The sequence below is a fragment of the Lissotriton helveticus genome, chromosome 1_2 (assembly GCF_964261635.1).
Source record: "Lissotriton helveticus chromosome 1_2, aLisHel1.1, whole genome shotgun sequence".
NCBI classification, from domain to species: Eukaryota; Metazoa; Chordata; class Amphibia; order Caudata; family Salamandridae; genus Lissotriton; species Lissotriton helveticus.
In genome coordinates, this window is record NC_136058.1 from 225814550 (window position 1) to 226102907 (window position 288358).

General features: G+C 46.7%; 1 long non-coding RNA gene across 1 annotated transcript; it reads left to right on the forward strand.

Moving 5' to 3' along the window:
* The first annotated feature begins 29882 nt into the window (after positions 1–29882).
* On the forward strand, positions 29883–211830 carry LOC144799882 (uncharacterized). The gene is made up of 2 exons (XR_013603893.1): positions 29883–30323; positions 209002–211830. It is a non-coding gene; the product is annotated as an uncharacterized LOC144799882 (long non-coding RNA).
* The last annotated feature ends 76528 nt before the right edge of the window (positions 211831–288358 follow it).

The window sequence follows — 288358 nt, forward strand, 5'->3', positions numbered from 1 at the left end:
GGAGTATTTGGATTCCAGAGTCGTTGCTCTTTCTTTGTAGGGTTTAGCTATTTCTATTTCAGTGTGAGTAAAGCTTTCCTTATTTACCCTATTTCTTGCTTTCCTTAGTTTCTTTTTCTGTCTTTTTGTTAGTTCAAAAGCATCTGAATCGTTGTCATCTTTGTTCTGTTTATTGGACAAATATCCTGGTTTGTTGGTTACTTTATTTTCACCTATATCGTGGATTGTGTTCGCTTGATTTGTCAGATTTGGCTTTTTACTATGTTCAATAGACAACTCTGTCGGTTTCTCCTTTCTGAAGTTAGGTTTTTACTAATTTGGTTTCCATCCTCCTTACTGTTTTCTGCTTTCTTTTTGTGAAAAGCTTCTTTGACGTCCTCCAATATTGTATTTACAACATCTGGTATAAGTACTAATTTGTTTATTATTGGAGCACATATGCATTCTATGCAGGTTGGCGCTTTTTCCTTTTGTGCTTTTATTATTAAATTGTTTAGGTCAGCTAGTTTATTCTCAATTCCTGCAACTGCATTAGCCATAAGACCCAAAATGTCTATTTGAATATCCATTTTGTTTGACTGAACAGCTGAAGCTTCCAGAGTTAGTACTGAGGTTTGATAATGTATGTCCCATATTGTTTTGGTGTCCATTTTCCCTGTTTGTTTTGAGTTATGCTCGAGATTTAGTTCATTGGTATTAAAGGTACTGTTGTTATCTACATCATTTCTTTTGGTATCGGGAATACCTTTGTGTGTAATTGTCAATCTGTGACATGGCGATAGGGCATTACATTTGATAGGAGCGCTTTCCTTTATAATTACAGATCCATTTGTTAATATTGATTGTTTTTTGGTTGCAGGACCATTTATAGGCAATGGTAGTTTCTTGCTTCCTGCTTCACTATTTGCATTTTCTAAGGACTGTAGGTGGCTAATATTTGCCTGCTCAGTTGGTTCTTGTGAGTTGTGATTTTGCACTTTGAGTCGTTCATTTACGTCTATATGTTGGTTTCCTAGTACGTGGACAAACTTTGTTCCTTCCAGGACGTTTCGGCACCCTTGTTTTGGTATTAGTAGCAATTCTTTAGGCGTATGAGCTTGATTATTTTTTATGACTGTGTGATGTTAGAGTGATTAAAGACCTCTAAGCCTTCTACACTTTCCACTGTTCTGTTTTTTGTGTTTCGCACAAATATTTTATACGGTAGATGTTCTAGTTGTAAGTCCGTTCATAGGTCTGTTCCTTCTGAATTATCGTTAGACTTTGCAAGTGTGTTAACTCCCACTTCAGTGTTTAGGTCCAAACCCCCTTTCGTTCCATTCGTTGGTTTGAGTGGGGACTGTAAAGATTTTAAATCGTGCTCCGATTGCATAGTCATAAGTGCAGTTGTTGGGTCTTTCATGAAGTCAAATTTCTGTGGAATTTTTGTTGATCTTTCAAACATCCTTGCTATAGGTGAAATTAGCGACTGAGTAGGCCCCTTTATTTGTGCTTTAAAACAGACTTTTTTTTGAGAATTGGATGCTTGATTTCTTTGGGTTCGTTTCTTAGGGGAGCCCACAGTTCCTTCTTTACCAGAGCGCATTTTTCTAGTAGCAACTTTTCTTAATTAAGTTATTTGGTGTTATAGGCGTTGATGTTGATGCTTTGTTGCTTTGCTGCTGGTTTAGTTATATTTACAATACACGCTCGCGTAATAGGTATCGATTTAAGGTGAGGCAAACCCAAAAACTGTTGCAACAGCCACCAAAGAAAGGGGGGCAGGGGGGTAAGATCATCAAGTTAAAACTCACCGCATCAATACACAATACCTACTTCACAAAAGAGCGCGCTACCACCGCTCCAGCAAAATCTCGACACCAATAATCTCTCCATCCAATTTATGAAACGGTAGGTGAACAAATGCCTTCTTAGGAGGTGGGGATTTGCTGTGTATTGGTTAGTGGTTGTATAACAGATATTTACTTTAAAGGCTGCTTGATGAGTCTTTATCTTTTCTTTCCTTTTCTTAATCTTTTCTGCACAGAGCTTTCTCAGCTCTCAGCTCCTTCTAGACTGAGTTTTCTCAGCTCTCAGCTCACTGTGCTGTGGACATTAGAGGATCAATTAATGCCATTAGTTTAGCTTCCATTTGGTTAAGAAACTCATCTTTAGATTCTACAGAGGAAGATTGGGGGTCAGGCTGATCACTATCAGCTCCCTCTATGCCCACTCCGTCTTGCTACTTCTCAACTAATAAAGCTGGAGTCCCTCCCCTCACTGAGGCCACACTCTTGTTCTTAGCTAGTTTTGCTGCCTGTGAACTAGCTTTTGGTGCGCTCCGCGCTTTCCTTTTCTTAGCCTGGGTGTTATTTCCTGGGATGGCTGCTGATTTTTTCTGTCTGGTGCAGACATTTGGAGGAATGTCAGCTGGGATGGGTATTTTACCAGTTTCATTATCCACACCTAGAACACCTATCTGGGAACTATCGATGGTAATTTGTGGTGAATCTAGACATACAATAGATTCTGTACTACAATCTTTAGAGACAGTTTGTCCTATAAGTGAATTTAATGGGTCAAGTGAAAGCCACCTTTCTGTTATCTCTATTTCATGCCTGAGTACGGATTCTGCTCGGGTTAGAAAAGAGTCTAGGGTCCCTACCATTCCCACCCCACCCTTACGTAAGTTCTTCTGGGAGCAAAATAACAAATCAATACGGGGATTTGTTAATGCCAGATGTTAAATAAGTTTTACACGTTAGCACACCTCCTTCGGTCCGAAAACAGTCTTTGACGTATTGCTTACTTATTATCCTTATTGTCCTGCGGTGGGCGTTAGAGGGGGGCCCCAGCCCAGCCTCTTCCAGGCGTGGGGCGGGTGTGGGACGGGCCTGCCCGGGAGGCGTCCCGGTGTTTTGAGCACCTCCAGACGCTGGAGATGATGTAGACGTGCATGCCACTGAAGGATGCTGGGCAATGTAGTCCCCCAGGAGCCGTCCTGTGGAAGCCTTCACTTGCGGCACAATTGGCAGGTGCAGAGCCGCTTCGGTGAACCCAACAGGGCAAAACAGTCAGGTAATCTGAACCCTTCGTGAATCCTGGTTATGAGGGCAGAAGTCGAAGCGCGTGACGATTTGGTCGACTATGTCAGGCCTTGAAAAGATGCTGGGGGCTAAGGAATGCGGTGGGCGAGCAGGCAAACTGTCTCAGGCCGGAGGCATTACAGAGGTAACCTAGGCACGGGAGGTGCAGAAGCAAGGAAGCGAGTGAGCAAGCCAGCCAACTGGTGTGTGGGATTGCCGGTGAGCTGTCCTATGCGGCGTGCGGCACTCGGAGCAATGAATAATGATGAGCGAGTGAGCGGAGTGTGCGGGGGGCCAAGGCCAAGGTGAAGCCCAAGGCAGGACCAAAGCCTGCAAACAGATTTCTTGCGACCTCTGCTCTGCTCGCGTCCTTCTGCTCGCGCCCTCCTACCCCACGGCTGCTGCTGCGGTCAGAGCGAAAGTGTGGCGACTGGATCAGCTTGCGAGATTGTAGCCTCTTCCATGCTTTTACTCTGACCACTCTGCCACTCATTGTATTTCAGCATCATCCACCCCCTAGCCATTTCAATATGCCCATTCAGGGCAGTATAATTATGAAATTTTGACAGTGGGGTATTCCGTTCGAGGGGTCATACCAACACCAGGCATATTTACCTGAGAAAAAATATATAGATTACTATACCTTCTCAGTTGGTAGAATGTGAGTAACATTAATTATCGAAAAGATGATTATAATTGTATATCTTATATATGTTCTCATTTGTTTCCCCGCTTGTGTTTGGTTATAATATTTATTAACATTTGTGAGGAGGACATGAAATACTGCTATTGATGCTGTATGTATTTACTATTGGGATCAAAAATCATATGTTGAACGTTGCCACAACAAAATTGTAAGATGGCCACCACAGAATACTAGAATTTTACATGAATTGGGCCATGATCTATTTTTACTATTGGTTCAATGCACTTTTTTCACTTTAAAAATGGTGATTTGTAAATGCAAACTTGACACTGACAAAGCCGGAGTGGCGAAACGCACCTGTCAGTGCTGAGGGGGGTTGTGCACGAATTAAAAAAGATTTGTTGTAACACGAATTCTCGTGCGTGCTCCTTGTGTGTTGGCTGACACAATATATATAGTTATCTGAACATTTTACTAATACAAATCCATTGAAATTCCCACGTTATAGTTAGTTGGGCTCACTATAACTCGCGCACCTGCAATCCACTGCTGATGATGTCACATATTACATCATTCATGACATGGTCAGTGACATCACTGATGACATCATTGATGACATCTCAAATGACATCACTGATGACATCTCAAATGACATCACTGATGACATCACTGATGACATTATCCAGTGACTGTGTGTTTCTGTAAAGTTTAAATATGTTTTACATATTCAAGAATGAGTGGGTGTATACGTGTCTGGATGAAGGATTTAGTTGGTGCGTGACTGACTGCATGAGTGAGTGATTAAATGTGTCTTACTGAATGCATGGGTTAGTGACTAAACTGTCTGAATGTGTGTATCAGTATGTCTGTTGTTGTGTAAGCTGCTGCATGTGTTGATCAGTAGCTATATGAGTGGCTATATGGATTATTGATTGGTTGCCCAAGTATTTTTATGGGAGACTGAGTGTATGTGTGGGTGGCTGGGAGGTGTGTGACTTTGTGCATAGATGTGTGAGCAGTTGATTCACTAGGTGTATGGCTTCAAGAGTGCATGAGGAAACAGCTGTATGGGCGGTTGACTGTGTGCATAGCTGTGATGGTGAGTGAATGGATATCTCAGTACTACATGTCCAAGTAAGTACATATGTAAAACACAGTGCATGTGAGAGTTGGCATATTTAAATGACTATACATGAGAGCCAGTGATTGTGCAAGTGGCTGTATGGATCAATGTGTACTTGTATCAATGATTGTATAAGAGAGTAAGTATGTGTTAGTATATGTTTGTATAATTAAGGTGTTGTCTGTATAACTGTATAGATGTGGAAATGGGAGTGTGGTTGATTCTTTGCATAACTGACTAGGTGTGTGAGTAACTCTATGGATGAGTGGCAGTGTGTGAGAGTCTGTATAGGTGTATGAGTGCATATGATACTGTTGTATTGATGAGTGACTGTATGTATGAGTGATTGTATGGGTGAATGAGTGGATGTGTGTATAGACCTAGGAATCAGTGAGTGCGTATGTGGTAAGTGGTATTGGTGTGTCACTGGTTTCAAGAATGGTAGTCTGTATAAAAACACTGGGTGTATCAAAGGTTATATTAGAGTTTGAAGAGGTGCATCGTAATATCACATGAATGATGTCATCAGTATTGTGATCAGTGATGTCATCAGTGATGTCATTTGAGATGTCATCAGTGATGTCATTTGAGATGTCATCAGTGATGTCATCAGTGATGTCACTGACCATGTCATGAATGATGTAATATGTGACATCATCAGCAGTGGATTGCGGGCGCGCGAGTTATAGTGAGTCCAACTAACTATAACGTTGGAATTTCAATGGTTTTGTATGAGTAAAATGTTCAGCTAACTATAACTGGTGTGAAACCTATGGTTTTTTTAGTGAATTTCAAAGGTTTTTTAAATGCTAATTCCTAACTATAACGAGTGTTAAACCTATGGTTTTTTTCAGTGAATTTCAAAGGTTTTTTAAAAGCTAATTCGTAACTATAACGAGTTTGAAACCTACAGTTTTTAAAGTGAATTATTACGTATAGCTATTTTTTATAGCTATTAATTATTATAATTTTTTTTAAATATTCAAATATTCTATATTTTTGTAATATTAATTTTCAATGTATTTTTCCTGTTTTTTTTTTTTTTTTACTCCGGAGCGCTCAGGGTGCGCGTACCCGTAAACGCACCCGTACACGTAGCGTAAGCGCTATTCCCGTGAGCGAAAAAATATATAATTATGTATTTAAAGTAAATAATAATGCAAGACATTCAGTGGCATACTCATAAAAGTAGTATTTTTGATTTTAAATAACCGTATTTTAACTTTAAACACATTTCCGGAAAACAAGTAAAACATCATTCATACGCGCCGCGTAAGCGCCTCCGTAAGCGCCTATGTACGTGCCGCGTTAGCGCACCCGGAAGCACTCTGGAGTGCGTAGCGTAAGCCATGTGACCTTAAAACAACACTTTTCATTGGTTCATAACAGTTTTTTTTCCAAATATTGAAAGTCCCCACCCATTTCCCTCACTACCACTTTGAACTTGGAGATAGCAAGAGCTGTTCCCTGTTTCTTCTGCAGCATCTTGTCTTTTTCTGAAGAATGGCTGGAAGACAGACAACCTCCAGTGACTCTGATGAAGAGTTTGTGCCAGAGGACCCTCCTCGGCGCAAAGTAAAAGAACATTTCATTTGGAAATTTTTTACCTTCCCCAAAGGTGAAAAGAAGGTGAATGTGGCGAAGGTGTGCTGGAAAATGTGTGGCACCACCTTGTCACGTGGTGACCCAACCAAAAAATACAGCTTTGGTAATGCCACTTTAATCAGGCATGATGAGAGGAGACACCCCAACAACTATGCGAGGGAGAGTGTCAGGGACCTGGCACGCAATCCCCCAACAGATGGCGGCAGCACCTCGACTGGTGGAGCAACAGCTTCTGGTAGACAAGCTGCAAGATTAATTCCCAACGTGCAGCCGGTCTTTGCAGGTCTGAAATTTCTGTGCAAGGACTGCGATGAATTGATTTGCTATGGGGAGCAGACCGTCCAACTTATTGTTTGCAGAAAACAAGAACACCGCTGCTCCACCCACCACTAATTTTTCCCCTTTTTTTGCTCCTGTTGAGCAGTTTTGTTTTTCCCTGGTTTTGTTTTTCTCCCCCCAAAAAACCAAAAAAAGTATAAAATCGTTCTGAAAAAGTATAAAAAAATATAAAAACGAAAAAAGAAGAAAAAATAGTAATTTTTAGAACTACCTCCAATTCTCCAAAAAAAGCTATATTTCTTATATATTCCCTCATTCTTTTTTTCAATGAATGTGCACTGCATAAATGAATGGATAAAATGACTGAATGAAGGGTAGAAAGTGACTGAGGGAACAAATGACAGAAGGGGAGTGAGTGAGGGTGAGTTGATGACAGTGAGGAAAGGAAGGTGAGTGAGGGTGAGTGAAGGGGGAGTCACAGAGTGAAGGGATGGAGGGAGTGAGGGTAATATAGAGGGCGTGAGGGAAGAGGAGTGAGGAAGTGAGAGGACAGAGGGACTGAGAGAAGGAGTGAATGAAGTGGAGTACGGTGAGAGAGGAAAGGAAAATCAGTGAGGGAGCGAAGGAAGGGATGAGAGGGGAAGGGAAGTGAAGCAGGGGGACTGAAAGAAGGTGAGTGTGGGAGGGGAGTGAGGGGGAGGGGAGTGAACATGGGGAATGAGGATAAGTGAGGGAAGCGGAGTAAGGGAATGAGGGTAAGAGAAGAGCAGTGAGGTTGAGGAAAGAGTGGTGATAGAGGGTGGATAAAGGCAAGTGAGCGTGAGACAAGGGGAGTGAGGAGACAGAGGGAGTGAAGGAAAGAGTGAGAGAAGGGGACTGAGTGAGGGAGCATAGAAAGGTAAGTGAGGGAGTGTAGGTGAGTTAAAGGGAGCGAGCATGAGGGAAGGGGACTGAGAGAGTGAGGGGACGGAGGAAGTGAGGCTAAGAGAGAGGGAGTGAGGGAAGGAGAGTGAGGATGTGACAGGACAGTGAGAGTGAGAGAAGGAGTGAGTGAAGTGGAGTAAGGTGAGTGAGGGAAGGGGAATGAGTGAGTGAGCAAAGGAAGGGAATAGAGGGGAAGAGGACTGAAGCATAGGTACTGAGAGAAGGTGGGTGGGGGATGGAAGTAAAGGGAAGGGGAGAGAAGGATGGGGAATGAGGGTAGTGAGGGAACTGGAGTAAGGTAACGGGGGAGGGAGGGTGAGAGAGGGGTAGAGCGCGTGAATAAAGAGGGGTGAAAGAGGGTGAAAAAAAGTGAGTGAGGGTAAGACAAGGGGAGTGAGGGAGTGAGGGGATAGAGGGAGTGAAGGAAAGAGTGACAGAAAGGGACTGAGTGAGGGACGAAAGAAAGGTAAGTAAGGGAGTATGGGTGAATTATAGGGAGTGAGCGTGACGGAAGAGGAGTGAGAGTGAGACGACGGAGAGAGTGAGGCTAAGAGAGAGAGTGAGGGAAGGGGAGTGAGGATGTGAGAGGACAGTGCGAGTGAGAAAAGGAGTGAGTGAAGTGGAGTAAGGTGAGTGAGGGAAGGGGAATGAGTGAGGGAGCGAAGGAAGGGAAGAGAGGGGAAGGTAAGTAAAGCAGGGGGTCTGAAAGAAGGTGAGTGTGGGAGGGGAGTGAGGGAAAGGGGAGTAAACATGGGGCATGAGAATAAGTGAGGGAAGCGGAGTAAGTGAATGGGGGTGAGGGTGGATGTGAGAAGAGTAGTGAGGTTAAGGAAAAGAGTGATGAGAAAGTAAATTTTGTTTATCAAACTTACCTTATAAGTAATGTAAACTTAATGACATATTTTTAATACATTTAATATCTGTGAAAGAGGGGAAAAAAATTACTTATAATTTTTACAATATTTATTTCAAAATACAAGAGACAAAGCAGGAGATTAAAAGTCATAAAAGGATACTAAGAGATAAAGTAGGAGTGAAGGACACAGAAAGGGAAACAAAGGAATTGTGAAGGACAGAGAAAGTGAAAAAGAAATAGTGGGAGAGCAAATTACTAAGAGGATAATGAGGTGCATAGATTCAGTGACAGAGAGGAATAGAGGGAGAGAGAAATGAACTTAAGGTGAGTAAGATACTATAGGAATGTGAGTTAGGAAAACTAAGGGAGGAAAGGGGAGTAAGGAAATGGGAGTGAGTGACAGGGAAGGGGGAGTGAGTGAGGGTGGATTCACGACAATGAGGGATGGAAGGTGAGTGAGGGTGAGTGTAGGGGCATAGGAGAGTGAGGGGACAATGGGAGTGAGGGTAACAGAGAGGGAGTGAGGGAAGAGGAGTGAGGAAGTGAGAGAACAGAGGGAGTGAGAGAAGGAGTGGGTAAAGTGGAGTAAGGTGAGTGAGGGAAGGGGAATGACTGAGGGAGCAAAGGAAGGAAAGAAGGGGAAGGGGAGTGAAGCAGAGGGACTGTGAAAAGGTGACTGTGGGAGGAGAGTGAGGGGAAGGAAGTTAAGGATGGGGAATGAGGATAAGTGAGGGAACTGGAGTAAGGGAAAGGGGTGAGGGAGGGTGAGAGAAGGGCAGTGAGGTTGAGGAAAGAGGAGTGGTAGAGGGTGGATAAAGGCGAGTGAGTGTAAGACAAGGGGACTGAGGGAGTGAGGACATAGAGGTAGTGAAGGAAAGAGTGAGAGAAAAGGACTGAGTAAGGGAGCAAAGAAAGGTAAGTGAGGGAGTGTTGGTGAGTTATAGGGAGTGAGTGTGACGAAAGAGGAGTGAGAAAGTGAAGGGACGGAGAGAGTAAGGCTAAGAGAGAGGGAGTGAGGGAAGGGGAGTGAGGAAGTGAGAGGACAGAGGGAGTGAGAGAAGGAGTGAGTGAAGTGGAGTAAGGTGAGTAAGGGAAGGGGAATGAGTGAAGGAGCAAAGGAAGGGAAGAGAGGGGAAGGGAAGTAAAGCAGGGGGTCTGAAGGAAGGTGAGTGTGGGAGGGGAGTGAGGGAAAGGGGAGTAAACATGGGGAATGAGAATAAGTGAGGGAAGCGGAGTAAGGGAACGGGGGTGAGGGTGGGTGAGAGAAGAGTAGTGAGGTTAAGGAAAAGAGTGATGAGAAAGTAAATTTTGTTTGTCAAACTTACCTGATAAGTAATGTAAACTTAATGACATATTTTTAATAAATTTAATATCTGTGGAAGAGGAAAAAAAATTACTTATAATTTGTATAATATATATTTCAAAATACAAGAGACAAGGCAGGAGATTAAAAGTCATAAAAGGGTACTAAGAGATAAAGTAGGAGTGAAGGACACAGAAAGGGAAACAAAGGAATGGTGAAGGACAGAGAGAGGGAAAAAGAAATAGAGGGAGAGCAAATAACTAAGAGAATAATGAGGCAGATAGATTCAGTGACAGAGAGGAAGAGAGGGAGAGAGAAATGAACTGAAGGTGAGTAAGATACTAAAGGAATGTGAGTTATCAAAACTAAAGGAGGAAAGGGGGAGTAAGGAAAGGGGAGTGAGTGACAGGGAAGGGGGAGTGAGTGAGGGTGCATTCATGACAATGATGGATGGAAGGTGAGTGAGGGTGAGTGAAGGGACATGAGAGAGTGAGGGGACAGAGGGAGTGAGGGTAACAGAGACGGAGTGAGGGAAGAGGAGTGAGGAAGTGAGAGGACAGAGGGAGTGAGAGAAGGAGTGAGTATAGTTGAGTAAGGTGAGTGAGGGAAGGAGAATGACTGTGGGAGCAAAGGAAGGAAAGAAGGGGAAGGGGAGTGAAGCAGAGGGACTGTGAAAAGGTGACTGCGGGAGGAGAGTGAGGGGAAGGGCAGTTAAGGATGGAGAATGAGGATAAGTGAGGGAAGTGGAGTAAGGGAACAGGGGTGAGGGAGGGTGAGAGAAGGGCAGTGAGGTTGAGGAAAGAGGAATGATAGAAGGTGGATAAAGGCGAGTGAGTGTAAGACAAGGGGAGTGAGGGAGTGAGGACATAGAGGTAGTGAAGGAAGGAGTGAGAGAAGGGGACTAAGTGAGGGAGCATAGAAAGGTAAATGAGGGAGTGTTGGTGAGTTGAAGGGAGTGAGTGTGAGGGAAGGGGAGTGACAAAGTGAGGGGATGGAGGGAGTGAGGGTAAGAGTGAGAGAGTGAGGGAAGGGGAGTGAGGATGTGAGAGGACAGAGGGAGTGAGAGAAGGAGTGAGTGAAGTGGAGTAAGGTGACTGAGGGAAGGGGAATTACTGAGGGAGCAAAGGAAGGAAAGAAGGGGAAGGGGAGTGAAGTAGAGTGACTGAGAGCTGGAAAATGGTGGAGGGGAGAGAGGGAAAGGGGAGTGAAGGAATGGGAAATGAGGGGTAGTGAGGGAAGTGGAGTAAGGGAACGGGGGTGAAGGAGAGTGAGAGAAGGGCAGTGAGGGTGAGTAAAGAGGGGTGATAGAGGGTGGAAAAATGTGAGTGAGCATGAGACAAGGGGAGTATAATAAATATTTCACAATACAAAATACTAAATAACTTGTAAAACATGTTATATGGTTTATTTTTGCTGTTCTCAGAATATATTGAATTTCACTTAAAACAGTGAGTTCAATACTACTCATCATATGACAGCGGGCAAAAAAAAACCACAATCAAAAAGATTGTGTTTAAAAAACCCATACAACGTTTCAATAAATAATGTAAAACTTAGAAAAAACATATCTTAACTCATTTTTGATCCACTTACTTTTCCACAAGGCTAAATAGTATATGGAAAGTCCTTTTCTTTGGAAATTACTCAATAGTACTCTTAAACCTCCATTTACCCAAGTTTCTGAAAGAAAAGCTCCAACTTAGCAGACTAAGTTTTATTAACTGCTCCAATCTTCATAGGCCAATTACCTTTCCTAAAATTTCGGTTGTAAGAACACTAGGTAAGAATTTTGTAAGTCAGAAGGCAAAAGTTGTTTGAAAGTCAATTGAGTATCATTACAATTAGTCCAGCCGTTTTGACATTTTAAATAAGCTGTGTAATGTCCTTATGTTGTCGAAGGACCATCATGGTAAATAATTGCTGCAGTTGCAAAGGTTCTTCATGAAATTGGTAATTGAGAAGCCACAACATTTTTAATTAAAGTTGTCAATTTAGTTCCATCAAGTCTACATCGTTGGAACATTAAAATTACATACTGTCCATATCTTTGTATAAATAATGTTGATAGCATTGCAGATTTACATTGAGTACAGACCATGTTTTGATTTGCTTCTCTAACTAGATTATTAAAATACACTGATTTGCAGTCTGGTACAGTCAAATATATAAATCTTTCAGTGTCTATTGTAGTAGTACTTGAAAAGGAACAATTGTCGCAGTTATGCTGCCATTTATAAGAAAGGCCAAAAAGATTTTCTACATTTATACCTTCATCTTGCAATACAACAAGCATATACATTAGAAATTCCTTACAATCTTGCTGAATATTCTGTGAAAATTGATTTAGACCAGAACATATGTCTAAAACATTTCGAATTTCAGAAACACTTTCTATTTTTGTACTATCACTGCTACATTTCTCAAACACAGAATTCAACAAACAACAACATCTTTGATCCCGATTTTCAACAATCTGTTCTTGTGAAATTTGGAGAAAAAAACCATTAACCACTACATTAGCATAGCAGTTGACACCAGAACTGTTTTCAAACTGAAATCCAACAACATCTTTAACTGAATCCTTTTCCTTTCTCCTTACAATTACTGGTTCATCTACTTTTTTTCTTTTTGCTACAACTTCACTACAATTTTTCTCATTTCTTCTTTTTTGGCCTACCACACGCTTTTCAAATAGAGGATATTGAGGTAAATTTGGAGCATACTCTCTTCTTAACCTATTATATTTTTTTACACAATTTAGATCTGCATTAATCTTTGTCTCATCAAAATCAATCAAGTACAATCCAGATAAAGTTCTGACTCAAGATAAAGCAACATATTCCATACCCTCCTTGAACACAGAACTTCCACTATTCACCAAAGCACTATCTACACTTAAACCTTGAGATTTATGAATAGTCACCGCATATGCCAAAGAAACAGGAAACTGTTTTCGGCGGACATATAAATCTTTCACCAGCAAAATCGAGCAGAACAACTGATTTGTTGTACTTCTTCTATTCCATCAAATTTAATTCTTAAAAATTCAGTTCCATCTCTATTTCGGTAATTCACAAAATCAACAACATGACCCATTGCTCCATTTACTAAACCTCTTTCCACATGTAAATTCCGTCGTAAAATTATACGACAATTTAAACATGCATACAGAGTCTTTTCCAAACCAGCAGTTTTAGATATTGTCTTCTCTAAAGAATCCAATATTGATTTCAACTTTTCTGACAAAATAATAGTTGCTCCTTCATGCTCTATTTTATCAATAGCTTCCAGTTTCACAATCTCTTGATTTTCTAACTTTAACATTTTGTTGTTGAAGTTTGAACATTCTTGCAGAGTTGGCATCAAGCATATCACAGATTTGTTTTCAGGAATTTTCTTAAAATATTTTCGTTTGGAAACAAATTTGAAATTAATCGTGCATGTAAAGCTTCTTTGCCATGCTCTCTTACTTTTCCAATTCTTGCATCTTGTAGAATATTTTTATAATCTTCATCCTTTGCCTGTCGCATATTTTGAAGCAGTTCTGCATATTTGAAATTTAACCATATGTTAACATTTCCAATGCTTCCTAGGCACTTCCTGGTATCTTCATGCGTAAGCATTTTAAACACTGGTTGTCCTTTCACTGGAGTTAGCTGCAGTAGATCTCCAAAAACAATGATGTGTTTGCCTTCAAATAACACATCATACTCTGTTTTAAGAATTTCTTGCATTCTTAAATGCACAAAAGCAAGCATTACATTTGATACCATGCTTACCTCATCAATGATAAGAAGTTTCATTTTCTTCAAGATTCTGGAAACTTCACAACAAGCTTCTCCAGATAGCTTGTGGTATTCTAATTTATTATCATGCTCCACTGGTAGCATCAATAAACGATGTAAAGTAATCCCTTTAATGTTATGTGCTGCCAACCCAGTTGGAGCGGTAACAACACAAGACAGCGATGACTCTGTTCTTTTCTGCAGATAAGTTGCAATTGCTTTAATCAGAAAACTTTTTCCAGTTCCTGCTTCTCCACTCACGTACAGTCGGACAGGTATAAATGACGTACATGAGCACTCTTTTTTCTCATGACATAAACCATGCTCAATCTGTTCTGTGACTTCGTCATATATTTGTTTCTGCTCAACGTTTAGTTCTTTTTCCAAATCTTCTAAGTTAACTAGATCCTCCTGAGCTTGTTCCATTGCTCTTTCCAATTCATCCATGGCAGTGGCAGCTTCATTTTGGATAATTGGTCCTCCTAGTGGATCCTGACTCAATGAAGCAGAACTCTGACTGTCTTGAGAACTGTCTCTAGCAATCTCTGCTGCAATTGTAGATTCTTGCTGTATTTCCTCTTTCAACATTTGCAGATAATTTGAAAAAACAGGACATTCTATGGTATCCTTAGTTGCATTGAAAGAATCTTCAAAACTGAGAAAATCTCCAAGTAGTTCCTCTTCTGTACGCCATGGCTTAAAGAGTTGCAAAAGAGCTAAATAGTAAAACTCCCTTTTGTCAGGAGATTCGCAACTCAATTTTCGATGATTAATCAAATGGCCTTTTCTTTGTTTCACCAGACATCCTTCACATCCAATTACAGCATATACTCCTTTATTGATATCTTCTGTGATGTTCCTCTTAAAAGTATAGGTTTTCAGAACTTCATAGAGACAAACGTTCTCAAGATGACTACTTCTATTTGGATAGTATGTATCCAACATATTTGTCTTGAAAATATATGTACTGTTTGGTTCTTTCTCCGCCAACTATTCAATTTCTTGTATAGATTTCAAAACTCGGTTTCGTGTTGCAGCAAGACCTAGACTCACCCAAATGATTGTTCTAGATTTTGCATATAGACTTGCTGATGATAACCGATCAGAACATTCATATGCTCCAATTTCTCGATGCGACAACATCTTCAGACTGTAACTGTACAATTTCTTACTTAGACTCTTTTCATGTGAAATTTCCTCCCACATTTCCTTCAGTTCTGTCTTTTCTGATTTTGTGATGTAAGACGTCACATATCGAGCCACAGCAATAGAGTTGTCAGCAACATATTGAATATCCATGTTAGCATTCCACATGGACAAAATGACTGGGTTGTAGTCATTTATGTATTTGGACTCTTCATTTCTTTTTAAGTTGTATGTATTTTTTGGCGATTTTCTTGTCACAGTATGTCGTAAAGATAACATAAAATTGTTCACTCTTCCCTTCGATGTTACTGGACGTGGAAATGCAAAACGGCATTTTGTGTAGAACAACGATGGGTTTGAAAGCGTAAAACTTGATGTCTTAAATTGTTTTTTTCTGTACTTTTCGGAACAGCACATGTAGAATACTGTTCAATGAAACTCATCACTGTGTCATCCGAATCTGTTCCAAATTTGGGTGCATCTCTGATCCATAGCAGCATATGTATGTGAGTAGCACCTCTTGCTTGATACTCCTTTCTCCAAAAGAAATCCAAAACCTCTGCAAGCGGAGGATTTTTTTGTTTGTGATAAAAGACTTCATAGCTTCAAACTTATGATTGAAATACCTGCATACATTAACTGGATCCAAAGAGCACAGTTCTCCAGGTGTCTTGTATTCAATATTTTCAATGTTTGCATTTGCCTCTCGTAGAAATTGAAGTAAGTCTTCCCAAGCATACTCAGCACAGCTAAGAGTGAGGAACCATGTAGGAGTTCCTAAGTTTCTTAGCATACATTTCAATTCCCTATGACGACGGTACCAATACTTGTTATTACCACGCTGACATGCCATGAGATTAATTAGGTGAGATTCCAAAATACTGTCTTGCAGTATGACTTTATCCATAAAGTCCCTTGCCGAAACATTTTGCAGATGTACTCCACTTTTCAGTATATGGTTCACTGCATAAGAAAGTCCAGACAAGTCACTCTCAAACAGTAGATGAAACAAATATGGAATGCATTGACGAAACCTTTGATCTTCTGCATATAATCTTAAAGTCCGGTATTCAGATGCAGGAATTTGAACAGGTCGGTCGTCATATCGTCCACCTTGACCTGTTGGAAATAACTGAGGAAAACAACAAGCTTCCAAACTTTCTTCCCATACACTAATGGGACTTCCTTTTGCTTCTTTCATTTGAAACAAGTCAATAGCATTCCCCATTACTTCTTTGGAATGCAAAGGATGAACACTATAATGTTCATACATTTCTTCACTTCTAGAAACATCAACTTTTTCAATTTGCCCAGCTGAGAAATCACTGTCCTCTTCTACAGTCGTTTCCTCTTCTCCAACATATACATTTTTGTAGTAGTGATTGTTTTTTACCAAATACAACGTTGCCTTTTTGACTTTCCTAACATCCACTAATTCTTGCCAGATTTTCTTACTCTTTGTCGGAACACCATTAACTAGAATAACCAGATGTTCCTCTTGTACTTTTTCTACACCAATTGTTTCAATATTTTTCTTTAAATCTAGAGGCAAATAAACAACTCTTCCCTTTAATCCTCTCTGTAAATCTGAAGGAGGCAATTTCCCTGTCTTAGGCTCCATGCGAACAATAGCCTGAAAAGGATGTATACATTGAATCAGAATAGACTCATAGGTATTTAAATCCATCAATTCAAAAGGAATGTCTACCAACTCCAGATTATTATGAACAGCTCTAGCAGGCATTCTGTTTTCATTTAATTTATTATAACAATATTTACAAATACGTTGGTCAGAACCCAAATCAAAACAATTTTCTACAAACAAATAAGTTGCAAAATCCTTCCACTCATTATTATTTTCCATTTCACTTTTTACATATAAATCAACTAACCTAGTCTGATTCTTATAATGAGTTCTTCGACAACACACACAAGAAAAAATCGGCCTTTCACTTGAATTGACCTTAAACTTTGTAATTTCATGGTCAAATTTTTCAGTACTTGAAATCTGTACATTCTCTTCCACATTACCTTCTATTACTGTATCAGTTTCTGCACTGTCCTCTTTTTCACCAAAATAACAAAACTCAATTTCTTCACAAATCTTCTTCACATCTAATTCAGATCCATGCAAAAGAGCACTGTTTAACTGTTTTAGCTTAAGTGATGGACTTTTTGCATAACACAACCTTCTCACTAATTTCCTCACTTTATTATGATGCACTGCTAACATCCTAAAATGGTGAAAAACACTCTAACATACGTTTCTTGACAGACAAGCCAGTGAATGCCCATGCAAACCTGTTTTTTCTCTCACTCTGCAAGGATCTAACTCTTGCAACATTTTCATCTTTTATTTTAGACTTTTCTTAGTATATGTCCGTAACAAATTGAGAAACAAATCAATTGAATCCTGTCGCACACTACAAATACTACTACAATTCCAAGTATACACTGGAGCCTTAGGACATCTCCCTAAAACTTCATCAGCTAACACCTCTTCTGCATTTCTAGGCACAATGTTGTCTTTTTCAACCCGACAACCGTCCTTCACCTCATATGCTCCACCACTGGTGTCAACTGCATGCACCAAATCATTATCCTGAAAGTAACTCTCTTCATTAAAAAATGGCTCACAACTTGAACTATGCTTCCATTCTCCAGAAAAAAAATCGCAAAAATTAGTCCGATTAATTACTCTTTTTCACTTTCTTTTGATTTCAAAACATTGATTACCTTATCTAGGGCCCGATTCACAGAATGAACTTAAGACTCAATCCTAAACTTACTACTATTTTGGTATTCACAGAATGCACTTACTACTTTTGGTATTCACAGAAGTTAGGATTTTGCCTTAAGTCTGTCTTAAGTCTGTCTTAAGACAAACTTAAGACAAAGTCCTAACTTCTGTGAATACCAAAAGTAGTAAGTTCAGTCTGTGAATACCAAAATAGTAGTAAGTTTAGGATTGAGTCTTAAGTTAATTCTGTGAATCGGGCTCCTAGTGTACGAATTCTATTGATTACTAAACTGAATAATTTTTTTCACTTCAAAAGCCTGATCCACAATCATCACTATACTTTTCTTTTTCTTGTAAAAAAAAGTCTTCTTTTTATAAATCTTAACATTTTTTAATACATTTAAAACAATTCTGTTATAAAACATTCATCTACGAATGTCAATAAATTGATTTCTCCTTCTAATACTATAGACAATATCATCTCCTTCTACAGGCTAACATTTTTTGGGGCGCTCTGCTTTTTCTTTGTATTTACAGATGATTTTTTTTTCTTTGAAACAATATCCAGATGTTTTTTACATTGCGTTAATTTCCTAAAAAACTCCTTTGTTTGCTTACCAGGAGCATTCTTTTTTTTCACTGAAGATTGTGTTTTGGATGAATCTTCTAATTGTGTTTTCTTGGCCAATAAAGCATGTTTGTAACTTTTTCTTCTTCTTTCCTTCGTCGGCATATTCTTTTATCTTTCTATAGATGATTACAATCTGTGGTAAAGAAAAAATAACATATTATAGACCACTACTAACATACTACATAGCAATTACAATAAGTGAACCATATAAACACTAGTTTACAACATAAGTAAGTTTATAGCACAGCAACTGTGTCACAGCAACAGTGCAGTACAGTTTCATTATTAATCTCACTCTCTGCCTGCACCATCTCACTCTTTGCGTGTCTCATCTCACTCTGTGCCTGTGTCTCATCTCAACATAAACAAACAGAATCCACTCTTATGACAGACGGGTTGTGAGTAAGGTGGGGATTTGTGTACCCCGTCCTGAAGAAGGAGTTCCAAACTCCGAAACATGTTGACATACACACACAGGAGGTGATGCACATTGTCCTGCATTCCACACCTCCGTTTATTCACCAATTTTAGTAGCGCCAGCCCAGGGGCCCATTACATTTTTTTGGGATAACCTCACCACTCACGCACATAAAACAAAAAACCCTCATACACACCACACATAGTCGGTGAATAAGTGCTCCCTTGTAGTCGCAGGTCGCAGCACGCCGCATCCCGTAGAGGGGTGCGAAGACGCCAATGATGAAGCATGACACCAAGGGTCCTTTTGGTGTGAGAGGGGTATTTTAACAAACACTGGGTGCTCCCAACCACAGTTGAGAAACCCGTCTGTCATAAGAGTGGATTCTGTTTGTTTATGTAGATTTGCTAAGGAGTACGAATTCACAACGACTCTCTCTCCCCTCATTGTTAAACTTTGTGTCTCATCTCACTCTGTGCCTGTGTCTCATCTCACTCTGTGCCTGCCCCATCTCTCTCTTTGTGTATGTCATTTCTCTCTTTGCATGTCTCATCTCACTCTGTGCCTGTGTCTCATCTCACTCCGTGCCTGTGTCTCATCTAACTCTGTGCCTGTGTCTCATCCCACTCTGTGCCTGTGTCTCATCTCACTCTGTGCCTGTGTCTCATCTCACTCTGTGCCTGTGTCTCATCTCACTCTGTGCCTGCCCCATCTCTCTCTTTGTGTGTGTCATTTCTCTCTTTGCGTGTCTCATCTCACTCTGTGCCTGTGTCTCATCTCAGTCTGTGCCTGCCCCATCTCTCTCTTTGTGTGTGTCATTTTTCAATTCGCGAGTCTCATCTCACTCTGTGCCTATGTCTCATCTCACTCTGTGCCTGTGTCTCATCTCACTCTGTGCCTGTGTCTCATCTCACTCTGTGCCTGTGTCTCATCTAACTCTGTGCCTGTGTCTCATCTCACTCATTTTTGACAAGGATCACACTGAGTGTCTGTGTGAAATAAGTAAATTATATTTTCACATTTTTCAATAATGTCATCTGTGTGTTCACAGTTTGCATCTCTTAGCTTAAAGGGTACTCTGTGCCTGTGTTTCATGTCACTCTGTGCCTGTGTCTCATCTCACTCTGTGCCTGTGTCTCATCTCACTCTGTGCCTGCCCCATCTCTCTCTTTGTGTGTGTCATTTCTCTCTTTGCGTGTCTCATCTCACTCTGTGCCTGTGTCTCATCTCACTCTGTGCCTGTGTCTCATCTCACTCTGTGCCTGTGTCTCATCTCACTCTGTACCTGCCCCATCTCTCTCTTTGTGTGTGTCATTTCTCTCTTTGTGTGTGTCTCATCTCACTCTGGTAAATGTTTTATGGTAAAATGTATGGCTTTAACATTTTTGACAAGGATCAAACTGAGTGTCTGTGTGAAATAAAGAATTATATTTTCACATTTTTCAATAATGTCACCTGTGTCTGCTCACAGTTTGCATCTCTTGGCTTAAAGCGTACTGTTTCTTTTTGCATTGTGTCTCATGTTTCTATGTAATGCTGGCAAAAAAATGAATGGTGCATATTGGAAATGTATTTTGGAAATGAGTCAGGTTGTGATCCTTGTCAAAAATGAGTGAGATGAGACACAGGCACAGAGTGAGATGAGACACAGGCCCAGAGTGAGATGAGACACAGGCACAGAGTGAGATGAGACACAGGCACAGAGTGTCTAATATTCAACACATGGGCGGAGTTCTCTGTCTTAAAGAAATGACTGTGATAAATGGTTTTAGTAAAATGAGCACTTTTAAAGTTTTTCACCAGGATTTTACATGTAATCTACCATGTCTGTCTCTGCCTCCACTATGTGTGTCTGTGCTCATACAATCTCACTGTCTCTACTGGCAAAAAACCGACCATATATATATAAGCAAGACATAACATTCCTTTTTCATTTCAACAGCACACCCTGGATCTCTTTTGCACAGCTTAGAGCCTATTTGGGAACTAATGGCCTGACAGACATGCTGCATAAGATTCTCTGCTAGTACATATCTTAAAGCCTAACTGACTTCAAGAATACATGTATTCCCATATTTTGAAACACAACAACTAAGCAAATTATTCACCCAGATACATTTAAAATCAAGCTTGACTCAAAGTGTGATCTTAGACACATGACCAGGATGTTACATGTAATCTACCATGTCTGTCTCTGCCTCCACTATTTGTGTCTGTGCTCATACTATCTCACTGTCTCTAATGGCAAAAAACAGACCATATATATGTAAGCAAGACATAACATTCCTTTTTCATTTCAACAGCACACCCTGGATCTTTACTGCACAGCTTACAGCCTATTTGAGAACTAAGAGGCCTGACAGACATGCTGCCTAATATTCTCTACTAGTACATATCCTAAAGCCTAACTGACTTCAAGAATACATGTATTCCCATATGTTTATACACATCAACTAAGCAAATTGTTCACCCAGATTCATTTAAAATCAAGCTTGACTCACAGTGTGATCTTAGGCACATGACCAGGATGTTACATGTAATCTACCATGTCTGTCTCTGCCTCCACTATGTGTGTCTGTGCTCATACTATCTCACTGTTTCTACTGGCAAAAAACAGAACATATATATAAGCAAGACATAACATTCCTTTTTCATTTCAACAGCACACCCTGGATCTTTACTACACAGCTTAGAGCCTATTTGTGAACTAAGAGTCCTGACAGACATGCTACCTAAGATTCTCTACTAGTACATATCCTAAAGCCTAACTGACTTCAAGAATACATGTATTCCCATATTTTTATACACATCAACTAAGCAAATTATTCACCCAGATTCATTTAAAATCAAGCTTGACTCACAGTGTGATCTTAGACACATGACCAGGATGTTACATGTAATCTACCATGTCTGTCTCTGCCTCCACTATGTGTGTCTGTGCTCATACCATCTCACCATCTCTCTGCACCATCTTTACAGATTAAAGAAAAATGTGCAAATATAATTCTTTCTTTCACCCAGACACTCTCTGTGATCCTGGTCAAAATAGTCTGACACTTATACTAGAGAAGTAGGTGCATTCTGTTGGTTAGGCCCTTCTGTGCATGTGAGAAACATGAGACACAATGCAAAAAGAAACAGAACCTTATAAGCTAAGAGATGCAAACTGTGAGGAGACACAGGTGACATTATAGAAAAAGGTGAAAATATAATTCCTTAATTGACACAGACACTCAGTGTGATCCTTGTCAAAAATGTAAAAGCAATACATTTTACCAAAAAACATGTACCATAGTAAATCGTTTTAGACACAGAGCACAGCCCATTTAAATGACCACTACATTACAAGGCAGAAACCTGACTCATTTCCAAAATACATTTCCAATATGAACCATTCATTTTTTGCCAGCATTACATAGAAACATGAGACACAATGCAAGAATAAACAAGCCCAATATGCTTCCTTATCTTCCCCATAGTGCATACAGCACTCTATATATATTAAATGAACCATTACTCACCTTTAAAAATGCTTTTGAAGATTTAGAACAGTGTCAGTCACACACACCAGATTTTCTTAAGCAGAATCTCTCAAATGCACCTCAAACACTGCAACCACAAATGGCCCTGATTCCATGTAATTTTTCACACATATCCTTGGACTTAACCAATCAAAATTCTTCCCACACTATTTCAAAACCAAACTGACATTTTAATTGGTTCCTCATTTCAACACTTTCAAACTCACATAGTATTCATCCATCCCCCCAGTGCTCATTCAGCCTGTTACCATGGTAACTCCCACCTAATTCAGCACACAGGTGAAAAGTTCATGATACTATGTAGCAAATGAACCCAGCAAGGGTGTTTGACTTCTCAATATAGCAGCTTATCCTGTGCAATGTTTCTTTCAATGACTTTTTCTCAACCATTAGAATTATTTCTTTAAAAAAACAGAAGCATACACCCTAATTTTCAGTGGAGAATTTTAGGAAACCACCAATCATTTCTTGTTTTTCAAGTGCACTGAATCTCAACAACTCCTACTTTCAAACTGCCATTTCATTTCCACAACTCATCTGAATACAACCACATCTACCTTCAAGATGCCTAAAGTCTGGATTGTGGGTCATAGCTTTGTTCACTGGAGTGAAAGATATGCAGCAAACAGAGGTATTCACAACCTTGATTTACCAAATGTGTATATTATGTGGATTGGCCAGAGAGGATTGAGATGTCACCAATTGATACCATTGGTAAAATCCTTTATGCATCTACCACACCCTGACCTCATAATTGTGCACTGTGGTGGCAATGACCTGGGCACTTTGACTGGGGTAGGTCTGGAAATGCTTTTAAAGGACACCTTTGGGCAATTGATGTCACTTTTTCCAAAAACTGCCTTGGTATATTCTAATATATGCCAAAGGCAAAAATGGAACTGGTCCAACCAATTGTGTCCACAGATTGAGAAAGCAAGGAAACATGTGAATACATCTGTTTCTGCTTTCCTAAGAGACTCTGGTATGGGTTCCATATACCACAACAACTTGCGTTACAACATGCAAGGCATCTACAGAGGAGACGGTGTACATTTCTCAGATGAAGGGAACAGAGTCTTTCTCTTGAATTTTAGACTCTGCATCGGTACCTACTTGTAGGTATTTAAATCACCCACATAACACAAAGGCTCTTTTTAGAGCTACCCTACCTCTAAGCACTCCAAATTCTTATTTTACACTATTTTCTTTCAGTGTTTTTCCCTGTGGTACGCTCTGGGTACGCGTACCTGGAAGCATACATGGGAACGCACCCAGCGCTTACCCCGCGGATAAAAAAAATAAACAATTAGTTTTTTTGCCCTTCAGGGTCCTTCTAGGCCCCCCTCAGAAAACCTAGGGGGTCAGGGGGTGTCTACCCTGCCCCCTTTTAATCATTTCCCCCTTTTTTTTTAATCTCTTGTGTCTCGATTCTACCGAGACCCAAGATGGCGGACCCTCCGGACTGTTTGGAATATTGACAGACACCCGAGAGCCAATCAGCTTTCCGCTCGCGCACTTCTGTATCGCGCCGGTTGCGCTTACCGGTACACGTACCGGTAAGCGCTCGAAGTGCGCAGATAGATATATATGTGTTTTTGAAGTTACTTTTCATAAAAACCACTGGAGCGATTTAAACCAAATATAGAAAAGGCACTTCTGCGTACCAGTCCCTTGCAAAGTTTGGTGTAATTCCATTCAGCGGTTCGGGCTGTAGCCGTGTCTGAACGTCCTATGGAAATTAACATGGGGAAAACACGTTTTGGGACCACCCTTTTTTCTCGGCCCCCGCATAACGAATCCCCCCGAAACTTCCAGGGAAGGAGCGGAGCAGAGCTGGCCTGAATTTTGGAAAATTACATGTAAATTCCTCAACCGGCGCCAAAGTTATTCCTAATAGAATGTTGCGGATTTCCTATGGAAACTAGGTCCTAACTATAACTACCTACTGGCGACCGCCAGTAGGTAATATATATATATATATATATATATATATCTCAATGCTCGAATGTGTCCACCTTTGAGTAGCACGCGAACAGCAGCTTGGTTTATGTATAGGTGAGGACGGGGATCCACTCGTAGACGCCGCTCCGTACCTGATCTGCCCGACGCGTTTCGAAGCTCCATATGCTTCTCTTCAGGGGCTTTAACGGAAGCGGTGTGCGCAACCGCCAACCCACTTCCCCATTTTATATATAACACACCCACCGATGGGAGGCTCAAATGAGACTGTGCATTCTGGTAAGTGTGGTCCGGGAAGCACACAATCAAGTCCTGTATGGACTCCACAAGTGGGCCCGTCCTCGATTCCAAGTACGACTGCTGCTTCACTTTCGTGACCCCCAGGGTACCGGGGTGGTGCATACTCCGCGGCTGGACGGCCGCGTATAAATCAATGCTCGAAGGTGTCCACCTTTGAGTAGCATGCGAACAGCAGCTTGGTTTATGTATAGGTGAGGACGGGGATCCACTCGTAGACGCCACTCCGTACGGGATCTGCCCGACGCGTTTCGAAGCTCCATATGCTTCTCTTCAGGGGCTTTAACGGAAGCGGTGTGCGCAACCGCCAACCCACTTCCCCATTTTATATATAACACACCCACCGATGGGAGGCTCAAATGAGACTGTGCATTCTGGGAAGTGTGGTCCGGGAAGCACACAATCAAGTCCTGTATGGACTCCACAAGTGGGCCCGTCCTCGATTCCAAGTACGACTGCTGCTTCACTTTCGTGACCCCCAGGGTACCGGGGTGGTGCATACTCCGCGGCTGGACGACCGCGTATAAATCAATGCTCGAAGGTGTCCACCTTTGAGTAGCACGCGAACAGCAGCTTGGTTTATGTATAGGTGAGGACGGGGATCCACTCGTAGACGCCGCTCCGTACGGGATCTGCCCGACGCGTTTCGAAGCTCCATTTGCGGGAAGAAAAGTCTGCACATAATCCATCAGAGACCCCCAACAGAGCACAGAGAGCGCAGGCCCTTGGAATTGAGCAAGATCGGGAAGAGAGCGGGTATAAACCTCCTTCAACGTTCATCCCACAGATGCCCTGGGATGCTATTGACGCCTTTACTGAGGCCATGACTCAAGAACTAATGCAGTATAGAAAAGTGAACCATCCCATGAAACATAACATCACTGAGCAACAAAAACTGGCTCTACATAACCTTATGTAGGATAACAACATCATAATCAAACCCTCGGATAAAGGGGGGAACGTGGTGCTGTTAACAAGAGACTATTACAGATATGAAGCACTACGCCAGCTTTCTGACACCAACTTCTACATCAAATGTACCAATGCTATATACCAAGACAGTATCCGGAGTTATGACAGACTAATAGGGAAATGGCATGAATGTAACATGCTGAATAAGGACGAATTTCTCTTTCTCCGAAACAGCCAACCACTCACACCGACATTTTACCATCTACCTAAACTACATAAAGACAATAAACATCCACCGGGCCGCCCTATCGTGTCATCTATTGGCAGTCTCACTGAAAACATGTCCCGTTTCATTGATAAGTTTTTATTCCCTTTGGTACTAACTCTATCCTCATATGTCCAGGATACCAAGGATTTTCTTAACAAAATTCGGAATGTGAAATGGAATGACGAATGCCAGTTAATTGTGTTGGACATCACAAGTTTGTACACAGTCATAGAACATCAGCATGGCCTGGAAGCTATACAGCATTTCCTGAACTTAAGACAATTAAGATTTACTCAACATAATACTATGATCCTCGAATTTACTGAGTTTTGTTTGAGTAACAACATTTTTTTGTTTGAGGATCAATTGTTCAGGCAGGTGTCTGGAACGGCGATGGGTACCTGCTTCGCTCTCAGCTATGCGAACCTTTTCGTTGGCTGGTGGGAGGAGCAGGTACCCAGGAGCTGTATTGTAGATGGTTCGGAGGGTAAAACTGAGGGTTGGTTCAGGTACATCGATGACCTGTTCATCGTGTGGCGGGGCACATCTGAGACAGCACAAGCCTACATCAAACTACTTAATGAGAATGATTATAATCTACACTTTTCAGGGACGGTGAGTCCGGTGGCGGCGGACTATCTTGATCTGAAAGTGTTTTTAGAAGATTATCACATTCACACAGCCCTTCACAGAAAAACCACTACAGGCAATTCTACACTTTTTGCCAGCAGCAGCCACCCCCCGCAACTCATTAAGAGCATTCCTTATGGAGAGTTACTCCGACTCCGGAGAAATTGCTCGAGATTAGAAGATTTTGAAGTGGCGGCGAGGGAATGCGTGAGTAGATTTGTCGCCAGGGGATATGGAGAAGTCCTACTTAACAAAACCTTGAAAAGAGTGAGGGCCATCCCAAGAGATTCCTTACTGACACCCAGATCCACCACAAGTAGGGATCCCAAAACATCACTAACTGACAGCGGAAAGTTTAGACTAATAACTCCTTTTTCCGCTGGAGCTGAGGATTTGAGGGCCATGCTCCGTAGAAACTGGCATATTCTCAAGACAGACAACACACTCAAGGATGACTTACCTACCCACCCACTTATTACCTTTAGTAAAGCCAGATCTCTTGGGGACCACCTAGTGAATAGCCACTTAGAGAAACCTCCTCTGAAGAGTAATACCTTAAAAACCATGAGTGGGTTTTACCCATGTGGAAAATGCAAGGCCTGAGCAGGGAGCAAAAGGGTCCTCTCTATTGAGGTGCCTGAAACCGGTAAGAAGTTGCGGATCAAGCAATTTATTAAATGTAGTACACCCCTAGCGGTCTATTGCCTGACCTGCCCATGTGGCCTTCGCTACATAGGGAGCCCCATCAATATGCTAAAACTACGGATCCTGGAACACCTAAGAGCGATTGACAAAGCTGATTCATCTTATCCAGTCGCCCGGCACTTCGCCGAGAAACATAACAGAGACCGTAGTAAGTTGCAATACTTTGGTCTTGACACTATCAGAAATAACGTCAGGGGAGGAGATTGCCTACGACTATTACGTAGGCTAGAATCACGTTATATTATAGATCTTTCCACAAAATGGCCTAAAGGTATGAACAGCGGGGAAGAGATGGTATTTCACCTAGGTTAATGATGTATTTGCTTTCTATGAGTCTCCATTTATAAGATAGGTTCCTGTTTGTTAAACTTTTGTGGATCAACTGTATGAACTGTATATATTGTATGTGCCTAAGACAATTGGCAGAACCACCAATTTTAGATCGGACAGCTGTTGTCATACTGAATCTATGCACATGAATGATTATTCTTGGTTCAAAATAATTGCAATGATGATTTATGGGTTCAAAGGGCTCTTTGATTCCTAATAGAACATGACTTTTGTATTTCAGTGCAACCTAGATATGGCACTTTTTCTGTGTTGACCTTTTTCGTAGTTTATACATGCTGACATATACCCCTTCTTTTTTATTACTTTGGTTATATACCCATTCCAGTGTGTGAGTTGGACCCACCTCTAATGAGCTGGAATATTTCTGGAGGACAATTGCCGATCCACGGCTATATCTTTTAATGCAACCTCAGCATAGTGATGTATGTTACCTCTCCCACTGTAGCGTGTTTACCTATCTACAGGTTACATAATGCCTCACTGCATTTATTGTGAGTAATGTATATGGTGGATATTGACCAATATAAGATGGAGCTCGCAATTGTTGGGAGGGATATAGTCCTCTTTCTATGCTCATTTAGAGGTGTAACCCTTACACTATTCGAATGCTGACCAAGATAAATGTACCTGGTTGTGCGTGTGGATACACACACTGATGAAGGCAAATCGCTGAAACGCGTCTGTGGTGTAGCTTGCAGTTAAATAAACTAACTCTGTGAGAAGGAACCTCCCGAGTGCTGTTTTCATTCCTGGGGATCTGCCGGGATTTGACGAGCGCAATATATATATATATATATATATATATATATATATATATCCAACATAACTTTCTCCACATTCTGGAAAGGAATGCACCACACACTAGACTGTCGGAAAAGCACTGATTTATTCGTCATCCACGCAGAGTGCCAGCAAGCGGAAAATCTCTTTGTAGAAGTCTTAAAACCTGACGCGTTTCAGCTGATTCAGCAGCCTTGTTCACAGGTAACTTTCACGGGATTTTGGCATTTCCAGCTTGATTGCGCCTGCCTTTTGAGGACTACCGGTCTCCAATGTAGTCATCAAATACTTCAGTTCCCAGAATGCAATGTAACCCATATCACGCACTGAATTTGTTTAAAACTTGCAATTCGTTTTCCCTTTGTCTTACTATTGTGGGGATATTGCAGTCTTCTTTAAAGTTCACAAAGTGCAGTTACATGCATGTGTATTTTTCGATATTTTTCACTTTTGCTGCCACCAGTTGCATTCAATTAGAAACAGACGTTATTCTTTCAGTCCTTCGTGAATGAAACGAGTTTCTTTTCACTCCCTTGCCTCGCAAATGCCTTTCTTCCCCGGTTGAAATTAATCATACCTTCATTTCCTTTGACATGGTGCGGGCGGGTCTGGCTCTTACTTTAACAAAATCCAGCATAATTTCCCCGTTAAAGAGCCTCGACCTCACAGGGCAGGTGGTGCAGGGGTACGGAGCATCCCCAAAATATCCAACATAACTTTCTCCACATTCTGGAAAGGAATGCACCACACACTGGACTGTCGAAAAAAAAAGCACTGATTTATTCGTCATCCACGCAGAGTGCCAGCAAAAGTGATATGGGTTACATTGCATTCTGGGAACTGAAGTATTTGATGACTACATTGGAGACCGGTAGTCCTCAAAAGGCAGGCGCAATCAAGCTGGAAATGCCAAAATCCCGTGAAAGTTACCTGTGAACAAGGCTGCTGAGTCAGCTGAAACGCGTAAGGTTTTAAGACTTCTACGAAGAGATTTTCCGCTTGCTGGCACTCTGCGTGGAGTGTGAAGTTATGTTGGATATTTTGGGGATGCTCCGTACCCCTGCACCACCTGCCCTGTGAGGTCGAGGCTCTTTAACGGGGAAATTATGCTGAATATATATATATATATATATATATACATATATACATATATATATATATGCCAGAGGGAGAATCAAGGTGATAATAAACTGACCTGTTGTACTGGATGAGCTGTGTGGTGGTCTTTGTGTCCTGCATGCCGTGCCTGGAGAAGCAGGAAGGAGTGAAATATATATATATATAGATATATATATATATATATATCTATATATATATATATATATTACCTACTGGCGGTCGCCAGTAGGTATATATAGTTAGGACCTAGTTTCCATAGGAAATCCGCAACATTCTATTGGGAGTAACTTTGGCGCTGGTTGATGAATCTTCGCAAATTTCTCAAAGAAGATGGCCCACTCCGCTCCTCTCCTTCCCTGAAAGTTTTAGGGGGATTAGTCAAGTGGGGGCTGAGAAAAAAGGGGGGTCCCAAAACGTGTTTTCCCCATGTTCATTTCCATAGGACCTTTAGACACGGCTACAGCTTGAACCGCTGAACGGAATTACACCAAACTTGTCAAAATGGTAGAGTCTGGTACGCAGATCACGCTTTTGGTTAAATAGTGTAAATCCCTCCAGTAGTTCCTGAGAAAATTAAAAGAGAAAAAAATTATATATCTGTAAGCGCATACCGTGCGCGCACCCCGCGATTTTTCGGGGAAAAAAAATTGGCGGGGGGGGCCTATTTTATTTTAATCTATTTTATTTTAATGTCGAGGGTGCCCACCCCTCGTTTTGTCCCCGAGATCACCGCCGTGGCCCGAGCCGCCTCAAGATGGCCGCCGCCTGGTTGTGGGCGGGGCCGGGAGGACGTGGTTTCCGCTTCCCCCTGCCTGGGGGAAGCCTTCGATGTGCCCGTCCGGTCTGCCGTGCCGAGGGGGAGACCGGGTGATGCTGCCGGCCCGATGAAGAAGTGTGGGCTGGTGCGGGGCTCCCGTGTGCTGAGGGAGCCCCGCAGTCTTCGTATCCCTGCCCTTGGCAATAGGCACCAACAACAACTCAGAACATTATGCGTGAAGAGGAATGCCATGAAAGCATTTATTACCAAGGGAATGTCACAAGGCTCCGTCTCCCGCTTTGTTTACAAAAATTGACTCCAATGACACTTTTCTCCATTTAGACCTGAACCTAAGGCTTCGGATGCATAAAAGTGAGTTCACGCTACTAAATCGCATTGTAGTAACACTCTACAAATCATCTGTACTTCCGCTCCACCGCTGCTGCCGCCATTAGCGTCTTCGGCGCGCATGCCTGCATTAGGTAAAACACAGCCTTTGATATTTAAACTGAATGCTAGCTTCAATTACTGCAGCATAATTGCCTAATCATAACCGAAGCTGCAAATAACATCTATATGTGTTAACTGAATTAATGCTAAAATAGTGTGCTTCCACTGCCGATGATTTATGTCTGCTCGAGCGTGTGCGGACGCCTATATATGATAAAGCGTGCTGTAATTTCCCTCACTAGTAATACATACCCCCATACATGTTATTTCTAGTCGGTACGCAGAAGCACCTGTCAATGTACAAGGCTGTATTTCAAGGTGTGTGAAAGAGCAGTTGCGTGCAGGGTCCGTGATGTCACTGATGATGTCAGTGGTGTTAGGAATGGCAGAGATTTTGCATTTGTATGCATAGATAGCAGCGGATTTTCCAATTACAGACACGGGCTATGGATATATAAAACAATCGTTTGTGTTATTTTCCCAGCAGAGGAGGACAGTTCGCCTCGGGTACTTTGATAAAAGTTTTTTTGTTTGTAGGACATTGGCAGACGTCGATACATCACGTGGTGCCCTCCCAAATGACGAGGGCACCAAATGATGTATGGACGTCTGTCAACGTGTAATCACCATTTTATGGGTGGAGCAGACCTGAGCAGCTAGTCCTTCCTCTAGGAGTCCTCTGGGTGTAGCATGACCAAGCCGTGCAGGCCTACTTCACATCTGATGCTATGAAATTTAAATTATGAAACAGTATTACACTGCATAGTTGAAATAAAGATAGACTTGCATAGAAAGAGGGATATCTTGTATAAAAAAACTCTATCATAACTGTATAATAACAGTTTAATATGCTAATATATGTACAGTAAAAATACGAACACAAGCAACGAATACCCCAAACATTGGCAAAGCAATATGGACCGAAAAAAATACAGTTTCATCACCATGCACCCACACACACATAATGTACATTGTTTGAAATCACTGATATGTGCTCATAATTATTTCAGTCTACATAGGATCATTACCGTATTGCCAGGCACGCTGCAAAGTGAGTGCCCTAGGGCTGGGCCATTCTTTTTTTTTTCTAACACCCAACCGGAATAATGAATTCATGTGTGTATGTATGAATGTATCTGCCTGCGCATGTGTGGGTTGTGAAAGGATGTGTGCGCATGTATAGGCTTATGAATGGTGGGTGTATGTGTGCGCTTGTGAATTATGTGGATTTGTGTGAGTATATGTGTGTCTTTGTGGAAGAGACTGTATGTGTGCCTACCCTGTCACTGCTGCTTATTTCGGGTTGCAACTGCTACCAATATTACTAGGAGCGTTTTACTATTCAAGACATTCAACTCATTGGATCATATAAATGCAAAATAACTGGAAGTGTTCTACACTCTTGATTTGTTAAAATAACTGCTACTTTGATAACAGTGCTTTGTATGAGAACATGAATGTGCCTGAAAGTGAACCAATTCATGACAAAGATTGACTTAAATGAAGTGTTTGTTTCCTGTAGATCTTCACTGAAAGAATTGCCTTTGCTTGATTTGTTGTAAATTGGTTCAGTAATTTTTCAGCAGTTACCATTTAAAAAGTGTTCCTGTCTGGGCATGAAGGGGTTACATTTTACAGATCTCTTATTAGTTGGAAAGGTATTTTTTGGATTTGCATTAAGTGTTAGCGCTGACAAATTTGCACAAAATCCAGCAGATGCTTAACATGTTTAGTTTACTCTTAGTATGTTTATATTTGTGCAGATTCGTCAAGGGAGGCACATTTGAAAGAGCCCAAAAATGTCCATTGCTAATAACTATGACATCATTTCGCATAATTTGCTGAATCCAAATGAAATTTGGCAGACATTTAGTATGTTTGCTTGCTATGCCAAGAGTCACCCAGATTAATGAAGGAGGAGCAAAGTTAAGTGGGATGAGGAGGCAAAAGCGGTTTCATAGTCTAATAACTTTGGTATTCTTTAATGATTCCGCATAACATTTCCAGGCTGTTAACATGTTAAGCCTATTGCACGACTCTAAAGATTCATGCAGATCCTGGAAGGCATGGGGCAGATTTAAGTGGAGGGGGTAAAAAAACATATGTTTGTTAATAGCTTCGGCATAGTTCTACTCAACCCTTAGCAAACACTTACCATGATTGCACATAGACACACACGGTCACCAGTAGGTAATCTGACAAGTGGAGTCAGAGAAAAAGAAGGGTCAGAAGAAGTGTTTTTCCAAAGTTAATTTTCATAGAGAGTTTTGAAGACGACTACAGCCCAAACCTCTAGACAGTATTATACCAAACAGAAAGCTACCTCTTGGTACAGAAAGAGTACTTTTGGTTATTTGGTGTAAATCCGATGCTTTTTACTTTTTTTGACATTTGTTTGGGGACTTCTTTCCAAGCCAAGTCCCAAGATGGCTGACAACACTTCCTGGTTGAAGTGTTTGCAGCCCAAAAAATGTTAGTAGGCTCCGCGGGTCAACTGCAAGGAATTGCTTCCCAATATATCTATATTATTTTAACTAAAATATCTCAAAAATACTCAACTGATTTACACCAAATCATGTATATAAATACACATATACACCCATTACACCCAGGGCAGAAGCAAGAAATACGGCACAATCAGGGGGGCAGAAGGCAAGAAATACGGCACAATCAGAGAGCATCTTTCTCCGGTCCAAAAATCAGATCCCTAGGGCTGCTCAGGTGGTCCCACAAGGATATTAACATATTTAAACGTTATCCGCTAATAGAATTAGCATTTTAAAAACCTTGCAAATTCACTGAAAAAAACATAGGTTTCAGGCCTTATTTAGTTAGGAATTAGCATTTAAAAAACCTTGCAAATTCACTGAAAAAAACATAGGTTTCAGGCCTTATATAGTTAGGAATTAGCATTTAAAAAACCTTTGAAATTCACTGAAAAAAACCATAGGATTTAGGCCTTATATAGTTAGGAATTAGCATTTAAAAAACCTTGAAAATTCACTGAAAAAACCATAGGTTTCAGGCCTTATATAGTTAGGAATTAACATATAAAAAACCATTGAAATTGCTCCTATATAGTTAGTTGGACTAACTATATTTGGCGCACCCGCAATCCACTGCTGATGATGTCACATATTACATCATTCATGACATGGTCAGTGACATCACTGATGACATCTCAAATGACATCACTGATGACATCACTGATGACATCTCATTTGACATCACTGATGACATCTCAAATGACATCACTGATGACATCACTGATGACATCTCATTTGACATCACTGATGACATCACTGATTACATCATTCATGTGATAATACGATGCACCTCCTCACACTCTAATATAACCTTTGATACACCCGTGTTAAATACAGACTACCATTCTTGAAACCATTGACACACCAATACCAGTTACTACATAGGCACTCACTGATTCCTAGGTCTACACACGCATCCACTCATTCACCCATACAATCACTCATACATACAGTCACTCATCAATGCAACACTATCATATGCACTCATATACCTATGCAGACACTCACACACTGCCACTCATCCATGGATTTACTCACACACCTAGTCAGTCATGTAAAGAATCAATCACACTTCCATTTCCTCATCTACACCTTACTTATTCAAACATATACTAACACATGCTTACTCTCTTATACAATCACTGATACAAGTACACATTGATCTGCACAGAGTCACACACCTCCCAGCCAGCCACACACACACTCAGTCTCCCATACAAATACTTGGGCAACCAATCAATAACCCATATAGCCACTCATATAGCTACTGATCAACACATGCAGCAGCTTACACAACAACAGACATACTGATGCACACATTCACACAGTTTAGTCACTAACCTATGCATTCAGTAAGATACATTTAATCACTCACTCATATAGTCAGTCATGCACCTACTAAATCCTCCATCCAGACACTTATACATCTACTCATTCTTCAATATGTAAAACATATTTAAACTTTACAGAAAAACACAGTCACTGGATGATGTCATCAGTGATGTCATCAGTGATGTCAAATGAGATGTCATCAGTGATGTCATCAGTGATGTCATTTAAGATGTCATCAGTGATGTCATCAGTGATGTCACTGACCGTGTCATGAATGATGTAATATGTGACATCATCAGCAGTGGATTGCGGGTGCGCCAAATATAGTTAGTCCAACTAACTATATAGGAGCAATTTCAATGGTTTTTTATATGTTAATTCCTAACTATATAAGGCCTGAAACCTATGGTTTTTTCAGTGAATATATATATATACACATCTATATATATAAATATATATTTCCAGGGAATTGAAATCCAGTGAAAAAAATAGCTTGAGCCTACACAATCAATTTCAGCAGGTAAGTTTATTGAGATTGCAGACAAGGACGACGCATATCGACCACGTCCGTGGTCTCGGTCACATGACCTCCGCCTCCATTTACAACTCTTTTAAAGGTGTCGTTACAATTGCACTTTCATAGACATAAGGAAAATTAATGTTACGTCACATTTAAATAACATGAGTGCCAAAATTCTAAAGTGGAAATAAAACAATATCTATCAGACTGAGCAGTTATTTGTGCATTTATGTATAATAAATGAGTGAAAACTCATGGTCCTTCTCAGTGTAGTGAGACCTGTTTTTACTCGGATTGTCTTGAGCTAATGTGGGTCATCGCGTTAGTACGAGAGAGATGTTTTTGTGGGTCTAGTACCCATGTTATGCTTTGTTCCAGTGTGGAGAGAGGGATGTGTAATACAATGTACTGATCTGGTCAGATCAGTGAGCACGTTGGTGTAGTCCATGAAAACTAGCTGGTATGTGCAAGTGAAGGTATAGCACCCTATGGTCTACGTAGAAGCAAATGACCCGGAGTAGATCAGGGTGTCCACCTGTGACTCCAGTGCTCATATGGTTAACACGAACGTGACATTCAGGTGACTCCCAGCTTCCTTCTCCTGGAAAAAATACAAACAGATGAATGACATTAGCGACATTTGTTCGAACCACATGTTGATAATATTCTTAGTTAATCCATAACATTCCGATCGATAAATTGTACATAAGCAAGGTCTGCTGTTGTAACGTTAAAAACAAGCGAGGGTGTGAAATGTGAAGGAAGAGGCGGGAAGTGAGTGGTCAGTCAAGGCAAGGTTAGTGGTTCTATCTAATTTTTTTTACAGGTGACTGTATAATTCCTCATCCTGATTAAGACCGTCTGGGAATTTGGTGCCTGCTAAAAGGATGAAGCGTGACTCACGTTTGCGAAGGGCTGCAGTTCGATTGCCCCCATGGGATTCGGGTAGACTGTGTCCAGTCCCAAAAATCTGGCTTTGATCCAGTCAGCACCATGTTCCTAAGCAAACTGTCTGGCAGGGCTGGAGCTTTGATCACGATTAGTAATCGCGCACCAGTGCTCTAAAATTTGCTTCTTAACTGCAAACGTTGTAGACCCCACGTTCCAGAGGCCACACCGGTACACTATGGCATACACTACATACTCTCTGTTACAGGTTATCAGTTTGTGTATTCTCCATTTGGTTTTGGGTCTCTCAGGGTAATCTCTGTGACATTGCTGCTGTGTTTACAGGCTTCGCATTTTCCGCATTTGCAGAAGCCCTTAGCTTGCCTGAGCCAATTGTTCTCTTTGGGCTGGAGGTGACTATGCACAAGTATGTCTCTCAGTGATGCACTTCTCTTGTATGTGATGGATGGAGCTGAACTTATTTCATTATGCAGAATGGAGTCCTGTCTCAGGATGTCCCATCTATTTTTCTGTGTATTTGTTTGGATTGGCTGCCATATATGGTGATATATCTGGTAGGTTCTTTGGCCGGATCTTTGTGTATTCCTTTGGTTCTACTTTTCTCTAGAATTTCTTCTCTACACTGCTTCTCCACTTGTTTTTTAGTCTGGTGTAGAGCTTTTCTAGAGTACCACCTGTCTTTGAATCTCTCTTTCATCTCCTGCTTCGTTTGTGTGTATGATGCCTCAGTACTACAATTATGCTTGGCCCTAAAGAATTCACTATAAGGAATTCCCCATCTAAAGCTGCGGGGGTGGGTGTGAGCTGGTGGAATGCAGGATTGAATTTCCTGCAGTCATTTTTCTGAATAGATTAGTGCTCTCTCTTCCATTTTCCACAGTCAGTTTAAGATCAAAAAACTAAATGGAACTTTGGCTATAAAGTCTGGTAAATTTCAAATTGAAATTATTCAAATTCAAACAGTTAATGAATAAATTTAGGTCACTTTCAGATCCTTTCCACACAAAGAAAATGTTGTCTGTATATCTCAACCATTTTGACACATTATAAATCCAGTGTTCTGTTTGGTCGTTCTAGGGCACCTGCTTCTCCCACCAACCCACCATGAGATTGGCATAGCTTGGGGCAAAGCAGGTGCCCACGGAAGTTCCCTGCAGTTGCTTGTAGTATTCATTTTCAAGCATAAAAACATTTTCTTTTAAGCATATTGCGATCATATCAAGTAGCATTAATTTGTGTTGTAGAAACTCTGCCTTTTGTTTTTTAAGAAAAAACTGACATGCTTTCAGTCCATTATCATGCATTATGCTCGTATAAAGAGCCTCCACATCTAAACATATCAACCAGTCATTATCCCCTATTTTGATGTCTTTTATCTTGTGAAGAAAATCAGGTGTGTCCCGCAGATAGGACGTGAGATCTTTTACAAAGGGGACTAAAAAGTGGTAACATATGTGCTGGTGTTTTCCATCAGGCTTGTTTTATAGGACACTATGGGATTGCCTGGTGGTTTGCTGGTATTTTTATGGATCTTCGGTAGAAGATATAGTGTGGGCGTGGTGAGGGTGTCATTTTTCAGAAACTGTTTTCCTTCCCATGTTAGGAGACCTTGTTCATGCCATGCCACTAGTTTACTGTGATACTGATTTTTTAGAACAATTAGATATTTACTGTCTACCCTCCCGTAGCATGTGCTGTCACTGAGTTGGCGGTGAGCCTCTCTGGTGTACATTGTTCTCGTCATATAGACCACGTTACCTCCTTTATCGGAGGGTTTGATAACTAGCTCATGATCTTTTTGTAGATTTTTCACCGCCTATCATTGGGATCTTGTCATGTTACTCCTCCCTTTGGCGTCTTTTAGGAGTTTAAGTAAATCTTGAGCCACAAGGTCGCTAAATACATCAATGTTGTCTTTAGCCGGTATGGGTACATACTTAGATTTGGCTCTAAATCCAGTATAGGCGGTTTCTCCGGTATTTATACCAAGGAGATTAGAAATGTCCTTGGTATGTGTGGGATTGAAAGGGTCAAGGGAATCAGAGGTGAGGTCTCACGATACCTGCAGTTCAAGGCTCGCCATGGTTTGCAGTGTGGTGATGTCGTCAATTGTTAAACCTATGTCACTGTCATCGTCGGGGTTGGTGTAGGTCCTTCTCGGGTCTTTTATCAAAGCATGCATTTTACACAGTTTACGTTCAAATTTGTACAGGTCAACTCTGGCTTGTGCGTAATTAAAACCTGTCTCAGGGCTGAAAGACAAGCCTAATTCTAATACACCTTTTTCATCATTAGACAGAATCTTGTTAGTCAGATTCATTACCGTTAGTTTCGGTGAAGTCTCCTCCATTATTGGTTCTTTTCCTTCTGGCCTCTTGTTCCCATGCCGATCTTACATTTTCTGCGCCTGATGTTTCGTTTGTGGTTTTGCCTGCGTTTTCTTGTCTTTTTCCTTTCGACCTCCCTCTTTTTGATTGTTCTTTCGCTTTCTGCACGAGGAATAGTTCCCGGGAAAAAGACTGCTGTTCCATACTGCCAGATGTTGTGCTGTCCAGTGAATCTTGATCCAAACTCAAATCAATAGTAGAACCCTCCTTGCTTGTTTCTAGGAGTTCCAAGGCTCTGTCCTTCTTAAGTTCAGATCTTACTTTGTCGTATTTTCTTGCAAAGTCTATCTAGTATGCAGCCTGTTGCGGAGTCCATTTTGTCGTGCACAAATTTGCGCTGTTTTCTGGCCACTACGTCTTTCTCGAATGCTTTCATTTTATCATCCACTGATTTGATTATTTTTTCCTCTTCCTGTTGGTCTGTTTCCTTCTTTAAATCATCCATTAGTTCTTGTATTTGTCCAATCAGGCATTTTTGTTCATCCCAGGCATTTGCTATTAAGATTTCCAACATTCTCCGGGAACATGCGATTGTATTCTCAACCCAGTCTTGTAGCACTTTTGGCATATGTATTGACAGAGTGGGTATTATGAAAATCCGGAGTCCCCTTTTTATACGGTTGACCTCTAAGTAGATTTGCAATGAGGTCACCTCCCACCATTTGCTGATCTCCATACGCCTGAAGCGTTCTAGCGTGTTGCCTTTTTGTCGAAGGCTTGTGGGTGTCAATTCAGCCCTTGTACTACCAGCTGGCTGGATATTCCGTTGTGTTTTACTAAAAATCGCCTTGGCTGATGCCTCCCGTCCTTGTCACGGTCTAACAGCTCCTCGGAATCAGGATGATGCTAATAGGGTTCCACCTCCAGCTTTCCCCGCACTCTGAACGCAACGGCTTACAGAGTACGGTGGTAAGCAGGTGAGGGAAAAAGCCGGGGCGGGAACTGCTGCGGAAGGGATGCCTGTAGAGATAAAGAACACACGTTAACATCAGACTCTCTTCTACCTATCGGCTCTATGTACGTTTAGCAGAACCCCTACCTGATTACTCTCAGGCGTAGATCCTCTTCCTATAATGTGCAAGATGAGATACCCTCTCTCATGTTACGGGACAGATCCCTGGAAAGACAGGAGTCCACATTAGACCATTAGACTGATACCCTTCCTTATGTGTTCTTATCAAATACCCTTGACTCAGAACCATACATACCTAGCGTTCTCACCCCTTGTGCTCCAAAGGAAAACCAACCCTCCCAGGAAGACCCTTCCTGAGAAGCGTGCAGTATGTGGAAGTGAAAACAAAAAGAAAAAAGAAAAAACAGTTCAAGCGTCTATAGGTTCCTCCAAAGGCTGTTCCTGGGAATCTGAGATATGACTTGTTCTGAACAACACAATTGCCATCAGCAAAGGATACTGAAAAACGGAACAGTGGGAGATAATCCGAAGAAATGTCTCTCTTACCACTAGATGGCGCTCGCACCTTATTCAGTCTCTGTATCCTAGGAACCAAACAGTAAACTCCGGTCACAGGAGGGGGCAAATCCAGCGTCTCCCGAACCGGAGGAACCAAGACCCTTCAAACAGTCATAGGAGGGTGCAAATCCCGCGTCTCCTATGCTGACCTGATTCTGGACATATGTAGCGCACTGGTGAAAACCGAGAGGGGGCAACTCCAGCGTCTTCCGGCAACACCACACTCACACAAAGATTTCCGGTCACGAGAGGGGGCAATCCTGCGTCTCCCGCACCGGAACAAAACACGGAACATGCAACTCGGGCTCAGGAGGGGGCAAGTCCAGCGTCTCCCAAGCCAGTAGCGAGCGCACTTCCACAAATACTAATCCGACGAACTCCTCGCTTGTTAGCCCCAAGACCTAACACAACCTCACAGCCGCGGGTCGTATCAGGAAAACTTCAGGACTCCGTCACATAACTCTATAATGGCAGCGCGGGAATCAGGCGTCTGACATCGGAAAACACCCAGTAAAGACAAATCACGTGCACCACACCAATGCTCTCACGTGAATATATGTCCTCCTCCACTCCTCCCAGACCAATGGTATTCTGGGAGATGTAGTTCAATGCTGTATTCAGGTAGGCACTTGGCGAACCCTGACAGTCCTTTCATATACTCGTCCGCCATGGTTTGTTTGTGTTGTTCACAGTGCTTAGTGCGCAACCCTGTTGGTGAAATTGATTTCACGCTTCGTGCCGTCTAGCTCACGTGAACTCTGGTTGGACACGTAGTTGGCTGAGGCTTGGCTGTAGGGACAGGTCAGGTGGAAGTGCAGATGCACACCACGTCTCGTCGCTGATTTCGCAAACCGACTCAGGATCGGGGAAGGAAACAGCGCACCCGGGCGCGCGCTTGCCTCACCTTTCCTCCCGTGGGTTTGTTGACGTTGTACCTCAGATTCAGATCGTTGACCGATTTACTCTTGTATGCAGCATACATTGTAGACCAACCGGTGGGTACTCCTGACGATATATATATCACATCAGGTTCTCTCTCTTCAGAAAGGAATGAGTCGCACTCCTCACGGTGATCACAAGTTTGTTTTAATTACAATGCTGGCAGGTTTGTTTTCCTAATGCATTTTGGTCAAACATTGACCTTTCTCAAAGGATAGCCACAGCATCTGAAGCCTGACAAACACATCCACACAGTGATTGCGCATACTTATAATCTTTGCCCCCTGGTGGGCGCCTCTGTAGGCTACGCACTCAAGCATGCTGGTTCTTGTGGTGCCTTGGCAGTCTACCATTATTCCCTCCAGTGGGCAATGCCGATTATGTTGATTACTGCAATTTACTTACATCACCGTTGCTCCTTTACAACCCATTTTCAAGGTGCTGGAGTCCTTTACCAAAGTTCAGTATTTGGCTGCGCCTGCTGCCCAACTGCTTTCGCCACATAAACACACATGGTCCAATTTCGGGCAGTTCTTGGCGCTTTTTGATCAGGCGGTGTGTCTCTTTCTATGGCTGAGGCCGGTGTAGTATACACAGATTTAGTTGGACCACAGAAAAGGGAAAATGTTGCTGGAAAAGATTTCTACTTATCGGTTAAGCAATCCTGCAGCACCCCCATCAGGGAGTCCAAATTCAAGTTGATATTTTCCAAGTGAACATTGCGCTCCTCAGTAAAAGCTTCATCTCCCAGGGCTCTGTAAGGACCTGCCCATCATGTCTTGGATCTGATTGAGGGATCCCAAGACTTGGTCGATGGTGAGGGTGACTAGTAACCCAGTGGCCTCACTTTTCAGGCGCACAGATTCCCTCCCACAAACCCTACTCTCTCTATCCTGTGTCCTTGACCCAGTTTACCCCCATCCCATTTGATCCTGACAAAAATGGAGATGGTGGTGGTGTCGGATCAACAGCTGTCAGGACTGGGGGCCACAAGATTGTCATGACTTCCTTTAGACACAGGAAATGAAGGTATTCAGAGGCTGAGGTGTGCTAACAGCTGGGGTGGGAGGTGTAGGTGTGAGTTAAGACTCTCTGGAGCTGTCTGCCTATACAGACCAGATGGACCAGCCTGCTCTCCATCATCCAAACTTGCAGAAGTGGATTCCTCACTGAAGGCTTGTTTCTGGTCTGGTGTGGAGGTATCACCAGTAGCAGTGGCAGATGCTTTCCCAGGCACTCTGGGTGTTGGAGCAATAATACATTATAAAATAATACATTCTAAAAGTCTGGATTATACATCAAATGAGTTTGAAGCAAAAAATGTAGTAATCTATTAATATAATTATTATACCTTTAAGTAGTATTAGAATACATTTCCAAAATAGTTTAAATGACACACAAAACTGGGGGGCATTACTTGGGGCGTGAAGATGTCAGACACGCTCTAGGAGAGCTCCCTGCAGCCAGCATGTAATCCGTCCATCATCTCGCCAAACTAGGATGACAGATCCACCTTCCAGGTGCCCGAGCCTGGGCCGGTAGTGGCTGGAGGTTGTCCCAGTGGTGTGGACCACTGTAGGGGAGAAGGACAGACGAGCGGCCTCGTTCCGTGCCCTGGGCCGACCTGGTATGTAGTGCCATGGTGGTGGGGGTGACCCTGTTTGGCCAGGTTGCCGCACATCAATGACATTGCCATCCCTCGGACCTGAGCCTGCAGTTAGTGGGGTCACTGGTGTCTCGTTTCCCTGGGAGCGGACGCCATACACCGCAGAGGGATCTGTGTGAGCCAGGCTGGGGTGGCAGAAGGAGGAGCTGTACATCGTGGCAGTGAGGTGGTGCCCCGGAGGCCTGTGGAACTTCGTGACCTGGCGCCCGCAGTGAGGTGGTGTGTTGGCCGAGTCCGCTGAGGAAATCTGGGGGGCAGGTGCAGTACCCGTTATAAATGCGGGCAACGGTTGGGGTTCCACTGAGTCAGTGATCAGGTGGTGGGGCCCACCTGACTAGAGCCATACTGGTCGTGCCGGCAGCTGTGGGCCCTCCCATCCTTTCTCCCTCTGGAATTTGTGGCACCCTGGGCACACTGGTTGGGCCCCCGACAGATATAAGGTGCCAGTTTCTGTGACCTCCTTCCCTCTCTCTAACCCCCACCTCTATTGGTATCTTCCCTTGGAGGCCATAGACATATCACGGTGAGGGATCTTGGAGCTGGTCAGTGATCGCTCGTAGTGGTGTGGGGGCCACATAGCGGTAGATGCACACCGATCCTTAGAGAGCTTCCTTGGTGAAAGAGGGGGGCCACAATTGGCGTGGCAGTTCAGGTGTGTGGGCCTCTCCGTACACCTGCCAGGCCTCGTCTCCTCATTTTATGGGCTGGTGGCAACGCAGACATCAGAGAGTACTATGTGGAGTGTTGCATCATTAGGGGGCATTGTTTCGCGGTCCGCCCTTGGTTGCGGAAGCTCCCAGGCTAGGCCCCGGTGTTGTTTGCGGCTGAGGCAGACTGGACCTGCTGAGGGGTTGAAGGTTGCTACCACCAGGTGGAGGAGAGCCTGTCTCCTTGAGACCAATGAGGACACTGCCCTAGGGGTTTAGAATGCGTGCCCCCTCATGATGTCCAAAGACAAATCTGCATTGATTACAGCCAAACAGAGCACTATGACCAATTCACAAGTGCCAATACTCGGAGCGCCGATCGGGCGAAGTCCCAGTCCTAGTGTCCTAACAACGCTATGCTGCTGACGGCCATTACTCAGTCCGGGGAGGCGTTGGAGGTTAGGATTGGGGTGGTGGGCTCCGAAGTACCACTGTTGTGCCAGGATCTGCGGAAGGCGGTGGACCGCATTACAGAAGCGAAACAAGAGTATCTGGGGTTGAGAACACCGCAACGACGTTACAACAGAGAGTGGCCACCTTAACGGCCACAACCAGGGAACCTGCAACACGGGTCAAAGAAGTGGAGGGTCACTCACGCCGAAACAACTCGTGATTTGTGTGTTTCCCAGAGACCTGTGAGGGCACATCCATGGAAAAATTCCTGACACAGTGGTTGAAATCGGTGGTCCCACTGGAGTCCCTGTCATCTTGCTTTGTGATTGAAAGAGCACATTGGCCCCTGTTAAGAAATCCCCACCTCGGCTGAGGGCTAGACCCATCACCGCAAAACTCCTCAACTACCTGGACTGGGACGCTATTCTAAAATACACACGGAGCCAAGAGAAAATTGTATATGAATCAGCCCTTATTATGATTTTACCGGATTACACCATGATGATCCAGAAACAACAACATTCCTTTCTGGGGGCTAAACAAAAGTTACGGAACGTCAAGATCCGATACATGCTGCTGAATTCAGCTCGGTTGCGGGTTGTCTACAACTCCCAAACATTGTTTTGTGATAATCCAGAGGCTGCCTTCCAATGGATGAATGAATCTGTGGTGATTAAACCTCATACTCAACCCAGAAAGGACTCCGACTTGTCACACAGTGATCGGCCCAACCATCCCAAGAAGTCCACTTCCAGGTGCTGCAACAGATCACAATCGTCCTGGAGAAGCTCAAGTGCTGATGATGAATGCTGATGATGCCATGATATTGCTGTGTCCTGTGAGACTGCTACGCTGGGTTACTATATCTAATTGCTATAGTGATATTGACTATGATTCCTGTCATGATGAGATTGCGTGAATTCTCTCTCCATCTGTACAGTATATGTGCATGATGTGCAGGTGCACTTCTGTGGGGTTTGATCATTAACACGTCCTTGGCATAGGTTCTATGTGCACCTTTATTTTGACTGCCACTCTAGACAGACATAACCAGGACCTCCTCTAGAGACTATGTTTTTTGGGTGTTGGGATAGTCGGATCCATTGGTGGTGTTCTACCCCATGCCTCCCGCTGGGGCTTGGAGGGGACACTAATCATGACAGATACTTCTTGTTCATTGAAGTATGGGGGAGTGGGAGGGCGTGCATGGTTGATATTAAGTATGGTTTCTCCAAGAGTTGTTGCAGTCCCGTTGCTCAGATTCAGTCAGACACACATTTCCCTACGATACAGATGTGTCAAAGACACTCATGACTAACTCTGCCTCTGGGGACAAGGGGGCCTTCTCCAAATCCTTACGTGGAATGTCAGGTGGCTCCTTGATCAAATCAAACAGGGAGTGGTCCTCTGCCAGGCAAAATTTATAGGGTCGGACGTGGTTCTACTACAAGAGACTCATCTTCTGGGGGACTAAGACCCCATGCCTTGCTTGTTATGGTTACTCACAGATATTCCATTATGGTTCACAAGGGGCGCCCGTGGTATGGGCATCCTGATCCACCTCAGGGTCCCCTTTCTGCCTCAGAAAGTATGGTCAGATGCCTACTGTTGTTATGTGGTTGTGGTGGGTGAACTTCATGGGAAGCAACTCACTATAGGCAGCATTTATGCCGCCTCCCTTAGGGGCAACCGTCATTGAATATTTCATCCGTATTTTGGGTGAACTGCCTGGTGGTCTATGTCTGGTGGGGGGATTGGAAGGACGTTATTAATCCAGGGTGGACAGATGGCACACTCAGAGCGGGTGGGACTCCCCTCAGGATTCCAGGCTGTCCACTCTCATGACTACCTTAGGTTGGGCGTATACATGGAGGGTCCACCATCCTGCTGAGACCAGCTAAACATATTATTTGTCTATTTATGGATCCTTCTCCAGATTAGACTACTTGTTTATTCCTGCCACATATCTATATAGGGTGTCATCACCCCATATCTACCCGTTGGGGCTTTCAAACCACTATCCCGTGTCACTAAATTTTCACACCGGCGCAAAAGATCCCAGATTTCGATGGTGAATGTCACGATGGCTACTCCAAACCCCGTCTTATAGCGCACCTGTCAGGGCACAATTAAAGTATACTTTACATTCAAAATACCCATGACCCCTTCGAAAGTTGTACTGTGGGAGGCTCTTAAGCCAGCTATTAAAGGAATTGACATAAGCTTTGGATTTGGGGATACTAGATGTGGAACTCCAGACCAGGTGGACCTTGAATCACAGATTGACAAATTGGAGAGGGACTGCTTGAGTCCCGGTAAGGAGGAGGTGAGATTGCAGCTTAACCTGACCCAACAGCTCTATCAACAGCATCTTTTAAACGAGGCGAAGGCGGGTGTCAGTCCACTCTGCCCCATATATATTAATGGGGTGATAAATCTGGCAGTATGGTGCACATGCTATGCCTGATGGCCAGGGCCATGTCGCCGGTACCAGTGGTACAGGACCATTGGGGGGAGTTGGTGTCGGACCCAGTTGATGTACCCCAGACCTTTGCAGAATTTTACAAGGCACTATACGCTCAGAACAATCATTATTTTAAAACCGCTTCAGCAATTTCTTAGAGACAATCCGCCGCTCACCTTGTCAGACACTGCCCGCTCACAACTAGAAGAAAAAAATCACAATAGAGTACCTCGCATCGGCCTTGGCCTTGGCCGAATTGCATACGTGGCAGACCCCTGGGCCCTGTGGTTTTCAAAGTGAATTTTTGAAGCTTTTTATGCCGCAACTGGACATGGGGAGATCGTTGTAAAACCAGGATGCCCACCAGATGCTCATTCTACCTATCAACCTATCAACCGATTTCCCTCCTCTATATTGAGATGAAGCTTTTGGCCAAGACCTTGGCTAATAGACTGTTGCCGGATCTTGTTCATTTAGACCAGGTGGTTTTTAATCCTCAGAGATCCACACGTCACAAGATCCGGTGTGTTTACAATGCTCTGGCAATGGTTGATTAACTGGAGAAGCTGGCTGGGGTGCTCCTTTCTGAAGTGGACAAGGCTTTCGATTCTGTCAGCTGACAATATCTATTTGCTCTGCTTCGGAGCATCAACTTCGGACTGTGCTTTCTTCTGTATGTCCAATTCCTGTATACCGGACTGACGGCCTTGGTCTGGGTCGCTGGAGCCCTTTCAGAATATTTTGAGGTAAGCAGGGGCACGAGACAGGAATGCTAGTTATCCCTATCCTTATTATAGAGCCCCTTGCGGCGTGGGTTTGTTTGGACCCGCTAGTGAGAGGGTTTGAGTGGTCACTGGAACTGTTGGATAGAGTTCCTCCGTATGCCGATGCTGCACTATTCTTTCTTACCAATCCTCAGTCATCTGTCCCTCCCTGGTTGCTGGTTGGTGGGCCCAACTGACTCAGGTGCTACCGTTCTGGGGATGGAGCTTCTTAGGACTTAGGACAGGTGACATCTCTATTGGGGTTTCAGCAATGGGATGTAATAGGTGTCTCGATCCTAGTAGATGTCATGTATGGCTCAGTCCTTAAGTCCTTCCAAGAATTACAGGCAGACTTTCGGCTACATAGACACCAATTTATAAATTTCTCCAGCTGCACCACGTTCTAACCCCCCTCCATACTGACCTCCATGACCTACCAGAATTCAATCCTTTGAAGGGAAGATTACTGTTGGGTGACTTGGGTACACATAAAATCAGGCAGATTTACCAGACATTAGTAACACATGGTGCCACCATACTCTCAACTCTACGACAGACATGGCTGGGGGATATATCCACACTAGATGATGACAATTGAGCCGAGGCTCTTATTACACCACATGAGGTGGCAATATCATCCAGACTTCTTATCCAATAAACATGCTTACATTGAGTTTACTTCACCAAACATCGCCTGTGGCGCATGGGTGTCATTGTCTCACCACTGTGCCTTAGATGTGGGATGGATGAGGGTACATTTCTACATATGCGGTGGGAATGCACCACACTCTTGGGATATTGGCAAAGGGCGGTGACATGTGTGGAACGGGTCCTGTCCTGAGAGATTCCATTTCATCCAAAACAGATCCTACACCATAGTTCCTCGGCTTAAACCTGGTGAAACAAGATATTATAAAGCAGTAGAAAGATGTTTCATTGCCCACATTTGGTACCTGGAAGAATGGAATGGATCATTGTATGAGTATGCAAATAGTGATCTATCGAGCTAAGCGGTGCCCGCAAAAAACATTAAAAATCTGCAGAGAAAGTTTTTTGAAGACCTTTAACTATGGTGGGTTGATAGAAAAGGAAAAGAATGATAGACAGAGAAAGGAGGGGTGAAATGTAATATGTCTGGAAGAGAAGGACGCATGGGTGAAAGGATCCAAACACTATAGGTGGCTGAAATTGTATGGGTGAAAGGATGCCTGCCTTGGTGGGTGGGTGAAAGGAATCCTCCGGCGGATTTGATGGGTGAAAGGATTCATGGGTGGGTAAATAACAAATGTATGTTGGTGAAAGGTTCGTTGAGACTGAGTGTCATGTTTGGCTAGATGGATGGTTTTCAATGGTGAAGTCTGGATTGAGAGAATGTAAAACTTAAATGGTGAGTAGCAAAGCCAAGGGTGAGAATACAAATACTAGAAGAACATTGCAATGATGAATGGAAAAATCCCTAGGAAGAAAAATATCAAGGGACAAGGGTGTTCTTCTGTAGTGGCATTCTTCTCACCTTTACTTTCTTGGAATGGTTTTTAATAAGGTTTTTGATTCAGAGGGTTGAGAGGTGGTATTTCAGACTACTCCCCTGACTCACAGTAGTTTTCAAGTATAACATATATTATTTATCCCTATTACCCACCCACCATCATCAATCACCTCCCTCTCCCCCTACCCATGGCATTTTGCCAGTGACATCCATGGGTGACCTATCGGCTGCATGGTTACATCAGCGGCAGTGCATTGTTGGCTGTGCAATGTGCGTCTGCCTCATAATGTGTAGGCCCATTTACAAATTTCATGGCAATGCAAAACATAGTTGTCTTTCCCTTAAATCCCAGTGCCCACTCAGCGACTTCTGAGTCCATAACTCCTTCCCTAAGTTCCTTCTGTCCCAGCCTTCCATAAAATTAGAATAAACATTCTTTGCATGTGCTAAGTTCCTCTGGCCATATGATATATTTTATTATTGCTACCATAACGGATTACCTCAGTTAAAATGTTTCCCTTTCAACAATTATCGAACAAAGTGACTCACTAGTACTAGCAAAAGCCTAGGCACTTGATGATGATGATCAGTAAAACATCTACCTATCTGGCCTAATACCTCTAACTTACCTACAGTAAATTAGGTTAATAATTATTTTACTTACTGCCAAGCAAATCAATTTTGTTGAAAAAAAGTAATGCCAACTGTGGTGACGGAGGGTGAGGACATGGAGTAAAGTGCGACTAAGAGTAAGGGCCCGATTCACAGAATGAACTTAACACTCAATCCTAAATTTACTACTATTTTGGAATTCACAGAATGCACTTACTACTTTTGGCATTCACAGAATGAACTTACTACTTTTGGCATTCACAGAATGAACTTTTTACTTTTGGTATTCACAGAAGTTAGGATTTTGTCTTAAGTTTGTCTTAAGACAAACTTAAGACAGACTTAAGACAGACTTAAGACAAACTTAAGACAGACTTAAGACAGACTTAAGACAAAATCCTAACTTCTGTGAATACCAAAAGTAGTAAGTTCATTCTGTGAATGCCAAAAGTAGCAAGTGCATTCTGTGAATAACAAAATAGTAGTAAGTTTAGGATTGAGTCTTAAGTTCATTCTGTGAATCGGGCCCTAAGTGCTTTTGCATTCTGTGGATGGGATAGTCTGTGATGAACATGCCAAATACAATATCCTATTCCTTAATCCTTTCCTGTAATGTAGTGCATTGCTATAGTTTTCCTATGGGCAGACAGCAGGATGTCTGTCTGCATATTTGTTTTTATATATTACCTCACATGCCACAAATCATTCATAGTAAGTAACTATTCATCTGCAAGACCATAATAGAAATAAGATAATTGTGTAGTACAGCTGCCCCACCTACAGACAGTGATTCAGAAAAGGGGGTGGTGATGGACAGAGCATCTGAATTAAGCAGAACACTCATACCCAGTCAAAAGATCAGGGCTTGATCCATCACCGTTTTTTAGCTCACTGCACCATCCCAGTTCAGAACCTGGCTACATGCAAATTAGTCTGTCCCTGGCCCAGTGCATCATGGGAACAGGGCAGACCAAACTACCAAGCCAATTCTTTACTGGAAAGGAAACAAGCTTCCGGGGACCGGTTTCTGGCATTGCAGCCGTCTTCGGCCCGGCTTGCTTGAATCCTGATGGTGCAATGAGCAAGGGACTCATGTCTGAGCATACCCTTCCACTCCTATAGTGGCCAAAACGATTCAGAAAAAGGGGTGGTGATGAACAGAGCATCTGAATTTAGCAGAACACTCATACCCAGTCAAAAGATCAGGGCTTGATCCATCACCGCTTTTTAGCTCACTGCACCATCCCAGTTCAGAACCTGGCTACATGCATATTAGTCTGTCCCTGGCCCAGTGCATCATGGGAACTGGGCAGACCAAACTACCAAGCCAATTCTTTACTGGAAAGGAAACAAGCTTCCGGGGACCGGTTTCTGGCATTGCAGCCGTCTTCGGCCCGGCTTGCTTGAATCCTGATGGTGCAGTGAGAAAGTAACTCATGTCTGAGCATACCCTTCCACTCCTATTGTGGCCAAAACGATTCAAAAAAGGGGGTGGTGATGGACAGAGCATCTGAATTAAGCAGAACACTCATACCCAGTCAAAAGACCAAGGCTTGATCCATCACCGTTTTTTAGCTCACTGCACCATCCCAGTTCAGAACCTGGCTACATGCAAATTAGTCTGTCCCTGGCCCAGTGCATCATGGGAACAGGGCAGACCAAACTACCAAGCCAATTCTTTACTGGAAAGGAAACAAGCTTCCGGGGACCGGTTTCTGGCATTGCAGCCGTCTTCGGCCCGGCTTGCTTGAATCCTGATGGTGCAGTGAGCAAGGGACTCATGTCTGAGCATACCCTTCCACTCCTATTGTGGCCAAAACGATTCAAAAAAGGGGGTGGTGATGGACATAGCATCTGAATTAAGCAGAACACTCATACCCAGTCAAAAGATCAGGGCTTGATCCATCACCGACTTTTTTTGGTTCCCTGCACCATCCCAGTTCAGAACCTGGCTACATGCAAATTAGTCTGTACCTGGCTCAGTGCATCATGGGAACAGGGCAGACCAAACTACCAAGCCAATTCTTTACTGGAAAGGAAACAAGCTTCCGGGGACCGGTTTCTGGCATTGCAGCCGTCTTCGGCCCGGCTTGCTTGAATCCTGATGGTGCAGTGAGCAAGGAACTCATGTCTCAGCATACCCTTCCACTCCTATAGTGGCCAAAACGATTCAGAAAAGGGGGGGGTAATGGACAGAGCATCTGAATTAAGCAGAATACTCATACCCAGTCAAAAGATCAGGGCTTGATCCATCACCGTTTTTTAGCTCACTGCACCATCCCAGTTCAGAACCTGGCTACATGCAAATTAGTCTGTCCCTGGCATCATGGGAACAGGGCAGACCAAACTACCAAGCCAATTCTTTACTGGAAAGGAAACAAGCTTCCGGGGACCGGTTTCTGGCATTGCAGCCGTCTTCGGCCCGGCTTGCTTGAATCCTGATGGTGCAGTGAGCAAGGGACTCATGTCTGAGCATACCCTTCCACTCCTATTGTGGCCAAAACGATTCAAAAAAGGGGGTGGTGATGGACATAGCATCTGAATTAAGCAGAACACTCATACCCAGTCAAAAGATCAGGGCTTGATCCATCACCGACTTTTTTTGGTTCCCTGCACCATCCCAGTTCAGAACCTGGCTACATGCAAATTAGTCTGTCCCTGGCTCAGTGCATCATGGGAACAGGGCAGACCAAACTACCAAGCCAATTCTTTACTGGAAAGGAAACAAGCTTCCGGGGACCGGTTTCTGGCATTGCAGCCGTCTTCGGCCCGGCTTGCTTGAATCCTGATGGTGCAGTGAGCAAGGAACTCATGTCTCAGCATACCCTTCCACTCCTATAGTGGCCAAAACGATTCAGAAAAGGGGGGGGTAATGGACAGAGCATCTGAATTAAGCAGAATACTCATACCCAGTCAAAAGATCAGGGCTTGATCCATCACCGTTTTTTAGCTCACTGCACCATCCCAGTTCAGAACCTGGCTACATGCAAATTAGTCTGTCCCTGGCATCATGGGAACAGGGCAGACCAAACTACCAAGCCAATTCTTTACTGGAAAGGAAACAAGCTTCCGGGGACCGGTTTCTGGCATTGCAGCCGTCTTCGGCCCGGCTTGCTTGAATCCTGATGGTGCAGTGAGCAAGGGACTCATGTCTGAGCATACCCTTCCACTCCTATAGTGGCCAAAACAATTCAGAAAAGGGGGTGGTGATGGACAGAGCATCTGAATTAAGCAGAACACTCATACCCAGTCAAAAGATCAGGGCTTGATCCATCACCGTTTTTTAGCTCACTGCACCATCCCAGTTCAGAACCTGGCTACATGCAAATTAGTCTGTCCCTGGCCCAGTGCTTCATGGGAACAGGGCAGACCAAACTACCAAGTCAATTCTTTACTGGAAAGGAAACAAGCTTCCGGGTACCGGTTTCTGGCATTGCAGCCGTCTTCGGACCGGCTTGCTTGAATCCTGATGGTGCAGTGAGCAAGAGACTCATGTCTGAGCATACCCTTCCACTCCTATAGTGGCCAAAACGATTCAGAAAAGGGGGTGGTGATGGACAGAGCATCTGAATTAAGCAGAACACTCATACCCAGTCAAAATATCAGGGCTTGATCCATCACCGTTTTTTAGCTCACTGCACCATCCCAGTTCAGAACCTGGCTACATGCAAATTAGTCTGTCCCTGGCCCAGTGCGTCATGGGAACAGGGCAGACCAAACTACCAAGCCAATTCTTTACTGGAAAGGAAACAAGCTTCCGGGGACCGGTTTCTGGCATTGCAGCTGTCTTCGGCCCGGCTTGCTTGAATCCTGATGGTGCAGTGAGCAAGGGACTCATGTCTGAGCATACCCTTCAACTCCTATAGTGGCCAAAACGATTCAGAAAAGGGGGTGGTGATGGACAGAGCATTTGAATTAAGCAGAACACTCATACCCAGTCAAAAGATCAGGGCTTGATCCATCACCGTTTTTTAGCTCACTGCACCATCCCAGTTCAGAACCTGGCTACATGCAAATTAGTCTGTCCCTGGCCCAGTGCATTAGACTACCAAGCTACCAAGCCAATTCTTTACTGGAAAGGAAACAAGCTTCCGGGGACCGGTTTCTGGCATTGCAGCCGTCTTCGGCCCGGCTTGCTTGAATCCTGATGGTGCAGTGAGCAAGGGACTCATGTCTGAGCATACCCTTCCACTCCTATAGTGGCCAAAACGATTCAGAAAAAGGGGTGGTGATGGACAGAGCATCTGAATTAAGCAGAACCCTCATACCCAGTCAAAAGATCAGGGCTTGATCCATCACCGCTTTTTAGCTCACTGCACCATCCCAGTTCAGAACCTGGCTACATGCAAATTAGTCTGTCCCTGGCCCAGTGCATCATGGGAACAGGGCAGACCAAACTACCAAGCCAATTCTTTACTGGAAAGGAAACAAGCTTCCGGGGACCGGTTTCTGGCATTGCAGCCGTCTTCGGCCTGGCTTGCTTGAATCCTGATGGTGCAGTGAGAAAGGAACTCATGTCTGAGCATACCCTTCCACTCCTATTGTGGCCAAAACGATTCAGAAAAGGGTGTGGTGATGGACAGAGCATCTGAATTAAGCAGAACACTCATACCCAGTCACAAGACCAGGACTTGATCCATCACCGTTTTTTAGCTCACTGCACCATCCCCGATCAGAACCTGGCTACATGCAAATTAGTCTGTCCCTGGCCCAGTGCATCATGGGAACAGGGCAGACCAAACTACCAAGCCAATTCTTTACTGGAAAGGAAACAAGCTTCCGGGGACCAGTTTCTGGCATTGCAGCCGTCTTTGGCCCGGCTTGCTTGAATCCTGATGGTGCAGTGAGCAAGGGACTCATGTCTGAGCATACCCTTCCACTCCTATAGTGGCCAAAACGATTCAGAAAAGGGGGTGGTGATGGACATAGCATCTGAATTAAGCAGAACACTCACACCCAGTCAAAAGATCAGGGCTTGATCCATCACCGTTTTTTAGCTCACTGCACCATCCCAGTTCAGAACCTGGCTACATGCAAATTAGTCTGTCCCTGGCCCAGTGCATCATGGGAACAGGGCAGACCAAACTACCAAGCCAATTCTTTACTGGAAAGGAAACAAGCTTCCGGGGACCGGTTTCTGGCATTGCAGCCGTCTTCGGCCTGGCTTGCTTGAATCCTGATGGTGCAGTGAGCAAGGGACTCATGTCTGAGCATACCCTTCCACTCCTATAGTGGCCAAAACGAATCAGAAAAGGGGGTGGTGATGGACAGAGCATCTGAATTAAGCAGAACACTCATACCCAGTCAAAAGTTCAGGACTTGATCCATCACCGTTTTTTAGCTCACTGCACCATCCCAGTTCAGAACCTGGCTACATGCAAATTAGTCTGTCTCTGGCCCAGTGCATCATGGGAACAGGGCAGACCAAAATACCAAGCCAATTCTTTACTGGAAAGGAAACAAGCTTCCGGGGACCAGTTTCTGGCATTGCAGCCGTCTTCGGCCCGGCTTGCTTGAATCCTGATGGTGCAGTGAGCAAGGGACTTATGTCTCAGCATACCCTTCCACTCCTATAGTGGCCAAAACGATTCAGAAAAGGGGGTGGTGATGGACAGAGCATCTGAATTAAGCAGAACACTCATACCCAGTCAAAAGATCAGGGCTTGATCCATCACCGTTTTTTTGCTCACTGCACCATCCCAGTTCAGAACCTGGCTACATGCAAATTAGTCTGACCCTGGCCCAGTGCATCATGGGAACAGGGCAGACCAAACTACCAAGCCAATTCTTTACTGGAAAGGAAACAAGCTTCCGGGGACCGGTTTCTGGCATTGCAGCCATCTTCGGCCCGGCTTGCTTGAATCCTGATGGTGCAGTGAGCAAGGGACTCATGTCTGAGCATACCCTTTCACTCCTATAGTGGCCAAAACGATTCAGAAAAGGGGGTGGTGATGGACAGAGCATCTGAATTAAGCAGAACACTCATACCCAGTCAAAAGATCAGGGCTTGATCCATTATCGTTTTTTAGCTCACTGCACCATCCCAGTTCAGAACCTGGCTACATGCAAATTAGTCTGTCCCTGGCCCAGTGCATCATGGGAACAGGGCAGACCAAACTACCAAGTAAATTCTTTACTGGAAAGGAAACAAGCTTCCCGGGACCGGTTTCTGGCATTGCAGCCGTCTTCGGCCCGGCTTGCTTGAATCCTGATGGTGCAGTGAACAAGAGACTCATGTCCGAGCATACCCTTTCACTCCTATAGTGGCCAAAACGATTCAGAAAAGGGGGTGGTGATGGACAGAGCATCTGAATTAAGCAGAACACTCATACCCAGTCAAAATATCAGGGCTTGATCCATCACCGTTTTTTAGCTCACTGCACCATCCCAGTTCAGAACCTGGCTACATGCAAATTAGTCTGTCCCTGGCCCAGTGCATCATGGGAACAGGGCAGACCAAACTACCAAGCCAATTCTTTACTGGAAAGGAAACAAGCTTCCGGGGACCGGTTTCTGGCATTGCAGCCGTCTTCGGCCCGGCTTGCTTGAATCCTGATGGTGCAGTGAGCAAGGGACTCATGTCTCAGCATACCCTTCCACTCCTATAGTGGCCAAAACGATTCAGAAAAGGGGGTGGTGATGGACAGAGCATCTGAATTAAGCAGAACACTCATACCCAGTCAAAAGATCAGGGCTTGATCCATCACTGTTTTTAGCTCACTGCACCATCCCAGTTCAGAACCTGGCTACATGCAAATTAGTCTGTCCCTGGCCCAGTGCATCATGGGAACAGGGCAGACCAAACTACCAAGCCAATTCTTTACTGGAAAGGAAACAAGCTAACGGGGACCGGTTTCTGGCATTGCAGCCGTCTTCGGCCCGGCTTGCTTGAATCCTGATGGTGCAGTGAGCAAGGGACTCATGTCTGAGCATACCCTTCCACTCCTATAGTGGCCAAAACGATTCAGAAAAGGGGGTGGTGATGGACAGAGCATCTGAATTAAGCAGAACACTCATACCCAGTCAAAAGATCAGGGCTTGATCCATCACCGTTTTTTAGCTCACTGCACCATCCCAGTTCAGAACCTGGCTACATGCAAATTAGTCTGTCCCTGGCCCAGTGCATCATGGGAACAGGGCAGACCAAACTACCAAGCCAATTCTTTACTGGAAAGGAAACAAGCTTCCGGGGACCGGTTTCTGGCATTGCAGCTGTCTTCGGCCCGGCTTGCTTGAATCCTGATGGTGCAGTGAGCAAGGGACTCATGTCTGAGCATACCCTTCAACTCCTATAGTGGCCAAAACGATTCAGAAAAGGGGGTGGTGATGGACAGAGCATTTGAATTAAGCAGAACACTCATACCCAGTCAAAAGATCAGGGCTTGATCCATCACCGTTTTTTAGCTCACTGCACCATCCCAGTTCAGAACCTGGCTACATGCAAAGTAGTCTGTCCCTGGCCCAGTGCATCATGGGAACAGGGCAGACCAAACTACCAAGCCAATTCTTTACTGGAAAGGAAACAAGCTTCTGGGGACCGGTTTCTGGCATTGCAGCCGTCTTCGGCCCGGCTTGCTTGAATCCTGATGGTGCAGTGAGCAAGGGACTCATGTCTGAGCATACCCTTCCACTCCTATAGTGGCCAAAACGATTCAGAAAAGGGGGTGGTGATGGACAGAGCATCTGAATTAAGCAGAACGCTCATACCCAGTCAAAAGATCAGGGCTTGATCCATCACCGGTTTTTTAGCTCACTGCACCATCCCAGTTCAGAACCTGGCTACATGCAAATTAGTCTGTCCCTGGCCCAGTGCATCATGGGAACAGGGCAGACCAAACTACCAAGTCAATTCTTTACTGGAAAGGAAACAAGCTTCCCGGGACTGGTTTCTGGCATTGCAGCCGTCTTCGGCCCGGCTTGCTTGAATCCTGATGGTGCAGTGAACAAGAGACTCATGTCTGAGCATACCCTTCCACTCCTATAGTGGCCAAAATGATTCAGAAAAGGGGGTGGTGATGGACAGAGCATCTGAATTAAGCAGAACACTCATACCCAGTCAAAATGTCAGGGCTTGATCCATCACCGTTTTTTAGCTCACTGCACCATCCCAGTTCAGAACCTGGCTACATGCAAATTAGTCTGTCCCTGACCCAGTGCATCATGGGAACAGGGCAGACCAAACTACCAAGCCAATTCTTTACTGGAAAGGAAACAAGCTTCCGGAGACCGGTTTCTGGCATTGCAGCTGTCTTTGGCCCGGCTTGCTTGAATCCTGATGGTGCAGTGAGCAAGGGACTCATGTCTGAGCATACCCTTCCACTCCTATAGTGGCCAAAACGAATCAGAAAAGGGGGTGGTGACGGACAGAGCATTTGAATTAAGCAGAACACTCATACCCAGTCAAAAGATCAGGGCTTGATCCATCACCGTTTTTTAGCTCACTGCACCATCCCAGTTCAGAACCTGGCTACATGCAAATTAGTCTGTCCCTGGCCCAGTGCATCAGACTACCAAGCCAATTCTTTACTGGAAAGGAAACAAGCTTCCGGGGACCGGTTTCTGGCATTGCAGCCGTCTTCGGCCCGGCTTGCTTGAATCCTATGGTGCAGTGAGCAAGGGACTCATGTCTGAGCATACCCTTCCACTCCTATAGTGGCCAAAACGATTCAGAAAAGGGGGTGGTGATGGACAGAGCATCTGAATTAAGCAGAACACTCATACCCAGTCAAAAGATCAGGGCTTGATCCATCACCGTTTTTTAGCTCACTGCACCATCCCAGTTCAGAACCTGGCTACATGCAAATTAGTCTGTCCCTGGCCCAGTGCATCATGGGAACAGGGCAGACCAAACTACCAAGCCAATTCTTTACTGGAAAGGAAACAAGCTTCCGGGGACCGGTTTCTGGCATTGCAGCTGTCTTCGGCCCGGCTTGCTTGAATCCTGATGGTGCAGTGAGCAAGGGACTCATGTCTGAGCATACCCTTCAACTCCTATAGTGGCCAAAACGATTCAGAAAAGGGGGTGGTGATGGACAGAGCATTTGAATTAAGCAGAACACTCATACCCAGTCAAAAGATCAGGGCTTGATCCATCACCGTTTTTTAGCTCACTGCACCATCCCAGTTCAGAACCTGGCTACATGCAAAGTAGTCTGTCCCTGGCCCAGTGCATCATGGGAACAGGGCAGACCAAACTACCAAGCCAATTCTTTACTGGAAAGGAAACAAGCTTCTGGGGACTGGTTTCTGGCATTGCAGCCGTCTTCGGCCCGGCTTGCTTGAATCCTGATGGTGCAGTGAGCAAGGGACTCATGTCTGAGCATACCCTTCCACTCCTATAGTGGCCAAAACGATTCAGAAAAGGGGGTGGTGATGGACAGAGCATCTGAATTAAGCAGAACGCTCATACCCAGTCAAAAGATCAGGGCTTGATCCATCACCGGTTTTTTAGCTCACTGCACCATCCCAGTTCAGAACCTGGCTACATGCAAATTAGTCTGTCCCTGGCCCAGTGCATCATGGGAACAGGGCAGACCAAACTACCAAGTCAATTCTTTACTGGAAAGGAAACAAGCTTCCCGGGACTGGTTTCTGGCATTGCAGCCGTCTTCGGCCCGGCTTGCTTGAATCCTGATGGTGCAGTGAACAAGAGACTCATGTCTGAGCATACCCTTCCACTCCTATAGTGGCCAAAACGATTCAGAAAAGGGGGTGGTGATGGACAGAGCATCTGAATTAAGCAGAACACTCATACCCAGTCAAAATGTCAGGGCTTGATCCATCACCGTTTTTTAGCTCACTGCACCATCCCAGTTCAGAACCTGGCTACATGCAAATTAGTCTGTCCCTGACCCAGTGCATCATGGGAACAGGGCAGACCAAACTACCAAGCCAATTCTTTACTGGAAAGGAAACAAGCTTCCGGAGACCGGTTTCTGGCATTGCAGCTGTCTTTGGCCCGGCTTGCTTGAATCCTGATGGTGCAGTGAGCAAGGGACTCATGTCTGAGCATACCCTTCCACTCCTATAGTGGCCAAAACGAATCAGAAAAGGGGGTGGTGACGGACAGAGCATTTGAATTAAGCAGAACACTCATACCCAGTCAAAAGATCAGGGCTTGATCCATCACCGTTTTTTAGCTCACTGCACCATCCCAGTTCAGAACCTGGCTACATGCAAATTAGTCTGTCCCTGGCCCAGTGCATCAGACTACCAAGCCAATTCTTTACTGGAAAGGAAACAAGCTTCCGGGGACCGGTTTCTGGCATTGCAGCCGTCTTCGGCCCGGCTTGCTTGAATCCTATGGTGCAGTGAGCAAGGGACTCATGTCTGAGCATACCCTTCCACTCCTATAGTGGCCAAAACGATTCAGAGAAGGGGGTGGTGATGGACAGAGCATCTGAATTAAGCAGAACACTCATACCCAGTCAAAAGATCAGGGCTTGATCCATCACCGTTTTTTAGCTCACTGCACCATCCCAGTTCAGAACCTGGCTACATGCAAATTAGTCTGTCCCTGGCCCAGTGCATCATGGGAACAGGGCAGACCAAACTATCAAGCCAATTCTTTACTGGAAAGGAAACAGGCTTCCGGGGACCGGTTTCTGGCATTGCAGCCGTCTTCGGCCTGGCTTGCTTGAATCCTGATGGTGCAGTGAGCAAGGGACTCATGTCTGAGCATACCCTTCCACTCCTATAATGGCCAAAACGAATCAGAAAAGGGGGTGGTGATGGACAGAGCATCTGAATTAAGCAGAACACTCATACCCAGTCAAAAGATCAGGGCTTGATCCATCACCGTTTTTTAGCTCACTGCACCATCCCAGTTCAGAACCTGGCTACATGCAAATTAGTCTGTCCCTGGCCCAGTGCATCATGGGAACAGGGCAGACCAAACTACCAAGCCAATTCTTTACTGGAAAGGAAACAAGCTTCCGGGGACTGGTTTCTGGCATTGCAGCCGTCTTCGGCCCGGCTTGCTTGAATCCTGATGGTGCAGTGAGCAAGGGACTCATGTCTCAGCATACCCTTCCACTCCTATAGTGGCCAAAACGATTCAGAAAAGGGGGTGGTGATGGACAGAGCATCTGAATTAAGCAGAACACTCATACCCAGTCAAAAGATCAGGGCTTGATCCATCACCGTTTTTTAGCTCACTGCACCATCCCAGTTCAGAACCTGGCTACATGCAAATTAGTCTGTCCCTGGCCCAGTGCATCATGGGAACAGGGCAGACCAAACTACCAAGCCAATTCTTTACTGGAAAGGAAACAAGCTTCCGGGGACCGGTTTCTGGCATTGCAGCCGTCTTCGGCCCGGCTTGCTTGAATCCTGATGGTGCAGTGAGCAAGGGACTCATGTCTGAGCATACCCTTCCACTCCTATAGTGGCCAAAACGATTCAGAAAAGGGGGTGGTGATGGACAGAGCATCTGAATTAAGCAGAACACTCATACCCAGTCAAAAGATCAGGGCTTGATCCATCACCGTTTTTTAGCTCACTGCACCATCCCAGTTCAGAACCTGGCTACATGCAAATTAGTCTGTCCCTGGCCCAGTGCATCATGGGAACAGGGCAGACCAAACTACCAAGTCAATTCTTTACTGGAAAGGAAACAAGCTTACGGGGACCGGTTTCTGGCATTGCAGCCATCTTCGGCCCGGCTTGCTTGAATCCTGATGGTGCAGTGAGCAAGAGACTCATGTCTGAGCATACCCTTCCACTCCTATAGTGGCCAAAATGATTAAGAAAAGGGGGTGGTGATGGACAGAGCATCTGAATTAAGCAGAACACTCATACCCAGTCAAAATATCAGGGCTTGATCCATCACCGTTTTTTAGCTCACTGCACCATCCCAGTTCAGAACCTGGCTACATGCAAATTAGTCTGTCCCTGGCCCAGTGCATCATGGGAACAGGGCAGACCAAACTACCAAGCCAATTCTTTACTGGAAAGGAAACAAGCTTCCGGGGACCGGTTTCTGGCATTGCAGCTGTCTTCGGCCCGGCTTGCTTGAATCCTGATGGTGCAGTGAGCAAGGGACTCATGTCTGAGCATACCCTTCAACTCCTATAGTGGCCAAAACGATTCAGAAAAGGGGGTGGTGATGGACAGAGCATTTGAATTAAGCAGAACACTCATACCCAGTCAAAAGATCAGGGCTTGATCCATCACCGTTTTTTAGCTCACTGCACCATCCCAGTTCAGAACCTGGCTACATGCAAATTAGACTGTCCCTGGCCCAGTGCATCATGGGAACAGGGCAGACCAAACTACCAAGCCAATTCTTTACTGGAAAGGAAACAAGCTTCCGGGGACCGGTTTCTGGCATTGCAGCTGTCTTCGGCCCGGCTTGCTTGAATCCTGATGGTGCAGTGAGCAAGGGACTCATGTCTGAGCATACCCTTCCACTCCTATAGTGGCCAAAACGATTCAGACAAAGGGGTGGTGATGGACAGAGCATCTGAATTAAGCAGAACACTCATACCCAGTCAAAAGATCAGGGCATGATCCATCACCGCTTTTTAGCTCACTGCACCATCCCAGTTCAGAACCTGGCTACATGCAAATTAGTCTGTCCCTGGCCCAGTGCATCATGGGAACAGGGCAGACCAAACTACCAAGCCAATTCTTTACTGGAAAGGAAACAAGCTTCCGGGGACCGGTTTCTGGCATTGCAGCCGTCTTCGGCCCGGCTTGCTTGAATCCTGATGGTGCAGTGAGAAAGGAACTCATGTCTGAGCATACCCTTCCACTCCTATTGTGGCCAAAACGATTCAGAAAAGGGGGTGGTGATGGACAGAGCATCTGAATTAAGCAGAACACTCATACCCAGTCACAAGACCAGGGCTTGATCCATCACCGTTTTTTAGCTCACTGCACCATCCCCGTTCAGAACCTGGCTACATGCAAATTAGTCTGTCCCTGGCCCAGTGCATCATGGGAACAGGGCAGACCAAACTACCAAGCCAATTCTTTACTGGAAAGGAAACAAGCTTCCGGGGACCAGTTTCTGGCATTGCAGCCGTCTTCGGCCCGGCTTGCTTGAATCCTGATGGTGCAGTGAGCAAGGGACTCATGTCTGAGCATACCCTTCCACTCCTATAGTGGCCAAAACGATTCAGAAAAGGGGGTGGTGATGGACATAGCATCTGAATTAAGCAGAACACTCACACCCAGTCAAAAGATCAGGGCTTGATCCATCGCCGTTTTTTAGCTCACTGCACCATCCCAGTTCAGAACCTGGCTACATGCAAATTAGTCTGTCCCTGGCCCAGTGCATCATGGGAACAGGGCAGACCAAACTACCAAGCCAATTCTTTACTGGAAAGGAAACAAGCTTCCGGGGACCGGTTTCTGGCATTGCAGCCGTCTTCGGCCTGGCTTGCTTGAATCCTGATGGTGCAGTGAGCAAGGGACTCATGTCTGAGCATACCCTTCCACTCCTATAGTGGCCAAAACGATTCAGAAAAGGGGGTGGTGATGGACAGAGCATCTGAATTAAGCAGAACACTCATACCCAGTCAAAAGATCAGGGCTTGATCCATCACCGTTTTTTAGCTCACTGCACCATCCCAGTTCAGAACCTGGCTACATGCAAATTAGTCTGTCCCTGGCCCAGTGCATCATGGGAACAGGGCAGACCAAACTACCAAGCCAATTCTTTACTGGAAAGGAAACAAGCTTCCGGGGACCGGTTTCTGGCATTGCAGCTGTCTTCGGCCCGGCTTGCTTGAATCCTGATGGTGCAGTGAGCAAGGGACTCATGTCTGAGCATACCCTTCAACTCCTATAATGGCCAAAACGATTCAGAAAAGGGGGTGGTGATGGACAGAGCATTTGAATTAAGCAGAACACTCATACCCAGTCAAAAGATCAGGGCTTGATCCATCACCGTTTTTTAGCTCACTGCACCATCCCAGTTCAGAACCTGGCTACATGCAAAGTAGTCTGTCCCTGGCCCAGTGCATCATGGGAACAGGGCAGACCAAACTACCAAGCCAATTCTTTACTGGAAAGGAAACAAGCTTCTGGGGACCGGTTTCTGGCATTGCAGCCGTCTTCGGCCCGGCTTGCTTGAATCCTGAAGGTGCAGTGAGCAAGGGACTCATGTCTGAGCATACCCTTCCACTCCTATAGTGGCCAAAACGATTCAGAAAAGGGGGTGGTGATGGACAGAGCATCTGAATTAAGCAGAACGCTCATACCCAGTCAAAAGATCAGGGCTTGATCCATCACCGGTTTTTTAGCTCACTGCACCATCCCAGTTCAGAACCTGGCTACATGCAAATTAGTCTGTCCCTGGCCCAGTGCATCATGGGAACAGGGCAGACCAAACTACCAAGTCAATTCTTTACTGGAAAGGAAACAAGCTTCCCGGGACTGGTTTCTGGCATTGCAGCCGTCTTCGGCCCGGCTTGCTTGAATCCTGATGGTGCAGTGAACAAGAGACTCATGTCTGAGCATACCCTTCCACTCCTATAGTGGCCAAAACGATTCAGAAAAGGGGGTGGTGATGGACAGAGCATCTGAATTAAGCAGAACACTCATACCCAGTCAAAATGTCAGGGCTTGATCCATCACCGTTTTTTAGCTCACTGCACCATCCCAGTTCAGAACCTGGCTACATGCAAATTAGTCTGTCCCTGACCCAGTGCATCATGGGAACAGGGCAGACCAAACTACCAAGCCAATTCTTTACTGGAAAGGAAACAAGCTTCCGGAGACCGGTTTCTGGCATTGCAGCTGTCTTTGGCCCGGCTTGCTTGAATCCTGATGGTGCAGTGAGCAAGGGACTCATGTCTGAGCATACCCTTCCACTCCTATAGTGGCCAAAACGAATCAGAAAAGGGGGTGGTGACGGACAGAGCATTTGAATTAAGCAGAACACTCATACCCAGTCAAAAGATCAGGGCTTGATCCATCACCGTTTTTTAGCTCACTGCACCATCCCAGTTCAGAACCTGGCTACATGCAAATTAGTCTGTCCCTGGCCCAGTGCATCAGACTACCAAGCCAATTCTTTACTGGAAAGGAAACAAGCTTCCGGGGACCGGTTTCTGGCATTGCAGCCGTCTTCGGCCCGGCTTGCTTGAATCCTATGGTGCAGTGAGCAAGGGACTCATGTCTGAGCATACCCTTCCACTCCTATAGTGGCCAAAACGATTCAGAGAAGGGGGTGGTGATGGACAGAGCATCTGAATTAAGCAGAACACTCATACCCAGTCAAAAGATCAGGGCTTGATCCATCACCGTTTTTTAGCTCACTGCACCATCCCAGTTCAGAACCTGGCTACATGCAAATTAGTCTGTCCCTGGCCCAGTGCATCATGGGAACAGGGCAGACCAAACTATCAAGCCAATTCTTTACTGGAAAGGAAACAGGCTTCCGGGGACCGGTTTCTGGCATTGCAGCCGTCTTCGGCCTGGCTTGCTTGAATCCTGATGGTGCAGTGAGCAAGGGACTCATGTCTGAGCATACCCTTCCACTCCTATAATGGCCAAAACGAATCAGAAAAGGGGGTGGTGATGGACAGAGCATCTGAATTAAGCAGAACACTCATACCCAGTCAAAAGATCAGAGCTTGATCCATCACCGTTTTTTAGCTCACTGCACCATCCCAGTTCAGAACCTGGCTACATGCAAATTAGTCTGTCCCTGGCCCAGTGCATCATGGGAACAGGGCAGACCAAACTACCAAGCCAATTCTTTACTGGAAAGGAAACAAGCTTCCGGGGACTGGTTTCTGGCATTGCAGCCGTCTTCGGCCCGGCTTGCTTGAATCCTGATGGTGCAGTGAGCAAGGGACTCATGTCTCAGCATACCCTTCCACTCCTATAGTGGCCAAAACGATTCAGAAAAGGGGGTGGTGATGGACAGAGCATCTGAATTAAGCAGAACACTCATACCCAGTCAAAAGATCAGGGCTTGATCCATCACCGTTTTTTAGCTCACTGCACCATCCCAGTTCAGAACCTGGCTACATGCAAATTAGTCTGTCCCTGGCCCAGTGCATCATGGGAACAGGGCAGACCAAACTACCAAGCCAATTCTTTACTGGAAAGGAAACAAGCTTCCGGGGACCGGTTTCTGGCATTGCAGCCGTCTTCGGCCCGGCTTGCTTGAATCCTGATGGTGCAGTGAGCAAGGGACTCATGTCTGAGCATACCCTTCCACTCCTATAGTGGCCAAAACGATTCAGAAAAGGGGGTGGTGATGGACAGAGCATCTGAATTAAGCAGAACACTCATACCCAGTCAAAAGATCAGGGCTTGATCCATCACCGTTTTTTAGCTCACTGCACCATCCCAGTTCAGAACCTGGCTACATGCAAATTAGTCTGTCCCTGGCCCAGTGCATCATGGGAACAGGGCAGACCAAACTACCAAGTCAATTCTTTACTGGAAAGGAAACAAGCTTCCGGGGACCGGTTTGTGGCATTGCAGCCATCTTCGGCCCGGCTTGCTTGAATCCTGATGGTGCAGTGAGCAAGAGACTCATGTCTGAGCATACCCTTCCACTCCTATAGTGGCCAAAATGATTAAGAAAAGGGGGTGGTGATGGACAGAGCATCTGAATTAAGCAGAACACTCATACCCAGTCAAAATATCAGGGCTTGATCCATCACCGTTTTTTAGCTCACTGCACCATCCCAGTTCAGAACCTGGCTACATGCAAATTAGTCTGTCCCTGGCCCAGTGCATCATGGGAACAGGGCAGACCAAACTACCAAGCCAATTCTTTACTGGAAAGGAAACAAGCTTCCGGGGACCGGTTTCTGGCATTGCAGCTGTCTTCGGCCCGGCTTGCTTGAATCCTGATGGTGCAGTGAGCAAGGGACTCATGTCTGAGCATACCCTTCAACTCCTATAGTGGCCAAAACGATTCAGAAAAGGGGGTGGTGATGGACAGAGCATTTGAATTAAGCAGAACACTCATACCCAGTCAAAAGATCAGGGCTTGATCCATCACCGTTTTTTAGCTCACTGCACCATCCCAGTTCAGAACCTGGCTACATGCAAATTAGACTGTCCCTGGCCCAGTGCATCATGGGAACAGGGCAGACCAAACTACCAAGCCAATTCTTTACTGGAAAGGAAACAAGCTTCCGGGGACCGGTTTCTGGCATTGCAGCTGTCTTCGGCCCGGCTTGCTTGAATCCTGATGGTGCAGTGAACAAGAGACTCATGTCTGAGCATACCCTTCCACTCCTATAGTGGCCAAAACGATTCAGAAAAGGGGGTGGTGATGGACAGAGCATCTGAATTAAGCAGAACACTCATACCCAGTCAAAATGTCAGGGCTTGATCCATCACCGTTTTTTAGCTCACTGCACCATCCCAGTTCAGAACCTGGCTACATGCAAATTAGTCTGTCCCTGACCCAGTGCATCATGGGAACAGGGCAGACCAAACTACCAAGCCAATTCTTTACTGGAAAGGAAACAAGCTTCCGGAGACCGGTTTCTGGCATTGCAGCTGTCTTTGGCCCGGCTTGCTTGAATCCTGATGGTGCAGTGAGCAAGGGACTCATGTCTGAGCATACCCTTCCACTCCTATAGTGGCCAAAACGAATCAGAAAAGGGGGTGGTGACGGACAGAGCATTTGAATTAAGCAGAACACTCATACCCAGTCAAAAGATCAGGGCTTGATCCATCACCGTTTTTTAGCTCACTGCACCATCCCAGTTCAGAACCTGGCTACATGCAAATTAGTCTGTCCCTGGCCCAGTGCATCAGACTACCAAGCCAATTCTTTACTGGAAAGGAAACAAGCTTCCGGGGACCGGTTTCTGGCATTGCAGCCGTCTTCGGCCCGGCTTGCTTGAATCCTATGGTGCAGTGAGCAAGGGACTCATGTCTGAGCATACCCTTCCACTCCTATAGTGGCCAAAACGATTCAGAGAAGGGGGTGGTGATGGACAGAGCATCTGAATTAAGCAGAACACTCATACCCAGTCAAAAGATCAGGGCTTGATCCATCACCGTTTTTTAGCTCACTGCACCATCCCAGTTCAGAACCTGGCTACATGCAAATTAGTCTGTCCCTGGCCCAGTGCATCATGGGAACAGGGCAGACCAAACTATCAAGCCAATTCTTTACTGGAAAGGAAACAGGCTTCCGGGGACCGGTTTCTGGCATTGCAGCCGTCTTCGGCCTGGCTTGCTTGAATCCTGATGGTGCAGTGAGCAAGGGACTCATGTCTGAGCATACCCTTCCACTCCTATAATGGCCAAAACGAATCAGAAAAGGGGGTGGTGATGGACAGAGCATCTGAATTAAGCAGAACACTCATACCCAGTCAAAAGATCAGGGCTTGATCCATCACCGTTTTTTAGCTCACTGCACCATCCCAGTTCAGAACCTGGCTACATGCAAATTAGTCTGTCCCTGGCCCAGTGCATCATGGGAACAGGGCAGACCAAACTACCAAGCCAATTCTTTACTGGAAAGGAAACAAGCTTCCGGGGACTGGTTTCTGGCATTGCAGCCGTCTTCGGCCCGGCTTGCTTGAATCCTGATGGTGCAGTGAGCAAGGGACTCATGTCTCAGCATACCCTTCCACTCCTATAGTGGCCAAAACGATTCAGAAAAGGGGGTGGTGATGGACAGAGCATCTGAATTAAGCAGAACACTCATACCCAGTCAAAAGATCAGGGCTTGATCCATCACCGTTTTTTAGCTCACTGCACCATCCCAGTTCAGAACCTGGCTACATGCAAATTAGTCTGTCCCTGGCCCAGTGCATCATGGGAACAGGGCAGACCAAACTACCAAGCCAATTCTTTACTGGAAAGGAAACAAGCTTCCGGGGACCGGTTTCTGGCATTGCAGCCGTCTTCGGCCCGGCTTGCTTGAATCCTGATGGTGCAGTGAGCAAGGGACTCATGTCTGAGCATACCCTTCCACTCCTATAGTGGCCAAAACGATTCAGAAAAGGGGGTGGTGATGGACAGAGCATCTGAATTAAGCAGAACACTCATACCCAGTCAAAAGATCAGGGCTTGATCCATCACCGTTTTTTAGCTCACTGCACCATCCCAGTTCAGAACCTGGCTACATGCAAATTAGTCTGTCCCTGGCCCAGTGCATCATGGGAACAGGGCAGACCAAACTACCAAGTCAATTCTTTACTGGAAAGGAAACAAGCTTCCGGGGACCGGTTTCTGGCATTGCAGCCATCTTCGGCCCGGCTTGCTTGAATCCTGATGGTGCAGTGAGCAAGAGACTCATGTCTGAGCATACCCTTCCACTCCTATAGTGGCCAAAATGATTAAGAAAAGGGGGTGGTGATGGACAGAGCATCTGAATTAAGCAGAACACTCATACCCAGTCAAAATATCAGGGCTTGATCCATCACCGTTTTTTAGCTCACTGCACCATCCCAGTTCAGAACCTGGCTACATGCAAATTAGTCTGTCCCTGGCCCAGTGCATCATGGGAACAGGGCAGACCAAACTACCAAGCCAATTCTTTACTGGAAAGGAAACAAGCTTCCGGGGACCGGTTTCTGGCATTGCAGTTGTCTTCGGCCCGGCTTGCTTGAATCCTGATGGTGCAGTGAGCAAGGGACTCATGTCTGAGCATACCCTTCAACTCCTATAGTGGCCAAAACGATTCAGAAAAGGGGGTGGTGATGGACAGAGCATTTGAATTAAGCAGAACACTCATACCCAGTCAAAAGATCAGGGCTTGATCCATCACCGTTTTTTAGCTCACTGCACCATCCCAGTTCAGAACCTGGCTACATGCAAATTAGACTGTCCCTGGCCCAGTGCATCATGGGAACAGGGCAGACCAAACTACCAAGCCAATTCTTTACTGGAAAGGAAACAAGCTTCCGGGGACCGGTTTCTGGCATTGCAGCTGTCTTCGGCCCGGCTTGCTTGAATCCTGATGGTGCAGTGAGCAAGGGACTCATGTCTGAGCATACCCTTCCACTCCTATAGTGGCCAAAACGATTCAGACAAAGGGGTGGTGATGGACAGAGCATCTGAATTAAGCAGAACACTCATACCCAGTCAAAAGATCAGGGCATGATCCATCACCGCTTTTTAGCTCACTGCACCATCCCAGTTCAGAACCTGGCTACATGCAAATTAGTCTGTCCCTGGCCCAGTGCATCATGGGAACAGGGCAGACCAAACTACCAAGCCAATTCTTTACTGGAAAGGAAACAAGCTTCCGGGGACCGGTTTCTGGCATTGCAGCCGTCTTCGGCCCGGCTTGCTTGAATCCTGATGGTGCAGTGAGAAAGGAACTCATGTCTGAGCATACCCTTCCACTCCTATTGTGGCCAAAACGATTCAGAAAAGGGGGTGGTGATGGACAGAGCATCTGAATTAAGCAGAACACTCATACCCAGTCACAAGACCAGGGCTTGATCCATCACCGTTTTTTAGCTCACTGCACCATCCCCGTTCAGAACCTGGCTACATGCAAATTAGTCTGTCCCTGGCCCAGTGCATCATGGGAACAGGGCAGACCAAACTACCAAGCCAATTCTTTACTGGAAAGGAAACAAGCTTCCGGGGACCAGTTTCTGGCATTGCAGCCGTCTTCGGCCCGGCTTGCTTGAATCCTGATGGTGCAGTGAGCAAGGGACTCATGTCTGAGCATACCCTTCCACTCCTATAGTGGCCAAAACGATTCAGAAAAGGGGGTGGTGATGGACATAGCATCTGAATTAAGCAGAACACTCACACCCAGTCAAAAGATCAGGGCTTGATCCATCACCGTTTTTTAGCTCACTGCACCATCCCAGTTCAGAACCTGGCTACATGCAAATTAGTCTGTCCCTGGCCCAGTGCATCATGGGAACAGGGCAGACCAAACTACCAAGCCAATTCTTTACTGGAAAGGAAACAAGCTTCCGGGGACCGGTTTCTGGCATTGCAGCCGTCTTCGGCCTGGCTTGCTTGAATCCTGATGGTGCAGTTAGCAAGGGACTCATGTCTGAGCATACCCTTCCACTCCTATAGTGGCCAAAACGAATCAGAAAAGGGGGTGGTGATGGACAGAGCATCTGAATTAAGCAGAACACTCATACCCAGTCAAAAGATCAGGGCTTGATCCATCACCGTTTTTTAGCTCACTGCACCATCCCAGTTCAGAACCTGGCTACATGCAAATTAGTCTGTCCCTGGCCCAGTGCTTCATGGGAACAGGGCAGACCAAACTACCAAGTCAATTCTTTACTGGAAAGGAAACAAGCTTCCGGGTACCGGTTTCTGGCATTGCAGCCGTCTTCGGACCGGCTTGCTTGAATCCTGATGGTGCAGTGAGCAAGAGACTCATGTCTGAGCATACCCTTCCACTCCTATAGTGGCCAAAACGATTCAGAAAAGGGGGTGGTGATGGACAGAGCATCTGAATTAAGCAGAACACTCATACCCAGTCAAAATATCAGGGCTTGATCCATCACCGTTTTTTAGCTCACTGCACCATCCCAGTTCAGAACCTGGCTACATGCAAATTAGTCTGTCCCTGGCCCAGTGCTTCATGGGAACAGGGCAGACCAAACTACCAAGTCAATTCTTTACTGGAAAGGAAACAAGCTTCCGGGTACCGGTTTCTGGCATTGCAGCCGTCTTCGGACCGGCTTGCTTGAATCCTGATGGTGCAGTGAGCACGAGACTCATGTCTGAGCATACCCTTCCACTCCTATAGTGGCCAAAACGATTCAGAAAAGGGGGTGGTGATGGACAGAGCATCTGAATTAAGCAGAACACTCATACCCAGTCAAAATATCAGGGCTTGATCCATCACCGTTTTTTAGCTCACTGCACCATCCCAGTTCAGAACCTGGCTACATGCAAATTAGTCTGTCCCTGGCCCAGTGCGTCATGGGAACAGGGCAGACCAAACTACCAAGCCAATTCTTTACTGGAAAGGAAACAAGCTTCCGGGGACCGGTTTCTGGCATTGCAGCTGTCTTCGGCCCGGCTTGCTTGAATCCTGATGGTGCAGTGAGCAAGGGACTCATGTCTGAGCATACCCTTCAACTCCTATAGTGGCCAAAACGATTCAGAAAAGGGGGTGGTGATGGACAGAGCATTTGAATTAAGCAGAACACTCATACCCAGTCAAAAGATCAGGGCTTGATCCATCACCGTTTTTTAGCTCACTGCACCATCCCAGTTCAGAACCTGGCTACATGCAAATTAGTCTGTCCCTGGCCCAGTGCATTAGACTACCAAGCTACCAAGCCAATTCTTTACTGGAAAGGAAACAAGCTTCCGGGGACCGGTTTCTGGCATTGCAGCCGTCTTCGGCCCGGCTTGCTTGAATCCTGATGGTGCAGTGAGCAAGGGACTCATGTCTGAGCATACCCTTCCACTCCTATAGTGGCCAAAACGATTCAGAAAAAGGGGTGGTGATGGACAGAGCATCTGAATTAAGCAGAACCCTCATACCCAGTCAAAAGATCAGGGCTTGCTCCATCACCGCTTTTTAGCTCACTGCACCATCCCAGTTCAGAACCTGGCTACATGCAAATTAGTCTGTCCCTGGCCCAGTGCATCATGGGAACAGGGCAGACCAAACTACCAAGCCAAATCTTTACTGGAAAGGAAACAAGCTTCCGGGGACCGGTTTCTGGCATTGCAGCCGTCTTCGGCCCGGCTTGCTTGAATCCTGATGGTGCAGTGAGAAAGGAACTCATGTCTGAGCATACCCTTCCACTCCTATTGTGGCCAAAATGATTAAGAAAAGGGGGTGGTGATGGACAGAGCATCTGAATTAAGCAGAACACTCATACCCAGTCAAAATATCAGGGCTTGATCCATCACCGTTTTTTAGCTCACTGCACCATCCCAGTTCAGAACCTGGCTACATGCAAATTAGTCTGTCCCTGGCCCAGTGCATCATGGGAACAGGGCAGACCAAACTACCAAGCCAATTCTTTACTGGAAAGGAAACAAGCTTCCGGGGACCGGTTTCTGGCATTGCAGCTGTCTTCGGCCCGGCTTGCTTGAATCCTGATGGTGCAGTGAGCAAGGGACTCATGTCTGAGCATACCCTTCAACTCCTATAGTGGCCAAAACGATTCAGAAAAGGGGGTGGTGATGGACAGAGCATTTGAATTAAGCAGAACACTCATACCCAGTCAAAAGATCAGGGCTTGATCCATCACCGTTTTTTAGCTCACTGCACCATCCCAGTTCAGAACCTGGCTACATGCAAATTAGACTGTCCCTGGCCCAGTGCATCATGGGAACAGGGCAGACCAAACTACCAAGCCAATTCTTTACTGGAAAGGAAACAAGCTTCCGGGGACCGGTTTCTGGCATTGCAGCTGTCTTCGGCCCGGCTTGCTTGAATCCTGATGGTGCAGTGAACAAGAGACTCATGTCTGAGCATACCCTTCCACTCCTATAGTGGCCAAAACGATTCAGAAAAGGGGGTGGTGATGGACAGAGCATCTGAATTAAGCAGAACACTCATACCCAGTCAAAATGTCAGGGCTTGATCCATCACCGTTTTTTAGCTCACTGCACCATCCCAGTTCAGAACCTGGCTACATGCAAATTAGTCTGTCCCTGACCCAGTGCATCATGGGAACAGGGCAGACCAAACTACCAAGCCAATTCTTTACTGGAAAGGAAACAAGCTTCCGGGGACTGGTTTCTGGCATTGCAGCCGTCTTCGGCCCGGCTTGCTTGAATCCTGATGGTGCAGTGAGCAAGGGACTCATGTCTCAGCATACCCTTCCACTCCTATAGTGGCCAAAACGATTCAGAAAAGGGGGTGGTGATGGACAGAGCATCTGAATTAAGCAGAACACTCATACCGAGTCAAAAGATCAGGGCTTGATCCATCATCGTTTTTTAGCTCACTGCACCATCCCAGTTCAGAACCTGGCTACATGCAAATTAGTCTGTCCCTGGCCCAGTGCATCATGGGAACAGGGCAGACCAAACTACCAAGCCAATTCTTTACTGGAAAGGAAACAAGCTTCCGGGGACCGGTTTCTGGCATTGCAGCCGTCTTCGGCCCGGCTTGCTTGAATCCTGATGGTGCAGTGAGCAAGGGACTCATGTCTGAGCATACCCTTCCACTCCTATAGTGGCCAAAACGATTCAGAAAAGGGGGTGGTGATGGACAGAGCATCTGAATTAAGCAGAACACTCATACCCAGTCAAAAGATCAGGGCTTGATCCATCACCGTTTTTTAGCTCACTGCACCATCCCAGTTCAGAACCTGGCTACATGCAAATTAGTCTGTCCCTGGCCCAGTGCATCATGGGAACAGGGCAGACCAAACTACCAAGTCAATTCTTTACTGGAAAGGAAACAAGCTTCCGGGGACCGGTTTCTGGCATTGCAGCCATCTTCGGCCCGGCTTGCTTGAATCCTGATGGTGCAGTGAGCAAGAGACTCATGTCTGAGCATACCCTTCCACTCCTATAGTGGCCAAAATGATTAAGAAAAGGGGGTGGTGATGGACAGAGCATCTGAATTAAGCAGAACACTCATACCCAGTCAAAATATCAGGGCTTGATCCATCACCGTTTTTTAGCTCACTGCACCATCCCAGTTCAGAACCTGGCTACATGCAAATTAGTCTGTCCCTGGCCCAGTGCATCATGGGAACAGGGCAGACCAAACTACCAAGCCAATTCTTTACTGGAAAGGAAACAAGCTTCCGGGGACCGGTTTCTGGCATTGCAGCTGTCTTCGGCCCGGCTTGCTTGAATCCTGATGGTGCAGTGAGCAAGGGACTCATGTCTGAGCATACCCTTCAACTCCTATAGTGGCCAAAACGATTCAGAAAAGGGGGTGGTGATGGACAGAGCATTTGAATTAAGCAGAACACTCATACCCAGTCAAAAGATCAGGGCTTGATCCATCACCGTTTTTTAGCTCACTGCACCATCCCAGTTCAGAACCTGGCTACATGCAAATTAGACTGTCCCTGGCCCAGTGCATCATGGGAACAGGGCAGACCAAACTACCAAGCCAATTCTTTACTGGAAAGGAAACAAGCTTCCGGGGACCGGTTTCTGGCATTGCAGCTGTCTTCGGCCCGGCTTGCTTGAATCCTGATGGTGCAGTGAGCAAGGGACTCATGTCTGAGCATACCCTTCCACTCCTATAGTGGCCAAAACGATTCAGACAAAGGGGTGGTGATGGACAGAGCATCTGAATTAAGCAGAACACTCATACCCAGTCAAAAGATCAGGGCATGATCCATCACCGCTTTTTAGCTCACTGCACCATCCCAGTTCAGAACCTGGCTACATGCAAATTAGTCTGTCCCTGGCCCAGTGCATCATGGGAACAGGGCAGACCAAACTACCAAGCCAATTCTTTACTGGAAAGGAAACAAGCTTCCGGGGACCGGTTTCTGGCATTGCAGCCGTCTTCGGCCCGGCTTGCTTGAATCCTGATGGTGCAGTGAGAAAGGAACTCATGTCTGAGCATACCCTTCCACTCCTATTGTGGCCAAAACGATTCAGAAAAGGGGGTGGTGATGGACAGAGCATCTGAATTAAGCAGAACACTCATACCCAGTCACAAGACCAGGGCTTGATCCATCACCGTTTTTTAGCTCACTGCACCATCCCCGTTCAGAACCTGGCTACATGCAAATTAGTCTGTCCCTGGCCCAGTGCATCATGGGAACAGGGCAGACCAAACTACCAAGCCAATTCTTTACTGGAAAGGAAACAAGCTTCCGGGGACCAGTTTCTGGCATTGCAGCCGTCTTCGGCCCGGCTTGCTTGAATCCTGATGGTGCAGTGAGCAAGGGACTCATGTCTGAGCATACCCTTCCACTCCTATAGTGGCCAAAACGATTCAGAAAAGGGGGTGGTGATGGACATAGCATCTGAATTAAGCAGAACACTCACACCCAGTCAAAAGATCAGGGCTTGATCCATCACCGTTTTTTAGCTCACTGCACCATCCCAGTTCAGAACCTGGCTACATGCAAATTAGTCTGTCCCTGGCCCAGTGCATCATGGGAACAGGGCAGACCAAACTACCAAGCCAATTCTTTACTGGAAAGGAAACAAGCTTCCGGGGACCGGTTTCTGGCATTGCAGCCGTCTTCGGCCTGGCTTGCTTGAATCCTGATGGTGCAGTTAGCAAGGGACTCATGTCTGAGCATACCCTTCCACTCCTATAGTGGCCAAAACGAATCAGAAAAGGGGGTGGTGATGGACAGAGCATCTGAATTAAGCAGAACACTCATACCCAGTCAAAAGATCAGGGCTTGATCCATCACCGTTTTTTAGCTCACTGCACCATCCCAGTTCAGAACCTGGCTACATGCAAATTAGTCTGTCCCTGGCCCAGTGCTTCATGGGAACAGGGCAGACCAAACTACCAAGTCAATTCTTTACTGGAAAGGAAACAAGCTTCCGGGTACCGGTTTCTGGCATTGCAGCCGTCTTCGGACCGGCTTGCTTGAATCCTGATGGTGCAGTGAGCAAGAGACTCATGTCTGAGCATACCCTTCCACTCCTATAGTGGCCAAAACGATTCAGAAAAGGGGGTGGTGATGGACAGAGCATCTGAATTAAGCAGAACACTCATACCCAGTCAAAATATCAGGGCTTGATCCATCACCGTTTTTTAGCTCACTGCACCATCCCAGTTCAGAACCTGGCTACATGCAAATTAGTCTGTCCCTGGCCCAGTGCTTCATGGGAACAGGGCAGACCAAACTACCAAGTCAATTCTTTACTGGAAAGGAAACAAGCTTCCGGGTACCGGTTTCTGGCATTGCAGCCGTCTTCGGACCGGCTTGCTTGAATCCTGATGGTGCAGTGAGCAAGAGACTCATGTCTGAGCATACCCTTCCACTCCTATAGTGGCCAAAACGATTCAGAAAAGGGGGTGGTGATGGACAGAGCATCTGAATTAAGCAGAACACTCATACCCAGTCAAAATATCAGGGCTTGATCCATCACCGTTTTTTAGCTCACTGCACCATCCCAGTTCAGAACCTGGCTACATGCAAATTAGTCTGTCCCTGGCCCAGTGCGTCATGGGAACAGGGCAGACCAAACTACCAAGCCAATTCTTTACTGGAAAGGAAACAAGCTTCCGGGGACCGGTTTCTGGCATTGCAGCTGTCTTCGGCCCGGCTTGCTTGAATCCTGATGGTGCAGTGAGCAAGGGACTCATGTCTGAGCATACCCTTCAACTCCTATAGTGGCCAAAACGATTCAGAAAAGGGGGTGGTGATGGACAGAGCATTTGAATTAAGCAGAACACTCATACCCAGTCAAAAGATCAGGGCTTGATCCATCACCGTTTTTTAGCTCACTGCACCATCCCAGTTCAGAACCTGGCTACATGCAAATTAGTCTGTCCCTGGCCCAGTGCATTAGACTACCAAGCTACCAAGCCAATTCTTTACTGGAAAGGAAACAAGCTTCCGGGGACCGGTTTCTGGCATTGCAGCCGTCTTCGGCCCGGCTTGCTTGAATCCTGATGGTGCAGTGAGCAAGGGACTCATGTCTGAGCATACCCTTCCACTCCTATAGTGGCCAAAACGATTCAGAAAAAGGGGTGGTGATGGACAGAGCATCTGAATTAAGCAGAACCCTCATACCCAGTCAAAAGATCAGGGCTTGCTCCATCACCGCTTTTTAGCTCACTGCACCATCCCAGTTCAGAACCTGGCTACATGCAAATTAGTCTGTCCCTGGCCCAGTGCATCATGGGAACAGGGCAGACCAAACTACCAAGCCAATTCTTTACTGGAAAGGAAACAAGCTTCCGGGGACCGGTTTCTGGCATTGCAGCCGTCTTCGGCCCGGCTTGCTTGAATCCTGATGGTGCAGTGAGAAAGGAACTCATGTCTGAGCATACCCTTCCACTCCTATTGTGGCCAAAATGATTAAGAAAAGGGGGTGGTGATGGACAGAGCATCTGAATTAAGCAGAACACTCATACCCAGTCAAAATATCAGGGCTTGATCCATCACCGTTTTTTAGCTCACTGCACCATCCCAGTTCAGAACCTGGCTACATGCAAATTAGTCTGTCCCTGGCCCAGTGCATCATGGGAACAGGGCAGACCAAACTACCAAGCCAATTCTTTACTGGAAAGGAAACAAGCTTCCGGGGACCGGTTTCTGGCATTGCAGCTGTCTTCGGCCCGGCTTGCTTGAATCCTGATGGTGCAGTGAGCAAGGGACTCATGTCTGAGCATACCCTTCAACTCCTATAGTGGCCAAAACGATTCAGAAAAGGGGGTGGTGATGGACAGAGCATTTGAATTAAGCAGAACACTCATACCCAGTCAAAAGATCAGGGCTTGATCCATCACCGTTTTTTAGCTCACTGCACCATCCCAGTTCAGAACCTGGCTACATGCAAATTAGACTGTCCCTGGCCCAGTGCATCATGGGAACAGGGCAGACCAAACTACCAAGCCAATTCTTTACTGGAAAGGAAACAAGCTTCCGGGGACCGGTTTCTGGCATTGCAGCTGTCTTCGGCCCGGCTTGCTTGAATCCTGATGGTGCAGTGAACAAGAGACTCATGTCTGAGCATACCCTTCCACTCCTATAGTGGCCAAAACGATTCAGAAAAGGGGGTGGTGATGGACAGAGCATCTGAATTAAGCAGAACACTCATACCCAGTCAAAATGTCAGGGCTTGATCCATCACCGTTTTTTAGCTCACTGCACCATCCCAGTTCAGAACCTGGCTACATGCAAATTAGTCTGTCCCTGACCCAGTGCATCATGGGAACAGGGCAGACCAAACTACCAAGCCAATTCTTTACTGGAAAGGAAACAAGCTTCCGGAGACCGGTTTCTGGCATTGCAGCTGTCTTTGGCCCGGCTTGCTTGAATCCTGATGGTGCAGTGAGCAAGGGACTCATGTCTGAGCATACCCTTCCACTCCTATAGTGGCCAAAACGAATCAGAAAAGGGGGTGGTGACGGACAGAGCATTTGAATTAAGCAGAACACTCATACCCAGTCAAAAGATCAGGGCTTGATCCATCACCGTTTTTTAGCTCACTGCACCATCCCAGTTCAGAACCTGGCTACATGCAAATTAGTCTGTCCCTGGCCCAGTGCATCAGACTACCAAGCCAATTCTTTACTGGAAAGGAAACAAGCTTCCGGGGACCGGTTTCTGGCATTGCAGCCGTCTTCGGCCCGGCTTGCTTGAATCCTATGGTGCAGTGAGCAAGGGACTCATGTCTGAGCATACCCTTCCACTCCTATAGTGGCCAAAACGATTCAGAGAAGGGGGTGGTGATGGACAGAGCATCTGAATTAAGCAGAACACTCATACCCAGTCAAAAGATCAGGGCTTGATCCATCACCGTTTTTTAGCTCACTGCACCATCCCAGTTCAGAACCTGGCTACATGCAAATTAGTCTGTCCCTGGCCCAGTGCATCATGGGAACAGGGCAGACCAAACTATCAAGCCAATTCTTTACTGGAAAGGAAACAGGCTTCCGGGGACCGGTTTCTGGCATTGCAGCCGTCTTCGGCCTGGCTTGCTTGAATCCTGATGGTGCAGTGAGCAAGGGACTCATGTCTGAGCATACCCTTCCACTCCTATAATGGCCAAAACGAATCAGAAAAGGGGGTGGTGATGGACAGAGCATCTGAATTAAGCAGAACACTCATACCCAGTCAAAAGATCAGGGCTTGATCCATCACCGTTTTTTAGCTCACTGCACCATCCCAGTTCAGAACCTGGCTACATGCAAATTAGTCTGTCCCTGGCCCAGTGCATCATGGGAACAGGGCAGACCAAACTACCAAGCCAATTCTTTACTGGAAAGGAAACAAGCTTCCGGGGACTGGTTTCTGGCATTGCAGCCGTCTTCGGCCCGGCTTGCTTGAATCCTGATGGTGCAGTGAGCAAGGGACTCATGTCTCAGCATACCCTTCCACTCCTATAGTGGCCAAAACGATTCAGAAAAGGGGGTGGTGATGGACAGAGCATCTGAATTAAGCAGAACACTCATACCCAGTCAAAAGATCAGGGCTTGATCCATCACCGTTTTTTAGCTCACTGCACCATCCCAGTTCAGAACCTGGCTACATGCAAATTAGTCTGTCCCTGGCCCAGTGCATCATGGGAACAGGGCAGACCAAACTACCAAGCCAATTCTTTACTGGAAAGGAAACAAGCTTCCGGGGACCGGTTTCTGGCATTGCAGCTGTCTTCGGCCCGGCTTGCTTGAATCCTGATGGTGCAGTGAGCAAGGGACTCATGTCTGAGCATACCCTTCCACTCCTATAGTGGCCAAAACGATTCAGAAAAGGGGGTGGTGATGGACAGAGCATCTGAATTAAGCAGAACACTCATACCCAGTCAAAAGATCAGGGCTTGATCCATCACCGTTTTTTAGCTCACTGCACCATCCCAGTTCAGAACCTGGCTACATGCAAATTAGTCTGTCCCTGGCCCAGTGCATCATGGGAACAGGGCAGACCAAACTACCAAGTCAATTCTTTACTGGAAAGGAAACAAGCTTCCGGGGACCGGTTTCTGGCATTGCAGCCATCTTCGGCCCGGCTTGCTTGAATCCTGATGGTGCAGTGAGCAAGAGACTCATGTCTGAGCATACCCTTCCACTCCTATAGTGGCCAAAATGATTAAGAAAAGGGGGTGGTGATGGACAGAGCATCTGAATTAAGCAGAACACTCATACCCAGTCAAAATATCAGGGCTTGATCCATCACCGTTTTTTAGCTCACTGCACCATCCCAGTTCAGAACCTGGCTACATGCAAATTAGTCTGTCCCTGGCCCAGTGCATCATGGGAACAGGGCAGACCAAACTACCAAGCCAATTCTTTACTGGAAAGGAAACAAGCTTCCGGGGACCGGTTTCTGGCATTGCAGCTGTCTTCGGCCCGGCTTGCTTGAATCCTGATGGTGCAGTGAGCAAGGGACTCATGTCTGAGCATACCCTTCAACTCCTATAGTGGCCAAAACGATTCAGAAAAGGGGGTGGTGATGGACAGAGCATTTGAATTAAGCAGAACACTCATACCCAGTCAAAAGATCAGGGCTTGATCCATCACCGTTTTTTAGCTCACTGCACCATCCCAGTTCAGAACCTGGCTACATGCAAATTAGACTGTCCCTGGCCCAGTGCATCATGGGAACAGGGCAGACCAAACTACCAAGCCAATTCTTTACTGGAAAGGAAACAAGCTTCCGGGGACCGGTTTCTGGCATTGCAGCTGTCTTCGGCCCGGCTTGCTTGAATCCTGATGGTGCAGTGAGCAAGGGACTCATGTCTGAGCATACCCTTCCACTCCTATAGTGGCCAAAACGATTCAGACAAAGGGGTGGTGATGGACAGAGCATCTGAATTAAGCAGAACACTCATACCCAGTCAAAAGATCAGGGCATGATCCATCACCGCTTTTTAGCTCACTGCACCATCCCAGTTCAGAACCTGGCTACATGCAAATTAGTCTGTCCCTGGCCCAGTGCATCATGGGAACAGGGCAGACCAAACTACCAAGCCAATTCTTTACTGGAAAGGAAACAAGCTTCCGGGGACCGGTTTCTGGCATTGCAGCCGTCTTCGGCCCGGCTTGCTTGAATCCTGATGGTGCAGTGAGAAAGGAACTCATGTCTGAGCATACCCTTCCACTCCTATTGTGGCCAAAACGATTCAGAAAAGGGGGTGGTGATGGACAGAGCATCTGAATTAAGCAGAACACTCATACCCAGTCACAAGACCAGGGCTTGATCCATCACCGTTTTTTAGCTCACTGCACCATCCCCGTTCAGAACCTGGCTACATGCAAATTAGTCTGTCCCTGGCCCAGTGCATCATGGGAACAGGGCAGACCAAACTACCAAGCCAATTCTTTACTGGAAAGGAAACAAGCTTCCGGGGACCAGTTTCTGGCATTGCAGCCGTGTTCGGCCCGGCTTGCTTGAATCCTGATGGTGCAGTGAGCAAGGGACTCATGTCTGAGCATACCCTTCCACTCCTATAGTGGCCAAAACGATTCAGAAAAGGGGGTGGTGATGGACATAGCATCTGAATTAAGCAGAACACTCACACCCAGTCAAAAGATCAGGGCTTGATCCATCACCGTTTTTTAGCTCACTGCACCATCCCAGTTCAGAACCTGGCTACATGCAAATTAGTCTGTCCCTGGCCCAGTGCATCATGGGAACAGGGCAGACCAAACTACCAAGCCAATTCTTTACTGGAAAGGAAACAAGCTTCCGGGGACCGGTTTCTGGCATTGCAGCCGTCTTCGGCCTGGCTTGCTTGAATCCTGATGGTGCAGTTAGCAAGGGACTCATGTCTGAGCATACCCTTCCACTCCTATAGTGGCCAAAACGAATCAGAAAAGGGGGTGGTGATGGACAGAGCATCTGAATTAAGCAGAACACTCATACCCAGTCAAAAGATCAGGGCTTGATCCATCACCGTTTTTTAGCTCACTGCACCATCCCAGTTCAGAACCTGGCTACATGCAAATTAGTCTGTCCCTGGCCCAGTGCTTCATGGGAACAGGGCAGACCAAACTACCAAGTCAATTCTTTACTGGAAAGGAAACAAGCTTCCGGGTACCGGTTTCTGGCATTGCAGCCGTCTTCGGACCGGCTTGCTTGAATCCTGATGGTGCAGTGAGCAAGAGACTCATGTCTGAGCATACCCTTCCACTCCTATAGTGGCCAAAACGATTCAGAAAAGGGGGTGGTGATGGACAGAGCATCTGAATTAAGCAGAACACTCATACCCAGTCAAAATATCAGGGCTTGATCCATCACCGTTTTTTAGCTCACTGCACCATCCCAGTTCAGAACCTGGCTACATGCAAATTAGTCTGTCCCTGGCCCAGTGCTTCATGGGAACAGGGCAGACCAAACTACCAAGTCAATTCTTTACTGGAAAGGAAACAAGCTTCCGGGTACCGGTTTCTGGCATTGCAGCCGTCTTCGGACCGGCTTGCTTGAATCCTGATGGTGCAGTGAGCAAGAGACTCATGTCTGAGCATACCCTTCCACTCCTATAGTGGCCAAAACGATTCAGAAAAGGGGGTGGTGATGGACAGAGCATCTGAATTAAGCAGAACACTCATACCCAGTCAAAATATCAGGGCTTGATCCATCACCGTTTTTTAGCTCACTGCACCATCCCAGTTCAGAACCTGGCTACATGCAAATTAGTCTGTCCCTGGCCCAGTGCGTCATGGGAACAGGGCAGACCAAACTACCAAGCCAATTCTTTACTGGAAAGGAAACAAGCTTCCGGGGACCGGTTTCTGGCATTGCAGCTGTCTTCGGCCCGGCTTGCTTGAATCCTGATGGTGCAGTGAGCAAGGGACTCATGTCTGAGCATACCCTTCAACTCCTATAGTGGCCAAAACGATTCAGAAAAGGGGGTGGTGATGGACAGAGCATTTGAATTAAGCAGAACACTCATACCCAGTCAAAAGATCAGGGCTTGATCCATCACCGTTTTTTAGCTCACTGCACCATCCCAGTTCAGAACCTGGCTACATGCAAATTAGTCTGTCCCTGGCCCAGTGCATTAGACTACCAAGCTACCAAGCCAATTCTTTACTGGAAAGGAAACAAGCTTCCGGGGACCGGTTTCTGGCATTGCAGCCGTCTTCGGCCCGGCTTGCTTGAATCCTGATGGTGCAGTGAGCAAGGGACTCATGTCTGAGCATACCCTTCCACTCCTATAGTGGCCAAAACGATTCAGAAAAAGGGGTGGTGATGGACAGAGCATCTGAATTAAGCAGAACCCTCATACCCAGTCAAAAGATCAGGGCTTGCTCCATCACCGCTTTTTAGCTCACTGCACCATCCCAGTTCAGAACCTGGCTACATGCAAATTAGTCTGTCCCTGGCCCAGTGCATCATGGGAACAGGGCAGACCAAACTACCAAGCCAATTCTTTACTGGAAAGGAAACAAGCTTCCGGGGACCGGTTTCTGGCATTGCAGCCGTCTTCGGCCCGGCTTGCTTGAATCCTGATGGTGCAGTGAGAAAGGAACTCATGTCTGAGCATACCCTTCCACTCCTATTGTGGCCAAAACGATTCAGAAAAGGGTGTGGTGATGGACAGAGCATCTGAATTAAGCAGAACACTCATACCCAGTCACAAGACCAGGACTTGATCCATCACCGTTTTTTAGCTCACTGCACCATCCCCGATCAGAACCTGGCTACATGCAAATTAGTCTGTCCCTGGCCCAGTGCATCATGGGAACAGGGCAGACCAAACTACCAAGCCAATTCTTTACTGGAAAGGAAACAAGCTTCCGGGGACCAGTTTCTGGCATTGCAGCCGTCTTCGGCCCGGCTTGCTTGAATCCTGATGGTGCAGTGAGCAAGGGACTCATGTCTGAGCATACCCTTCCACTCCTATAGTGGCCAAAACGATTCAGAAAAGGGGGTGGTGATGGACATAGCATCTGAATTAAGCAGAACACTCACACCCAGTCAAAAGATCAGGGCTTGATCCATCACCGTTTTTTAGCTCACTGCACCATCCCAGTTCAGAACCTGGCTACATGCAAATTAGTCTGTCCCTGGCCCAGTGCATCATGGGAACAGGGCAGACCAAACTACCAAGCCAATTCTTTACTGGAAAGGAAACAAGCTTCCGGGGACCGGTTTCTGGCATTGCAGCCGTCTTCGGCCTGGCTTGCTTGAATCCTGATGGTGCAGTGAGCAAGGGACTCATGTCTGAGCATACCCTTCCACTCCTATAGTGGCCAAAACGAATCAGAAAAGGGGGTGGTGATGGACAGAGCATCTGAATTAAGCAGAACACTCATACCCAGTCAAAAGATCAGGACTTGATCCATCACCGTTTTTTAGCTCACTGCACCATCCCAGTTCAGAACCTGGCTACATGCAAATTAGTCTGTCTCTGGCCCAGTGCATCATGGGAACAGGGCAGACCAAAATACCAAGCCAATTCTTTACTGGAAAGGAAACAAGCTTCCGGGGACCGGTTTCTGGCATTGCAGCCGTCTTCGGCCCGGCTTGCTTGAATCCTGATGGTGCAGTGAGCAAGGGACTTATGTCTCAGCATACCCTTCCACTCCTATAGTGGCCAAAACGATTCAGAAAAGGGGGTGGTGATGGACAGAGCATCTGAATTAAGCAGAACACTTATACCCAGTCAAAAGATCAGGGCTTGATCCATCACCGTTTTTTTGCTCACTGCACCATCCCAGTTCAGAACCTGGCTACATGCAAATTAGTCTGACCCTGGCCCAGTGCATCATGGGAACAGGGCAGACCAAACTACCAAGCCAATTCTTTACTGGAAAGGAAACAAGCTTCCGGGGACCGGTTTCTGGCATTGCAGCCATCTTCGGCCCGGCTTGCTTGAATCCTGATGGTGCAGTGAGCAAGGGACTCATGTCTGAGCATACCCTTTCACTCCTATAGTGGCCAAAACGATTCAGAAAAGGGGGTGGTGATGGACAGAGCATCTAAATTAAGCAGAACACTCATACCCAGTCAAAAGATCAGGGCTTGATCCATCATCGTTTTTTAGCTCACTGCACCATCCCAGTTCAGAACCTGGCTACATGCAAATTAGTCTGTCCCTGGCCCAGTGCATCATGGGAACAGGGCAGACCAAACTACCAAGTAAATTCTTTACTGGAAAGGAAACAAGCTTCCCGGGACCGGTTTCTGGCATTGCAGCCGTCTTCGGCCCGGCTTGCTTGAATCCTGATGGTGCAGTGAACAAGAGACTCATGTCCGAGCATACCCTTTCACTCCTATAGTGGCCAAAACGATTCAGAAAAGGGGGTGGTGATGGACAGAGCATCTGAATTAAGCAGAGCACTCATACCCAGTCAAAATATCAGGGCTTGATCCATCACCGTTTTTTAGCTCACTGCACCATCCCAGTTCAGAACCTGGCTACATGCAAATTAGTCTGTCCCTGGCCCAGTGCATCATGGGAACAGGGCAGACCAAACTACCAAGCCAATTCTTTACTGGAAAGGAAACAAGCTTCCGGGGACCGGTTTCTGGCATTGCAGCCGTCTTCGGCCCGGCTTGCTTGAATCCTGATGGTGCAGTGAGCAAGGGACTCATGTCTCAGCATACCCTTCCACTCCTATAGTGGCCAAAACGATTCAGAAAAGGGGGTGGTGATGGACAGAGCATCTGAATTAAGCAGAACACTCATACCCAGTCAAAAGATCAGGGCTTGATCCATCACTGTTTTTAGCTCACTGCACCATCCCAGTTCAGAACCTGGCTACATGCAAATTAGTCTGTCCCTGGCCCAGTGCATCATGGGAACAGGGCAGACCAAACTACCAAGCCAATTCTTTACTGGAAAGGAAACAAGCTAACGGGGACCGGTTTCTGGCATTGCAGCCGTCTTCGGCCCGGCTTGCTTGAATCCTGATGGTGCAGTGAGCAAGGGACTCATGTCTGAGCATACCCTTCCACTCCTATAGTGGCCAAAACGATTCAGAAAAGGGGGTGGTGATGGACAGAGCATCTGAATTAAGCAGAACACTCATACCCAGTCAAAAGATCAGGGCTTGATCCATCACCGTTTTTTAGCTCACTGCACCATCCCAGTTCAGAACCTGGCTACATGCAAATTAGTCTGTCCCTGGCCCAGTGCATCATGGGAACAGGGCAGACCAAACTACCAAGCCAATTCTTTACTGGAAAGGAAACAAGCTTCCGGGGACCGGTTTCTGGCATTGCAGCTGTCTTCGGCCCGGCTTGCTTGAATCCTGATGGTGCAGTGAGCAAGGGACTCATGTCTGAGCATACCCTTCAACTCCTATAGTGGCCAAAACGATTCAGAAAAGGGGGTGGTGATGGACAGAGCATTTGAATTAAGCAGAACACTCATACCCAGTCAAAAGATCAGGGCTTGATCCATCACCGTTTTTTAGCTCACTGCACCATCCCAGTTCAGAACCTGGCTACATGCAAAGTAGTCTGTCCCTGGCCCAGTGCATCATGGGAACAGGGCAGACCAAACTACCAAGCCAATTCTTTACTGGAAAGGAAACAAGCTTCCGGGGACCGGTTTCTGGCATTGCAGCCGTCTTCGGCCCGGCTTGCTTGAATCCTGATGGTGCAGTGAGCAAGGGACTCATGTCTGAGCATACCCTTCCACTCCTATAATGGCCAAAACGAATCAGAAAAGGGGGTGGTGATGGACAGAGCATCTGAATTAAGCAGAACACTCATACCCAGTCAAAAGATCAGGGCTTGATCCATCACCGTTTTTTAGCTCACTGCACCATCCCAGTTCAGAACCTGGCTACATGCAAATTAGTCTGTCCCTTGCCCAGTGCATCATGGGAACAGGGCAGACCAAACTACCAAGCCAATTCTTTACTGGAAAGGAAACAAGCTTCCGGGGACTGGTTTCTGGCATTGCAGCCGTCTTCGGCCCGGCTTGCTTGAATCCTGATGGTGCAGTGAGCAAGGGACTCATGTCTCAGCATACCCTTCCACTCCTATAGTGGCCAAAACGATTCAGAAAAGGGGGTGGTGATGGACAGAGCATCTGAATTAAGCAGAACACTCATACCCAGTCAAAAGATCAGGGCTTGATCCATCACCGTTTTTAGCTCACTGCACCATCCCAGTTCAGAACCTGGCTACATGCAAATTAGTCTGTCCCTGGCCCAGTGCATCATGGGAACAGGGCAGACCAAACTACCAAGCCAATTCTTTACTGGAAAGGAAACAAGCTTCCGGGGACCGGTTTCTGGCATTGCAGCCGTCTTCGGCCCGGCTTGCTTGAATCCTGATGGTGCAGTGAGCAAGGGACTCATGTCTGAGCATACCCTTCCACTCCTATAGTGGCCAAAACGATTCAGAAAAGGGGGTGGTGATGGACAGAGCATCTGAATTAAGCAGAACACTCATACCCAGTCAAAAGATCAGGGCTTGATCCATCACCGTTTTTTAGCTCACTGCACCATCCCAGTTCAGAACCTGGCTACATGCAAATTAGTCTGTCCCTGGCCCAGTGCATCATGGGAACAGGGCAGACCAAACTACCAAGTCAATTCTTTACTGGAAAGGAAACAAGCTTCCGGGGACCGGTTTCTGGCATTGCAGCCATCTTCGGCCCGGCTTGCTTGAATCCTGATGGTGCAGTGAGCAAGAGACTCATGTCTGAGCATACCCTTCCACTCCTATAGTGGCCAAAACGATTAAGAAAAGGGGGTGGTGATGGACAGAGCATTTGAATTAAGCAGAACACTCATACCCAGTCAAAAGATCAGGGCTTGATCCATCACCGTTTTTTAGCTCACTGCACCATCCCAGTTCAGAACCTGGCTACATGCAAATTAGTCTGTCCCTGGCCCAGTGCATTAGACTACCAAGCTACCAAGCCAATTCTTTACTGGAAAGGAAACAAACTTCCGGGGACCGGTTTCTGGCATTGCAGCCGTCTTCGGCCCGGCTCGCTTGAATCCTGATGGTGCAGTGAGCAAGGGACTCATGTCTGAGCATACCCTTCCACTCCTATAGTGGCCAAAACGATTCAGAAAAAGGGGTGGTGATGGACAGAGCATCTGAATTAAGCAGAACACTCATACCCAGTCAAAAGATCAGGGCATGATCCATCACCGCTTTTTAGCTCACTGCACCATCCCAGTTCAGAACCTGGCTACATGCAAATTAGTCTGTCCCTGGCCCAGTGCATCATGGGAACAGGGCAGACCAAACTACCAAGCCAATTCTTTACTGGAAAGGAAACAAGCTTCCGGGGACCGGTTTCTGGCATTGCAGCCGTCTTCGGCCCGGCTTGCTTGAATCCTGATGGTGCAGTGAGAAAGGAACTCATGTCTGAGCATACCCTTCCACTCCTATTGTGGCCAAAACGATTCAGAAAAGGGGGTGGTGATGGACAGAGCATCTGAATTAAGCAGAACACTCATACCCAGTCAAAAGATCAGGGCTTGATCCATCACCGGTTTTTTAGCTCACTGCACCATCCCAGTTCAGAACCTGGCTACATGCAAATTAGTCTGTCCCTGGCCCAGTGCATCATGGGAACAGGGCAGACCAAACTACCAAGTCAATTCTTTACTGGAAAGGAAACAAGCTTCCCGGGACTGGTTTCTGGCATTGCAGCCGTCTTCGGCCCGGCTTGCTTGAATCCTGATGGTGCAGTGAACAAGAGACTCATGTCTGAGCATACCCTTCCACTCCTATAGTGGCCAAAACGATTCAGAAAAGGGGGTGGTGATGGACAGAGCATCTGAATTAAGCAGAACACTCATACCCAGTCAAAATGTCAGGGCTTGATCCATCACCGTTTTTTAGCTCACTGCACCATCCCAGTTCAGAACCTGGCTACATGCAAATTAGTCTGTCCCTGACCCAGTGCATCATGGGAACAGGGCAGACCAAACTACCAAGCCAATTCTTTACTGGAAAGGAAACAAGCTTCCGGAGACCGGTTTCTGGCATTGCAGCTGTCTTTGGCCCGGCTTGCTTGAATCCTGATGGTGCAGTGAGCAAGGGACTCATGTCTGAGCATACCCTTCCACTCCTATAGTGGCCAAAACGAATCAGAAAAGGGGGTGGTGACGGACAGAGCATTTGAATTAAGCAGAACACTCATACCCAGTCAAAAGATCAGGGCTTGATCCATCACCGTTTTTTAGCTCACTGCACCATCCCAGTTCAGAACCTGGCTACATGCAAATTAGTCTGTCCCTGGCCCAGTGCATCAGACTACCAAGCCAATTCTTTACTGGAAAGGAAACAAGCTTCCGGGGACCGGTTTCTGGCATTGCAGCCGTCTTCGGCCCGGCTTGCTTGAATCCTATGGTGCAGTGAGCAAGGGACTCATGTCTGAGCATACCCTTCCACTCCTATAGTGGCCAAAACGATTCAGAGAAGGGGGTGGTGATGGACAGAGCATCTGAATTAAGCAGAACACTCATACCCAGTCAAAAGATCAGGGCTTGATCCATCACCGTTTTTTAGCTCACTGCACCATCCCAGTTCAGAACCTGGCTACATGCAAATTAGTCTGTCCCTGGCCCAGTGCATCATGGGAACAGGGCAGACCAAACTACCAAGCCAATTCTTTACTGGAAAGGAAACAGGCTTCCGGGGACCGGTTTCTGGCATTGCAGCCGTCTTCGGCCTGGCTTGCTTGAATCCTGATGGTGCAGTGAGCAAGGGACTCATGTCTGAGCATACCCTTCCACTCCTATAATGGCCAAAACGAATCAGAAAAGGGGGTGGTGATGGACAGAGCATCTGAATTAAGCAGAACACTCATACCCAGTCAAAAGATCAGGGCTTGATCCATCACCGTTTTTTAGCTCACTGCACCATCCCAGTTCAGAACCTGGCTACATGCAAATTAGTCTGTCCCTGGCCCAGTGCATCATGGGAACAGGGCAGACCAAACTACCAAGTCAATTCTTTACTGGAAAGGAAACAAGCTTCCGGGGACTGGTTTCTGGCATTGCAGCCGTCTTCGGCCCGGCTTGCTTGAATCCTGATGGAGCAGTGAGCAAGGGACTCATGTCTCAGCATACCCTTCCACTCCTATAGTGGCCAAAACGATTCAGAAAAGGGGGTGGTGATGGACAGAGCATCTGAATTAAGCAGAACACTCATACCCAGTCAAAAGATCAGGGCTTGATCCATCACCGTTTTTTAGCTCACTGCACCATCCCAGTTCAGAACCTGGCTACATGCAAATTAGTCTGTCCCTGGCCCAGTGCATCATGGGAACAGGGCAGACCAAACTACCAAGCCAATTCTTTACTGGAAAGGAAACAAGCTTCCGGGGACCGGTTTCTGGCATTGCAGCCGTCTTCGGCCCGGCTTGCTTGAATCCTGATGGTGCAGTGAGCAAGGGACTCATGTCTGAGCATACCCTTCCACTCCTATAGTGGCCAAAACGATTCAGAAAAGGGGGTGGTGATGGACAGAGCATCTGAATTAAGCAGAACACTCATACCCAGTCAAAAGATCAGGGCTTGATCCATCAACGTTTTTTAGCTCACTGCACCATCCCAGTTCAGAACCTGGCTACATGCAAATTAGTCTGTCCCTGGCCCAGTGCATCATGGGAACAGGGCAGACCAAACTACCAAGTCAATTCTTTACTGGAAAGGAAACAAGCTTCCGGGGACCGGTTTCTGGCATTGCAGCCATCTTCGGCCCGGCTTGCTTGAATCCTGATGGTGCAGTGAGCAAGAGACTCATGTCTGAGCATACCCTTCCACTCCTATAGTGGCCAAAACGATTAAGAAAAGGGGGTGGTGATGGACAGAGCATCTGAATTAAGCAGAACACTCATACCCAGTCAAAATATCAGGGCTTGATCCATCACCGTTTTTTAGCTCACTGCACCATCCCAGTTCAGAACCTGGCTACATGCAAATTAGTCTGTCCCTGGCCCAGTGCATCATGGGAACAGGGCAGACCAAACTACCAAGCCGATTCTTTACTGGAAAGGAAACAAGCTTCCGGGGACCGGTTTCTGGCATTGCAGCTGTCTTCGGCCCGGCTTGCTTGAATCCTGATGGTGCAGTGAGCAAGGGACTCATGTCTGAGCATACCCTTCAACTCCTATAGTGGCCAAAACGATTCAGAAAAGGGGGTGGTGATGGACAGAGCATTTGAATTAAGCAGAACACTCATACCCAGTCAAAAGATCAGGGCTTGATCCATCACCGTTTTTTAGCTCACTGCACCATCCCAGTTCAGAACCTGGCTACATGCAAATTAGACTGTCCCTGGCCCAGTGCATTAGACTACCAAGCTACCAAGCCAATTCTTTACTGGAAAGGAAACAAACTTCCGGGGACCGGTTTCTGGCATTGCAGCCGTCTTCGGCCCGGCTTGCTTGAATCCTGATGGTGCAGTGAGCAAGGGACTCATGTCTGAGCATACCCTTCCACTCCTATAGTGGCCAAAACGATTCAGAAAAAGGGGTGGTGATGGACAGAGCATCTGAATTAAGCAGAACACTCATACCCAGTCAAAAGATCAGGGCATGATCCATCACCGCTTTTTAGCTCACTGCACCATCCCAGTTCAGAACCTGGCTACATGCAAATTAGTCTGTCCCTGGCCCAGTGCATCATGGGAACAGGGCAGACCAAACTACCAAGCCAATTCTTTACTGGAAAGAAAACAAGCTTCCGGGGACCGGTTTCTGGCATTGCAGCCGTCTTCGGCCCGGCTTGCTTGAATCCTGATGGTGCAGTGAGAAAGGAACTCATGTCTGAGCATACCCTTCCACTCCTATTGTGGCCAAAACGATTCAGAAAAGGGGGTGGTGATGGACAGAGCATCTGAATTAAGCAGAACACTCATACCCAGTCACAAGACCAGGGCTTGATCCATCACCGTTTTTTAGCTCACTGCACCATCCCCGTTCAGAACCTGGCTACATGCAAATTAGTCTGTCCCTGGCCCAGTGCATCATGGGAACAGGGCAGACCAAACTACCAAGCCAATTCTTTACTGGAAAGGAAACAAGCTTCCGGGGACCAGTTTCTGGCATTGCAGCCGTCTTCGGCCCGGCTTGCTTGAATCCTGATGGTGCAGTGAGCAAGGGACTCATGTCTGAGCATACCCTTCCACTCCTATAGTGGCCAAAACGATTCAGAAAAGGGGGTGGTGATGGACATAGCATCTGAATTAAGCAGAACACTCACACCCAGTCAAAAGATCAGGGCTTGATCCATCACCGTTTTTTAGCTCACTGCACCATCCCAGTTCAGAACCTGGCTACATGCAAATTAGTCTGTCCCTGGCCCAGTACATCATGGGAACAGGGCAGACCAAACTACCAAGCCAATTCTTTACTGGAAAGGAAACAAGCTTCCGGGGACCGGTTTCTGGCATTGCAGCCGTCTTCGGCCTGGCTTGCTTGAATCCTGATGGTGCAGTTAGCAAGGGACTCATGTCTGAGCATACCCTTCCACTCCTATAGTGGCCAAAACGAATCAGAAAAGGGGGTGGTGATGGACAGAGCATCTGAATTAAGCAAAACACTCATACCCAGTCAAAAGATCAGGGCTTGATCCATCACCGTTTTTTAGCTCACTGCACCATCCCAGTTCAGAACCTGGCTACATGCAAATTAGTCTGTCCCTGGCCCAGTGCATCATGGGAACAGGGCAGACCAAACTACCAAGCCAATCCTTTACTGGAAAGGAAACAAGCTTCCGGGGACCGGTTTCTGGCATTGCAGCCGTCTTCGGCCCGGCTTGCTTGAATCCTGATGGTGCAGTGAGCAAGGGACTCATGTCTGAGCATACCCTTTCACTCCTATAGTGGCCAAAACGATTCAGAAAAGGGGGTGGTGATGGACAGAGCATCTGAATTAAGCAGAACACTCATACCCAGTCAAAAGATCAGGGCTTGATCCATCACCGTTTTTTAGCTCACTGCACCATCCCAGTTCAGAACCTGGCTACATGCAAATTAGTCTGTCCCTGGCCCAGTGCATCATGGGAACAGGGCAGACCAAACTACCAAGTCAATTCTTTACTGGAAAGGAAACAAGCTTCCGGGGACCGGTTTCTGGCATTGCAGTCGTCTTCGGCCTGGCTTGCTTGAATCCTGATGGTGCAGTGAGCAAGAGACTCATGTCTGAGCATACCCTTCCACTCCTATAGTGGCCAAAACGATTCAGAAAAGGGGGTGGTGATGGACAGAGCATCTGAATTAAGCAGAACACTCATACCTAGTCAAAATATCAGGGCTTGATCCATCACCGTTTTTTAGCTCACTGCACCATCCCAGTTCAGAACCTGGCTACATGCAAATTAGTCTGTCCCTGGCCCAGTGCATCATGGGAACAGGGCAGACCAAACTACCAAGCCAATTCTTTACTGGAAAGGAAACAAGCTTCCGGGGACCGGTTTCTGGCATTGCAGCTATCTTCGGCCCGGCTTGCTTGAATCCTGATGGTGCAGTGAGCAAGGGACTCATGTCTGAGCATACCCTTCAACTCCTATAGTGGCCAAAACGATTCAGAAAAGGGGGTGGTGATGGACAGAGCATTTGAATTAAGCAGAACACTCATACCCAGTCAAAAGATCAGGGCTTGATCCATCACCGTTTTTTAGCTCACTGCACCATCCCAGTTCAGAACCTGGCTACATGCAAATTAGTCTGTCCCTGACCCAGTGCATCATGGGAACAGGGCAGACCAAACTACCAAGCCAATTCTTTACTGGAAAGGAAACAAGCTTCCGGAGACCGGTTTCTGGCATTGCAGCTGTCTTTGGCCCGGCTTGCTTGAATCCTGATGGTGCAGTGAGCAAGGGACTCATGTCTGAGCATACCCTTCCACTCCTATAGTGGCCAAAACGAATCAGAAAAGGGGGTGGTGACGGACAGAGCATTTGAATTAAGCAGAACACTCATACCCAGTCAAAAGATCAGGGCTTGATCCATCACCGTTTTTTAGCTCACTGCACCATCCCAGTTCAGAACCTGGCTACATGCAAATTAGTCTGTCCCTGGCCCAGTGCATCAGACTACCAAGCTACCAAGCCAATTCTTTACTGGAAAGGAAACAAGCTTCCGGGGACCGGTTTCTGGCATTGCAGCCGTCTTCGGCCCGGCTTGCTTGAATCCTATGGTGCAGTGAGCAAGGGACTCATGTCTGAGCATACCCTTCCACTCCTATAGTGGCCAAAACGATTCAGAGAAGGGGGTGGTGATGGACAGAGCATCTGAATTAAGCAGAACACTCATACCCAGTCAAAAGATCAGGGCTTGATCCATCACCGTTTTTTAGCTCACTGCACCATCCCAGTTCAGAACCTGGCTACATGCAAATTAGTCTGTCCCTGGCCCAGTGCATCATGGGAACAGGGCAGACCAAACTACCAAGCCAATTCTTTACTGGAAAGGAAACAGGCTTCCGGGGACCGGTTTCTGGCATTGCAGCCGTCTTCGGCCTGGCTTGCTTGAATCCTGATGGTGCAGTGAGCAAGGGACTCATGTCTGAGCATACCCTTCCACTCCTATAATGGCCAAAACGAATCAGAAAAGGGGGTGGTGATGGACAGAGCATCTGAATTAAGCAGAACACTCATACCCAGTCAAAAGATCAGGGCTTGATCCATCACCGTTTTTTAGCTCACTGCACCATCCCAGTTCAGAACCTGGCTACATGCAAATTAGTCTGTCCCTGGCCCAGTGCATCATGGGAACAGGGCAGACCAAACTACCAAGTCAATTCTTTACTGGAAAGGAAACAAGCTTCCGGGGACTGGTTTCTGGCATTGCAGCCGTCTTCGGCCCGGCTTGCTTGAATCCTGATGGAGCAGTGAGCAAGGGACTCATGTCTCAGCATACCCTTCCACTCCTATAGTGGCCAAAACGATTCAGAAAAGGGGGTGGTGATGGACAGAGCATCTGAATTAAGCAGAACACTCATACCCAGTCAAAAGATCAGGGCTTGATCCATCACCGTTTTTTAGCTCACTGCACCATCCCAGTTCAGAACCTGGCTACATGCAAATTAGTCTGTCCCTGGCCCAGTGCATCATGGGAACAGGGCAGACCAAACTACCAAGCCAATTCTTTACTGGAAAGGAAACAAGCTTCCGGGGACCGGTTTCTGGCATTGCAGCCGTCTTCGGCCCGGCTTGCTTGAATCCTGATGGTGCAGTGAGCAAGGGACTCATGTCTGAGCATACCCTTCCACTCCTATAGTGGCCAAAACGATTCAGAAAAGGGGGTGGTGATGGACAGAGCATCTGAATTAAGCAGAACACTCATACCCAGTCAAAAGATCAGGGCTTGATCCATCACCGTTTTTTAGCTCACTGCACCATCCCAGTTCAGAACCTGGCTACATGCAAATTAGTCTGTCCCTGGCCCAGTGCATCATGGGAACAGGGCAGACCAAACTACCAAGTCAATTCTTTACTGGAAAGGAAACAAGCTTCCGGGGACCGGTTTCTGGCATTGCAGCCATCTTCGGCCCGGCTTGCTTGAATCCTGATGGTGCAGTGAGCAAGAGACTCATGTCTGAGCATACCCTTCCACTCCTATAGTGGCCAAAACGATTAAGAAAAGGGGGTGGTGATGGACAGAGCATCTGAATTAAGCAGAACACTCATACCCAGTCAAAATATCAGGGCTTGATCCATCACCGTTTTTTAGCTCACTGCACCATCCCAGTTCAGAACCTGGCTACATGCAAATTAGTCTGTCCCTGGCCCAGTGCATCATGGGAACAGGGCAGACCAAACTACCAAGCCAATTCTTTACTGGAAAGGAAACAAGCTTCCGGGGACCGGTTTCTGGCATTGCAGCTGTCTTCGGCCCGGCTTGCTTGAATCCTGATGGTGCAGTGAGCAAGGGACTCATGTCTGAGCATACCCTTCAACTCCTATAGTGGCCAAAACGATTCAGAAAAGGGGGTGGTGATGGACAGAGCATTTGAATTAAGCAGAACACTCATACCCAGTCAAAAGATCAGGGCTTGATCCATCACCGTTTTTTAGCTCACTGCACCATCCCAGTTCAGAACCTGGCTACATGCAAATTAGACTGTCCCTGGCCCAGTGCATTAGACTACCAAGCTACCAAGCCAATTCTTTACTGGAAAGGAAACAAACTTCCGGGGACCGGTTTCTGGCATTGCAGCCGTCTTCGGCCCGGCTTGCTTGAATCCTGATGGTGCAGTGAGCAAGGGACTCATGTCTGAGCATACCCTTCCACTCCTATAGTGGCCAAAACGATTCAGAAAAAGGGGTGGTGATGGACAGAGCATCTGAATTAAGCAGAACACTCATACCCAGTCAAAAGATCAGGGCATGATCCATCACCGCTTTTTAGCTCACTGCACCATCCCAGTTCAGAACCTGGCTACATGCAAATTAGTCTGTCCCTGGCCCAGTGCATCATGGGAACAGGGCAGACCAAACTACCAAGCCAATTCTTTACTGGAAAGAAAACAAGCTTCCGGGGACCGGTTTCTGGCATTGCAGCCGTCTTCGGCCCGGCTTGCTTGAATCCTGATGGTGCAGTGAGAAAGGAACTCATGTCTGAGCATACCCTTCCACTCCTATTGTGGCCAAAACGATTCAGAAAAGGGGGTGGTGATGGACAGAGCATCTGAATTAAGCAGAACACTCATACCCAGTCACAAGACCAGGGCTTGATCCATCACCGTTTTTTAGCTCACTGCACCATCCCCGTTCAGAACCTGGCTACATGCAAATTAGTCTGTCCCTGGCCCAGTGCATCATGGGAACAGGGCAGACCAAACTACCAAGCCAATTCTTTACTGGAAAGGAAACAAGCTTCCGGGGACCAGTTTCTGGCATTGCAGCCGTCTTCGGCCCGGCTTGCTTGAATCCTGATGGTGCAGTGAGCAAGGGACTCATGTCTGAGCATACCCTTCCACTCCTATAGTGGCCAAAACGATTCAGAAAAGGGGGTGGTGATGGACATAGCATCTGAATTAAGCAGAACACTCACACCCAGTCAAAAGATCAGGGCTTGATCCATCACCGTTTTTTAGCTCACTGCACCATCCCAGTTCAGAACCTGGCTACATGCAAATTAGTCTGTCCCTGGCCCAGTACATCATGGGAACAGGGCAGACCAAACTACCAAGCCAATTCTTTACTGGAAAGGAAACAAGCTTCCGGGGACCGGTTTCTGGCATTGCAGCCGTCTTCGGCCTGGCTTGCTTGAATCCTGATGGTGCAGTTAGCAAGGGACTCATGTCTGAGCATACCCTTCCACTCCTATAGTGGCCAAAACGAATCAGAAAAGGGGGTGGTGATGGACAGAGCATCTGAATTAAGCAAAACACTCATACCCAGTCAAAAGATCAGGGCTTGATCCATCACCGTTTTTTAGCTCACTGCACCATCCCAGTTCAGAACCTGGCTACATGCAAATTAGTCTGTCCCTGGCCCAGTGCATCATGGGAACAGGGCAGACCAAACTACCAAGCCAATCCTTTACTGGAAAGGAAACAAGCTTCCGGGGACCGGTTTCTGGCATTGCAGCCGTCTTCGGCCCGGCTTGCTTGAATCCTGATGGTGCAGTGAGCAAGGGACTCATGTCTGAGCATACCCTTTCACTCCTATAGTGGCCAAAACGATTCAGAAAAGGGGGTGGTGATGGACAGAGCATCTGAATTAAGCAGAACACTCATACCCAGTCAAAAGATCAGGGCTTGATCCATCACCGTTTTTTAGCTCACTGCACCATCCCAGTTCAGAACCTGGCTACATGCAAATTAGTCTGTCCCTGGCCCAGTGCATCATGGGAACAGGGCAGACCAAACTACCAAGTCAATTCTTTACTGGAAAGGAAACAAGCTTCCGGGGACCGGTTTCTGGCATTGCAGTCGTCTTCGGCCTGGCTTGCTTGAATCCTGATGGTGCAGTGAGCAAGAGACTCATGTCTGAGCATACCCTTCCACTCCTATAGTGGCCAAAACGATTCAGAAAAGGGGGTGGTGATGGACAGAGCATCTGAATTAAGCAGAACACTCATACCTAGTCAAAATATCAGGGCTTGATCCATCACCGTTTTTTAGCTCACTGCACCATCCCAGTTCAGAACCTGGCTACATGCAAATTAGTCTGTCCCTGGCCCAGTGCATCATGGGAACAGGGCAGACCAAACTACCAAGCCAATTCTTTACTGGAAAGGAAACAAGCTTCCGGGGACCGGTTTCTGGCATTGCAGCTATCTTCGGCCCGGCTTGCTTGAATCCTGATGGTGCAGTGAGCAAGGGACTCATGTCTGAGCATACCCTTCAACTCCTATAGTGGCCAAAACGATTCAGAAAAGGGGGTGGTGATGGACAGAGCATTTGAATTAAGCAGAACACTCATACCCAGTCAAAAGATCAGGGCTTGATCCATCACCGTTTTTTAGCTCACTGCACCATCCCAGTTCAGAACCTGGCTACATGCAAATTAGTCTGTCCCTGACCCAGTGCATCATGGGAACAGGGCAGACCAAACTACCAAGCCAATTCTTTACTGGAAAGGAAACAAGCTTCCGGAGACCGGTTTCTGGCATTGCAGCTGTCTTTGGCCCGGCTTGCTTGAATCCTGATGGTGCAGTGAGCAAGGGACTCATGTCTGAGCATACCCTTCCACTCCTATAGTGGCCAAAACGAATCAGAAAAGGGGGTGGTGACGGACAGAGCATTTGAATTAAGCAGAACACTCATACCCAGTCAAAAGATCAGGGCTTGATCCATCACCGTTTTTTAGCTCACTGCACCATCCCAGTTCAGAACCTGGCTACATGCAAATTAGTCTGTCCCTGGCCCAGTGCATCAGACTACCAAGCTACCAAGCCAATTCTTTACTGGAAAGGAAACAAGCTTCCGGGGACCGGTTTCTGGCATTGCAGCCGTCTTCGGCCCGGCTTGCTTGAATCCTATGGTGCAGTGAGCAAGGGACTCATGTCTGAGCATACCCTTCCACTCCTATAGTGGCCAAAACGATTCAGAGAAGGGGGTGGTGATGGACAGAGCATCTGAATTAAGCAGAACACTCATACCCAGTCAAAAGATCAGGGCTTGATCCATCACCGTTTTTTAGCTCACTGCACCATCCCAGTTCAGAACCTGGCTACATGCAAATTAGTCTGTCCCTGGCCCAGTGCATCATGGGAACAGGGCAGACCAAACTACCAAGCCAATTCTTTACTGGAAAGGAAACAGGCTTCCGGGGACCGGTTTCTGGCATTGCAGCCGTCTTCGGCCTGGCTTGCTTGAATCCTGATGGTGCAGTGAGCAAGGGACTCATGTCTGAGCATACCCTTCCACTCCTATAATGGCCAAAACGAATCAGAAAAGGGGGTGGTGATGGACAGAGCATCTGAATTAAGCAGAACACTCATACCCAGTCAAAAGATCAGGGCTTGATCCATCACCGTTTTTTAGCTCACTGCACCATCCCAGTTCAGAACCTGGCTACATGCAAATTAGTCTGTCCCTGGCCCAGTGCATCATGGGAACAGGGCAGACCAAACTACCAAGCCAATTCTTTACTGGAAAGGAAACAAGCTTCCGGGGACTGGTTTCTGGCATTGCAGCCGTCTTCGGCCCGGCATGCTTGAATCCTGATGGTGCAGTGAGCAAGGGACTCATGTCTCAGCATACCCTTCCACTCCTATAGTGGCCAAAACGATTCAGAAAAGGGGGTGGTGATGGACAGAGCATCTGAATTAAGCAGAACACTCATACCCAGTCAAAAGATCAGGGCTTGATCCATCACCGTTTTTTAGCTCACTGCACCATCCCAGTTCAGAACCTGGCTACATGCAAATTAGTCTGTCCCTGGCCCAGTGCATCATGGGAACAGGGCAGACCAAACTACCAAGCCAATTCTTTACTGGAAAGGAAACAAGCTTCCGGGGACCGGTTTCTGGCATTGCAGCCGTCTTCGGCCCGGCTTGCTTGAATCCTGATGGTGCAGTGAGCAAGGGACTCATGTCTGAGCATACCCTTCCACTCCTATAGTGGCCAAAACGATTCAGAAAAGGGGGTGGTGATGGACAGAGCATCTGAATTAAGCAGAACACTCATACCCAGTCAAAAGATCAGGGCTTGATCCATCACCGTTTTTTAGCTCACTGCACCATCCCAGTTCAGAACCTGGCTACATGCAAATTAGTCTGTCCCTGGCCCAGTGCATCATGGGAACAGGGCAGACCAAACTACCAAGTCAATTCTTTACTGGAAAGGAAACAAGCTTCCGGGGACCGGTTTCTGGCATTGCAGCCATCTTCGGCCCGGCTTGCTTGAATCCTGATGGTGCAGTGAGCAAGAGACTCATGTCTGAGCATACCCTTCCACGCCTATAGTGGCCAAAACGATTAAGAAAAGGGGGTGGTGATGGACAGAGCATCTGAATTAAGCAGAACACTCATACCCAGTCAAAATATCAGGGCTTGATCCATCACCGTTTTTTAGCTCACTGCACCCTCCCAGTTCAGAACCTGGCTACATGCAAATTAGTCTGTCCCTGGCCCAGTGCATCATGGGAACAGGGCAGACCAAACTACCAAGCCAATTCTTTACTGGAAAGGAAACAAGCTTCCGGGGACCGGTTTCTGTCATTGCAGCTGTCTTCGGCCCGGCTTGCTTGAATCCTGATGGTGCAGTGAGCAAGGGACTCATGTCTGAGCATACCCTTCAACTCCTATAGTGGCCAAAACGATTCAGAAAAGGGGGTGGTGATGGACAGAGCATTTGAATTAAGCAGAACACTCATACCCAGTCAAAAGATCAGGGCTTGATCCATCACCGTTTTTTAGCTCACTGCACCATCCCAGTTCAGAACCTGGCTACATGCAAATTAGTCTGTCCCTGGCCCAGTGCATTAGACTACCAAGCTACCAAGCCAATTCTTTACTGGAAAGGAAACAAACTTCCGGGGACCGGTTTCTGGCATTGCAGCCGTCTTCGGCCCAGCTTGCTTGAATCCTGATGGTGCAGTGAGCAAGGGACTCATGTCTGAGCATACCCTTCCACTCCTATAGTGGCCAAAACGATTCAGAAAAAGGGGTGGTGATGGACAGAGCATCTGAATTAAGCAGAACACTCATACCCAGTCAAAAGATCAGGGCATGATCCATCACCGCTTTTTAGCTCACTGCACCATCCCAGTTCAGAACCTGGCTACATGCAAATTAGTCTGTCCCTGGCCCAGTGCATCATGGGAACAGGGCAGACCAAACTACCAAGCCAATTCTTTACTGGAAAGGAAACAAGCTTCCGGGGACCGGTTTCTGGCATTGCAGCCGTCTTCGGCCCGGCTTGCTTGAATCCTGATGGTGCAGTGAGAAAGGAACTCATGTCTGAGCATACCCTTCCACTCCTATTGTGGCCAAAACGATTCAGAAAAGGGGGTGGTGATGGACAGAGCATCTGAATTAAGCAGAACACTCATACCCAGTCACAAGACCAGGGCTTGATCCATCACCGTTTTTTAGCTCACTGCACCATCCCCGTTCAGAACCTGGCTACATGCAAATTAGTCTGTCCCTGGCCCAGTGCATCATGGGAACAGGGCAGACCAAACTACCAAGCCAATTCTTTACTGGAAAGGAAACAAGCTTCCGGGGACCAGTTTCTGGCATTGCAGCCGTCTTCGGCCCGGCTTGCTTGAATCCTGATGGTGCAGTGAGCAAGGGACTCATGTCTGAGCATACCCTTCCACTCCTATAGTGGCCAAAACGATTCAGAAAAGGGGGTGGTGATGGACATAGCATCTGAATTAAGCAGAACACTCACACCCAGTCAAAAGATCAGGGCTTGATCCATCACCGTTTTTTAGCTCACTGCACCATCCCAGTTCAGAACCTGGCTACATGCAAATTAGTCTGTCCCTGGCCCAGTGCATCATTGGAACAGGGCAGACCAAACTACCAAGCCAATTCTTTACTGGAAAGGAAACAAGCTTCCGGGGACCGGTTTCTGGCATTGCAGCCGTCTTCGGCCTGGCTTGCTTGAATCCTGATGGTGCAGTTAGCAAGGGACTCATGTCTGAGCATACCCTTCCACTCCTATAGTGGCCAAAACGAATCAGAAAAGGGGGTGGTGATGGACAGAGCATCTGAATTAAGCAAAACACTCATACCCAGTCAAAAGATCAGGGCTTGATCCATCACCGTTTTTTAGCTCACTGCACCATCCCAGTTCAGAACCTGGCTACATGCAAATTAGTCTGTCCCTGGCCCAGTGCATCATGGGAACAGGGCAGACCAAACTACCAAGCCAATCCTTTACTGGAAAGGAAACAAGCTTCCGGGGACCGGTTTCTGGCATTGCAGCCGTCTTCGGCCCGGCTTGCTTGAATCCTGATGGTGCAGTGAGCAAGGGACTCATGTCTGAGCATACCCTTCCACTCCTATAGTGGCCAAAACGATTCAGAAAAGGGGGTGGTGATGGACAGAGCATCTGAATTAAGCAGAACACTCATACCCAGTCAAAAGATCAGGGCTTGATCCATCACCGTTTTTTAGCTCACTGCACCATCCCAGTTCAGAACCTGGCTACATGCAAATTAGTCTGTCCCTGGCCCAGTGCAATATGGGAACAGGGCAGACCAAACTACCAAGTCAATTCTTTACTGGAAAGGAAACAAGCTTCCGGGGACCGGTTTCTGGCATTGCAGCCGTCTTCGGCCCGGCTTGCTTGAATCCTGATGGTGCAGTGAGCAAGAGACTCATGTCTGAGCATACCCTTCCACTCCTATAGTGGCCAAAACGATTCAGAAAAGGGGGTGGTGATGGACAGAGCATCTGAATTAAGCAGAACACTCATACCCAGTCAAAATATCAGGGCTTGATCCATCACCGTTTTTTAGCTCACTGCACCATCCCAGTTCAGAACCTGGCTACATGCAAATTAGTCTGTCCCTGGCCCAGTGCATCATGGGAACAGGGCAGACCAAACTACCAAGCCAATTCTTTACTGGAAAGGAAACAAGCTTCCGGGGACCGGTTTCTGGCATTGCAGCTATCTTCGGCCCGGCTTGCTTGAATCCTGATGGTGCAGTGAGCAAGGGACTCATGTCTGAGCATACCCTTCAACTCCTATAGTGGCCAAAACGATTCAGAAAAGGGGGTGGTGATGGACAGAGCATTTGAATTAAGCAGAACACTCATACCCAGTCAAAAGATCAGGGCTTGATCCATCACCGTTTTTTAGCTCACTGCACCATCCCAGTTCAGAACCTGGCTACATGCAAATTAGTCTGTCCCTGGCCCAGTGCATTAGACTACCAAGCTACCAAGCCAATTCTTTATTGGAAAGGAAACAAGCTTCCGGGGACCGGTTTCTGGCATTGCAGCCGTCTTCGGCCCGGCTTGCTTGAATCCTGATGGTGCAGTGAGCAAGGGACTCATGTCTGAGCATACCCTTCCACTCCTATAGTGGCCAAAACGATTCAGAAAAAGGGGTGGTGATGGACAGAGCATCTGAATTAAGCAGAACACTCATACCCAGTCAAAAGATCAGTGCTTGATCCATCACCGCTTTTTAGCTCACTGCACCATCCCAGTTCAGAACCTGGCTACATGCAAATTAGTCTGTCCCTGGTCCAGTGCATCATGGGAACAGGGCAGACCAAACTACCAAGCCAATTCTTTACTGGAAAGGAAACAAGCTTCCGGGGACCGGTTTCTGGCATTGCAGCCGTCTTCGGCCCGGCTTGCTTGAATCCTGATGGTGCAGTGAGAAAGGAACTCATGTCTGAGCATACCCTTCCACTCCTATTGTGGCCAAAACGATTCAGAAAAGGGGGTGGTGATGGACAGAGCATCTGAATTAAGCAGAACACTCATACCCAGTCACAAGACCAGGGCTTGATCCATCACCGTTTTTTAGCTCACTGCACCATCCCCGTTCAGAACCTGGCTACATGCAAATTAGTCTGTCCCTGGCCCAGTGCATCATGGGAAGAGGGCAGACCAAACTACCAAGCCAATTCTTTACTGGAAAGGAAACAAGCTTCCGGGGACCAGTTTCTGGCATTGCAGCCGTCTTCGGCCCGGCTTGCTTGAATCCTGATGGTGCAGTGAGCAAGGGACTCATGTCTGAGCATACCCTTCCACTCCTATAGTGGCCAAAACGATTCAGAAAAGGGGGTGGTGATGGACATAGCATCTGAATTAAGCAGAACACTCACACCCAGTCAAAAGATCAGGGCTTGATCCATCACCGTTTTTTAGCTCACTGCACCATCCCAGTTCAGAACCTGGCTACATGCAAATTAGTCTGTCCCTGGCCCAGTGCATCATTGGAACAGGGCAGACCAAACTACCAAGCCAATTCTTTACTGGAAAGGAAACAAGCTTCCGGGGACCGGTTTCTGGCATTGCAGCCGTCTTCGGCCTGGCTTGCTTGAATCCTGATGGTGCAGTTAGCAAGGGACTCATGTCTGAGCATACCCTTCCACTCCTATAGTGGCCAAAACGAATCAGAAAAGGGGGTGGTGATGGACAGAGCATCTGAATTAAGCAAAACACTCATACCCAGTCAAAAGATCAGGGCTTGATCCATCACCGTTTTTTAGCTCACTGCACCATCCCAGTTCAGAACCTGGCTACATGCAAATTAGTCTGTCCCTGGCCCAGTGCATCATGGGAACAGGGCAGACCAAACTACCAAGCCAATCCTTTACTGGAAAGGAAACAAGCTTCCGGGGACCGGTTTCTGGCATTGCAGCCGTCTTCGGCCCGGCTTGCTTGAATCCTGATGGTGCAGTGAGCAAGGGACTCATGTCTGAGCATACCCTTCCACTCCTATAGTGGCCAAAACGATTCAGAAAAGGGGGTGGTGATGGACAGAGCATCTGAATTAAGCAGAACACTCATACCCAGTCAAAAGATCAGGGCTTGATCCATCACCGTTTTTTAGCTCACTGCACCATCCCAGTTCAGAACCTGGCTACATGCAAATTAGTCTGTCCCTGGCCCAGTGCATCATGGGAACAGGGCAGACCAAACTACCAAGTCAATTCTTTACTGGAAAGGAAACAAGCTTCCGGGGACCGGTTTCTGGCATTGCAGCCGTCTTCGGCCCGGCTTGCTTGAATCCTGATGGTGCAGTGAGCAAGAGACTCATGTCTGAGCATACCCTTCCACTCCTATAGTGGCCAAAACGATTCAGAAAAGGGGGTGGTGATGGACAGAGCATCTGAATTAAGCAGAACACTCATACCCAGTCAAAATATCAGGGCTTGATCCATCACCGTTTTTTAGCTCACTGCACCATCCCAGTTCAGAACCTGGCTACATGCAAATTAGTCTGTCCCTGGCCCAGTGCATCATGGGAACAGGGCAGACCAAACTACCAAGCCAATTCTTTACTGGAAAGGAAACAAGCTTCTGGGGACCTGTTTCTGGCATTGCAGCTATCTTCGGCCCGGCTTGCTTGAATCCTGATGGTGCAGTGAGCAAGGGACTCATGTCTGAGCATACCCTTCAACTCCTATAGTGGCCAAAACGATTCAGAAAAGGGGGTGGTGATGGACAGAGCATTTGAATTAAGCAGAACACTCATACCCAGTCAAAAGATCAGGGCTTGATCCATCACCGTTTTTTAGCTCACTGCACCATCCCAGTTCAGAACCTGGCTACATGCAAATTAGTCTGTCCCTGGCCCAGTGCATTAGACTACCAAGCTACCAAGCCAATTCTTTATTGGAAAGGAAACAAGCTTCCGGGGACCGGTTTCTGGCATTGCAGCCGTCTTCGGCCCGGCTTGCTTGAATCCTGATGGTGCAGTGAGCAAGGGACTCATGTCTGAGCATACCCTTCCACTCCTATAGTGGCCAAAACGATTCAGAAAAAGGGGTGGTGATGGACAGAGCATCTGAATTAAGCAGAACACTCATACCCAGTCAAAAGATCAGTGCTTGATCCATCACCGCTTTTTAGCTCACTGCACCATCCCAGTTCAGAACCTGGCTACATGCAAATTAGTCTGTCCCTGGTCCAGTGCATCATGGGAACAGGGCAGACCAAACTACCAAGCCAATTCTTTACTGGAAAGGAAACAAGCTTCCGGGGACCGGTTTCTGGCATTGCAGCCGTCTTCGGCCCGGCTTGCTTGAATCCTGATGGTGCAGTGAGCAAGGGACTCATGTCTCAGCATACCCTTCCACTCCTATAGTGGCCAAAACGATTCAGAAAAGGGGGTGGTGATGGACAGAGCATCTGAATTAAGCAGAACACTCATACCCAGTCAAAAGATCAGGGCTTGATCCATCACCGTTTTTTAGCTCACTGCACCATCCCAGTTCAGAACCTGGCTACATGCAAATTAGTCTGTCCCTGGCCCAGTGCATCATGGGAACAGGGCAGACCAAACTACCAAGCCAATTCTTTACTGGAAAGGAAACAGGCTTCCGGGGACCGGTTTCTGGCATTGCAGCCGTCTTCGGCCTGGCTTGCTTGAATCCTGATGGTGCAGTGAGCAAGGGACTCATGTCTGAGCATACCCTTCCACTCCTATAGTGGCCAAAACGAATCAGAAAAGGGGGTGGTGATGGACAGAGCATCTGAATTAAGCAGAACACTCATACCCAGTCAAAAGATCAGGGCTTGATCCATCACCGTTTTTTAGCTCACTGCACCATCCCAGTTCAGAACCTGGCTACATGCAAATTAGTCTGTCCCTGGCCCAGTGCATCATGGGAACAGGGCAGACCAAACTACCAAGCCAATTCTTTACTGGAAAGGAAACAAGCTTCCGGGGACCGGTTTCTGGCATTGCAGCCGTCTTCGGCCCGGCTTGCTTGAATCCTGATGGTGCAGTGAGCAAGGGACTCATGTCTCAGCATACCCTTCCACTCCTATAGTGGCCAAAACGATTCAGAAAAGGGGGTGGTGATGGACAGAGCATCTGAATTAAGCAGAACACTCATACCCAGTCAAAAGATCAGGGCTTGATCCATCACCGTTTTTTTAGCTCACTGCACCATCCCAGTTCAGAACCTGGCTACATGCAAATTAGTCTGTCCCTGGCCCAGTGCATCATGGGAACCGGGCAGACCAAACTACCAAGCCAATTCTTTACTGGAAAGGAAACAAGCTTCCGGGGACCGGTTTCTGGCATTGCAGCCGTCTTCAGCCCGGCTTGCTTGAATCCTGATGGTGCAGTGAGCAAGGGACTCATGTCTGAGCATACCCTTCCACTCCTATAGTGGCCAAAACGATTCAGAAAAGGGGGTGGTGATGGACAGAGCATCTGAATTAAGCAGAACACTCATACCCAGTCAAAAGATCAGGGCTTGATCCATCACCATTTTTTAGCTCACTGCACCATCCCAGTTCAGAACCTGGCTACATGCAAATTAGTCTGTCCCTGGCCCAGTGCATCATGGGAACAGGGCAGACCAAACTACCAAGCCAATTCTTTACTGGAAAGGAAACAAGCTTCCGGGGACCGGTTTCTGGCATTGCAGCCGTCTTCGGCCCGGCTTGCTTGAATCCTGATGGTGCAGTGAGCAAGAGACTCATGTCTGAGCATACCCTTCCACTCCTATAGTGGCCAAAACGATTCAGAAAAGGGGGTGGTGATGGACAGAGCATCTGAATTAAGCAGAACACTCATACCCAGTCAAAATATCAGGGCTTGATCCATCACCGTTTTTTAGCTCACTGCACCATCCCAGTTCAGAACCTGGCTACATGCAAATTAGTCTGTCCCTGGCCCAGTGCATCATGGGAACAGGGCAGACCAAACTACCAAGCCAATTCTTTACTGGAAAGGAAACAAGCTTCCGGGGACCGGTTTCTGGAATTGCAGCTATCTTCGGCCCGGCTTGCTTGAATCCTGATGGTGCAGTGAGCAAGGGACTCATGTCTGAGCATACCCTTCAACTCCTATAGTGGCCAAAACGATTCAGAAAAGGGGGTGGTGATGGACAGAGCATTTGAATTAAGCAGAACACTCATACCCAGTCAAAAGATCAGGGCTTGATCCATCACCGTTTTTTAGCTCACTGTACCATCCCAGTTCAGAACCTGGCTACATGCAAATTAGTCTGTCCCTGGCCCAGTGCATTAGACTACCAAGCTACCAAGCCAATTCTTTATTGGAAAGGAAACAAGCTTCCGGGGACCGGTTTCTGGCATTGCAGCCGTCTTCGGCCCGGCTTGCTTGAATCCTGATGGTGCAGTGAGCAAGGGACTCATGTCTGAGCATACCCTTCCACTCCTATAGTGGCCAAAACGATTCAGAAAAAGGGGTGGTGATGGACAGAGCATCTGAATTAAGCAGAACACTCATTCCCAGTCAAAAGATCAGGGCTTGATCCATCACCGCTTTTTAGCTCACTGCACCATCCCAGTTCAGAACCTGGCTACATGCAAATTAGTCTGGCCCTGGTCCAGTGCATCATGGGAACAGGGCAGACCAAACTACCAAGCCAATTCTTTACTGGAAAGGAAACAAGCTTCCGGGGACCGGTTTCTGGCATTGCAGCCGTCTTCGGCCCGGCTTGCTTGAATCCTGATGGTGCAGTGAGCAAGGGACTCATGTCTCAGCATACCCTTCCACTCCTATAGTGGCCAAAACGATTCAGAAAAGGGGGTGGTGATGGACAGAGCATCTGAATTAAGCAGAACACTCATACCCAGTCAAAAGATCAGGGCTTGATCCATCACCGTTTTTTAGCTCACTGCACCATCCCAGTTCAGAACCTGGCTACATGCAAATTAGTCTGTCCCTGGCCCAGTGCATCATGGGAACAGGGCAGACCAAACTACCAAGCCAATTCTTTACTGGAAAGGAAACAGGCTTCCGGGGACCGGTTTCTGGCATTGCAGCCGTCTTCGGCCTGGCTTGCTTGAATTCTGATGGTGCCGTGAGCAAGGGACTCATGTCTGAGCATACCCTTCCACTCCTATAGTGGCCAAAACGAATCAGAAAAGGGGGTGGTGATGGACAGAGCATCTGAATTAAGCAGAACACTCATACCCAGTCAAAAGATCAGGGCTTGATCCATCACCGTTTTTTAGCTCACTGCACCATCCCAGTTCAGAACCTGGCTACATGCAAATTAGTCTGTCCCTGGCCCAGTGCATCATGGGAACAGGGCAGACCAAACTACCAAGCCAATTCTTTACTGGAAAGGAAACAAGCTTCCGGGGACCGGTTTCTGGCATTGCAGCCGTCTTCGGCCCGGCTTGCTTGAATCCTGATGGTGCAGTGAGCAAGGGACTCATGTCTCAGCATACCCTTCCACTCCTATAGTGGCCAAAACGATTCAGAAAAGGGGGTGGTGATGGACAGAGCATCTGAATTAAGCAGAACACTCATACCCAGTCAAAAGATCAGGGCTTGATCCATCACCGTTTTTTAGCTCACTGCACCATCCCAGTTCAGAACCTGGCTACATGCAAATTAGTCTGTCCCTGGCCCAGTGCATCATGGGAACCGGGCAGACCAAACTACCAAGCCAATTCTTTACTGGAAAGGAAACAAGCTTCCGGGGACCGGTTTCTGGCATTGCAGCCGTCTTCAGCCCGGCTTGCTTGAATCCTGATGGTGCAGTGAGCAAGGGACTCATGTCTGAGCATACCCTTCCACTCCTATAGTGGCCAAAACGATTCAGAAAAGGGGGTGGTGATGGACAGAGCATCTGAATTAAGCAGAACACTCATACCCAGTCAAAAGATCAGGGCTTGATCCATCACCATTTTTTAGCTCACTGCACCATCCCAGTTCAGAACCTGGCTACATGCAAATTAGTCTGTCCCTGGCCCAGTGCATCATGGGAACAGGGCAGACCAAACTACCAAGTCAATTTTTTACTGGAAAGGAAACAAGCTTCCGGGGACCGGTTTCTGGCATTGCAGCCGTCTTCGGCCCGGCTTGCTTGAATCCTGATGGTGCAGTGAGCAAGGGACTCATGTCTCAGCATACCCTTCCACTCCTATAGTGGCCAAAACGATTCAGAAAAGGGGGTGGTGATGGACAGAGCATCTGAATTAAGCAGAACACTCATACCCAGTCAAAATATCAGGGCTTGATCCATCACCGTTTTTTAGCTCACTGCACCATCCCAGTTCAGAACCTGGCTACATGCAAATTAGTCTGTCCCTGGCCCAGTGCATCATGGGAACAGGGCAGACCAAACTACCAAGCCAATTCTTTACTGGAAAGGAAACAAGCTTCCGGGGACCGGTTTCTGGCATTGCAGCTGTCTTCGGCCCGGCTTGCTTGAATCCTGATGGTGCAGTGAGCAAGGGACTCATGTCTGAGCATACCCTTCAACTCCTATAGTGGCCAAAACGATTCAGAAAAGGGGGTGGTGATGGACAGAGCATTTGAATTAAGCAGAACACTCATACCCAGTCAAAAGATCAGGGCTTGATCCATCACCGTTTTTTAGCTCACTGCACCATCCCAGTTCAGAACCTGGCTACATGCAAATTAGTCTGTCCCTGGCCCAGTGCATTAGACTACCAAGCTACCAAGCCAATTCTTTACTGGAAAGGAAACAAGCTTCCGGGGACCGGTTTCTGGCATTGCAGCCGTCTTCGGCCCGGCTTGCTTGAATCCTGATGGTGCAGTGAGCAAGGGACTCATGTCTGAGCATACCCTTCCACTCCTATAGTGGCCAAAACGATTCAGAAAAAGGGGTGGTGATGGACAGAGCATCTGAATTAAGCAGAACACTCATACCCAGTCAAAAGATCAGGGCATGATCCATCACCGCTTTTTAGCTCACTGCACCATCCCAGTTCAGAACCTGGCTACATGCAAATTAGTCTGTCCCTGGCCCAGTGCATCATGGGAACAGGGCAGACCAAACTACCAAGCCAATTCTTTACTGGAAAGGAAACAAGCTTCCGGGGACCGGTTTCTGGCATTGCAGCCGTCTTCGGCCCGGCTTGCTTGAATCCTGATGGTGCAGTGAGAAAGGAACTCATGTCTGAGCATACCCTTCCACTCCTATTGTGGCGAAAACGATTCAAAAAAGGGGGCGGTGATGGACAGAGCATCTGAATTAAGCAGAACACTCATACCCAGTCAAAAGACCAAGGCTTGATCCATCACCGTTTTTTAGCTCACTGCACCATCCCAGTTCAGAACCTGGCTACATGCAAATTAGTCTGTCCCTGGCCCAGTGCATCATGGGAACAGGGCAGACCAAACTACCAAGCCAATTATTTACTGGAAAGGAAACAAGCTTCCGGGGACCGGTTTCTGGCATTGCAGCCGTCTTCGGCCCGGCTTGCTTGAATCCTGATGGTGCAGTGAGCAAGGGACTCATGTCTGAGCATACCCTTCCACTCCTATAGTGGCCAAAACGATTCAGAAAAGGGGGTGGTGATGGACATAGCATCTGAATTAAGCAGAACACTCATACCCAGTCAAAAGATCAGGGCTTGATCCATCACCGACTTTTTTTGGTTCCCTGCACCATCCCAGTTCAGAACCTGGCTACATGCAAATTAGTCTGTCCCTGGCCCAGTGCATCATGGGAACAGGGCAGACCAAACTACCAAGCCAATTCTTTACTGGAAAGGAAACAAGCTTCCGGGGACCGGTTTCTGGCATTGCAGCCGTCTTCGGCCCGGCTTGCTTGAATCCTGATGGTGCAGTGAGCAAGGAACTCATGTCTCAGCATACCCTTCCACTCCTATAGTGGCCAAAACGATTCAGAAAAGGGGGGGTAATGGACAGAGCATCTGAATTAAGCAGAATACTCATACCCAGTCAAAAGATCAGGGCTTGATCCATCACCGTTTTTTAGCTCACTGCACCATCCCAGTTCAGAACCTGGCTACATGCAAATTAGTCTGTCCCTGGCATCATGGGAACAGGGCAGACCAAACTACCAAGCCAATTCTTTACTGGAAAGGAAACAAGCTTCCGGGGACCGGTTTCTGGCATTGCAGCCGTCTTCGGCCCGGCTTGCTTGAATCCTGATGGTGCAGTGAGCAAGGGACTCATGTCTGAGCATACCCTTCCACTCCTATAGTGGCCAAAACAATTCAGAAAAGGGGGTGGTGATGGACAGAGCATCTGAATTAAGCAGAACACTCATACCCAGTCAAAAGATCAGGGCTTGATCCATCACCGTTTTTTAGCTCACTGCACCATCCCAGTTCAGAACCTGGCTACATGCAAATTAGTCTGTCCCTGGCCCAGTGCTTCATGGGAACAGGGCAGACCAAACTACCAAGTCAATTCTTTACTGGAAAGGAAACAAGCTTCCGGGTACCGGTTTCTGGCATTGCAGCCGTCTTCGGACCGGCTTGCTTGAATCCTGATGGTGCAGTGAGCAAGAGACTCATGTCTGAGCATACCCTTCCACTCCTATAGTGGCCAAAACGATTCAGAAAAGGGGGTGGTGATGGACAGAGCATCTGAATTAAGCAGAACACTCATACCCAGTCAAAATATCAGGGCTTGATCCATCACCGTTTTTTAGCTCACTGCACCATCCCAGTTCAGAACCTGGCTACATGCAAATTAGTCTGTCCCTGGCCCAGTGCGTCATGGGAACAGGGCAGACCAAACTACCAAGCCAATTCTTTACTGGAAAGGAAACAAGCTTCCGGGGACCGGTTTCTGGCATTGCAGCTGTCTTCGGCCCGGCTTGCTTGAATCCTGATGGTGCAGTGAGCAAGGGACTCATGTCTGAGCATACCCTTCAACTCCTATAGTGGCCAAAATGATTCAGAAAAGGGGGTGGTGATGGACAGAGCATTTGAATTAAGCAGAACACTCATACCCAGTCAAAAGATCAGGGCTTGATCCATCACCGTTTTTTAGCTCACTGCACCATCCCAGTTCAGAACCTGGCTACATGCAAATTAGTCTGTCCCTGGCCCAGTGCATTAGACTACCAAGCTACCAAGCCAATTCTTTACTGGAAAGGAAACAAGCTTCCGGGGACCGGTTTCTGGCATTGCAGCCGTCTTCGGCCCGGCTTGCTTGAATCCTGATGGTGCAGTGAGCAAGGGACTCATGTCTGAGCATACCCTTCCACTCCTATAGTGGCCAAAACGATTCAGAAAAAGGGGTGGTGATGGACAGAGCATCTGAATTAAGCAGAACCCTCATACCCAGTCAAAAGATCAGGGCTTGATCCATCACCGCTTTTTAGCTCACTGCACCATCCCAGTTCAGAACCTGGCTACATGCAAATTAGTCTGTCCCTGGCCCAGTGCATCATGGGAACAGGGCAGACCAAACTACCAAGCCAATTCTTTACTGGAAAGGAAACAAGCTTCCGGGGACCGGTTTCTGGCATTGCAGCTGTCTTCGGCCCGGCTTGCTTGAATCCTGATGGTGCAGTGAGCAAGGGACTCATGTCTGAGCATACCCTTCAACTCCTATAGTGGCCAAAACGATTCAGAAAAGGGGGTGGTGATGGACAGAGCATTTGAATTAAGCAGAACACTCATACCCAGTCAAAAGATCAGGGCTTGATCCATCACCGTTTTTTAGCTCACTGCACCATCCCAGTTCAGAACCTGGCTACATGCAAATTAGTCTGTCCCTGGCCCAGTGCATTAGACTACCAAGCTACCAAGCCAATTCTTTACTGGAAAGGAAACAAGCTTCCGGGGACCGGTTTCTGGCATTGCAGCCGTCTTCGGCCCGGCTTGCTTGAATCCTGATGGTGCAGTGAGCAAGGGACTCATGTCTGAGCATACCCTTCCACTCCTATAGTGGCCAAAACGATTCAGAAAAAGGGGTGGTGATGGACAGAGCATCTGAATTAAGCAGAACACTCATACCCAGTCAAAAGATCAGGGCATGATCCATCACCGCTTTTTAGCTCACTGCACCATCCCAGTTCAGAACCTGGCTACATGCAAATTAGTCTGTCCCTGGCCCAGTGCATCATGGGAACAGGGCAGACCAAACTACCAAGCCAATTCTTTACTGGAAAGGAAACAAGCTTCCGGGGACCGGTTTCTGGCATTGCAGCCGTCTTCGGCCCGGCTTGCTTGAATCCTGATGGTGCAGTGAGAAAGGAACTCATGTCTGAGCATACCCTTCCACTCCTATTGTGGCCAAAACGATTCAAAAAAGGGGGTGGTGATGGACAGAGCATCTGAATTAAGCAGAACACTCATACCCAGTCAAAAGACCAAGGCTTGATCCATCACCGTTTTTTAGCTCACTGCACCATCCCAGTTCAGAACCTGGCTACATGCAAATTAGTCTGTCCCTGGCCCAGTGCATCATGGGAACAGGGCAGACCAAACTACCAAGCCAATTATTTACTGGAAAGGAAACAAGCTTCCGGGGACCGGTTTCTGGCATTGCAGCCGTCTTCGGCCCGGCTTGCTTGAATCCTGATGGTGCAGTGAGCAAGGGACTCATGTCTGAGCATACCCTTCCACTCCTATAGTGGCCAAAACGATTCAGAAAAGGGGGTGGTGATGGACATAGCATCTGAATTAAGCAGAACACTCATACCCAGTCAAAAGATCAGGGCTTGATCCATCACCGACTTTTTTTGGTTCCCTGCACCATCCCAGTTCAGAACCTGGCTACATGCAAATTAGTCTGTCCCTGGCCCAGTGCATCATGGGAACAGGGCAGACCAAACTACCAAGCCAATTCTTTACTGGAAAGGAAACAAGCTTCCGGGGACCGGTTTCTGGCATTGCAGCCGTCTTCGGCCCGGCTTGCTTGAATCCTGATGGTGCAGTGAGCAAGGAACTCATGTCTCAGCATACCCTTCCACTCCTATAGTGGCCAAAACGATTCAGAAAAGGGGGGGGGGTAATGGACAGAGCATCTGAATTAAGCAGAATACTCATACCCAGTCAAAAGATCAGGGCTTGATCCATCACCGTTTTTTAGCTCACTGCACCATCCCAGTTCAGAACCTGGCTACATGCAAATTAGTCTGTCCCTGGCATCATGGGAACAGGGCAGACCAAACTACCAAGCCAATTCTTTACTGGAAAGGAAACAAGCTTCCGGGGACCGGTTTCTGGCATTGCAGCCGTCTTCGGCCCGGCTTGCTTGAATCCTGATGGTGCAGTGAGCAAGGGACTCATGTCTGAGCATACCCTTCCACTCCTATAGTGGCCAAAACAATTCAGAAAAGGGGGTGGTGATGGACAGAGCATCTGAATTAAGCAGAACACTCATACCCAGTCAAAAGATCAGGGCTTGATCCATCACCGTTTTTTAGCTCACTGCACCATCCCAGTTCAGAACCTGGCTACATGCAAATTAGTCTGTCCCTGGCCCAGTGCTTCATGGGAACAGGGCAGACCAAACTACCAAGTCAATTCTTTACTGGAAAGGAAACAAGCTTCCGGGTACCGGTTTCTGGCATTGCAGCCGTCTTCGGACCGGCTTGCTTGAATCCTGATGGTGCAGTGAGCAAGAGACTCATGTCTGAGCATACCCTTCCACTCCTATAGTGGCCAAAACGATTCAGAAAAGGGGGTGGTGATGGACAGAGCATCTGAATTAAGCAGAACACTCATACCCAGTCAAAATATCAGGGCTTGATCCATCACCGTTTTTTAGCTCACTGCACCATCCCAGTTCAGAACCTGGCTACATGCAAATTAGTCTGTCCCTGGCCCAGTGCGTCATGGGAACAGGGCAGACCAAACTACCAAGCCAATTCTTTACTGGAAAGGAAACAAGCTTCCGGGGACCGGTTTCTGGCATTGCAGCTGTCTTCGGCCCGGCTTGCTTGAATCCTGATGGTGCAGTGAGCAAGGGACTCATGTCTGAGCATACCCTTCAACTCCTATAGTGGCCAAAATGATTCAGAAAAGGGGGTGGTGATGGACAGAGCATTTGAATTAAGCAGAACACTCATACCCAGTCAAAAGATCAGGGCTTGATCCATCACCGTTTTTTAGCTCACTGCACCATCCCAGTTCAGAACCTGGCTACATGCAAATTAGTCTGTCCCTGGCCCAGTGCATTAGACTACCAAGCTACCAAGCCAATTCTTTACTGGAAAGGAAACAAGCTTCCGGGGACCGGTTTCTGGCATTGCAGCCGTCTTCGGCCCGGCTTGCTTGAATCCTGATGGTGCAGTGAGCAAGGGACTCATGTCTGAGCATACCCTTCCACTCCTATAGTGGCCAAAACGATTCAGAAAAAGGGGTGGTGATGGACAGAGCATCTGAATTAAGCAGAACCCTCATACCCAGTCAAAAGATCAGGGCTTGATCCATCACCGCTTTTTAGCTCACTGCACCATCCCAGTTCAGAACCTGGCTACATGCAAATTAGTCTGTCCCTGGCCCAGTGCATCATGGGAACAGGGCAGACCAAACTACCAAGCCAATTCTTTACTGGAAAGGAAACAAGCTTCCGGGGACCGGTTTCTGGCATTGCAGCCGTCTTCGGCCCGGCTTGCTTGAATCCTGATGGTGCAGTGAGAAAGGAACTCATGTCTGAGCATACCCTTCCACTCCTATTGTGGCCAAAACGATTCAGAAAAGGGTGTGGTGATGGACAGAGCATCTGAATTAAGCAGAACACTCATACCCAGTCACAAGACCAGGACTTGATCCATCACCGTTTTTTAGCTCACTGCACCATCCCCGATCAGAACCTGGCTACATGCAAATTAGTCTGTCCCTGGCCCAGTGCATCATGGGAACAGGGCAGACCAAACTACCAAGCCAATTCTTTACTGGAAAGGAAACAAGCTTCCGGGGACCAGTTTCTGGCATTGCAGCCGTCTTCGGCCCGGCTTGCTTGAATCCTGATGGTGCAGTGAGCAAGGGACTCATGTCTGAGCATACCCTTCCACTCCTATAGTGGCCAAAACGATTCAGAAAAGGGGGTGGTGATGGACATAGCATCTGAATTAAGCAGAACACTCACACCCAGTCAAAAGATCAGGGCTTGATCCATCACCGTTTTTTAGCTCACTGCACCATCCCAGTTCAGAACCTGGCTACATGCAAATTAGTCTGTCCCTGGCCCAGTGCATCATGGGAACAGGGCAGACCAAACTACCAAGCCAATTCTTTACTGGAAAGGAAACAAGCTTCCGGGGACCGGTTTCTGGCATTGCAGCCGTCTTCGGCCTGGCTTGCTTGAATCCTGATGGTGCAGTGAGCAAGGGACTCATGTCTGAGCATACCCTTCCACTCCTATAGTGGCCAAAACGAATCAGAAAAGGGGGTGGTGATGGACAGAGCATCTGAATTAAGCAGAACACTCATACCCAGTCAAAAGATCAGGACTTGATCCATCACCGTTTTTTAGCTCACTGCACCATCCCAGTTCAGAACCTGGCTACATGCAAATTAGTCTGTCTCTGGCCCAGTGCATCATGGGAACAGGGCAGACCAAAATACCAAGCCAATTCTTTACTGGAAAGGAAACAAGCTTCCGGGGACCGGTTTCTGGCATTGCAGCCGTCTTCGGCCCGGCTTGCTTGAATCCTGATGGTGCAGTGAGCAAGGGACTTATGTCTCAGCATACCCTTCCACTCCTATAGTGGCCAAAACGATTCAGAAAAGGGGGTGGTGATGGACAGAGCATCTGAATTAAGCAGAACACTCATACCCAGTCAAAAGATCAGGGCTTGATCCATCATCGTTTTTTTGCTCACTGCACCATCCCAGTTCAGAACCTGGCTACATGCAAATTAGTCTGACCCTGGCCCAGTGCATCATGGGAACAGGGCAGACCAAACTACCAAGCCAATTCTTTACTGGAAAGGAAACAAGCTTCCGGGGACCGGTTTCTGGCATTGCAGCCATCTTCGGCCCGGCTTGCTTGAATCCTGATGGTGCAGTGAGCAAGGGACTCATGTCTGAGCATACCCTTTCACTCCTATAGTGGCCAAAACGATTCAGAAAAGGGGGTGGTGATGGACAGAGCATCTGAATTAAGCAGAACACTCATACCCAGTCAAAAGATCAGGGCTTGATCCATCATCGTTTTTTAGCTCACTGCACCATCCCAGTTCAGAACCTGGCTACATGCAAATTAGTCTGTCCCTGGCCCAGTGCATCATGGGAACAGGGCAGACCAAACTACCAAGTAAATTCTTTACTGGAAAGGAAACAAGCTTCCCGGGACCGGTTTCTGGCATTGCAGCCGTCTTCGGCCCGGCTTGCTTGAATCCTGATGGTGCAGTGAACAAGAGACTCATGTCCGAGCATACCCTTTCACTCCTATAGTGGCCAAAACGATTCAGAAAAGGGGGTGGTGATGGACAGAGCATCTGAATTAAGCAGAACACTCATACCCAGTCAAAATATCAGGGCTTGATCCATCACCGTTTTTTAGCTCACTGCACCATCCCAGTTCAGAACCTGGCTACATGCAAATTAGTCTGTCCCTGGCCCAGTGCATCATGGGAACAGGGCAGACCAAACTACCAAGCCAATTCTTTACTGGAAAGGAAACAAGCTTCCGGGGACCGGTTTCTGGCATTGCAGCCGTCTTCGGCCCGGCTTGCTTGAATCCTGATGGTGCAGTGAGCAAGGGACTCATGTCTCAGCATACCCTTCCACTCCTATAGTGGCCCAAACGATTCAGAAAAGGGGGTGGTGATGGACAGAGCATCTGAATTAAGCAGAACACTCATACCCAGTCAAAAGATCAGGGCTTGATCCATCACTGTTTTTAGCTCACTGCACCATCCCAGTTCAGAACCTGGCTACATGCAAATTAGTCTGTCCCTGGCCCAGTGCATCATGGGAACAGGGCAGACCAAACTACCAAGCCAATTCTTTACTGGAAAGGAAACAAGCTAACGGGGACCGGTTTCTGGCATTGCAGCCGTCTTCGGCCCGGCTTGCTTGAATCCTGATGGTGCAGTGAGCAAGGGACTCATGTCTGAGCATACCCTTCCACTCCTATAGTGGCCAAAACGATTCAGAAAAGGGGGTGGTGATGGACAGAGCATCTGAATTAAGCAGAACACTCATACCCAGTCAAAAGATCAGGGCTTGATCCATCACCGTTTTTTAGCTCACTGCACCATCCCAGTTCAGAACCTGGCTACATGCAAATTAGTCTGTCCCTGGCCCAGTGCATCATGGGAACAGGGCAGACCAAACTACCAAGCCAATTCTTTACTGGAAAGGAAACAAGCTTCCGGGGACCGGTTTCTGGCATTGCAGCTGTCTTCGGCCCGGCTTGCTTGAATCCTGATGGTGCAGTGAGCAAGGGACTCATGTCTGAGCATACCCTTCAACTCCTATAGTGGCCAAAACGATTCAGAAAAGGGGGTGGTGATGGACAGAGCATTTGAATTAAGCAGAACACTCATACCCAGTCAAAAGATCAGGGCTTGATCCATCACCGTTTTTTAGCTCACTGCACCATCCCAGTTCAGAACCTGGCTACATGCAAAGTAGTCTGTCCCTGGCCCAGTGCATCATGGGAACAGGGCAGACCAAACTACCAAGCCAATTCTTTACTGGAAAGGAAACAAGCTTCCGGGGACCGGTTTCTGGCATTGCAGCCGTCTTCGGCCCGGCTTGCTTGAATCCTGATGGTGCAGTGAGCAAGGGACTCATGTCTGAGCATACCCTTCCACTCCTATAGTGGCCAAAACGATTCAGAAAAGGGGGTGGTGATGGACAGAGCATCTGAATTAAGCAGAACACTCATACCCAGTCAAAAGATCAGGGCTTGATCCATCACCGGTTTTTTAGCTCACTGCACCATCCCAGTTCAGAACCTGGCTACATGCAAATTAGTCTGTCCCTGGCCCAGTGCATCATGGGAACAGGGCAGACCAAACTACCAAGTCAATTCTTTACTGGAAAGGAAACAAGCTTCCCGGGACTGGTTTCTGGCATTGCAGCCGTCTTCGGCCCGGCTTGCTTGAATCCTGATGGTGCAGTGAACAAGAGACTCATGTCTGAGCATACCCTTCCACTCCTATAGTGGCCAAAACGATTCAGAAAAGGGGGTGGTGATGGACAGAGCATCTGAATTAAGCAGAACACTCATACCCAGTCAAAATGTCAGGGCTTGATCCATCACCGTTTTTTAGCTCACTGCACCATCCCAGTTCAGAACCTGGCTACATGCAAATTAGTCTGTCCCTGACCCAGTGCATCATGGGAACAGGGCAGACCAAACTACCAAGCCAATTCTTTACTGGAAAGGAAACAAGCTTCCGGAGACCGGTTTCTGGCATTGCAGCTGTCTTTGGCCCGGCTTGCTTGAATCCTGATGGTGCAGTGAGCAAGGGACTCATGTCTGAGCATACCCTTCCACTCCTATAGTGGCCAAAACGAATCAGAAAAGGGGGTGGTGACGGACAGAGCATTTGAATTAAGCAGAACACTCATACACAGTCTATAGATCAGGGCTTGATCCATCACCGTTTTTTAGCTCACTGCACCATCCCAGTTCAGAACCTGGCTACATGCAAATTAGTCTGTCCCTGGCCCAGTGCATCAGACTACCAAGCCAATTCTTTACTGGAAAGGAAACAAGCTTCCGGGGACCAGTTTCTGGCATTGCAGCCTTCTTCGGCCCGGCTTGCTTGAATCCTGATGGTGCAGTGAGCAAGGGACTCATGTCTGAGCATACCCTTCCACTCCTATAGTGGCCAAAACGATTCAGAAAAGGGGGTGGTGATGGACATAGCATCTGAATTAAGCAGAACACTCACACCTAGTCAAAAGATCAGGGCTTGATCCATCACCGTTTTTTAGCTCACTGCACCATCCCAGTTCAGAACCTGGCTACATGCAAATTAGTCTGTCCCTGGCCCAGTGCATCATGGGAACAGGGCAGACCAAACTACCAAGCCAATCCTTTACTGGAAAGGAAACAAGCTTCCGGGGACCGGTTTCTGGCATTGCAGCCGTCTTCGGCCTGGCTTGCTTGAATCCTGATGGTGCAGTGAGCAAGGGACTCATGTCTGAGCATACCCTTCCACTCCTATAGTGGCCAAAACGAATCAGAAAAGGGGGTGGTGATGGACAGAGCATCTGAATTAAGCAGAACACTCATACCCAGTCAAAAGATCAGGACTTGATCCATCACTGTTTTTTAGCTCACTGCACCATCCCAGTTCAGAACCTGGCTACATGCAAATTAGTCTGTCTCTGGCCCAGTGCATCATGGGAACAGGGCAGACCAAAATACCAAGCCAATTCTTTACTGGAAAGGAAACAAGCTTCCGGGGACCGGTTTCTGGCATTGCAGCCGTCTTCGGCCCGGCTTGCTTGAATCCTGATGGTGCAGTGAGCAAGGGACTTATGTCTCAGCATACCCTTCCACTCCTATAGTGGCCAAAACGATTCAGAAAAGGGGGTGGTGATGGACAGAGCATCTGAATTAAGCAGAACACTCATACCCAGTCAAAAGATCAGGGCTTGATCCATCACCGTTTTTTTGCTCACTGCACCATCCCAGTTCAGAACCTGGCTACATGCAAATTAGTCTGACCCTGGCCCAGTGCATCATGGGAACAGGGCAGACCAAACTACCAAGCCAATTCTTTACTGGAAAGGAAACAAGCTTCCGGGGACCGGTTTCTGGCATTGCAGCCATCTTCGGCCCGGCTTGCTTGAATCCTGATGGTGCAGTGAGCAAGGGACTCATGTCTGAGCATACCCTTTCACTCCTATAGTTGCCAAAACGATTCAGAAAAGGGGGTGGTGATGGACAGAGCATCTGAATTAAGCAGAACACTCATACCCAGTCAAAAGATCAGGGCTTGATCCATCATCGTTTTTTAGCTCACTGCACCATCCCAGTTCAGAACCTGGCTACATGCAAATTAGTCTGTCCCTGGCCCAGTGCATCATGGGAACAGGGCAGACCAAACTACCAAGTAAATTCTTTACTGGAAAGGAAACAAGCTTCCCGGGACCGGTTTCTGGCATTGCAGCCGTCTTCGGCCCGGCTTGCTTGAATCCTGATGGTGCAGTGAACAAGAGACTCATGTCCGAGCATACCCTTTCACTCCTATAGTGGCCAAAACGATTCAGAAAAGGGGGTGGTGATGGACAGAGCATCTGAATTAAGCAGAACACTCATACCCAGTCAAAATATCAGGGCTTGATCCATCACCGTTTTTTAGCTCACTGCACCATCCCAGTTCAGAACCTGGCTACATGCAAATTAGTCTGTCCCTGGCCCAGTGCATCATGGGAACAGGGCAGACCAAACTACCAAGCCAATTCTTTACTGGAAAGGAAACAAGCTTCCGGGGACCGGTTTCTGGCATTGCAGCCGTCTTCGGCCCGGCTTGCTTGAATCCTGATGGTGCAGTGAGCAAGGGACTCATGTCTCAGCATACCCTTCCACTCCTATAGTGGCCAAAACGATTCAGAAAAGGGGGTGGTGATGGACAGAGCATCTGAATTAAGCAGAACACTCATACCCAGTCAAAAGATCAGGGCTTGATCCATCACTGTTTTTAGCTCACTGCACCATCCCAGTTCAGAACCTGGCTACATGCAAATTAGTCTGTCCCTGGCCCAGTGCATCATGGGAACAGGGCAGACCAAACTACCAAGCCAATTCTTTACTGGAAAGGAAACAAGCTAACGGGGACCGGTTTCTGGCATTGCAGCCGTCTTCGGCCCGGCTTGCTTGAATCCTGATGGTGCAGTGAGCAAGGGACTCATGTCTGAGCATACCCTTCCACTCCTATAGTGGCCAAAACGATTCAGAAAAGGGGGTGGTGATGGACAGAGCATCTGAATTAAGCAGAACACTCATACCCAGTCAAAAGATCAGGGCTTGATCCATCACCGTTTTTTAGCTCACTGCACCATCCCAGTTCAGAACCTGGCTACATGCAAATTAGTCTGTCCCTGGCCCAGTGCATCATGGGAACAGGGCAGACCAAACTACCAAGCCAATTCTTTACTGGAAAGGAAACAAGCTTCCGGGGACCGGTTTCTGGCATTGCAGCTGTCTTCGGCCCGGCTTGCTTGAATCCTGATGGTGCAGTGAGCAAGGGACTCATGTCTGAGCATACCCTTCAACTCCTATAGTGGCCAAAACGATTCAGAAAAGGGGGTGGTGATGGACAGAGCATTTGAATTAAGCAGAACACTCATACCCAGTCAAAAGATCAGGGCTTGATCCATCACCGTTTTTTAGCTCACTGCACCATCCCAGTTCAGAACCTGGCTACATGCAAAGTAGTCTGTCCCTGGCCCAGTGCATCATGGGAACAGGGCAGACCAAACTACCAAGCCAATTCTTTACTGGAAAGGAAACAAGCTTCCGGGGACCGGTTTCTGGCATTGCAGCCGTCTTCGGCCCGGCTTGCTTGAATCCTGATGGTGCAGTGAGCAAGGGACTCATGTCTGAGCATACCCTTCCACTCCTATAGTGGCCAAAACGATTCAGAAAAGAGGGTGGTGATGGACAGAGCATCTGAATTAAGCAGAACACTCATACCCAGTCAAAAGATCAGGGCTTGATCCATCACCGGTTTTTTAGCTCACTGCACCATCCCAGTTCAGAACCTGGCTACATGCAAATTAGTCTGTCCCTGGCCCAGTGCATCATGGGAACAGGGCAGACCAAACTACCAAGTCAATTCTTTACTGGAAAGGAAACAAGCTTCCCGGGACTGGTTTCTGGCATTGCAGCCGTCTTCGGCCCGGCTTGCTTGAATCCTGATGGTGCAGTGAACAAGAGACTCATGTCTGAGCATACCCTTCCACTCCTATAGTGGCCAAAACGATTCAGAAAAGGGGGTGGTGATGGACAGAGCATCTGAATTAAGCAGAACACTCATACCCAGTCAAAATGTCAGGGCTTGATCCATCACCGTTTTTTAGCTCACTGCACCATCCCAGTTCAGAACCTGGCTACATGCAAATTAGTCTGTCCCTGACCCAGTGCATCATGGGAACAGGGCAGACCAAACTACCAAGCCAATTCTTTACTGGAAAGGAAACAAGCTTCCGGAGACCGGTTTCTGGCATTGCAGCTGTCTTTGGCCCGGCTTGCTTGAATCCTGATGGTGCAGTGAGCAAGGGACTCATGTCTGAGCATACCCTTCCACTCCTATAGTGGCCAAAACGAATCAGAAAAGGGGGTGGTGACGGACAGAGCATTTGAATTAAGCAGAACACTCATACCCAGTCAAAAGATCAGGGCTTGATCCATCACCGTTTTTTAGCTCACTGCACCATCCCAGTTCAGAACCTGGCTACATGCAAATTAGTCTGTCCCTGGCCCAGTGCATCAGACTACCAAGCCAATTCTTTACTGGAAAGGAAACAAGCTTCCGGGGACCGGTTTCTGGCATTGCAGCCGTCTTCGGCCCGGCTTGCTTGAATCCTATGGTGCAGTGAGCAAGGGACTCATGTCTGAGCATACCCTTCCACTCCTATAGTGGCCAAAACGATTCAGAGAAGGGGGTGGTGATGGACAGAGCATCTGAATTAAGCAGAACACTCATACCCAGTCAAAAGATCAGGGCTTGATCCATCACCGTTTTTTAGCTCACTGCACCATCCCAGTTCAGAACCTGGCTACATGCAAATTAGTCTGTCCCTGGCCCAGTGCATCATGGGAACAGGGCAGACCAAACTACCAAGCCAATTCTTTACTGGAAAGGAAACAGGCTTCCGGGGACCGGTTTCTGGCATTGCAGCCGTCTTCGGCCTGGCTTGCTTGAATCCTGATGGTGCAGTGAGCAAGGGACTCATGTCTGAGCATACCCTTCCACTCCTATAATGGCCAAAACGAATCAGAAAAGGGGGTGGTGATGGACAGAGCATCTGAATTAAGCAGAACACTCATACCCAGTCAAAAGATCAGGGCTTGATCCATCACCGTTTTTTAGCTCACTGCACCATCCCAGTTCAGAACCTGGCTACATGCAAATTAGTCTGTCCCTGGCCCAGTGCATCATGGGAACAGGGCAGACCAAACTACCAAGCCAATTCTTTACTGGAAAGGAAACAAGCTTCCGGGGACTGGTTTCTGGCATTGCAGCCGTCTTCGGCCCGGCTTGCTTGAATCCTGATGGTGCAGTGAGCAAGGGACTCATGTCTCAGCATACCCTTCCACTCCTATAGTGGCCAAAACGATTCAGAAAAGGGGGTGGTGATGGACAGAGCATCTGAATTAAGCAGAACACTCATACCCAGTCAAAAGATCAGGGCTTGATCCATCACCGTTTTTTAGCTCACTGCACCATCCCAGTTCAGAACCTGGCTACATGCAAATTAGTCTGTCCCTGGCCCAGTGCATCATGGGAACAGGGCAGACCAAACTACCAAGCCAATTCTTTACTGGAAAGGAAACAAGCTTCCGGGGACCGGTTTCTGGCATTGCAGCCGTCTTCGGCCCGGCTTGCTTGAATCCTGATGGTGCAGTGAGCAAGGGACTCATGTCTGAGCATACCCTTCCACTCCTATAGTGGCCAAAACGATTCAGAAAAGGGGGTGGTGATGGACAGAGCATCTGAATTAAGCAGAACACTCATACCCAGTCAAAAGATCAGGGCTTGATCCATCACCGTTTTTTAGCTCACTGCACCATCCCAGTTCAGAACCTGGCTACATGCAAATTAGTCTGTCCCTGGCCCAGTGCATCATGGGAACAGGGCAGACCAAACTACCAAGTCAATTCTTTACTGGAAAGGAAACAAGCTTCCGGGGACCGGTTTCTGGCATTGCAGCCATCTTCGGCCCGGCTTGCTTGAATCCTGATGGTGCAGTGAGCAAGAGACTCATGTCTGAGCATACCCTTCCACTCCTATAGTGGCCAAAACGATTAAGAAAAGGGGGTGGTGATGGACAGAGCATCTGAATTAAGCAGAACACTCATACCCAGTCAAAATATCAGGGCTTGATCCATCACCGTTTTTTAGCTCACTGCACCATCCCAGTTCAGAACCTGGCTACATGCAAATTAGTCTGTCCCTGGCCCAGTGCATCATGGGAACAGGGCAGACCAAACTACCAAGCCAATTCTTTACTGGAAAGGAAACAAGCTTCCGGGGACCGGTTTCTGGCATTGCAGCTGTCTTCGGCCCGGCTTGCTTGAATCCTGATGGTGCAGTGAGCAAGGGACTCATGTCTGAGCATACCCTTCAACTCCTATAGTGGCCAAAACGATTCAGAAAAGGGGGTGGTGATGGACAGAGCATTTGAATTAAGCAGAACACTCATACCCAGTCAAAAGATCAGGGCTTGATCCATCCCCGTTTTTTAGCTCACTGCACCATCCCAGTTCAGAACCTGGCTACATGCAAATTAGACTGTCCCTGGCCCAGTGCATTAGACTACCAAGCTACCAAGCCAATTCTTTACTGGAAAGGAAACAAACTTCCGGGGACCGGTTTCTGGCATTGCAGCCGTCTTCGGCCCGGCTTGCTTGAATCCTGATGGTGCAGTGAGCAAGGGACTCATGTCTGAGCATACCCTTCCACTCCTATAGTGGCCAAAACGATTCAGAAAAAGGGGTGGTGATGGACAGAGCATCTGAATTAAGCAGAACACTCATACCCAGTCAAAAGATCAGGGCATGATCCATCACCGCTTTTTAGCTCACTGCACCATCCCAGTTCAGAACCTGGCTACATGCAAATTAGTCTGTCCCTGGCCCAGTGCATCATGGGAACAGGGCAGACCAAACTACCAAGCCAATTCTTTACTGGAAAGGAAACAAGCTTCCGGGGACCGGTTTCTGGCATTGCAGCCGTCTTCGGCCCGGCTTGCTTGAATCCTGATGGTGCAGTGAGAAAGGAACTCATGTCTGAGCATACCCTTCCACTCCTATTGTGGCCAAAACGATTCAGAAAAGGGGGTGGTGATGGACAGAGCATCTGAATTAAGCAGAACACTCATACCCAGTCACAAGACCAGGGCTTGATCCATCACCGTTTTTTAGCTCACTGCACCATCCCCGTTCAGAACCTGGCTACATGCAAATTAGTCTGTCCCTGGCCCAGTGCATCATGGGAACAGGGCAGACCAAACTACCAAGCCAATTCTTTACTGGAAAGGAAACAAGCTTCCGGGGACCAGTTTCTGGCATTGCAGCCGTCTTCGGCCCGGCTTGCTTGAATCCTGATGGTGCAGTGAGCAAGGGACTCATGTCTGAGCATACCCTTCCACTCCTATAGTGGCCAAAACGATTCAGAAAAGGGGGTGGTGATGGACATAGCATCTGAATTAAGCAGAACACTCACACCCAGTCAAAAGATCAGGGCTTGATCCATCACCGTTTTTTAGCTCACTGCACCATCCCAGTTCAGAACCTGGCTACATGCAAATTAGTCTGTCCCTGGCCCAGTGCATCATGGGAACAGGGCAGACCAAACTACCAAGCCAATTCTTTACTGGAAAGGAAACAAGCTTCCGGGGACCGGTTTCTGGCATTGCAGCCGTCTTCGGCCTGGCTTGCTTGAATCCTGATGGTGCAGTTAGCAAGGGACTCATGTCTGAGCATACCCTTCCACTCCTATAGTGGCCAAAACGAATCAGAAAAGGGGGTGGTGATGTACAGAGCATCTGAATTAAGCAAAACACTCATACCCAGTCAAAAGATCAGGGCTTGATCCATCACCGTTTTTTAGCTCACTGCACCATCCCAGTTCAGAACCTGGCTACATGCAAATTAGTCTGTCCCTGGCCCAGTGCATCATGGGAACAGGGCAGACCAAACTACCAAGCCAATCCTTTACTGGAAAGGAAACAAGCTTCCGGGGACCGGTTTCTGGCATTGCAGCCGTCTTCGGCCCGGCTTGCTTGAATCCTGATGGTGCAGTGAGCAAGGGACTCATGTCTGAGCATACCCTTTCACTCCTATAGTGGCCAAAACGATTCAGAAAAGGGGGTGGTGATGGACAGAGCATCTGAATTAAGCAGAACACTCATACCCAGTCAAAAGATCAGGGCTTGATCCATCACCGTTTTTTAGCTCACTGCACCATCCCAGTTCAGAAACTGGCTACATGCAAATTAGTCTGTCCCTGGCCCAGTGCATCATGGGAACAGGGCAGACCAAACTACCAAGTCAATTCTTTACTGGAAAGGAAACAAGCTTCCGGGGACCGGTTTCTGGCATTGCAGTCGTCTTCGGCCCGGCTTGCTTGAATCCTGATGGTGCAGTGAGCAAGAGACTCATGTCTGAGCATACCCTTCCACTCCTATAGTGGCCAAAACGATTCAGAAAAGGGGGTGGTGATGGACAGAGCATCTGAATTAAGCAGAACACTCATACCCAGTCAAAATATCAGGGTTTGATCCATCACCGTTTTTTAGCTCACTGCACCATCCCAGTTCAGAACCTGGCTACATGCAAATTAGTCTGTCCCTGGCCCAGTGCATCATGGGAACAGGGCAGACCAAACTACCAAGCCAATTCTTTACTGGAAAGGAAACAAGCTTCCGGGGACCGGTTTCTGGCATTGCAGCTATCTTCGGCCCGGCTTGCTTGAATCCTGATGGTGCAGTGAGCAAGGGACTCATGTCTGAGCATACCCTTCAACTCCTATAGTGGCCAAAACGATTCAGAAAAGGGGGTGGTGATGGACAGAGCATTTGAATTAAGCAGAACACTCATACCCAGTCAAAAGATCAGGGCTTGATCCATCACCGTTTTTTAGCTCACTGCACCATCCCAGTTCAGAACCTGGCTACATGCAAATTAGTCTGTCCCTGACCCAGTGCATCATGGGAACAGGGCAGACCAAACTACCAAGCCAATTCTTTACTGGAAAGGAAACAAGCTTCCGGAGACCGGTTTCTGGCATTGCAGCTGTCTTTGGCCCGGCTTGCTTGAATCCTGATGGTGCAGTGAGCAAGGGACTCATGTCTGAGCATACCCTTCCACTCCTATAGTGGCCAAAACGAATCAGAAAAGGGGGTGGTGACGGACAGAGCATTTGAATTAAGCAGAACACTCATACCCAGTCAAAAGATCAGGGCTTGATCCATCACCGTTTTTTAGCTCACTGCACCATCCCAGTTCAGAACCTGGCTACATGCAAATTAGTCTGTCCCTGGCCCAGTGCATCAGACTACCAAGCTACCAAGCCAATTCTTTACTGGAAAGGAAACAAGCTTCCGGGGACCGGTTTCTGGCATTGCAGCCGTCTTCGGCCCGGCTTGCTTGAATCCTATGGTGCAGTGAGCAAGGGACTCATGTCTGAGCATACCCTTCCACTCCTATAGTGGCCAAAACGATTCAGAGAAGGGGGTGGTGATGGACAGAGCATCTGAATTAAGCAGAACACTCATACCCAGTCAAAAGATCAGGGCTTGATCCATCACCGTTTTTTAGCTCACTGCACCATCCCAGTTCAGAACCTGGCTACATGCAAATTAGTCTGTCCCTGGCCCAGTGCATCATGGGAACAGGGCAGACCAAACTACCAAGCCAATTCTTTACTGGAAAGGAAACAGGCTTCCGGGGACCGGTTTCTGGCATTGCAGCCGTCTTCGGCCTGGCTTGCTTGAATCCTGATGGTGCAGTGAACAAGAGACTCATGTCTGAGCATACCCTTCCACTCCTATAGTGGCCAAAACGATTCAGAAAAGGGGGTGGTGATGGACAGAGCATCTGAATTAAGCAGAACACTCATACCCAGTCAAAATGTCAGGGCTTGATCCATCACCGTTTTTTAGCTCACTGCACCATCCCAGTTCAGAACCTGGCTACATGCAAATTAGTCTGTCCCTGACCCAGTGCATCATGGGAACAGGGCAGACCAAACTACCAAGCCAATTCTTTACTGGAAAGGAAACAAGCTTCCGGAGACCGGTTTCTGGCATTGCAGCTGTCTTTGGCCCGGCTTGCTTGAATCCTGATGGTGCAGTGAGCAAGGGACTCATGTCTGAGCATACCCTTCCACTCCTATAGTGGCCAAAACGAATCAGAAAAGGGGGTGGTGACGGACAGAGCATTTGAATTAAGCAGAACACTCATACCCAGTCAAAAGATCAGGGCTTGATCCATCACCGTTTTTTAGCTCACTGCACCATCCCAGTTCAGAACCTGGCTACATGCAAATTAGTCTGTCCCTGGCCCAGTGCATCAGACTACCAAGCCAATTCTTTACTGGAAAGGAAACAAGCTTCCGGGGACCGGTTTCTGGCATTGCAGCCGTCTTCGGCCCGGCTTGCTTGAATCCTATGGTGCAGTGAGCAAGGGACTCATGTCTGAGCATACCCTTCCACTCCTATAGTGGCCAAAACGATTCAGAGAAGGGGGTGGTGATGGACAGAGCATCTGAATTAAGCAGAACACTCATACCCAGTCAAAAGATCAGGGCTTGATCCATCACCGTTTTTTAGCTCACTGCACCATCCCAGTTCAGAACCTGGCTACATGCAAATTAGTCTGTCCCTGGCCCAGTGCATCATGGGAACAGGGCAGACCAAACTACCAATCCAATTCTTTACTGGAAAGGAAACAGGCTTCCGGGGACCGGTTTCTGGCATTGCAGCCGTCTTCGGCCTGGCTTGCTTGAATCCTGATGGTGCAGTGAGCAAGGGACTCATGTCTGAGCATACCCTTCCACTCCTATAATGGCCAAAACGAATCAGAAAAGGGGGTGGTGATGGACAGAGCATCTGAATTAAGCAGAACACTCATACCCAGTCAAAAGATCAGGGCTTGATCCATCACCGTTTTTTAGCTCACTGCACCATCCCAGTTCAGAACCTGGCTACATGCAAATTAGTCTGTCCCTGGCCCAGTGCATCATGGGAACAGGGCAGACCAAACTACCAAGCCAATTCTTTACTGGAAAGGAAACAAGCTTCCGGGGACTGGTTTCTGGCATTGCAGCCGTCTTCGGCCCGGCTTGCTTGAATCCTGATGGTGCAGTGAGCAAGGGACTCATGTCTCAGCATACCCTTCCACTCCTATAGTGGCCAAAACGATTCAGAAAAGGGGGTGGTGATGGACAGAGCATCTGAATTAAGCAGAACACTCATACCCAGTCAAAAGATCAGGGCTTGATCCATCACCGTTTTTTAGCTCACTGCACCATCCCAGTTCAGAACCTGGCTACATGCAAATTAGTCTGTCCCTGGCCCAGTGCATCATGGGAACAGGGCAGACCAAACTACCAAGCCAATTCTTTACTGGAAAGGAAACAAGCTTCCGGGGACCGGTTTCTGGCATTGCAGCCGTCTTCGGCCCGGCTTGCTTGAATCCTGATGGTGCAGTGAGCAAGGGACTCATGTCTGAGCATACCCTTCCACTCCTATAGTGGCCAAAACGATTCAGAAAAGGGGGTGGTGATGGACAGAGCATCTGAATTAAGCAGAACACTCATACCCAGTCAAAAGATCAGGGCTTGATCCATCACCGTTTTTTAGCTCACTGCACCATCCCAGTTCAGAACCTGGCTACATGCAAATTAGTCTGTCCCTGGCCCAGTGCATCATGGGAACAGGGCAGACTAAACTACCAAGTCAATTCTTTACTGGAAAGGAAACAAGCTTCCGGGGACCGGTTTCTGGCATTGCAGCCATCTTCGGCCCGGCTTGCTTGAATCCTGATGGTGCAGTGAGCAAGAGACTCATGTCTGAGCATACCCTTCCACTCCTATAGTGGCCAAAACGATTAAGAAAAGGGGGTGGTGATGGACAGAGCATCTGAATTAAGCAGAACACTCATACCCAGTCAAAATAGCAGGGCTTGATCCATCACCGTTTTTTTAGCTCACTGCACCATCCCAGTTCAGAACCTGGCTACATGCAAATTAGTCTGTCCCTGGCCCAGTGCATCATGGGAACAGGGCAGACCAAACTACCAAGCCAATTCTTTACTGGAAAGGAAACAAGCTTCCGGGGACCGGTTTCTGGCATTGCAGCTGTCTTCGGCCCGGCTTGCTTGAATCCTGATGGTGCAGTGAGCAAGGGACTCATGTCTGAGCATACCCTTCAACTCCTATAGTGGCCAAAACGATTCAGAAAAGGGGGTGGTGATGGACAGAGCATTTGAATTAAGCAGAACACTCATACCCAGTCACAAGACCAGGGCTTGATCCATCACCGTTTTTTAGCTCACTGCACCATCCCCGTTCAGAACCTGGCTACATGCAAATTAGTCTGTCCCTGGCCCAGTGCATCATGGGAACAGGGCAGACCAAACTACCAAGCCAATTCTTTACTGGAAAGGAAACAAGCTTCCGGGGACCAGTTTCTGGCATTGCAGCCGTCTTCGGCCCGGCTTGCTTGAATCCTGATGGTGCAGTGAGCAAGGGACTCATGTCTGAGCATACCCTTCCACTCCTATAGTGGCCAAAACGATTCAGAAAAGGGGGTGGTGATGGACATAGCATCTGAATTAAGCAGAACACTCACACCCAGTCAAAAGATCAGGGCTTGATCCATCACCGTTTTTTAGCTCACTGCACCATCCCAGTTCAGAACCTGGCTACATGCAAATTAGTCTGTCCCTGGCCCAGTGCATCATGGGAACAGGGCAGACCAAACTACCAAGCCAATTCTTTACTGGAAAGGAAACAAGCTTCCGGGGACCGGTTTCTGGCATTGCAGCCGTCTTCGGCCTGGCTTGCTTGAATCCTGATGGTGCAGTTAGCAAGGGACTCATGTCTGAGCATACCCTTCCACTCCTATAGTGGCCAAAACGAATCAGAAAAGGGGGTGGTGATGGACAGAGCATCTGAATTAAGCAAAACACTCATACCCAGTCAAAAGATCAGGGCTTGATCCATCACCGTTTTTTAGCTCACTGCACCATCCCAGTTCAGAACCTGGCTACATGCAAATTAGTCTGTCCCTGGCCCAGTGCATCATGGGAACAGGGCAGACCAAACTACCAAGCCAATCCTTTACTGGAAAGGAAACAAGCTTCCGGGGACCGGTTTCTGGCATTGCAGCCGTCTTCGGCCCGGCTTGCTTGAATCCTGATGGTGCAGTGAGCAAGGGACTCATGTCTGAGCATACCCTTTCACTCCTATAGTGGCCAAAACGATTCAGAAAAGGGGGTGGTGATGGACAGAGCATCTGAATTAAGCAGAACACTCATACCCAGTCAAAAGATCAGGGCTTGATCCATCACCGTTTTTTAGCTCACTGCACCATCCCAGTTCAGAACCTGGCTACATGCAAATTAGTCTGTCCCTGGCCCAGTGCATCATGGGAACAGGGCAGACCAAACTACCAAGTCAATTCTTTACTGGAAAGGAAACAAGCTTCCGGGGACCGGTTTCTGGCATTGCAGTCGTCTTCAGCCCGGCTTGCTTGAATCCTGATGGTGCAGTGAGCAAGAGACTCATGTCTGAGCATACCCTTCCACTCCTATAGTGGCCAAAACGAATCAGAAAAGGGGGTGGTGATGGACAGAGCATCTGAATTAAGCAGAACACTCATACCCAGTCAAAATATCAGGGCTTGATCCATCACCGTTTTTTAGCTCACTGCACCATCCCAGTTCAGAACCTGGCTACATGCAAATTAGTCTGTCCCTGGCCCAGTGCATCATGGGAACAGGGCAGACCAAACTACCAAGCCAATTCTTTACTGGAAAGGAAACAAGCTTCCGGGGACCGGTTTCTGGCATTGCAGCTATCTTCGGCCCGGCTTGCTTGAATCCTGATGGTGCAGTGAGCAAGGGACTCATGTCTGAGCATACCCTTCAACTCCTATAGTGGCCAAAACGATTCAGAAAAGGGGGTGGTGATGGACAGAGCATTTGAATTAAGCAGAACACTCATACCCAGTCAAAAGATCAGGGCTTGATCCATCACCGTTTTTTAGCTCACTGCACCATCCCAGTTCAGAACCTGGCTACATGCAAATTAGTCTGTCCCTGACCCAGTGCATCATGGGAACAGGGCAGCCCAAACTACCAAGCCAATTCTTTACTGGAAAGGAAACAAGCTTCCGGAGACCGGTTTCTGGCATTGCAGCTGTCTTTGGCCCGGCTTGCTTGAATCCTGATGGTGCAGTGAGCAAGGGACTCATGTCTGAGCATACCCTTCCACTCCTATAGTGGCCAAAACGAATCAGAAAAGGGGGTGGTGACGGACAGAGCATTTGAATTAAGCAGAACACTCATACCCAGTCAAAAGATCAGGGCTTGATCCATCACCGTTTTTTAGCTCACTGCACCATCCCAGTTCAGAACCTGGCTACATGCAAATTAGTCTGTCCCTGGCCCAGTGCATCAGACTACCAAGCTACCAAGCCAATTCTTTACTGGAAAGGAAACAAGCTTCCGGGGACCGGTTTCTGGCATTGCAGCCGTCTTCGGCCCGGCTTGCTTGAATCCTATGGTGCAGTGAGCAAGGGACTTATGTCTGAGCATACCCTTCCACTCCTATAGTGGCCAAAACGATTCAGAGAAGGGGGTGGTGATGGACAGAGCATCTGAATTAAGCAGAACACTCATACCCAGTCAAAAGATCAGGGCTTGATCCATCACCGTTTTTTAGCTCACTGCACCATCCCAGTTCAGAACCTGGCTACATGCAAATTAGTCTGTCCCTGGCCCAGTGCATCATGGGAACAGGGCAGACCAAACTACCAAGCCAATTCTTTACTGGAAAGGAAACAGGCTTCCGGGGACCGGTTTCTGGCATTGCAGCCGTCTTCGGCCTGGCTTGCTTGAATCCTGATGGTGCAGTGAGCAAGGGACTCATGTCTGAGCATACCCTTCCACTCCTATAATGGCCAAAACGAATCAGAAAAGGGGGTGGTGATGGACAGAGCATCTGAATTAAGCAGAACACTCATACCCAGTCAAAAGATCAGGGCTTGATCCATCACCGTTTTTTAGCTCACTGCACCATCCCAGTTCAGAACCTGGCTACATGCAAATTAGTCTGTCCCTGGCCCAGTGCATCATGGGAACAGGGCAGACCAAACTACCAAGCCAATTCTTTACTGGAAAGGAAACAAGCTTCCGGGGACTGGTTTCTGGCATTGCAGCCGTCTTCGGCCCGGCTTGCTTGAATCCTGATGGTGCAGTGAGCAAGGGACTCATGTCTCAGCATACCCTTCCACTCCTATAGTGGCCAAAACGATTCAGAAAAGGGGGTGGTGATGGACAGAGCATCTGAATTAAGCAGAACACTCATACCCAGTCAAAAGATCAGGGCTTGATCCATCACCGTTTTTTAGCTCACTGCACCATCCCAGTTCAGAACCTGGCTACATGCAAATTAGTCTGTCCCTGGCCCAGTGCATCATGGGAACAGGGCAGACCAAACTACCAAGCCAATTCTTTACTGGAAAGGAAACAAGCTTCCGGGGACCGGTTTCTGGCATTGCAGCCGTCTTCGGCCCGGCTTGCTTGAATCCTGATGGTGCAGTGAGCAAGGGACTCATGTCTGAGCATACCCTTCCACTCCTATAGTGGCCAAAACGATTCAGAAAAGGGGGTGGTGATGGACAGAGCATCTGAATTAAGCAGAACACTCATACCCAGTCAAAAGATCAGGGCTTGATCCATCACCGTTTTTTAGCTCACTGCACCATCCCAGTTCAGAACCTGGCTACATGCAAATTAGTCTGTCCCTGGCCCAGTGCATCATGGGAACAGGGCAGACCAAACTACCAAGTCAATTCTTTACTGGAAAGGAAACAAGCTTCCGGGGACCCGTTTCTGGCATTGCAGCCATCTTCGGCCCGGCTTGCTTGAATCCTGATGGTGCAGTGAGCAAGAGACTCATGTCTGAGCATACCCTTCCACTCCTATAGTGGCCAAAACGATTAAGAAAAGGGGGTGGTGATGGACAGAGCATCTGAATTAAGCAGAACACTCATACCCAGTCAAAATATCAGGGCTTGATCCATCACCGTTTTTTAGCTCACTGCACCATCCCAGTTCAGAACCTGGCTACATGCAAATTAGTCTGTCCCTGGCCCAGTGCATCATGGGAACAGGGCAGACCAAACTACCAAGCCAATTCTTTACTGGAAAGGAAACAAGCTTCCGGGGACCGGTTTCTGGCATTGCAGCTGTCTTCGGCCCGGCTTGCTTGAATCCTGATGGTGCAGTGAGCAAGGGACTCATGTCTGAGCATACCCTTCAACTCCTATAGTGGCCAAAACGATTCAGAAAAGGGGGTGGTGATGGACAGAGCATTTGAATTAAGCAGAACACTCATACCCAGTCAAAAGATCAGGGCTTGATCCATCACCGTTTTTTAGCTCACTGCACCATCCCAGTTCAGAACCTGGCTACATGCAAATTAGTCTGTCCCTGGCCCAGTGCATTAGACTACCAAGCTACCAAGCCAATTCTTTACTGGAAAGGAAACAAACTTCCGGGGACCGGTTTCTGGCATTGCAGCCGTCTTCGGCCCGGCTTGCTTGAATCCTGATGGTGCAGTGAGCAAGGGACTCATGTCTGAGCATACCCTTCCACTCCTATAGTGGCCAAAACGATTCAGAAAAAGGGGTGGTGATGGACAGAGCATCTGAATTAAGCAGAACACTCATACCCAGTCAAAAGATCAGGGCATGATCCATCACCGCTTTTTAGCTCACTGCACCATCCCAGTTCAGAACCTGGCTACATGCAAATTAGTCTGTCCCTGGCCCAGTGCATCATGGGAACAGGGCAGACCAAACTACCAAGCCAATTCTTTACTGGAAAGGAAACAAGCTTCCGGGGACCGGTTTCTGGCATTGCAGCCGTCTTCGGCCCGGCTTGCTTGAATCCTGATGGTGCAGTGAGAAAGGAACTCATGTCTGAGCATACCCTTCCACTCCTATTGTGGCCAAAACGATTCAGAAAAGGGGGTGGTGATGGACAGAGCATCTGAATTAAGCAGAACACTCATACCCAGTCACAAGACCAGGGCTTGATCCATCACCGTTTTTTAGCTCACTGCACCATCCCCGTTCAGAACCTGGCTACATGCAAATTAGTCTGTCCCTGGCCCAGTGCATCATGGGAACAGGGCAGACCAAACTACCAAGCCAATTCTTTACTGGAAAGGAAACAAGCTTCCGGGGACCAGTTTCTGGCATTGCAGCCGTCTTCGGCCCGGCTTGCTTGAATCCTGATGGTGCAGTGAGCAAGGGACTCATGTCTGAGCATACCCTTCCACTCCTATAGTGGCCAAAACGATTCAGAAAAGGGGGTGGTGATGGACATAGCATCTGAATTAAGCAGAACACTCACACCCAGTCAAAAGATCAGGGCTTGATCCATCACCGTTTTTTAGCTCACTGCACCATCCCAGTTCAGAACCTGGCTACATGCAAATTAGTCTGTCCCTGGCCCAGTGCATCATGGGAACAGGGCAGACCAAACTACCAAGCCAATTCTTTACTGGAAAGGAAACAAGCTTCCGGGGACCGGTTTCTGGCATTGCAGCCGTCTTCGGCCTGGCTTGCTTGAATCCTGATGGTGCAGTTAGCAAGGGACTCATGTCTGAGCATACCCTTCCACTCCTATAGTGGCCAAAACGAATCAGAAAAGGGGGTGGTGATGGACAGAGCATCTGAATTAAGCAAAACACTCATACCCAGTCAAAAGATCAGGGCTTGATCCATCACCGTTTTTTAGCTCACTGCACCATCCCAGTTCAGAACCTGGCTACATGCAAATTAGTCTGTCCCTGGCCCAGTGCATCATGGGAACAGGGCAGACCAAACTACCAAGCCAATCCTTTACTGGAAAGGAAACAAGCTTCCGGGGACCGGTTTCTGGCATTGCAGCCGTCTTCGGCCCGGCTTGCTTGAATCCTGATGGTGCAGTGAGCAAGGGACTCATGTCTGAGCATACCCTTCCACTCCTATAGTGGCCAAAACAATTCAGAAAAGGGGGTGGTGATGGACAGAGCATCTGAATTAAGCAGAACACTCATACCCAGTCAAAAGATCAGGGCTTGATCCATCACCGTTTTTTAGCTCACTGCACCATCCCAGTTCAGAACCTGGCTACATGCAAATTAGTCTGTCCCTGGCCCAGTGCATCATGGGAACAGGGCAGACCAAACTACCAAGTCAATTCTTTACTGGAAAGGAAACAAGCTTCCGGGGACCGGTTTCTGGCATTGCAGCCGTCTTCGGCCCGGCTTGCTTGAATCCTGATGGTGCAGTGAGCAAGAGACTCATGTCTGAGCATACCCTTCCACTCCTATAGTGGCCAAAACGATTCAGAAAAGGGGGTGGTGATGGACAGAGCATCTGAATTAAGCAGAACACTCATACCCAGTCAAAATATCAGGGCTTGATCCATCACCGTTTTTTTAGCTCACTGCACCATCCCAGTTCAGAACCTGGCTACATGCAAATTAGTCTGTCCCTGGCCCAGTGCATCATGGGAACAGGGCAGACCAAACTACCAAGCCAATTCTTTACTGGAAAGGAAACAAGCTTCCGGGGACCGGTTTCTGGCATTGCAGCTATCTTCGGCCCGGCTTGCTTGAATCCTGATGGTGCAGTGAGCAAGGGACTCATGTCTGAGCATACCCTTCAACTCCTATAGTGGCCAAAACGATTCAGAAAAGGGGGTGGTGATGGACAGAGCATTTGAATTAAGCAGAACACTCATACCCAGTCAAAAGATCAGGGCTTGATCCATCACCGTTTTTTAGCTCACTGCACCATCCCAGTTCAGAACCTGGCTACATGCAAATTAGTCTGTCCCTGGCCCAGTGCATTAGACTACCAAGCTACCAAGCCAATTCTTTATTGGAAAGGAAACAAGCTTCCGGGGACCGGTTTCTGGCATTGCAGCCGTCTTCGGCCCGGCTTGCTTGAATCCTGATGGTGCAGTGAGCAAGGGACTCATGTCTGAGCATACCCTTCCACTCCTATAGTGGCCAAAACGATTCAGAAAAAGGGGTGGTGATGGACAGAGCATCTGAATTAAGCAGAACACTCATACCCAGTCAAAAGATCAGTGCTTGATCCATCACCGCTTTTTAGCTCACTGCACCATCCCAGTTCAGAACCTGGCTACATGCAAATTAGTCTGTCCCTGGTCCAGTGCATCATGGGAACAGGGCAGACCAAACTACCAAGCCAATTCTTTACTGGAAAGGAAACAAGCTTCCGGGGACCGGTTTCTGGCATTGCAGCCGTCTTCGGCCCGGCTTGCTTGAATCCTGATGGTGCAGTGAGCAAGGGACTCATGTCTCAGCATACCCTTCCACTCCTATAGTGGCCAAAACGATTCAGAAAAGGGGGTGGTGATGGACAGAGCATCTGAATTAAGCAGAACACTCATACCCAGTCAAAAGATCAGGGCTTGATCCATCACCGTTTTTTAGCTCACTGCACCATCCCAGTTCAGAACCTGGCTACAAGCAAATTAGTCTGTCCCTGGCCTAGTGCATCATGGGAACAGGGCAGACCAAACTACCAAGCCAATTCTTTACTGGAAAGGAAACAGGCTTCCGGGGACCGGTTTCTGGCATTGCAGCCGTCTTCGGCCTGGCTTGCTTGAATCCTGATGGTGCAGTGAGCAAGGGACTCATGTCTGAGCATACCCTTCCACTCCTATAGTGGCCAAAACGAATCAGAAAAGGGGGTGGTGATGGACAGAGCATCTGAATTAAGCAGAACACTCATACCCAGTCAAAAGATCAGGGCTTGATCCATCACCGTTTTTTAGCTCACTGCACCATCCCAGTTCAGAACCTGGCTACATGCAAATTAGTCTGTCCCTGGCCCAGTGCATCATGGGAACAGGGCAGACCAAACTACCAAGTCAATTCTTTACTGGAAAGGAAACAAGCTTCCGGGGACCGGTTTCTGGCATTGCAGCCATCTTCGGCCCGGCTTGCTTGAATCCTGATGGTGCAGTGAGCAAGAGACTCATGTCTGAGTATACCCTTCCACTCCTATTGTGGCCAAAACGATTAAGAAAAGGGGGTGGTGATGGACAGAGCATCTGAATTAAGCAGAACACTCATACCCAGTCAAAATATCAGGGCTTGATCCATCACCGTTTTTTAGCTCACTGCACCATCCCAGTTCAGAACCTGGCTACATGCAAATTAGTCTGTCCCTGGCCCAGTGCATCATGGGAACAGGGCAGACCAAACTACCAAGCCAATTCTTTACTGGAAAGGAAACAAGCTTCCGGGGACCGGTTTCTGGCATTGCAGCTGTCTTCGGCCCGGCTTGCTTGAATCCTGATGGTGCAGTGAGCAAGGGACTCATGTCTGAGCATACCCTTCAACTCCTATAGTGGCCAAAACGATTCAGAAAAGGGGGTGGTGATGGACAGAGCATTTGAATTAAGCAGAACACTCATACCCAGTCAAAAGATCAGGGCTTGATCCATCACCGTTTTTTAGCTCACTGCACCATCCCAGTTCAGAACCTGGCTACATGCAAATTAGACTGTCCCTGGCCCAGTGCATTAGACTACCAAGCTACCAAGCCAATTCTTTACTGGAAAGGAAACAAACTTCCGGGGACCGGTTTCTGGCATTGCAGCCGTCTTCGGCCCGGCTTGCTTGAATCCTGATGGTGCAGTGAGCAAGGGACTCATGTCTGAGCATACCCTTCCACTCCTATAGTGGCCAAAACGATTCAGAAAAAGGGGTGGTGATGGACAGAGCATCTGAATTAAGCAGAACACTCATACCCAGTCAAAAGATCAGGGCATGATCCATCACCGCTTTTTAGCTCACTGCACCATCCCAGTTCAGAACCTGGCTACATGCAAATTAGTCTGTCCCTGGCCCAGTGCATCATGGGAACAGGGCAGACCAAACTACCAAGCCAATTCTTTACTGGAAAGGAAACAAGCTTCCGGGGACCGGTTTCTGGCATTGCAGCCGTCTTCGGCCCGGCTTGCTTGAATCCTGATGGTGCAGTGAGAAAGGAACTCATGTCTGAGCATACCCTTCCACTCCTATTGTGGCCAAAACGATTCAGAAAAGGGGGTGGTGATGGACAGAGCATCTGAATTAAGCAGAACACTCATACCCAGTCACAAGACCAGGGCTTGATCCATCACCGTTTTTTAGCTCACTGCACCATCCCCGTTCAGAACCTGGCTACATGCAAATTAGTCTGTCCCTGGCCCAGTGCATCATGGGAACAGGGCAGACCAAACTACCAAGCCAATTCTTTACTGGAAAGGAAACAAGCTTCCGGGGACCAGTTTCTGGCATTGCAGCCGTCTTCGGCCCGGCTTGCTTGAATCCTGATGGTGCAGTGAGCAAGGGACTCATGTCTGAGCATACCCTTCCACTCCTATAGTGGCCAAAACGATTCAGAAAAGGGGGTGGTGATGGACATAGCATCTGAATTAAGCAGAACACTCACACCCAGTCAAAAGATCAGGGCTTGATCCATCACCGTTTTTTAGCTCACTGCACCATCCCAGTTCAGAACCTGGCTACATGCAAATTAGTCTGTCCCTGGCCCAGTGCATCATGGGAACAGGGCAGACCAAACTACCAAGCCAATTCTTTACTGGAAAGGAAACAAGCTTCCGGGGACCGGTTTCTGGCATTGCAGCCGTCTTCGGCCCGGCTTGCTTGAATCCTGATGGTGCAGTGAGAAAGGAACTCATGTCTGAGCATACCCTTCCACTCCTATTGTGGCCAAAACGATTCAGAAAAGGGGGTGGTGATGGACAGAGCATCTGAATTAAGCAGAACACTCATACCCAGTCACAAGACCAGGGCTTGATCCATCACCGTTTTTTAGCTCACTGCACCATCCCCGTTCAGAACCTGGCTACATGCAAATTAGTCTGTCCCTGGCCCAGTGCATCATGGGAACAGGGCAGACCAAACTACCAAGCCAATTCTTTACTGGAAAGGAAACAAGCTTCCGGGGACCAGTTTCTGGCATTGCAGCCGTCTTCGGCCCGGCTTGCTTGAATCCTGATGGTGCAGTGAGCAAGGGACTCATGTCTGAGCATACCCTTCCACTCCTATAGTGGCCAAAACGATTCAGAAAAGGGGGTGGTGATGGACATAGCATCTGAATTAAGCAGAACACTCACACCCAGTCAAAAGATCAGGGCTTGATCCATCACCGTTTTTTAGCTCACTGCACCATCCCAGTTCAGAACCTGGCTACATGCAAATTAGTCTGTCCCTGGCCCAGTGCATCATGGGAACAGGGCAGACCAAACTACCAAGCCAATTCTTTACTGGAAAGGAAACAAGCTTCCGGGGACCGGTTTCTGGCATTGCAGCCGTCTTCGGCCTGGCTTGCTTGAATCCTGATGGTGCAGTTAGCAAGGGACTCATGTCTGAGCATACCCTTCCACTCCTATAGTGGCCAAAACGAATCAGAAAAGGGGGTGGTGATGTACAGAGCATCTGAATTAAGCAAAACACTCATACCCAGTCAAAAGATCAGGGCTTGATCCATCACCGTTTTTTAGCTCACTGCACCATCCCAGTTCAGAACCTGGCTACATGCAAATTAGTCTGTCCCTGGCCCAGTGCATCATGGGAACAGGGCAGACCAAACTACCAAGCCAATCCTTTACTGGAAAGGAAACAAGCTTCCGGGGACCGGTTTCTGGCATTGCAGCCGTCTTCGGCCCGGCTTGCTTGAATCCTGATGGTGCAGTGAGCAAGGGACTCATGTCTGAGCATACCCTTTCACTCCTATAGTGGCCAAAACGATTCAGAAAAGGGGGTGGTGATGGACAGAGCATCTGAATTAAGCAGAACACTCATACCCAGTCAAAAGATCAGGGCTTGATCCATCACCGTTTTTTAGCTCACTGCACCATCCCAGTTCAGAACCTGGCTACATGCAAATTAGTCTGTCCCTGGCCCAGTGCATCATGGGAACAGGGCAGACCAAACTACCAAGTCAATTCTTTACTGGAAAGGAAACAAGCTTCCGGGGACCGGTTTCTGGCATTGCAGTCGTCTTCGGCCCGGCTTGCTTGAATCCTGATGGTGCAGTGAGCAAGAGACTCATGTCTGAGCATACCCTTCCACTCCTATAGTGGCCAAAACGATTCAGAAAAGGGGGTGGTGATGGACAGAGCATCTGAATTAAGCAGAACACTCATACCCAGTCAAAATATCAGGGCTTGATCCATCACCGTTTTTTAGCTCACTGCACCATCCCAGTTCAGAACCTGGCTACATGCAAATTAGTCTGTCCCTGGCCCAGTGCATCATGGGAACAGGGCAGACCAAACTACCAAGCCAATTCTTTACTGGAAAGGAAACAAGCTTCCGGAGACCGGTTTCTGGCATTGCAGCTGTCTTTGGCCCGGCTTGCTTGAATCCTGATGGTGCAGTGAGCAAGGGACTCATGTCTGAGCATACCCTTCCACTCCTATAGTGGCCAAAACGAATCAGAAAAGGGGGTGGTGACGGACAGAGCATTTGAATTAAGCAGAACACTCATACCCAGTCAAAAGATCAGGGCTTGATCCATCACCGTTTTTTAGCTCACTGCACCATCCCAGTTCAGAACCTGGCTACATGCAAATTAGTCTGTCCCTGGCCCAGTGCATCAGACTACCAAGCTACCAAGCCAATTCTTTACTGGAAAGGAAACAAGCTTCCGGGGACCGGTTTCTGGCATTGCAGCCGTCTTCGGCCCGGCTTGCTTGAATCCTATGGTGCAGTGAGCAAGGGACTCATGTCTGAGCATACCCTTCCACTCCTATAGTGGCCAAAACGATTCAGAGAAGGGGGTGGTGATGGACAGAGCATCTGAATTAAGCAGAACACTCATACCCAGTCAAAAGATCAGGGCTTGATCCATCACCGTTTTTTAGCTCACTGCACCATCCCAGTTCAGAACCTGGCTACATGCAAATTAGTCTGTCCCTGGCCCAGTGCATCATGGGAACAGGGCAGACCAAACTACCAAGCCAATTCTTTACTGGAAAGGAAACAGGCTTCGGGGGACCGGTTTCTGGCATTGCAGCCGTCTTCGGCCTGGCTTGCTTGAATCCTGATGGTGCAGTGAACAAGAGACTCATGTCTGAGCATACCCTTCCACTCCTATAGTGGCCAAAACGATTCAGAAAAGGGGGTGGTGATGGACAGAGCATCTGAATTAAGCAGAACACTCATACCCAGTCAAAATGTCAGGGCTTGATCCATCACCGTTTTTTAGCTCACTGCACCATCCCAGTTCAGAACCTGGCTACATGCAAATTAGTCTGTCCCTGACCCAGTGCATCATGGGAACAGGGCAGACCAAACTACCAAGCCAATTCTTTACTGGAAAGGAAACAAGCTTCCGGAGACCGGTTTCTGGCATTGCAGCTGTCTTTGGCCCGGCTTGCTTGAATCCTGATGGTGCAGTGAGCAAGGGACTCATGTCTGAGCATACCCTTCCACTCCTATAGTGGCCAAAACGAATCAGAAAAGGGGGTGGTGACGGACAGAGCATTTGAATTAAGCAGAACACTCATACCCAGTCAAAAGATCAGGGCTTGATCCATCACCGTTTTTTAGCTCACTGCACCATCCCAGTTCAGAACCTGGCTACATGCAAATTAGTCTGTCCCTGGCCCAGTGCATCAGACTACCAAGCCAATTCTTTACTGGAAAGGAAACAAGCTTCCGGGGACCGGTTTCTGGCATTGCAGCCGTCTTCGGCCCGGCTTGCTTGAATCCTATGGTGCAGTGAGCAAGGGACTCATGTCTGAGCATACTTCCACTCCTATAGTGGCCAAAACGATTCAGAGAAGGGGGTGGTGATGGACAGAGCATCTGAATTAAGCAGAACACTCATACCCAGTCAAAAGATCAGGGCTTGATCCATCACCGTTTTTTAGCTCACTGCACCATCCCAGTTCAGAACCTGGCTACATGCAAATTAGTCTGTCCCTGGCCCAGTGCATCATGGGAACAGGGCAGACCAAACTACCAATCCAATTCTTTACTGGAAAGGAAACAGGCTTCCGGGGACCGGTTTCTGGCATTGCAGCCGTCTTCGGCCTGGCTTGCTTGAATCCTGATGGTGCAGTGAGCAAGGGACTCATGTCTGAGCATACCCTTCCACTCCTATAATGGCCAAAACGAATCAGAAAAGGGGGGTGGTGATGGACAGAGCATCTGAATTAAGCAGAACACTCATACCCAGTCAAAAGATCAGGGCTTGATCCATCACCGTTTTTAGCTCACTGCACCATCCCAGTTCAGAACCTGGCTACATGCAAATTAGTCTGTCCCTGGCCCAGTGCATCATGGGAACAGGGCAGACCAAACTACCAAGCCAATTCTTTACTGGAAAGGAAACAAGCTTCCGGGGACTGGTTTCTGGCATTGCAGCCGTCTTCGGCCCGGCTTGCTTGAATCCTGATGGTGCAGTGAGCAAGGGACTCATGTCTCAGCATACCCTTCCACTCCTATAGTGGCCAAAACGATTCAGAAAAGGGGGTGGTGATGGACAGAGCATCTGAATTAAGCAGAACACTCATACCCAGTAAAAGATCAGGGCTTGATCCATCACCGTTTTTTAGCTCACTGCACCATCCCAGTTCAGAACCTGGCTACATGCAAATTAGTCTGTCCCTGGCCCAGTGCATCATGGGAACAGGGCAGACCAAACTACCAAGCCAATTCTTTACTGGAAAGGAAACAAGCTTCCGGGGACCGGTTTCTGGCATTGCAGCCGTCTTCGGCCCGGCTTGCTTGAATCCTGATGGTGCAGTGAGCAAGGGACTCATGTCTGAGCATACCCTTCCACTCCTATAGTGGCCAAAACGATTCAGAAAAGGGGGTGGTGATGGACAGAGCATCTGAATTAAGCAGAACACTCATACCCAGTCAAAAGATCAGGGCTTGATCCATCACCGTTTTTTAGCTCACTGCACCATCCCAGTTCAGAACCTGGCTACATGCAAATTAGTCTGTCCCTGGCCCAGTGCATCATGGGAACAGGGCAGACCAAACTACCAAGTCAATTCTTTACTGGAAAGGAAACAAGCTTCCGGGGACCGGTTCCTGGCATTGCAGCCATCTTCGGCCCGGCTTGCTTGAATCCTGATGGTGCAGTGAGCAAGAGACTCATGTCTGAGCATACCCTTCCACTCCTATAGTGGCCAAAACGATTAAGAAAAGGGGGTGGTGATGGACAGAGCATCTGAATTAAGCAGAACACTCATACCCAGTCAAAATATCAGGGCTTGATCCATCACCGTTTTTTTAGCTCACTGCACCATCCCAGTTCAGAACCTGGCTACATGCAAATTAGTCTGTCCCTGGCCCAGTGCATCATGGGAACAGGGCAGACCAAACTACCAAGCCAATTCTTTACTGGAAAGGAAACAAGCTTCCGGGGACCGGTTTCTGGCATTGCAGCTGTCTTCGGCCCGGCTTGCTTGAATCCTGATGGTGCAGTGAGCAAGGGACTCATGTCTGAGCATACCCTTCAACTCCTATAGTGGCCAAAACGATTCAGAAAAGGGGGTGGTGATGGACAGAGCATTTGAATTAAGCAGAACACTCATACCCAGTCAAAAGATCAGGGCTTGATCCATCACCGTTTTTTAGCTCACTGCACCATCCCAGTTCAGAACCTGGCTACATGCAAATTAGACTGTCCCTGGCCCAGTGCATTAGACTACCAAGCTACCAAGCCAATTCTTTACTGGAAAGGAAACAAACTTCCGGGGACCGGTTTCTGGCATTGCAGCCGTCTTCGGCCCGGCTTGCTTGAATCCTGATGGTGCAGTGAGCAAGGGACTCATGTCTGAGCATACCCTTCCACTCCTATAGTGGCCAAAACGATTCAGAAAAAGGGGTGGTGATGGACAGAGCATCTGAATTAAGCAGAACACTCATACCCAGTCAAAAGATCAGGGCATGATCCATCACCGCTTTTTAGCTCACTGCACCATCCCAGTTCAGAACCTGGCTACATGCAAATTAGTCTGTCCCTGGCCCAGTGCATCATGGGAACAGGGCAGACCAAACTACCAAGCCAATTCTTTACTGGAAAGGAAACAAGCTTCCGGGGACCGGTTTCTGGCATTGCAGCCGTCTTCGGCCCGGCTTTCTTGAATCCTGATGGTGCAGTGAGAAAGGAACTCATGTCTGAGCATACCCTTCCACTCCTATTGTGGCCAAAACGATTCAGAAAAGGGGGTGGTGATGGACAGAGCATCTGAATTAAGCAGAACACTCATACCCAGTCACAAGACCAGGGCTTGATCCATCACCGTTTTTTAGCTCACTGCACCATCCCCGTTCAGAACCTGGCTACATGCAAATTAGTCTGTCCCTGGCCCAGTGCATCATGGGAACAGGGCAGACCAAACTACCAAGCCAATTCTTTACTGGAAAGGAAACAAGCTTCCGGGGACCAGTTTCTGGCATTGCAGCCGTCTTCGGCCCGGCTTGCTTGAATCCTGATGGTGCAGTGAGCAAGGGACTCATGTCTGAGCATACCCTTCCACTCCTATAGTGGCCAAAACGATTCAGAAAAGGGGGTGGTGATGGACATAGCATCTGAATTAAGCAGAACACTCACACCCAGTCAAAAGATCAGGGCTTGATCCATCACCGTTTTTTAGCTCACTGCACCATACCAGTTCAGAACCTGGCTACATGCAAATTAGTCTGTCCCTGGCCCAGTGCATCATGGGAACAGGGCAGACCAAACTACCAAGCCAATTCTTTACTGGAAAGGAAACAAGCTTCCGGGGACCGGTTTCTGGCATTGCAGCCGTCTTCGGCCTGGCTTGCTTGAATCCTGATGGTGCAGTTAGCAAGGGACTCATGTCTGAGCATACCCTTCCACTCCTATAGTGGCCAAAACGAATCAGAAAAGGGGGTGGTGATGGACAGAGCATCTGAATTAAGCAAAACACTCATACCCAGTCAAAAGATCAGGGCTTGATCCATCACCGTTTTTTAGCTCACTGCACCATCCCAGTTCAGAACCTGGCTACATGCAAATTAGTCTGTCCCTGGCCCAGTGCATCATGGGAACAGGGCAGACCAAACTACCAAGCCAATCCTTTACTGGAAAGGAAACAAGCTTCCGGGGACCGGTTTCTGGCATTGCAGCCGTCTTCGGCCCGGCTTGCTTGAATCCTGATGGTGCAGTGAGCAAGGGACTCATGTCTGAGCATACCCTTTCACTCCTATAGTGGCCAAAACGATTCAGAAAAGGGGGTGGTGATGGACAGAGCATCTGAATTAAGCAGAACACTCATACCCAGTCAAAAGATCAGGGCTTGATCCATCACCGTTTTTTAGCTCACTGCACCATCCCAGTTCAGAACCTGGCTACATGCAAATTAGTCTGTCCCTGGCCCAGTGCATCATGGGAACAGGGCAGACCAAACTACCAAGTCAATTCTTTACTGGAAAGGAAACAAGCTTCCGGGGACCGGTTTCTGGCATTGCAGTCGTCTTCGGCCCGGCTTGCTTGAATCCTGATGGTGCAGTGAGCAAGAGACTCATGTCTGAGCATACCCTTCCACTCCTATAGTGGCCAAAACGATTCAGAAAAGGGGGTGGTGATGGACAGAGCATCTGAATTAAGCAGAACACTCATACCCAGTCAAAAGATCAGGGCTTGATCCATCACCGTGTTTTTTAGCTCACTGCACCATCCCAGTTCAGAACCTGGCTACATGCAAATTAGTCTGTCCCTGGCCCAGTGCATCATGGGAACCGGGCAGACCAAACTACCAAGCCAATTCTTTACTGGAAAGGAAACAAGCTTCCGGGGACCGGTTTCTGGCATTGCAGCCGTCTTCAGCCCGGCTTGCTTGAATCCTGATGGTGCAGTGAGCAAGGGACTCATGTCTGAGCATACCCTTCCACTCCTATAGTGGCCAAAACGATTCAGAAAAGGGGGTGGTGATGGACAGAGCATCTGAATTAAGCAGAACACTCATACCCAGTCAAAAGATCAGGGCTTGATCCATCACCGTTTTTTAGCTCACTGCACCATCCCAGTTCAGAACCTGGCTACATGCAAATTAGTCTGTCCCTGGCCCAGTGCATCATGGGAACAGGGCAGACCAAACTACCAAGTCAATTCTTTACTGGAAAGGAAACAAGCTTCCGGGGACCGGTTCCTGGCATTGCAGCCATCTTCGGCCCGGCTTGCTTGAATCCTGATGGTGCAGTGAGCAAGAGACTCATGTCTGAGCATACCCTTCCACTCCTATAGTGGCCAAAACGATTAAGAAAAGGGGGTGGTGATGGACAGAGCATCTGAATTAAGCAGAACACTCATACCCAGTCAAAATATCAGGGCTTGATCCATCACCGTTTTTTTAGCTCACTGCACCATCCCAGTTCAGAACCTGGCTACATGCAAATTAGTCTGTCCCTGGCCCAGTGCATCATGGGAACAGGGCAGACCAAACTACCAAGCCAATTCTTTACTGGAAAGGAAACAAGCTTCCGGGGACCGGTTTCTGGCATTGCAGCTGTCTTCGGCCCGGCTTGCTTGAATCCTGATGGTGCAGTGAGCAAGGGACTCATGTCTGAGCATACCCTTCAACTCCTATAGTGGCCAAAACGATTCAGAAAAGGGGGTGGTGATGGACAGAGCATTTGAATTAAGCAGAACACTCATACCCAGTCAAAAGATCAGGGCTTGATCCATCACCGTTTTTTAGCTCACTGCACCATCCCAGTTCAGAACCTGGCTACATGCAAATTAGACTGTCCCTGGCCCAGTGCATTAGACTACCAAGCTACCAAGCCAATTCTTTACTGGAAAGGAAACAAACTTCCGGGGACCGGTTTCTGGCATTGCAGCCGTCTTCGGCCCGGCTTGCTTGAATCCTGATGGTGCAGTGAGCAAGGGACTCATGTCTGAGCATACCCTTCCACTCCTATAGTGGCCAAAACGATTCAGAAAAAGGGGTGGTGATGGACAGAGCATCTGAATTAAGCAGAACACTCATACCCAGTCAAAAGATCAGGGCATGATCCATCACCGCTTTTTAGCTCACTGCACCATCCCAGTTCAGAACCTGGCTACATGCAAATTAGTCTGTCCCTGGCCCAGTGCATCATGGGAACAGGGCAGACCAAACTACCAAGCCAATTCTTTACTGGAAAGGAAACAAGCTTCCGGGGACCGGTTTCTGGCATTGCAGCCGTCTTCGGCCCGGCTTTCTTGAATCCTGATGGTGCAGTGAGAAAGGAACTCATGTCTGAGCATACCCTTCCACTCCTATTGTGGCCAAAACGATTCAGAAAAGGGGGTGGTGATGGACAGAGCATCTGAATTAAGCAGAACACTCATACCCAGTCACAAGACCAGGGCTTGATCCATCACCGTTTTTTAGCTCACTGCACCATCCCCGTTCAGAACCTGGCTACATGCAAATTAGTCTGTCCCTGGCCCAGTGCATCATGGGAACAGGGCAGACCAAACTACCAAGCCAATTCTTTACTGGAAAGGAAACAAGCTTCCGGGGACCAGTTTCTGGCATTGCAGCCGTCTTCGGCCCGGCTTGCTTGAATCCTGATGGTGCAGTGAGCAAGGGACTCATGTCTGAGCATACCCTTCCACTCCTATAGTGGCCAAAACGATTCAGAAAAGGGGGTGGTGATGGACATAGCATCTGAATTAAGCAGAACACTCACACCCAGTCAAAAGATCAGGGCTTGATCCATCACCGTTTTTTAGCTCACTGCACCATACCAGTTCAGAACCTGGCTACATGCAAATTAGTCTGTCCCTGGCCCAGTGCATCATGGGAACAGGGCAGACCAAACTACCAAGCCAATTCTTTACTGGAAAGGAAACAAGCTTCCGGGGACCGGTTTCTGGCATTGCAGCCGTCTTCGGCCTGGCTTGCTTGAATCCTGATGGTGCAGTTAGCAAGGGACTCATGTCTGAGCATACCCTTCCACTCCTATAGTGGCCAAAACGAATCAGAAAAGGGGGTGGTGATGGACAGAGCATCTGAATTAAGCAAAACACTCATACCCAGTCAAAAGATCAGGGCTTGATCCATCACCGTTTTTTAGCTCACTGCACCATCCCAGTTCAGAACCTGGCTACATGCAAATTAGTCTGTCCCTGGCCCAGTGCATCATGGGAACAGGGCAGACCAAACTACCAAGCCAATCCTTTACTGGAAAGGAAACAAGCTTCCGGGGACCGGTTTCTGGCATTGCAGCCGTCTTCGGCCCGGCTTGCTTGAATCCTGATGGTGCAGTGAGCAAGGGACTCATGTCTGAGCATACCCTTTCACTCCTATAGTGGCCAAAACGATTCAGAAAAGGGGGTGGTGATGGACAGAGCATCTGAATTAAGCAGAACACTCATACCCAGTCAAAAGATCAGGGCTTGATCCATCACCGTTTTTTAGCTCACTGCACCATCCCAGTTCAGAACCTGGCTACATGCAAATTAGTCTGTCCCTGGCCCAGTGCATCATGGGAACAGGGCAGACCAAACTACCAAGTCAATTCTTTACTGGAAAGGAAACAAGCTTCCGGGGACCGGTTTCTGGCATTGCAGTCGTCTTCGGCCCGGCTTGCTTGAATCCTGATGGTGCAGTGAGCAAGAGACTCATGTCTGAGCATACCCTTCCACTCCTATAGTGGCCAAAACGAATCAGAAAAGGGGGTGGTGATGGACAGAGCATCTGAATTAAGCAGAACACTCATACCCAGTCAAAATATCAGGGCTTGATCCATCACCGTTTTTTAGCTCACTGCACCATCCCAGTTCAGAACCTGGCTACATGCAAATTAGTCTGTCCCTGGCCCAGTGCATCATGGGAACAGGGCAGACCAAACTACCAAGCCAATTCTTTACTGGAAAGGAAACAAGCTTCCGGGGACCGGTTTCTGGCATTGCAGCTATCTTCGGCCCGGCTTGCTTGAATCCTGATGGTGCAGTGAGCAAGGGACTCATGTCTGAGCATACCCTTCAACTCCTATAGTGGCCAAAACGATTCAGAAAAGGGGGTGGTGATGGACAGAGCATTTGAATTAAGCAGAACACTCATACCCAGTCAAAAGATCAGGGCTTGATCCATCACCGTTTTTTAGCTCACTGCACCATCCCAGTTCAGAACCTGGCTACATGCAAATTAGTCTGTCCCTGACCCAGTGCATCATGGGAACAGGGCAGCCCAAACTACCAAGCCAATTCTTTACTGGAAAGGAAACAAGCTTCCGGAGACCGGTTTCTGGCATTGCAGCTGTCTTTGGCCCGGCTTGCTTGAATCCTGATGGTGCAGTGAGCAAGGGACTCATGTCTGAGCATACCCTTCCACTCCTATAGTGGCCAAAACGAATCAGAAAAGGGGGTGGTGACGGACAGAGCATTTGAATTAAGCAGAACACTCATACCCAGTCAAAAGATCAGGGCTTGATCCATCACCGTTTTTTAGCTCACTGCACCATCCCAGTTCAGAACCTGGCTACATGCAAATTAGTCTGTCCCTGGCCCAGTGCATCAGACTACCAAGCTACCAAGCCAATTCTTTACTGGAAAGGAAACAAGCTTCCGGGGACCGGTTTCTGGCATTGCAGCCGTCTTCGGCCCGGCTTGCTTGAATCCTATGGTGCAGTGAGCAAGGGACTTATGTCTGAGCATACCCTTCCACTCCTATAGTGGCCAAAACGATTCAGAGAAGGGGGTGGTGATGGACAGAGCATCTGAATTAAGCAGAACACTCATACCCAGTCAAAAGATCAGGGCTTGATCCATCACCGTTTTTTAGCTCACTGCACCATCCCAGTTCAGAACCTGGCTACATGCAAATTAGTCTGTCCCTGGCCCAGTGCATCATGGGAACAGGGCAGACCAAACTACCAAGCCAATTCTTTACTGGAAAGGAAACAGGCTTCCGGGGACCGGTTTCTGGCATTGCAGCCGTCTTCGGCCTGGCTTGCTTGAATCCTGATGGTGCAGTGAGCAAGGGACTCATGTCTGAGCATACCCTTCCACTCCTATAATGGCCAAAACGAATCAGAAAAGGGGGTGGTGATGGACAGAGCATCTGAATTAAGCAGAACACTCATACCCAGTCAAAAGATCAGGGCTTGATCCATCACCGTTTTTTAGCTCACTGCACCATCCCAGTTCAGAACCTGGCTACATGCAAATTAGTCTGTCCCTGGCCCAGTGCATCATGGGAACAGGGCAGACCAAACTACCAAGCCAATTCTTTACTGGAAAGGAAACAAGCTTCCGGGGACTGGTTTCTGGCATTGCAGCCGTCTTCGGCCCGGCTTGCTTGAATCCTGATGGTGCAGTGAGCAAGGGACTCATGTCTCAGCATACCCTTCCACTCCTATAGTGGCCAAAACGATTCAGAAAAGGGGGTGGTGATGGACAGAGCATCTGAATTAAGCAGAACACTCATACCCAGTCAAAAGATCAGGGCTTGATCCATCACCGTTTTTTAGCTCACTGCACCATCCCAGTTCAGAACCTGGCTACATGCAAATTAGTCTGTCCCTGGCCCAGTGCATCATGGGAACAGGGCAGACCAAACTACCAAGCCAATTCTTTACTGGAAAGGAAACAAGCTTCCGGGGACCGGTTTCTGGCATTGCAGCCGTCTTCGGCCCGGCTTGCTTGAATCCTGATGGTGCAGTGAGCAAGGGACTCATGTCTGAGCATACCCTTCCACTCCTATAGTGGCCAAAACGATTCAGAAAAGGGGGTGGTGATGGACAGAGCATCTGAATTAAGCAGAACACTCATACCCAGTCAAAAGATCAGGGCTTGATCCATCACCGTTTTTTAGCTCACTGCACCATCCCAGTTCAGAACCTGGCTACATGCAAATTAGTCTGTCCCTGGCCCAGTGCATCATGGGAACAGGGCAGACCAAACTACCAAGTCAATTCTTTACTGGAAAGGAAACAAGCTTCCGGGGACCGGTTTCTGGCATTGCAGCCATCTTCGGCCCGGCTTGCTTGAATCCTGATGGTGCAGTGAGCAAGAGACTCATGTCTGAGCATACCCTTCCACTCCTATAGTGGCCAAAACGATTAAGAAAAGGGGGTGGTGATGGACAGAGCATCTGAATTAAGCAGAACACTCATACCCAGTCAAAATATCAGGGCTTGATCCATCACCGTTTTTTAGCTCACTGCACCATCCCAGTTCAGAACCTGGCTACATGCAAATTAGTCTGTCCCTGGCCCAGTGCATCATGGGAACAGGGCAGACCAAACTACCAAGCCAATTCTTTACTGGAAAGGAAACAAGCTTCCGGGGACCGGTTTCTGGCATTGCAGCTGTCTTCGGCCCGGCTTGCTTGAATCCTGATGGTGCAGTGAGCAAGGGACTCATGTCTGAGCATACCCTTCAACTCCTATAGTGGCCAAAACGATTCAGAAAAGGGGGTGGTGATGGACAGAGCATTTGAATTAAGCAGAACACTCATACCCAGTCAAAAGATCAGGGCTTGATCCATCACCGTTTTTTAGCTCACTGCACCATCCCAGTTCAGAACCTGGCTACATGCAAATTAGTCTGTCCCTGGCCCAGTGCATTAGACTACCAAGCTACCAAGCCAATTCTTTACTGGAAAGGAAACAAACTTCCGGGGACCGGTTTCTGGCATTGCAGCCGTCTTCGGCCCGGCTTGCTTGAATCCTGATGGTGCAGTGAGCAAGGGACTCATGTCTGAGCATACCCTTCCACTCCTATAGTGGCCAAAACGATTCAGAAAAAGGGGTGGTGATGGACAGAGCATCTGAATTAAGCAGAACACTCATACCCAGTCAAAAGATCAGGGCATGATCCATCACCGCTTTTTAGCTCACTGCACCATCCCAGTTCAGAACCTGGCTACATGCAAATTAGTCTGTCCCTGGCCCAGTGCATCATGGGAACAGGGCAGACCAAACTACCAAGCCAATTCTTTACTGGAAAGGAAACAAGCTTCCGGCGACCGGTTTCTGGCATTGCAGCCGTCTTCGGCCCGGCTTGCTTGAATCCTGATGGTGCAGTGAGAAAGGAACTCATGTCTGAGCATACCCTTCCACTCCTATTGTGGCCAAAACGATTCAGAAAAGGGGGTGGTGATGGACAGAGCATCTGAATTAAGCAGAACACTCATACCCAGTCACAAGACCAGGGCTTGATCCATCACCGTTTTTTAGCTCACTGCACCATCCCCGTTCAGAACCTGGCTACATGCAAATTAGTCTGTCCCTGGCCCAGTGCATCATGGGAACAGGGCAGACCAAACTACCAAGCCAATTCTTTACTGGAAAGGAAACAAGCTTCCGGGGACCAGTTTCTGGAATTGCAGCCGTCTTCGGCCCGGCTTGCTTGAATCCTGATGGTGCAGTGAGCAAGGGACTCATGTCTGAGCATACCCTTCCACTCCTATAGTGGCCAAAATGATTCAGAAAAGGGGGTGGTGATGGACATAGCATCTGAATTAAGCAGAACACTCACACCCAGTCAAAAGATCAGGGCTTGATCCATCACCGTTTTTTAGCTCACTGCACCATCCCAGTTCAGAACCTGGCTACATGCAAATTAGTCTGTCCCTGGCCCAGTGCATCATGGGAACAGGGCAGACCAAACTACCAAGCCAATTCTTTACTGGAAAGGAAACAAGCTTCCGGGGACCGGTTTCTGGCATTGCAGCCGTCTTCGGCCTGGCTTGCTTGAATCCTGATGGTGCAGTTAGCAAGGGACTCATGTCTGAGCATACCCTTCCACTCCTATAGTGGCCAAAACGAATCAGAAAAGGGGGTGGTGATGGACAGAGCATCTGAATTAAGCAAAACACTCATACCCAGTCAAAAGATCAGGGCTTGATCCATCACCGTTTTTTAGCTCACTGCACCATCCCAGTTCAGAACCTGGCTACATGCAAATTAGTCTGTCCCTGGCCCAGTGCATCATGGGAACAGGGCAGACCAAACTACCAAGCCAATCCTTTACTGGAAAGGAAACAAGCTTCCGGGGACCGGTTTCTGGCATTGCAGCCGTCTTCGGCCCGGCTTGCTTGAATCCTGATGGTGCAGTGAGCAAGGGACTCATGTCTGAGCATACCCTTCCACTCCTATAGTGGCCAAAACGATTCAGAAAAGGGGGTGGTGATGGACAGAGCATCTGAATTAAGCAGAACACTCATACCCAGTCAAAAGATCAGGGCTTGATCCATCACCGTTTTTTAGCTCACTGCACCATCCCAGTTCAGAACCTGGCTACATGCAAATTAGTCTGTCCCTGGCCCAGTGCATCATGGGAACAGGGCAGACCAAACTACCAAGTCAATTCTTTACTGGAAAGGAAACAAGCTTCCGGGGACCGGTTTCTGGCATTGCAGCCGTCTTCGGCCCGGCTTGCTTGAATCCTGATGGTGCAGTGAGCAAGAGACTCATGTCTGAGCATACCCTTCCACTCCTATAGTGGCCAAAACGATTCAGAAAAGGGGGTGGTGATGGACAGAGCATCTGAATTAAGCAGAACACTCATACCCAGTCAAAATATCAGGGCTTGATCCATCACCGTTTTTTTAGCTCACTGCACCATCCCAGTTCAGAACCTGGCTACATGCAAATTAGTCTGTCCCTGGCCCAGTGCATCATGGGAACAGGGCAGACCAAACTACCAAGCCAATTCTTTACTGGAAAGGAAACAAGCTTCCGGGGACCGGTTTCTGGCATTGCAGCTATCTTCGGCCCGGCTTGCTTGAATCCTGATGGTGCAGTGAGCAAGGGACTCATGTCTGAGCATACCCTTCAACTCCTATAGTGGCCAAAACGATTCAGAAAAGGGGGTGGTGATGGACAGAGCATTTGAATTAAGCAGAACACTCATACCCAGTCAAAAGATCAGGGCTTGATCCATCACCGTTTTTTAGCTCACTGCACCATCCCAGTTCAGAACCTGGCTACATGCAAATTAGTCTGTCCCTGGCCCAGTGCATTAGACTACCAAGCTACCAAGCCAATTCTTTATTGGAAAGGAAACAAGCTTCCGGGGACCGGTTTCTGGCATTGCAGCCGTCTTCGGCCCGGCTTGCTTGAATCCTGATGGTGCAGTGAGCAAGGGACTCATGTCTGAGCATACCCTTCCACTCCTATAGTGGCCAAAACGATTCAGAAAAAGGGGTGGTGATTGACAGAGCATCTGAATTAAGCAGAACACTCATACCCAGTCAAAAGATCAGTGCTTGATCCATCACCGCTTTTTAGCTCACTGCACCATCCCAGTTCAGAACCTGGCTACATGCAAATTAGTCTGTCCCTGGTCCAGTGCATCATGGGAACAGGGCAGACCAAACTACCAAGCCAATTCTTTACTGGAAAGGAAACAAGCTTCCGGGGACCGGTTTCTGGCATTGCAGCCGTCTTCGGCCCGGCTTGCTTGAATCCTGATGGTGCAGTGAGCAAGGGACTCATGTCTCAGCATACCCTTCCACTCCTATAGTGGCCAAAACGATTCAGAAAAGGGGGTGGTGATGGACAGAGCATCTGAATTAAGCAGAACACTCATACCCAGTCAAAAGATCAGGGCTTGATCCATCACCGTTTTTTAGCTCCCTGCACCATCCCAGTTCAGAACCTGGCTACATGCAAATTAGTCTGTCCCTGGCCCAGTGCATCATGGGAACAGGGCAGACCAAACTACCAAGCCAATTCTTTACTGGAAAGGAAACAAGCTTCCGGGGACCGGTTTCTGGCATTGCAGCCGTCTTCGGCCCGGCTTGCGTGAATCCTGATGGTGCAGTGAGCAAGGGACTCATGTCTCAGCATACCCTTCCACTCCTATAGTGGCCAAAACGATTCAGAAAAGGGGGTGGTGATGGACAGAGCATCTGAATTAAGCAGAACACTCATACCCAGTCAAAAGATCAGGGCTTGATCCATCACCGTGTTTTTTTAGCTCACTGCACCATCCCAGTTCAGAACCTGGCTACATGCAAATTAGTCTGTCCCTGGCCCAGTGCATCATGGGAACCGGGCAGACCAAACTACCAAGCCAATTCTTTACTGGAAAGGAAACAAGCTTCCGGGGACCGGTTTCTGGCATTGCAGCCGTCTTCAGCCCGGCTTGCTTGAATCCTGATGGTGCAGTGAGCAAGGGACTCATGTCTGAGCATACCCTTCCACTCCTATAGTGGCCAAAACGATTCAGAAAAGGGGGTGGTGATGGACAGAGCATCTGAATTAAGCAGAACACTCATACCCAGTCAAAAGATCAGGGCTTGATCCATCACCATTTTTTAGCTCACTGCACCATCCCAGTTCAGAACCTGGCTACATGCAAATTAGTCTGTCCCTGGCCCAGTGCATCATGGGAACAGGGCAGACCAAACTACCAAGCCAATTCTTTACTGGAAAGGAAACAAGCTTCCGGGGACCGGTTTCTGGCATTGCAGCCGTCTTCGGCCCGGCTTGCTTGAATCCTGATGGTGCAGTGAGCAAGAGACTCATGTCTGAGCATACCCTTCCACTCCTATAGTGGCCAAAACGATTCAGAAAAGGGGGTGGTGATGGACAGAGCATCTGAATTAAGCAGAACACTCATACCCAGTCAAAATATCAGGGCTTGATCCATCACCGTTTTTTAGCTCACTGCACCATCCCAGTTCAGAACCTGGCTACATGCAAATTAGTCTGTCCCTGGCCCAGTGCATCATGGGAACAGGGCAGACCAAACTACCAAGCCAATTCTTTACTGGAAAGGAAACAAGCTTCCGGGGACCGGTTTCTGGCATTGCAGCTATCTTCGGCCCGGCTTGCTTGAATCCTGATGGTGCAGTGAGCAAGGGACTCATGTCTGAGCATACCCTTCAACTCCTATAGTGGCCAAAACGATTCAGAAAAGGGGGTGGTGATGGACAGAGCATTTGAATTAAGCAGAACACTCATACCCAGTCAAAAGATCAGGGCTTGATCCATCACCGTTTTTTAGCTCACTGCACCATCCCAGTTCAGAACCTGGCTACATGCAAATTAGTCTGTCCCTGGCCCAGTGCATTAGACTACCAAGCTACCAAGCCAATTCTTTATTGGAAAGGAAACAAGCTTCCGGGGACCGGTTTCTGGCATTGCAGCCGTCTTCGGCCCGGCTTGCTTGAATCCTGATGGTGCAGTGAGCAAGGGACTCATGTCTGAGCATACCCTTCCACTCCTATAGTGGCCAAAACGATTCAGAAAAAGGGGTGGTGATGGACAGAGCATCTGAATTAAGCAGAACACTCATTCCCAGTCAAAAGATCAGGGCTTGATCCATCACCGCTTTTTAGCTCACTGCACCATCCCAGTTCAGAACCTGGCTACATGCAAATTAGTCTGTCCCTGGTCCAGTGCATCATGGGAACAGGGCAGACCAAACTACCAAGCCAATTCTTTACTGGAAAGGAAACAAGCTTCCGGGGACCGGTTTCTGGCATTGCAGCCGTCTTCGGCCCGGCTTGCTTGAATCCTGATGGTGCAGTGAGCAAGGGACTCATGTCTCAGCATACCCTTCCACTCCTATAGTGGCCAAAACGATTCAGAAAAGGGGGTGGTGATGGACAGAGCATCTGAATTAAGCAGAACACTCATACCCAGTCAAAAGATCAGGGCTTGATCCATCACCGTTTTTTAGCTCACTGCACCATCTCAGTTCAGAACCTGGCTACATGCAAATTAGTCTGTCCCTGGCCCAGTGCATCATGGGAACAGGGCAGACCAAACTACCAAGCCAATTCTTTACTGGAAAGGAAACAGGCTTCCGGGGACCGGTTTCTGGCATTGCAGCCGTCTTCGGCCTGGCTTGCTTGAATCCTGATGGTGCAGTGAGCAAGGGACTCATGTCTGAGCATACCCTTCCACTCCTATAGTGGCCAAAACGAATCAGAAAAGGGGGTGGTGATGGACAGAGCATCTGAATTAAGCAGAACACTCATACCCAGTCAAAAGATCAGGGCTTGATCCATCACCGTTTTTTAGCTCACTGCACCATCCCAGTTCAGAACCTGGCTACATGCAAATTAGTCTGTCCCTGGCCCAGTGCATCATGGGAACAGGGCAGACCAAACTACCAAGCCAATTCTTTACTGGAAAGGAAACAAGCTTCCGGGGACCGGTTTCTGGCATTGCAGCCGTCTTCGGCCCGGCTTGCTTGAATCCTGATGGTGCAGTGAGCAAGGGACTCATGTCTCAGCATACCCTTCCACTCCTATAGTGGCCAAAACGATTCAGAAAAGGGGGTGGTGATGGACAGAGCATCTGAATTAAGCAGAACACTCATACCCAGTCAAAAGATCAGGGCTTGATCCATCACCGTTTTTTAGCTCACTGCACCATCCCAGTTCAGAACCTGGCTACATGCAAATTAGTCTGTCCCTGGCCCAGTGCATCATGGGAACCGGGCAGACCAAACTACCAAGCCAATTCTTTACTGGAAAGGAAACAAGCTTCCGGGGACCGGTTTCTGGCATTGCAGCCGTCTTCAGCCCGGCTTGCTTGAATCCTGATGGTGCAGTGAGCAAGGGACTCATGTCTGAGCATACCCTTCCACTCCTATAGTGGCCAAAACGATTCAGAAAAGGGGGTGGTGATGGACAGAGCATCTGAATTAAGCAGAACACTCATACCCAGTCAAAAGATCAGGGCTTGATCCATCACCATTTTTTAGCTCACTGCACCATCCCAGTTCAGAACCTGGCTACATGCAAATTAGTCTGTCCCTGGCCCAGTGCATCATGGGAACAGGGCAGACCAAACTACCAAGTCAATTCTTTACTGGAAAGGAAACAAGCTTCCGGGGACCGGTTTCTGGCATTGCAGCCGTCTTCGGCCCGGCTTGCTTGAATCCTGATGGTGCAGTGAGCAAGGGACTCATGTCTCAGCATACCCTTCCACTCCTATAGTGGCCAAAACGATTCAGAAAAGGGGGTGGTGATGGACAGAGCATCTGAATTAAGCAGAACACTCATACCCAGTCAAAATATCAGGGCTTGATCCATCACCGTTTTTTAGCTCACTGCACCATCCCAGTTCAGAACCTGGCTACATGCAAATTAGTCTGTCCCTGGCCCAGTGCATCATGGGAACAGGGCAGACCAAACTACCAAGCCAATTCTTTACTGGAAAGGAAACAAGCTTCCGGGGACCGGTTTCTGGCATTGCAGCTGTCTTCGGCCCGGCTTGCTTGAATCCTGATGGTGCAGTGAGCAAGGGACTCATGTCTGAGCATACCCTTCAACTCCTATAGTGGCCAAAACGATTCAGAAAAGGGGGTGGTGATGGACAGAGCATTTGAATTAAGCAGAACACTCATACCCAGTCAAAAGATCAGGGCTTGATCCATCACCGTTTTTTAGCTCACTGCACCATCCCAGTTCAGAACCTGGCTACATGCAAATTAGTCTGTCCCTGGCCCAGTGCATTAGACTACCAAGCTACCAAGCCAATTCTTTACTGGAAAGGAAACAAGCTTCCGGGGACCGGTTTCTGGCATTGCAGCCGTCTTCGGCCCGGCTTGCTTGAATCCTGATGGTGCAGTGAGCAAGGGACTCATGTCTGAGCATACCCTTCCACTCCTATAGTGGCCAAAACGATTCAGAAAAAGGGGTGGTGATGGACAGAGCATCTGAATTAAGCAGAACACTCATACCCAGTCAAAAGATCAGGGCATGATCCATCACCGCTTTTTAGCTCACTGCACCATCCCAGTTCAGAACCTGGCTACATGCAAATTAGTCTGTCCCTGGCCCAGTGCATCATGGGAACAGGGCAGACCAAACTACCAAGCCAATTCTTTACTGGAAAGGAAACAAGCTTCCGGGGACCGGTTTCTGGCATTGCAGCCGTCTTCGGCCCGGCTTGCTTGAATCCTGATGGTGCAGTGAGAAAGGAACTCATGTCTGAGCATACCCTTCCACTCCTATTGTGGCCAAAACGATTCAGAAAAGGGGGTGGTGATGGACAGAGCATCTGAATTAAGCAGAACACTCATACCCAGTCACAAGACCAGGGCTTGATCCATCACCGTTTTTTAGCTCACTGCACCATCCCCGTTCAGAACCTAGCTACATGCAAATTAGTCTGTCCCTGGCCCAGTGCATCATGGGAACAGGGCAGACCAAACTACCAAGCCAATTCTTTACTGGAAAGGAAACAAGCTTCCGGGGACCAGTTTCTGGCATTGCAGCCGTCTTCGGCCCGGCTTGCTTGAATCCTGATGGTGCAGTGAGCAAGGGACTCACGTCTGAGCATACCCTTCCACTCCTATAGTGGCCAAAACGATTCAGAAAAGGGGTGGTGATGGACATAGCATCTGAATTAAGCAGAACACTCACACCCAGTCAAAAGATCAGGGCTTGATCCATCACCGTTTTTTAGCTCACTGCACCATCCCAGTTCAGAACCTGGCTACATGCAAATTAGTCTGTCCCTGGCCCAGTGCATCATGGGAACAGGGCAGACCAAACTACCAAGCCAATTCTTTACTGGAAAGGAAACAAGCTTCCGGGGACCGTTTCTGGCATTGCAGCCGTCTTCGGCCTGGCTTGCTTGAATCCTGATGGTGCAGTGAGCAAGGGACTCATGTCTGAGCATACCCTTCCACTCCTATAGTGGCCAAAACGAATCAGAAAAGGGGGTGGTGATGGACAGAGCATCTGAATTAAGCAGAACACTCATACCCAGTCAAAAGATCAGGGCTTGATCCATCACCGTTTTTTAGCTCACTGCACCATCCCAGTTCAGAACCTGGCTACATGCAAATTAGTCTGTCCCTGGCCCAGTGCATCATGGGAACAGGGCAGACCAAACTACCAAGCCAATTCTTTACTGGAAAGGAAACAAGCTTCCGGGGACTGGTTTCTGGCATTGCAGCCGTCTTCGGCCCGGCTTGCTTGAATCCTGATGGTGCAGTGAGCAAGGGACTCATGTCTCAGCATACCCTTCCACTCCTATAGTGGCCAAAACGATTCAGAAAAGGGGGTGGTGATGGACAGAGCATCTGAATAAAGCAGAACACTCATACCCAGTCAAAAGATCAGGGCTTGATCCATTACCGTTTTTTAGCTCACTGCACCATCCCAGTTCAGAACCTGGCTACATGCAAATTAGTCTGTCCCTGGCCCAGTGCATCATGGGAACAGGGCAGACCAAACTACCAAGCCAATTCTTTACTGGAAAGGAAACAAGCTTCCGGGGACCGGTTTCTGGCATTGCAGCCGTCTTCGGCCCGGCTTGCTTGAATCCTGATGGTGCAGTGAGCAAGGGACTCATGTCTGAGCATACCCTTCCACTCCTATAGTGGCCAAAACGATTCAGAAAAGGGGGTGGTGATGGACAGAGAATCTGAATTAAGCAGAACACTCATACCCAGTCAAAAGATCAGGGCTTGATCCATCACCGTTTTTTAGCTCACTGCACCATCCCAGTTCAGAACCTGGCTACATGCAAATTAGTCTGTCCCTGGCCCAGTGCATCATGGGAACAGGGCAGACCAAACTACCAAGTCAATTCTTTACTGGAAAGGAAACAAGCTTCCGGGGACCGGTTTCTGGCATTGCAGCCATCTTCGGCCCGGCTTGCTTGAATCCTGATGGTGCAGTGAGCAAGAGACTCATGTCTGAGCATACCCTTCCACTCCTATAGTGGCCAAAACGATTCAGAAAAGGGGGTGGTGATGGACAGAGCATCTGAATTAAGCAGAACACTCATACCCAGTCAAAATATCAGGGCTTGATCCATCACCGTTTTTTAGCTCACTGCACCATCCCAGTTCAGAACCTGGCTACATGCAAATTAGTCTGTCCCTGGCCCAGTGCATCATGGGAACAGGGCAGACCAAACTACCAAGCCAATTCTTTACTGGAAAGGAAACAAGCTTCCGGGGACCGGTTTCTGGCATTGCAGCTGTCTTCGGCCCGGCTTGCTTGAATCCTGATGGTGCAGTGAGCAAGGGACTCATGTCTGAGCATACCCTTCAACTCCTATAGTGGCCAAAACGATTCAGAAAAGGGGGTGGTGATGGACAGAGCATTTGAATTAAGCAGAACACTCATACCCAGTCAAAAGATCAGGGCTTGATCCATCACCGTTTTTTAGCTCACTGCACCATCCCAGTTCAGAACCTGGCTACATGCAAATTAGTCTGTCCCTGGCCCAGTGCATTAGACTACCAAGCTACCAAGCCAATTCTTTACTGGAAAGGAAACAAGCTTCCGGGGACCGGTTTCTGGCATTGCAGCCGTCTTCGGCCCGGCTTGCTTGAATCCTGATGGTGCAGTGAGCAAGGGACTCATGTCTGAGCATACCCTTCCACTCCTATAGTGGCCAAAACGATTCAGAAAAAGGGGTGGTGATGGACAGAGCATCTGAATTAAGCAGAACACTCATACCCAGTCAAAAGATCAGGGCATGATCCATCACCGCTTTTTAGCTCACTGCACCATCCCAGTTCAGAACCTGGCTACATGCAAATTAGTCTGTCCCTGGCCCAGTGCATCATGGGAACAGGGCAGACCAAACTACCAAGCCAATTCTTTACTGGAAAGGAAACAAGCTTCCGGGGACCGGTTTCTGGCATTGCAGCCGTCTTCGGCCCGGCTTGCTTGAATCCTGATGGTGCAGTGAGAAAGGAACTCATGTCTGAGCATACCCTTCCACTCCTATTGTGGCCAAAACGATTCAGAAAAGGGGGTGGTGATGGACAGAGCATCTGAATTAAGCAGAACACTCATACCCAGTCACAAGACCAGGGCTTGATCCATCACCGTTTTTTAGCTCACTGCACCATCCCCGTTCAGAACCTAGCTACATGCAAATTAGTCTGTCCCTGGCCCAGTGCATCATGGGAACAGGGCAGACCAAACTACCAAGCCAATTCTTTACTGGAAAGGAAACAAGCTTCCGGGGACCAGTTTCTGGCATTGCAGCCGTCTTCGGCCCGGCTTGCTTGAATCCTGATGGTGCAGTGAGCAAGGGACTCACGTCTGAGCATACCCTTCCACTCCTATAGTGGCCAAAACGATTCAGAAAAGGGGTGGTGATGGACATAGCATCTGAATTAAGCAGAACACTCACACCCAGTCAAAAGATCAGGGCTTGATCCATCACCGTTTTTTAGCTCACTGCACCATCCCAGTTCAGAACCTGGCTACATGCAAATTAGTCTGTCCCTGGCCCAGTGCATCATGGGAACAGGGCAGACCAAACTACCAAGCCAATTCTTTACTGGAAAGGAAACAAGCTTCCGGGGACCGTTTCTGGCATTGCAGCCGTCTTCGGCCTGGCTTGCTTGAATCCTGATGGTGCAGTGAGCAAGGGACTCATGTCTGAGCATACCCTTCCACTCCTATAGTGGCCAAAACGAATCAGAAAAGGGGGTGGTGATGGACAGAGCATCTGAATTAAGCAGAACACTCATACCCAGTCAAAAGATCAGGGCTTGATCCATCACCGTTTTTTAGCTCACTGCACCATCCCAGTTCAGAACCTGGCTACATGCAAATTAGTCTGTCCCTGGCCCAGTGCATCATGGGAACAGGGCAGACCAAACTACCAAGCCAATTCTTTACTGGAAAGGAAACAAGCTTCCGGGGACTGGTTTCTGGCATTGCAGCCGTCTTCGGCCCGGCTTGCTTGAATCCTGATGGTGCAGTGAGCAAGGGACTCATGTCTCAGCATACCCTTCCACTCCTATAGTGGCCAAAACGATTCAGAAAAGGGGGTGGTGATGGACAGAGCATCTGAATAAAGCAGAACACTCATACCCAGTCAAAAGATCAGGGCTTGATCCATTACCGTTTTTTAGCTCACTGCACCATCCCAGTTCAGAACCTGGCTACATGCAAATTAGTCTGTCCCTGGCCCAGTGCATCATGGGAACAGGGCAGACCAAACTACCAAGCCAATTCTTTACTGGAAAGGAAACAAGCTTCCGGGGACCGGTTTCTGGCATTGCAGCCGTCTTCGGCCCGGCTTGCTTGAATCCTGATGGTGCAGTGAGCAAGGGACTCATGTCTGAGCATACCCTTCCACTCCTATAGTGGCCAAAACGATTCAGAAAAGGGGGTGGTGATGGACAGAGAATCTGAATTAAGCAGAACACTCATACCCAGTCAAAAGATCAGGGCTTGATCCATCACCGTTTTTTAGCTCACTGCACCATCCCAGTTCAGAACCTGGCTACATGCAAATTAGTCTGTCCCTGGCCCAGTGCATCATGGGAACAGGGCAGACCAAACTACCAAGTCAATTCTTTACTGGAAAGGAAACAAGCTTCCGGGGACCGGTTTCTGGCATTGCAGCCATCTTCGGCCCGGCTTGCTTGAATCCTGATGGTGCAGTGAGCAAGAGACTCATGTCTGAGCATACCCTTCCACTCCTATAGTGGCCAAAACGATTCAGAAAAGGGGGTGGTGATGGACAGAGCATCTGAATTAAGCAGAACACTCATACCCAGTCAAAATATCAGGGCTTGATCCATCACCATTTTTTAGCTCACTGCACCATCCCAGTTCAGAACCTGGCTACATGCAAATTAGTCTGTCCCTGGCCCAGTGCATCATGGGAACAGGGCAGACCAAACTACCAAGCCAATTCTTTACTGGAAAGGAAACAAGCTTCCGGGGACCGGTTTCTGGCATTGCAGCTGTCTTCGGCCCGGCTTGCTTGAATCCTGATGGTGCAGTGAGCAAGGGACTCATGTCTGAGCATACCCTTCAACTCCTATAGTGGCCAAAACGATTCAGAAAAGGGGGTGGTGATGGACAGAGCATTTGAATTAAGCAGAACACTCATACCCAGTCAAAAGATCAGGGCTTGATCCATCACCGTTTTTTAGTTCACTGCACCATCCCAGTTCAGAACCTGGCTACATGCAAATTAGTCTGTCCCTGGCCCAGTGCATTAGACTACCAAGCTACCAAGCCAATTCTTTACTGGAAAGGAAACAAACTTCCGGGGACCGGTTTCTGGCATTGCAGCCGTCTTCGGCCCGGCTTGCTTGAATCCTGATGGTGCAGTGAGCAAGGGACTCATGTCTGAGCATACCCTTCCACTCCTATAGTGGCCAAAACGATTCAGAAAAAGGGGTGGTGATGGACAGAGCATCTGAATTAAGCAGAACACTCATACCCAGTCAAAAGATCAGGGCATGATCCATCACCGCTTTTTAGCTCACTGCACCATCCCAGTTCAGAACCTGGCTACATGCAAATTAGTCTGTCCCAGGCCCAGTGCATCATGGGAACAGGGCAGACCAAACTACCAGGCCAATTCTTTACTGGAAAGGAAACAAGCTTCCGGGGACCGGTTTCTGGCATTGCAGCCGTCTTCGGCCCGGCTTGCTTGAATCCTGATGGTGCAGTGAGAAAGGAACTCATGTTTGAGCATACCCTTCCACTCCTATTGTGGCCAAAACGATTCAGAAAAGGGGGTGGTGATGGACAGAGCATCTGAATTAAGCAGAACACTCATACCCAGTCACAAGGCCAGGGCTTGATCCATCACCGTTTTTTAGCTCACTGCACCATCCCCGTTCAGAACCTGGCTACATGCAAATTAGTCTGTCCCTGGCCCAGTGCATCATGGGAACAGGGCAGACCAAACTACCAAGCCAATTCTTTACTGGAAAGGAAACAAGCTTCCGGGGACCAGTTTCTGGCATTGCAGCCGTCTTCGGCCCGGCTTGCTTGAATCCTGATGGTGCAGTGAGCAAGGGACTCATGTCTGAGCATACCCTTCCACTCCTATAGTGGCCAAAACGATTCAGAAAAGGGGGTGGTGATGGACATAGCATCTGAATTAAGCAGAACACTCACACCCAGTCAAAAGATCAGGGCTTGATCCATCACCGTTTTTTAGCTCACTGCACCATCCCAGTTCAGAACCTGGCTACATGCAAATTAGTCTGTCCCTGGCCCAGTGCATCATGGGAACAGGGCAGACCAAACTACCAAGCCAATTCTTTACTGGAAAGGAAACAAGCTTCCGGGGACCGGTTTCTGGCATTGCAGCCGTCTTCGGCCTGGCTTGCTTGAATCCTGATGGTGCAGTGAGCAAGGGACTCATGTCTGAGCATACCCTTCCACTCCTATAGTGGCCAAAACGAATCAGAAAAGGGGGTGGTGATGGACAGAGCATCTGAATTAGCAGAACACTCATACCCAGTCAAAAGATCAGGGCTTGATCCAGCACCGTTTTTTAGCTCACTGCACCATCCCAGTTCAGAACCTGGCTACATGCAAATTAGTCTGTCCCTGGCCCAGTGCATCATGGGAACAGGGCAGACCAAACTACCAAGCCAATCCTTTACTGGAAAGGAAACAAGCTTCCGGGGACCGGTTTCTGGCATTGCAGCCGTCTTCGGCCCGGCTTGCTTGAATCCTGATGGTGCAGTGAGCAAGGGACTCATGTCTGAGCATACCCTTCCACTCCTATAGTGGCCAAAACGATTCAGAAAAGGGGGTGGTGATGGACAGAGCATCTGAATTAAGCAGAACACTCATACCCAGTCAAAAGATCAGGGCTTGATCCATCACCGTTTTTTAGCTCACTGCACCATCCCAGTTCAGAACCTGGCTACATGCAAATTAGTCTGTCCCTGGCCCAGTGCATCATGGGAACAGGGCAGACCAAACTACCAAGTCAATTCTTTACTGGAAAGGAAACAAGCTTCCGGGGACCGGTTTCTGGCATTGCAGCCGTCTTCGGCCCGGCTTGCTTGAATCCTGATGGTGCAGTGAGCAAGAGACTCATGTCTGAGCATACCCTTCCACTCCTATAGTGGCCAAAACGATTCAGAAAAGGGGGTGGTGATGGACAGAGCATCTGAATTAAGCAGAACACTCATACCCAGTCAAAAGATCAGGGCTTGATCCATTACCGTTTTTTAGCTCACTGCACCATCCCAGTTCAGAACCTGGCTACATGCAAATTAGTCTGTCCCTGGCCCAGTGCATCATGGGAACAGGGCAGACCAAACTACCAAGCCAATTCTTTACTGGAAAGGAAACAAGCTTCCGGGGACCGGTTTCTGGCATTGCAGCCGTCTTCGGCCCGGCTTGCTTGAATCCTGATGGTGCAGTGAGCAAGGGACTCATGTCTGAGCATACCCTTCCACTCCTATAGTGGCCAAAACGATTCAGAAAAGGGGGTGGTGATGGACAGAGAATCTGAATTAAGCAGAACACTCATACCCAGTCAAAAGATCAGGGCTTGATCCATCACCGTTTTTTAGCTCACTGCACCATCCCAGTTCAGAACCTGGCTACATGCAAATTAGTCTGTCCCTGGCCCAGTGCATCATGGGAACAGGGCAGACCAAACTACCAAGTCAATTCTTTACTGGAAAGGAAACAAGCTTCCGGGGACCGGTTTCTGGCATTGCAGCCATCTTCGGCCCGGCTTGCTTGAATCCTGATGGTGCAGTGAGCAAGAGACTCATGTCTGAGCATACCCTTCCACTCCTATAGTGGCCAAAACGATTCAGAAAAGGGGGTGGTGATGGACAGAGCATCTGAATTAAGCAGAACACTCATACCCAGTCAAAATATCAGGGCTTGATCCATCACCATTTTTTAGCTCACTGCACCATCCCAGTTCAGAACCTGGCTACATGCAAATTAGTCTGTCCCTGGCCCAGTGCATCATGGGAACAGGGCAGACCAAACTACCAAGCCAATTCTTTACTGGAAAGGAAACAAGCTTCCGGGGACCGGTTTCTGGCATTGCAGCTGTCTTCGGCCCGGCTTGCTTGAATCCTGATGGTGCAGTGAGCAAGGGACTCATGTCTGAGCATACCCTTCAACTCCTATAGTGGCCAAAACGATTCAGAAAAGGGGGTGGTGATGGACAGAGCATTTGAATTAAGCAGAACACTCATACCCAGTCAAAAGATCAGGGCTTGATCCATCACCGTTTTTTAGTTCACTGCACCATCCCAGTTCAGAACCTGGCTACATGCAAATTAGTTTGTCCCTGGCCCAGTGCATTAGACTACCAAGCTACCAAGCCAATTCTTTACTGGAAAGGAAACAAACTTCCGGGGACCGGTTTCTGGCATTGCAGCCGTCTTCGGCCCGGCTTGCTTGAATCCTGATGGTGCAGTGAGCAAGGGACTCATGTCTGAGCATACCCTTCCACTCCTATAGTGGCCAAAACGATTCAGAAAAAGGGGTGGTGATGGACAGAGCATCTGAATTAAGCAGAACACTCATACCCAGTCAAAAGATCAGGGCATGATCCATCACCGCTTTTTAGCTCACTGCACCATCCCAGTTCAGAACCTGGCTACATGCAAATTAGTCTGTCCCAGGCCCAGTGCATCATGGGAACAGGGCAGACCAAACTACCAGGCCAATTCTTTACTGGAAAGGAAACAAGCTTCCGGGGACCGGTTTCTGGCATTGCAGCCGTCTTCGGCCCGGCTTGCTTGAATCCTGATGGTGCAGTGAGAAAGGAACTCATGTTTGAGCATACCCTTCCACTATTATTGTGGCCAAAACGATTCAGAAAAGGGGGTGGTGATGGACAGAGCATCTGAATTAAGCAGAACACTCATACCCAGTCACAAGGCCAGGGCTTGATCCATCACCGTTTTTTAGCTCACTGCACCATCCCCGTTCAGAACCTGGCTACATGCAAATTAGTCTGTCCCTGGCCCAGTGCATCATGGGAACAGGGCAGACCAAACTACCAAGCCAATTCTTTACTGGAAAGGAAACAAGCTTCCGGGGACCAGTTTCTGGCATTGCAGCCGTCTTCGGCCCGGCTTGCTTGAATCCTGATGGTGCAGTGAGCAAGGGACTCATGTCTGAGCATACCCTTCCACTCCTATAGTGGCCAAAACGATTCAGAAAAGGGGGTGGTGATGGACATAGCATCTGAATTAAGCAGAACACTCACACCCAGTCAAAAGATCAGGGCTTGATCCATCACCGTTTTTTAGCTCACTGCACCATCCCAGTTCAGAACCTGGCTACATGCAAATTAGTCTGTCCCTGGCCCAGTGCATCATGGGAACAGGGCAGACCAAACTACCAAGCCAATTCTTTACTGGAAAGGAAACAAGCTTCCGGGGACCGGTTTCTGGCATTGCAGCCGTCTTCGGCCTGGCTTGCTTGAATCCTGATGGTGCAGTGAGCAAGGGACTCATGTCTGAGCATACCCTTCCACTCCTATAGTGGCCAAAACGAATCAGAAAAGGGGGTGGTGATGGACAGAGCATCTGAATTAGCAGAACACTCATACCCAGTCAAAAGATCAGGGCTTGATCCATCACCGTTTTTTAGCTCACTGCACCATCCCAGTTCAGAACCTGGCTACATGCAAATTAGTCTGTCCCTGGCCCAGTGCATCATGGGAACAGGGCAGACCAAACTACCAAGCCAATCCTTTACTGGAAAGGAAACAAGCTTCCGGGGACCGGTTTCTGGCATTGCAGCCGTCTTCGGCCCGGCTTGCTTGAATCCTGATGGTGCAGTGAGCAAGGGACTCATGTCTGAGCATACCCTTCCACTCCTATAGTGGCCAAAACGATTCAGAAAAGGGGGTGGTGATGGACAGAGCATCTGAATTAAGCAGAACACTCATACCCAGTCAAAAGATCAGGGCTTGATCCATCACCGTTTTTTAGCTCACTGCACCATCCCAGTTCAGAACCTGGCTACATGCAAATTAGTCTGTCCCTGGCCCAGTGCATCATGGGAACAGGGCAGACCAAACTACCAAGTCAATTCTTTACTGGAAAGGAAACAAGCTTCCGGGGACCGGTTTCTGGCATTGCAGCCGTCTTCGGCCCGGCTTGCTTGAATCCTGATGGTGCAGTGAGCAAGAGACTCATGTCTGAGCATACCCTTCCACTCCTATAGTGGCCAAAACGATTCAGAAAAGGGGGTGGTGATGGACAGAGCATCTGAATTAAGCAGAACACTCATACCCAGTCAAAATATCAGGGCTTGATCCATCACCGTTTTTTAGCTCACTGCACCATCCCAGTTCAGAACCTGGCTACATGCAAATTAGTCTGTCCCTGGCCCAGTGCATCATGGGAACAGGGCAGACCAAACTACCAAGCCAATTCTTTACTGGAAAGGAAACAAGCTTCCGGGGACCGGTTTCTGGCATTGCAGCTGTCTTCGGCCCGGCTTGCTTGAATCCTGATGGTGCAGTGAGCAAGGGACTCATGTCTGAGCATACCCTTCAACTCCTATAGTGGCCAAAACGATTCAGAAAAGGGGGTGGTGATGGACAGAGCATTTGAATTAAGCAGAACACTCATACCCAGTCAAAAGATCAGGGCTTGATCCATCACCGTTTTTTAGCTCACTGCACCATCCCAGTTCAGAACCTGGCTACATGCAAATTAGTCTGTCCCTGGCCCAGTGCATTAGACTACCAAGCCAATTCTTTATTGGAAAGGAAACAAGCTTCCGGGGACCGGTTTCTGGCATTGCAGCCGTCTTCGGCCCGGCTTGCTTGAATCCTGATGGTGCAGTGAGCAAGGGACTCATGTCTCAGCATACCCTTCCACTCCTATAGTGGCCAAAACGATTCAGAAAAGGGGGTGGTGATGGACAGAGCATCTGAATTAAGCAGAACACTCATACCCAGTCAAAAGATCAGGGCTTGATCCATCACCGTTTTTTAGCTCACTGCACCATCCCAGTTCAGAACCTGGCTACATGCAAATTAGTCTGTCCCTGGCCCAGTGCATCATGGGAACAGGGCAGATCAAACTACCAGGCCAATTCTTTACTGGAAAGGAAACAAGCTTCCTGGGACCGGTTTCTGGCATTGCAGCCGTCTTCGGCCCGGCTTGCTTGAATCCTGATGGTGCAGTGAGCAAGGGACTCATGTCTGAGCATACCCTTCCACTCCTATAGTGGCCAAAACGATTCAGAAAAGGGGGTGGTGATGGACAGAGCATCTGAATTAAGCAGAACACTCATACCCAGTCAAAAGATCAGGGCTTGATCCATCACCGGTTTTTTAGCTCACTGCACCATCCCAGTTCAGAGCCTGGCTACATGCAAATTAGTCTGTCCCTGGCCCAGTGCATCATGGGAACAGGGCAGACCAAGCTACCAAGCCAATTCTTTACTGGAAAGGAAACAAGCTTCCGGGGACCGGTTTCTGGCATTGCAGCCGTCTTCGGCCCGGCTTGCTTGAATCCTATGGTGCAGTGAGCAAGGGACTCATGTCTGAGCATACCCTTCCACTCCTATAGTGGCCAAAACGATTCAGAAAAGGGGGTGGTGATGGACAGAGCATCTGAATTAAGCAGAACACTCATACCCAGTCAAAAGATCAGGGCTTGATCCATCACCGTTTTTTAGCTCACTGCACCATCCCAGTTCAGAACCTGGCTACATGCAAATTAGTCTGTCCCTGGCCCAGTGCATCATGGGAACAGGGCAGACCAAACTACCAAGCCAATTCTTTACTGGAAAGGAAACAGGCTTCCGGGGACCGGTTTCTGGCATTGCAGCCGTCTTCGGCCTGGCTTGCTTGAATCCTGATGGTGCAGTGAGCAAGGGACTCATGTCTGAGCATACCCTTCCACTCCTATAGTGGCCAAAACGAATCAGAAAAGGGGGTGGTGATGGACAGAGCATCTGAATTAAGCAGAACACTCATACCCAGTCAAAAGATCAGGGCTTGATCCATCACCGTTTTTTAGCTCACTGCACCATCCCAGTTCAGAACCTGGCTACATGCAAATTAGTCTGTCCCTGGCCCAGTGCATCATGGGAACAGGGCAGACCAAACTACCAAGCCAATTCTTTACTGGAAAGGAAACAAGCTTCCGGGGACCGGTTTCTGGCATTGCAGCTGTCTTCGGCCCGGCTTGCTTGAATCCTGATGGTGCAGTGAGCAAGGGACTCATGTCTGAGCATACCCTTCAACTCCTATAGTGGCCAAAACGATTCAGAAAAGGGGGTGGTGATGGACAGAGCATCTGAATTAAGCAGAACACTCATACCCAGTCAAAATATCAGGGCTTGATCCATCACCGTTTTTTAGCTCACTGCACCATCCCAGTTCAGAACCTGGCTACATGCAAATTAGTCTGTCCCTGGCCCAGTGCATCATGGGAACAGGGCAGACCAAACTACCAAGCCAATTCTTTACTGGAAAGGAAACAAGCTTCCGGGGACCGGTTTCTGGCATTGCAGCTGTCTTCGGCCCGGCTTGCTTGAATCCTGATGGTGCAGTGAGCAAGGGACTCATGTCTGAGCATACCCTTCAACTCCTATAGTGGCCAAAACGATTCAGAAAAGGGGGTGGTGATGGACAGAGCATTTGAATTAAGCAGAACACTCATACCCAGTCAAAAGATCAGGGCTTGATCCATCACCGTTTTTTAGCTCACTGCACCATCCCAGTTCAGAACCTGGCTACATGCAAATTAGTCTGTCCCTGGCCCAGTGCATTAGACTACCAAGCCAATTCTTTATTGGAAAGGAAACAAGCTTCCGGGGACCGGTTTCTGGCATTGCAGCCGTCTTCGGCCCGGCTTGCTTGAATCCTGATGGTGCAGTGAGCAAGGGACTCATGTCTGAGCATACCCTTCGACTCCTATAGTGGCCAAAACGATTCAGAAAAAGGGGTGGTGATGGACAGAGCATCTGAATTAAGCAGAACACTCATACCCAGTCAAAAGATCAGGGCTTGATCCATCACCGCTTTTTAGCTCACTGCACCATCCCAGTTCAGAAGCTGGCTACATGCAAATTAGTCTGTCCCTGGTCCAGTGCATCATGGGAACAGGGCAGACCAAACTACCAAGCCAATTCTTTACTGGAAAGGAAACAAGCTTCCGGGGACCGGTTTCTGGCATTGCAGCCGTCTTCGGCCCGGCTTGCTTGAATCCTGATGGTGCAGTGAGCAAGGGACTCATGTCTCAGCATACCCTTCCACTCCTATAGTGGCCAAAACGATTCAGAAAAGGGGGTGGTGATGGACAGAGCATCTGAATTAAGCAGAACACTCATACCCAGTCAAAAGATCAGGGCTTGATCCATCACCGTTTTTTAGCTCACTGCACCATCCCAGTTCAGAACCTGGCTACATGCAAATTAGTCTGTCCCTGGCCCAGTGCATCATGGGAACAGGGCAGATCAAACTACCAGGCCAATTCTTTACTGGAAAGGAAACAAGCTTCCTGGGACCGGTTTCTGGCATTGCAGCCGTCTTCGGCCCGGCTTGCTTGAATCCTGATGGTGCAGTGAGCAAGGGACTCATGTCTGAGCATACCCTTCCACTCCTATAGTGGCCAAAACGATTCAGAAAAGGGGGTGGTGATGGACAGAGCATCTGAATTAAGCAGAACACTCATACCCAGTCAAAAGATCAGGGCTTGATCCATCACCGGTTTTTTAGCTCACTGCACCATCCCAGTTCAGAGCCTGGCTACATGCAAATTAGTCTGTCCCTGGCCCAGTGCATCATGGGAACAGGGCAGACCAAGCTACCAAGCCAATTCTTTACTGGAAAGGAAACAAGCTTCCGGGGACCGGTTTCTGGCATTGCAGCCGTCTTCGGCCCGGCTTGCTTGAATCCTATGGTGCAGTGAGCAAGGGACTCATGTCTGAGCATACCCTTCCACTCCTATAGTGGCCAAAACGATTCAGAAAAGGGGGTGGTGATGGACAGAGCATCTGAATTAAGCAGAACACTCATACCCAGTCAAAAGATCAGGGCTTGATCCATCACCGTTTTTTAGCTCACTGCACCATCCTTGTTCAGAACCTGGCTACATGCAAATTAGTCTGACCCTGGCCCAGTGCATCATGGGAACAGGGCAGACCAAACTACCAAGCCAATTCTTTACTGGAAAGGAAACAGGCTTCCGGGGACCGGTTTCTGGCATTGCAGCCGTCTTCGGCCTGGCTTGCTTGAATCCTGATGGTGCAGTGAGCAAGGGACTCATGTCTGAGCATACCCTTCCACTCCTATAGTGGCCAAAACGAATCAGAAAAGGGGGTGGTGATGGACAGAGCATCTGAATTAAGCAGAACACTCATACCCAGTCAAAAGATCAGGGCTTGATCCATCACCGTTTTTTAGCTCACTGCACCATCCCAGTTCAGAACCTGGCTACATGCAAATTAGTCTGTCCCTGGCCCAGTGCATCATGGGAACAGGGCAGACCAAACTACCAAGCCAATTCTTTACTGGAAAGGAAACAAGCTTCCGGGGACCGGTTTCTGGCATTGCAGCCGTCTTCGGCCCGGCTTGCTTGAATCCTGATGGTGCAGTGAGCAAGGGACTCGTGTCTCAGCATACCCTTCCACTCCTATAGTGGCCAAAACGATTCAGAAAAGGGGGTGGTGATGGACAGAGCATCTGAATTAAGCAGAACACTCATACCCAGTCAAAAGATCAGGGCTTGATCCATCACCGTTTTTTAGCTCACTGCACCATCCCAGTTCAGAACCTGGCTACATGCAAATTAGTCTGTCCCTGGCCCAGTGCATCATGGGAACAGGGCAGACCAAACTACCAAGCCAATTCTTTACTGGAAAGGAAACAAGCTTCCGGGGACCGGTTTCTGGCATTGCAGCCGTCTTCAGCCCAGCTTGCTTGAATCCTGATGGTGCAGTGAGCAAGGGACTCATGTCTGAGCATACCCTTCCACTCCTATAGTGGCCAAAACGATTCAGAAAAGGGGGTGGTGATGGACAGAGCATCTGAATTAAGCAGAACACTCATACCCAGTCAAAAGATCAGGGCTTGATCCATCACCATTTTTTAGCTCACTGCACCATCCCAGTTCAGAACCTGGCTACATGCAAATTAGTCTGTCCCTGGCCCAGTGCATCATGGGAACAGGGCAGACCAAACTACCAAGTCAATTCTTTACTGGAAAGGAAACAAGCTTCCGGGGACCGGTTTCTGGCATTGCAGCCGTCTTCGGCCCGGCTTGCTTGAATCCTGATGGTGCAGTGAGCAAGGGACTCATGTCTCAGCATACCCTTCCACTCCTATAGTGGCCAAAACGATTCAGAAAAGGGGGTGGTGATGGACAGAGCATCTGAATTAAGCAGAACACTCATACCCAGTCAAAATATCAGGGCTTGATCCATCACCGTTTTTTAGCTCACTGCACCATCCCAGTTCAGAACATGGCTACATGCAAATTAGTCTGTCCCTGGCCCAGTGCATCATGGGAACAGGGCAGACCAAACTACCAAGCCAAATCTTTACTGGAAAGGAAACAAGCTTCCGGGGACCGGTTTCTGGCATTGCAGCTGTCTTCGGCCCGGCTTGCTTGAATCCTGATGGTGCAGTGAGCAAGGGACTCATGTCTGAGCATACCCTTCAACTCCTATAGTGGCCAAAACGATTCAGAAAAGGGGGTGGTGATGGACAGAGCATTTGAATTAAGCAGAACACTCATACCCAGTCAAAAGATAAGGGCTTGATCCATCACCGTTTTTTAGCTCACTGCACCATCCCAGTTCAGAACCTGGCTACATGCAAATTAGTCTGTCCCTGGCCCAGTGCATTAGACTACCAAGCTACCAAGCCAATTCTTTACTGGAAAGGAAACAAGCTTCCGGGGACCGGTTTCTGGCATTGCAGCCATCTTCGGCCCGGCTTGCTTGAATCCTGATGGTGCAGTGAGCAAGGGACTCATGTCTGAGCATACCCTTCCACTCCTATAGTGGCCAAAACGATTCAGAAAAAGGGGTGGTGATGGACAGAGCATCTGACTTAAGCAGAACACTCATACCCAGTCAAAAGATCAGGGCATGATCCATCACCGCTTTTTAGCTCACTGCACCATCCCAGTTCAGAACCTGGCTACATGCAAATTAGTCTGTCCCTGGCCCAGTACATCATGGGAACAGGGCAGACCAAACTACCAAGCCAATTCTTTACTAGAAAGGAAACAAGCTTCCGGGGACCGGTTTCTGGCATTGCAGCCGTCTTCGGCCCGGCTTGCTTGAATCCTGATGGTGCAGTGAGAAAGGAACTCATGTCTGAGCATACCCTTCCACTCCTATTGTGGCCAAAACGATTCAGAAAAGGGGGTGGTGATGGACAGAGCATCTGAATTAAGCAGAACACTCATACCCAGTCACAAGACCAGGGCTTGATCCATCACCGTTTTTTAGCTCACTGCACCATCCCCGTTCAGAACCTGGCTACATGCAAATTAGTCTGTCCCTGGCCCAGTGCATCATGGGAACAGGGCAGACCAAACTACCAAGCCAATTCTTTACTGGAAAGGAAACAAGCTTCCGGGGACCGGTTTCTGGCATTGCAGCCGTCTTCGGCCTGGCTTGCTTGAATCCTGATGGTGCAGTGAGCAAGGGACTCATGTCTGAGCATACCCTTCCACTCCTATAGTGGCCAAAACGATTCAGAAAAGGGGGTGGTGATGGACATAGCATCTGAATTAAGCAGAACACTCACACCTAGTCAAAAGATCAGGGCTTGATCCATCACAGTTTTTTAGCTCACTGCACCATCCCAGTTCAGAACCTGGCTACATGCAAATTAGTCTGTCCCTGGCCCAGTGCATCATGGGAACAGGGCAGACCAAACTACCAAGCCAATTCTTTACTGGAAAGGAAACAAGCTTCCGGGGACCGGTTTCTGGCATTGCAGCCGTCTTCGGCCCGGCTTGCTTGAATCCTGATGGTGCAGTGAGAAAGGAACTCATGTCTGAGCATACCCTTCCACTCCTATTGTGGCCAAAACGATTCAGAAAAAGGGGTGGTGATGGACAGAGAATCTGAATTAAGCAGAACACTCATACCCAGTCACAAGACCAGGGCTTGATCCATCACCGTTTTTTAGCTCACTGCACCATCTCCGTTCAGAACCTGGCTACATGCAAATTAGTCTGTCCCTGGCCCAGTGCATCATGGGAACAGGGCAGACCAAACTACCAAGCCAATTCTTTACTGGATAGGAAACAAGCTTCCGGGGACCAGTTTCTGGCATTGCAGCCGTCTTCGGCCCGGCTTGCTTGAATCCTGATGGTGCAGTGAGCAAGGGACTCATGTCTGAGCATACCCTTCCACTCCTATAGTGGCCAAAACGATTCAGAAAAGGGGGTGGTGATGGACATAGCATCTGAATTAAGCAGAACACTCACACCTAGTCAAAAGATCAGGGCTTGATCCATCACCGTTTTTAGCTCACTGCACCATCCCAGTTCAGAACCTGGCTACATGCAAATTAGTCTGTCCCTGGCCCAGTGCATCATGGGAACAGGGCAGACCAAACTACCAAGCCAATTCTTTACTGGAAAGGAAACAAGCTTCCGGGGACCGGTTTCTGGCATTGCAGCCGTCTTCGGCCTGGCTTGCTTGAATCCTGATGGTGCAGTGAGCAAGGGACTCATGTCTGAGCATACCCTTCCACTCCTATAGTGGCCAAAACGAATCAGAAAAGGGGGTGGTGATGGACAGAGCATCTGAATTAAGCAGAACACTCATACCCAGTCAAAAGATCAGGGCTTGATCCATCACCGTTTTTTAGCTCACTGCACCATCCCAGTTCAGAACCTGGCTACATGCAAATTAGTCTGTCCCTGGCCCAGTGCATCATGGGAACAGGGCAGACCAAACTACCAAGCCAATTCTTTACTGGAAAGGAAACAAGCTTCCGGGGACCGGTTTCTGGCATTGCAGCCGTCTTCGGCCCGGCTTGCTTGAATCCTGATGGTGCAGTGAGCAAGGGACTCATGTCTCAGCATACCCTTCCACTCCTATAGTGGCCAAAACGATTCAGAAAAAAGGGGTGGTGATGGACAGAGCATCTGAATTAAGCAGAACACTCATACCCAGTCAAAAGATCAGGGCTTGATCCATCACCATTTTTTAGCTCACTGCACCATCTCAGTTCAGAACCTGGCTACATGCAAATTAGTCTGTCCCTGGCCCAGTGCATCATGGGAACAGGGCAGACCAAACTACCAAGTCAATTCTTTACTGGAAAGGAAACAAGCTTCCGGGGACCGGTTTCTGGCATTGCAGCCGTCTTCGGCCCGGCTTGCTTGAATCCTGATGGTGCAGTGAGCAAGAGACTCATGTCTGAGCATACCCTACCACTCCTATAGTGGCCAAAACGATTCAGAAAAGGGGGTGGTGATGGACAGAGCATCTGAATTAAGCAGAACACTCATACCCAGTCAAAATATCAGGGCTTGATCCATCACCGTTTTTTAGCTCACTGCACCATCCCAGTTCAGAACCTGGCTACATGCAAATTAGTCTGTCCCTGGCCCAGTGCATCATGGGAACAGGGCAGACCAAACTACCAAGCCAATTCTTTACTGGAAAGGAAACAAGCTTCCGGGGACCGGTTTCTGGCATTGCAGCTGTCTTCGGCCCGGCTTGCTTGAATCCTGATGGTGCAGTGAGCAAGGGACTCATGTCTGAGCATACCCTTCAACTCCTATAGTGGCCAAAATGATTCAGAAAAGGGGGTGGTGATGGACAGAGCATTTGAATTAAGCAGAACACTCATACCCAGTCAAAAGATCAGGGCTTGATCCATCACTGTTTTTTAGCTCACTGCACCATCCCAGTTCAGAACCTGGATACATGCAAATTAGTCTGTCCCTGGCCCAGTGCATTAGACTACCAAGCTACCAAGCCAATTCTTTATTGGAAAGGAAACAAGCTTCCGGGGACCGGTTTCTGGCATTGCAGCCGTCTTCGGCCCGGCTTGCTTGAATCCTGATGGTGCAGTGAGCAAGGGACTCATGTCTGAGCATACCCTTCCACTCCTATAGTGGCCAAAACGATTCAGAAAAAGGGGTGGTGATGGACAGAGCATCTGAATTAAGCAGAACACTCATACCCAGTCAAAAGATCAGGGCTTGATCCATCACCGCTTTTTAGCTCACTGCACCATCCCAGTTCAGAACCTGGCTACATGCAAATTAGTCTGTCCCTGGCCCAGTGCATCATGGGAACAGGGCAGACCAAACTACCAAGCCAATTCTTTACTGGAAAGGAAACAAGCTTCCGGGGACCGGTTTCTGGCATTGCAGCCGTCTTCGGCCCGGCTTGCTTGAATCCTGATGGTGCAGTGAGCAAGGGACTCATGTCTCAGCATACCCTTCCACTCCTATAGTGGCCAAAACGATTCAGAAAAGGGGGTGGTGATGGACAGAGCATCTGAATTAAGCAGAACACTCATACCCAGTCAAAAGATCAGGGCTTGATCCATCACCGTTTTTTAGCTCACTGCACCATCCCAGTTCAGAACCTGGCTACATGCAAATGAGTCTGTCCCTGGCCCAGTGCATCATGGGAACAGGGCAGACCAAACTACCAAGCCAATTCTTTACTGGAAAGGAAACAAGCTTCCGGGGACCGGTTTCTGGCATTGCAGCTGTCTTCGGCCGGCTTGCTTGAATCCTGATGGTGCAGTGAGCAAGGGACTCATGTCTGAGCATACCCTTCAACTCCTATAGTGGCCAAAACGATTCAGAAAAGGGGGTGGTGATGGACAGAGCATTTGAATTAAGCAGAACACTCATACCCAGTCAAAAGATCAGGGCTTGATCCATCACCGTTTTTTAGCTCACGGCACCATCCCAGTTCAGAACCTGGATACATGCAAATTAGTCTGTCCCTGGCCCAGTGCATTAGACTACCAAGCTACCAAGCCAATTCTTTATTGGAAAGGAAACAAGCTTCCGGGGACCGGTTTCTGGCATTGCAGCCGTCTTCGGCCCGGCTTGCTTGAATCCTGATGGTGCAGTGAGCAAGGGACTCATGTCTGAGCATACCCTTCCACTCCTATAGTGGCCAAAACGATTCAGAAAAAGGGGTGGTGATGGACAGAGCATCTGAATTAAGCAGAACACTCATACCCAGTCAAAAGATCAGGGCTTGATCCATCACCGCTTTTTAGCTCACTGCACCATCCCAGTTCAGAACCTGGCTACATGCAAATTAGTCTGTCCCTGGCCCAGTGCATCATGGGAACAGGGCAGACCAAACTACCAAGCCAATTCTTTACTGGAATGGAAACAAGCTTCCGGGGACCGGTTTCTGGCATTGCAGCCGTCTTCGGCCCGGCTTGCTTGAATCCTGATGGTGCAGTGAGCAAGGGACTCATGTCTCAGCATACCCTTCCACTCCTATAGTGGCCAAAATGATTCAGAAAATGGGGTGGTGATGGACAGAGCATCTGAATTAAGCAGAACACTCATACCCAGTCAAAAGATCAGGGCTTGATCCATCACCGTTTTTTAGCTCACTGCACCATCCCAGTTCAGAACCTGGCTACATGCAAATTAGTCTGTCCCTGGCCCAGTGCATCATGGGAACAGGGCAGACCAAACTACCTAGCCAATTCTTTACTGGAAAGGAAACAAGCTTCCGGGGACCGGTTTCTGGCATTGCAGCCGTCTTCGGCCCGGCTTGCTTGAATCCTGATGGTGCAGTGAGAAAGGAACTCATGTCTGAGCATACCCTTCCACTCCTATTGTGGCCAAAACGATTCAGAAAAAGGGGTGGTGATGGACAGAGAATCTGAATTAAGCAGAACACTCATACCCAGTCACAAGACCAGGGCTTGATCCATCACCGTTTTTTAGCTCACTGCACCATCTCCGTTCAGAACCTGGCTACATGCAAATTAGTCTGTCCCTGGCCCAGTGCATCATGGGAACAGGGCAGACCAAACTACCAAGCCAATTCTTTACTGGATAGGAAACAAGCTTCCGGGGACCAGTTTCTGGCATTGCAGCCGTCTTCGGCCCGGCTTGCTTGAATCCTGATGGTGCAGTGAGCAAGGGACTCATGTCTGAGCATACCCTTCCACTCCTATAGTGGCCAAAACGATTCAGAAAAGGGGGTGGTGATGGACATAGCATCTGAATTAAGCAGAACACTCACACCTAGTCAAAAGATCAGGGCTTGATCCATCACCGTTTTTAGCTCACTGCACCATCCCAGTTCAGAACCTGGCTACATGCAAATTAGTCTGTCCCTGGCCCAGTGCATCATGGGAACAGGGCAGACCAAACTACCAAGCCAATTCTTTACTGGAAAGGAAACAAGCTTCCGGGGACCGGTTTCTGGCATTGCAGCCGTCTTCGGCCTGGCTTGCTTGAATCCTGATGGTGCAGTGAGCAAGGGACTCATGTCTGAGCATACCCTTCCACTCCTATAGTGGCCAAAACGAATCAGAAAAGGGGGTGGTGATGGACAGAGCATCTGAATTAAGCAGAACACTCATACCCAGTCAAAAGATCAGGGCTTGATCCATCACCGTTTTTTAGCTCACTGCACCATCCCAGTTCAGAACCTGGCTACATGCAAATTAGTCTGTCCCTGGCCCAGTGCATCATGGGAACAGGGCAGACCAAACTACCAAGCCAATTCTTTACTGGAAAGGAAACAAGCTTCCGGGGACCGGTTTCTGGCATTGCAGCCGTCTTCGGCCCGGCTTGCTTGAATCCTGATGGTGCAGTGAGCAAGGGACTCATGTCTCAGCATACCCTTCCACTCCTATAGTGGCCAAAACGATTCAGAAAAAAGGGGTGGTGATGGACAGAGCATCTGAATTAAGCAGAACACTCATACCCAGTCAAAAGATCAGGGCTTGATCCATCACCATTTTTTAGCTCACTGCACCATCTCAGTTCAGAACCTGGCTACATGCAAATTAGTCTGTCCCTGGCCCAGTGCATCATGGGAACAGGGCAGACCAAACTACCAAGTCAATTCTTTACTGGAAAGGAAACAAGCTTCCGGGGACCGGTTTCTGGCATTGCAGCCGTCTTCGGCCCGGCTTGCTTGAATCCTGATGGTGCAGTGAGCAAGAGACTCATGTCTGAGCATACCCTACCACTCCTATAGTGGCCAAAACGATTCAGAAAAGGGGGTGGTGATGGACAGAGCATCTGAATTAAGCAGAACACTCATACCCAGTCAAAATATCAGGGCTTGATCCATCACCGTTTTTTAGCTCACTGCACCATCCCAGTTCAGAACCTGGCTACATGCAAATTAGTCTGTCCCTGGCCCAGTGCATCATGGGAACAGGGCAGACCAAACTACCAAGCCAATTCTTTACTGGAAAGGAAACAAGCTTCCGGGGACCGGTTTCTGGCATTGCAGCTGTCTTCGGCCCGGCTTGCTTGAATCCTGATGGTGCAGTGAGCAAGGGACTCATGTCTGAGCATACCCTTCAACTCCTATAGTGGCCAAAATGATTCAGAAAAGGGGGTGGTGATGGACAGAGCATTTGAATTAAGCAGAACACTCATACCCAGTCAAAAGATCAGGGCTTGATCCATCACTGTTTTTTAGCTCACTGCACCATCCCAGTTCAGAACCTGGATACATGCAAATTAGTCTGTCCCTGGCCCAGTGCATTAGACTACCAAGCTACCAAGCCAATTCTTTATTGGAAAGGAAACAAGCTTCCGGGGACCGGTTTCTGGCATTGCAGCCGTCTTCGGCCCGGCTTGCTTGAATCCTGATGGTGCAGTGAGCAAGGGACTCATGTCTGAGCATACCCTTCCACTCCTATAGTGGCCAAAACGATTCAGAAAAAGGGGTGGTGATGGACAGAGCATCTGAATTAAGCAGAACACTCATACCCAGTCAAAAGATCAGGGCTTGATCCATCACCGCTTTTTAGCTCACTGCACCATCCCAGTTCAGAACCTGGCTACATGCAAATTAGTCTGTCCCTGGCCCAGTGCATCATGGGAACAGGGCAGACCAAACTACCAAGCCAATTCTTTACTGGAAAGGAAACAAGCTTCCGGGGACCGGTTTCTGGCATTGCAGCCGTCTTCGGCCCGGCTTGCTTGAATCCTGATGGTGCAGTGAGCAAGGGACTCATGTCTCAGCATACCCTTCCACTCCTATAGTGGCCAAAACGATTCAGAAAAGGGGGTGGTGATGGACAGAGCATCTGAATTAAGCAGAACACTCATACCCAGTCAAAAGATCAGGGCTTGATCCATCACCGTTTTTTAGCTCACTGCACCATCCCAGTTCAGAACCTGGCTACATGCAAATGAGTCTGTCCCTGGCCCAGTGCATCATGGGAACAGGGCAGACCAAACTACCAAGCCAATTCTTTACTGGAAAGGAAACAAGCTTCCGGGGACCGGTTTCTGGCATTGCAGCTGTCTTCGGCCGGCTTGCTTGAATCCTGATGGTGCAGTGAGCAAGGGACTCATGTCTGAGCATACCCTTCAACTCCTATAGTGGCCAAAACGATTCAGAAAAGGGGGTGGTGATGGACAGAGCATTTGAATTAAGCAGAACACTCATACCCAGTCAAAAGATCAGGGCTTGATCCATCACCGTTTTTTAGCTCACGGCACCATCCCAGTTCAGAACCTGGATACATGCAAATTAGTCTGTCCCTGGCCCAGTGCATTAGACTACCAAGCTACCAAGCCAATTCTTTATTGGAAAGGAAACAAGCTTCCGGGGACCGGTTTCTGGCATTGCAGCCGTCTTCGGCCCGGCTTGCTTGAATCCTGATGGTGCAGTGAGCAAGGGACTCATGTCTGAGCATACCCTTCCACTCCTATAGTGGCCAAAACGATTCAGAAAAAGGGGTGGTGATGGACAGAGCATCTGAATTAAGCAGAACACTCATACCCAGTCAAAAGATCAGGGCTTGATCCATCACCGCTTTTTAGCTCACTGCACCATCCCAGTTCAGAACCTGGCTACATGCAAATTAGTCTGTCCCTGGCCCAGTGCATCATGGGAACAGGGCAGACCAAACTACCAAGCCAATTCTTTACTGGAATGGAAACAAGCTTCCGGGGACCGGTTTCTGGCATTGCAGCCGTCTTCGGCCCGGCTTGCTTGAATCCTGATGGTGCAGTGAGCAAGGGACTCATGTCTCAGCATACCCTTCCACTCCTATAGTGGCCAAAATGATTCAGAAAATGGGGTGGTGATGGACAGAGCATCTGAATTAAGCAGAACACTCATACCCAGTCAAAAGATCAGGGCTTGATCCATCACCGTTTTTTAGCTCACTGCACCATCCCAGTTCAGAACCTGGCTACATGCAAATTAGTCTGTCCCTGGCCCAGTGCATCATGGGAACAGGGCAGACCAAACTACCTAGCCAATTCTTTACTGGAAAGGAAACAAGCTTCCGGGGACCGGTTTCTGGCATTGCAGCCGTCTTCGGCCCGGCTTGCTTGAATCCTGATGGTGCAGTGAGCAAGGGACTCATGTCTGAGCATACCCTTCCACTCCTATAGTGGCCAAAACGATTCAGAAAAGGGGGTGGTGATGGACAGAGCATCTGAATTAAGCAGAACACTCATACCCAGTCAAAAGATCAGGGCTTGATCCATCACCGTTTTTTAGCTCACTGCACCATCCCAGTTCAGAACCTGGCTACATGCAAATTAGTCTGTCCCTGGCCCAGTGCATCATGGGAACAGGGCAGACCAAACTACCAAGTCAATTCTTTACTGGAAAGGAAACAAGCTTCCCGGGACCGGTTTCTGGCATTGCAGCCGTCTTCGGCCCGGCTTGCTTGAATCCTGATGGTGCAGTGAACAAGAGACTCATGTCTGAGCATACCCTTCCACTCCTATAGTGGCCAAAACGATTCAGAAAAGGGGGTGGTGATGGACAGAGCATCTGAATTAAGCAGAACACTCATACCCAGTCAAAATATCAGGGCTTGATCCATCACCGTTTTTTAGCTCACTGCACCATCCCAGTTCAGAACCTGGCTACATGCAAATTAGTCTGTCCCTGGCCCAGTGCATCATGGGAACAGGGCAGACCAAACTACCAAGCCAATTCTTTACTGGAAAGGAAACAAGCTTCCGGAGACCGGTTTCTGGCATTGCAGCTGTCTTTGGCCCGGCTTGCTTGAATCCTGATGGTGCAGTGAGCAAGGGACTCATGTCTGAGCATACCCTTCAACTCCTATATTGGCCAAAACGATTCAGAAAAGGGGGTGGTGATGGACAGAGCATTTGAATTAAGCAGAACACTCATACCCAGTCAAAAGATCAGGGCTTGATCCATCACCGTTTTTTAGCTCACTGCACCATCCCAGTTCAGAACCTGGCTACATGCAAATTAGTCTGTCCCTGGCCCAGTGCATCAGACTACCAAGCTACCAAGCCAATTCTTTACTGGAAAGGAAACAAGCTTCCGGGGACCGGTTTCTGGCATTGCAGCCGTCTTCGGCCCGGCTTGCTTTAATCCTATGGTGCAGTGAGCAAGGGACTCATGTCTGAGCATACCCTTCCACTCCTATAGTGGCCAAAACGATTCAGAAAAGGGGGTGGTGATGGACAGAGCATCTGAATTAAGCAGAACACTCATACCCAGTCAAAAGATCAGGGCTTGATCCATCACCGTTTTTTAGCTCACTGCACCATCCCAGTTCAGAACCTGGCTACATGCAAATTAGTCTGTCCCTGGCCCAGTGCATCATGGGAACAGGGCAGACCAAACTACCAAGCCAATTCTTTACTGGAAAGGAAACAGGCTTCCGGGGACCGGTTTCTGGCATTGCAGCCATCTTCGGCCTGGCTTGCTTGAATCCTGATGGTGCAGTGAGCAAGGGACTCATGTCTGAGCATACCCTTCCACTCCTATAGTGGCCAAAACGAATCAGAAAAGGGGGTGGTGATGGACAGAGCATCTGAATTAAGCAGAACACTCATACCCAGTCAAAAGATCAGGGCTTGATCCATCACCGTTTTTTAGCTCACTGCACCATCCCAGTTCAGAACCTGGCTACATGCAAATTAGTCTGTCCCTGGCCCAGTGCATCATGGGAACAGGGCAGACCAAACTACCAAGCCAATTCTTTACTGGAAAGGAAACAAGCTTCCGGGGACCGGTTTCTGGCATTGCAGCCGTCTTCGGCCCGGCTTGCTTGAATCCTGATGGTGCAGTGAGCAAGGGACTCATGTCTGAGCATACCCTTCCACTCCTATAGTGGCCAAAACGATTCAGAAAAGGGGGTGGTGATGGACAGAGCATCTGAATTAAGCAGAACACTCATACCCAGTCAAAAGATCAGGGCTTGATCCATCACCGTTTTTTAGCTCACTGCACCATCCCAGTTCAGAACCTGGCTACATGCAAATTAGTCTGTCCCTGGCCCATTGCATCATGGGAACAGGGCAGACCAAACTACCAAGCCAATTCTTTACTGGAAAGGAAACAAGCTTCCGGGGACCGGTTTCTGGCATTGCAGCCGTCTTCGGCCCGGCTTGCTTGAATCCTGATGGTGCAGTGAGCAAGGGACTCATGTCTGAGCATACCCTTCCACTCCTATAGTGGCCAAAACGATTCAGAAAAGGGGGTGGTGATGGACAGAGCATCTGAATTAAGCAGAACACTCATACCCAGTCAAAAGATCAGGGCTTGATCCATCACCGTTTTTTAGCTCACTGCACCATCCCAGTTCAGAACCTGGCTACATGCAAATTAGTCTGTCCCTGGCCCAGTGCATCATGGGAACAGGGCAGACCAAACTACCAAGTCAATTCTTTACTGGAAAGGAAACAAGCTTCCGGGGACCGGTTTCTGGCATTGCAGCCGTCTTCGGCCCGGCTTGCTTGAATCCTGATGGTGCAGTGAGCAAGAGACTCATGTCTGAGCATACACTTCCACTCCTATAGTGGCCAAAACGATTCAGAAAAGGGGGTGGTGATGGACAGAGCATCTGAATTAAGCAGAACACTCATACCCAGTCAAAATATCAGGGCTTGATCCATCACCGTTTTTTAGCTCACTGCACCATCCCAGTTCAGAACCTGGCTACATGCAAATTAGTCTGTCCCTGGCCCAGTGCATCATGGGAACAGGGCAGACCAAACTACCAAGCCAATTCTTTACTGGAAAGGAAACAAGCTTCCGGGGACCGGTTTCTGGCATTGCAGCTGTCTTCGGCCCGGCTTGCTTGAATCCTGATGGTGCAGTGAGCAAGGGACTCATGTCTGAGCATACCCTTCAACTCCTATAGTGGCCAAAACGATTCAGAAAAGGGGGTGGTGATGGACAGAGCATTTGAATTAAGCAGAACACTCATACCCAGTCAAAAGATCAGGGCTTGATCCATCACCGTTTTTTAGCTCACTGCACCATCCCAGTTCAGAACCTGGCTACATGCAAATTAGTCTGTCCCTGGCCCAGTGCATTAGACTACCAAGCTACCAAGCCAATTCTTTACTGGAAAGGAAACAAGCTTCCGGGGACCGGTTTCTGGCATTGCAGCCGTCTTCGGCCCGGCTTGCTTGAATCCTGATGGTGCAGTGAGAAAGGAACTCATGTCTGAGCATACCCTTCCACTCCTATTGTGGCCAAAACAATTCAGAAAAGGGGGTGGTGATGGACAGAGCATCTGAATTAAGCAGAACACTCATACCCAGTCACAAGACCAGGGCTTGATCCATCACCGTTTTTTAGCTCACTGCACCATCCCCGTTCAGAACCTGGCTACATGCAAATTAGTCTGTCCCTGGCCCAGTGCATCATGGGAACAGGGCAGACCAAACTACCAAGCCAATTCTTTACTGGAAAGGAAAAAAGCTTCCGGGGACCAGTTTCTGGCATTGCAGCCGTCTTCGGCCCGGCTTGCTTGAATCCTGATGGTGCAGTGAGCAAGGGACTCATGTCTGAGCATACACTTCCACTCCTATAGTGGCCAAAACGATTCAGAAAAGGGGGTGGTGATGGACATAGCATCTGAATTAAGCAGAACACTCACACCCAGTCAAAAGATCAGGGCTTGATCCATCACCGTTTTTTAGCTCACTGCACCATCCCAGTTCAGAACCTGGCTACATGCAAATTAGTCTGTCCCTGGCCCAGTGCATCATGGGAACAGGGCAGACCAAACTACAAAGCCAATTCTTTACTGGAAAGGAAACAAGCTTCCGGGGACCGGTTTCTGGCATTGCAGCCGTCTTCGACCTGGCTAGCTTGAATCCTGATGGTGCAGTGAGCAAGGGACTCATGTCTGAGCATACCCTTCCACTCCTATAGTGGCCAAAACGAATCAGAAAAGGGGGTGGTGATGGACAGAGCATCTGAATTAAGCAGAACACTCATACCCAGTCAAAAGATCAGGGCTTGATCCATCACCGTTTTTTAGCTCACTGCACCATCCCAGCTCAGAACCTGGCTACATGCAAATTAGTCTGTCCCTGGCCCAGTGCATCATGGGAACAGGGCAGACCAAACTACCAAGCCAATTCTTTACTGGAAAGGAAACAAGCTTCCGGGGACCGGTTTCTGGCATTGCAGCCGTCTTCGGCCCGGCTTGCTTGAATCCTGATGGTGCAGTGAGCAAGGGACTCATGTCTCAGCATACCCTTCCACTCCTATAGTGGCCAATACGATTCAGAAAAAAGGGGTGGTGATGGACAGAGCATCTGAATTAAGCAGAACACTCATACCCAGTCAAAAGATCAGGGCTTGATCCATCACCGTTTTTTAGCTCACTGCACCATCCCAGTTCAGAACCTGGCTACATGCAAATTAGTCTGTCCCTGGCCCAGTGCATCATGGGAACAGGGCAGACCAAACTATAATGCCAATTCTTTACTGGAAAGGAAACAAGCTTCCGGGGACCGGTTTCTGGCATTGCAGCCGTCTTCGGCCCGGCTTGCTTGAATCCTGATGGTGCAGTGAGCAAGGGACTCATGTCTGAGCATACCCTTCAACTCCTATAGTGGCCAAAACGATTCAGAAAAGGGGGTGGTGATGGACAGAGCATTTGAATTAGGCAGAACACTCATACCCAGTCAAAAGATCAGGGCTTGATCCATCACCGTTTTTTAGCTCACTGCACCATCCCAGTTCAGAACCTGGCTACATGCAAATTAGTCTGTCCCTGGCCCAGTGCATTAGACTACCAAGCTACCAAGCCAATTCTTTACTGGAAAGGAAACAAGCTTCCGGGGACCGGTTTCTGGCATTGCAGCCGTCTTCGGCCCGGCTTGCTTGAATCCTGATGGTGCAGTGAGCAAGGGACTCATGTCTGAGCATACCCTTCCACTCCTATAGTGGCCAAAACGATTCAGAAAAAGGGGTGGTGATGGACAGAGCATCTGAATTAAGCAGAACACTCATACCCAGTCAAAAGATCAGGGCTTGATCCATCACCGCTTTTTAGCTCACTGCACCATCCCAGTTCAGAACCTGGCTACATGCAAATTAGTCTGTCCCTGGCCCAGTGCATCATGGGAACAGGGCAGACCAAACTACCAAGCCAATTCTTTACTGGAAAGGAAACAAGCTTCCGGGGACCGGTTTCTGGCATTGCAGCCGTCTTCGGCCCGGCTTGCTTGAATCCTGATGGTGCAGTGAGAAAGGAACTCATGTCTGAGCATACCCTTCCACTCCTATTGTGGCCAAAACGATTCAGAAAAGGGGGTGGTGATGGACAGAGCATCTGAATTAAGCAGAACACTCATACCCAGTCACAAGACCAGGGCTTGATCCATCACCGTTTTTTAGCTCACTGCACCATCCCCGTTCAGAACCTGGCTACATGCAAATTAGTCTGTCCCTGGCCCAGTGCATCATGGGAACAGGGCAGACCAAACTACCAAGCCAATTCTTTACTGGAAAGGAAACAAGCTTCCGGGGACCAGTTTCTGGCATTGCAGCCGTCTTCGGCCCGGCTTGCTTGAATCCTGATGGTGCAGTGAGCAAGGGACTCATGTCTGAGCATACCCTTCCACTCCTATAGTGGCCAAAACGATTCAGAAAAGGGGGTGGTGATGGACATAGCATCTGAATTAAGCAGAACACTCACACCCAGTCAAAAGATCAGGGCTTGATCCATCACCGTTTTTTAGTTCACTGCACCATCCCAGTTCAGAACCTGGCTACATGCAAATTAGTCTGTCCCTGGCCCAGTGCATCATGGGAACAGGGCAGACCAAACTACCAAGCCAATTCTTTACTGGAAAGGAAACAAGCTTCCGGAGACCGGTTTCTGGCATTGCAGCCGTCTTCGGCCTGGCTTGCTTGAATCCTGATGGTGCAGTGAGCAAGGGACTCATGTCTGAGTATACCCTTCCACTCCTATAGTGGCCAAAACGAATCAGAAAAGGGGGTGGTGATGGACAGAGCATCTGAATTAAGCAGAACACTCATACCCAGTCAAAAGATCAGGGCTTGATCCATCACCGTTTTTTAGCTCACTGCACCATCCCAGTTCAAAACCTGGCTACATGCAAATTAGTCTGTCCCTGGCCCAGTGCATCATGGGAACAGGGCAGACCAAACTACCAAGCCAATTCTTTACTGGAAAGGAAACAAGCTTCCGGGGACCGGTCTCTGGCATTGCAGCCGTCTTCGGCCCGGCTTGCTTGAATCCTGATGGTGCAGTGAGCAAGGGACTCATGTCTCAGCATACCCTTCCACTCCTATAGTGGCCAAAACGATTCAGAAAAAAGGGGTGGTGATGGACAGAGCATCTGAATTAAGCAGAACACTCATACCCAGTCAAAAGATCAGGGCTTGATCCATCACCGTTTTTTAGCTCACTGCACCATCCCAGTTCAAAACCTGGCTACATGCAAATTAGTCTGTCCCTGGCCCAGTGCATCATGGGAACAGGGCAGACCAAACTACCATGCCAATTCTTTACTGGAAAGGAAACAAGCTTCCGGGGACCGGTTTCTGGCATTGCAGCCGTCTGCGGCCCGGCTTGCTTGAATCCTGATGGTGCAGTGAGCAAGGGACTCATGTCTGAGCATACCCTTCCACTCCTATAGTGGCCAAAACGATTCAGAAAAAGGGGTGGTGATAGACAGAGCATCTGAATTAAGCAGAACACTCATTCCCAGTCAAAAGATCAGGGCTTGATCCATCACCGCTTTTTAGCTCACTGCACCATCCCAGTTCAGAACCTGGCTACATGCAAATTAGTCTGTCCCTGGCCCAGTGCATCATGGGAACAGGGCAGACCAAACTACCAAGCCAATTCTTTACTGGAAAGGAAACAAGCTTCCGGGGACCGGTTTCTGGCATTGCAGCCGTCTTCGGCCCGGCTTGCTTGAATCCTGATGGTGCAGTGAGCAAGGGACTCATGTCTGAGCATACCCTTCCACTCCTATAGTGGCCAAAATGATTCAGAAAAGGGGGTGGTGATGGACAGAGCATCTGAATTAAGCAGAACACTCATACCCAGTCAAAAGATCAGGGCTTGATCCATCACCGTTTTTTAGCTCACTGCACCATCCCAGTTCAGAACCTGGCTACATGCAAATTAGTCTGTCCCTGGCCCAGTGCATCATGGGAACAGGGCAGACCAAACTACCAAGCCAATTCTTTACTGGAAAGGAAACAAGCTTCCGGGGACCGGTTTCTGGCATTGCAGCCGTCTTCGGCCCGGCTTGCTTGAATCCTGATGGTGCAGTGAGCAAGGGACTCATGTCTGAGCATACCCTTCAACTCCTATAGTGGCCAAAACGATTCAGAAAAGGGGGTGGTGATGGACAGAGCATTTGAATTAAGCAGAACACTCATACCCAGTCAAAAGATCAGGGCTTGATCCATCACCGTTTTTTAGCTCACTGCACCATCCCAGTTCAGAACCTGGCTACATGCAAATTAGTCTGTCCCTGGCCCAGTGCATCAGACTACCAAGCTACCAAGCCAATTCTTTACTGGAAAGGAAACAAGCTTCCGGGGACCGGTTTCTGGCATTGCAGCCGTCTTCGGCCCGGCTTGCTTGAATCCTATGGTGCAGTGAGCAAGGGACTCATGTCTGAGCATACCCTTCAACTCCTATAGTGGCCAAAACGATTCAGAAAAGGGGGTGGTGATGGACAGAGCATCTGAATTAAGCAGAACACGCATACCCAGTCAAAAGATCAGGGCTTGATCCATCACCGTTTTTTAGCTCACTGCACCATCCCAGTTCAGAACCTGGCTACATGCAAATTAGTCTGTCCCTGGCCCAGTGCATCATGGGAACAGGGCAGACCAAACTACCAAGCCAATTCTTTACTGGAAAGGAAACAAGCTTCCGGGGACCGGTTTCTGGCATTGCAGACGTCTTCGGCCCGGCTTGCTTGAATCCTGATGGTGCAGTGAGCAAGGGACTCATGTCTCAGCATACCCTTCCACTCCTATAGTGGCCAAAACGATTCAGAAAAGGGGGTGGTGATGGACAGAGCATCTGAATTAAGCAGAACACTCATACCCAGTCAAAAGATCAGGGCTTGATCCATCACCGTTTTTTAGCTCACTGCACCATCCCAGTTCAGAACCTGGCTACATGCAAATTAGTCTGTCCCTGGCCCATTGCATCATGGGAACAGGGCAGACCAAACTACCAAGCCAATTCTTTACTGGAAAGGAAACAAGCTTCCGGGGACCGGTTTCTGGCATTGCAGCCGTCTTCGGCCCGGCTTGCTTGAATCCTGATGGTGCAGTGAGCAAGGGACTCATGTCTGAGCATACCCTTCCACTCCTATAGTGGCCAAAACGATTCAGAAAAGGGGGTGGTGATGGACAGAGCATATGAATTAAGCAGAACACTCATACCCAGTCAAAAGATCAGGGCTTGATCCATCACCGTTTTTTAGCTCACTGCACCATCCCAGTTCAGAACCTGGCTACATGCAAATTAGTCTGTCCCTGGCCCATTGCATCATGGGAACAGGGCAGACCAAACTACCAAGTCAATTCTTTACTGGAAAGGAAACAAGCTTCCGGGGACCGGTTTCTGGCATTGCAGCCGTCTTCGGCCCGGCTTGCTTGAATCCTGAGGGTGCAGTGAGCAAGAGACTCATGTCTGAGCATACCCTTCCACTCCTATAGTGGCCAAAACGATTCAGAAAAGGGGGTGGTGATGGACAGAGCATCTGAATTAAGCAGAACACTCATACCCAGTCAAAATATCAGGGCTTGATCCATCACCGTTTTTTAGCTCACTGCACCATCCCAGTTCAGAACCTGGCTACATGCAAATTAGTCTGTCCCTGGCCCAGTGCATCATGGGAACAGGGCAGACCAAACTACCAAGCCAATTCTTTACTGGAAAGGAAACAAGCTTCCGGGGACCGGTTTCTGGCATTGCAGCTGTCTTCGGCCCGGCTTGCTTGAATCCTGATGGTGCAGTGAGCAAGGGACTCATGTCTGAGCATACCCTTCAACTCCTATAGTGGCCAAAACGATTCAGAAAAGGGGGTGGTGATGGACAGAGCATTTGAATTAAGCAGAACACTCATACCCAGTCAAAAGATCAGGGCTTGATCCATCACCGTTTTTTAGCTCACTGCACCATCCCAGTTCAGAACCTGGCTACATGCAAATTAGTCTGTCCCTGGCCCAGTGCATAAGACTACCAAGCTACCAAGCCAATTCTTTACTGGAAAGGAAACAAGCTTCCGGGGAACGGTTTCTGGCATTGCAGCCGTCTTCGGCCCGGCTTGCTTGAATCCTAATGGTGCAGTGAGCAAGGGACTCATGTCTGAGCATACCCTTCCACTCCTATAGTGGCCAAAACGATTCAGAAAAAGGGGTGGTGATAGACAGAGCATCTGAATTAAGCAGAACACTCATACCCAGTCAAAAGATAAGGGCTTGATCCATCACCGCTTTTTAGCTCACTGCACCATCCCAGTTCAGAACCTGGCTACATGCAAATTAGTCTGTCCCTGGCCCAGTGCATCATGGGAACAGGGCAGACCAAACTACCAAGCCATTCTTTACTGGAAAGGAAACAAGCTTCCGGGGACCGGTTTCTGGCATTGCAGCCGTCTTCGGCCCGGCTTGCTTGAATCCTGATGGTGCAGTGAGAAAGGAACTCATGTCTGAGCATACCCTTCCACTCCTATTGTGGCCAAAACGATTCAGAAAAGGGGGTGGTGATGGACAGAGCATCTGAATTAAGCAGAACACTCATACCCAGTCACAAGACCAGGGCTTGATCCATCACCGTTTTTTAGCTCACTGCACTATCCCCGTTCAGAACCTGGCTACATGCAAATTAGTCTGTCCCTGGCCCAGTGCATCATGGGAACAGGGCAGACCAAACTACCAAGCCAATTCTTTACTGGAAAGGAAACAAGCTTCCGGGGACCAGTTTCTGGCATTGCAGCCGTCTTCGGCCCGGCTTGCTTGAATCCTGATGGTGCAGTGAGCAAGGGACTCATGTCTGAGCATACCCTTCCACTCCTATAGTGGCCAAAACGATTCAGAAAAGGGGGTGGTGATGGACATAGCATCTGAATTAAGCAGAACACTCACACCCAGTCAAAAGATCAGGGCTTGATCCATCACCGTTTTTTAGTTCACTGCACCATCCCAGTTCAGAACCTGGCTACATGCAAATTAGTCTGTCCCTGGCCCAGTGCATCATGGGAACAGGGCAGACCAAACTACCAAGCCAATTCTTTACTGGAAAGGAAACAAGCTTCCGGGGACCGGTTTCTGGCATTGCAGCCGTCTTCGGCCTGGCTTGCTTGAATCCTGATGGTGCAGTGAGCAAGGGACTCATGTCTGAGCATACCCTTCCACTCCTATAGTGGCCAAAACGAATCAGAAAAGGGGGTGGTGATGGACAGAGCATCTGAATTAAGCAGAACACTCATACCCAGTCAAAAGATCAGGGCTTGATCCATCACCGTTTTTTAGCTCACTGCACCATCCCAGTTCAGAACCTGGCTACATGCAAATTAGTCTGTCCCTGGCCCAGTGCATCATGGGAACAGGGCAGACCAAACTACCAAGCCAATTCTTTACTGGAAAGGAAACAAGCTTCCGGGGACCGGTTTCTGGCATTGCAGCCGTCTTCGGCCCGGCTTGCTTGAATCCTGATGGTGCAGTGAGCAAGGGACTCATGTCTCAGCATACCCTTCCACTCCTATAGTGGCCAAAACGATTCAGAAAAAAAGGGGTGGTGATGGACAGAGCATCTGAATTAAGCAGAACACTCATACCCAGTCAAAAGATCAGGGCTTGATCCATCACCGTTTTTTAGCTCACTGCACCATCCCAGTTCAGAACCTGGCTACATGCAAATTAGTCTGTCCCTGGCCCAGTGCATCATGGGAACAGGGCAGACCAAACTACCATGCCAATTCTTTACTGGAAAGGAAACAAGCTTCGGGGGAACGGTTTCTGGCATTGCAGCCGTCTTCGGCCCGGCTTGCTTGAATCCTGATGGTGCAGTGAGCAAGGGACTCATGTCTGAGCATACCCTTCCACTCCTATAGTGGCCAAAACGATTCAGAAAAGGGGGTGGTGATGGACAGAGCATCTGAATTAAGCAGAACACTCATACCCAGTCAAAAGATCAGGGCTTGATCCATCACCGTTTTTTAGCTCACTGCACCATCCCAGTTCAGAACCTGGCTACATGCAAATTAGTCTGTCCCTGGCCCAGTGCATCATGGGAACAGGGCAGACCAAACTACCAAGTCAATTCTTTACTGGAAAGGAAACAAGCTTCCCAGGACCGGTTTCTGGCATTGCAGCCGTCTTCGGCCCGGCTTGCTTGAATCCTGATGGTGCAGTGAACAAGAGACTCATGTCTGAGCATACCCTTCCACTCCTATAGTGGCCAAAACGATTCAGAAAAGGGGGTGGTGATGGACAGAGCATCTGAATTAAGCAGAACACTCATACCCAGTCAAAATATCAGGGCTTGATCCATCCCCGTTTTTTAGCTCACTGCACCATCCCAGTTCAGAACCTGGCTACATGCAAATTAGTCTGTCCCTGGCCCAGTGCATCATGGGAACAGGGCAGACCAAACTACCAAGCCAATTCTTTACTGGAAAGGAAACAAGCTTCCGGAGACCGGTTTCTGGCATTGCAGCTGTCTTTGGCCCGGGTTGCTTGAATCCTGATGGTGCAGTGAGCAAGGGACTCATGTCTGAGCATACCCTTCAACTCCTATAGTGGCCAAAACGATTCAGAAAAGGGGGTGGTGATGGACAGAGCATTTGAATTAAGCAGAACACTCATACCCAGTCAAAAGATCAGGGCTTGATCCATCACCGTTTTTTAGCTCACTGCACCATCCCAGTTCAGAACCTGGCTACATGCAAATTAGTCTGTCCCTGGCCCAGTGCATCAGACTACCAAGCTACCAAGCCAATTCTTTACTGGAAAGGAAACAAGCTTCCGGGGACCGGTTTCTGGCATTGCAGCCGTCTTCGGCCCGGCTTGCTTGAATCCTGATGGTGCAGTGATCAAGGGACTCATGTCTGAGCATACCCTTCCCCTCCTATAGTGGCCAAAACGATTCAGAAAAGGGGGTGGTGATGGACAGAGCATCTGAATTAAGCAGAACACTCATACCCAGTCAAAAGATCAGGGCTTGATCCATTACCATTTTTTAGCTCACTGCACCATCCCAGTTCAGAACCTGGCTACATGCAAATTAGTCTGTCCCTGGCCCAGTGCATCATGGGAACAGGGCAGACCAAACTACCAAGCCAATTCTTTACTGGAAAGGAAACAGGCTTCCGGGGACCGGTTTCTGGCATTGCAGCCGTCTTCGGCCCGGCTTGCTTGAATCCTGATGGTGCAGTGAGCAAGGGACTCATGTCTGAGCATACCCTTCCACTCCTATAGTGGCCAAAACGATTCAGAAAAGGGGGTGGTGATGGACAGAGCATCTGAATTAAGCAGAACACTCATACCCAGTCAAAAGATCAGGGCTTGATCCATCACCGTTTTTTAGCTGACTGCACCATCCCAGTTCAGAACCTGGCTACATGCACATTAGTCTATCCCTGGCCCAGTGCATCATGGGAACAGGGCAGACCAAACTACCAAGCCAATTCTTTACTGGAAAGGAAACAAGCTTCCGGAGACCGGTTTCTGGCATTGCAGCTGTCTTTGGCCCGGCTTGCTTGAATCCTGATGGTGCAGTGAGCAAGGGACTCATGTCTGAGCATACCCTTCAACTCCTATAGTGGCCAAAACGATTCAGAAAAGGGGGTGGTGATGGACAGAGCATTTGAATTAAGCAGAACACTCATACCCAGTCAAAAGATCAGGGCTTGATCCATCACCGTTTTTTAGCTCACTGCACCATCCCAGTTCAGAACCTGGCTACATGCAAATTAGTCTGTCCCTGGCCCAGTGCATCAGACTACCAAGCTACCAAGCCAATTCTTTACTGGAAAGGAAACAAGCTTCCGGGGACCGGTTTCTGGCATTGCAGCCGTCTTCGGCCCGGCTTGCTTGAATCCTATGGTGCAGTGAGCAAGGGACTCATGTCTGAGCATACCCTTCCACTCCTATAGTGGCCAAAAAGATTCAGAAAAGGGGGTGGTGATGGACAGAGCATCTGAATTAAGCAGAACACGCATACCCAGTCAAAAGATCAGGGCTTGATCCATCACCGTTTTTTAGCTCACTGCACCATCCCAGTTCAGAACCTGGCTACATGCAAATTAGTCTGTCCCTGGCCCAGTGCATCATGGGAACAGGGCAGACCAAACTACCAAGCCAATTCTTTACTGGAAAGGAAACAGGCTTCCGGGGACCGGTTTCTGGCATTGCAGCCGTCTTCGGCCTGGCTTGCTTGAATCCTGATGGTGCAGTGAGCAAGGGACTCATGTCTGAGCATACCCTTCCACTCCTATAGTGGCCAAAACGAATCAGAAAAGGGGGTGCTGATGGACAGAGCATCTGAATTAAGCAGAACACTCATACCCAGTCAAAAGATCAGGGCTTGATCCATCACCGTTTTTTAGCTCACTGCACCATCCCAGTTCAGAACCTGGCTACATGCAAATTAGTCTGTCCCTGGCCCAGTGCATCATGGGAACAGGGCAGACCAAACTACCAAGCCAATTCTTTACTGGAAAGGAAACAAGCTTCCGGAGACCGGTTTCTGGCATTGCAGCTGTCTTTGGCCCGGCTTGCTTGAATCCTGATGGTGCAGTGAGCAAGGGACTCATGTCTGAGCATACCCTTCAACTCCTATAGTGGCCAAAACGATTCAGAAAAGGGGGTGGTGATGGACAGAGCATTTGAATTAAGCAGAACACTCATACCCAGTCAAAAGATCAGGGCTTGATCCATCACCGTTTTTTAGCTCACTGCACCATCCCAGTTCAGAACCTGGCTACATGCAAATTAGTCTGTCCCTGGCCCAGTGCATCAGACTACCAAGCTACCAAGCCAATTCTTTACTGGAAAGGAAACAAGCTTCCGGGGACCGGTTTCTGGCATTGCAGCCGTCTTCGGCCCGGCTTGCTTGAATCCTGATGGTGCAGTGATCAAGGGACTCATGTCTGAGCATACCCTTCCCCTCCTATAGTGGCCAAAACGATTCAGAAAAGGGGGTGGTGATGGACAGAGCATCTGAATTAAGTAGAACACTCATACCCAGTCAAAAGATCAGGGCTTGATCCATTAGCATTTTTTAGCTCACTGCACCATCCCAGTTCAGAACCTGGCTACATGCAAATTAGTCTGTCCCTGGCCCAGTGCATCATGGGAACAGGGCAGACCAAACTACCAAGCCAATTCTTTACTGGAAAGGAAACAGGCTTCCGGGGACCGGTTTCTGGCATTGCAGCCGTCTTCGGCCCGGCTTGCTTGAATCCTGATGGTGCAGTGAGCAAGGGACTCATGTCTGAGCATACCCTTCCACTCCTATAGTGGCCAAAACGATTCAGAAAAGGGGGTGGTGATGGACAGAGCATCTGAATTAAGCAGAACACTCATACCCAGTCAAAAGATCAGGGCTTGATCCATCACCGTTTTTTAGCTGACTGCACCATCCCAGTTCAGAACCTGGCTACATGCACATTAGTCTGTCCCTGGCCCAGTGCATCATGGGAACAGGGCAGACCAAACTACCAAGCCAATTCTTTACTGGAAAGGAAACAAGCTTCCGGAGACCGGTTTCTGGCATTGCAGCTGTCTTTGGCCCGGCTTGCTTGAATCCTGATGGTGCAGTGAGCAAGGGACTCATGTCTGAGCATACCCTTCAACTCCTATAGTGGCCAAAACGATTCAGAAAAGGGGGTGGTGATGGACAGAGCATTTGAATTAAGCAGAACACTCATACCCAGTCAAAAGATCAGGGCTTGATCCATCACCGTTTTTTAGCTCACTGCACCATCCCAGTTCAGAACCTGGCTACATGCAAATTAGTCTGTCCCTGGCCCAGTGCATCAGACTACCAAGCTACCAAGCCAATTCTTTACTGGAAAGGAAACAAGCTTCCGGGGACCGGTTTCTGGCATTGCAGCCGTCTTCGGCCCGGCTTGCTTGAATCCTATGGTGCAGTGAGCAAGGGACTCATGTCTGAGCATACCCTTCCACTCCTATAGTGGCCAAAACGATTCAGAAAAGGGGGTGGTGATGGACAGAGCATCTGAATTAAGCAGAACACGCATACCCAGTCAAAAGATCAGGGCTTGATCCATCACCGTTTTTTAGCTCACTGCACCATCCCAGTTCAGAACCTGGCTACATGCAAATTAGTCTGTCCCTGGCCCAGTGCATCATGGGAACAGGGCAGACCAAACTACCAAGCCAATTCTTTACTGGAAAGGAAACAGGCTTCCGGGGACCGGTTTCTGGCATTGCAGCCGTCTTCGGCCTGGCTTGCTTGAATCCTGATGGTGCAGTGAGCAAGGGACTCATGTCTGAGCATACCCTTCCACTCCTATAGTGGCCAAAACGAATCAGAAAAGGGGGTGCTGATGGACAGAGCATCTGAATTAAGCAGAACACTCATACCCAGTCAAAAGATCAGGGCTTGATCCATCACCGTTTTTTAGCTCACTGCACCATCCCAGTTCAGAACCTGGCTACATGCAAATTAGTCTGTCCCTGGCCCAGTGCATCATGGGAACAGGGCAGACCAAACTACCAAGCCAACTCTTTACTGGAAAGGAAACAAGCTTCCGGGGACCGGTTTCTGGCATTGCAGACGTCTTCGGCCCGGCTTGCTTGAATCCTGATGGTGCAGTGAGCAAGGGACTCATGTCTCAGCATACCCTTCCACTCCTATAGTGGCCAAAACGATTCAGAAAAGGGAGTGGTGATGGACAGAGCATCTGAATTAAGCAGAACACTCATACCCAGTCAAAAGATCAGGGCTTGATCCATCACCGTTTTTTAGCTCACTGCACCATCCCAGTTCAGAACCTGGCTACATGCAAATTAGTCTGTCCCTGGCCCATTGCATCATGGGAACAGGGCAGACCAAACTACCAAGCCAATTCTTTACTGGAAAGGAAACAAGCTTCCGGGGACCGGTTTCTGGCATTGCAGCCGTCTTCGGCCCGGCTTGCTTGAATCCTGATGGTGCAGTGAGCAAGGGACTCATGTCTGAGCATACCCTTCCACTCCTATAGTGGCCAAAACGATTCAGAAAAGGGGGTGGTGATGGACAGAGCATATGAATTAAGCAGAACACTCATACCCAGTCAAAAGATCAGGGCTTGATCCATCACCGTTTTTTAGCTCACTGCACCATCCCAGTTCAGAACCTGGCTACATGCAAATTAGTCTGTCCCTGGCCCAGTGCATCATGGGAACAGGGCAGACCAAACTACCAAGTCAATTCTTTACTGGAAAGGAAACAAGCTTCCGGGGACCGGTTTCTGGCATTGCAGCCGTCTTCGGCCCGGCTTGCTTGAATCCTGATGGTGCAGTGAGCAAGAGACTCATGTCTGAGCATACCCTTCCACTCCTATAGTGGCCAAAACGATTCAGAAAAGGGGGTGGTGATGGACAGAGCATCTGAATTAAGCAGAACACTCATACCCAGTCAAAATATCAGGGCTTGATCCATCACCGTTTTTTAGCTCACTGCACCATCCCAGTTCAGAACCTGGCTACATGCAAATTAGTCTGTCCCTGGCCCAGTGCATCATGGGAACAGGGCAGACCAAACTACCAAGCCAATTCTTTACTGGAAAGGAAACAAGCTTCCGGAGACCGGTTTCTGGCATTGCAGCTGTCTTTGGCCCGGCTTGCTTGAATCCTGATGGTGCAGTGAACAAGAGACTCATGTCTGAGCATACCCTTCCACTCCTATAGTGGCCAAAACGATTCAGAAAAGGGGGTGGTGATGGACAGAGCATCTGAATTAAGCAGAACACTCATACCCAGTCAAAATATCAGGGCTTGATCCATCCCCGTTTTTTAGCTCACTGCACCATCCCAGTTCAGAACCTGGCTACATGCAAATTAGTCTGTCCCTGGCCCAGTGCATCATGGGAACAGGGCAGACCAAACTACCAAGCCAATTCTTTACTGGAAAGGAAACAAGCTTCCGGAGACCGGTTTCTGGCATTGCAGCTGTCTTTGGCCCGGCTTGCTTGAATCCTGATGGTGCAGTGAGCAAGGGACTCATGTCTGAGCATACCCTTCAACTCCTATAGTGGCCAAAACGATTCAGAAAAGGGGGTGGTGATGGACAGAGCATTTGAATTAAGCAGAACACTCATACCCAGTCAAAAGATCAGGGCTTGATCCATCACCGTTTTTTAGCTCACTGCACCATCCCAGTTCAGAACCTGGCTACATGCAAATTAGTCTGTCCCTGGCCCAGTGCATCAGACTACCAAGCTACCAAGCCAATTCTTTACTGGAAAGGAAACAAGCTTCCGGGGACCGGTTTCTGGCATTGCAGCCGTCTTCGGCCCGGCTTGCTTGAATCCTGATGGTGCAGTGATCAAGGGACTCATGTCTGAGCATACCCTTCCCCTCCTATAGTGGCCAAAACGATTCAGAAAAGGGGGTGGTGATGGACAGAGCATCTGAATTAAGCAGAACACTCATACCCAGTCAAAAGATCAGGGCTTGATCCATTAGCATTTTTTAGCTCACTGCACCATCCCAGTTCAGAACCTGGCTACATGCAAATTAGTCTGTCCCTGGCCCAGTGCATCATGGGAACAGGGCAGACCAAACTACCAAGCCAATTCTTTACTGGAAAGGAAACAGGCTTCCGGGGACCGGTTTCTGGCATTGCAGCCGTCTTCGGCCCGGCTTGCTTGAATCCTGATGGTGCAGTGAGCAAGGGACTCATGTCTGAGCATACCCTTCCACTCCTATAGTGGCCAAAACGATTCAGAAAAGGGGGTGGTGATGGACAGAGCATCTGAATTAAGCAGAACACTCATACCCAGTCAAAAGATCAGGGCTTGATCCATCACCGTTTTTTAGCTGACTGCACCATCCCAGTTCAGAACCTGGCTACATGCACATTAGTCTGTCCCTGGCCCAGTGCATCATGGGAACAGGGCAGACCAAACTACCAAGCCAATTCTTTACTGGAAAGGAAACAAGCTTCCGGAGACCGGTTTCTGGCATTGCAGCTGTCTTTGGCCCGGCTTGCTTGAATCCTGATGGTGCAGTGAGCAAGGGACTCATGTCTGAGCATACCCTTCAACTCCTATAGTGGCCAAAACGATTCAGAAAAGGGGGTGGTGATGGACAGAGCATTTGAATTAAGCAGAACACTCATACCCAGTCAAAAGATCAGGGCTTGATCCATCACCGTTTTTTAGCTCACTGCACCATCCCAGTTCAGAACCTGGCTACATGCAAATTAGTCTGTCCCTGGCCCAGTGCATCAGACTACCAAGCTACCAAGCCAATTCTTTACTGGAAAGGAAACAAGCTTCCGGGGACCGGTTTCTGGCATTGCAGCCGTCTTCGGCCCGGCTTGCTTGAATCCTATGGTGCAGTGAGCAAGGGACTCATGTCTGAGCATACCCTTCCACTCCTATAGTGGCCAAAACGATTCAGAAAAGGGGGTGGTGATGGACAGAGCATCTGAATTAAGCAGAACACGCATACCCAGTCAAAATATCAGGGCTTGATCCATCACCGTTTTTTAGCTCACTGCACCATCCCAGTTCAGAACCTGGCTACATGCAAATTAGTCTGTCCCTGGCCCAGTGCATCATGGGAACAGGGCAGACCAAACTACCAAGCCAATTCTTTACTGGAAAGGAAACAGGCTTCCGGGGACCGGTTTCTGGCATTGCAGCCGTCTTCGGCCTGGCTTGCTTGAATCCTGATGGTGCAGTGAGCAAGGGACTCATGTCTGAGCATACCCTTCCACTCCTATAGTGGCCAAAACGAATCAGAAAAGGGGGTGCTGATGGACAGAGCATCTGAATTAAGCAGAACACTCATACCCAGTCAAAAGATCAGGGCTTGATCCATCACCGTTTTTTAGCTCACTGCACCATCCCAGTTCAGAACCTGGCTACATGCAAATTAGTCTGTCCCTGGCCCAGTGCATCATGGGAACAGGGCAGACCAAACTACCAAGCCAATTCTTTACTGGAAAGGAAACAAGCTTCCGGGGACCGGTTTCTGGCATTGCAGACGTCTTCGGCCCGGCTTGCTTGAATCCTGATGGTGCAGTGAGCAAGGGACTCATGTCTCAGCATACCCTTCCACTCCTATAGTGGCCAAAACGATTCAGAAAAGGGAGTGGTGATGGACAGAGCATCTGAATTAAGCAGAACACTCATACCCAGTCAAAAGATCAGGGCTTGATCCATCACCGTTTTTTAGCTCACTGCACCATCCCAGTTCAGAACCTGGCTACATGCAAATTAGTCTGTCCCTGGCCCATTGCATCATGGGAACAGGGCAGACCAAACTACCAAGCCAATTCTTTACTGGAAAGGAAACAAGCTTCCGGGGACCGGTTTCTGGCATTGCAGCCGTCTTCGGCCCGGCTTGCTTGAATCCTGATGGTGCAGTGAGCAAGGGACTCATGTCTGAGCATACCCTTCCACTCCTATAGTGGCCAAAACGATTCAGAAAAGGGGGTGGTGATGGACAGAGCATATGAATTAAGCAGAACACTCATACCCAGTCAAAAGATCAGGGCTTGATCCATCACCGTTTTTTAGCTCACTGCACCATCCCAGTTCAGAACCTGGCTACATGCAAATTAGTCTGTCCCTGGCCCAGTGCATCATGGGAACAGGGCAGACCAAACTACCAAGTCAATTCTTTACTGGAAAGGAAACAAGCTTCCGGGGACCGGTTTCTGGCATTGCAGCCGTCTTCGGCCCGGCTTGCTTGAATCCTGATGGTGCAGTGAGCAAGAGACTCATGTCTGAGCATACCCTTCCACTCCTATAGTGGCCAAAACGATTCAGAAAAGGGGGTGGTGATGGACAGAGCATCTGAATTAAGCAGAACACTCATACCCAGTCAAAATATCAGGGCTTGATCCATCACCGTTTTTTAGCTCACTGCACCATCCCAGTTCAGAACCTGGCTACATGCAAATTAGTCTGTCCCTGGCCCAGTGCATCATGGGAACAGGGCAGACCAAACTACCAAGCCAATTCTTTACTGGAAAGGAAACAAGCTTCCGGGGACCGGTTTCTGGCATTGCAGCTGTCTTCGGCCCGGCTTGCTTGAATCCTGATGGTGCAGTGAGCAAGGGACTCATGTCTGAGCATACCCTTCAACTCCTATAGTGGCCAAAACGATTCAGAAAAGGGGGTGGTGATGGACAGAGCATTTGAATTAAGCAGAACACTCATACCCAGTCAAAAGATCAGGGCTTGATCCATCACCGTTTTTTAGCTCACTGCACCATCCCAGTTCAGAACCTGGCTACATGCAAATTAGTCTGTCCCTGGCCCAGTGCATAAGACTACCAAGCTACCAAGCCAATTCTTTACTGGAAAGGAAACAAGCTTCCGGGGACCGGTTTCTGGCATTGCAGCCGTCTTCGGCCCGGCTTGCTTGAATCCTGATGGTGCAGTGAGCAAGGGACTCATGTCTGAGCATACCCTTCCACTCCTATAGTGGCCAAAACGATTCAGAAAAAGGGGTGGTGATAGACAGAGCATCTGAATTAAGCAGAACACTCATACCCAGTCAAAAGATAAGGGCTTGATCCATCACCGCTTTTTAGCTCACTGCACCATCCCAGTTCAGAACCTGGCTACATGCAAATTAGTCTGTCCCTGGCCCAGTGCATCAAGGGAACAGGGCAGACCAAACTACCAAGCCAATTCTTTACTGGAAAGGAAACAAGCTTCCGGGGACCGGTTTCTGGCATTGCAGCCGTCTTCGGCCCGGCTTGCTTGAATCCTGATGGTGCAGTGAGAAAGGAACTCATGTCTGAGCATACCCTTCCACTCCTATTGTGGCCAAAACGATTCAGAAAAGGGGGTGGTGATGGACAGAGCATCTGAATTAAGCAGAACACTCATACCCAGTCACAAGCCCAGGGCTTGATCCATCACCGTTTTTTAGCTCACTGCACCATCCCCGTTCAGAACCTGGCTACATGCAAATTAGTCTGTCCCTGGCCCAGTGCATCATGGGAACAGGGCAGACCAAACTACCAAGCCAATTCTTTACTGGAAAGGAAACAAGCTTCCGGGGACCAGTTTCTGGCATTGCAGCCGTCTTCGGCCCGGCTTGCTTGAATCCTGATGGTGCAGTGAGCAAGGGACTCATGTCTGAGCATACCCTTCCACTCCTATAGTGGCCAAAACGATTCAGAAAAGGGGGTGGTGATGGACATAGCATCTGAATTAAGCAGAACACTCACACCCAGTCAAAAGATCAGGGCTTGATCCATCACCGTTTTTTAGTTCACTGCACCATCCCAGTTCAGAACCTGGCTACATGCAAATTAGTCTGTCCCTGGCCCAGTGCATCATGGGAACAGGGCAGACCAAACTACCAAGCCAATTCTTTACTGGAAAGGAAACAAGCTTCCGGGGACCGGTTTCTGGCATTGCAGCCGTCTTCGGCCTGGCTTGCTTGAATCCTGATGGTGCAGTGAGCAAGGGACTCATGTCTGAGCATACCCTTCCACTCCTATAGTGGCCAAAACGAATCAGAAAAGGGGGTGGTGATGGACAGAGCATCTGAATTAAGCAGAACACTCATACCCAGTCAAAAGATCAGGGCTTGATCCATCACCGTTTTTTAGCTCACTGCACCATCCCAGTTCAGAACCTGGCTACATGCAAATTAGTCTGTCCCTGGCCCAGTGCATCATGGGAACAGGGCAGACCAAACTACCAAGCCAATTCTTTACTGGAAAGGAAACAAGCTTCCGGGGACCGGTTTCTGGCATTGCAGCCGTCTTCGGCCCGGCTTGCTTGAATCCTGATGGTGCAGTGAGCAAGGGACTCATGTCTCAGCATACCCTTCCACTCCTATAGTGGCCAAAACGATTCAGAAAAAAGGGGTGGTGATGGACAGAGCATCTGAATTAAGCAGAACACTCATACCCAGTCAACAGATCAGGGCTTGATCCATCACCGTTTTTTAGCTCACTGCACCATCCCAGTTCAGAACCTGGCTACATGCAAATTAGTCTGTCCCTGGCCCAGTGCATCATGGGAACAGGGCAGACCAAACTACCATGCCAATTCTTTACTGGAAAGGAAACAAGCTTCCGGGGACCGGTTTCTGGCATTGCAGCCGTCTTCGGCCCGGCTTGCTTGAATCCTGATGGTGCAGTGAGCAAGGGACTCATGTCTGAGCATACCCTTCCACTCCTATAGTGGGCAAAACGATTCAGAAAAGGGGGTGGTGATGGACAGAGCATCTGAATTAAGCAGAACACTCATACCCAGTCAAAAGATCAGGGCTTGATCCATCACCGTTTTTTAGCTCACTGCACCATCCCAGTTCAGAACCTGGCTACATGCAAATTAGTCTGTCCCTGGCCCAGTGCATCATGGGAACAGGGCAGACCAAACTACCAAGTCAATTCTTTACTGGAAAGGAAACAAGCTTCCCGGGACCGGTTTCTGGCATTGCAGCCGTCTTCGGCCCGGCTTGCTTGAATCCTGATGGTGCAGTGAACAAGAGACTCATGTCTGAGCATACCCTTCCACTCCTATAGTGGCCAAAACGATTCAGAAAAGGGGGTGGTGATGGACAGAGCATCTGAATTAAGCAGAACACTCATACCCAGTCAAAATATCAGGGCTTGATCCATCCCCGTTTTTTAGCTCACTGCACCATCCCAGTTCAGAACCTGGCTACATGCAAATTAGTCTGTCCCTGGCCCAGTGCATCATGGGAACAGGGCAGACCAAACTACCAAGCCAATTCTTTACTGGAAAGGAAACAAGCTTCCGGAGACCGGTTTCTGGCATTGCAGCTGTCTTTGGCCCGGCTTGCTTGAATCCTGATGGTGCAGTGAGCAAGGGACTCATGTCTGAGCATACCCTTCAACTCCTATAGTGGCCAAAACGATTCAGAAAAGGGGGTGGTGATGGACAGAGCATTTGAATTAAGCAGAACACTCATACCCAGTCAAAAGATCAGGGCTTGATCCATCACCGTTTTTTAGCTCACTGCACCATCCCAGTTCAGAACCTGGCTACATGCAAATTAGTCTGTCCCTGGCCCAGTGCATCAGACTACCAAGCTACCAAGCCAATTCTTTACTGGAAAGGAAACAAGCTTCCGGGGACCGGTTTCTGGCATTGCAGCCGTCTTCGGCCCGGCTTGCTTGAATCCTGATGGTGCAGTGATCAAGGGACTCATGTCTGAGCATACCCTTCCCCTCCTATAGTGGCCAAAACGATTCAGAAAAGGGGGTGGTGATGGACAGAGCATCTGAATTAAGCAGAACACTCATACCCAGTCAAAAGATCAGGGCTTGATCCATTACCGTTTTTTAGCTCACTGCACCATCCCAGTTCAGAACCTGGCTACATGCAAATTAGTCTGTCCCTGGCCCAGTGCATCATGGGAACAGGGCAGACCAAACTACCAAGCCAATTCTTTACTGGAAAGGAAACAGGCTTCCGGGGACCGGTTTCTGGCATTGCAGCCGTCTTCGGCCCGGCTTGCTTGAATCCTGATGGTGCAGTGAGCAAGGGACTCATGTCTGAGCATACCCTTCCACTCCTATAGTGGCCAAAACGATTCAGAAAAGGGGGTGGTGATGGACAGAGCATCTGAATTAAGCAGAACACTCATACCCAGTCAAAAGATCAGGGCTTGATCCATCACCGTTTTTTAGCTGACTGCACCATCCCAGTTCAGAACCTGGCTACATGCACATTAGTCTGTCCCTGGCCCAGTGCATCATGGGAACAGGGCAGACCAAACTACCAAGCCAATTCTTTACTGGAAAGGAAACAAGCTTCCGGGGACCGGTTTCTGGCATTGCAGCCGTCACCTACAGACAGTAGCAAAGTAACGCAACACAAGTATGTCTGTCTAGGGCGCCAGCTGAGCTAGCATGCCTACATTCATTTAGCTCAGCAAGAAAGAGAAGAAAATGTGGATACTCCATAGTGCATATTGCCTGAAAGGCTGACATTTTAATCACATCAAAATCAAATGTCCAGAGGATACCAGCAAATGTACTGCTACTGTGACACTATATATTTTTATGTGTTTTGCTAAGAACATTGTTTACAATTTCTCTTTTTTCTTTCATGATATAGCTATTCCTGCCAATCCGACACCACCTAAAAGGCAGGAGAGAGCAGCCTGGACCTGGCAGAGGAAGCTGGAGGCCATCAGGGATGAGCACCAGTGGTTGGTGGCTAAGGAGGAGGAGGTGGCAGCAGCTGCAAATGCTCTGGGCCCCAGCCATGCCCCCTGCCTCCGGTACACCATCGCCCCGGGCCAAAGGCAGCCACGTGCCGCCATTCTGCCACTGCTGCTCCCCGCTATTTTCGAGCATTTCAGCGCCAAATTTTACAGAGGCTAGTGTGCCTGGAAGCAAAGGAGGAGGAATGTCTGGACACATTGGAGAGGCACGTAAGGAAGCTCCTAGTCCTCTGTTAGGCCAACTCTTCTGCTCTTTTTTAATCCTTTTTTTGGTGGGTGGGACTTGTTTGGGAGAGGTGGGAATGTGGGATTTGGGGCATTTATAAGATTTTCTTTATGGACAATTTAGTTTTTGGATTTGGACACTACTTTGGACATTGGTTAGGGTTAGGGAGAGTGGTGGGACGATTGTGGGTTTACTAGTTTATTTATATTTGTTTAGGGAAATACATTTTTTATAGTTGTACATTATGATTGAAATCTTTTTTGCAGAATTACTGTTTTACTTTGCAATGTTGCCATTACCGCAGCCAGTTTTTGAAATCTGCTGACAGTGTTAACAACAAAATAGTTATAAGGTACCCTCCCATGTCCTTCTACTTTCTCCTCCTAGTCTGCAACTATATTAACCCCTAAGGACTCAAAGGTAATGGGTGTGTGGATTTCAATTGTATATAGAATGATTGTAGTTCAACAATTAATCAACCACAGTTCTCTTACCTGATTAGATGAAGCGAGGGCTGCATGGTTTTCCAAGGTGCCATGGTGGTGGTAGTAGTAGCTATTTATTAATGTAATGGGCCGGGTCAGTCGCCTTTTTTTAAGAATACCACTATCCTAGCATTACACCATGACGCTGGAGGTGTATCCTCACTCTGAACTGTACGAAACATTTCCAGCATTATGGTTGCCAACTGTGTCCGAAAGGTCTTCAAAAGTTCACCTGGAAGAAAATCAGGGCCAACTGCTTTACCAGACGGAAGTCTAGCGCCCGGGTTATTTTCCCCAAACTGATCGGGCGTCCAGAGTTTTAAGGTCTATAAATGATAATGCATCAACTCTGACCTCTTTGAAAAATCTCTTAATTCCCCCTTGTATCCTACAATAATCACTTATATCTTCAGAATACAGCTTCTGATAACATTTCTGAAACACAGAAAGAATTTCCCCTGGGTCAGTTACTAGACCTATATCTGGGTCTATAATGTCTGTAATCCGATTTTGTGCTTCTTTTTCTCTGATCCGCAGTGATAACATATGGCCCACCCTTTCATTTCTCTCATAGAGCTTGGACCGCCAAGCGAGCTATATGCCTGCAGATTTAGCAAATGAGATCTCCGTTATAGTGGATTTGGCAATTAAGATCCCAGTTCGAGCCAATTAAGCATCCCCTCCATCTGATAGAGCCTTCACCAAGTGATTCCCAGCTTTGGCCAATGTATCATACAATTCCTTGGTCCTATTCCTCTCTTTTTTCTGTGACTCCCAACCAAACTGTGTAGTCTCACCCCTAATCCTGGCTTTCAGAGTATCCCAAACATTTTGGATGCCCGTAATACCCCTGTTTTCCCTAAGAAACCTAGTGATCCACATATCCATAAGTTCTATATATGAATTGTTGCTTAATAGCACCCTGTTAAAGGTCCAATTGGTAAGTTGTTTCTGCCTTTTAATATTTACTTCCAATACCAGAGGGTTATGGTTGGATATTACCCTGGAAAAATTAGTGATTTTACTGCCCTGCACCAAGCAGTGAGAAATAAAAAAATAATCCAACCTTGCGTGTGTCCTATGCGGGGCCGAGAAATATGTTAAACCCTGGATCATTCCCTTCGGCTTGTGCCCACATGTCTCCCAACCCATGCAGCGCTTTCAGTTGACTAAGAGATCTGAAAAACCTTTGGTTTCCGCCCTTGATACACTATTTCTGGATGATTGGCGATCGCACAACCCAGGTTGATATTAAAGTCCCCACAGAGTATGATCGGGGAAGGCCAGCCCACCAGTTCTAAACCCAACCAGTTATACATTTCAAGATCGTCTAGTACTGGTCCATAGATAGAACATAATGTAAACATACTGCTGTCAATAGTACAATGCGTGATCGCCCACCTCCCATATTTATCAGAGATGGAGCGAGTAAAGTTTGCCATACCCCGACGTGCAAATATAGCGACCCCTTTTGTCTTAACCTCCTGTGTGGTCCACAGAATCAATTGAAACCCATCCAACTCCATAATTTGATTCCTACTGGCTTCTACATGTGTTTCTTGGAGGCAGATGATATCTGCCCTCAAGAATCGGATGTCTCACCCTTATCCTACATCGTTTGGCAGGGTCATTTAGTCCACAGATATTAACAGAGGCTATCCTAACACACCCCATTGTATATAATGAACAAAAACAGATGCTATATAACTCTGAGCAACATAATAAGAATTAGCATACCCCAGCAAATATATACCTATACCCCCAGAAGTTCCCTTCGTCCCTGGTAGGATCCACACCCCCAACCCCCCAAACCTCACCCAGACCCCTTACTAGGGCAAAAAAGGTCCTCAGACCCTTGTGATGCCTCCTGCGTTTGGTGTGCTCCCCATGTCACTCCCTAGCCCACCACCCAAAAAAAACAAACCCCAATCAGAGATATACGAGCCACTACGCCCAGCCCGGACCCTCGAGACACGAGATACAAAATATCTAACAACAAAAAAGAAAAAGGAACATACACCGCTAATTAAGAATTTTCCATCACCAGCTGAGCCTTAATTACATCTAACACCCCCTTTGAACAAGAAGGGAGAAAAGGGGAAATCCCAAAAGTCTCAGACTCAATCAGCCATTGGTTAGCTCCTTTAGGTAATTCTCAGCCTGAATCTCAGATGTAAATACCCTAACCCGCCCCATATAAATCACTTTCAACCATGCAGGGTTCATCAACTACACTTCACATCCATGTTTTTGGAAAGGGCTGATCAACTGCTGCAGACGCCACCTTCTTTCCAGAGTACTGTGGCAGAAGTCCAGCCAAACGAAGAAAGTCTACCCCTCTGCAGATTTTTTGGCGTCTGGTCTAGCTTTTTCGAATATCGCTTGCCGCAAAAAAAAGTTACCAAAGAATATTAAAATTGCTCTGGCTTTGGGTTGGGGCCAGGATTGCTTTTAACCATTAAGGGGAATCTATGTATACGCGGGATCTCTGCTTCCCAGTTCCATTGAGATAATTCTGGAAAAGCTGATTTCAAGAGCTTTAGCACATAGTCACGGACATCACTCCCCTCTGCTTTTTCTTCGATGCCCAACAAGCGTAGATTGTTTCTTCACTGCATATTTTTTGATTCCTCCAGTTACCATAGAATATCCATCATTCTCGCATCGTTAGCAGATGTTTTTTGCTCATTGCTTTCCAAACCAGCCTCCAGCCTGACTACACGCTCTTCCAGGGCGGTTGTTCTTGCTACCACCTCTGAGCAGGCTTTAGTTGTCTTGCGGATGGCGCCCTAGATTTTTCTAGTAGCCAATTGTGCCCTTTTATGCTCCAGCCGAGCCTCAGTTTGCATTGCCTTAAGAGTTGAGTATATTAAACTGATTGAGGGAACAGGCTCCATTTTTTCATCTATGTCCGTATTGTCGGGGTCACTAGCATTATTTAGATCTGACTCTTCTGCCAGTGAAAAAAAGTTTTCCCCGTCTGGAGTGCCTGGCAACATATCTCCTATCTCTTGGGGATCACGGATACCCTCGCTGTGGGTTTCCATTAGGCCTGCCCCCCCAGCTGTTCTCTGGTGATAGATGCTGCATCTGGACCCAATATTTGTATATCTGCAACACCTGGGATATACTGGACACTGGCAGTTTCTCTAGCAATGAGGGGATCCTGAGACACCAACTCCTCTGGGATAGCTACAATGTTGCGGTCTTTGGTAATGGCAGTAGCAAAAACAGATGGAGATACAGTCCCGGAGCCAGTACCTGTTCTAGGGATTCCCTCTAACAGCGGATTTGGTTGTTTGCTCTGTTTCCCGCTTACCGGTTTGCCTGCAAACATCCCAGGAACAGCGGGGGTCTTTTTCCGTGCACCCCCCTCTGGCAGATGTCGATCCATATTGGGAGTCCCTTTCCTGGGCACAGCCTTCTCCGCGTTGTTCTGAAGTGGTGTAACAGCCTCTTCAGGCTCCTTTAAAGCAGGCAATTCACAGTCCCTTTCCCAGCAGCAGCAGCTCCCTCCTTTGGTGCGACTCTCCATGGAGCCATCCTGCAGGGACTCACGTTATCCCCCAGCAGCTTGTCGGTCAGCCACGTCCGACAAGCAACCAGGTACGCTCAGCTGCATGCAATGTGGAAACGGAGCTCCGCTGCGCGTCGGAGAAAATCACTTGATACTGAGAGGCTGATCATTAAAAAACCAAGGGGGTTTACCGCTACAATCCCCCGTGATTCCTGAGGCTCAGCGGGGCGCTAACGCTTGATATGCCGCTCGATGTCCAGAGTGGTCGGAGAGTGACCTACGCACCACTCACGCACCTGCCATCTTGCTGACAGTTGCCCATTTAAGTGGAAACTCTGTCAGGCAAGGTTGTGTTGCATCCGTAAGAGGGAATAAGATGCATTTGCTCCAACTGATGTGGATGCCCGAGTATCCACCGAAACGTTTGACTTCCCTGGTCATGGAATCTAAATTCTTGTGTGGCTCACGGATGTATAATGCGACATCGTCTGCATACATAGAGGTAGCAAGAGTACGGGCAGAGAACCCAATGCCGTGTTGAGTGTGGTGTTGTCGCAGCTGAGCAGCAAGGGGTTCCATGGCAATGACAAAAAGCAGGGGCGAAAGTGGGTATCCCTGCTGTGTACCTCTAGTGATTACGATGGGTTCGGTAATCTGCTCATTCAGTTTGATGCACTCAGTAGGGAGGGTGTATAGCAGTGTAATGTTGCAAATCAAGTCCTGGCCGAGGGCAAGGCGGGCCAGGAGAGAGAACAGAAAGAGCGACACAAGGGAGTCAAATGCTTTAGTGGCGTCCAGGAGCACTGCCACTGCAGGTAAGGTGGGCTTAATTTGATGCATTACGGAAAAAATAGTTCTAAGGTTATTGAGGTGTCTCACCTGGAATAAAGCCAGATTAGTCTGGGTCTAATATTAGCAGCATGAGGGTTAGTAGTTGATATGCTAATATTTTGGCCAGTATTTTATTGTCTGTATTGATGAGTGAGAGGGGACAGTACCAGTTGCAAGATGTTGGCAGTTTATCTGGTTTCAGTATTCGCGAAGCGAAGGGGGAAGGCGTCTGACTTTAATGGATTCATTGTACATTTCCACTAGGTGGGGTATTAAAATTGTGGCATACTCTTTATGGAACGCTGGGGTAAGGCCATCCGTGCCGTGTGTTTTGTCAGCAGGGAGACTCGCAATGACCTAAGTGATTTCCTCATTTGTGAATGGGGCATCAAGATATTCGCGGTGGGCCAGACTGAGCCGTAGGAGCTCAATCAAGTCGAAGTACTGTTGTAGGGAGTCAGGGTCCTGTCTAGATCCCGTGGTGTAGAGCTAAGAATAAAAGGTAGTAATTGTTTCTATGATATCGTCGCTATTATTACCAGATTCGGTGCACAGCTCCATCATATAGGTGGATGAATGGAGTTTCAGCAGCAAAGTGGAAGGGGTCTTACTGGGGCGCTCACCCTTGCCATATCTGCGGGCAGTCACCTCGCAGCCCAGGCAGTTAATCTCACGTTCGACTTCTGATTGGTACGCAGTGATTTTGACCCTAATGTCAGCAAGTGTATCCGGGTTGGGGTTGGAACAGTAAACCTGATCTAGAGCTTGGATGTCAGTCTCCAAGCATCTCAAGGTGTCCCGCATGGCCCGGAGGACTCAAGCCTGTTTTGCAATGCATACCCCTCTTATTACCACCTTAAACGATTCCCAAAGAATTAAAGGAGATTCGACTGAGCCGGTGTTGAGTTCAAATAAGTCAGTGATGGCGCTGCGCAATTCTTCCTTAAACACAGTGTCTCGTAAGGCATGAGGAGGTAAACACCATGAGAACATGCACTGACGGGTTTGTGGCAGCTTTAGTGTAAGACATACTGGTGTGTGTTTGGATTAGGTGCGAGGTATGTGTTCGACTGACGAGGTCCAGCAGGCCACGTCCCTTGTTGTGAGCCATAAATCGTTACGTGACCAAGAGCCATGTGCGGTAGATATACAAGTGCCTTCAGTTTCCGCAGGGTGAGCGTGTCGCCAGAGGTACACTAGGGCATTCTCATGCATTTGTGTGTAGGGTAACAGTAGCTAGTGGATGCTGTGTTCGCACACCCGATCTATCAATAGTGCTGAGCAGTGCTATGTTAAAGTTGCCGCCCCATATGACTGGATATGAGCCATGGGTGGGAGCAGTCTCCAAATGTTCAGGAAAAAATCTGGGCCATCCAGATTGGGGCCATAAATGGCAGCAAGGATAAGAGGTTGGGAGTAAAGTGTGCCTGTTAGTATGACGTATCTGCCAGCATTATTGGTGTACATTTGGTGATTGCGCTATTGTAAGCCAATCAGAATAGTGACCCCCTGGCATAGTTGGAGTATGCCGCCGAGTAGCAATCACCCCAATGACAGGCCTTAAGTCTACCAGTGTTAGTGGAGGCAAGATGTGTTTCCTGTAGGAAATATATTTCAGTGTTGTGTTTGGCTAAGTAGGCGTGGATGAGCCTAGCTTTATGGTGGTCATTGATTCCTCTAATATTCCAAGTAATAAACATTACCTTGGCCATGCCAGTGTTCTGCAATATATGTAGGTGTACCACTGGTGTTGTGTCGGCCGCCGCCCTAGTTGGGGTCTCCACTGTATAATGTGTTGTTGTTGGTTATGACAATAGATGCTATGTGCTGAATATAACCAACTGTTTGAAGTAACACAAACCCATCGAAGATGGGCAAATTCCAAGCCCCTAACTACATCAAGCCTAATACTCCCTCCTCCCTCTCCGAACTGCCAATCAGGTTAAGATACATTCCCCCCAACTCCCCAGAGCAACAAACAGATGAGGAACAAAGAACAAGTGGGATTCATCCCATTTGGGAGCGAGGGCTCAGCCGGACCATCCCCTATCAGAAGGCTGGGTGAGCAGGCAAAAGTGTACGATAATAGCGACAGGCCCTGTGGTCAGATCATTGTTCCCCTGCAAAATGCAAAGAAACACAATGTGGCGGAAAATAGGAATCATCAAAAATGCAGCATTACATGTGCCTCCCAGAGGTCAGCAATGAAAATAAAAAAAAATAGTCATTGTCACTTAGGGGGCTATTCTCACACTCCGTCTGCAAGGTGCTGGTGCGGTCCTTGTTCAATTGTTTCACAAAGGACATAGCCGCCTTAGGGTCCGTGAAATAGCGTGAATTGCCCTCTGTGTCAATTCGCAACTTGGCCGGGTACAAGAGAGCATATGTGATGTTGAGTTGATGAAGCAGTCGCTTAGCCTATAGAAAGTCCTGTCTGGCATTTTGGACAGTTAGTCCTGATGTTGTACTTCTTTCATCTCTCTCGCTTTCCTCAGGATGGTGTCGCGGTCTCAATAATTTAGTATGCAGGCGATGATTGGTCTTGCCGCAGCTCCCGGGGGGGCGGCGGCCCCAGGGAATGATGGGCACACTCTACTGTGAAGCAGTCAGATTATGCTAAGCCAAAAAGTTTGCGCAGCAGTGCTTCCAGGTAGTCCTCCTCTCTGGCCATCACAGTGGTCTCATGAATGCCCGTAATGTGCAGGTTGTTCCAACGGGAACGCGATTTGAGGTCCTTTTTTAACACGTATGAGGTCCAAGACCTTATCCATCCAGTTGCTGTTGTGTCTCAGCAATGAAGTCCTCGGCATCTGAGACACGCGCCTCTAAGTGGGTGATTGAGCCATCATGAGAGTCGACGCTTCGTTTGACCTGATCTAGGCGCAGTGCAATATGTTCAATTTTAGAGTCAATGGTCTTCAGGCTAGTTTTGACTTCTTGAAGTAATGATTTAATGTCCTCGTCCTGTACAGTAGGAGCCTCTGTTTGGGTAGCCTGATCACCAGCATCTTGCTGCACTTCTCTGCCAGGACCCGTGCATCTGCCCTCAAAGTTTAGATTTGGCTGCTTCTGATCAGTTTTCCCCATTTCGAACAAGGGACAGAGTCTCTGTTTTGGGATGGTTCAAGTAATGCGCTCTGCAGAAACCACAATGTAGGAGACCCGGCGGGAGGCTCAGGGAGAATGGATTTCACAATATGTGTCCAGCGCAGCCCGCAATTATAATGTTCAAGGAGGCCGACAGGAGTGCCTGTCGCCGACCACACCTCAGTGCTTGGAGGTTGCAAGATAAGCTGATTGTTGTGTTCGGCGGGGGCAGCTTCTAACATGGGGCGCACCCTCCCAACAACTCAGGGGGCCCCCAGAATTTGTAAAAGAGAGGAGGATCCAGGAATCCTGAGTCTAGGTATGAATTCCTTAGCGTCTCGGAGGATTGTTGCTCAAGGCTCTGGACCTCCCCAGCCTCAAGAGAAGCAAGTAAACAGAAAAGTTGTGAGCATGTAATCCTCCTATGAAAATATTATGTTCATCCCATCAATGGGTGTATTTTCTTCATGGAAATAAAACACTGACTGAAAGTAGTTCTTTTTATTTATGCTTTTTCACTTTATTCCATCAATTTTTATTATTATTTTTTCTTTCGAAAATGTTGTTTTAAGAAGAGCAAAAAGAACAGCTGACACGTGTTTCGCCCCGTGTGGCGAGTAAAGCCAGGGCTTACTCAAGGCTGTTTGTATTTTTCCAGGATGATAGTATATCCGGTACATTTTCATAAATTTTCATAAAGTATGGCAAACATCATCAGATGGTGTCCAGTTTTAAGGTACGATCACCGTAGGGTATTGTTCCTCGTCTTCGGGTAAATCCACTGTGAGGGTCCCCTACAGCGCCGGCCCATGTGCATCAATTTGCTCCAAACCCCTGTCCTGTTTTGGGCACCAAAGCAGACAGTGTTTGTCTGTGCTTCACCAACCTGGCCGCGGTGCTCCCTCACCGCCAGGCAGGATCTGGGGGTGGTGCTCTCAGGGCCCCCACGGTGGGTGCTTTCAGGCTCAGGTAGCCAGCACGGTGTAAATCCAAAGCGGGCTGGAAAGCTCACCTCCAGGCAGTGCTGTGTCAGCTTAGGTGGAAGCAGCGGAGTCCCTTACAGCAGGCAAGCCACAGACGTCCTCCCACCCGCAGCCGGGCACTTCCCCCACAGCCAGCACAGTGCAAATCCCAAGCGGGCTGGAGAGCTCTCCTCCAGGCAGCGCTGCGTCAGGTTAGGGGGAAGCAGCAAAGTCACAAACAGCAGGCAGTCCTCAGACTCACTTTCACCGGCAGCCGGACATTTCCCCTGCAGTTAGGTAAGGGCCTTCAAGTATCAGCGCAGGCATTATGTCACATCTAAATAAATGACACAGCCCAGTGAAAGAGGGTTAGGCATTCGATGAATGGATGGGAAGGGGGATTTAGGTAAAGGTTTGAGAAAGACAAACACTACTCGAGGACAACATTCATCTTGGCAATGAGCATCTGACCATTATACATCTGTTATGGGAGGAAAAGGAAACTAAGGAATGATGAGTAGTACAGGTAAACCAAACCAAATCATCTGTGTATACCTGAGAAACCTAAGTTACATTTTAGATCCAAATGTTCTGTGGTACCAAGCTTTGAAAGATAGTAAATATATTATGAATTAAATCATCTGAGGAGTCAAGTAAACACCACACACAGTTCTAATGATTACTAAATAAAAACAATTATACTGCATTGCCAAATTGCATCTGCATTCCTCTTGGACTGTGCATCAATCTTGGGTGCCTGGCAGATGCGGTTCGGTAAGGCACGTGTGAGTGTGTTAGTGTTATGTTGTATTTCCAGTATAGCACAGGGTAAGAGGGCCTGTAGATTGAAAAACAAAAATCATATTGAAGAATCAATGAGAAAGAAGTTAACATGCATAAGGAGTGCACCGAGAAGACTCAGAGGCGGCACAAGAGAGAAGAGAAGAATAGTATTTTTTGCACTCATTCATTTTATGCCTGGTGTGTGAACAATTAGGTGAGGGCAATTTTAAAACAACCGAAAAATCACACAAAAAGTGTCTGCAACTATTGGTATTGGGCTACTCAAACTCCCAACTGTTATGATTATCAGTTTATCAGCATGTGCATATTGTGATTATCATTGTTGACTAAATGGCAGTTTCAAGTTTCCTTCAGCAACAGGCTCCCCACCCAACCACCACTTAGCTTCAAATTTGAGCCAGACAGCAACATAGCATTTTCCCAATCAAGTACTAAAGTCAATGCACCGCTGTCACCACTCACCCCCACTCACCCCCACTCAGAGTTGCGTAGGTCTGTTGTTTAATTTTAGGCCACTTCAAAGTCATCACCAAATCAGTTGGTTTCAGTGGAATTGTAAAATTCCTTCTTCTGGTGGCAGTTCTCGAAGTAGTCATGCCCACACCCTGAGCTGTTCCATCATCTCTGATCCTCCTGACTGTGAGTAAGGTGTCCAACTCCGTACCAACTGTGTCCTGAGTCAATTGAAATAGATCGACCTGTAGTACAATTTTGTTGTTGTACAACAAGAGAAACATTGAGTAATTATTTGTGTAGGATAGATTTGTGTTTGCGTTATTTAAGGGACTGGTTGAGTCTGACTCCTTGAGCACTCTTTGAGGAATACAAAGCATACAACAATAAAACAAAGCAGTGTGAAGTGGACCTTGTGACGAAATCTTGCTATCTCTTAAAAGGGAAGGAAAATCAAATCACCTTCAGGGAAAAATTGATCAGCCGTTGGTAGGCCACCAGCATTGTAAATTATAACAAACCCATTGTAAAAATAATAGTTACAGAAAAAAACACACAGTGTCACTCTGCCTGGCACCACATGAATCATCTCTCAACACATCACAAGTTCACAACAAACAACAATCACTGAGCATGTAATGCATGCCATTTACTTGTTCTTCAAGTGTGATCACTATGATCTTGGTATAGTGCAGAATGCAGATCCATTTTGTTCACGAAGTAGACATTGCCCAATGTAAATCAAACACTGTGGGGCAGTCCGGTTAGGGTAATAAACCAGGAAAGGATAGATAGTCACTGCCCAGGGTTGGAGGCAGGCACACATTTGTTTGTATTCTCTATATCCAATGCCCTTGAGGGAAATGGGTATGGGGGACTTCGTCACTGCACACAGTTGCAACTCCAATCCGGCTATAAAATGTGTCAAGAGTAGGACGGTGGGGATGAATTAGTCAATTAGACACAAACAAATAAAAGTAAATAATGTTCCCCCAGGTGTCAAAGAAAAAAAGCGGATCAGCAATAGAGACTGAGAGAGAACGTTCAATGTTTATTTTCCCAGGCTTGATAGTCAAGGAAGTAGAGCTTGTGCTCAAACTCTGGTGGTTCGCCAAGAAGTAGGTCATCTAAGACACTACTTCCATGACCTCATCTTCTTCTTGTCATACTTCAGGTATGGAGTAATCCAGTGGTATAAAGTGTTGATTCAATTTGATCATGGTTAATCTTGCCACATTTTGGGATGAGAGACTGGTCCTTCTCACTGTGAGAACTGCACCAGCAGCACTGAAAACATGCTGAGCAGAGACACTGGCTTCAGCGGAGATCGGACAAGCCAGATAGTTTATTGCCAGCCTGTTGAACACTGGCCATTGATGTCTCTTCCCATACCAATGGGTTTCGATCAAGGTAAACCTGTGCTGGGTCATCCAGACAGGCCTGGACCATCCGCTCAATGGTCATTGCAGGTGCTTCACCTTGTTCAACTGCTTTTGCCTTTGCCTCAGCACTGGACTTTAGCCCTGCCAGTAGAAACTACTCAGTTGCAGATTTTGGGGCTGATGCTCCTATTCTTGTTGTTGATGGTGTTCTTGTTGTTGGTTTTGGCTGTTATGAGCCAACAGCACTGCCCTCAGGCTCTGAACTTGAAGGCTGCCCCATGGAACTTGTATCCTGCAGGCGAGGGCCTCAAATTCCTTGCTATTCTTTTTTTAGTTCACTGCGTTGTGATGTATTTCCAACATCACAGTCAAAAAAAGGAATGAAAGTGGACAGTAATGTTTGGATGACACAATCTCTCTTTGAACCCTTGTATTAGCAGATAACCAAAGGATTAAACTCATCCACCAAGTCATGCGCATCTTTTTTTTCCTCCACACCTAGGTACATTGCAGACACCTCCTTTAGCTGTTTCTTTAGTATGTGCAACAACAGGATAGCTTGGCCCATGGTAGTGTCCTCCTTGTTGACTTCCCGTGTGAACACCTCAAATGGAAACAGCTGCTCTGTCAAGCTTTTGACTAGGCTCCATTGGTCCATCTCAATGCTCATGCTTTTCACAGTTGCATCCCCTCTTTGCATAACATTTTCATTGACCCATCTGTACTGCTCAAACAGCCGTTCAAGCATGTAATAAGTGGAGTTCCAGCTTTTTGGCACCTCCTGTATGAGTTCTTTCACAGCCATTCTATTATCACGCTGAATTACCCTCAGCTGTTTCCGGGCTTTATATGAATGGCTGAAATGAGTGCAGATTTGTCTGCAAGTGGACAGTAAGTTGCTTACTTGGTCTTCTTTTTTAGATAATCCTGTACAATGATGTTGATGCAGTGCGCCAAACACTGGACCCTGAAATAGCCACCATTGGCCTTGGCCTTAACTATATTACCGCCATTGTCTGTGGCAACAAATGCAATCTTAAACCCTCTTGGTTGCAGCCATTCAAATTCATTGCTGGTAAAGTCTTCCAAATTTTTTGCAGCTGTATGTGATTTCTCCATGGCAAACATGGCTACTGCCGCATGCTTCTGAGCACCATTAAAAAACTTGTTGGTAGGCTCAATGTGCTTTTAAGAGGGGAAGCTACTGTCCTCTTTTGCCTTGGTGTCTTGACCTGAGTCTAGTGCTATTGCGATGTTCCTGATGTGGGCGATACTACTGTACTGCTTGGGAGAGCGCTGCTTTGCAGAACAAAAATGTCGTCCTTTTCTTCACCTTCCACCGTGATCAGATTGGATTCAGATTCCCTGTTCAGCCACTTCACCAACAACACATGCAGGTTTTTGGTTTTTGGCCAGCAAGGTGCGCCTCCCAACGGGTCACATTGTGCTTTCTGAAATGGGTTGTTTGGCCCTCAGTACCATAGTTTATACCAAGCTTACCCTGACTAACACTTGCTCTGCAAATGGATCATAAGGTAATGTTCACCTCCTACTTGCTAACCGAAAAGAAGTTCAAAACTGGGAAGCTCAACTTTCTCACTCTGGTGCCACTGTCAATGTTGGATGAACAGGTGGTAGGTGGGAGTTTTGAAGTTTGACTCTCTACAATAGTACCTACTTCTACTGAGGTGGTTGTGGATGGAGGTCGCTGCCGGGACTTTGCAAATATGGCAGCTGGCCGTGGTTGTATCTGTGGTGTCACTGCCACATCCCTCTTGGGAAATTGGAATGGGGTAACATCTGTCTCTACTGGGGTTGGGCTAACATCCATGATGACTGGCTCATCGTCATCCTCCTCTTCTACATCAGCCTCCATGACTCTTAGGCTTTCTGGAATCTTCCTTTTTCCTAGCCTTGTCTCATGGAGTGTCTCACTCTCAGACTGAGGCGGGATCCAAGTAGAGTCTAGATCATCAGAAGGGGGGCTTGAAGAAGAAGATGATGCACCACTAACCCTTCTTTTTCTAGATGGAGATCTGGAAGACAATAGATCTTCTGAAAGTCAGATTCCTCTACTTCCTCAGCATTAAGCTCAATCTCCTAAACTGCTCTTACTTTGGGAGAAACTACTATTGGTGGTTGCGGCTGTCGTTGTTGTCCACTTCTCTGAGTTTCCTGCAATGATTGGGTACTACTTTACGATTGAGATTAGTCAATTTCAACTTCACTGCTCGTCAGCGATACCGTAGTTAGACTGGCTGCCTCTGTAACAGACATGGGCTTGGGCCTAGATTGGGGTGGGTCCACTGATGCAGGGGTGCTCTCCTACCTTTCTCCCTGGAGGCCGGTGTGGTGGGCACAGTTTTTTCTTCCACAAAAGATCTGGGCTGACACACCAGTGATGGTAAACTCCTTCTTCTTCTCACTAGCCACTTTTTTGGTATCACCCTACTTTGGGGCGATCTTGAAGCTGTCAGTTAGCAGTGGCACTTAGCTTCACACAAGTTGAAGAAAAGCATGTGTGATGTGTGGGTCATGCGTAACGTCGTGCACAGGCCTTCTGTCTGACAGTACTATGGGTGATGTTGTCTGTTGTCTCTTGTTTCTTGTCACTGACCCAATTCACGAAAGATCTCAAGACCTGGGTCTTTGACTGATCCTCTATGCCCAGACGGATCAGCAGCACCACCCCCGCACCTTGAGACCCTAGCGTGTGAGTAGCAGCGCTATTGAAACTCCTGATTGATTGAGTGATCTTGTGCTCCTAAAAAAAAGAAGCAAGAAGAACGTCTGTAAATGTGGCATTGTTGCAGTTCAATTAGTAGTACAAACAAACACAATATCATTTAGTGTGGTCACTGGTTACTCTTATTATAAATAATTAACAATTCAGTGTATCCATTCATAAAACAGAAAACCACACAAACATAAACTTCATGGTGACTGATTGTACGCTCAGGAAGGATAAGAAAGAGCAACAACATACAGATGTAACTGTTCGCTTTGTGTGTCACGTGGGAAGTGGCACTTGCGGAGGTGCAGCTGACAAATGGCAATGGAAGGAATAATCCTGAGACAATGAATGCTGTTGTGCACTTGTAGCAGACGTGGGGTTAATTCACTGATGCCAGATGTAGTGTGAATAGTAAGTACAAAAAAAGCAAAATTGTTTACAAAAATTTAAAACAAAATATTTACCAATTTACTTTAAAAAAGTGTAAAAAATAACATTTTTAAATGTATTAATAAGTGAAGATATCCTCAAAGATATAATAATACGTTATTCATCTGCTATCTCATTGCTCAACCATTGATGCAAGCCTATGGCAAAGGGCCACACTGGCTGGATGCACAAAATGGCTGCCAGCCAGTACCACGTGGTCATCAACAACAACAACACTAGGCAGGAAGGCGATGAAGGAGAAGACATGCAGGCCTATGGGGAAAGCACACTTGCTGCCTACACAAAATGGCCACCGACCACATGGTCACAACAGCAACAACAACCAGCAAGAGGGCATGGCCACAACAAAGAACACAAGCAAGCCTATGGGGAAAGCACACTAGTTTGCTACACAAAGTGGCAGCCAGCCACATGGTCACAACAAAAACCAGCAAGAACTCATGCCACAACAAAAAAGACATGCAGGCCTATGGCAAAAGCACACTGGCTGTCTCTACAAAATGTTCACCAGCCACATGGTCCCACCAACAGGCAGGAGGCCTGGAAAACAGATGCAATCCTATGAACACTGACTATACAAAATGGCCCCAGGCCATGTGGCATGTGGAACAAAAGCAGATGGTGGCCTATGGCAAACACACACACACACGCGCGCGCATACACACACACACTGGCCGACAAAGCAAGCATGATAAAACAGAGCATTAATCCAGCAATGCCAAGAACGAAAATTATCAGGGCTAAAAATGTTTACAACAACACACATCCTCCAAAGGAATTACCCCACCTATATACTGTTTTGAAGAAACAAACATGTGAAATACCACAAAAATCCAATTCCATCCATGATCTAAATGATGTTTCAAATTCAACAGACAACACAGAAACAGTTGTTTCATGCACCCATGCCTAGCACTGGGCCTACTGGTTGGAAGGCCAGTTATCAGACTTTAGCCACAATGTGAATTAAATCAATATTGCAAATGTATTAAAAAATGGAGACAATGTCTTAAACTGTGCAACATTTTCTCTTTACAAAAGAAGAAAAATTAAATATAGGCCACCCACTACTGAAACAACAATTTTAAAATTCCATTAAAAGTAGAAATAAATCCAGGTGCATGGCCCCAATCAAACAAACAACTAAGGCTGGGCGGAGGTGGCGGAGCGGCACCACGAGGATGTCTACAGAGTAGGGGACAAACTCTGTGGAGGTCTGCTCCACCACCAGCCTCCACCCCATATTAAAAATAAATAAAAATACAATAAAGTAAAGTAAAAACAGACACCTTCACTGCGTCGTCCCCGGGCTGCCGTCCCCCTCTTCTTCGCGTCTCAGGGTGATCTGCTCATGTGCGCGCTTCCGCGTATTTCTTGCAAGGAATGCATTTGCGCAGGTGCGCACGCAGGCACAGATCACCCTGAAACACAAGGAAGAGGAGGACGGCAGCCTGGGGATGCCACAGTGAAGGTAAGTCATTTTACTTTACTTTTTATTATACTTTAATTCATTTTTAATATTGGGGTGGAGGCGGGCGGTGGGCCAACTCTGTTCCACCACAGAGTGTGCAGAGTTCTGCCTACTCTGCATTCTCCATGGAACGTGGAGTGAGCAAAACTCTGCACACTCCGCGGGCAGACCGGAGTTTTCCGGCCATGGTTAAAAACAACACCAGTTTTTCAACTTCTTTGTGAAATCTCAGATACAAAGTCCTTAAATCTTATGGGTTATGCAGCAGACACAAAGATGGATACTAACAGCTCCAAATCCAAATGAAAAGTGAACATGAGATGGACAAAGCACTGGGAGGAGCCTGCTGGATAGGAACAGGAAGGTGGAGGCTCTGGGGCACTTTCTTCCAGTTGGAAAAAAGTGAAAAAAGGACTCCTCGCACACAAAAAACACAACAACAAATGTCTATTTGAGAAGGTTTTTAAATCCAATCCAATCATCATTTTGGGAAGATTTTGATGCTTCTCGAGGATAGAATCTTCCCCAGTTTACAGCCATGGTAGATCCTGTCCGTTTGGGATCGTGTAAGGCAGAAGAATATGCCGGAAGTCGCTGGTACGCTCGAATTATGTGCTTGCGAATGCAAAATCTTGCAGGAGCATGCGGTTGGCTGGCAAAACTCGTGGTGCCCGCGAACGGCCCTGAAAATCTCATGGACGATTTGTAGCGCCCGGCAAGTTGCTCCTGCATGCGAGAAAGGACATTTAAAGTGTGCTAAGAAAAAAAAACGCTCTGTTGCGGACTCTGGAGTTTATCAGTAACTCCGTGTTTTCTGTGGGGATGGCAGAGTTGCCGAATTCCGCAAACTCAGTGAGTGGAGCAGAGTTTTACATTCAGGCGTACAAAACGTTTAAATCTTCTCCCTTGTAAGAAGGGGTTCTGATAGTCCAGGACAATCTATCCTGGTAATAGAGTGTTTCACATTGATTTAACATAACAAGAGTGTTTAAATTTCTTTGCACCACATGCAAAGGTTTTTTTTCGTGTGGAGTTTTATATAGCGTAAACTAGCCCCGAAGGTATCAGAGCGCTTTACATGAGCACCAGTTACATTACAGATGGACACATTCATTTTTGTTAGGCACGGGAAGATGAAGTGATTTGCCCAGATTAACAGGATGTTGAGCGTCCCTGCCGAGACTCAAACTCGCTTCCCCAGCTCCGAGTTAGACCGTCCTAGGTTCAGTCATAATGGTGTATCAATAGCACAATGTTGGACTAGAGGTCCGTTTCTGACTACTGCAGAACCGTGGGTTCCATTTCCGTGGTATACAAATTCTGGGACAGAGTGAGCTCTCATTGATCTGGTGGCATAATCTCATATGTGCTTATTAATGGTACTCATGCATGACGTTCGAGGATATACCAAACACAACAGTGGAGATTAAGTTGCAGGTGGTGTAGACATTATTCCCAAACATCCTCATCCAAAACTAAATCTGGAATGTTCATCTGCACAAACATTCTAACCAAGTAACCTATTTGTTTGATCCCTTGAGAAGTTGTTGTTCTATAGCAGGTCATTCGGACTGTTGATAGGTTCCTGTGCTGGGAAATTCAATTAGATTTGTCAATGATAAAAGTTTTTCGCAATATAACACTGAAAACACTGTGGCCCAGTCTCTCAGGGGATTTTGTAGAATGGAATACCCTGATACTTGTAATCTGTGATGTAATGGAAGAGTCACCTAGATCCCCTATCTTCTTTCTTGATTTGTTTTTAAATTTCTTTAGTACTGTTTCCAAATTTCCCTATTAATACTTTGTCAACTGTCACAGTCCTTGTCCATTTCAGATTCTGTTCTGTAGTGTAGTTCCTATTATCCCAATAGGTTCTGCGCATTGGAGTAATATCTTCAATAGTATAGACCTAGGGCAGAGGTTAACTAGGTCTTCTACCGACGATATTAGACTTAAAGTTTTGTGTTTGCCAGCTAGCTCAGAGTTCACTAGAAACTTTCTCGAATAGGCATTGAGGATTTTAACCTCCCTGGATAGACAAGAAGGGATTTAGTTTCTGACAACCATAGAACATGACAACTTTGCTCTCCCCTAATCAAGAGTGTATCTCTAGAGTCGTGTGAAAACAATAGACAACTTATTTTACTCAGTCAGTACGTGCATTCTTAGTTTCACCAGTTGGTAGAGAAATAAGAGATGGGCGTGGTTCAATAAAAGATGTTATTTATTGATCAGTCTCTTTTCTCATACAAGAGAAATGAATCGCTATTATTGCAATACTTGTAGTTAAGTAAAGTGCATACAGTAGAGACAGAATTATAAAATAATACTGTAAAAGCATTGATATGGTTTCTGAGCCATATGATACTTTAAAATGGATAAAATAGATACATACATATATACATTTGACTAATCGTACTCAACTGGTGCTTCTAACCACGCCTACCCCAATGTACCTGACCTAAGCCTAATACGTGGGCGGGAGTAGATAAGTAGCAGTTTAAGTTAAGTTTGTTTTGCCAAGGGACTGACTCGAGAATTCTCTGCAAGGGGTTATTCAGTTCTGTACCTGAGATCTAGAATGATGGAGGGCTGGTATCTCTTATCCCAGGTCTTGATATTCCAGCTGCCTGCGAGGGCTGCTTGGAAGCGCCGGAGCTGGATTTCTCGGCAGGAGAAAGGCAGCGTCTCGTTCTCAGCGCGTCAGGAAGGCGGGGCAGCGTCTGTGGGCTTCGCACTCTGCTGGGCTCCTCAGCACGTCTCGCTGCTCCGATCTCGTCACCACCGCATGTGTTTGCTTAAGGCAATGTCGGTAATATTTATACCTGAAAGGTGCCGAGATTGACGTAAGGATGGACATATATACGTCAATAAGGATGTCATATGAACGGGCTCGTTCGCACATTCTTTTGCTGAAGTTCTCGGTGAAATCAAAACAATGGCTATGGGAATTTCCCAGGTCGCTGTAGGTTTGATTTGTTTTGAGAACTCCGTATGCCTTATCAGGGGCTGGAGGAATATCGCTTGTCTAATTAGATGGCATGCGTTATGACCTAATCAGATAACGCGCTTCTGTGCCGTGGTGTGGCTTAATCAGATAACGGTTTTTGCACCGTTGGATGGCTGCTAGTTAATTATTAACCAAACCAGGGTCAGGAATAGGGGAATCGATACAGTACCTATAGGAATACATCACACCCACTCCACGTAGACTATGTCCATATTTACAAATCTAGGCATAGTGAATATCAGTAGCGTTTGTGTATACCGTACCACCCCAAAAATACATTTATATGCATTCCGGAAATTGGATTTTATAGAATATATGAAACACAATCACATATACTGTCACGTATACTATATGCACAAGCTGTCTAATAATGCTAAACATATAACGCATATTTCTAAATTCAGCATCAATAAACGCGAAAATTACACATGAAATGGCTCTAAATACAGAAAAAAAAATGCGAGACCATTTCATCACAATCATAAATTTATGTATAACAGTGCTAGCATAGCGAATGTCTTGTGACTACCTAAAAATAGAAATTTAGTTCTCTAAGAATAACGTCTACTTTAAGCAGAAGATAAGTGTCCCAAAAATCGTAAATATTTTGGAATTGGGGAAAAAGTGCTTGCAGTCTGAAAAAATTATGAGAGAATTTTTCATATCGCTTTTCTTTAAAAAGTTGAAGGCCAAATTCAGCATGTAGGGAACTCCGAGTGCCAATTTGCTCAAAGTTATTCCTGCTGTTCTGGTGAAAACATCATATCATTTAGACTGTTGAAAAAACTGTCAACAGCTTCTTGCGTAAGTTCCACTAATTCGGAAAAAGTTGTTACCATGCATTCATGAGCTTGAGCATGATTGCCTCCTTTGATGTTTTGATCAGCATAGCTGACTGAAGGTCGTACCTGATCGATGCTGCTTTCATCTCGTACTTCACTACCCCTCAATTGTAGTGGTGAAGACTCCACGAATGCCGTCATCAGGATTGGTAGCCGCTGGGGACAGCACAATGCATAGCAAGCATCTTAATACAGGCATAACACAACTTTGCCACATTGGTCTAAATGAAAGAAACCAAGTCATGTTCAGGTCTCTAAGCCGGGATAGTCCAAGGATTTTAGTTACCCGGTCCCGGTAGCCAATGGCTACGATCATTTCTTCCCTTGTCGCAGGTGTTTTGTCTGTGACACGGTTTGCCATAGCGAAATAACAGGATCAAAAATAGAATACCCGCTACTAGTCCTAAAAGGAGAGGAAGTCCGCCAAAAATGGAATGGACAAAGTCTGGAAAAATACCCAGGATGGCTTTGAATGGAGTTAAAGCACCCGAAAACACTGCTTTAAATACACTGGAGATACCAGTGGTATCAGAAATATTTAAGATTTCGTTCAGTATTTCTGCGAAATGTATGGGGGAATTAGTTGATAACAATGAATGAATCTCTTCTGTTGTCCTTGCAACTTGGAGATCATACGTTTCTTTTGATGACTTGAGCCTCGTCGGCGTCTGTAGGAGCACAGTTTTCATTCTGCTTAGAGTATCTATTCGAATAGAAGCAATTTTCAAATCGGGCCATAACCTTGCCTCCCTGTCTGCAGAGTCGCTGGGGAACAATACATGTTCACAGCACATGACCTTCCTAGTCACATCTATGAGATAAAGTTTTCCAGGCAGCAAACTACAACATCTGCGATCTACAATTAGGATGTAACTCCCGTTCGAGAGTCTCCTAAAGAATGGTTCTATTCGTGTTGCAGGTGTGCCTAGCTGGTAACATGAAAGGTTATTTGAAGTCCCTTCACAGGCTCCGTGCAAACTAATACCCTGACACAGAAGTGTACCGCTCAGTGATCTTGCACAATTATCGCCACTGAGAAACACTTTCTGGCCTTTATTGCTGACACATTCGTGTGTATAGGGCAAGTTCCATATTGACTTAATGTATCCTTTACCCAACCTTTCATACTGGCCTGCCGGTATATATTTTTGGCAGAATTGAAACTGGAAAGTAGTTATCGGAATATTTATTATTCCATGTATTATCCATTCAATGACAGGTCGTTCTGACATTGTCAATGGTAATCTCTCAAGTTTTTCAATGCTCAGAATTGTATAGTCAGCACCCTTCTGTGCCAAACTGATTTGTTTATCAGTGAGATTAAAGATATTAAATAATGACGTTGTGTTGATTAAACGCCAAGGGACATAGCCAGAACGCAAATTTTGTAACGTCCAGCCAAGCTGTACAATAGAACGCAATTGGGACTGACCGTGTTGTAACATCAGTAAGTCTTGCGATATTATATCGATTGCTGAAGACACAATGCTGTCCAGAGAATATATTCTGGAGGACAGAGTCATTAACCCATTGTCCACCACAGAAAGTGATTTTTCCAAATTAATACGGTCAATTTCCCGTATTTTTTCTGCTGTCTCAATTTGAGTTACTTTCCAAATTTCGTTATAAGCTGCATATATAGAGGCCGCTATGAAACGTTTTTGACGCTGTTTTCGTGGTCCCAATATGAAATCACGCAAGTCAGCACCTTCTGTAAGTAAAGTTAGGTGTTGCTTAATTTCAGCCAGTGTGGACATTTGTAGCCATTGAAGGCAGACCTTGCCCACGCTGTAGGTTGTTACTATCCCTGGATGTTGTCTTTGGGAATATCTAGGGTCTGGCCTAGTCAATGTGAACCCCTGTTCTTTGTTCAGGAATCTGTCTTGACAGTTATTTGTATCTGTGGGCCAGATCAACCATTTTTTCCATTCTGGATGTGTTCTGTTTTGGTTTAATATATGGTTTACGTCTATCTCAACATCTATAGAGCTATTACTGTTCACTGTTGGCTTTGGAATAGACGGTTTGTTCAAATCTTTGATTTTGGCTAAGCCAAGACAGGTAGTTTGTTGAATAGTGTCGTTCAAAAATATAATTTGTTCTGGGATCATGCAGGCTCTAAACAATGATTCTATACCTTGTACTTGCCAATCTCTTGTACCCCAAACAGTTTTTGCTTCAATATTATTCTTCCAGAAATCAAACCCAAATGTATTCATTTGTTCAAAGAATGAATCGGAATATATCAATTTTGTGTTTGTAAGCATGGTCTTCATACCTGTCTTATTCGACAATTTGAAATAAAATGTTTCTGCATTACTTGTGTTAAACCCTGAAAAGTATGAATATTTATCATAAAATGTTTTTGAGCTATCTTTTGGAGGAGTAGCACAATGTTCCCATTGGTTATAATTTAAAACATTTCTAGGTTGAGCAGATTTATGTAGATAATGGTTACCATAATGGTTGTAGCAGAACATCTGATCATAATTAGACGAACCCTGCAAATAATCATGTTCTGTGAATTTAGCAGACATAACAAGATCAGACATCATATCATTGATACTTTCAAAGTCCCAATCATCTGCAAATGAGCTTGGTTTTACAAAGTCACTCAATGAGATCTTGAATTGGTGTGGATACTTCAGGATTTCAACCGGACCATAGATTTCATAATCAGTTTTGTCCCATACTACACCGCCTGGTATAGGATTGGCTGTGAAGTTTACTGAAGAAAGTTCTCTTTTCTCGATGTGTGAAGATGTGTGTGGTTTATGGACCAAGTTGATTTTCTGGCTTGCTGTGTCCATTTTAGCATATTTCCCCTCAATGAAATGTCCCAAACATAGTACTAGGATGAGCCAAAGAATGAGGATAAATGCACCGAATGCCACACAAAATTCAATCCATGGAGAGATCAGATAGGTTTCTTTCAGCTGTTGAAAAAGTTCCTTAGCTTTGTCTTTAAAAGTTTTTGTTGATGGCTGTTTCTTTGCTTCACTCAGGTTTTCAGATGAATCATCGAAGTTGATGAAGTAGCCGGATGCTGTTCTGTCAATTGTTCCAATTGTTTTGGGATCTTGCTTTGTTTCATTAGCAAAGTCTGCAGTTACATCATCATAGGTTGTTGTTTCTTGATGAAAAGTTTTAATTTGGGTTTTAAGAGGTTCAAGTTCCATTGCTTTGTTGCATAGTCCTTGTTGATTCACTGTAGATTTCCCAAATGTGATCAGTCTTCCATTTTGAGCCTCTGTATTCGTAGCAAACATTGGTGTTCTGCTACTTCTTGGGAGTCCACTTGGCCTACTGTTTGTTATCGGCCACATGATTGTGGTTTAACCAGGTCGATGGATACAACTCGGTTCTCCTTTTTACCAGCAAGGGGCGGTAGTACTACTGATCTTGTCCCGTTGACAGACAAGACAGGAACTGCTTTTCTGTAAGAAGGCCCAAATACCTTCTTTACCGCGATCTTTTCTCTGACTAGATCCCCGACTTTTGGAATCCAGACAGGCCTTGCTGGGACAGGTGGTTTCTCTTCAGTGGTTGTTGGCTGTTGTTTCAGTTTTATGTTGCTCAGGTCTTTTCTTGTTTCATTTAAGTCCTGCAAAATAGCCAAACGATCTTTGATATCAAAGCTTTTGTCTTTAACCACTGAAGTCTGACTATCAAGATCTTGGATTATCATTCTAGTCCCGAACAATAGTTCGTACGGACTGAACCCTTTCAGAGAATTCCTTGGCAGGTTATTTAGACTACGTTGGACACTTATTAGATGTTTGACCCACCCAGCTCCCGAACCTAATACCTTTGCCGTTATAGATTGCTTTATGTCACGGTTTTTTCTTTCTACGATTCCGTTTCCCTCGGGATGAAATGGACAAGAGTACCGCAATGCAATGCCCATGCTGGTCATGGCCTCCTTATAAGCCCGTGAGCTAAAAGCAGGACCCTGGTCAGAATGTAGCATGCCAATTGCGTATGTGCCGATAAAGACTCGCAAATCTTTTATAACAGTTCTGGCGTCAGCCGATCGCTGGGGCCACATCCATATGAATCTCGTGCAGGAATCCACTGCGACCAAGATATATTTATAGTTACCATCCCTTTGTAAGGGACCACAGTGGTCCAGGTAAACACATGCTAATGGTTTATCTGAGATTAGAAGGGGCGTCTGTGCTGGTCGTTTCACTGTTGATACTTTCATTCGTTGACATGTTTCACATTCTAGAACATAGTTCCTTGTTTGTCTTCTCATTTGTGGCCCCCAATATCTCTGTTTTAATAATGATACTGTGGCTGAAACGCCAGCATGTACAGAAGCGAGTCCTTCGTGTGCCGCTATAATGAGCCCTAACCTATGTTCCATGTTTGGAATTGCCCTATCCCCCACTCCAGGGATTCGAGCAAACGGAACATTATTTGCATCAGTTATGTATGAGTACTTTACTGGAAAGCCTTTCGGGAGTGTTTCTATCGCATCTTTTTCTGTAGCGCTGACAGCCTGTAATATTTCGCTGTCTATTTTTGTTTTTGACCGAGTTATAGCAGCTACGGAAGCCGTTTGCACTGCTGCCTTCGCTGCTTCATCAGCCAATGAATTCCCTGCAACGTGAACGCCATCACGTTGATGACTCAGTGTATGTATCACGTGAGTCTTTTGTAGTTCTTTTTGAAAAAGAACTATTTGTTCCCAAAGCATTTTATGTTTGATTGTGCCACCTTTTGCATCTTTAAAACCATTCTGAACCCAGATCTGCAAGTATTCATTGTAAGATTGGACGCAGTAGTACGAATCGCACACAATAAGTGTGGGGAATTCTCGATCGGTATTTTCAAGCGCCATCTTGAATGCCAGTAGTTCAGCTCTTTGAGCTGTACAGTCTCCTAGAGATTGCGTTTTAGTGACCACAGGTTTAAATTTTCCTTCGTGCCAGCGACCTTTAACAATCGCGCACGCAGCACTGTAGGCTTGCTTACCCCCCACTGCGGGTTGTGCTGATCCGTCTGTATATATTATACAGCCGTAGTCTTCTAGAGGCAGAATTTCGGTCGGCGGAGGACATTCGAATTCATATTGGAGAAATTCTTGTGTTTTTAAATTGGGATCAAATTCGTATACCACGTCTGTTGCAGCAAGAGAGTTAGCCCACTGTATCCATCTTGGATGGAGTGCTTTAGCATTCGGAATGCTTGCCTTTGTTACCGTCTCTAGGGCTGGTATCGGTGTCACGATGATTATTCGTTTACCCTGTGCTAGGGCCTGCTCCTTTGCTACAGCAGTCTGTACCGCGGTCAGAATTTTTTCCGTTGGGCTAAATTTCATTTCAGCTTTTGTGTACAAATGTGATTTGTATGCTATTGGTACCTTCTCTCCCTCATTAGAGGTCAGGTATGTGAATCCGCATCTTCCTGGGATGACTCGAATCACAAGGTTTCGTGTGTTGTCACGTGTTTGTAATTTTGTTTTAACTAACATATCTGTTTGTAAAGATCTCAACATTTCTGTGTGTTTTTGAGTCCAATTGATTCTTTTAAAATCTGGTTTTATTAGATCATAGAGAGGTTTAATTCTCTCTGCATAGTTTATAATGTAAGTTCTTCCGAAATTCAGGAAGCCTAGAATTGATTGTAGGTTTTTTAGTGTTCTGGGTGCTTGGATTACAGCACATTTCTCTAGGAAATTGTCAGCCAGGCTTTTGCCTTCACTTGATAGTTCATATCCTAAAAACAGGACTGTTAGATGGGCAATTCTTGACTTTGTAAAGTTGAATTTGTAACCCTCTGCTGCGAACCCAAGTATTATGGTGTTCACTCTCTTCAAGTGAGTATCCAAGTCATCGTCTGTTAGATAGATGTCGTCGACATAAGATAATGCCTCGTCATCATATGTTTGTAGTAATTCTGTTACTCTCGCTGAGAATAATCCTGGGCTGTTCTTGAACCCCTGGGGCAAAGGACAGAAATTCTTTTGCGTGCCATTTATTGAGAACGCCGTCAAATATCTGCTCTCTGGTGCTATATTTTGACAAAAGAAACCATTAGAAATGTCTAAGGTTGTTTTGTATTTTTTGCGCACTATGTTATTCATTAGTGCAGCACTGTGCGAGTTTTGTACTGCAAATGTTTTGCAACATGAGTTAAGGTGTCTGTAGTCCAAAACAAGACGATATGAATTGTCTGGCTTGGAGACAGGAAACAAAGGGTTGTTCATTTGTGAGGTGCAAGTTTCAATCACCCCCTGGTATTCAAGTTGATCTAGGATCTCTTTTACCTGTTTTTTAGCTTCTTGCTTAATCGGGTACTGCCTCTGGGCAGTAGGTTGTGATTTTAACTGGATTTTGTGAGGAGGAGAGTCCTCATCCCATCCCACATGATTTTTCTATAAGGCAGGGGCTTGAGCTACTGCCCACTTTCTAGCAAGTGTATATTTTTTATGAATTGGAATATGGTTTGAGAAGGCAGGCATAATTATTTCTTCGCCATGTGGGCACTCCCTGACAAACTCTGGAGGCCAGTCTTGTTCAGCTAGAAGGATGTCATAGCCCTTGGACAAATTATCCCAAAATAGTCCCCTTATTTTTCTAGTCTTATCCCCCTCTATACGCAATGTTATTTCATATATTTTATGAGGTTTGCTAACTCTGGTATCTGCAGTTTCCACCTGAATGTATTCATTCGTGTCCACTGTCTCCAGATGATTCATAAGGACTTTGCGAGCTATGCTCACTTCTGCTGCGCTGTCTAGCATTGTCTGAGCCCATTCTCCGTTTTTCAGCTGTGTCCTCAGTATTCTCGGCATTGTTGATTACTTTAATACTGGCTACCTTCTTTTTTGGAAATTGTAATTTTTTATTCAGATGAGCAGGTTCTTTGTCTTTGGACTTGACGTGCTCTTTCCTTTGTTCTGATCGTCCTCTTCTTTCCGATTTCTGCGAGGAAGTCTGAAAAGATTGAGAGGGACGTGTATCAATATCTTGATATCTATCAGGTTTCTTTATATTATCCCTATTTCTAAGGTTGTATTTTTTCACAGAGGGCTCCCGTTGGGGAGACTTGCGTCCTTGGTCGGGAGATCTTTCTCTCTGCCAAGGAGACCTTCCTCTGGACTGGAATCTTTTTTCTTTAGGATTGGATTGTTTATTTCCATCCCAGCTCTTTTTTTGATTGTTTAAATTATTTTTTATAAATACCTTTTCAGGACTTTCAACTAGTTGGGGTTTCACTGGTATTCCACCCAAACTATCTCTTCCTAGTTCTTCATAGGATTTTTCTATGATTCTGGCAATTTCAGATGGTTGGTCTGCTATATTTGTCTCTTTTAACCTCTGGCAAATCGCCACATTTGCTGCTTCTCCCTTTATGTTGGCTAATAATATTGCCGAGACCTGCTTGAAATCTTTCAGTAATTTCATACCGAGAGTTAAGGCGGGTTCTGGACCGTATTCATCTTGAATCTGTTTTAGCACATCTGGTATTACTGACATGGATGGTACACCATGTGTTTTTGTGTAAATGGAAGCAAAGACTGTTCCCCAAGTGTCACAGTCCTCCACATGTGGTGCGATTCCCATTGGAAGACAGATAGTCAGAATCCTATGTTTCTCAACAGGGGTGGTATCTGGAAACACCGCCTCTATTTGAGTTATTTTTTGTGCTAGCCAGAAAGGAATTTGTTCCCGTTTTGCGGGTACCTTACCTAGACAGGACTGTATGTTCTGTGGTGTAATTTTATTTGTGTTCCCCTGATGACTGGTCAGGTGTGGAATTTTAATTGCTGGTTGGATTGTTGAAGTCCGCATTACATATTGGACTAATTGTCTATGTATTTTTATTAATTGTTTTAGCTGTGTTAAAAGCTCTGGTGCAGGCATTTCTTCAATGTCTGGATGTGGTGTATATCCGGCTAGGACCGGCCACGTTGCTCCTGGTCTACCTAGTGGACCGAGCCTGGTGATGTGATTATTATGTTTTAGGGCGCCATTAAACAAGAGCAGGTGCTCTTGGAATTTGAGTGGTATTTCCACTTCCTCGAAAGGAGTGTACTCACTAGGAGGTTCCTCTATTTTGTAATAGTGGAAGTCCTTTGTTACAGCGTTTGCTGCTGGAAAGTTTATCCATGAATAGAATACCTCTGTCTGCCGATATTCGTGTGCCTCAATTACGAATATGACTGCACCACCTCTTGGTGTCAGTCCATTTTCTATAAGTTTTAAGGTTATAGATTTCCTTATGTTGACCGGGATGAGTATTGCATTTGGGTCATTTTCTAGCAGAGTATTGTCTGCTTCTAGGAGTTCAGCTGCTAGTCTAACTGTCTCCCTTTCGTCTTCACTTTCTGTCATTTTACTGACAGGAAGGTTATTCTGTTTGTTTGCAGATCAGGTTTCTATGGAAACAAAGATTAGATGCACAATATTTTGGAACAGTGTATCTTTCAACGTTGAATAAACCAAGAACCATACATAGGAGTCTCCTCCTGCGAGGTTTGGCGGATATGACCTTTCACCCACTCCAGACGTCTTTGGAGTATTATGGGAAAAAAGGGGTTCTGTGTGAAAAAGCACGACTGAGTTACTCTAATGTCTTGCGTTAGTTTTATCGCCTATCCAAACGTTGGGCGCCATGTAGTGTAGTTCCTATTATCCCAATAGGCTCTGCGCATTGGAATAATATCTTCAATAGTATAGACCTAGGGCAGAGGTTAACTAGGTCTTCTACCGACGATATTAGACTTAAAGTTTTGTGTTTGCCAGCTAGCTCAGAGTTCACTAGAAACGTTCTCGAATAGGCAAGGAGGATTTTAACCTCCCTGGATAGACAAGAAGGGATTTAGTTTCTGACAATCATAGAACATGACAACTTTGCTCTCCCCTAATCAAAAGTGTATCTCTAGAGTCGTGTGAAAACAATAGACAACTTATTTTACTCAGTCAGTACGTGCATTCTTAGTTTCACCAGTTTGTAGAGAAATAAGAGATGGGCGTGGTTCAATAAAAGATGTTATTTATTGATCAGTCTCTTTTCTCATACAAGAGAAATGAATCGCTATTATTGCAATACTTGTAGTTAAGTAAAGTGCATACAGTAGAGACAGAATTATAAAATAATACTGTAAAAGCATTGATATGGTTTCTGAGCCATATGATACTTTAAAATGGATAAAATAGATACATACATATATACATTTGACTAATCGTACTCAACTGGTGCTTCTAACCACGCCTACCCCAATGTACCTGACCTAAGCCTAATACGTGGGCGGGAGTAGATAAGTAGCAGTTTAAGTTAAGTTTGTTTTGCCACGGGACTGACTCGAGAATTCTCTGCAAGGGGTTATTCAGTTCTGTACCTGAGATCTAGAATGATGGAGGGCTGGTATCTCTTATCCCAGGTCTTGATATTCCAGCTGCCTGCGAGGGCTGCTTGGAAGCGCCGGAGCTGGATTTCTCGGCAGGAGAAAGGCAGCGTCTTGTTCTCAGCGCGTCAGGAAGGCGGGGCAGCGTCTGTGGGCTTCGCTCTCTGCTGGGCTCCTCAGCACGTCTCGCTGCTCCGATCTCGTCACCACCGCATGTGTTTGCTTAAGGCAATGTCGGTAATATTTATACCTGAAAGGTGCCGAGATTGACGTAAGGATGGACATATATACGTCAATAAGGATGTCATATGAACGGGCTCGTTCGCACATTCTTTTGCTGAAGTTCTCGGTGAAATCAAAACAATGGCTATGGGAATTTCCCAGGTCGCTGTAGGTTTGATTTGTTTTGAGAACTCCGTATGCCTTATCAGGGGCTGGAGGAATATCGCTTGTCTAATTAGATGGCATGCGTTATGACCTAATCAGATAACGCGCTTCTGTGCCGTGGTGTGGCTTAATCAGATAACGGTTTTTGCACCGTTGGATGGCTGCTAGTTAATTATTAACCAAACCAGGGTCAGGAATAGGGGAATCGATACAGTACCTATAGGAATACATCACAGTTCCTTATCACTGTTTGGCTAGATATAAGCTCTTTCTAGTTACTGTTTTAGGACTTACACATTATTCAGGTACATCTGAAGCCCAAACAACATTTGGAGGTGTTTCCCCCAAACAGGTAGAAGTAAGATAACTCAGGGTTTAATTTACAGTGTAGCAGGTTGGCTGTCAAAAAGCTTGGACAATGGAGGAACTGCTTCTGCTGGCCCCTCTTGCACTTTGGATGCCTGATCAAAAAGGTTTTCCCCATCACAGAGCTAGTGGTAGCTCCACTGCTGGGAAACCCATCACCTACTTGGCCTGTAAATAAAGTAGCAGGTGCATGAGGTGGATGGGTGCAAAAGCTATCAAATGTTGGTGGCTGATCTATTGCCAGACATATTTAATTAAAGCCCTAATTTGCTTTGTTTTGGGCTCTGAATTATGGATAACCAAGATTCATTTTGATTCACGAAGTGGATTAGGAGTTCTTAGCATTACAAACAACATTTTGTTGAAATATTTGTCTTGTGTGTCCCCCTGGGCAGGATCAGAGATGATAGGAAGTGATCAGAGTCTACCTTGCGTTTAGCAGGTTCTGCATTTCTTGAATTAGAAAAAGTGACAGAATCAGATACTAGCAGACTGTGGTAAATAAATAAATAATACCCTATTTTTGACTAGACATATATCATAACAGATAGCTCAATAAATAAGAGTCAAGATTCGAGGTAGTAGGAGTTTTGCAGGTTTAATACAGCATAAGGACAGGAACAGGACAACCTGCATAGGAATAAGATGACAGGGCCCAGCAGCTGCTGGGGCTCGATCTGGGATGAGCGCGCTAACTTTTAATAACAATACACGAGCATATATACATAGCGCAAACACATAACATTACATTGCAGTAGGCGTAGCAGTGGGTGGAGCAGAAGGCGTGACGCGTAGCAGTCGCGAAAGATAACGGTACAAAGGAGGTGTAACAGGGCGTATACATAGACATGTGATGCAAACGTAATAGAATATGTCATGAAATGGGCGGAAACATTGGAGGGGGCTACCTAAGGAGCCGGGACCTCTAACCTGGTGGTGCGCGCAAACTGGCAATGACGTGTTACGAGGAGAAGCTGGGGGCTATGAACTCTGTGCTAGGAGCAGAGACTGAAGTCTGGAGGGTCGGAGCGACATGTACCTAAACAGTATCTAGTATCTAATGTTTAGGGAACATGTTGATATAAACTAAGAGTCATGAGGGGAAAAGCTAACTGACTCTAAGACTGGAGCATGCATTATTCTTCATGTAGTGCGTGATGAAGAATATTAAATGACCATTAAATACAGTATTTCTCTTAACATGGAGCCGCATAGGCTAGACAATGACGGAAACTATTGATGCAGTTCAGTAGCTTAGGAATGCAGAGAAGGAGGACTAAACTGATAGCTGGAATCATAACATAGTCTTGGCAGACTCAGAGGCAGAGCCAGGCTGCACCGGGCACTGCGAGGCAGGAAGTAAGTGAAAGGTCGAGGATACAGGTGGGGGCTGGATCGCTCCTCAGCGAGGCTCAGGAGACAGGAGCTGAATCTGATGTCCAGGCCCTGTTGAGGCCTGGAAACGGGGACTTTATAATGAAATAACGTGCACACTGAGAAGCGTGGCAACATTACTTTACATAAGCCTGATATTCGTAGTATTCACGAGGACTGGAAAATGACATACCAGAAGTGGACACAACTATAATTGCGTCTTGAATCGGACATGGGGAATAACATATGCATATTGGTCATGCACACATAACATATGATGGATGACACGTAGGGACACAGAACATGACAAAATTTACTTTTCCACATTCCCTCCTTGTCACTACGTTTCCATCAGGAAACATCAATATTCATGATACCATCTATCATTTCATACAGTACCATTTGTTCATCTTGGATTGTCTTGGAACGGGATTTAGAACGGGGCTTGGGACTAGGAATACAAGAGGTAGCACACATGCCGCAAATCGCAGGGCCACATTGTATACAGAGGCAGCAGCTGAATATGATCGCTACTGCTATACCTAGAAGGGACAGGACTTTCCATCCCCAGGCGGAAATTATATTCCAGAACCAACCGGACCATGTCCAGGTGCCTGGATCTTGGTGTAATAGATGGGCTATTTTATGAAGTCTGGTTATAGCTGAATAAACAGACGGCGCGTTATTTGGAATGAAAATGCAGCAACTAGATCCGATAAGTCTACAGGCCCCGCCCCTATCGGCCAGTATGACGTCAAGGACGAGACGATTCTGGAGCACAACGATTCTCATAAAGGATTGCTCTTCGGTTAAGTTACCTAGAGCGGAGGCAGTCTCATCTACTACAGCTTCAAGGGTTCTTGTTAACCTACGAATTAGCTTACTATTTACAACTGTACCTAAATAAGGGAACACACCTTTATCAATATCAATGAATTGCTCTGCAGCAGTTTCAGTATAATCGACAATCGGGAGGTTTCTCTTGTGTCTGGTATGTACTAGGTAGGAATTCCTATGGTAGTCAGGTGGGGCTAGAAAAACAGGTGGCAGTAGGAAGGCAATGTAACAGGTTCCCTCCCAATCGAGGGGCAGACGAACATATGCAGTTTGACCACAAACAAAATAAGAATGACGTGAAGCTTTAAAAATAGATTTCCCACTGTCACTATACTTGACAATAGTAGTACAATCACTATGTCCTACGTGTACGGAACCCTTATTTCGGACACATAATTCGCCTTTGACTGGTAATACTGAAATAGCAGGTGAGTCTGGAGTAGTATCAGACTGAACATTCAGGACCATGAAATTCGACGAATAGTTACCTAAATTATACACTTCATTTTCTAGATCTAAACCTGTTCTGTGGGGGAAACCTTGCTTGTCTGGGAAACATATGCTGTCAAGAGAAGACATATCTGTTGAGGATGACGTTAACGTGGACCATGCTCCACACGAACCATTATGTGAAAAAGGATAAGGGAAGAGTGGCAGAACTCCCTTCGATGTCTGGAAAGGGGGGAGTCGACCACACACCCAACAATTAGTGGCATTGCTGGTCTGGTGTGAATAATGTAACATGCGGATAAATGAGTTATTGCGCATAGCGAGGCGGTATGAATATTCATGAGGAGGCAGATCACTAAACGTGTGTTCTACTGTAACATTAGAAGGCTTATTTACATGAGGAACTGGAAAACACAGGAAAAATGCGTAACTAGTGCAGGAAATCATTATGCTGATGAATAATATGAAACTCAGAAAAACGATACATCGGTTTGAGTTTTGACTAACTCTCTCACTATGGGGGTCTATTTTATACATGTCAGAAACAGTCTAACCGTTTCACCTAGGGGAGGACTTATACAATCAAACTGACTGACTTATTTTACTAGACCGGAGTTTTTGCTTATACTCCTGCTGCGGAGTTTTCTCTACCAAGGGAGGGGTTGTATCAATGTCATTTGCGGGACAGTCCTTGAGAGCAATATTCTGGCAATCCTTCGAATCCTGGGAAATGTTCTTAAAGACGGGTTTCAGTCCTTTAAAAAGTTTAACATGAGAAAGGTGCACCCAGCCGCGGCGTCCTTCCAATTTCACGGCTGTACGGGTGGTGAGGAGGACCTGTCGGGGCTCTTTCCAACGAGGCTCCAGCGGACTTGATCTGTCAAAGTTCCGGACGAGCACCATCGAACCTGGAACGATTTCATGCGGTGCCACCTCGGTATTGTCTGGAAATGCGGCGGCAACCTGTGAACGACATGAGTTGAGGGCAGACATCAAGGAAGCTAGGTAATCTGTCAGCATATTACATGAAACATCAGTAATACTTCGGGGTCTAGGAGTACCCCACATGTTAGGGGGGCGGCCGAAAATGACCTCATACGGGGACAGACCTGATCTGGAATGTGCGACCATGCGCATATAAAACAAAGCAACTGGCAGAGCTACTAGCCAGTCCACACCCTTATCTTTACATATTTTAGCAATTCGGATTTTCAGAGTCTGATTATGTCTCTCGACTAGACCGGCTGCTTCAGGATGGCGTACACAATGAAACTTCCACTGGTACCCTAACAACAGGGAAACGTGCTTCATCAACTCAGATGAGAATGGCTGACCGTTATCAGAATATACGACTCTAGGGAGTCCATATCGAGGGAAGAATTCACGAACCAACTGTTTGGCAGTGGTCGCGGCTGTGTAATCTGGGACTGGATATGCTTCTGTCCATCTGGACAAAGCGCATACAACTACAAGGACATACTTGAAACCTCGACATCGCTCCATCTGAATATAATCCATCTGGAGGACCTCAAAAGGGTGGTCAGGAGGCTGGAAACCACCTTGTTCCACCGGGACACTTTTACCTGGATTAAACTGACAACATATCATACAGGTACGGACTTTCTGCTTGGCTGCAGCTCGTAAATGCTTGTTGAACCAAATGTTCTGGATACTGTCTAACATAGCTTTTTCTCCTAAATGTGCTGGACTATGTGCGGTATTAATGATGACTTGAACCATAGAGTCGGGGAGAAACCATGTGGCTCTACCCTTTGTTAACCATCCTTGATCTGTCTGGACCCCTCCTTGTTCAGACCATTTCTTGATTTCATCGGGAGTAGCATGTAACTGGATATCTATGACATCTTGTGTAGGGTCCTTAACTGTCATACATGTAGTCGGATCTGGAGTGTGTGTCATGTTAACTGGACTGTCTAGAGCCTGGGCTGTAAACTTGGCTGTGCGATCTGCTAGATCATTACCTTGAGAAATAATGTCAGTAACTTTCGTATGTGCTTTGCACTTCATGATAGCAATAGATGTCGGTAAGTGTATGGCATCTAACAGAGCTTGAATAAGGAGACCATGCTGAATCTTGGTTCCATGAGAAGTCATGAAACCTCTCTCTTGCCAGAGCACTCCAAAGTCGTGAACGACTCCAAATGCGTAACGTGAATCTGTGTAAACATTAACTTTCAGGTTCTTGGCGTGTATACAGGCTTGTGTCAGAGCAACTAGCTCTGCTGCTTGAGCGGACAGAGTATCAATACGGTGTGTCTCAATAACTTCAGTGTCAGTAGTCACTGCATACGCGGCTACTAGATCTCCTGTACTAGTTCTCATACATGAACCATCCACATAAAGTGTCAGGTCAGGATCTGGTAACGGAATATCTGTCAGATCTTGTCTTGGCTTTGTCGTAATGTTAACTACTTCCACACAATCGTGTGTGGCAGAATTTGAACTAACTGATGGTAACAGTGTAGCAGGATTCAGGACGTTGCAGCGTCTGATTTCTATGTGTGGTTGGAACAGTGTCAATTCATAACCTGTTAAACGTGCAATTGTCAAGTGCTGTGTTTGTGTTCGGTTTAAAAGAACTTCCACGGAATGTGGAACTTGTACTGTCAAGGTATGTCCTAAAATTATGGAATCACTTTGTCTGATAGCTAGTGCTGTGGCTGCAACTGACTTGAGGCACGCAGGCAAAGCCTGGGCTACAGGATCTAATGTGCTCGAAAAATAAGCGCAGGGCTTGTATTGTCCTGCTTGATCTTGTGTGAGAACAGATAATGCTGTACCTTCGCGTTCAGTGACGAAAAGTGTAAAAGGCTTACTGTAGTTCGGCGTAGCTAGAACTGGAGCTTGACATAAAGCTTTCTTTAACTCATTGAAACTAAGTGTATGTTCAGATGTCCAAGGGAGAACAGTCGATTCGGCTGCCTCCTGTGTCGTTAACTGTATCAGTGGTTTGGCTAGAAATGCATACTGAGGAATCCATTGTCTGCAGTAAGAAGTAAGGCCGATAAAGGCACGTACCTCCTTCTGGGTCCTGGGCTGAGGAAGACTCGCTATTAGCTGGATACGGTCTGGTGTCAACTGCCTACCCCTCTTGGACAGTAAGTGTCCTAAGTAGACCACTTGCTGGACACAGAATTGAAGCTTCGAAGGGGACACCTTGTGCCCCATCTCGGCTAGGAAATACAGAACCGTCAGTGACGCTCGCTCGCAGTCACGTTCAGAACGGGCTGTGATCAGTAGATCATCGACATACTGGAGCAGGGCAGTGTCAGTTGGCATGTGAATGTTGTCTAGTTGTCTCTTAAGTGCTTGACTGTAAATACTAGGACTTTCTGTGAAACCTTGAGGAGCTCGTGTAAACATATAGCTCCTTCCATTTAAACAAAATCCGAAAAGAAACTGGCTGTCTGGATGAATAGGAACACTAAAAAATGCGTTCTTAAGGTCGATTACTGTAAAGAACATGGCTTCGGAATCAATGGCTGTCAATAGGGAAGAGATATCTGGGACAACTGGGTACTGTGGAATAATACATTTGTTAAGTTCTCGTAAATCAATCACTAATCGATATACTGGGGGTGCATTTGGATCAGTACGTTTCATGACTGGAATGATCGGAGAGTTACATACATTGGAGTCAGTTTCTACAACTACTCCTTGAGCCATGAGCTCGTCTATAATTTTGGATAAGGCTGCTACAGCCTCAGATGGCAATCTATACTGCCTGATTCGTGGTAACACTACACCTGGTTTGAGAGTTACACGATGGGGTGTGATTTGCATGTAACCTACATCAGTTGGACTTTGCGCCCATAAATGCTGCGGAACTTTAGACAGTCTTGAATCAAAATCTCGTAATACATAGTGACCCTTAAAGTCACGTAGGAACAATCGTATTCCCTCTGGGGAACAGCATATAACTGCACCCAACTCTTTCAGTGTTTTAATGCCTAATAGATTTTCTGGACATGACTTAGTAAGTAACAGATCAGTAGTGCGGGACAATGGACCTACTTCTAGAGTGACTGGCTTTGAAATCTCATTAACGATAGGCTTTCCTGAAAATCCAAGGGAAACATTTCTTGAGCCTGAGAGCGGAGCCCCTGGAACTTCGGCATGACTAATTGTGGTCCTACTTGCCCCTGTATCAATCAAAAACTTTCTGTCTTTCCCTAATACTTGACTGTGAACATAGGGACCTTCTTGATCTACAGGTATCTCGATGAGAGGCAAGCCTACCTCCCTCTCTAGGCTGTTTCATGAATATGGCTGGTACTCTGGATACTCAGACTGTGCATATTGGTACATCTGCTGTGTAACATGCTGTGTTGCAGCAATAGGCTGCGGTACTGTAACTGTCTGTGGTGCATTCTGTGGCTGAGGAATCTGTGGAACTTGTTCCTGTCTAGGCGGACGTGGTCTTTCTTTAGTCTTACCAGTAGCTATGTTGTGTTTCAGAACTGCACACTCATTTATAAAATGACCTGGCTGTTTACAATAATTGCAGTTCCCTTTAACGGGAGCTGCAGGATGACTGGCTTGATTCGGACCCCTCTTCTGACTGTCTTGAGGAACAGATTGTGCAACTAGTACTTTCATTTTCGTGTCTTTCATACGTTTTCTCTCGTGTTCTTGCTCTTCCCTGATTCTATTCTGGTGGTACTGAAGCATCTGGAGCATCTGGGACGGAGTATTTGCTTGCCAGGTGCTTTCGACTTTCAGAACTCGGTTTTTAACTTGTGAGCTTGAATTCTCGACTAATTTAGTAACGAAAAGGTGAGGGTATGACTCACTACTTGTCTTGAGGCCACTGTTGATACTAAAGCACTTTTCAAACCTCGAATAAAAATCACTAATATCTTCATCTTGTTTCTGTTTACAGGCTGAGATTGCATCCCAGTCTTCTTTTCTAGTTGTTAATAATCTGGGTAAAACTTGAATCAATAATTCTGGTAATTCTTTACATTTCTCTCCTAGACCAGTACCTGGTACACGTATCTTATCTTCTGCTTCTAGGACTGCCCAATCTATCTTTTTCTCTCCCACCTCCCATTCTTTTTCTTTTAGCTTTTCATACACCCCTGCGGGTAGCAGAACCTTTAACATTTTAATGATATCTGGGTAAGTGTATTCTCCCATACGGAGCATGTCTTTTAATTCTCTATGGAACCCTGCTGGATCTTTGTCATGACAGGGAATTAATTTCTTCATTTCGAGGAGTTCCATCTTTGTGATCGGAGTGTATACAAACACTCGCTGCATTTCGCCACCCGTTCCTCTGACTGGGTGGACTTCTCGTAACGGATTCTGTCTGTCTATGTAGAATGATTTACTTTCTGGGGGTGAGACATGAACAAAATGCGGGTTCAAGAATGTTCTATATTTGTGACGCTGTTCTAGAATGACACTAATTAAATCGGTACCTAGACCTCTCCATCTATACTGGAGTAACTCGTTCAAGATATCATGTAACGGGCCTGGATCAGAATGTTGACCCTCATACAGAGTAATGAGGTGCTGAATCATATACATACCCACCAGTCGCTGCTCGGCTGGGGGCAATTTCAGAAACATTTGTGCCACTATTTCGTCTGGAAAAGTGGTAGAATCAGTAATCCATCGGACTGCTGACCGAACTAGTTCCTGTTCATGCATAGTACTTAATTCACTATAACCGATTCGTGATTTCAGAATATGATCAGTAGCTTGGAATACTTGTTCTAGGGAACCTTGTTCTGGTGCTGGATGATGGAAAATAGACTTGTGTTCTAGACGTAAATGGCGATCTGGAAATCTAGGTTTTCCTACATACGCTATTCTGGCAGTATTCTCGTCGTCTTCCTCTTCAGGATCAGAGGTACTTTCTTTCTCGCTTACTTGTGCTGCTTTACGCTGTTCGTGTATCTTTATTATCTCTCTACGGATTTTCTTGTACATACTTTCCATGGCACCAATAGTATTATGCTTTCCTTCGGCTATATTATCACTCCACTTTGTTAGAGTTTTCATTTCTTCCGGGTCTTTAGACGGATAATCTTGTTCTCTTATTAGACAATTAATTAAGAACTTTAATATCATGCGCTGAATCTCGGCTTTCCTTTGAGACATGGCATCACTAATACTTTGTGGGTCATCCCCTGTACGGATGAAACGATATATCCTGTCTAGATCTTCTTTCATATTCGGCAGGGTGACTAGATACTCGGTCACTCTCCTTACGCGTACGGAATATAAAACCATATTAAACTCGCCTGGAACTGGGTCATAGACACATTCGCCAAGGGTTTGCCTGATCTCTGCAACAGACTTATTACTCTTGGGAGTACGCTGTGATGCTTGAGCATGTAATTCGAGTGCTGATAAACGCTTGTATGGCGGCGGAGTTTGAGGAAGACCTCCTCCTGCGGCCCCTAAACTAGAATCATCAACTGATGCTTTCCGTCCTGGCAGGGTCGGTAATTGTAACGTGGGCTGGACTTGTATGGCGGGCTGACCCGGGGGGGCTGTTAAGGGCACCCCGGTGTCTGGAGGAGCAGGAATTACCTGGTTTACAGGGACTGGCGGAGCGCGAACAGGATTTGCATATTCGGGGACTGTGTCGTCCAGATAGGACGAAATAAAAATATCAGCTGCGGTCGGTTTGTGACGTAGCTTGGTCGGAACTAATGGTGGCGGGAAATTACTGGATGCCTCCGGGGTCGCTTTTGGCAAGCCCTCAGCAAGAAGAGGATACATACCCTTAATAAGGGCATGCCTCTGTCTGTCTGATTGCTCAGTTCTAACTCGTTCACCTATCTCGATTAATTCTCTTTCTTGGGCTCGTTCTTGGGATTCTCTACTTAGTTCTGACTTTCTGATTTCTCTTTCGGTTCTTTTATGAGCTTCTTTGCGCCATAACTCGATGGCATCTTTTTGCGACTGTCTGGCTTTCTTTTTCCATAATGCTTCTTCTACTCGCATGATGCATTCGGCATCCCATGTACCCGATACGGGCCATCTATACTTTTCTTCTAACTGTTTGGTATACTCTACCCATAAATCTAGATACAATATGGCACTTATGCCATGTTTCTGATACATAAAGTGACCTGGACTGTCCCTGGGCGGGACGGGAACTGCTGCTTCCAGCAGACCCTTTCTAGTTTTTAACTGACGTAACTTGGAAAATATGGGCATGACTGAACTGTAATCTAGACACAATACAATACACAATAAACACGATACTTATTTCCCATTCATACCACAACATTAAAATACATGAAGAACATTATGAATAACAGTTCGAACAGAATACCACCGGAAAATACTTGAAATTTCTCGAGAACAGAACTGACTAGAACAGAAACTAGATGCACTGTTGAAACAGTACGAAACTTACCGGTCTCTTAAAGAGACACGTCAGGACCCGCATCCACCGAAGTGGACACTTCGTTTGTGGGACTGTGTACCACCAACCCACAGACCAGAGTCAATTAAATTGACCCTGTCTAGATACCACCCCAGTAACGTTACTCACCGGGCAGCAAGAACGGAAAGCCTCGGACTGGACTGGACTGCTACGACGACGAACTTCGGACTTCGGACTTCAGTTACGGGTGGACCTCCGGATACCTCGGACCTTGGACTCTTGGCTTGGGCTCTGGTCGGGACTCGCCGCGTTCCTCCACCGTCTCGTCTGGATGCTGGACCGCCTCCTCCGTCTCCTCCGTGGGCCTGAGGGATACTTGAGCAGAAATATCTGCCACTGCGCAGAAGAGTTCCGTCACGACTGCAGAGGGTCAGGGGGTCGGCGTGGCTTCACCGACGCGTGGGGAAAGGGCAAGTCCCTATTCGGGCGCCATTATGTGGTAAATAAATAAATAATACCCTATTTTTGACTAGACATATATCATAACAGATAGCTCAATAAATAAGAGTCAAGATTCGAGGTAGTAGGAGTTTTGCAGGTTTAATACAGCATAAGGACAGGAACAGGACAACCTGCATAGGAATAAGATGACAGGGCCCAGCAGCTGCTGGGGCTCGATCTGGGATGAGCGCGCTAACTTTTAATAACAATACACGAGCATATATACATAGCGCAAACACATAACATTACATTGCAGTAGGCGTAGCAGTGGGTGGAGCAGAAGGCGTGACGCGTAGCAGTCGCGAAAGATAACGGTACAAAGGAGGTGTAACAGGGCGTATACATAGACATGTGATGCAAACGTAATAGAATATGTCATGAAATGGGCGGAAACATTGGAGGGGGCTACCTAAGGAGCCGGGACCTCTAACCTGGTGGTGCGCGCAAACTGGCAATGACGTGTTACGAGGAGAAGCTGGGGGCTATGAACTCTGTGCTAGGAGCAGAGACTGAAGTCTGGAGGGTCGGAGCGACATGTACCTAAACAGTATCTAGTATCTAATGTTTAGGGAACATGTTGATATAAACTAAGAGTCATGAGGGGAAAAGCTAACTGACTCTAAGACTGGAGCATGCATTATTCTTCATGTAGTGCGTGATGAAGAATATTAAATGACCATTAAATACAGTATTTCTCTTAACATGGAGCCGCATAGGCTAGACAATGACGGAAACTATTGATGCAGTTCAGTAGCTTAGGAATGCAGAGAAGGAGGACTAAACTGATAGCTGGAATCATAACATAGTCTTGGCAGACTTAGAGGCAGAGCCAGGCTGCACCGGGCACTGCGAGGCAGGAAGTAAGTGAAAGGTCGAGGATACAGGTGGGGGCTGGATCGCTCCTCAGCGAGGCTCAGGAGACAGGAGCTGAATCTGATGTCCAGGCCCTGTTGAGGCCTGGAAACGGGGACTTTATAATGAAATAACGTGCACACTGAGAAGCGTGGCAACATTACTTTACATAAGCCTGATATTCGTAGTATTCACGAGGACTGGAAAATGACATACCAGAAGTGGACACAACTATAATTGCGTCTTGAATCGGACATGGGGAATAACATATGCATATTGGTCATGCACACATAACATATGATGGATGACACGTAGGGACACAGAACATGACAAAATTTACTTTTCCACAAGACTACAAAGCATTCATCTTGCCCCAGAGAAGATATTATCAGATGTCAGAACTATTGCATTACACATAGAATGGACAAATATTTGGCTTTTGCTAAGGCTGGTGAATTTGTCTAAAAGGTGGGTGGAGTATAATCTATCACTAGCCAGTGCCATGAAAGATGGGTATTCTAAAGATCATCAAGACAGGAGCAATTGGTATGTCTTCTGATTGTGGCATACCTTTATGGTTAAACCTTTTGCTTACACCCTAACTACTTAAACACTGTTATTCATTAGCTGAAGGCAAGATCCAGAAGCAAAAGCAGTGAACACTCTCTATAAGCACTCTTAAAACACATTCATTTGATTGCTATTGATCATGAGATTATTCAGTTGAAGAATCAGAAGCTGCTTTGATGCCCTCAATACCATTCTAGTCCTTAATGGTTTTTGTTTTCCAATCCATGTCTGTCAGTGGATCTTCCTTGGCTCTCATGGTTATCCCAATCATTTGTCAAATCCCAATAACAAACCTCATTCTTTGGTGAGTTAGACAAATCCCCAACTAGTAGGATGGATGACTTTAAGAATTCCTAGTCTCTCCTTGAACATGTTATCCATTTTTCACTAAACAAGCTTGTTCCTCAGATTACTAATCAAACTTGATATATGTTTGGTAATTTTAGGTTCACGTGTGCATGAAAAGATCTTGGGATTCATATTTCATTGTCTAAGGGGTATAGTTAGTTTACAGGTATACTCTTCCATTATTAGAGTGTTAAGCTCAGTGAACTGGCTAGTCAGTGCTAAGTTATTGCTGACACTGCTAAGTTAATTCTGGGGTTGTGTTTGATTCAATGCGAAAGCTTTAGGTGTAGACATTAGTTCCTTGACATCATCAACAGATGATGTTTGCGTTTAAATGTTTAGGCTTACTATTATTAGAACATTGGAATGTTGGGAGCTCCATTGCAGACAATGGAGTGCTCCCTGCTTCTATGGGCTGGTAAAGGCCCGCAGAGCAACATTCCAATGTTATACAAAGGCTTCTCGAAGCTCGAGGGGATTTATATCCCTTCGAGCTTCGAGAACCCTTTGTTTAATTTGTTAGAACATTCTGCCCTCTAGTGGCAGAATGTTCTAATAGCCTTATAGCCCTTCGTAGCAGGGCTATACTGGCTATTAAAGTCCCGCTGTCTCGTTAAAGTCCCTCGCTTTCGGCTCGGGCCTTTAACGATTCAGCGAGCCTTTAATAGCTGGTATAGCCCGCTACGGCGGGCTATAAGGCTATATTATGTTTTTCTTTGAGGAGTATCTATCTTATTTTAAAATGGCTAAAATATATTGTGTTCAATGCCCGACATGTTACAAGACACCACAACTTTGAGAACTATCAATTTCCAGTTTTCATTAAGAAGGTTAGCTGCAGTTGTATCAAGTGGACACTGTAGGCACTAATAGCCTTGATTCTGTAGGACCCAATGACTAAGGAATATAATTTTAGATCCAAGACAATGAGATGGCCAAGAAGCAGAGGGTACACAATTGGCTCAGATGAGTAGGCCAGAATTAGGATAACTTATTGGAAAGGTAGCTCTATCAGAAGTAATAAAGCACCTGGTTACCTGCCTGGCTGCTGATGTGTGAGGGGAGCGCTGTGCAACAAGGAGCACCACTGGATGACTTGAAACTCTGTTACCCATTCCACCAGAGAGAAGCCGGAAACCGCACACATAAGTGCAACACTGTCCCACTGTCTGCGCCCATGGCCGGATGAGGCTCGGCAGGACCACCACTCAAATGCCGCCTATTCTCTAACAAGGTGCGTGACCTAATTGAATTCTAAAACTCCACAAAATTGACCTCTTCTTTATTCAAATGCTCACCCCTGTCATCAGGTGGCCCACATTACTCACTGGGGCAGTGTACAAATATCCTCTCCAATACTCTGTCTTATAATAAGGGGCATTTGTAACTCCTGCATCCAAATAATATTATACTGTAAAATTCAGAGTGTTCCACAATCTACAGCAAGGATTTTTTGGGATAGCAGAAATGTGCTGGTGGGCCCCTGTTGGTCACTCTTCCCCCCAAACCGACATCGATTGACCTAATGTTGCAAAGGCCAATTGGCTCTGTGGCCACAGAAATTACTCTGGTAGAGAGGAGACTATAACTGGGGTCAGTGGTGCGTGAATTGGTGCCATTAGTATCTAGGTCAAGTTCATTCAAACCAGTAGATGACAACTACAATGACAAGGTGAAAATAAGCGTGGCAACTGGGGTTAATGGCATACCAACTGATGCTCCCAACAGACTTCTAGTGATGGGAAGCCCTTGGGGAGCTATGCGCTTTAAAAATCCCATAAGAAAAAAAATAGAAAAAAAAATCCCATAGGTACATAGAAACATGCTGTCTAACCTTGAAGCTTGCTTTATTAATTTTCAACAATCAGTGAAAAAAGGGATAAGGGTTGTCTGCAATAAACAACCAAAGCTAGGGATGCAGGTGACTCCCAGACAGATGTCTCTGCTCCAGCCAATTGCTAAGTGAAACCACTGGTCCTACTGGGAAGGGATTTGATTTACAACAAAGCTGGGTGGCACAGCTTGTAATGGAGATAACAGAATATTTAATACAGAATTGATGCCAATCTTGGCACGATTCGCAGTGATAGAACAAGCCCATAAGGTTATTTTAAAATCATCACCGTACCCATAGGGGGATGGAGTAAGTGAAGAAGATGCTCATTGTAACTCTAATAAGCCTATTATAAGCACTGCTCCTCCACCACCACCTATCGCGAACTCAATACCTTCTGGCCAGCTTATAGTTGAGAACCAGCTGGGGATCTAACTGATCAGAAGGAAACCTGAAATTAATGCCCTGGAACTGCTGAACAAGAGAATTGTAAAAACCCCGCAGTCATCATTCTAGTACCCGAGTCCTCTCTATATGTGATAGGCATATCTGGTCTGGTGTTACTAAATTTCGAGAAGGCCAGACCAAAACACATGACAAACTGTTTAAATTGGCTTGCAAAAAATAGAAACTTTCTGTTCTCCCTGGCCCACAACATTCTTTTTGCATGTATAGTTGGGTGGATTGGGAGGGGAATGCCAGAATGACCAGGGGGTTGCATTATCATTAACTTCCGGGAACTTAATATGGTACAAAGATGTTATTTGATGATGCGCACTGGAAGGAAGGGAATTCAAACATTGTTCTCCTTTCCCTAGGTTATTTCTAAAAAAAAACAGATTCAATACCAATAGGGATCATTACAATCACTTGCCCATGTACTTGCAAAATAACATGTCATTCTACAATGCTCAACAACGATATAATAGGAACTTTACCATCCCTGTTGCTAATTGCTTTGATGTATTTGAGGGGGTTGATTGACTCATCATAGAAGAGATGTCCCAGTCCTGTTTGGGTCATGAGGGAAGGCCAAAGGATTTGATATTGAAGGAGTCACTGTTGTATAGCATTTTAGGACCCTAGTGTAATTTTCCCGATTCATGCCCTTATCTAGGTATAAAATATCTTATCCTTATATAGGCATAGAAATCATAACCATATTGAGACATGGCTCAAGTAGTCCTAATACGACTTGGCTACTTCCACTAGTTCCGAAAATCTACAACGATTTGTTGGAAAAACCAGCCTTCAGCAGTCAAGGACTTCCCCCTGCATGAATATTAATTTATCCAAGAACTCATGGAGTTTTCAGAGAATTAAGTCTCTAATGACGTTATTATGTCCAATCTTACGTCAAACTCAGCACCTTCAAGGTATAAATATGCCCACACTTGTCCAAACAAACACACAGTGGTTTGCAGGGGTTCGACTATCTACTTGCCCGACACGCCCTGCTGCAGAATGTGCCGAAGGAAGCCGACCCTCCAGCTGATGCACTGAGAGACACTGTACTTTCTCCTGCCGAGAAATCCAGCTCCAGTGTTTCCAGGCTACCCTTGCGGGTTGCTGGGAAATCGAGTCCTGAGAGAGAGATACCAGACCTCCTACATTCTAAAAACCAAGGTACGTAGCTGATTAGACCCTAAGAGAATTCTTGGATTAGATTCTTGGCAAAGAATACTAAAACTAGGCTACACCTTACTTACTTCTTTCCTTGTACTAGACCTAGGTTAGGTACACCAGGGTAGGCGTATTTTAGAAGCACCAGTTGAGTACTTTAAGTCATTATTTATCACTGTATGTATTTTATGCATTGTAGGTATTTTATGGCTTAGAAACCATATCATGTTTTTACAGTATTATTTTATAATACTCTTCGTATTGTACGCTTTGTACTTTACAGCAAGTATTACAATTGCAGCAGTACATTGCTTATGCCTGAGAAAGAAGACTGTTCAATACATACCTTTTTATTGAAAACGCCAGTCTCTCTATTTCTCTGCACCTCTGGTGAAACGAAGCATGCACGATTGACTGAGTGAAATAACTATCAGTTGTTTCCGCGACTCTAGAGATATATTTCTTATTCTTGGGGAACAAATTTGTCATGTTTTAAGCGGTTGTCAGAAACTAATCCCTTCTTGTACATTCGAGAAAGTTTCAAGTGACCTCTGAGCTAGCTGGCACACACACAATTAAGTTTAGTATATTCGGTAGAGACCTAGTCGACTTCAGTCCTACGTCTAAACTACAGGATACACTATTCCAATGCGCAGAGCCTATTGGGAATATAGGAACTACACTACATGGCGCCCAACGTTTGGTAAGGCGATAATTTAATGCTAGATACTAGAGTAACTCAGTTGTGCTTTTCACACAGACCCCTTTTTCCCGTAAAATACTTCAATAGACGTCTGGAGTGGGTTAAAGGATAAAATATCCACTTTAAACTGAGTAGGACGAAAAAATCCTATGTATTAGTTTTTAGATTGTTCAACGTTGAAGGATACAGTTTTCCAAAATATTGTGCACCTAATCTTTGGCTCCTTGAAACTTGTTCTGCAACACTTTCGGTCAACAAAAATGACGGAGAGTGACGACGAAAGGGAGAGAGCTGCATTAGCAGCTCAGGCAGTTTTAGACGACACAAGTCTCCAACAAAATGACCCGGATGCTATAATCATCCCGGTAAATATCAGGAAAACCATTACTAAAAAGCTTATAGAAAATGAAGTATCATCAAGAGGTGGTAAAGTAATATTTGTTATAGAGGCACATGAATATCGGCAGACAGAGGTATTCTATTCATGGATTCTGTTTCCTGCAGCAAATGCAGTAACACACGAGTTCCACTATTACAAAGTAGAGGAACCTCCAGCGGAATACGTTCCTTTCGAGGACGTTAAAATTCCACTAACTTACCAAGAGCATCAGCTCTGGTTTAATGGCGCCCTACAACATCAAAATCACATTACCAGGCTCGGTCCACTAGGTAGACCAGGAGCCACATGGCCGGTACTAGCCAGCTATACACCACATCCTGACATTGAAAGAATTACAGCTCCTGAACTGTTAGCTCAGCTAAAACAGCTGATTAAAATACACAGGCAGTTGGTTCAATATGTCATGAGGACTTTAACAGTCCAATCAGCTGTAAGTATTCCACAGCACATCCCTCATCAATGGAACAGAAACAAAATTACACCACAGATATTACAGACAGTCATTGGTAAATTACCCGCAAAACGGGAACAAATTCCATTCCGGTTAGCTCAAAAATTTACTCAAATAGAGGCAGTATTTACTGATAGTACACCTCATGAGAAACACAGGATTCTAACATTCTGTTTACCAATGGAAATTGCACCACATATAGAGGACTGCAATACATGGGGTACAGTCTTTGCTTCAATCTACACAAAAACACATGGTGTCCTGTCTATGGCGGTAATACCAGATGTTCTAAGACAGATTCAAAATGAATACGGTCCAGGACCGGCCTTAAATCTGGGTATGAAATTACTGAAAGATATCAAACAGGTCTCGGCTATACTATTAGCCAACATAAAAGGTGAAGCAGCATCAGTGGCGACCCGCTAAAAACTAAAAGAAACAGATATAACAGAGCAACCTTTTGAACTTGCCAGGATTATTAAAAAATCATATGAAGAACTAGGAAGAGATAGTTTGGGTGGGAAACCGGTAAAACCCCAACTAACTGAAAATCCTCAAAAAGTTTTTATTAAAAATAATCTCACCGTTACTAAAAAGAAGTGGGAAAATAGCAAACAGACACTTCCTAGAGAGAAGCGTTTTCAGTCCAGAGGAAGGTCTCCTCAACAGGAGCCCTCTGAAAAGAGGTACAACCTAAGAAATAGGGATAATTTGAGAAAACCTGATAGATATCAAGATAATGATATACATTCCTCTCGTACCTTTCAGACTTCCTCACAGAAATCCGAAAGAAGAGGACAATCAGAACAAAAAGAAGAACGAGTGAAGTCCAAAGACGAACAACACGTTCCAAAAAATAAGAAAACTCAATTCACCAAAAAGAAGGTAGCAAGTCTAAAGATCAGACATGCCGAGGATCATGAGGACACAACTCAAGAACGGGAGGTGGGCCCAAACAATGCTAGACAGTGCAGCAGAGGTAATCATAGCTCGCAAGATCCTGAAGGATCATCTGGGGACAGTGGACTTGAATGAAAGCATCCAAGTTGAAACTGCAGATACCAGGGTTATTGTACCACATAAGTTATATGAAGTAACACTCCGCATGGAGGGGGACAAACCAAGAAAAATTAGAGCACTCTTTTGGGAAAAGCTCTCTAAGGGTTATGACATCCTATTAGCTGAACAAGACTGGCCACCTGAATTTGTCAGGGAGTGCCCACATGGCGAAGATATAATTATGCCAGCCTTCTCAAATCACATTCCAATTCATAAAATATACACATATGCCAGGAAATGGGCTGTAGCCCAGGCCACAGCACTATACAAAAATCATGTAGGATATGATGAGGATTGCCCTCACCATAAAATCCAGTTGAAAACTCAACTGACAATACAAAGGCAATATCCTGTGAAACAGGAAGCTAAAAACCAGGTCAGGGAGATCTTAAATCAACTTGAATACCAAGGGGTGATTGAAACATGTACCTCATCAACAAACAATCCTTTGTTTCCTGTCTCCAAACTAGACAATTCATATCGTCTAGTTTTGGATTACAGACATCTAAACTCTTGTTGCAAAACTTTTGCAGTACAAAATGCACATAGTGCAGCACTGATGAATAACATTGTGTGCAAAAAATATAAAACTACATTAGATATCTCAAATGGTTTCTTTTGTCAAAACATTGCACCTGAAAGCAGATATTTGACCGCTTTCTCAATAATGGGGACACAGCGACAATTTTGCCGCCTCCCCCAGGGATTCAAGAATAGTCCAGGGTTATTTCAGCAAGAGTAACTAAAAATGTACGATGATGAGGCATTGTCCTATGTCGATGACTTCTATCTTACAGATGATGATTTGGACGTACAAAGAGTGAACACCATCATACTGGGGTTCGCTTCTGAAGGGTATGAATTCAATTTTAAGAAATCACGAATTGCCCACCTCAACGTCCTATTTTTGGGATATGAGTTATCAAGTGAAGGCAAAATCCTGGCAGCAAACTTTTTAGAGAAATGTGCGCTGCTCCAACCTCCAAAAACGCTGAAAAACTTACAGTCAATTCTAGGTTTCCTGAATTTTGGAAGTACTTATGTTCTAAATTAAGCAGAAAGGGTTAAACCTCTTTACGAACTAATCAAACCTGATTTCAAACCTACTAATTTGACACAAAAACATACAGAAATTTTGCGTTTAGTGCAAACAGACATGTTAGCAAAAACACAGTTACAAACACGCGACAACATGTGCAACTTACTGATCCGAATAATCCCAGGGAGATGCGGATTCACATACCTAACCTTAAACGAATGTGAGACGGTACCAATAGCATACAAGTCACACTTGTACACACAAGCTGAAATGAAATTCACTTCAACAGAAAAGATACTGACAGAGGTTCAGACTGCTGTACCAAAAGGAAGAGCCATCGCATAGGGTAAATGCATTAAAATCATTACACCTTTACCTGCCTTAGAGGCAGTGACAAAAGCAAGCATTCCAAATGCTAAGCTTTACATCCGAGATGGATACAATGGGTTAATTCTGTTGCTGCAACAGATGTTGAATACGTTTTTGACCCGTATTTAAAAACACAAGAATTCCTATAATACGAATTAGAATGTCCTCTGCCGACTGAAATTTTGCCACTTGAACATTATGGCTGTATAATATATACAGACGGATCAGCACAACCCGCAATTGGGGGTAAATAAGCTTACAGTGCTGTGTGCACGATTGTTAAAGGTCACTGGCGCGAAGGTAAATTTAAACCTATGGTCACTAAAACTCAATCAATCGAAGACTGTGCAGCTCAGCGAGCTGAACTACAGGCTTTCAAGATGGCACTTGAAAATACCGTTTGCGAATTCCCCACACTCATAGTGTGCGATTCGTATTACTGCGTCCAAACTTACAATGAATACTTGCAGAACTGGGTTCAGAACGGCTTCAAAGACGCTAAAGGTGGCACAATTAAGCATAAACTGCTTTGGGAACAAGTAGTTATTTTGCAAAAAGAAATACAAAGACTCACGTGATTCATACACTGAGGCATCAGCATGATGGAGTTCACGTTGCAGGGAATTCATTGGCTGATGAGGCCGCGAAGGCAGCTGTGCAAACGGCTTCCGTAGCTGCAATTACTTGTTCAAAAACAAAAATAGACAGCAAAATAATGCAATCTGTCACTGCTTCAGTAAAAGACAGTGGTAAGACACTCCCGAAAGGCCTTCCAGTGAAGTACGCATATATAACTGTTGCAAACAATGTTCCTTTTGCTCGAATCCCTGGAGTGGGGGATAGGGCAATCCCAAACAAAGAACATAGGTTAGGACTAATCTTAGCAGCACATGAAGGGCTTGCCTCTGCACACGCAGGAGTTTCCACCACGGTATCATTGTTAAAACAGAGATACTGGTGGCCTCGCATGAGGAAGCAAACTAGAAACTATGTTCTAGAATGTGAGATCTGCCAAAAAATAAAAGTATCCACAGTTTAAATACCTGCACGGACGCCCCTTCTAATTCCAGATAAACCATTAGCATGTGTTTACCTCGACCACTGTGGTCCCTTACAGAGGGATGGTAACTATAAATATATCATGGTCGCAAAGGATTCCTGCACAAGATTCATTTGGATGTGGCCCCAGCGCTTGGCTGACGCCAGAACTGTTATAAAAGATTTGCGAGTCTTTATCGGCACATACGCAATCGGCACGCTACATTCTGACCAGGGTCCTGCTTTTAGCTCTCGAGCTTACAAGGAGGCCATGGCCAGCTTGGGCGTTGCATTGCAGTTTTCGAGTCCCTTCCATCCTGAGGAAAATGCGGTAGTGGAAAGAAAAAAATGTGACATAAAGCAATCTATAACAGCTCGGGTATTAGGTTCGGGTGACGGGTGGGTCAAACATCTTAATAGTGTCCAACGTAGTCTTAAAAATCTGCCAAGAAATTCTCTGGGGGAATCACTCCATATGAGTTATTATTTGGTACTAGAATGCTTATCCAGGATCTTGATTGTCAAACTTCAGTGGTGGACCAGAAACCCTTTGATATCAAAGACCGTTTGGCTGTTTTACAGGACCTAAATGAAACAAGAAGAAGTCTGAGTAACACAACACAAAGCCCAACGACCACTGTAGAAAAAAAACCTGTCCCAGCAAGACCTGTCTGGATTCCAAAGATTGGGGATCTAGTCAGGGAAAAGATTACGGTAAAGAAGGTGTTTGGGCCTTCTTATAGGAAAGCAGTAACAGTCTTAGCAATTATTGGAACAAGATCAGTGTTACTACTGCCGCTTGTTGGAAAAAGGGAGAACAGAACAGTATCAACTGACCTGGTAAAACCACATCATGTGGCCGATAATAAGTAGTAGGCCCAGTGGACTCCCAAGATGTAGCAGACGACCAAATCTTGCTACAATCCAAGAGGTTCAAACTGAGAGACTTATCACCTTTGATAAACCTGCAGTAAGAAAAGAAGGACTAAGCAACAAAGCTATGGAACTTGTACTTGTACCTCTTGAAACCCAAATAACAGTTTGTCAGGAAAGTCCTGTCTACAATGATGTAGCATCTGACTATACAAACATGTCAAAGGAGGAAGCAACTCCAGTGATCTCAAAGAACAAGGACGCAATCCCAACAAGTGACAGAACTGCCTCTGGCTATTTTATCAACTTTGATAACTTTTCTGAGGATCCCAGTGAACCAGAAATAACGCCAGCAAATAAACATTTTAAAGAAAAAAATAACAGAACACTTTCATGAACTTGAGGATTAGGTGTACTTTTTCTGCTGCTATGGCTCATTCTTGTTTTAGGTTTGGGACAGATAATAGATGGAAAATACTGTACAATGGGCACAGCAAGTAAGAACATCAACTTGCTCCTGCAACCTTACAAGTCATCTCATCATGAGCGAAGAGACCTGTCATCAGTGAATATCACAGCCGTTCCTATGCCTGGTGGTATAGCATCGGACACAACTGATTATGACATTTTTGGCCCGGTGGAACTGTTGAAAATTCTACGCCATTTTAAGGTTACTTTAAGTGAGTTTGTTTCATCAAGCACTTTTTCTGATGTTTGGGACTTTGAAACCTTTTAATAATATGATGTCAGAATTAGAAATGTCAGCAAAATTTTAAAAAAAAGAACACCTAGAAGGTTCAACAAGTGATGAAGAACTGTATTGTTATAATCATTTTGGTCACCAATTTTTGCACAAATCTGTAAATCATAGAAATGTTTTTACTTACAATCAATGGGAACATTGTCCAACTCCACCAAAAGGCAGCTCTAAAACATTTTATGAGAAATTTCCATACTTTACAGGTTTTTATGTGACATATCCAGAAACGCTTTATTTTAAAAATATAAATAAGACAGGAATGAAAACCAAGTTGACCAATACTAAACAAATTCATTCTGCGAACTTTTATGCTCAGCTCTCTACATTAGGGTACAACTTTTGGAGAGACAATATTGAGACAAAAACTGTCTGGGGCACAAATGAATGGCAGGTGCAAGGTTTAGAAGTTTTTTTCAGAGCCTGCATTATACCAGAACAAATTCTGTTCAACTGTTCAACAAACATCATGTCTTGGCTTAGCTAAGATAAAAGACTTAAATAAACCATGCATACCTAAACCCACACCTGCCATATATTAACACTGCAGATGAGGAGGTAGACGTGAAACAGATTTTAAAACACAACAGAACCGATCCTGATTGGAAACAATGGTTAATCTGGCCCATAGTCACGAATAACTGTCAAGATAGACTCATGAACAAAACAGAAGGGTTCAAAATGAATAGGCCAGATCCAAGATACTCCCAGAGACAACATCCAGGGATAGTCACCACATACAGTGTAGGAAAACTATGCCTTGATTGGCTACAGAAATCCACACTCTCTGAAATTAAACAACACTTGACTTTACTTAAAAAGGTGTTGACTTACGAGACTTCTTACTTGGGCCTCGTAAACAACGTCAAAAACGTTTCATATACGCCGGTATATATTCTGCTTACAATGAAGCTTGGAAAATAACACAAATGGAAACTGCAGAAAAAATACGAGAAATTGATCGTATTAATTTAGAGAAAGCACTCTCTGTAGTGGACAATGGGTTAACGACTCTGTCCTCCAGAATTTATTCTTTGGACGGCATTGTATCATCTGCCATTGACAATATAGAACAGGGTTTGCTAATGTTACAACATGGCCAGTCTCAATTGCGTTCTATGGTGCTACTGGGCTGGACGTTGCAAAACCTCCGCTCAGGCTATGTGCCATGGTGTCTAATCAATACCACATCATTGTTTACTATCTTTAACCTTACAGATAAACAAATCTCTCTGGCACAAAGAGGAGCAGACTATACGGTGCTGAGCATTGAAAAACTGGAAAGATTACCATAAACAGTTTCTGAGAAAACTGTCGTTGAATGGATAATACATGGCACCATCACGATACCAATGACGATTTTCCAATTTCAGTATTGTCAACAGCATATACCAGCAGGCCTGTATGAAAGGTTGGGTAAAAGATACATTAAGTCAACCTGGAATTTACCATGCACACACAAATGTTGGTGTGGGGAAAAGGAGGTTTTTCTTAGTACAAAATATTGTAAAAACACACTAAGCAGTACACTTTTCTGTGAAGGTTTTAATTTACATGGAGCCTGCGAAGGTTCTTTAAATAACCTTTCTTGTGTGTCAGCCAGGGTCACTTGTTGTATGCAAGTATTATATCCAAAAAGTAATACAGACAGGGAGACGGCGTTATGGCCGTTACTGAATATCTCTTCTATACGAATTGATACTTTAAGCAGAATGAAAGCCATTCTTTTACAACAAACTGTGCCACTGACCTCGTCTAGAGAAACGTATGATCTGCAAGTTGCAAGGACTTCTGCAGAGATACATGCATTATTATCAACAAACTGCCCCGTACATTTCGCAGAAATGTTAGGTCAAATCTTAAACATGTCCGATACCAGTGGCATTGCACATGTATTTAAGACGATCTTTTCGGGACTGACACCATTCGAAGCAGTCCTTGGCATTTTTCCAAATTTCATGCACTCTGTGTTCGGCGGTCTGCCTCTACTTTTGGGACTCGTAGCAGGAATTCTATTTTTATTTCTCCTGCTCCAATATAGCAAGTCCAGTCACCAACGATACCCAGACTACAATGGAACAGGCTCTCCTGGCCAAGCGGTATTGTGACAGAATTACACAGATTCTTGGCTTGCCTCGTTTACGAGATCTGAATACCACTTGGATTCTTTCATTCAGACCAATCTAGCAAGATTGCATCTTTCCTGTTCTACGATGCCTGCTTTGCGGAGAAGAATGCGTGTTAGACATCTGTCTTACACTTCCATCAGCACTGCCAACGGACGTTGACACCTTGCTGGGTCCTGTAACGACTCATACATCGTGTTGCCCCCGACGGCTGCCAAACCTGATGGCGGCATTTATTGAAATCTCACCAGCAAATCCAGCTATTGGTGAGGTACGTGGAACAACAGGCCCACAGGTACCATCTACATCGAACATTGCTAATGCGAATGACGCTGACGGCAATGCTTCACATCTATGCACATTTGATCTACTTGATGAAGTAGTTCCACTTTCACCAACTGTGGTAGACGGTTTCTTTCCCAGCGTAGATGATTTGATGTTTTCTCCAGACACCGAGAATAACTTTTGAAAGTGCACACAGCGTTCCTTGAACTCTGAAATTCGGCCTTCGATTTTTCAAAACAAACCCTCTAACTTGGGAACTGTATGTTTCAGTAATCTACATTTGAAATTTTCTTTCTTTTTCCCTTTTCAGAATAGAACTTTTCCCTTGGAACAAAGTAATCTGCTTAAAGTAGAACTATTCTTAGAGAACAAGAAATTTGTTTCATACTTCCAATAGACAAATATTTGGCATTATCTCATGAAAACGATAACAGTTTATATATTATGCTATGGAATGGTCTCGACCTTTTTTCTTCTGTAAATTTAGAGCCATTTCATAACTGTCATTTCATGTTTCAGTTAGATAGCATTTTTTAATGACAGCTATTACTTGTAAAATGCGTGCAAGACAAATACTCATGTATGTGTATAAACCATGTTTAATACATTTCATGTATTTTGAGTGGGATTATGAACACATGCTTTGGTTATGTTTTTTATGCTTATAGATTTAGTAATATCAGACATAATATGTGGAGTGGGTGTTGTATAGCGTTTTAGGACCCTAGTGTAATTTTCCCGATTCATGCCCTTATATAGGTATAAAATATTGTATCCTTATATAGGCATAGACATCATAACCATAATAAGACACCACCATCTATCGCGAACTCAATATCTTCTGGCCAGCTTATAGTTGAGAACCAGCTGGGGATCTAACCGATCAGAAGGAAACCAGAAATTAATGCCCTGGAACTGCTGAACAAGATAATTGTCAAAACCCCGCAGTCATCATTCTAGTACCCGAGTCCTCTCCATATGTGATAGGCATATCTGGTCTGGTGTTCCTAAACTGCGAGAAGGCCAGACCAAAACACATAACAAACTGTTTAAATTGGCTTGCAAAAAATAGAAACTTTCTGTTCTCCCTGGCCCACAACATTCTTTTTGCATGTATAGTTGGGTGGATTGGGAGGGGAATGCCAGAATGACCAGGGGGTTGCATTATCATTAACTTCCGGGAACTTAATATGGTACAAAGATGTTAATTGATGATGCGCACTGAAAGGAAGGGAATTCAAATTTTGTTCTCTTTTCCCTAGTTTATTTCTAATAAAAAACAGATTCAATACCAATAGGGATCATTACAATCACTTGCCCGTGTACTTGCAAAATAACATGTCATTCTACAATGCTCCACAATGATATAATAGGAACTTTACCATCCCTGTTGCTAATTTCTTTGATGTATTTGAGGGGGTTGATTAACTCATCATAGAAGAGACGTCCCAGTCCTGTTTGGGTCATGAGGGAAGGCCAAAGGATTTGATATTGAAGGAGTCACTGTTGTATAGCGTTTTAGGACCCTAGTGTAATTTTCCCGATTCATGCCCTTATAAAGGTATAAAATATCGTATCCTCATATAGACAGAGAAATCATAACCATATTAAGACATAGCTCAAGTAGTCCTAATACGGCTTGGCTACTTCCACTAGTTCCGAAAATCTACAACGATTTCTTGGAAAAACCAGCCTTCAGCAGTCAGGGACTTCCCCCTGCATGAATATTAATCTATCAAAGGACTCATGGAGTTTTCAGAGAATTAAGTCTCTAATGACGTTATTATGTCCAATCGTACATCAAACTCGTCACCTTCAAGGTATAAATATGCCCACACTTGTCCAAACAAACACACGGTGGTTTGGAGCAGTTCGACTATCTACTTGCCCGACGCGCACTGCTGCAGCAAGTGCCGAATGAAGCCGACCCTCCAGCTGACGCACTGAGAGACGCTGTACTTTCTCCTGCCGAGAAATCCGGCTCTAATGTTTCCAGGCTACCCTTGCGAGTTGCTGGGAAATCGAGTCCTGAGAGAGAGATACCAGACCTCCTACATTCTAAAAACCAAGGTACGGAGCTGATTAGACCCTAAGAGAATTCTTGGATTAGATTCTTGGCAAAGAATACTAAAACTAGGCTACACCTTACTTACTTCTTCCCTTGTACTAGACCTAGGTTAGGTACACCGGGGTAGGCGTATTTTAGAAGCACCAGTTGAGTACTTTTAGTCATTATTTATCACTGTATGTATTTTATGCATTGTAGGTATTTTATGGCTTAGAAATCATATCATGCTTTTACAGTATTATTTTATAGTACTCTTCGTATTGTACGCTTTGTACTTTACAGCAAGTATTACGATTGCAGCAGTTCATTTCTTATGCCTGAGAAAGAAGACTGTTCAATAAATTCCTTTTTATTGAAAACGCCCGTCTCTCTATTTCTCTGCACCTCTGGTGAAACGAAGCATGCACGATTGACTGAGTGAAATAACTATCTATTGTTTCCGCGACTCTAGAGATATATTTCTTATTCTTTGGGAACAAAGTTGTCATGTTTTAAGCGGTTGTCAGAAACAAATCCCTTCTTGTTCATTCGAGAAAGTTTCTAGTGACCTCTAAGCTAGCTGGCACACACACAATTAAGTTTAATATATTCGGTAGAGACCTCGTCGACTTCAGTCCTACGTCTAAACTACAGGATATACTATTCCAATGCGCAGAGCCTATTGGGAATATAGGAACTACACTACATCACCATAAATGCTGGGGAAGGGAGTCTGACATCATCGAACTCCCTGATTCAAAGGCAGATATATACGGTAAACCATCTAATATTTCCACAGATCCCTCTTTCTCATACTCTCAAACTGAAAATTTGCACCAGTCTCCTGCGCTCCCCCTTGACCACATGCTGGGTTTAGTGGCCATCGGGATTCATTTTATTGTCGTCAAACAGGGATTTAATAGACCCAGCAGTGATAATATCGCTGGAATGCTTAAAGAGAGGGCCTTAAACCAGCGGGCACTAATCATGGCAAGCCACCTATGAGGGAAGGGACAAAGAATTTTGTGAAAGCCGTGCAACTCAAATGCACAGTCAGGGTACTCTCATGGAATGTTGCTGGGTTAGGATTGAAACTCGATTGTACGGACTGGGGCCAATTTATTGGGCAGCTTGATGTTTGCCTCCTGTTAGAAACCTGGCTAATTTCAAAAACGCAATGCTCTGGGTTTGTTTCCTATAGAAAAGAAGCAATTGTCAGCAGGAAGGGAAGGGGCAGACCCTCTTGGGACTGACCATCTAGGTATGAGTGCATCTTGAATGCTCACTGAAACTGGTAGAGATAGTCACAGATGATACTCTTTGCATTAATCTCTCATTTCCACAAAAACTAGATGTCTTTATCTATATTATATATTTGGCGTATGGGAAATGGGCATGAATTGCCAATTGTAGAGATGCTCACCACACAAAAGGCAGCTCAGCCAGGAGGAGCCCTCAACATAGTGGGTGCCAATTTTAGTTGCCAGTTGAGTCCTTAGATGTTACCACCAGCAACAGTTTACAGGAGGAGGGCAGAGCCTTGACTGTTCCAGACTTGGTGCTGCCATCCATTAAGAAATGGTCCCTTTTGGCGCTGCAAATTAATGCCCTAACTTTAAATCAATGTGTTCGTGCCTGCAATGGCAGAACTCCATCTGACAGGAAGGGAAGGCACACTTTTAACTGAATTGGGTCCACCAGCCTATTAGACGATATACTAGTCGATGTTAGATTCTGGCCATATGTAAGTGATATGTCAATAGTTCAGAGACATTACTATGATCACAATGCTCTTTCTCTCAAACTTAATTAACCTTTTAGCAAGACAACAAACATCAGATACGATCATTTTGATCGAATGAGCCAACTGGCAACAAACAGACAGAGAATTAAATGGAGCACAATAGAGCAACCACATGAATCAGTAGAATCCATCTATCAAATGGCTGAAAGGTCCCTTGGTGACTTAATTAACCTAGATTTCTCCAAGGGCCTGGCTGCACCTATGGAGTAGATCATTGAGATCCACACCCTATTATTTAATGACCTCAAGAATATATTTTATGTAGCTTCCAAAACTAGGGGAGTAAGGAAAAAGCCCCCGTCATGGTATAATAACAATTGTAGAGTCGCTAAACATGACCTCATTAACTCGATTAAGGCCCACAACAAAATTGTATTTCAAGACTCGAGAGATGTCTACAAAAAGACTATCAACACCTCAAAAAAGGAATCGAAGCAAGGTAGATGAGAGTCCCTATCAACTGCAGTTAAATGTAATGATCACTCTTCTTTTTGGAACATAGTAGCTACAGGGAATAGAGAAGGCATTGTTGCCATAGAAAATAACATCGCTGCAGAGAGTGGAACTGGCACCTCTCAAGTCTGTACACTGGAAGTAGCTCCACCTCCATGCCCATTGTGATAGAAAGGCAAACCAGGATAGGCAATCAGATGTCAAGAGCCAAAGGGGGACATGCATCTATTACCAGTAACGAAACAACATTTGCCATCAAAAATAATGTACTCCATAAAGCTTCGGGCATTGACAAAATACACTGAGATTTATTCCTGTCAAATGTTGACGTGTGGGGGCCGTACTTCGAGGTGCATTTTAATGCCATCTTGGAAGGGATGCCCAATCCCCACTCCTGGACGGGGGCCGAAATAATTCCCATCTATAAAAGGGGCCCCCTCCCGATTCCAACTAACTACAGACCTATCAGTCTCATTGACACAGTGCAGAAGATATTTTGAAGACGGAGGAAGAGATTTATGACATGTACAGGCTGAGTAGCACTGTCATCCTAGACCTTATAGACACAATGAAGCCACAACTGGAAAGCAGAACCTGCACAGCCATGCAATCCCCACACATGTGCAGGTGTTGTGCTCCCTCCACCTATTGGCCACTGGTAGCTACCAAGCTGTCATTGCAGTGGCAGGAGGTGTGTCGCAGAGTGCACTTTCGCATTTCTTTCACAATTTCTTAGATGCCATGCTGCACCACATCCATCAACACATCAACCTGCCCAGGGATGATGAGGAAATTGAAAATACAAAACTGAACTTTTACAGAATTGTAAGGTTTCCACAGGTTATAGGGTGCATAGATGGGACCCATTTGCCCAAATGTCCCCCATCCGCATAGAATATTCCGTAATAGGAAAAGCACACATCCACTCAACATCCAAGTTGTCTGTGATGCAAAAAACATCAGCACAGATCTGGTTGCAAAATATCCTGGAAGCACCCATGGCTCATAGATTTTCAGACACTGTGGGATATACCAGAAATTCAAAAGAAGTGACTTTGATGAAGGATTCCTACTAGGTACAGATCTTTCCGGTCCCCAGCTAAATGTATTTGCACTTTTATGTCTGTGTGCATGTTGTCTCACTATCATATATCTTTCACCAGGTGACAGTGCGTATGCCCTGCGGCCATGGATCCTCACACCGTACCTGTCTCCCAACAATGCACATGAAAGGTGCTACAACAGAGCACATAGATGCACCAGGACCGTGATCGAGCACACATTTGGCAACCTTAAATCGTGCCTCATGTGCCTCAACAAGAGTGGCGGAGCTCTGCAGTATGCACCTGAGACTGTCTGCAAAATAGTGGCTACATGTGCCATGATTCACAACATGGCCTGCAGGGCTGGATTGCCCATGGATGTGTCTGCATCAGAATCAGAGGATAAGGACCCAGGACCACCTGCCCAAAAGCAAAGGGAAGTAGCTCTGCAGCAGAGGGGAGAATTGGCGCAGGAACCAGATAGCGAACAATTGTTTCTCAAGGTACATCCAAAGTAATTACCCACTACCCTCTACATAAGACAGGACAAATTGTGACTTTCAATTAGTGCTTTATTGTGCAAGTTTGCACAAACAAAATCAGGACAACCGGCCCATATCCAAATGTAGGTCTGAAACGAAAAGTAACTGCATTGTGGTTACATCATCACAATTTAGTTCTGATATGTGGCCCAAACATTGTGCAGTGACCCTACACAAATCACTTTCTGCTCCTCCAGCAAGCCTGGCCAGAGCTGCCACCTCCAATCCGAGCCTGGTGGCTGCTGCTCTGACGCATTACAGGTGTTTCTGTGGCTGAGACGCTACTGCAACTTGACATCTTACTGCCTGCACCCTCCGAAGCACTACCACTGACAAACATATTGGTTTGCAGTGTTTCCACTGCTGCAGTGATCTATTGAAGGGCCCAAGCAACATCCCCTCTAAAGTGGCCCATCTCCACCTGGAGCCCCAGGGTGAACTTGGTGTGTTGGCTCATCGCATGGACAAGCCTCCAAATGGGCCTGCTCAAAGTGTCCAATTTGTGTTCCCTGCTGTGCTCCATGCACCTGTGCTGCACCCTTTCTTCCACCAATTATTTTGCTAGATCGGCAATGGTACCTGTTAGGGAATCAAATTTGGCTTCCAGACGGTACTGTTTTCAGTCATTTTGTCAGTGATGTTGCGGAAGCCCTGTGGCAGATTCAGATTCATTACCCTCTGTTGCTTCTGTTGCAGGGGTTATATTCTTAACATCACCTGTTCCAGGCCCCCAAACAAGACCTGACTGTGTGCTCCAGCAGGGTGTTGACTTTGCAGATGCCGTAAGGACTGCTGTGTTGGTTGCACTTGCCACACCCTGGTGGCTGGAGAGCGTCGGAATGAAACTGACTGATGTGAGGCTGGTGTCACACTGGCTGTAGCCTGGGATGTGGTAGCTGGGGCTGGGGCTTGTGTGCAACTTGGCCCACTCATTTCTCCCCCATCCCACCCTTCCTCCATCAGCGCCTGAACCTCTGTGTCCTCAGCACTGTGCTCTCCTCCCAGTAGTGTGTCTATGTGGCCTAAGATGGAAGGAGAAAATTAAATATGTGAGTCACTCTACATTGTTGTTGCAATGCTTATCAGATCAAATAATTCCTTAACTGCACTGTATGTGTCACTGACTACATCTCCCATGATGCAGCATTTGGGTTGAATCTTTTGTGGCAATGGATTTTTGGGTGTGGATGATTAATATGCATGAGCAAACAGATTTAAGTGGTAATTTACACATTTCTAACACATTTCAAACTTTCCAGGGTTTGTTGCTGGTTGTGATGTATCAAGGGTCCCAAATCCTACAACAGCTGCCCTCTCAAGGGTACTCTCCACCCTGACCTCACCTGCAGATGGTTCTGATGCAGTGGATGGCCATCCTCCAGTCCCTTGTGCCTCTTGCAGATGTGCTGCAACCCTCTCCTTGGCCCTGGAGTGCAGGTCGTACCAACGCTTCTTAATGTCATCCAGGGACCTGTGTGCCACACCCAGGGCATTGATACGCTGCTGCATTCCACACCAGCTCTTTCTCTTGTCTGCCTCAGGAAGACTGTGTGAGACCTTCCCAAATAGCTCCAAATGGTGATTGCAGTATTCCTCGAGGCTTATGTCAAGCTCCTTCTCCGAGAACTTGAGCTTCCTCAGCGCTCCTTGCTACCCTTGTCACTGGCGTTGCTGCTCATGGTTTCAGTGATTGCCAAACAGCAGTGCTGAACTGTGCTGCTGCACCTGACCATGTGCTAGTGAACCTTCTCAGGACTATCCTTGGACACCACTTCCTGTTTTGGGGTCCTTCAGCTCAACCAGGAAGTTTTTTCCATGTTTTTTCTCAATCGTAATTTGCGTGCGCAATATGGGCATGTTTTTGCCACGCTCGCTATTTGTATACACTTTTCTGAAGAGTACGCTATTTGCGAGTGTTTACAGCAAATAGTCACAACCTAAAATAGCGATGGGGGTCATTAGCGGCTCGCAATCACAGGTTCTCTTTTGTTAGTAGGTATCATTTAGTGACTTCAAAATTGAGAGTCACATTTTGACGCAATTTGCGAGTCGCTATTTTTACCGGTCGTACATCTTCCCCTTAGAGTTGACGTTAGGGCTAAGTTTTTACACTTTGTGCAATGTCTGTTAAAGGGAACACACTGTGACATGCACCTACCAAAATTGGCTTACTTATGATAACCTGTTCACATATTGCCCAATTTTATATGTTGATAATTCTATGCTATACCTTGACACTTACTAAATGCCTCCCTAGTGATTGCACTGTGGCATGCACTTCTCAAAACTGACCTATTTGCATTGATTTGCTTATTTATTGTTCAATTTTATCTATCAGTTTTTTATCATTAGACATGCAATTTGTGAAATTGTTTATTTGCGACAATTTGTTTATTTATTGTCTAACTTCATTAGTGTTAATTATTGAGCGCACGTTCTTAATCTTCTTACTTTTTATAATCTTCAAGTACATGTTTTAGTCCATTTTATCACTTGTGTACTGTTTTAAATTGGAATTGTATTTGCTGCCTTTTATTGCAGTGAGCTATATTCATACACTTTAGGTAATATACCCCCCTTTAGAGAATACATTTGTTCGAAGAAATCTGGTCCTGAGCAATGCTATTGCAAAGTGATGAACTGCATCATCCGAAATAGCTGATACTTTACTTTGGACATCGGGTTGATGGAAAAAAATACAAGAAATGTGGACCAACCTACATTGTAAATAACACGTTTAGAAACATACACAATGAAGCTTATGAGGGTATTGCAATGAACAGCATGGAAATTAAGAAAAAGGATATTGTGCTTTATTTGTATATGTTGTTAAGGAATAATAATATTGTGAGATATAAAGATAAGAATATTTTTGTTTGATGACATTTGTGAGAAATATTTTGGTTTAAGGGTCATAGCGTTGTATGGTTTTTGTTACTATCCCCCAGCGTTCGTTTTCTTCTAAACATTTAAATAGTAGATTACAAATGCTTGCAATCACTGTGCAAAGTTGCGCAGTACTGTGTGATCGTCTGTGCAAGCCTTCGTCAATTTACCCCAAAATGTCATGACCCCCTGGTTACGTGAGTGAAAGCGATTTCTCCAATGAATTCAATCATGGTGTCAGTCATGCTTTGGAAAAATACACAGCCAGGCAAAGTCAAAATTACAATGAAAGATTTGACTATTAAGCTCTACAAACAAGGGTCTCAGGAGAAGAAATGAAATTTATCCGCAAACTAGGAAGCCTGGAGAAAGCGACATTTGCACTTTGGCTTCAGAATCTATTTTATCTTTTTTGTTCTTAGCGAGTAGAATTTCATTATAAGTCTGGTCTGTCACTTAGTATAAACCGCATAACACACAGTGCTTTGCAACATACACAATTGCAAATATTTCTCAGTGAGGAACTAAGTGATTTTACACACTTCCACACATTTACAGACATATATGTAATTGTAGTGGGGTAGTACTACGTTTTGGCATGCATAAATATATGGTCATGGGTGGTGCCCCAATCAAAAGTGACAGTTCTTTTGTGCAAAATTAACAGGGCATTTTTAAAAGGTTGCATTAAATACTTAAAAAAACATTTTCACATCATAGTTTCACAGTAAATGAAATATAAAGTGTAGGTGTTCATTTTAAGTACTATAATTAGAATTACTGGTGGTGAATTGTGTATCAAACAGACGTATCTAATTGTGCACAATCTGAGACAACATATGTGTAGCTTTCAAAGTGTTTAAGTAGGATACATGCACACACATTCCTTTGAAATAGTAATGGGTCAATAATAATAATCCACATTTGTAAAGCGCACAATCACCCGTAAGGGTCTCTAGGCGCTGGGGGCCGTCGGGATGATTAAGCAAGCTATTGCCCAGAGTCACATGGTGCTGGGCTAATCTGCTGCCGGTGCCGGGGATCGAACCGTGATCCCCAGCTTCCGGAGTCAGTCTCCCTGGCCGCAGCGCCACAATGAGAAGGCGTTCACGTCTTTGGCCATTTAGCTCAATTCAACAGCGTCATAGGATAAAAACGAAGTTTTCCAGTTACATTTTAATTTGCATGCTGTAGGAGTGTGTCCAGATACAACATTTGTGTTCTGGGATGTTCATATATATGATAATGTGCACTTGAAGTACCGGCTGTGCATTGTGTCCAAATGAAGTCTGTTTATTTAGTTGAATATGATGGCAGCCAAAGTCGAGAGACACACATTTTAAGTAAAGTTTCTGTTCCAAGTTCCAAGTTCCAAAATATACAGAAGCCAACAAGTTCAAGTATCGCTGCATGCACATTTATTGATAAGTGTTAAAATATTAGCACTCCATTAAAGCAAATTGTAGCTCTTATGGTAAAGTTTAATAGGCTTAGACCGGCTTGTAAACACAGGATTGATTTCATAACCTGAATTATAGGTTTGTAAACAGTGTTACAAGTGAGATACAAAAAGAGATGTGGCCTTAGTAACTAGAAGTTTGATAACACACTGTAGATAAGAAACATATGACCCATTTTCTTTTTCATTTTAATAAGAAATAAAAGATAAATGGTACCTTTTTGAAAGGTAAAGAATGTTAAAGTATACAAAAACCTTTATAATTGTATATATGGTAGAGATAAAGGTTCAGTTCACTTCATATGCCATCATTTATAATTTTTAAACACCAGAGGTGCAAATTTGGATTTAGAACTTTTTTGAACTTCTACGACCTCCAGAGCCATTGGGACCTCAGGGCACGGGTGTTCAATTTCGATGCATCTTCCTTGGTTACAGCTTCAGTCTTGCCCCACTGGAACATTTGGAGGTCCATTGAAAAAGACCAACTCAGAAGTTAAAATCTTTGACTGGGGCAAACCTGCGTGTTGTATCTGACCTGCACTCCCTCGTGATGGTCTAAAAATGTATCTAGGTCCTGGTCTCCTACTTCCATTACTATCATTTCCGGTTAGTCCTCTTTGGTGCTTCTGTTATCTCAAACTATAAAGATCATTCCTCCAGTTCCTCTTACTGGATGTTTGCAGTTTTGGTGTAATTTTGTTCATTAAAATGTACTCCTTTTTTCTAATTCATTTTGGGATTTTTATTATTTGGTGTTTTATTTATTACTGTTTTGTTACTGCATACATACTTTATACATAACCCTAAATTAGGCTAGTCTACTGTGTGCCATTGCTACCAGGGTGTAAGCTTGGGTTAATTTATTGACTTTAGGATTCAACCTGTTAAGTATGTATATATTTTCCATGAGGTGGGTGACTGCCCGCCCTAAATAATAACCTACTTTATTACATTATTTTTACGTTTTTTACTTTTTTTTTTGTTCTTTTAATTATTACTTCTACTTATTTATTTTTTGCAGTATTGTATAGCATAAACTCCCCCAAAGGTTTTGGAGCGTTTTGCATGAGCACCAGTTACATTACACAAGGACATTCTCGATGGCTTTAGTTTTTTTGCATTATTTTGCTACTGCCTTCAGTCGTGCAGCATCTTCTCTGTGGAGGAGGTTGCAACACTGATTTTTCTTTTTATTTGCAAACCTTCTTGTATGTTAGCTATGGGTGACTTGCCTAAGAAGGGCTGCACCCTCCGAGAGAGATATATTTACATCAGGGTTGGCAAGTGTTTTTGGACATCAGAGGAAAATCCTGCAGCACCTCTGTCTGGAGATTCAAGCATCTGTTGGTAAGTAGTGATTCATATATATTATTTTTAATTGTTTAACTTGCTGTGTGTTTGACCTGCCAATTTGTTTCCGCATCTCTGACACTACTGGTAGCACGTTGGTTACTAAGTCACATTTCTCAAATTTAGATTTTTTTTTAATCTTTTGTTGGATTTTGACAGTAGTTCAGCTGGCGAAGTTTAAAAAAAGAAAAAGCAAGAAGGATTTAGGAAGGGAAGTATGCCAAACACAGGCTATGGGTAGGAAGAGGGATTAGCCCATGGCCAATGTATTAGACCCCGATACATTAACCAAGGCAAAGCCTGACATTAGGTTATTTTCAACAATGTGATTAAGCTAAATGTCTTTTCACTTAGATAAAAGAAAACAAAGTCAGTGGCAGATCCCAAACAAGAAATACAACTGCCTGCTGCCTCCTTGCCTGTCTCTGAGGTATTCCAGAGCCAGGATGATGCAGATATAGGACGTTTGACCTGGTTACTCTCTTTAACCCACTTACTATGATACATTTTGCTTGTGAAATTAGACCATTGTATGATAAATCTCACAACTATTGGGAAGAATGTTAAACAAAAGTAAGTGGAGAAGGGTGAATTAGGAAACATATTGAAACATGGACATCAGTCACCGACATAGCCCTAGCACATCTCATATGGAAGGAAGAGAACAGAAAAGACAACCGAAATATCTGATTCTTCTGAAACAGTGCTCAGGCTCTCAAGATACAGTGTTACCTAAGTGGTTATCTGTAATAGGAGCTGGGTAGAACCAAAGAGCAGAAGTGTGGTATTAGACAAGAAGAACACGATTTGAGTAGAAAGGTAAACAGAGAGGTCTCAGAATCAAACCGATACCAGATAACTTCAGAAAGACTGCACACCATTATTCAATTTGCCACTTGAGTAACACATCAGTCTTTAATTTGACAGCAATTCTACTTCAGGGTAATATACCTCTCCTTTTCCATTCAAGCCAGGACATAACAGAAAGGACATTGAAAGTTGTTGCTGATTGGCATGGACATCTATATTTCCACACAAAAGATCTGTTAAATATGGAGAACAAAATGTGATGGAGTCCTCAAAGCGAACAGATGACAAAGAACTTTGGAAAGATCATTGTGCCATTAAGCACCTGGATGCCTTCTTGGGTGAATAGTATGCTATAAACATCAATATAACATAACATTCATGATTTTGTCACAAGAGAAGCAAGTCCCTTTTCAAATCACATTTTTCAATCACAGGGTGGTGTACTTATCCTTTTCAATAAAAGCCAGCAGAGGCAGAAGGGGCCTTAGATGTTGCACCTGCTTGATAAGGACATCAAAAATATTTTCCACAAAAATCTTTTGATTAAGATTTGAGATGAATGGCAAACAGAGAGGTTTCACAATGAGTAAAAGATGACAGACTGAGCATGTAAACAAAGCTCGCACTTATGTACAGTAATGGTAATTGATCACTACTACGAGACATGAAGCATGTGCCTTGATCAATTAAATATTAAAAAATATGTTTAGTGAAGTCCCTCATCCTGCATTATTCAGTTTGTCTTGCTACTTCAGCGGAAAGTCATTATTTCAAATATTCTGTTTCTATTACAGAGTGCTGTGCCTTTCCTTTTTCATAGCAGCCATACAATCTGTGCAGTGCTCTCAGTCTTGAATTAAGGGAGCCGAGAATGGGAATTCAAGAAAAAGGGGCCACTAGTGGCAGCTTGTTCACTCAGGCTATGGCAGCATCCATTCCAAAGGCCATTTCTAATAACAAAGTCTATGGTTGGTCTAAAGGTTGTATTTATTGATCTGTTCCCAAGCCGAAAAAGGGTCTGGGCATTACTCAGACTTTCATTGACAGCGTACTCTGGCACAAATGAGGTGGCATACCATGTCCTTATGTCAAGAAAATTTCCCTTCAGGTAAATCAATTTAACGAACATCAACTTCTCAATAGCGTAGAGGAATAACATATATTTAAGACAAAAAACACAGTTACAACCATTGGGGACTTGGAAACTAAGAGCAATGCAAAGGTTTAAAAATATGAGATAACAGTGATTTCAAAATAAGCACAGTTTATTCATTATAAAAATATTGATAAAAATACATAAAAACACAATAAATTTGGGAACACAGAAAATATTGCACAGGGGTGAATCTAAACGCAAATACTCATACTCAAATTCATACACCTAACAACAGGAAATATACAAAGGGTCTTTAAATCAAAGGTTAATGGTATTGGAGGGAATAATTGAAGGGGGTAGGGTTTGAAACATGAACTTAGCGGAGGTTGCAGAGATTTGATAACTAAGCATTTAATTGAAAAGACGGAATTCATGCAATATTTCCAACTCCGCTACACAGTGGAGTCGGAATTATTGGAGCTGCACCCCAACCCTAAGATAAAACAACTTTACTTTTACATGCTAAAAAGCATATAACCAATTCACAAAAGTGAACTTTGAAAAATATCAGGCAATGAGAGAGGTGATGATTTTGTGGTCACCCCTCACCTAGGGGGAGGTCAAGCAGATGCCTTGAACACAAAGAGCATATCATGCTGAACGATTCGGTGGTGGTCCCATCCTCCTCGAGTGCAGTGAATATTATAACATTAGCTCTCACCTGAGCCCCAGAGCCTGCCCCTTGAGGAATATTTTGATATTGGATACAATAATATTCACTTCATTCTAGAATCTCGTCCCATAATGCTTTACCGGGTCTTTGGTTGGGATTGCATTTTTGCCCATAACTGTGCTTGGGGTGGTCCTAGGAGGATACATTTTGTTTTCTAATTTGTGTTTATCACTTTAATTGTATTTATTACAGCATCAGGAGTGGTAGCATCATTTCTCCTTTGAGGTCCTGACGATAAGCCTTAGGGTAGGGTTTGAAACAAGTCGACCAATCAGGAAAACAGTAGGTAAATATGCCTCAAGTATTTCCCGTCTGTCCCCAGATTTTAGCATATTAACTAAGGGAGGAAAATAAAGAGTTTTTGTCCCATTATCTTGGTATTTTTAACGTTCACTTCGATACAGCTCAAAACCCACTACATCTTAAAAAAAAACACATTGGTGTATAGGTGTACAGGAACACCCCTATTTTTCTATTAAGTGCTCCCATGTCTGCGAAGGTAGCAGCATGCCCCTATCCATAGAGGGCAGGAACGGACCCTATGATAAAGTATTCCACCAAGAGGAAACTGGGGTGGGTGAGGGTTATTTGAAAGAAAAAGATTTTCTTTCTTTTCAGTCCTAACAAGAGGAGAGTTTTTTCCTTCTTTGAAAGAAGGGACTCTCTTTTTGGGTATTTTGCTCAACGTATAGTCACCACCGAAAGGCATACCACAACATGCATTGGGGCGCAGGGGCTAACTTTTGAACTTTCTACCATCCTGACTCACTCGCCATCTGAATGAGCCCTTTCATCAAACAATTAGCCCTTTCCATTATACCATTTCCCTGTGGGCTGTACAAAGAAGTGCAATGATGCTTGATACCATGCTCCTGCAGAAACATTTACCATGTTGTGATAAATCAACTGTGTGCCATTGTCCGTTATGAGAATAGACAGGTCACCCTCCTCCAAAAATATTTGCGGATGGGGCATTGGTGGTGATCTCACCCATAAACTTCACATGCAACCACTTGTACATCCATGTACAACATAGCATATCCACAATTACTCTGCATTTCTTATATGGTACTATTGAAATCAATACACACACTATGCCAGGGTTTACCTTGATTCATTATGTGTCTCATGACAGAATGACAGACTGTGTACTACCCGAAGCCTTTTTATCACCCTCTTTGTACACACCGCACGTTACAACCCAATCTGCATTTTGGGCATCCAGAACTGTGCTTTAAGACGTTTCTGTGTCAAACTCTGCTCTAAATGCCCCTCATGGGCCATTGCTATAAGTTTAGATTTCAAGCTCAGGGGTGTCACAAATCTCCACCCTCTCATCAATATAATGTTTCCACACATAGACGATTCATCCAACATCTTGACCAAATTCCACGCAGAAACCAAAACACAACTCTCCCTCCTTTTCCCAGAATTCACCATTCGCATAACCTCCTTAAGAGCTTCATCAACATCTATAGCTTGACACTAATCTTGTTTTATGAAGGTAACAGTACAACATCCTGCACAGAAGCAACAGCTCCTTCAATTTCATTGTTAGCTACAGCAGGACCATCCACCAGTTTCTAATTCATGGACAATCTGGATAGACAATCTGTTTGCAAATTCTTCCAACCTTTAATGTGTTCTATCACATCCCAATACTCCTGTAGCCTGGTGGCCAGCCATGCCAATCTTACAGAGCCCTTACCAGATCCACCAGGGAGAAGTATTTTAACAAGGGGCTTGTGGTCTGACCTTAAGATGAAATGTGTGACCCAGACATAGGTTCTAAAATACTCCACACCTCATGCAGCGGCCAACACTTCTCTCTCAATCTTGTGATCCTGCTTGCACTAGGAAACATGGAGGTGGAACAACTGACACATGGAGGGGGGGACAACAGGCGCAACCACACTAATTGGACTCTCAGAAGCTTCTTCCATGCTATATAAAAATACAAGCCCCATTGTACAAAAGTAACAAACATAGTATATATATTTTGGTGGAAAACGCCTTTTCCTAATATGCACCTCTACACAACACTTGTTGGAAATATTATGAAAAGCAGTAAAGCGGATAATTTGGTCTATGACCATATGAGCATCACACATTGAAGTGTGCACATCACTGTTATGTACACTGCTGCCACCTTGAGTATTGTTAGTAGTACCTTGGAAAAGGTGAGCCCTCACCGAAAATGCGCAGCCAAACCACAAGGTGTGCGCATCATCGAATATGCACTTTTGTCAGTAATATTATACGTGTGCCTCTGTCATAGTGGACATCCTGTGTGATATCTTTACAGTGGCCATCACATTTCAGAGTGTAATTCATAAAGAAACAGCTGAACTGTGCCCAAAGCTTCAATATGGCTGCTGCATTGTGACAGCATCTTGCATCGCAGTCTAACTAGACTGTACTGTCTGTACCCCACTGCGCCGTTTCCTGACGTTGGGTATCTCAAAAAATGCTGTTATGTCAAGACAGTGTCTTACATCACGGATATGCTAGACCGCGCAGTCTCTCTTTGGCATGTAGAGGAAATGGCCGAAGGATGCTACGACAGAGCGTGACGTCCGTAACAGCTCTCTAACAGTACTCGATCTAGTACTGAGCCCACAATCTTCCCACTTACTTTGCGAGGGAAGAACTTGCCACCTCAACACCTCTAATGGATGATGATCCTGCTGCACACCCACTGCAGGCTTGTTACAGGTGCCTCACCTCAGCTGTTGTCCTCTCCGCGTGTACACAAGTTGCCATTGTCCACACCTCACTTGCCAGATCATCGCCAAATATGTTGTCAATAAAACGTACAGGACAACATGAATAAATATAGGTAAGAGGCTTTAGTGTAGGGCAACAACTGGAAATGGACCAATCCCTTGCTGGCCAGTAGTCAACTGCCCCTCAAGGAACTCCACTCTCAAACAATGCCACAATGCAGTGAAATATCACAGCAGTGAGATTCCACCATCATTGCATCACATACGAGCAGAAAGCTCTTCACAACTGATGGAGCAGGGTTTCACGAAAATGAAACCTGCTCGAATTGAGTACCCCCATAATACGTACTAACCATAAGTAGATATATTAAAAACAAAAAGCACCCAACATGAACATGGGGTTACTGCATTGCGCATGCCTGAAATAATATGTAAATGAATAATAATGTAATAACTTTGTGGTTTAAAAGAAATTGCATGAATAGGCCGTATGTGTTTAAGTATTTCGCTTTTAGCATCATGTTATAAAATAATGATTAATGCTCCTTTTTGCACTAGGCTTAAGCTTGGTAACAATATTGGGAAGTAGTGAATGGTGGGAGGTAAACAGTGATGGTTTCATTATCATATAATTAATAAATGTTCATTTTCCTTTGCTTTAGTGAACTGGATGAAGACACCCTTTTGGGTTAAATTGTCTATGGTGGGAGGGGGGAGCTGTTAGGAGCGAGTTTGTTCTGTAATGAGGAGAAAAAGATGTGCTGTGAACTGCGGATTACATGAAGAAGTGAAGGACAGTGTGTCGGTCGCCTGTCAACTGCTGTACCCAAGCGTGAGACCAGAGATGATCTCTGCGAATAAACTTTAATGAATGTAAAAATGTAACTGATGTAGGGAACATATGAATACGGTGAGATTCAGACCATGGGAATTGTTGAATACAGTAAAGTTGTTGAATAAATGTAAAGTCATGGTGGCGTGACAACCTCCACCCCCCAAACCCACCAATCCCTGTGCAAGTTAGAGAGTAAATTGAAACATTTGAGGGATGGACATGTCAATTTAGACTATAATTAGAGTGCCTTTAGGGGTGTGATATGGAAGCTTGGGCTGACAAGAGAGAAGAGGGGAGATGCGTCGCTGTCCTTCGGTTTACAGGGAGGCCTAGCTGTTCCTATCTTGTCCTGAATCCTGTTCCTGTATCTTGCGCTTCCTGATTATCTTTGGGGAACCTCCAATCATCTCCTGGGTTCAGGGGGTCATTTTTCCCACAGACCGTTAGGTTTGTATTTACCCTATATCGCTCTCAGAATCTCAGCCTTAATGTATTTGTCTCTGAATCTTTTGTCTCTCCACCTATCCACTCCTTCAACAATATATTGATATGTATTATCTTAGATGAACCTATTGTCTCTTTATCTATCCCTCTGTTAGGTATATTACTGTTTGGCATTATAAATTGCTGAAACCTTTTGTCTCTCATGCTATCCACTCCTTCATTGCATAATGTCATTGCACAATGAGTCTGTATAAAATGCATAATATCTCCTGTTTTGAGATTACAAAGCTTTGATTGTGACCAAATTGCAACTGAGCATTGACCTTCTAAACTTTGAAATAAAATCCATCTGTTATTATGCATCCGGACCAGACACAGTTTACTTTCCACTCGGGAGCGCATGGTAGCCTTTCTAGATTGGATTATATCCTAGTTCCGGCTTCCCTGTCCCCTTCGATTGGTGAGATTAGACACCTGGCTCGGGGTATATCAGACCATTCCCCTCTCTGGTTTCATTTTAATTTGAGCACAGGCGCTGAAGGGAGGGTAGGCCCCGATTAACCCCTGGTATCTTCTTAACCCCAAAACCCGCACTGAATTGATTAAATCACTGGATTTGTACTTTGCTGAAAACGTGGGTTCCGTGTCCTCGCCTGTTTCGTTGTGGGAAGCTTTTAAGACTGTCATCAGGGGGCAGGCCTTGTCTTTGATTGGATGTGCCAAGAAATGTAAGAATGAGGCAATTGTCGGTCTCGAGACGGAAATTACTGAACTAGAGACTGCATTGGAGCGAGATGTAACTCGAGACGCATTGCATATTCTCCGCCTTAAGCAGTTGGAATATAAAACTTTGGTTTCTGATGCGGCCAAGATGATGAGTAGAGAACAGCAGGGACGGTTGTATGATGTGGGCGACAAAGCAGGAAAATTGATTGCCTGGCTGGATAGAAAGGAGAGAGCGAGTCGTGTGGTTCCTGTGATTCAGAAATTGGATGGTATGACAGACCCTGTTGCAATTGTTGAATGCTTTGTTGATTATTTCCGAGAGGTGTATACCTCGGTGTCTGATAGGCCGGAGGAGGATTCTCAGTCGTTACTATCGCACTTCCTTGTTTGTCAGACTCTGATCGGAACGGTTTGGATGCCGCGCCCTCGGTGGATGAGGTGGCTCTTGCGATGCGCTCTATTCGCTCTGGCAAGGCTTTGGGTCCCAATGGCCTCCCTATCGAATTGTATAAGCTACGACCTGATACGCTGGCACCTTATCTTCGAGATATGTTTTTGGCTGCGCGAGAAAATGGCTCCCTCCCTCGAGATCAGCGACCTGCGACCATTGTGGTAATCCACAAGGAGGGCAAGCCATGGGATCGTTGCGCGTCCTATAGACCTATTTCGCTCTTAAATGCGGAGCCTAAGATTCTTGGCAAGTTACTCGCTAATCGTCTGATTACGGTGATCAGCGACCTTATTCATCCGGATCAGTCGGGCTTTATCCCTCGTCGTAACACGGCATTGAATTTGCGGCGTTTGCATGGTGTTCTCACGAGGGCCCAGACGTTACGCGAACTGGCCATCTTGGCGTCCCTGGACGCCACGATGGCATTTGACACAATTGAATGGTCGTATCTTTGGGCCGCACTCGCCAAATTTGGTTTTGGCGCTGGCTTTATTAGTTGGGTCAAACGTCTGTATGAAACGCCACTGGCGCAGGTAGTGGTCAATGGTCGGGTCTCTATGCCTTTTGCTCTTGGGAGGGGCACACGGCAGGGTTGTCCGTTATCCCCGCTTCTCTTTGCTCTTGCGGTGGAGCCACTTGCTGCTTGGCTACGGTAGGAGCCCTCAATAAATGGTATACGTTGGACTCCGGACTTTGAAGACCGTATCTCCTTGTATGCGGATGATATTTTATTGTACCTCACATCTCCCCACAAATCGCTTAACGTGTTGTTCGACATGCTTAACTCCTTCGGGAAGTACTCTGGCCTGGTTATTAACTGGTCAAAATCCTATATTTATGTGCTCGCGGGTGTGTCCCTCGTTTTCCGCGGGGCTGCCCCATCCAGGTGTCACAGTCTGGTTTTAAATACTTGGGTGTGTTTATCTCGTTGGACCCGGAGGTTCGCTATGAACGCAATCTACTCCAGCCACTCCAACGGTTGCGCTTGGATGTAGTGCGCTGGCATCAATTACCGTTGTCTCCCTTAGGGCGTGCGGCCCTCTTTAAAATGATGTCTTTACCGTGATTCCTATATGCACTTCAGAACAGTTTTGATGTGATCCCGTCGAAATATTTTCGGGAGATCTGAGATATGATGGCGGCATAGCACTTCCGGATATTCGACGGTATTATTGGGCTTCCCAACTTGCTGCCATCAACCATGGGATGTATGGTCCGGCACTGAATCCAGCATTTGAAATGGATAGGTGGCTCCTCCTGGGTGGTGATTACAACAGGGCGCTCTACTCGGGATCTTCCCGTTCACGACTTTCGGGACCTACCACAATAGCCGTACGTGTATGGCATAGCGGGACTGCAGCTATGGGTTGGAGCAACAGATTAACCGGCGCTGCTCCGCTTTATGCCTCCACAAAACTGGTTTGTCTATGGAAGACGAAGGGGATTGATAAATGGGACACGATCGGTATTAGTAAAGTGTGTGATCTTTGGGTTAACGGTGGGGTGAAGACCTTTTCGGACTTAAAAGTGGAATATCAGCTGAGTGACAGGGAATTTTTTCATTATGTTCAAATACGCCATGCCTTGAATTCTGTGTTTCCTGTGGGTAGTGACATTCCGGAATCCTCCCCCCTCGAAGACCGTATATTGGATGGTCATGTGCCGGATAGTACCATCTCATTGTTTTATAAAAAGATGATTAATGACCGATCGAGTTTGCTTGATCGCCTGCGGGACGCCTGGATTGCTGATGGTATTGAACTTGATGATGAGGACTGGCAATCCGCGGTCTCCTCTCCCAGGGAGGTTGCTATTCCGGCCCGTCTCCTGGTCCAACTCAAGATCCTCCATCGAATCTATGTCACCAGCACCCGTTTGATCCATATGGGCTATTCCGCTGATGGCTTATGTAGGCGTGGTTGTGGTCTCCTTGGCACCTATCTTCATATAATCTGGGAATGCCCTGAGGTGATGCGTTTTTGGAATCGTATACATGAAGTGATGAATGAGGTAACGGATGTTGTGATGATGCCAGAAGCCCGGCAATGTCTGTTGAACGTGTGGGGCCCAAACGATTATGGTGTGTCGCAGCTTCGATGGGTGACTCTTGCTAATATGGTAGCCAAACGAGATATTGCACAATTATGGGGGTCCCAGAGGCCGCTTACAGTGACTGCCTGGAAAGAGAGTATGGACTGGTGTATGTTCAGAGAGAAAACGGTGTATATAGCAAGAGGTAGACCCAGAAAGTGGGGAAAGATTTGGAACCAGTGGAACTCATACCGGGGAGATATATGTACGCCACCAGAAGTAGAGATCCCTAGTCCTTCTCAATCGCCCTGACCTGCATTCCGGCAATGCTGTGGTATATTGTGCTGTTTATATGCAATCTCGCCTTCGCCCCCCCTCACCTGTATTCGACAAATTTATCTCCTGTTATTATGTATCTCCCGTCCTCCTTGAGCACATGCCTAATGGTTATACTTTTGTCATATTGCCTTGTTTGTTTGTTGACGTGTTTTATTTTTGTCGTTTTCTATAATAAAAAGTTACAAAAAAACCCAAAAAAACATCTGTTAACCTTATCAAGAGTCTGTTATTAATTTTGACTAAATGATTGATAAGTTAGTATTTCATCATTGCCATCAACTACTCAACTAATTGGTCCATCGACCAAGTAGAAGAAGAGTTGATATCAGGATTAGTTACGGGTTCGGATGTCCCATAGGGATCCATAAAGAACTCTTTGATGAAAAAATGAAACAAATTAACCCCAGCACATCAGGGTTACTCAGTGAATGTGTATTGTAGTAATCTTGTTGAGTATCGATCCCTGATCAATTATTGGTATTGGCGTTGGATCACAACAATGCCTCTTTGAGATAGGGACTGTTTCTTCCTTCATTCATTGTGAATTTACTCATTTGACTGCAGATTTGCAAATCGACACCCTCTGATTAGCTGTCAGACATAACAAAATGTCTGTTGTGGCTACCATTGTGGTGCCCTCATCATTGTGGTAGAAAAATGTAAACAAAAAAGCCATAAGGGAGCAGGGTGAGACTGTGGGGAGATGCCAAAGGTCTGCCACTTGGCATTAAAATTAATACTGAAGAATTTATATTTGCTACAGGATTCATGAATTCTAGACCCTTTCTGGGTCATACAGACTATTCTGGCTTCTCAGGATTCACATTCATGAAAACAACTAAAAAAGAATGTTGTGCACTACAGCTATTATTGACAACTTTAGCTGAAAATGGTCTTTGGTCATGTTTTGTCAGGTTAGCCTGCCTGCTGTGGGTCAGACGCATGCCTGTCTGAAGGCCAAGCCCTGCAGCCAATTCTTCTGCACAAAGCTGAAGGCTGTAAGCAGGTGCCTTTGGCCACATACATAAGATTGTGTAGAGGGCCTGCCTATTGTCAGGCCCTGTGTCCAACGACATTCTTCCAGTGGTTGTAGGCTGTGCACAAAGAGGGTAGTCCACCGTGGGGGTAGGGAGGTTGGTTGCAGGGAACTGTTGGCTGATGATTAAGAAAAATTATATTCACTGAAAAAAGGTTAAAATTAAATAAGGGTTAGCTTTGGTTATAACACCCCAACATAAATTTACAGAAACCTCAGAATTTCACTTCAACTGCTCACGACCTCAATTCTGATTTCCGTATAGACAGGCTCTTTGTTTGTTTGTAAAGGACATTTATTTATTTACATGGTATAGTTGCTTTTGTGCTTCTTCAGGATATTGTCTGAAGAAATACTTTTAAATAAATCCTTCCAAACAATTATTCTAAAAAAAGATGCAAACCATCACCCACACTAGATGGCATGCTTCATCATAAAAGCGCTTCTTCACGAGCATCAACCGGTGCTTGGCAGGCTAATCCAGAGGTCTTTATTGTGAGCACATATTTTGGGATGTGCAAAGGGTCGAGGGTGAAATTTAAAAAACTGCATTTAAGATTAGGATGAGAAAGGAAATTGCATTGATATGTATTAGATAGTTTTTCATTTCTTATAGAAGATTAACATCAAATAACGAGGATGAGATGTATGGGATTTAGTAGGAAACCTCTCTGAACTTCTTGGTCAACATATTTCTGCCCTTCTTATTTCATGACTACGTCACTAGGCTTTCATCAGGACCTGCGTGACCCTTCTCTTAAGTTTACTCTACCCTTTCATCTTATTTATGTAGTGTGCGAACTAATATACATTATCCCTTCTAACCTGCCCAGGCAATGCCATCAGAATGCAGATGCATGTAGATGGGTACTCAGACACACCTATAAGTCCTGTTCTGTGGCTGTTTAGAGGCAATGAACAAAGTGTAGTTGTAAACCACACCAAACGTGTATTTGAGACAGGCTGTCAGGCACACAGAGCAGAAAGTACAGAGAAATGTCCACTTTCTAAAAGTGCCATTTCTAAAAGAGTAATGTTACATTTAATTTAATCAGTGCATAGGATTTATCATTACCATTCCAAAGATATGAAACATGATAATGCTGCTCCTGTTTTATCAAGAATTACAGCTTTACAGTGTATTAAGGAATTCCCAATGTTAGCCTATGATCTGGATAAGCTTTACAGTAATGAAAAATGAATTTAGG